Genomic DNA, 223526 nt, shown 5'->3' on the forward strand with positions numbered 1-223526 from the left:
TTGGAAATATATGCTGTAGTGATGTCCGGATTGACTCATAACCTGCAGTCCCTGTGGTGTCGGACAGGTTTACGGTCAGGAAATATTGTGTGGATGAAAAGGCGGGTGGGTGGCGGGCGGGTTGAACAAAGAGAAATCAACGCATTAAAAAGAACCCGAGCAAATAAAATTGGTTAGCCAATATTTAAAAAATACATAAATAAATGCAGATATTAGCCTTTCACAAATATTTGTTTTGGTCTTTACTCCGCAGACAAAGTGGCAATACATAGAATTATTTAATACGTTGACTCATTTTTGGGTCATCTTTTGAATTATGCTGCTCATTGAACATCATGGTGGTTTGACTGTGAGTAGACATTATCACTTAGTTAACATTAGCTGGCTAGCTAGCCATCTTGCCAACACTGTAGTTAGCCAAGCTTAAGTTAACTAGCAATCGGTGCAAACACTGGACTGGCACCAAAGGGAATGCTCACCTTTGATACAAAAAATAACACCATTACTGTCTGGGCCTATTATGCTAGTGGGCTTGTTTCAGTTTGTTTTCAGAAAAATGCAATCTGCAAAAAGCAAGATAGTTGGCACAGATCTATCCGTCAGGCCATGTGCTTGCATTCATGATGAGAAGATTATTGTTAGCTAACTAGCTAGCTCTATGAGAATGCACGTAACTAAAACCAGTGCAGGAACCATTTTCCTGCATGATGTTTTCAGTCATCAGTGCACGCCATTTGCGGTTGAAATATATAGCCAATACATTTTGTATCGAGTTAGATTATGGTTTCAGTAATAAAATATCTAGCGTGTGCTTGTCCTAAACTCATTGTGAAGTTTCCATAAAGTGTCGCTTTAGCATGACCGTTGACTATTGCAAAGCACTGTAGTGAATCTACAATACAAATGCTGACATCTAGTGTGAACAGTGGGGTTTCAGATTTACTTTGAGACTAAGTATAATTAATTCAGCCCATCTTGTTAATTAGTGTGCTTGTGGTGCTTCAGCACAAACACTTCTGGATTCTTATCCACGGCCATAGATGAAGATGTCTATGTTGTACGTAAGGAGGTCTGTGTTTTTTAAATTTTATTTACTTTCGTATTTACAGAGGACATTCTTGGTGGTCAGGGAAACCACAAAATGTTCTTTAAAAAATTTACATTTTTATATTTAGTTAAGAAATCAGCATTTAGTGAATTTATTAATCCTTTATCGTATAGTGCTAAAGGCCTGTGTAATCTCTGACTTTTGACTCCATAAAATTGTATCGGACCCAAAAATCCCATATCAGTTGGGGTCTAATTAAAAATGTATCATTCTTGTGCAATACATATCTATAGGCTACATTTAAGTTCCTTTCATTATTTTTTTTATCTGCCGTTAGCACGTAAGCTTTAGGGCGTAACTGTATGCGTTCCTACTACACGGCAATTGCCAAATGCTTTTGTGAACTTGGGCAGAAAAATGTTACGTTGAGTCAATTCAGTGTTTAATTCAATAAGAGAAAAGCAGTGCATGGAGAGCTGAAAGAGTGGGCCAGAACAGTAACCTAATATTTGATTTCAAATATGGCATGTCAATGGAACAGTAATGTTCAGATGGGAACAGTAGGACTAACTGAAATATGGACATAATATGAACTCCTGCAGAATCGTGAAAAAGCATAAGAGCTAATAGTTTTTCAAACATATAAAACAAATAGCTGACACGTGAATTACCAGTATTGATGCACTGCAAAAGGTATTGAGCAACTTCACAGTTGTTGCCTGATAAACGTTCAGGTGCATGTCTCTCTGATATCAGGGAAGCTCCCTCAACTCAGTGGAGCCAGAGTGGTTTGACACTTTAGCTAACTGAGGGAGAGAGAGTGGGGCGTTCTGCTTGGCTACGGCAGACATTTTCTCCTCTCTTACTGTGCTCCGTCTCTCCCTTTCTCGAATTGGTAAAACTAAAATAAGTTTAAACCGCAGATTCTAAGGAACAATTTGATATGCAGAAATTGAGACTGCATTTAGAATTGCTGATACAACCGGAGATTAACCACAGGTGACAAGCTGTTTTTAGTAAATCTGATAGATTATTAGGTAATTGAGGGAAAGAGAGAGGAATATTACTTGGTGCCTGTCTGTGTCTCTCACTCACAAAGAGAGAGAGAAAGGAAGGAAAGGAATGTCTGGGGGAGGGAGAGAGTAGTAGGCAAGGAGGTTTGAGAATAGATAAAAAGGATGGTGGAGAAGAGATGTAGATCTGTGGATTTATAAAAAGGTTTGATAAAATTAGACTTCACACCATTATCAAAGAAAATGCCTTGACTGAATTTCCACAAGGTAATATACTGAGATAGGAATGACAAAAAGTAAATTTAGCATGAAAATATATTTTTTAAATATTTTATGCATGATAATTGTGATGTTACACTGGAGGGCAAATTCAAGGCTCAAATGCATGAACTGGTTTAGGGCTGGGCAGTACCCAGATTTCCATACCGTGCATGAACCATCCCGGAATAAACGGTATTACCGGTAACGCACATAAGGTGTGGTATATATTTTTTCCAAATGTTAAAAAAAAGCCCAAATAACATTACTTATCATAACATTACCAATGCAAAATAAATGCTAACAAGTACTAAGGAATTCTCATAGCTGATGCTAGTGAAATGCTACCGAGCACATGCAAACATTTACTACTAGGACAGACAACCCAGCTCATAAAGTTATGGAAGTATCTCAAAACAAAGTTTGCAGCACACACAAATTAAATATTAGGCAGCAGGGATCTCAATCCAGGAGAATAGACTCTTCTGCTGTTACCAAGAAGCTTGATCAAGCAAGCCAACGTTAGCTAACATTAGCAAAACCCAGCTGGAGAGAATTTATTTGGCAAATCTTAGATAGTCAACTTAATAGTTAAAAGATATATAGCTGGCGATAATTAGCAGTGAATTGCAAACAAGTGTAACTTGATCACCTAACTTAAGTTACGCTGCAGGAGTGACTCACCTTACGAAGCTCCCATTATGCTCGTTGTGCTCAAATAGCTTATTTGGGACATTTGTACGGGTAAACTTCATAATGAAAAAGCTTCCGAATATTTTTTTTTTTTGAACGGGCGAAATTCTGAACACGATCTGTATTATTACCCAGTGCACAAGTTGACTTTAAAAAGTACTAATATTCAACACCCCCGAAAAAAATAAAGCTAACAAAATGCTAAGAAGTAAAGGAATCCTCATAGAGAATACTAACGAGCACATTGAACATTTTGTATATTTGTGTTTTTTTGTTGTACTTTTTAACCCCAATTTTGGGGTAATTACAGTCGTCTCATCGCTGCAACTCCCGTAAGGATTCAGGAGAGGCAAAGGTCGAGAGCCATGACTACTCCAAAACATGATCCTGCCAAGCCGCACTGCTTCTAGACACACCGTTTGCTTGCTTAACCCAGAAGCCCGCCGCACCAATGTGCCAGAGAAATCAACTGGCAACCCTGCTGTACAACTGGCATCCCTCCTCCAGGAGGGGTTTCGCTGCTGTTACCAAGCACATGCTTGATTTGGGAAGAAGTTACACACTTAGCTGACTAGTTACTAAGTTAGCAAACCAATTGCACAACTTCAGAGGATTTGACAGTTAACTTAATAGCTTCAGTTGAAGTCAGAAGTTTACATACACCTTAGCCAAATGCATTTACACTCAGTTTTTCACAATTCCTGACATTTAATCCTAGTAAACATTTCCTGTTTCAGGTCAGTTAGGATCACCACTTTATTTTAAGAATGTGAAATGTCAGAATAGTAGAGAATTATTTCTTTCACCTGTTATTTCTTTCATCACATTCCCACTGGGTCAGAAGTTCACATTACACTCAATTCATATTTGGTAGCATTGCCTTTAAATTGTTTAACTTGGATCAAATGTTTTGGGTAGCCTTCCACAAGCTTCCCACAATAAATTGGGTGAATTATGGCCAATGCCTCCTGGAAAAGCTGGTGTAACGGAGTTTGTAGGCCTCCTTCCTCGCACACGCTTTTTCAGTTCTGCCCACAAATGTTCTATAAGATTGAGGTCAGGGCTTTGTGATGGCCACATCCAATGCCTTGACTGTTGTCCTTAACCTTTTGTGTGTATTTTCGTTTTTGGCTAAAAAAACATATCCATTTGAAATGGCCTATTTACATTTACATTTAAGTCATTTAGCAGACGCTCTTATCCAGAGCGACTTACAAATTGGTGCATTCACCTTATGACATCCAGTGGAACAGCCACTTTACAATAGTGCATCTAAATCTTTTAAGGGGGGTGAGAAGGATTACTTTATCCTATTCTAGGTATTCCTTAAAGATTATTTCTCAGCCCCAGAAACTAGAATATGCATAGAATTGTCAGATTAGGATAGAAAACACTCTAAAGTTTCCAAAACTGTAAAACTATTGTCTGTGAGTATAACAGAACTGATATTGCAGGCGAAAGCTTCCAATCAGGAAGTGCCTCTTATTTTGAAACCTCTGTGTTCCTATGCATGCCTATCCTCCATTTAAAGGGATAACAACCAGATTCCTTTTTCCATGGCTTCCCTACAGTCTTTAGACATAGTTTCAGGCTTTTATTTTTAAAAATTGCGTAAGTGGATAGGTGGGAGCTCTCAGAGTGAGTTTTGCGCAACTGAGTAAAGCGGCCATTGTTTCTCCCGCTGTTATTGAAAAAGCTACACACTCGGTTGATATATTATCGAATATATATTTTAAAAACAACTTGAGGATTGATTATAAAAAACTTTTGACATGTTTCTGTGGAAATTATGGATATTATTTGGAATATACGTCTGCGTTGTCGTGACCGCTCTTTCCTGTGGATTTCTGAACATAACGCGACAAACAAACGGTATTTTGGGTATAAAAATCATCTTTGTGGAACAAAAGGAACATTTGTTGTGTAACTGGGAGTCTCGTGAGTAAAAAACATCCGAAGATCAAAGGTAAACAATTTTTTGATTGCTTTTCTGATTTTCGTGACCTAGCTACTTAATGCTTAGTGTACATAATGTTATGCTATCGATAAATTTACACAAAGGCTTGGATTGCTTTCGCTGTAAAGCATAATTTCAAAATCTGAGACGACAGGAGGATTAACAAAAGGCTAAGCTGTGTTTTGCAATATTGCACTTGTGATTTCATGAATATGAACATTTTTTAGTAATATTATTTGACTGTGGCACTATGCTATTCAGCGGTTGCTGATGACAATTATCCCGGTACGAGGATGGGTAAGCGTCAAGAAGTCAAGCCATTTTGCCACAACTTTGGAAGTATGCTTGGGGTCAATGTCCATTTGGAAGACCCATTTGAGACCAAACTTTAACTTCCTGACTGATGTCTTGAGATGTTTCTTCCATATACAGTGCCTTGCGAAAGTATTCGGCCCCCTTGAACTTTGCGACCTTTTGCCACATTTTAGGCTTCAAACAAAGATATAAAACTGTATTTTTTTGTGAAGAATCAACAACAAGTGGGACACAATCATGAAGTGGAACGACATTTATTGGATATTTCAAACTTTTTTAACAAATCAAAAACTGAAAAATTGGGCGTGCAAAATTATTCAGCCCCCTTAAGTTAATACTTTGTAGCGCCACCTTTTGCTGCGATTACAGCTGTAAGTCGCTTGGGGTATGTCTCTATCAGTTTTGCACATCGAGAGACTGACATTTTTTCCCATTCCTCCTTGCAAAACAGCTCGAGCTCAGTGCGGTTGGATGGAGAGCATTTGTGAACAGCAGTTTTCAGTTCTTTCCACAGATTCTCGATTGGATTCAGGTCTGGACTTTGACTTGGCCATTCTAACACCTGGATATGTTTATTTTTGAACCATTCCATTGTAGATTTGGTCCTGTATTTGGCTCCATCCATCTTCCCATCAATTTTAACCATCTTCCCTGTCCCTGCTGAAGAAAAGCAGGCCCAAACCATGATGCTGCCACCACCATGTTTGACAGTAGGGATGGTGTGTTCAGGGTGATGAGCTGTGTTGCTTTTACGCCAAACATAACGTTTTGCATTGTTGCCAAAAAGTTCAATTTTGGTTTCATCTGACCAGAGCACCTTCTTCCACATGTTTGGTGTGTCTCCCAGGTGGCTTGTGGCAAACTTTAAACAACACTTTTTATGGATATCTTTAAGAAATGGCTTTCTTCTTGCCACTCTTCCATAAAGGCCAGATTTGTGCAATATATGACTGATTGTTGTCCTATGGACAGAGTCTCCCCCCTCAGCTGTTGATCTCTGCAGTTCATCCAGAGTGATCATGGGCCTCTTGGCTGCATCTCTGATCAGTCTTCTCCTTGTGTGAGCTGAAAGTTTAGAGGGGACGGCCAGGTCTTGGTAGATTTGCAGTGGTCTGATTCCATTTCAATATTATCGCTTGCACAGTGCTCCTTGGGATGTTTAGAGCTTGGGAAATCTTTTTGTATCCAAATCCGGCTTTAAACTTCTTCACAACAGTATCTCGGACCTGCCTGGTGTGTTCCTTGTTCTTCATGATGCTCTCTGCGCTTTTAACGGACCTCTGAGACTATCACAGTGCAGGTGCATTTATACGGAGACTTGATTACACACAGGTGGATTGTATTTATCATCATTAGTCATTTAGGTCAACATTGGATCATTCAGAGATCCTCACTGAACTTCTGGAGAGAGTTTGCTGCACTGAAAGTAAAGGGGGCTGAATAATTTTGCACGCCCAATTTTTCAGTTTTTGATTTGTTCAAAAAGTTTGAAATATCCAATAAATGTCGTTCCACTTCATGATTGTGTCCCATTTGTTGTTGATTCTTCACACAAAAATACAGTTTTATATCTTTATGTTTGAAGCCTGAAATGTGGCAAAAGGTCGCAAAGTTCAAGGGGGCCGAATACTTTCGCAAGGCACTGTATCCATATAATTTTCTTTCCTCTTGAAGCCATCTATTTTGTGAAGTGCACCAGTCCGTCCTGCAGCAAACATCCCCATAACATGATACTGCCACCACCGTGCTTCACGGTTGGGATGGTTTTCTTCAGCTTGCACACCTCCCCCTTTTTCCTCCAAACATAACGATGGTCATTATGGCCAAACAGTTCTATTTTTGTTTCATCAGACCAGAGGACATTTCTTCAAAAAGTACAATCTGTCTCCATGTGCAGTTGCAAATCGTAGTCTGGCTTTTTTTTCAATGGTGGTTTTGAAGCAGTGGTTTTTTCCTTGCTGCGCGGCCTTTCCGGTTATGTCAATATAGGACTCGTTTTACTGTGGATATAGATACTTTTGTACCTGTTTCCTCCAAATCAAATCAAATTTTATCTCAAGGTCCTTTGCTGTTGTTCTGGGATTGATTTGCACTTTTTGCACCAAAGTATATTCATCTCTAGGAGACAGAATGCATCTCCTTCCCGAGCGGTATGACGGCTGCGTGGTCCCATGGTGTTTATACTTGCGTACTATTGTTTGTACAGATGAGCGTGGTACCTTCAGGCGTTTGGAAATTGCTCCCAAGGATGAACCAGACTTGTGGAGGTCTACAATTTTGTTCTGAGGTCTTGGCTGATTTCTTTTGATTTTCCCATGATGTCAAGCAAAGAGGCACAGAGTTTGAAGGTAGGCCTTGAAATACATCCACAGGTACACCTCCAAATAACTCAGATGTCAATTAGCCTATCAGAAGCTTCTAAAGCCATGACATTATCTGGAATTGTCCAAGCTGTTTAAAGGCACAGTCAACTTAGTGTATGTAAACTTCTGACCCACTGGAATTGTGATACAGTGAATTAAATCGGTCTGTAAACAATTGTTGGAAAAATGACTTGTGCCATGCACAAAGTAGATGTTCTAACTGACTTGCCAAAACTATAGTTTGTTAACAAGAAATTTGTGGGGTGGTTAAAAAACTAGTTTTAATGTATGTAAATTTCTGACTTCAACTGTATATAGCTAGCAAACATTTAGCTGTGAATTCCATACTGTAATTAGATCACCAGGCAAATTCTGCACGACAGTGAGTGACTAACAAGGCTCCGGTCATTGTGACACCTGACTGGGGGCTACCGTAAGCTTCATAATGTGACAGATGTAATGAAGAATGTTCTGTGTTCTTTATCTCCTAACATATTGCACAAGTTGACTGCAGGTATTTACTTAAATAGTAGCTAAGAATATTCAAAATGTATTTATTTTTTTAAAATCTAAACAAATAGTTTCAATTGTATTGAAAAACCATCCCATGGCTTTTCCAAATACCCCAGAATGTTATTTCATAACCGACCACATTATTATTATTTTCATATTCAGACTTATCATCCCAGTATATAGTTTTTATACCTCATATTTGAAGGGGGACATTTTCATTTGTTTTTCCATGCTTTAAAAATGACAGGTTGCGCAATATATTTCCACAAATCTAACAACGTAGATTGATGATATTCCATCTAAAAATGGTCTTTATTCAAAAGTTCATATAAAAGAGAAATGTAATTTAAAGTACATAATTTATCAAAAACGTATATACCAAAAAAATAGGCTACATTGCAGCGTTGACGTGAAGAGAGGAATGGCCTGGTGATGTTTACCGGCATGCATGTTCGGTCGAAATGTGAGTAGATGGGATCAAAGTCTTACCACTTCAGGCAGACTGGGTTAAGGGAACCCTGGTGCTTCAGTCATACGCGGGCCTCACATTGTCTTTGTTTAGTTCAAGGCATGTTTGTTAGCCATTATACCTGGATTTACTACTACACAGTAGTAGCACTCAGCTTGGCATGTGGCTAGTTATAGCTACCATAGGCCAACAGAGTTTAAGCCAGTTTGGTTTTAGACGTTCAATGTCTATGATGGTAAAGGTTCATCTTTAATTCGTGTAAGAGTACGAGAAATGCTGATGTGTTGAACTGATAATAAATTATGCATTTTAACCCTGCTAGTGCTTAGCTAGTATGGGTAAGCCAGCAGGGGTGGATAAGGGGCTATGCTAAAAGCCTGCGCACTGTATAAGTGTTATTTAAATACAAAAATGCTGACAAGATAAAGAAATCACAGGATATGGTCAGATAAATTGGCTTTATTCAGAGAGCAAAAAATATATATTTTTAAACAATATGAGTATGGGTCTTTAATGTCTTATGTGGACAGTGGCTTCACTTCTGCTTGCGTAGTTCTCCTCTCGACATCACTACTCCGAACCCTTTTCCGACATGACTTCGGGCCCAAAATACAAAATGTAAAGTGATATGTCGTATTGGGACTTTTAGTTGGAAGGATGAAACCAATAAGAAAGTTTAACAGCAACCCAATTCTGCAATCTTCCCTTTAAAAACGTCAACCACCCAAATCAACTTCATTTAATTGTAGTTCAATAACCAAAAGATACGTTTTCAAACTCAAGGGGTCATGTTATACCTGACACCCCATTCTTTCTGCAGACATCTTTGAATCTTAATTCAGTGCAGATATTTAACAGATGTTTTGGAAAGCATGGGTACAAAAAAAATAGATTTTACAGTAATTCTGTTAAATTTAATTTTTTTTTATCCTTCTGTAGCTCAGTTGGTAGAGCATGGCGCTTGTAACGCCAGGGTAGTGGGTTCGATCCCCGGGACCACCCATACGTAGAATGTATGCACACATGACTGTAAGTCGCTTTGGATAAAAGCGTCTGCTAAATGGCATATGTTATGTTATGTTATGTTAAATTTACACAGTTCTTCCAGTAAATGTGTTTTAGTGAAATGTTCTGAGTAAATTCTTCAAAGTATTCCTTATGCATAGAGTTGTATGGTTTGTTAAACTTTGAAATCAATGGTTTTTGTTTTGGCATACATTTTAATGTGAAAAATCAAAGACTCTGTGTGTGTGTATATATATATATTTCTGTTACGTGGAATTGCCCATCTGTAAATAGACCTAACCCTGTGACTCTTCTCACTTCCTCCACATATTATTGCGTCATGATCAGAGGTCTAATCATTAGCGCACACCGTAGCAAACAGTTGCAAATAGTTTCGCAACGGAACGTTTCTATTGGAAAAATTCAAGTAGGTCCCTCCCCGTTCGTTTGCTTCTGCTTGGTTCCTAGTGAATACAACCCGGGGGTGAAATCATTAGTCCAAACCGTAGCAAACAGAAAACATTTTGCAACAAAGACAAGAGTTTCTATTGGGCATATTCAGGTAGGTCCCCCTCATGTTTGTTTAGTTTCTAGTGAATACACCCCAGTCCTTCAAGAGCTCAAACAAGAGTGTTTAACATAAACAAAATCTCCAGTCCAGTCACAAAGCGCTTTCCTGTCATCACACATCACCCATGTCAAAGTTCACCATGCAACTGATAACAGAAATCGCAAGGTTTTTGAGCAATTATGTTGCTAGTTCAGTCCTGTCCACACGAGATATGGGCCAAAAGGAGAAATGGAATCTCTCTGAGAAAAAAACAAATGTGTGTCAAAGAGTGGAGGAAGAAATATTAAAAACACAGGAGTTGTAACAATTAGGCTAACCCGACAGTACTCTCCTCCCACACCAACATTTTGAATAACATTATTCTAGCTGCATCTAATCTGATTATTTCGCACCAGCTGATTGTTACAGTTCACATGTGACATTCTCTTTACAGCTCTCTTGACTGTTTCCATGATGAGGTGGGTGGCTGGCTAAAAGCACATGTTATTATCTTTCTAGCATAACATCTAGGCTAGCCTCAAACATGTCTATGGGCTATTCAAAGAAGTCTGACCTGTAACATGATCAGAGGGAAATTAATAAAGCATCATGTGACACAGCAGGGTATGGCATGTTGTATACCTTGGGGGATGGGGCTACACATGAGTCTGGCTGGGCACGACTCGCCCGAGCTAGCTACAGTTTGGTTATATCACATTATCCGGCGTACAAAGATTAGTGGTGTCCATTACTGGGTGTTACAGGAAAGCCCCATGCAAACCACTGCCACAGATGTTTAAACTAACCTGTTCTTCGTGATACTTTATTTTTTCACTGAATTGAGAACGAAGAAAGTATCTTAGAAATGTCCATTTCCAGTTGGTTTTACAAAAACTATAGAAGATTTCAGAAATATAGTAAATCCATGTTTTGTATCAAGTGAGATATGCCTCTTACATGTGTGTGGCGCTGTCATCTACTTATACAATGGGTGGGTCTAAACCTAGAGATGCTGATTGATTAAAACCACATTCCAGCCAGTGTCTATTCCACAAGTTACCACCGGCTAATGCGATGACGTTGAAATGCCTATTTACTCTGTTCCATCTCACTTTGCAACACACTGTCTAATCAGCCCAGCAAGGCAATTTCTAAATTTGATCTCCACTATAAAAAGTATCTAGACATTATCTCCCATTTGTTTTAGACCATCACTTGGTTTTCAACATCGGAGATTTGTATAAACTAGGGATGCACGATATAAGTCGGTGAACATATCGGAATCAGCCGATATTAGCTAAAAATGACAATATCAGCCCGATGTCTAGTTGAACGCCGATGTTAAAAACCGAAGTCAAAGCTGCCATGCATACCTATATAACGTAGGCACATGACGTAATGACGCCACGTAAAATTTTGCGCTACACGTGCAACACAGCATTCCTAACCTAGCCCACAATGTCTGCTGTGTGGATCGAGCAGTCAACAAGTTGAGCAGTCATTTGAAAGAGTAAGAACATTTCAGCGAGACAACTCAAAGGCGGACTCCATTAAAGCCAAGATAACGGAATTCATTGCCCTTGAAAATCAACCGTTCTCTGTGTGGGTGATGTTGGCTTTCGCCGACTGGTCGAGCACCGGTACACACTACCAAGTGCGCCATTTTTCATATGTTGCCCTACCGGAGTTACACAGTAACAGCGTCACTGCTATTAGCTTCACGACATACATAATACATACATACTATGGAATGCCGTTTGGCAAAGCTGTAGAAAAATGTCTGCAAACACCGGCCACGAACGAAGCGTTTACAATACCACGTTGGTAATAAAGCATAATTCTTTTGACTGCAAATTCTGGGGTAGCTAGCTTTAACTTGGTACCTAGCTAGCACCAATACAACCAGCCTGAAAACAATGACCAGTAGAAACTGCAGACATTTTAATTATTCTTAGCAATGATTTAGGAATCTTTGTAAGTATGAGCTAGGTTGCCACTTGTTGTTCACCTATTGAAGTTGAACTGAAATTGAATTGAAAAAAAAATAGCTATCCAGCTACTTAACCCTGTTGCCCAAAGCTAACGTTATAAGCAGCCAGCCAGCTTATCTTGCAAGTGATGCTCGACCGGGCCGGGTTATGTGCTGTGAAGCTAGCCACAATAAGGATTAGGCACAATAGTGGAATTTGCAGTTTGCCTTCAAAATAAATGTATGTCATTGACAGTGATGCAATTGAATAAAAATAGTAGAATTATGCCATACTTTTATTTTGAAGGCTAATCGCAAAGTCCACTATTGTGGCTAATCCTTATTGTGGCTAGCTTCACATAGATGGATTTGACCACCATTAATTAATCAACTAAGAACTGTTTTATAAATGAGGGTTATTTTAGATGACACCAGGCTTTATTGTTAGCTAGCTAACTATAGCTACTGAAACAGATGTCATTTTGCTATGTGTTTGGGAAAGAACATTGTTTGCATCCATGAGCAAGCTAGCTTTTTTTAATGACCAGCACTGTAGGTGTGCAATTACAACTCTACCAGCATCATAGCATACGTATCGATGAATGGTTGTGACATCACATATGAGTGATAGTGTAATCAATGTATAATAACTACTTAAATTAATGACCGCATTAAATGATGTGACTTGTAGTCATATTCAGGTCCTAACAAGTCAAATAAAATAACTTTTTGGGGTCAGTGTGGTGTGTGTGTAACATTTATTTAACTAGGCAAGAAGCTGGAAAGACTTAGTTTTACATTTATTTGTATATATCCATAAAAATGATGCCAGCTGATTCATGATTTGAGTGGTGAGAGCTGTCTCATTCCGTCTCCTTACTATGGAACAGCTGGAGATCAAATTACAATGTTGCAAATGTCGGAGATACGGATAAGGGTTATTTATACTAGTGATGAACCGATATGACATTTTTGGCCGATATCTGATATTTTCTGCGTTCTCGCTGTTTTTAGTAGAACCACCTGCAACTAGAAACTGACATTTGTAAGATACTTTCTTCATTCTAGATTCGTTACAAAAAGTATCGCCAAGAACAAGTTAGTTCAAATCTATGCTGGTGGTTTGTATGGGGCATTCCTTTAAACGCCAGTATCTGACACGAACAATCTTTGATAATATCACATTCTGGCATAAAATCTGTAGCTATACACACCAGCATACTCCCTTGACATTTCGGGAGGGGCAAAGAAGCTTGGCACATGGTGCTAATATTAAAGTAATACTAAAATCAGCTATTTAGCATGATACATAAACCATAGTGCAAAGTCACTAGCGTTACTTTATTATGATGATCTGGTATATGACATTTCGCCACCCCTCGAGACAAGCTAGATACTGTTGTGTCACCGACAGCTCATCAGCGACCCGGCTGCGTTTTTCGGGTACTCCAATGCTGTGACATGGTCTTTCAAATTGACATTAGGGTGCAAATTAACTAGCCTAGAAAAGCATCTAAAAGCACGCTAAACAGCACAGTTTGACAGCTAAATGCCTAGCCCAATGGTCACACCGTGTTGCACACAACCAAAAACAAAGTGGTGTAACCAAACAGGTGCCAAAGGCAGAAAGGGTGTTATATGAAAACTAGGAGCTGGCTAGTATCGTTAACCAATGTAGCTGGCTAGCTAGCGAGAGTGGTGGTGACCCATCAAACACACCAGCTACTCGGGGGAGACGACTACAATTGCTTCTTGCACGAGATTACGAAGTGGGCTGTTCAAAACGCAGACACATGTCAACATGTAGGTAATATAGGGCATATTTTGCCGTGCAACATAATGCAAATACTTTAAAATATTTTACATCGTTTTTTATTTTCAAAATAAACAAACATCAGGTTAGCTACTCACTCAGAAAGAATCAGCTGATACAACCGTGACTCGGTGGTTGGCGGATCACATCCAACTTTCAGGTGCATAGAGCTCTGCCTACTGTACTCGTGTGTGAGGCCATTCACGCATACCTACATTAAATTGTTGATACGGTAATACACATTTGGGGGAAATGAAAATTGCCCTCCCAACTATTAGCCCTCTATAACAAATAAAAAAATCACCACCCCATTCCACAATGTAACCCTATCTAATATTACTCCAGAACAATGGTCCGAGAGGACAAAACAATACCACTCTATTGTTCCGCAGTAAATCCTCACAATCCCAAGTATTTCTCAGCCGCCACAAGTACAATTGACAAACATGGCTATTAATGCTAAAATGCCCACCTTACTGAAGCACATATTCTTCCAATAACTATCTCTTGGTCTCTACCTACTCACAAGAATCCTCTCAGTATCACTCACCGTCGAACAATTCGCAAAAGTAATGTTTCTTTTGGAAAGTAGAGGTCTAGAAAGAGCCCAGATTTCGAGACTTGGAATTCTAAATTGAATGAAGATCAAAAAGTTTTTTCCCAGTCGGAGCTCGGGGTTACTCTACCAAAAATCTGTCCACATTAAGCAGATCATCATTCATGTGCAGGTGAGGAGTTTTGGGGTGGCTATGGGCTTGTTCGACATTGCAGCCAACAGTGCTTGCGACTGCTGACTGACTGATCTTGTATCATAAATAACAACTCATTATTGTTTGTAGATTAGTCAGTCACAATTTGGCCACGATACATCACGGTTTTGATGCTCTCGGATATGTCCATTGAGAGAGTGTCGAATTGGTCAAGATAAAAATGAACTGCTATTTTGATATGTAAGGCTTATTTGATCTAATAGAAGTTTCGTAATGATTAGGTTGTTACGGCTGTACTGATATAAGTGTGATGCACATGACATCCTGGCAACTTTCAGAAAAAAAAACATTTTATATCAGAGTTGTCGCTTTTGAATTTCGAGACGACCTATGCCAATTCATGAGGCTCGCAAAGGATCTCACTGCATTGAATACAGTCAATTATCGATTTTTTAAAAAAGTATTCAAAGAACGAGATGCATCTAAAGAGAGGAATAGGCTGGCACTTGACAGCCCTCCATTCCACTCTGTGGACAACAAATCATATTGTTAAGAGCGAAGACACAGGGCTCGTTTGAGTGGTAAGGTGAAGTCGGGGGAGGTGCATCTGCAACAGCCGAAAGTCGGGCACTGACGTGATTTTCCAAAAGCAAAGCTCATGGCAACATCACAGTGTTGCCATTGTTTATAAAAGCTGTCCTTTATAATGCAGAAATAAACATCTCCAACCCCGATATCACTCACTCACAAACTGAAAATATATGTGTGTACTTTTTACAATCAATTGGTGAGAGAGCTTCATATACCACATGAATTTGTACATATCCACCACAGGAGGCTGCTGAGGGGAGGACGGCTCATAATAATGGTTGGAATGGAGCAAATGGAATAGCATCAAACACCTGGGAACCATGTGTTTGATGTATTTGATACCATTCCACTCATTTTGCTCCAGCCACTACCAGGATACCCGTCCTCCCAATTAAGGTGCCACCAACCTCCTGTGATATCCACTGTCTACATGAATTGCGGTTGGTTGCTGTTTCATTCAGGTCTTTGGTCACGTTCGGGCTGATCAAACAAAAACACCCTAGTGATTGGTTGACAGTAGAGCCTCCCACAATGTAGGCAGGATGAAGCTGGTGAAGAGCGACTGCAAAAAGTTGCAGTTGACTGCAGTCAAAACTTCAGGACCTTTGATCACATGATTTTTGTTCATGCAGTCCACGTCGGACTATTTTTATCCCCATAATGCAACACAAAAATTATCCTTGTGAACGTTCCCACAAGCATCTCGTCATTATTTCCAGTATCTATGGCCAGAGAGGAAGAGGTGACATGAGAGGGTTTACTCCAATGATACTCCAATGATTTATATATATACTAGACGACTAACAGGGGCACTGTTATGAAGCCACGACACCCCCATCTTGTAAAAAATATTTTGGAAGCTATAGAAATGCATTTAGTAATGTCGACATTTGTTTTTGCCATGTGTATTTTATTCATATTAAAGCATATAGCATACTTTATTAGGCTATTTTATGTGAGCTAAACATTTTAAAAATTCACTACCATTCGACAGTTTGCGGTCAATTAGAAATGTCCTTGTTTTTCCATGAAAACATATATGAAATGAGTTGCAAAATTAATAGGAAATATAGTCAAGACGTTGACAAGGTTATAAATAATGATTTGCAGCAATTAAAGCCTTGCAGACCTTTGGCATTCTAGTTGTCAATTTGTTGAGGTAATCTGAATATATTTCACCCCATGCATCCTGAAGCACCTCCCATAAATTGGATTGGCTTGATGGGCACTTTTTAGGTACAATACGGTCATGCTGCTCCCACAACAGCTCAATATGGTTGAGATCCGGTGACTGTGCTGGCCATTCCATTATAGACAGAATATCAGCTGACTGCTTCTTCCCTAAATAGTTATTACATAGTTTGGAGCTGTGCTTTGGGTCATTGTCCTGTTGTAGGAGGAAATTGGCTCCAATTAAGCGCCGTCCACAGGGTATGGCATGGCGTTGCAAAATTGAGTGATAGCCTTCCTTCTTCAAGATCCTTTTTACCCTGTACAAATCTCCCACTTTACAACCACCAAAGCACCCCCAGAACGCATTGCCTCCACCGTGCTTGACAGATAGCATCAAGCATTCCTCCAGCGTCTTTTCATTTTTTTTGTACCTCACGAATGTTCCTCTTTGTGATCCGAACACCTCAAACTTAGATTAGTCTGTCCATAACACTTTTTTCCAATCTTCCTCTGTCCGGTGTCTGTGTTCTTTTTGCCCATCTTACTCTTTTCTTTTTATTTTGCCAGTCTGAGATATGGCTTTTTCTTTGCAACTCTGCCTAGAAGGCCAGCATCCGGAGTCGCCTCTTCACTGTTGACATTGAGACTGGTGTTTTTCTGGTACTATTTAATGAAGCTGCCAGTTGAGGACTTGGGAGGCGTCTGTTTCTCAAACTAGACACTCTAATGTACTTGTCCTCTTTCTCAGTTGTGCACCGGGGCCTCCCACTCCTCTTTCTATTTTGGTTAGAGCCAGTTTGCGCTGTTCTGTGAAGGGAGTAGTACACAGCGTTGTACGAGATCTTCAGTTTCTTGGCAATTTATTGCATTAAATAGCCTTCATTTCTCAGAACATGAATAGACTGACGAGTTTCAGAAGAAAGGTATTTGTTTCTGGCCATTTTGAGCCTATAATCGAACCCACAAATGCTGATGCTCCAGATACTCAACTAGTCTAAAGAAGGCCAGTTGTATTGCTTTTTTAATAAGAACAACAGTTTTCAGCTGTGCTAACATAATTGCAAAAGGGTTTTCTAATGATCAATTAGCCTTTTAAAATGCAAAACTTGAATTAGCCAACACAACATGCCATTGGAACACAGGAGTGAGGGTTGCTGATAATGGGCCTCTGTACGCCTATGTAGATAGTCATTTACAACATTAACAATGTCTACACTGTATTTCTGATCAATTTGATGTTATTTTATTGGACAAAAAATGTGCTTTTCTTTCAAAAACAAGGAAATGACTAAGTGACCCCAAACCTTTGAATGGTAGTGTATGTATTTTTTTTATTTTTAATACTAATGTTACTATCCCCACTACAACAAATATATACTTAAATATCCCTACATGTAATTTTGTCCTTTGTGCTATTTCAATTAATTGAAATACTGTAGAATTTAATTCATTCCTATGGAGGACTGCTTCTTCTGAGGAGTGCCAATATGACTGACGAGTGGCTTCAAAACCTCTCACGGGCCAAAAAATAGCATTAGCAATCCAGGGTTTATATACATGATTGGTTTACTCTCCCCAAAATCTGTCCACGAAAATAAGACTGGGAAGTGAGGAATTTTTGTATGGAGGTCAATGAGAGATCATTTGTTACGTGAGACTTATTTGATCGAATATAAGTTTTGCAATGGCTACAGTAGGTTGTTTCGAAAGCACATATATAAGTAGACACGTGGCAACTTTGAAAAAAATCACTTTATATTGGAGTTGTACCTGTTTTTCCACACTTGTATCTGCCCTCTCATTGGCTAGAATGGTCCCACTTGATCTCGCCTCCTCCCGCCTGCCTTCCATCTTTGAGGACTATCTTGTCAATTTATTAGATCATCTTTGGTAAAGCCTATATTTTGACCAATGGTCTGAGAGGATCCATACGTTTTAATAACAATAATAATAATAAATGACATTTTTATAGCATTTTTTCATAGAATCTCAAAGCTCTTCAAAAGCAAAAAAAAAAACAAGCGATATATCATGACAGGTTAACCAATAGAGGCCAGGTCTTTGAAAGCTGCATCCTCCGAAGATGGAGATGGTTAGTTCATGGCTTGAGTGAAGGGACCCTGACAAAGTTCTTGGTCTGTAATCCATACCAATAACACCCACAGCAGGGTCGATAGCACCAGAAGCTTTGGACAAAAGCATAGAGGAAGAGGGGAAGCCTGAAAACCAGATGCTTCCAGTTTCTTTAGACACCAGGAGTTTATTTTGCACCTGCTACTGCTACATTAGGTAATGGTGCTTCAAGACAACTGGAAACTCAGAAAAAACAAGGTCAAATCATTAAGTCAGTGATCGTCAAGTCAGGAAGTCTGACTTGGATGACCATTCAAAGCGATTTTTCCAAGTCAGAGCTAGTTTTCCCCCCAGAGTTTCCAGTTGTCTTGAAGTTGGAAGTCATAGATTTCCGAGTTCCGAGTTGTGATGAACATAGCATTAGACTGGATTATTGGCGCAGCCAATGATATCTTACAACAGGTGAACAAGGCCTTGAAGCAACGTGAATGGCGCGCACAAACCCAGATCAAAGCCAATCAAGCCAGATCTGTGCATCTAGAATGTTGCTGGTCACAACGTGGCATCAGATGCGGAAAGTGCCATGGTAGTGAAATGGGGGGGCAATAGAAAATCACAGCGCAGCACAAACTGATCACATGCTATGGCGCATCATGGGGAAGCTTTGTTGAAGCGGTCGTTACTTCATTTGAATCTATTGCATCTAATGCAATTCTTACTCCAGCTGATAGACTATAATCTTCATATTGGTCGTCATGAAGACCCCATTTGGGTTTTCTAATGTCATTCAATGTCGTCATTGAGATCCAGGTCATGAGATTAAACAAAAGAGGAACATCAGAGAGAGAGAGACTGAATATGACAACAAGTCAATCATTAATATAAGAGGCAAAATACACACAGTCATGTTATATGACTTTGTCACCTGTATGTGATGGACTTTACATTCTGATTTGTATTTAAATGAATCAAATAGGCAAGCTGCAAAAGTAGTACGTAAAGAGGTGTGTTCTTCTGTCAAGTCAAAGACTGACACATTGTCACTCCCTATGTTTACAGCACAGAGCATGGTAAGGCCTGGCACTATTTTTGTTCTTGTGGCCTTCGCCTCTAATCGCCTGCTCTGACCTCAAAAGTTCAAAAGCGTACTAGTCAACAGTCATACAACCCTTCACCTCACTTCTAAGTATACTACCAGCCTAGGACCTTTGACCCTCTCTCACAGCTTGACTAGTCACAACTCTCCTCCTTCCCTTAACCAACTTTTTATGCAAATTAAGCTCAAAATTGCACAATAGGCCTACATTCCATTTAATGAGAGAAAGAGATAGACATCTTTCTGGTTCATTGTTTCAGCCAGGGGTAAAAGTTATTTTACTGAGAATTTAAATTGAAATCTATTTATCTTCATTGGGTGTTAAAAATGAGGTGTCCAATGGAAATGGTTAGACTAGATCACTCTGACCAAACCTGTTTTCGAGTGAAGCAAGGAGGCAGCCTTTCACTCAGTATTTGAGACAAAGTGAACAGTCCATATACATTCTTAGTGTCTCAGAAATCATAGATACATTAGATTTAGATTTCTTTGTAGAAGAACTAGACTAGGTTCTTTGTGTTTGTCCTCTCAGATGAATGGGTGAAGATGGTGCTACAGCTCCATCTAGAGGTGAGATGGGTGATACAAGAAATGTTCTCAGATGAATAACCTCACCCCAAGAAAGGTTCTCAGATGATAACATCACCAATGGAGGCTGGTGGGAGGAGCTATAAGATAATGGCCTCATTAAAATGGATGTATTGGAATAAATGGAATGGTATCAAACACATCAAACATATCAAACATATTTTCTGTAGCTCAGTTGGTAGAGCATGGCGCTTGTAACGCCAGGGTAGTGGGTTCGATTCCCGGGACCACCCATACGTAGAATGTATGCACACATGACGCTTTGGATAAAAGCGTCTGCTAAATGGCATATATATTATATTATTATTATTATTATCATATATTACATATGGAATCAAGATGGCGCCGACAGAGAGGTTCGCCTCGCTTCTAGTCGTTTAAAAACTATCCAGTATTTATTTTTTTATGTATTATTTCTTACATTGTCAGCCCAGAAAATTCTTAAGTGGTATTATATGCAGCCGGGTAGAACTATTGGATATCAGAGCGACGTCAACTTACCAGCACTAGGACCAGGAATACAACTTTCCCGAAGTGGATCCTTTGTTCGAACCACCCAAGGCATTTGAACTGTTTCCAGAGGCTGACCCAAAACAACGTCTCCGCAGGAGAGATAGACGGAGCGGCCTTCTGGTCAGACTTTGGAGGCACGCACACCACCGACTGCTTCCGAGTATTTTACTCACAAATGTCTCTAGATAACAAGGTAGACTAAATTAGGGCTAGGGTTGCTTTTCATAGAGACATCCGGGATTGTCAAATACTCTATTTCACGGAAACATGGTTCTCTGGGGACATGTTGTTGGAGTCGATACAGCCACCGGGAAACTTTGTGCGTCGCGCTGACAGGAATAAATAATTCTCAGGGAAAAAGGGCGGGTTGTATGTTTCATGATTAACGACTCATGATGTAATTGTAACAACATACAGGAACTCAAGTCCTTCTGTTCACCAGACCTAGATGTCCTTACAATCAAATGTTGTTCGTATTATCTCCCAAGAGAATTCTCGTTGGTTATTGTCACTGCGGTGTATATCCCCCCCAAGCTGACACCACGACAACCCTCAAGGAACTCCACTGGACTATGCAAACTGGAAACCATATATCCAGAGGCTGCATTTATTGTAGCTGGGGATTTTAACAAAGCAAATTTGAGAACAAAGCTACCTAAATTCTATCAGCATATCGATTATAGTACTCGTGCTGGCAAAACACTGGATCACTGCTACTCTAACTTCCGCGATGCATACAAGGCCCTCCCCACTCCATTTTGCTTTTACCCTCCTATAGGCAGAAACTCAAACAGGATGGACCCGTGTCTAGGACCTTTCAATGCTGGTCTGACCAATCGGAATTCACGCTTCAAGATTGTTTTGATCATGCGGACTGGGACCTTTATACGGTGATTCAGCTAGTGAGTTTATAAGGAAGTGCATAGGAGATATTGTTCCCACTGTGACTATTGAAATCTACCCTAACCAGAAACCATGGATAGATGGCGGAATTTGCGCAAAACTGAAAGAGCGAGCCACAGCAATTAACCATGGAAAGATGAGTTTGTCTGGAAGAAGTTTGTCTGGAAGAAATACGTCGGTGTTCGTGACGTGGCTGGTTTTCTTTTTGTAGTCCGTGAATCCCTGAGACACTGCCACATACGTCTCTAGTCCGAGCTGTTGAATTGCGACTCCACTTTGTCCCTATACTGACGTTTCGCTTGTTTAATTGCCTTGCGGAGGGAATAACTACACTGTTTGTATTCGGTCAATTCCCGTGGCCGACGTAAAACATTTAAATGTGTTAACCCTTGCAAGACTGCCGGCCCAGACGGCCTCCCTAGTGACATCCTCAGAACATGCACAGACCAGATGGCTGGTGTGTTTACAGACACATTCAATCTCTCCCTATCCCAGTCTGATGTCCCCACATCAAGTTGGCCACAATTGTTCCTGTACCCAAGAAGTCAAAGGTAACTGAACTGAATGACTGTGGCCCTCTAGCACTCACTTCTGTCATCATGAAGTGCTTTGAGAGACTAATCAAGATCATATCACCTCCACCTTACCTGTCACCCTAGACCCACTTCAATTTGCTTACCGCCCCAATAGATCCACAGACGATGCAATCACCATCACACTGCACACTGCCCTATCCCATCTGGACAAGAGGAATATCTACTGTATGTAAGAATACTACAGCTCAGCAATCAACACCATAGTACCCTCCCAGCTCATCATTAAGTTTGAGGCCCTGGGTCTCAACCCTGCCCTCTGCGATTGGTCCTGGACTTCCTGATGGGCCACCCCCAGGTGGTGAATGTAGGAAACAACATCTCCTCTTTGCTGATCCTCAATACTGGGGCCCCACAAGGGTGTGTTCTCAGCCCCCTCCTGTACTCCCTGTTCACCCATGACTGCGTGGCCATGCACGCCTCCAACTCGATCATCAAGTTTGCAGACGACACAACAGTAGTAGGCTTCATCACCACCAACGACAAAACAGCCTGTAGGGATGAGGTGAGGGCACTCGGAGTGTGGTGTCAGGAAAATAACCTCTCACTCACCGTCAACGAAACAAAGAAGATTACCGTGGACTTCAGGAAACAGCAGAGGGAGCTCACCCTATCCACATCAACGGGACAGCAGTGAAGAAGGTTAAAAGGGCTGTATCTCCGCCTGGTACAGAAACTGCACCACCCACAACCGCAGGGCATCACCCTCCTCAGAGGGTGGTTCGGTCTGCACAACGCATCACCGGGGGCAAACTACAGCACGGGATGTCACAGGAACACCCTAGCAACTGCCTGTTCACCCCAGTACCATCCAGAAGGCGAGGTCAGTGCAGGTACATCAGAGCTGGGACCGTGAGACTGAATAATAGCTTCTATCTCAAGGCCATCAGACTGTTAAACAGCCATCACTAGCTCAGAGAGGGTGCTACCTACAAACAGACTTGAAATCACTGGCCACTCCAACAAACGGATCACAAATCACTTCATTAATGCCACTTTAATAATGATGTTTACATATCTTACTCATCCCAGATGAATATATTGTATTTTATACCATACATTGCATCTCGTCTATGCCGGTTGTACATATTCTTATTCCATCCCTTTACTTAGATTTGTGTGTATTAGGTAGTTGTTGTGGAATTGTTAGATTACTTGTTATATATTGCTGCACTGTTGGAACTAGAAGCACAAGCTTTTCACTATACGCGCAATAACATCTGCTAACCATGTGGTTTGATTTGAATCCCCATGTTTGACTCCATTTCAATGAGCCGTCCTCCCACCAGACTCCACTGAACCTCACCCCAGCCAGTTCATCCATCAGATGATGAATAATAGAGCCTGTGTACACAAAGAATTTCAGTCAGAGTAACTGCTGATCTAGGTTCAGTTTTGCCTTTTAAATCATAATGAATAAATGACAGGGCCGGACACATTTTGTGTTGAAAAAATGTCAAGTTTTATAATGCTATTCTACACATTTTGTCATGAGGCGAAGAGAAAATTTAGTTGTTTTAGGGCTAACTGCCTTTTTTTGCTTGGGGGCCTCCTGGACGTTGGGGCCCCAGGGGCTTTTGCCCTGCATGCCCATTCGGTAATCCGTCCCTGAGACGCTATGTGAAAATGGACCCTGAATATGCCAATCATGTCATCATTATAACACTATTCACCAGTTAAGAGAGTGTTAATGTCACGTCTACTCCTGCTCCTCCCCTCTGGCGTTCGACGTTTGACATCGCCGGTATACTAACCACCGGTCCTGGGATCCATCATTATGCACACCTGGCATCCATCATTACGCACACCTGCAGAACATCATGATACTCACCTGGACTCCATTACCTTCCTGATTACCTCCCGTATATCTGTCACTCCCTTGGGTTCCTTCTTCTGTCAGTATTGTTCATGCATAAACGCCACTGTTATGTTGCCTCGTTTCATGTTTTATTAAACGTTGCACCTGCTTCTCGACTCACAGCGTCTCCGTTAGTTTCAATGAAGAGTGTGTGCGCTAGGCCCCTTTTCTCTCTATATCCGCCTGAATGACATGCCCAAAGTAAACAGCCTGTTGCTCAGGCCCTGAAGCCAAGATATGCATATAATTGGTATCATTTGAAAGAAAACACTTTGAGGTTTGTAGAAATGTTAACATAATGTAGGAGAATATAACACAAGAGATATGGTAGGTGAAAAACCAACCAGAATGTATTTTTTTGAGAGACCATGCTCTTTCAACGGCAAGTATAAGGGTAGACTCAATTCTCCCAGTATGCAATTCCCATAGCTTCCACAGGGAACCACAGGGAGCCAGCAGTCCATGTTCAAGGTTTCAGGCTTGTAACTTCCAAAATGAAAAATAAATATCAGTTTTAGTACAGGGACACAGTCGTGAAAATTTGTGTTTGCGCGCTCCATGAAGACAAGATGCACCTGCTAAAATTGGTTTCCTATTGAACATACTTCTTTCCGTATGAAATATTATAGTTTGATTACATTTTAGGGTATCTGAGGAGTAAATAGAAAGGTATTTTGACCGGCCCCACAAACGGCGGACCCAGCTTCCGGCAGGGCAGGTGGAGGGGCAGGTTTCGGGTTGAGAGAGAGACCCAGTCCCCCGGTGCGAACACAGGGGCCTCACTGCAGTGATGGTCTGTGCTGGCTTTCTGGCACAGCACGGAGTGCTGAAGGTGAACATGGGTGGCATCCCATGTCTCCTCCACGCGCTGGAACCAGTCGTCCACTGCAGGAGCTTCGGTCTGACTCTGATGCCAAGGAGCCAGAACCAGCTGGTACCCCAGTACGCACTGGAAGGGGGAGAGGTTAGTGGTGAAGCGAGTTCTGGGCCATCTCTGCCAAGGGCATGAACGCCGCCCACCCTCCTGGCCGGTCCTGGCAATAAGACCACAGAAACCTACCCACATCCTGGTTAACTCTCTCTACCTGCCCGTTACTCTCAGGGTGAAAACCCGAGGTAAGGCTGATCGAGACCCCCAGACGCTCCAGGAACACCCTCCACAGGGCACAGCCAGGGGAATATCGTTGCCCCAAAGCAGAGCTGGAGGCAGCGAAGGCAGAGAGGCGCTGGTATGAGGAGGCAGCACAGCAGCGTGGCTGGAAGCCCGAGAGGCAGCCCCAAAAATGTATTGGGGAGGCACACGGGGAGTGTGGCGAAGCCAGGTAGGAGACCTGCGCCAACCTCCCGTGCTTACCGGAGAGAGAGAGGGACCGGGCAGGTACCGTGTTATGCGGTGGAGCGCACAGTGCATGTGCATAGCCCGATGCGGTACATTCCAGTTCCTCGTATCGGCCAGGCTAGAGTGGGCATCGAGCCAGGTGCAATGAAGCCGGCTCTACGCATCTGGTCTCCAGTGCGTCTCCTCGGGCCGGCGTACATGGCACCAGCCTTACGCATGGTGTCGCCGGTTCGCCAGCACAGCCCAGTGCGGGCTATTCCACCTCGCCGCACTGGCCTGGCTACGGGGAGCATTCAACCAGTTAAGGTTGGGCAGGCTCAGTGCTCAAGAGCTCCAGTGTGCCTGCACGGTCCGGTCTACCCAGTGCCACCTCCACGCACCAGCCCTCCGGTGGCAGCCCCCCGCACCAGGCTGTCTCTAATATGCACACATAAACACAAAATTAACATACTGGTATTTACACAAACATAATGCATGCATATGTTGCAGTTGGGCATCAGACACAGACAATACACACACACTCATACATTAAGGTGACATGTCTGTATCACACACACACACACACACACACACACACACACACACACACACACACACTAGGGCAACACTGATGTGTACCTCGCCTTCTGATGGGTCCTACAGTGAGGATCTGCTCCTTGTGATCGCTGTCGTCAGAGTACATTCTCCTGTTGTGGGGACAGTTCTACACACGCACACGCACACGCACACACACAAAGACGTGATAAGGTGGAATAACGTAGCCATTGTAAGTTTCCTGGACAGATTAAAGTGGTTCCTGATGTAATATCGACCTGTGTTCAGTGGTCACCACCATGTTCAGTGTGCAGTGTTCATGATCTCCTCACCACTTTGCAGGCATTGGTCTCGTGGTCACACAGTGACACGTCACAGTGGAGGTGGACCTCACTGTAGTCCCCGATGAACTTGAAGACGGTGACGTGGAAGCGAAAGGTGAGGGACACCCCGTTCTCAGCCATGCCGATGGTATTGTCCTTGATGTTGGGACAACTTTGGAACAGAGAAGGAGAAGTTAGTGTGGTCCTTTCCTTTGTTGTCTTACAATATCCTACAGCCAGGATTTCTGGAAAACCTTGGAACTTTGGGTGTCACGACTTCTGCCGAAGCGTTCATAGTGGAGGTGGACGCGTCTGAGGCTGGGATAGGAGCTGTGCTCTCTCAGCGCTCGGGTACGCCACCGAAGCTCCACCCCTGTGCCTTCTTCTCGAAGAAGCTCAGCCCGGCGGAGCGAAACTATGATGTGGGGACCGGGAGCTGTTGGCTGTCGTCAAGGCCTTGAAGGCGTGGAGACATTGGCTTGAGGAGGCTAGACACCATTTTTTCATCTGGACTGACCACCACAATCTGGAGTACATCCGGGTGGCGAGGAGACGGAACCCTCGCCAGGCAAGTTGGGCCATGTTTTTCACCCGTCTTGTGTTTACCCTGTCCTACAGACCAGGCTCCCAGAACTTGAAGGCAGACGCATTGTCCCGGCCGTATGACACAGAGGAGCGGCCCATGAATCCCACTCCATTACTCCCCACCTCTTGCCTGGTGGCGCCGGTAGTGTGTGAGCTGTACGTGGACATTGAGCGGGCGTCACATGCAAAGCCTGCTCCCCTCTAGTGTCCTGCTGGGCATCTGTACGTTCCGTCTGCTGTCTGCGCCCGGCTGATCTATTGGGCTCACACGTCACCCTCCTCTGGTCATCCTGGGATCGGTCGGACTGTGCGCTGTCTGAGTTGGAAGTACTGGTGACCCACTATGGCTAAGGATGTGAGGGTTTATGTTTCCTCTTGCTCGGTGTGCACACAGTGTAAGGCTCCTAGGCACCTGCCGAGAGGTAAGTTACACCCTTTACCCGTTCCACAATGGCCATGGTGGCACCTGTCGATCAATTTCCTGACCGATCTTCCCCCATCACAGGGAAACACCACGATCCTGGTTGTTGTGGATTGTTTCTCTAAGTCCTGCCGTCTCCTTCATCTGCCTGGTCTCCCTACTGCCCTACAGACTGCAGAGGCCTTGATACGCACGTCTTCCGGCACTACGGGGTGCCTGAGGATATAGTGTCTGGTCGGGGTCCCCAGTTAATTTCAAGTGTCTGGAGGGCGTTCCTGGAGCGTCTGGGGGTCTCGATCAGCCTTACCTCGGGTTTTCACCCTGAGAGTAACGGGCAAGTGGAGAGAGTTAACCAGGATGTGGGTAGGTTTCTGTGGTCTTATTGCCAGGACCGGCCAGGGGGGTGGGCGGCGTTCATGCCCTTGGCAGAGATGGCCCAGAACTCGCTTCACCACTCCTCCACTAACCTCTCCCCCTTCCAGTGCGTACTGGGGTACCAGCTGGTTCTGGCTCCTTGGCATCAGAGTCAGACCGACGCTCCTGCAGTGGACGACTGGTTCCGGCGCGTGGAGGAGACATGGGATGCCACCCATGTTCACCTTCAGCACTCCGTGCTGTGCCAGAAAGCCAGCACAGACCATCACTGCAGTGAGGCCCCTGTGTTAGCACCGGGGGACTGGGTCTGGCTCTCAACCCGAAACCTGCCCCTCCGCCTGCCCTGCCGGAAGCTGGGTCCGCCGTTTGTGGGGCCGGTCAAAGTCCTGAGGTAACTGAACAAGGTGTGTTACAGGTTACAGCTCCGATTACCGTATTAACCCCTCATTCCATGTGTCTCTCCTCAGGCCGGTGGTGGCTGGTCCGCTCCAGGAGTCTGCGGTGCGGGAGGTTCCTCCGCCACCTTTGGACATCGAGGGGGCCCCTCCATACTGGATTCGAGCCGTTGGGCGAGGGGCCTTCAGTACCTCATGGAGTGGGAGGGGTACTGTCCTGAGGAGAGATGCTGGGTTCTGGTGGAGGACGTGTTGGACCTTTCAATGCTGCGGGAGTTCCACCGTCTCCGTCCGGACCGCCCTGCACCTCCCAGAAGCCGGTGTCGTATATGTGCACGCTAGACTGGTTTGCGCTGGGTTATGTCAACCCATATTGTGTTTAGTGTTCTTAGTGCCGTGTGTTTTGTGTTTTGTTCGCCAAAATAAAAGGCTCCTTTGGCTACCCAACTTCTGCTCTCCTGCGCCTGACTCCCTTACAGCCAGTTACGCATACCTAACAGTATAGGCCTTGTGACAGTGGACAAATAAACCCATAGCTCCAGCACACAATGGCAGGTAGGGGTAGTGTATTAAAATGTTAAATATTTATATATACTGTAGTACAATTGCATGTAGGGGTAGTGTATGACAATGTAAAATATGTATATATCCTATAGCACCATGTGTGTATTTTCATTTACATTTGAATTAATCCATGAAATAAATAATACTAGCACATCAAATTACATTATTATTGTACACTAGCCTACACCCCTATCAACACATACAGTGAGGGAAAAAAGTATTTGATCCCCTGCTGATTTTGTACGTTTGCCCACTCACAAAGAAATTATCAGTCTATCATTTTAATGGTAGGTTAATTTGAACAACGAGAGACAGAATAACAACAAAAAATCCAGAAAAACGCAGGTAAAAAATGTTATAAGTTGATTTGCATTTTAATGAGGGAAATAAGTATTTGACCCCTCTGCAAAACATGACTTAGTACTTGGTGGCAAAAACCTTGTTGTCAATCAGAGGTCAGACGTTTCTTGTAGTTGGCCACCAGGTTTGCTCACATCTCAGGAGGGATTTTGTCCCACTCCTCTTTGCAGATCTTCTCCAAGTCATTAAGGTTTCGAGGCTGACGTTTGGCAACTTGAACCTTCAGCTCCCTCCACAGATGTTCTATGGGATTAAGGTCTGGAGACTGGCTAGGCCACTCCAGGACCTTAATGTGCTTCTTCTTGAGCCACACCTTTGCCTTGACCGTGCGATTTGGGTCATTGTCATGCTGGAATACCCATTCACGACCCATTTTCAATGCCCTGGCTGAGGGATGGAGGTTCTCACCCAAGATTTGACGGTACATGGCCCCGTCCACCGTCCCTTTGATGCGGTGAAGTTGTCCTGTCTCCTTAGCAGAAAAACACCCCCAAAGCATAATGTTTCTACCTCCATGTTTGACGGTAGGGATGGTGTTCTTGGGGTCATAGGCAACATTCCTCCTCCTCCAAACATGGCGAGTTGAGTTGATGCCAAAGAGCTCCATTTTGGTCTCATCGGACCACCACACTTTCACCCAGTTGTCCTCTGAATCATTCAGATGTTCATTGGCAAACTTCAGATGGGCATGTATATGTGCTTTCTTGAGCAGGGGGATCTTGCGGGCGCTGCAGGATTTCAGTCCTTCACGGCGTAGTGTGTTACCAATTGTTTTCTTGGTGACTGTGGTCCCAGCTGCCTTGAGATCATTGACAAGATCCTCCCGTGTAGTTCTGATTCCTCACCACTCTCATGATCATTGCAACTCCACGAGGTGAGATCTTGCATCGTTACTTGTATCAAAGACACCTGGGAGCCAGAAATCTTTCTGATTGAGAGGGGGTCAAATACTTATTTCCCTCATTAAAATGCAAATCAATTTATAACATTTTTGACATGCGTTTTTCCGGATTTTTTGTTGTTATTCTGTCTCTCACTGTTCAAATAAACCTACCATTAAAATTATAGACTGATCATTTCTTCGTCAGCGGGCAAATGTACAAAATCAGCAGTGGATGAAATACTTTTTTCCCTCACTGTAAATAATTTAGCCGACATGTTTTCAACTCGTTATCAGCAAAAAGTAATTATTTTCAAATTGACCAGATTTGCCTTATCAACACAGTAGGCCAAAATATCTATGAACGGTCACTGCTATCCAGCTATCCAGATGTCCCTACCCTGAACCTTAAACTATAACACTTATCTAACACTAAACTTCACCCTTCCTTTACCCATTTTACATTTCTACTTGATTGAGGTAGGCAGATCCCAAGGAGCCCAAATAGCACAGACCATCGGGGAAAGCCAATGAACTCCTCTATTTGACTGAAAGCCACGTACACAACTCTTATTGGTTGTCTGATGTAGGCTACTGGGAACTGGCAACAACACAGCCTGTGATTGGCTAACAACATTTAGATCTGTATACAGCGAGATAAGATAACATAAGATAAGATAACTATGAGGTTTTGAGGGAAAGACAGATTACCTAGAGATTGGACATAATATTTTCTGGGCCATTAGCAAAACAGGAAATACACAAGCCGGAATGTTCGTTTGTATGGGAAAAATGGTACATTTCTAGCATTTATGGTTGAGATTTAATTCATGTAAATATAAATGATGCACCTTATGACTCTCTTTAACACGAACACCTAGACGTTGGTTACACGTTCAATGGTAGGCGACAGCCACATGGTGGTACTGTTGCCTATGCTGAATTTAGGCCTTTATCACCCCCCATATTGTGCAATTGCTGAAATCTAGCTAGCACAAGTTGTCGCTAACTATCAAGCTAGCTAGTACAAAGTGTCGCCTTTGCTTCCCGTCTGCTGTGCTAGCAGGAGGCGGGGATGCAGGTAGACAGTGTCCGTTGCCCCTGCCTGTCAGGCACGGTTTTCTCCAGTACACAGCAGACAGACAGGGTGTCAATTTGATGGAAATGCGTATATTGTTTTTATGCAGTTTAAATATTTGCAGGAAAATCTGTCACCAATTGAATGGAAACCTGGCCTATGACTTTGATATGTGGATTTCCCAACTACGGTTTCTACCTTAAGACGAATGCACAAACTCTGGATAAGAGCATCTGCTAAATGACTACAATTTAAATACATGCATGGTATATGCGTAAGAACAGTACACAAAGAGAACATGTGCACAACCCATGTGCATCCATTTTCCACAACCAACCTTGACTGATACCTGTAGCTGATTAATTAAGTGTTGACCAGTTTTGTTTTTCAATTCACCCTATTGCTATCCAGACTTTAGTTGTCTTTGAATCAGCCCTGAATCCAGGAAATTAAAGTTATTTTATTTTCCAATATTATCTTGAAGACCACCAGTCAGTCAGGCAAATGAGTTTGTGTTTCAAAATAGTTAAATTTTTTGAAAACACGAGATTGGGTCAAAGACATTGCTTTCCAAGTGGAGGACTTGGACTTTTTAATCAAGGTAACAGGCATTCTCACATTGCCACAGTTCCAGGTCTTGTATTCACTGTGAGAAAGAAAGAAATCCACGTTCAATAATACATCTTAAAAAAGGACTTCAATAAACATGTGGACTTGCACAGAATATGTACTACCCTACACACACATTGTCTCCATGTAGTGTCAAATTACTTTACACGTGTGAATGTAACAGTGTTGCTTCCATCCTTCTTCTTGCCCCAACCTGGGCTCGAACCAGGGAGCCTCTGAACACATCGACAACAGTCACCCACAAAACCTATCACTCCACAAAATCCGCAGGGAAACAATTACTTCAAGGTCTCAGAGCGTGTGACGTCACCGATTGAAACTCTACTAGCACACACCGCTAACTAGCTAGCCATTTCACACCAGTTACATGTACATGTTAGTGTGACCTTACTCAACTGGTTATCTATCAGTTTTAAGGGTAATGGGCTGGAGGGATCATTCAAGCATGTACTGTTGCAACAGTACACACACATAGGGACAATGTTCACCAGTCAGAATGAGATTGGGCTAGTGTCCAGGCCACGACAGAGTGTGTGACTGCCATACAGTCAGCAATGGGTAGGATACTTTCTAAATGTAATCCGTTACTAGTTACCTGTCCAAAATTCAAATCAGTAACGTAACTTTCTCAAACAGCCTTTCTGAATTGAAAAGTAATCCAAAAAGTAATGTAGTTTTTCAAAAGTATCTGTTATTATCACGTTTCACGTAAAACCCAAATGCAGACTATGTTGAAGTAACAATGTTTATTACAGCAACAGGCGCAGGCAAACGACAGGTCAAGGCAGGCAGGGGTCAAAAATCCAGAGTAGCGGGGCAAAGGTACAGGACGGCAGGCAGGCTCAGAGCCAAGCAGAGTGATCAGGCAGGTGAGTTCAGAGTCAGGACAGGCAAGGGTCAAAACCAGGAGGGAGAGAAAAAGAGAGACGGGGAAAAGCAGAAGCTGAGACAACATGTTGGCTGACTTGACAAACAAGACAAATTGGCAATAGACAAACAGAGAACACATGTATAAGTACCCAGGGGAGAATTGGGAAGATGGGCGACACCTGGAGGGGGTGGAGACAAACACAAGGACAGGTGAAACAGATCAGGGCGTGACAGTAATGATGTTTCTTGGGTTTTATAACCATGTCTTTATAACAATTACAAGTAAAATAAAGGTACAACCTTAATGAACCACACTCACCGCATGTCCGTCTTCATCCGTTGTCTCCAGGTATCAGAACTGCTTGCCTTTCCACTGGTTCGATAGATGACAAGCAGATCCACACAGAGTGTGAGGTCTGTCGTAGTGACCAACTATGAGGAGACCATCAAGATGCCTATCAACGAACCTGCTCCTGGCAAGAAGAAGTCACAAATCCAGGTCTGACCCTGGACCCTTTACCTCTGTGTGTGTATGTATCATTATTTTACCTTGGTTGAGACATTATTTCCACAGGAGTATTGTGACTGTAATGGAGGGCCTGGTGTACAACACATCACCCTGAACACATCAGTAAGTCAATCAGATCAAGAAATACAACGGTATGAGTTGATTATTTACAATCCACTGAGTGTACAAAAAAATCAGAGTTCCACCCCCTTTTACCATCAGAACAGCCTCAATTCATCAGGGCATGGACTCTACAAGGTGTCAAACGTTCCATAGGGATTCTGGCCCATGTTGACTCCAATGCTTTCCACAGTTGTGTCAAGTCGGCTGGATGTCCTTTGGGTGGTGCACCATTCTTGATACACATGGGAAACTGTTGAGCAAGAAAACCCAGAAGCGTTGCAGTTCTTGACACAAACCGGTGCGGCTGAAACCTACTACCATACCACATTCAAAGGCACTTAAATATTTTGTCTATTCGATTCACCCTCTGAATGGCACACATGCACAATCCATGTCTCAATTGTCTCAAGGCTTAAAAATCCATCTTTAAAATGTCTACTCCCCTTCATCTATACTGATTGAAGTGGATTTAACAAGTGAAATCAATAAGGGATCATAGCTTTCACCTGGATTCGCCTGGTCAGCCTGTCATGAAAAGATCAGTGTTCTTAAGGATTTGTAAACTCAGTGTACATTACAATTGGATGTTTGTGTGTCGGTCTTGCAATTAAAAATATTGATTGTGGACCTTATTGAGGAATGCGTATTTTTCATTATGGGGTATTGTGGGTATTGTGCTCCATTTTATTTGTTTTATATTGTATCAGATTTTAGATTTTGTCTCATGAAATGGTATATTTGTGAAAGAGACCCAGGTCTCAATGGTGACTCCCTGCTTAAAAAAAGGTACAGTTAAATTAATATAATCAACTATATGCACTGAGCTTGTCTGATGCTTTAAGCGCATTGTTTGATGAAATAATTCAGGTCCAAAGTTCCTCCCCAGCAAGCACATTTGGTTCGTTGGAATTTTGGGCGAAGATAGCTACATTTTTTGTTTCCCATTGGTTCTGGGAACGAAACCATACGTTTCCTGACCGGTAAAACGGAATGTTTTTTAAACGTGAGTAAGTAAAGTAAAAATTTTGCCTGGTCTGAGAACGTTTATTTTGAAGTTGCAGGGAGGTTCTGAAAATGTTTTACTCTTGTCACTCTCTGACCTTAGTTCCTTTGTTTTGTCTTTGTTTTAGTATGGTCAGGGCGTGAGTTGGGATGGGCAGTCTATGTTTGTTTTTCTATGTTGTATTTTGCGTTTGTCCTGGTATGGTTCTCAATCAGAGGCAGGTGTCATTAGTTGTCTCTGATTGAGAATCATACTTAGGTAGCCTTTTCCCACCAGTGTTTCGTGGGTGATTATTTTCTGTTCTGTGTTTTATGTATGCACCGTACAGGACTGTTTCGGTTTCATTTCGGTCTCTTTGTTGTTTTTGGATTTAGTGTTCAGTTCAGTTTAATAAATATAATGAACACTTACCATTGGTCCTCCGATCCTTCTTACTACTCCTCCTCAGAAGAGGAGGACGAGAGCCGTTACAGAATCACCCACCACCAAAAGACCAAGCAGCGTGGCATCGGGCAGCAGCAGCAGCGATCTCAGGACTCCTGGACATGGGAGGAGATCCTGGACGGCAAAGGACCCTGGGCACAGGCTGGGGAATATCGCCAGCCCAAGGCAGAGCTGGAGGCAGCGAAAGCTGAGAGGCGGCGGTATGAGGAGGCAATGCGGCTGGAAGCCCGAGAGGCAGCCCCAAAAAGGTATTGCAGGGGGCACAGGGAGTGTGGCGAAGTCAGGTAGGGGACCTACGCCAACTCCCCGTGCTTACCGTGGAGAGAGAGGGACCGGTGCCTCGTGTTATGCCTTGAGGTGCACGGTGTCCCTGGTGCACGTTCATGGCCCGGTGCGGTACATTGCAGGGCCTCGTATCGGCCGGGCTAGAGTGGGCATCGAGTCAGTTGCCATGAAACCGGCTCAGCGCATCTGGTCTCCAGTGCGTCTCGTTGGGCCGGGGTACATGGCACCAGCCCTACGCATGGTGTCCCCGGTTCGCCAGCACAGCCCAGTGCGGGCTATTCCACCTCGCCGCACTGGCCTGGCTACGGGGAGCATTCAGCCAGGTAGGGTTGGGCAGGCTCGGTGCTCGAGACCTCCAGTGCGCCTTCACGGTCCGGTCTATCCGGTGCCACCTCCATGCACCAGCCCTCCAGTGGCAGCCCCCGCACCTGGCTGTCTCTCCGTCTCCTTCCTACAGGTGCTCCCGCCTGTCCAGTGCTGCCAGAGTCTTCCTCCTGTCCTGAGCTGCCAGAGTCTCCCGCCTGTCCTGTCCTGGGCTGCCAGAGTCTCCCGTCTGTCCTGTCCTGAGCTGCCAGAGTCTCCCGTCTGTCCTGAGCTGCCAGAGTCTCCCGTCTGTCCTGAGCTGCCAGAGTCTCCCGTCTGTTCTGAGCTGCCAGAGTCTCCCGTCTGTCCTGAGCTGCCAGAGTCTCCCGTCTGTCCTGAGCTACCAGAGTCTCCCGTCTGTCCTGAGCTACCAGAGTCTCCCGTCTGTCCTGAGCTACCAGAGTCTCCCGCCTGTCCTGAGCTGCCAGATTATGTTGAAAATTATGTTGAAACAATGTTGATTCAACCAGTTTGTGCCCAGTGGGTTGTAAGTCCATAAAACCATTAACACATTGTACACAATGCGGCCTAAAGGGATACTTCAGGATTTTGGCAATGAAGCCCTTTATCTACTTCCCCAGAGTCAGATGAACTCGTAGATAACATTTTTATGTCTCAACAAGCGTTAGCATAATTCATGGCAGTCTATGGGTATGTGCTAGCATTCTAGCAGATATCCATAGACTTCCAATCATTGAACTAATGCTAGTTAGCAATTGCGCCAGCGCGAGTTAGCCACTTCCTTCAAACCACACGCAGAGACATTGAAATTATATCCACGACCATGAGTTCATCTGACTCTGGGGAAGTAGATACAGGGCCTCATTGCCAAAATCCCAATGTATTCCTTTAAAAGCTGTTTATGGCTCCTACCCAAGGCGAACACAACTCAACCCAGAGTTGTAAAGGTACATTATCACAGATGCAGATTAAAGACCAACTGTAGCAGGGAGAGCTGGAACTGAGCTAATGTTTTGGATTGGGTTTCAGCCTGTGGCACTTTCTAACCAAGGCCCCCATTCACTACCTGTTAGGACAGGCTCGCTCAGTCATGATTTGGCGTTTCAGTCTAGTGATGTGGATTGGTTATGCCTGAAACTAAAAAACATTTAGCTACACCACACCAAAGGAACTGTGTGAGAAACCACCAACACTTTCTTGGTCTTTGCCGTCTTGATCTTTTCATTACACTTGTAAATATTTTCCTGATTAATTGGAGCTCATAAGTTAAACTTGTGTTGAGAGGCAAGCTGGAACATAAAACCCTGGGAGAGTATTTACGTATTTAGCCTTGGTCTCAATAATGCAACATCAAAAGACAATAAAGCCAAAGCAAAGACCTTATCCTTTACAAAAGCTGTCAGTGAGTACATCCAATTGCCATTACACATAATAAGGCAGATCTTTGAATTAACTGCTTATGTAAAGAGACCTTTATAAATACATTTCATTAATTGACTGAGTTGGACCCGTGTGTGTTTCCCACCACAGGGCTTGGGGCAGGAAATTTCAAGTCTCTGTTCGAGTGCATTGAGAAGGAACAGGATGCCAGGGGCAACCTCGCCATTTCTAACTAATATTACAACATGATTGTACAGCTACACCAACGAAGCTGAGATAATACAGTGGCAAGAAAAAGTATGTGAACCCTTTGGAAATACCTGTATTTCTGCATAAATTGGTCAAAACATTTGATCTGACCTTCATCTAGGTCACAACAATAGACAAACACAGTCTGCTTAAACTAATAACACACAAACAATTATACATTTTCATGTCTTTACTAAACACACCTTGTAAACATTCACAGTGCAGGTTGGAAAAAGTACAGTATGTGAACCCTTGGATTTAATAACTGGTTGACACTCCTTCGGCAGCAATAACCTCAGCCAAATGTTTTCTGTAGTTGCAGATCAAACCTGCACAACGGTCAGGAGGAATTTTGGACCATTCCTCTATAAAAAACTGCTTCAGTTCAGCAATATTCTAGTGATGTCTGGTGTGAACTGAGGTCTGGACTCTGACTTGGCCACTACAGAAGGCGTATTTTCTTCTGTTGAAGCCATTCTGTTGTTGATTTACTTCTGTTTTGGGTCGTTGTCGTGTTGCATCACCCATCTGTTGTTGAACTTCAATTTGCGAACCCAACTCTGGGTTCGAGCCCAGGCTCTGTCGCAGCCGGCCGCGACCTGGAGGTCCGTGGGGCAATGCACAATTGGCCTAGCGGTGTCCGGGTTATCGAGGGTTTGGCCGGTAGAGATATTCTTGTTTCAACGCGCAATAGCGACTCCTGTGGCGGGCCGGGCGCAGTGCACGCTTACCAGGTCGCCAGGTGCACAGTTTTCCTCCGACACATTGGTGCGGCTGGCTTCCGGGTTGGATGCGCGCTGTGTTAAGAAGCAGTGCGGCTTGGTTGGGTTGTGTTTTGGAGGACGCATGGCTTTCGACCTTTGTCTCTCCCGAGCCCGCATGGGAGTTGTAGCGATGAACTTCTCACTTCCGGCACCGACAGAGATGGCCGCCTCGCTTCGCGTTCCTAGGAAACTATGCAGTTTTTGTTTTTTTACGTGTTATTTCTTACATTAGTACCCCAGGTCATCTTAGGTTTCATTACATACAGTCGAGACGAACTACTGAATATAAGATCAGCGTCAACTCACCATCAGTACGACCAAGAATATGTTTTTCGCAACGCGGATCCTGTGTTCTGCCTTACAAACAGGACAACGGAATGGATCCCATGCAGCGACCCCCAAAAAAAACGACTCCGAAAAAGAGGGAAACGAGGCGGTCTTCTGGCCAGACTCCGGAGACGGGCACACCGTGCACCACTCCCTAGCATTCTTCTTGCCAATGTCCAGTCTCTTGACAACAAGGTTGATGAAATCCGAGCAAGGGTAGCATTCCAGAGGGACATCAGAGACTGTAACGTTCTTTGCTTCACGGAAACATGGCTCACTGGAGAGACGCTATCCGAGGCGGTGCAGCCAACGGGTTTTGTCCACGCATCGCGCCGACAGAAACAAACATCTTTCTGGTAAGAAGAGGGGCGGGGGCGTATGCCTTATGACTAACGAGACATGGTGTGATGGAAGAAACATACAGGAACTCAAATCCTTCTGTTCATCTGATTTAGAATCCCTCACAATCAAATGTAGACCGCATTATCTACCAAGAGAATTCTCTTCGATTATAATCACAGCCGTATATACCCCCAAGCAGACACATCGATGGCTCTGAACAAACTTTATTTAACTCTTTGCAAACTGGAAACCATTTATCCGGAGGCTGCATTCATTGTAGCTGGGGATTTTAACAAGGCTAATCTAAAAACAAGACTCCCTAAATTTTATCAGCATATCGATTGCGCAACCAGGGGTGGAAAAACCTTGGATCATTGTTACTCTAACTTCCGCGACGCATATAAGGCCCTGTCCCGCCCCCCTTTCGGAAAAGCTGACCACGACTCCATTTTGTTGATCCCTGCCTACAGACAGAAACTAAAACAAGAGGCTCCCACGCTGAGGTCTGTCCAACGCTGGTCCGACCAAGCTGACTCCACACTCCAAGACTGCTTCCATCACGTGGACTGGGATATGTTTCGTATTGCGTCAGATAACAATATTGACGAATACGCTGATTCGGTGTGCGGGTTCATTAGAACGTGCGTTGAAGATGTCGTTCCCATAGCAACGATTAAAACATTCCCTCACCAGAAACAGTGGATTGATGGCAGCATTCGCGTGAAACTGAAAGCGCGAACCACTGCTTTTAATCAGGGCAAGTTGTCTGGTAACATGACCGAATACAAACAGTGCAGCTATTCCCTCCGCAAGGCTATCAAACAAGCTAAGCGTCAGTACAGAGACAAAGTAGAATCTCAATTCAACGGCTCAGACACAAGAGGCATGTGGCAGGGTCTACAGTCAATCACGGACTACAGGAAGAAATCCAGCCCAGTCACGGACCAGGATGTCTTGCTCCCAGGCAGACTAAATAACTTTTTTGCCCGCTTTGAGGACAATACAGTGCCGCTGACACGGCCTGCAACGAAAACATGCGGTCTCTCCTTCACTGCAGGACCATATCACCTCCACCCTACCGGACACCCTAGACCCACTCCAATTTGCTTACCGCCCAAATAGGTCCACAGACGATGCAATCTCAACCACACTGCACACTGCCCCAACCCATCTGGACAAGAGGAATACCTATGTGAGAATGCTGTTCATCGACTACAGCTCGGCATTCAACACCATAGTACCCTCCAAGCTCGTCATCAAGCTCGAGACCCTGGGTCTCGACCCCGCCCTGTGCAACTGGGTACTGGACTTCCTGACGGGCCGCCCCCAGGTGGTGAGGGTAGGCAACAACATCTCCTCCCCGCTGATCCTCAACACTGGGGCCCCACAAGGGTGCGTTCTGAGCCCTCTCCTGTACTCCCTGTTCACCCACGACTGCGTGGCCACGCACGCCTCCAACTCAATCATCAAGTTTGCGGACGACACAACAGTGGTAGGCTTGATTACCAACAACGACGAGACGGCCTACAGGGAGGAGGCGAGGGCCCTCGGAGTGTGGTGTCAGGAAAATAACCTCACACTCAACGTCAACGAAACTAAGGAGATGATTGTGGACTTCAGGAAACAGCGGGAACACAGAGGGAACACCCCCCTATCCACATCGATGGAACAGTAGTGGAGAGGGTAGCAAGTTTTAAGTTCCTCGGCATACACATCACAGACAAACTGAATTGGTCCACTCACACAGACAGCATCGTGAAGAAGAAGCAGCAGCGCCTCTTCAACCTCAGGAGGCTGAAGAAATTTGGCTTGTCACCAAAAGCACTCACAAACTTCTACAGATGCACAATCGAGAGCATCCTGGCGGGCTGTATCACCGCCTGGTACGGCAACTACTCCTCCCTCAACCGTAAGGCTCTCCAGAGGGTAGTGTGGTCTGCACAACGCATCACCGGGGGCAAACTACCTGCCCTCCAGGACACCTACACCACCCGATGTTACAGGAAGGCCATAAAGATCATCAAGGACATCAACCACTGCCTGTTCACCCCGCTATCATCCAGAAGGCGAGGTCAGTACAGGTGCATCAAAGCTGGGACCGAGAGACTGAAAAACAGCTTCTATCTCAATGCCATCAGACTGTTAAACAGCCACCACTAACATTGAGTGGCTGCTGCCAACACACTGACACTGACTCAACTCCAGCCACTTTAATAATGGGAATTGATGGGAAATGATGTAAATATATCACTAGCCACTTTAAACAATGCTACCTTATATAATGTTACTTACCCTACCCATTATTCATCTCATATGCATACGTATATACTGTACTCTATGATGAGACAAGATAGTAGCTACTAACAATTGGATACCACGAAATTGTGGAGAAAAGGGGGTAAACTTCACAAAAAAATAAAAAAATAGTTTTGCGGACAGACATCATCCTGCAAAATGTCTTGATAAAACTTAGGAATTCATTTTTCCGTCGATGATAGCAAGCAGTGCAGGCCCTGAGACAGCAAAACAGCCCTAGATCATGATGCTCCCTTCCACCATACTTACAGTTGGGATGAAGTTTGACGTTGGTGTGCTGTGCTGTGCCTTTTTTTCTCCACACATAGTGTTGTGTGTTCCTTCCAAACAACACAACTTTAGTTTCATCTGTCCACAGAATATTTTGCGAGTAGCGCTGTGGAACATCCAGGTGCTCTTTTGCGAACTTCAGACATGCAGTGGCTTCTTACATGGTGTCCTCCCATGAACACCATTCTTGTTTAGTGTTTTACGTATCATAGACTCGTCAACAGAGATGTTACCATGTTCCAGAGATTTCTGTATGGCTTTAGCTGATTTTTTTTTTAACCTCATTGTGCTCTTGCAATCATCTTTGCAGGACGGCCACTCCTAGGGAGAGTAGCAACAGTGCTGAACTTGATCCATTTATAGACAATTTATCTTACCGTGGACTGATGAATATCAAGGCTTTCAGAGATACTTTTGTAACCCTTTCCAGCTTTATGCAAGTCAACCTTTCTTAATCTTAGGTCTTCTGAGATCTCTTTTGTTCGAGGCATGGTTCACATCAGGCAATGCTTCTTGTGAATAGCAAAGTCAAATTTTGTGAGTGTTTTTTATAGGGCAAGGCAGCTCTAACCAACATCTCCAATCTTGTCTCATTGATTGGACTCCAGGTTAGCTGACTCCTGACTCCAGTTAGCTTTTGGAGAAGTCATTAGCCTAGGGGTTCACATACTTTTCCCAACCTATACTGAGAATGTTTAAATGATGTATCCAATATAGACAAGACAAATACAATAATGTGTTTGCTATTAGTTTAAGCAGACTGTTTGTCTATTGTTGTGACTTAGATGAAGATTGGATCAAATTTGATGATCAATTTATACAAAAATCCAGGTAATTCCAAAGGGTTCACATACTTTTCTTGCCACTATGTTCTACTGTATGTTCTTAGCTTTGTTAAGAGATTTAGCACCTATTTTGAGAAATGTATGGGACAAGTTGTTGAAAGCAATTACTAAGCGTTCTGTGACATTTCTTCATTGTATAATCACTGTGATAACATGCACCAGCTTTCCATCTTTGACCTTTGTAAGGTAAGAACCAATTCAAAGTTTGGTACTTTTGTCAATTACATAATTGCCAGTGCCAACATGATACTTCTGATGACTGGAAATGGAATGAAGTCTTACAATGAGATTTGTCAGATAGATACTTCATTTTGAAGATGAAGATCATAAAATTGAGACCATAATCAGCACCAGAGGTTTTATTTCAAAATAATTTATTTGCATATAATTGGAATGAAGCCACGTTGATACATCTGTGATGGCACTTAGTTTCATATAGATATCGTTTCTATACAGAAACCATGCATTCTTTTTCAGGATCTGGACAAAAATGGATAAATATATTAGTAAATAAATATATTAGTGACATATCACCATATTGAAATGTTCTATTATATATAAAATACAACACTTTATTTCATTTCTGTTTTTGTATTTCTCTTTTTGTACACAAAGTATCCAAAATATACTGACAGATCCCTTCAATTTCTATCGGGATTGTGCTCTATTAGAAAAAAGGCAGTTTCAGCTCATTATGCGTTAAAAAACAAAACAATGAACACAAACAAAAAACAACCCTAAAGAGGATAATAAAATCGCCCCAAACATTTCAGAGATGTTTGATTAATTTCAGTTTTATATTTCCTTGTTCTGGTCGTTGGCATAGTTATAGTGCCTTGATTTGCCTTGCTTTCAGTTTTGACTGAAAAATATTGGTTGGTTGTGGATTCCAGTGCTGGTTGGTTGTGTCATTTCAGCTAAGGCTAGGGAACTGTAGCCTGGAATCCACACAGGTTTCGCAATGTTTCACTGTTGTTTCAAGGGAAAAAATGGTGAGTGCAGTGTTCAGTCTGGTTTAACCAGGCTATATAGGACTGTTCTCTACACAAATATATATAACAGAAACACAACCTGGAGTATTAGCAAGAGAAGCTGTCTCCAAAAAACATTAGAAACGAGGTATCGATATATATAGGGCTGTAAATCCATGATTTTCCACTGTTTGACTGCATACGATTCCATTTTCAGATTTCTCTTGTTAGGTAAAACACATTTACTTGGGTTTAAGTTTGATGGAGGAGGAATAAAAGGCACAGGTTGATTGCATTCAAAACTGTGTTTCTTTGGTAAAATAACAAGAGCTTTAATGTATTAGGTAATTTGCTGATCTTATATCATAATAAACTTCAACCCATTGACAGGAAGTAGTGAATGCAGATCCCACACCTAACCCCTTTGAAAAGTGAATCCAGAAGGCACAATTGAAGTAAATAGCATAGACAGACTTATCTCAATTACAAATTCAGTGTTACTAGATCAGACAAGGTTTTTTAAGTGCTTCCAGCTCTTTCAAAAATAGTCTGGGGATCAATAGGTTTATTCCATTAAATACTAATGCTCCATATTTACTGTCTGTCTTAATGCAGTCTCCTTTCATATTTTCACTAAGAAATAAAAAATATTGGGGGATATATCTACACACATTTCAAGACTTTTCTTTCTCCCAGGGTTTCTTTCTAGGATGTTTCACCAGGCTTCCATTTAAGTTAACTTAAGTTCATAAAAGGCCACAGCTTTGTTAAGTCAATGTTTGGTACACTGTGGGGAAAAAAATATATATGCTGATTCAACGTACAATTGTAAGGATACCAGCAGCGATATGATTGTGAGTTTTCTCCATAAAATTCCAACCAAATTTTTGTATTGAGTTTGCTCTATACAATTTTGGTTGAGCAAACTCACAATCCTATTGAAGCTGGTTGCCTTATAATTGTACGTTGAATCAATATTATTTTTTAAAGGGTAGTGAATAATGTATGTTCCCAAAGTTGAATGAATTATGAATTATCATGACTTTCCTCCAGTTACATAGTAATTATGTACAGTGCATACGGATAGTATTCAGACCCCTTGACTTTTTGGATTACGACCCTTTGCCTGCCTTGACTTCCATTTTGCTTGCCCCTTGTACTATAATAAACTCTGAGACTCGCACTATATGTATCCTGTGTCTGCATCTGGGTCTTAGCCTGAGCCCTGGTAGTACAAACTGGCCACAGACAAACAGAAAACGCAGGTATAAATACACAGGAGATAATGGGGACAAACAAGAGACACCAGGTGGGGGGTGGAGACAACCACAAGGCAGGTGAAACAGATCAGGGTGTGACACCTCGAGTCTTCTTGGGTGTGACGCGACAAGCTTGGCACACCTGTATTTGGGGAGTTTGAGGTCCTTAGCACTCAGGAGCAGGTTTTCATCAAGGATCTCTCTGTACTTTGCTCCGACTACTGAGTAGTCTCCCAGTCCCTGCCGCTGAAAAACGTCCCACAGCATGATGCTGCCACCACCATGATTCACCCTAGGGATGGTGCCAGGTTTCCTCCAGGCGGGACGCCTGGCATTCAGGACAAAGAGTTCAATCTTGATTTGATCAGACCAGAGAAACTTGTTTCTCATGGTCTGAGAATCCTTTAGGTGCCTTTTGGCAACTCCAAGCGGGTTGTTGTGTCTTTTATTGAGGAGTGGCTTCCGTCTGACCACTCTACCATAAAGGTCTGATTGGTGGAGTGCTGCAGGAACTCTGGAGCTCTGTCAGAGTGACCATCGGGTTCTTGGTCACCTCCCTCACCAAGGTCCTTCTTCCCCAATTGCTCAGTTTGGCCAGCATTAGGAAGAGCCTTAGTTGTCCTAAACTTCTTCCATTTAAGAATGATGGAGGCCACTGTGTTCTTGGATGCCTTCAATGCTGCAGACCTTTTTTGGTAGCCTTCCCCAGATCTGTGCCTCGACACAATCCTGTCTACAGACAATCCCTTCGACTTCATGGCCTGTTTTTTTGCTCTGACATGCACTGTCAATTGTGGGACCTAATATAGACAGGTGTGTGCCTTTCCAAATAATGTCCAATCAATTGAATTGACCCCAGGTGGACTATATTCAGGTTGGAGAAACACGTCAAGGATGATCAATGGAAACAGGATGCACCTGAGCTCAATTTTGAGTATTTTTAAAATGTTTATTTAACCTTTATTTAACTAGGCAAGTCAGTTAAGAACAAATTCTAATTTTACAATGACGTCCTACACTGGACATACCCGGACGACGCTGGGCCAATTGTGCTCCCAATCACGGCCGGTTGTGATACACCCTGAATTCAAACCAGGGTGTCTGTTGTGACTCCTCAAGCACTGAAATGCAGTGCCTTAGACCGCTGTGCCACTCACGATCCCCCAGTCTCATAGCAAAGGGTCTGAATACTTATGTAAATTAGGTATTTCTGTTTTATTTTTAATATATTTGCAAACATTTCTAAACACCTGTGTTTGCTTTGTCATTATGGGGTATTATGTGTAGATTGATGAGGAACAATTGTTATTTAATCAATTTTAGAATAAGGCTGTAACGTAACAAAAACAAAAAAAGTCAAGGGGTCTGAATACTTTCCGAATGCACTCACTGTATACAATATTTTGCTGTGATGTTCCAAGATAAGAGCACCCTTGCTGAGCTTTAGCTGCTGGTATTTGGGAAATGGAAGGGAGAGATTGATTGGGTCATGTACTAGGACATGTGGTTAGAGGTCAGGGGTGAAGAGCAGGAGACATGGCGGATGTCCTTCCTGAGCTGAGCGAAGTTTCACTCACACTGTGTGAGTTTCTGGAGGCAGACCTACCAGGGTTCAAATAGTATTTGAAATTCTTCACATACTTGGAGCATTTGCATATTTTAGAGTACATGCCAGATGGGTGGGGTTTGCACTTTTGGGATGATTAAATTTGTCCCATTGAGCCAGGCAAGCTTATTCAAGCACAGCTACAGTATTTGAAAGATGTCAAATACAGTTTGAACCCAGGTCTGTCTGGTGGACCCCTCCCTCCTTCACTGGCCACAAAATCAGCACTCAGATCAAACATAATAAGTAACCACTGGCAACATGAGAAATGACATGAGCAAAACTAAAATAGCTTGTAATAATAACACATTTCAGTGAATCTGGTTCAAAATTACAGACTACATTTTTTTACCGAAACACAAAGCAAACAAAATGTGATGGAAGCAGCTGCCATTATTGAATTAACCAACACAAGTCCCCATGCTAGCCTCTAGTGACCTCTCAGGATGCACACTGCTTGTAAGGCCGGCTAAGAAAATAACTGTTTTCCCCCAATGGGGCAGGTTGCCCAGAGAGAAGCTTCTAGGCTCTTTTCTGTAGCTCTGAGTATCTTTGCGATACCTACGCCACTGGAACACATTTCTGAATCTGATTTGAGGCAGGCTGGAAAGAGCAAGAAACCTCCAACTGAGCATCTATGGGGGTAATGAGGGAAAATAAAGTATTACTGAGTAGTACCTCATAATATAATCGATTAAGTGCTTAACCACTCAAGGAATTACATATCCAATTTGTCCATGTGATTTCTACTGAGAGAAACAGTAGGGGAGTTTCGTACTGTGAATCAAGGCTCAAGTCCTGAGCAGTGAGAATTCCTAGCGGTCACTAAGGCAAACTGGGAACTTGTAATATCATGTCGGTATTTAATTCTTCGTGTAATTTACAAAACAAAACAACAAGGCAGAAGAGAATAAAACAAATTTCCCCTTTGTGATGGAGGAGTTGTTTTCCCAGCATCTCCCAGTCAGTCTCCAACTTTAAACAAGTACACCACTTAGCGACAAGAAAAGTCTAAATCAAACACATTGACATACTTGAATTCAACAACGAATATGAGCAATTTCAGGTCTCTTCTTGACTTGTGTTTTCATTGATTTGATGGTCAAAAGAAACAAATGTTCAAAATAATCATAATCTAACTAATTTTGATCTCTGTTGACAGATGTAACTCAGCACTGACTGGGGGATTCTGGGAAGTATAGTTTGAATGCAGGTATTTCATGTGGAATTATTTTGAAGACTTGAGAAAGATGGCCGCCGATGACGTGTTTGTCCATTCCGGCTCCTGTGTACGTAGCAGCGTGAGTTTGGGGATGCACCTCTCGAGTTAGTTAGTTATCACACACCGGACTCCTCCTCTGATCCTGGAGGGAGGGAAACAGACAATAGGTTTACTTACCTCTGTAATACACAGAGAGACACTCATATGACACACAGGATGACAGGAAGAACAACACATGGGCATCTTTCTAAATGATCTTTCCTCGATTAATCACATCTTCTCTCCTTGCCTTCTTTCCCAAAATGTAATTAAATTAAACTTCCCTCCAATTCGGCTGATTCGGCGGTGAGGAGATGCAAAGGATCGCGGAAAGTGCGATAGAACCATAGAATATACCAGCACATTCAAATTAGAATACGGGAGCAGCTGTTCACATCACATGTAGCTATAATATAAGGACTGATTGAACACCCACCCTGATTGTTGTGTAATGTTTGGCAGTATAAACAAAAGTCTGTGTTGCGGTCGTGCGCTGGGCTGTGGTGACCGTGGTGACGCCTGCTGCATGGGGGCGGGGGTCTGTCCATAGGGCCCCCCAGCCCTGGCCCCAGCAACTGGGGCTCAGAGTGGGCCTGCTGCACCCGCTTCTGCCACACTACATGGTGGGGCCCTCCACAGCAGGGCCAGTCCTCTAGGCCCCCTAGGGCCCCCATACCCCCAGAGTCCAGAATGAAAGGCACAGGCATGGGCAGGTCAGGCGGGGGGCAGCAGTAGCTGGGGCCCTGGCCGTAGTGAATGTGGATGCTACAGTCATCCTGCAGTTCCAGGCTCTGGTGGAAGAGCACCGAGGGGCCGTCGAGGACGCAGCCGCCGAGCCGGTCTGTCCTCCGGTGGGGGTGGCCTCCACGGCCGTGGTCCTGGTGGCAGCAGGGGGCTGGGGCTGCTAAGGGTGCTGGTGCTACCAGGGCAGGAGGGGGGCCTGACGGGGGGCAGAGGCTAAGCTCATGGTCCTCTATCCCGTGGCCGTGGACCTCCCTACTGTCTGTGTGTTCTGCCTTAGGGCACTGACAGGGGCTGTGCTTCAGAGGGCACACTGGGAAGTCCTTGTCCAGAGCCGGGGGAGAACCAGTACCAGAGCCAATAGCAACAGCAGCCCCCTGCTCCTCGTCTGACCCCCTGCCTGGCCCCTGTCCCTGGGCGTGCTCCCGCTCCCCGTCCTCTCCGTAGTGGTGGTGTCTGTGGCGGTGGTAGTGGACGTGGCTAAACACAGCCTGCGGCTGCTCCTCAGGGCTCCCTCGTCCTCTGTCTCTGTTCATCACTGAGTCCAGGGACCTTGGTCTCTGGGCCCCTGCCTCCATGCTGTCCCCACGGCCTGTCCGTCCCAAACCCGGCCCGTAGTACACAAACGGATCATAGTCACTGCTAAGGGAGCTGCGGAACGTGGACCAGCTACCATACACACCCTGCAGGGACACGTCGGTACAGTTGAGCACCGAGTCACTGGATGAACCGTGACAGGGGCCAGAGCTGGAGTCACTGGCCGGCCCGTCTGCCAGGTAGCCACTGCGCTCCGTCCGGTAGCTCCCCCCAGAGCAGCTGCCTCCCTCGGCCCCCCGGCTATGGGCTCCCCCTTCGGAGATGTGGGGAGCAAAGGAGGGGGTGTGGTGGAGCCTGGAACTGGAGTTGCTGCGCTGGGCAGGGCAGCCGGAGCGGTAGGCGTGGCAGGAGCGGTGGGACCCGGGGCCGTAGTGGGACCCCAGAGGGTGACCTGCCGTCCTGCAGCTGCTCCCGGCCTTGTGAGGCCTCCCGGGGCCCTCTGTAGGGTGGATGTATCCACAGCCGGAGCCAAGAGGCCAGCTAGGGAGGAAGCGGAGGGTCTGGGGGTCCAGGGGTGGGGAGCTGCTGTAGTGGCTCAGGGAGGGGTAGGGGCCAGAGGGGCCACGGGGGTAGTGAGCCCTCATGGAGAAGGGGATGGGATGCTGGGGGAAGGCGTGTGGGTAGGGGTGGGGGTGCAGGAAACCCTGGCTGTGCTCGGGGGTCTGCTGCAGCCTGCTCCTCTGGGGCTGACGTGACAGCTCTGTACCTGTGGAGCATAGGATTACACACAGTAAAGCAGACTACACACACACAGTTTATAAAACTGGATTTTTTGTGGAAAAATTTACTTGTGCTCAAGAGTGGGTAGTAGTCTTCTGCTTCCCCCATTCTAAGGCCTGTTGTAGGCGTCCCCTAGTGGTCATGCAATGTCATTACCCATGATGTTGTGCATGCAGAGAGGACAGGTGCGGTGCTGCAGCAACCAGGGGTCCACACACTCCTTATGGAACTCATGAGCACACGAGATGATCCTCAGGTCCTGTCCATCCAGGAACTCCTCCAGACAGATGGCACAGACGGGGCTGGAGTTGGAGCTGCTATTAGACCCCCAGCCCCCACGATGGCGCTGTGAGCCCCCGCAGCCCTGAGAGCTGTACATTCGCGTCTCCAGACGACTGATGGCTCGCATGGTCTGCTGATGGACTGAGTCCTGTGGTCATAGAGGAAGAGGCCGTGTGGGACGGAGGTTATAGAACTGGACTTCAGAGCTGACTAAGATGTCTCAAAGTTCACATTTTGCTCCTCTCTGAGGGTTTTCTGGTGTATGTTCGAGCTGTATATACAGTGGAAACTTTCTTTTGTGTTTGGTCGACAGTTAGTCAAGACAAGACCTGGTTGCATAAAACATTGTAAGTTAATTTTCCCCTTATCTTTTTGCTTCAAGTCTCCCTAACTTTAAGTCAGTTGCACAAAACATATTCAGGTGAATTTTCCCTTTAAATGAAGTGAAAAAGTTAAGGGTGCCCATGTATGGATATCAATGTAAACAGTATTTGTGCAATGCAGTGACTTAGACAGCAGGGCCACTCGGGAGGCCCTAGTCTTATTCTTTAACTTTGATTCTTGGGTGAGATGGAGAGGTGAATCCAACATGTTGCTTTCCTCTGCCCTGGTTTCAAAAGGAAAACATCCACCAGCCAGCTACTTAGTTAAACAATGTAAGGTGCACGATCCATGGCTACAAAGCTGTTGGTGAGCTATCTATCTAGCTACTCTAGGTTCACTTGGCGTGATAGAAAGTAATAGCTGAGAAAAAAGTAACTAACATAAACATGTTTATCTTCTGAATCAATTTGTTTCACCTGTCTTGAATGTAGAAATTCTATTTTGAGATCTCCCCCAAAAATGCATCTCTTTGATGAGATGTTCAGTCAGTGAATCAGGTCGTCTCCATAGTCACCAGAGACTCTTTCTGCCATATGTTCCTTACTACTGTAAAACCCTTAAATGATGCCGTTACCTAAGGAAAGGTTTAAGGGGTTCTCTGCAACACCCTTAAACAATTCCCTTAGGTAAGGGAAAATGATGCATTAAGGGAAACAGTAAGATGTTTTATGCAACCGGGCCCAGACCTAAACCACTTTAAGATGGCTGCATTTTGCAGAGATAAAGGCTTTGTATTGAGACTTGTGTAAAGTGTATGTGTTGTTGACTGACTCACCCAGGTTCTGTTGGACTTGCATCGGTACCGGAAGGCAAAGATCAAAACGATGGCCAGAATAGCCAGGACTATAGTAAGCAAGATACCAACATCATAGTGGGGCTGGAAAGAGAGAGAAAGAGTGAATGTTATTACTATTTCATAGTAGAGATTGGGAGACTGTCACACCCTGACCATAGTTTGCTTTGGTATGTTTTGTTTGGTCAGGGTGTGATCTGAGTGGGCATTCTATGTTGGATGTCTTGTTTGTCTGTTTCTGTGTTTTGGCCTGATATGGTTCTCAATCAGAGGCAGGTGTTAGTCATTGTCTCTGATTGGGAGCCATATTTAGGTAGCCTGTTCTGTGTTGGGTTTTGTGGGTGGTTGTCTCCTGTGTCAGTGTTTGTACCACACGGGACTGTTTCAGGGTTTCACGGTTTTGTAGTTTATTAATGTATAGTTTTGTTATTAAAGAACCATGAATTATAACCACGCTGCATTTTGGTCCACCTCTCCTTCCCAGGAAGAATCCCGTTCCAGAGACATGCATTTAGAGCGGACCTTTGAGGGAATGTAACTAACAACCTCCATTATGTGTCTCTTGGTATGCATATATATAATAATAATAAATACAATACAAATATATGGCTATATAATAAATAGAAAACATGTATAAAAACATATATCATGTATTTATATAATATGTGATATTCGGCATGTGTGTATTTTGTTCCTTACCCATTTTGGGTCCTCTTTTTTGATGTCGATGCGGACTCTAGCTTCCTCGTTCTTGTTAACCAGTCCCATCAGCTCCTCAGCATCCTCAGCCTTCACCAGCACCACCGGAAGCGGCAGGGAGTCAGACTCATGCAGCTACACGTGTGTGTGTGTTGGGGGGAAGACATACAATGCATAGAGGAGGGGAAGACAGAAAATTAATCATTGATAAATCAGTAACACTAAAACAATTTAGTCTCTCTCGGGTCAGGTCAGGCTATGCTACTTTATTGTCCTCTGCTATCTCTGACGGTTTCCACCATTCCTCACCTCGAGAGCAGCATCATTGTCGTCGGTGACATCGAAGATGACAGCCTGAGCACCTCTCTCCAGTGCCAGGCGAGCCTGAGGGAGACGACACAGGAGAGATGACTGTTAACATAACATGTTGTTATAAAGAGGAGAAAGAACGCGAGAGAGCGGGGAGGAAGAGAGAGAAAGGAGAGAAGTTAAAATGAAAAGCTCACAATTGGATCTCACAATAGAGTGCAAAACAAAACTCCCCTGTATTTCGAAGCAGTGTAGTAATCTTCTACTGTGCATGGTTTGCATAGTCAAGACTACATGGCAGTCATACCCCACTGTCTCTAAATGCCAAACAAAGCCAAATTACAGCCCTTCTTCCTTACACAATCCCAACCTGGCTGGCTCTAGACAACCCACTACACACAGTATTATTGAATGGGAAAAGACAGTAGCATGCACAGCACAAGCACTATTCTTAATGGAGTACACCTCTGCTTGACAGTGACACACATAATAACATTGTTAAGCCCGGACAAGACAGGAGATGGGGGAGTGAGAGAGATAAGAACCAATGCGAGTTGGAGGGAGAGAGGGATGGACAGAGATCACATGAGAAGGTAGAGGTGCCTGCAGCAGGGCACGTGGACGGGGGGAGGGTAGAGAGAGAGCAATGAGAGGGCAGAGAGGGGCTGTGTTGTGGTAACGTGGGCTGAGGGAGGACTGTATGCCATCTCCAGTTTCACACTAAAACAAACATGGCAGCAGAGCAGCAGGGCTGGGGAACCTGGAAGCAGAGAGTACACTACTGCTCACTAGGCACAAACAAGTTGTTGTTTCAACGTAAGCATGTGGCATGGAATCTACGTGGAAAATACATTGTATTTGTAATCACTGTTGTTTTGAGGGTGAGATTTCAACCACAAGATTATGTCATCATTGTAACCAATTTGCAACATAGGCAAACCTTGTATCAAATATGTTACATTTGTACCTTTGAACAACGTCAGATCTTCAACGTTATATTCACTATCAGATGAAAAAATAAATAGGCTGGGCAACAACTCCTACTGGAGAGTTGATGTACAACTATTCATTTAGTCTCCCATCAAGGGTTTTAACCAGACCCAACCCAGCTTTTATATTTGTCACTGACTTCTCCCGATGTGCTATCGTGAGAATAACTATTGAGTTCTAAATATATTCACTATTACCATCAAAGTCAATCCAAAGGGTAGGTTTAACAGAGCAAATGAAATGTAACCATACTTTACAAATCGTATTTCATCGATGATAGGTCTATATGGCGTTTTCAAAGTCATCAACAGTTATTGTTTCAATTCAACCCACGGTTCAAGTAAAAACAGACAATACATTCAAGGACTAGGGTTTCAAGCTTTGCTTGATTTCAAATTGAATCTTCAAGTTAATCAATAATATGTAGGATTCACGACTCAATCTCAAACAAACATCTAAGTTAAAGAATAGGACTAAATACTAACTTAATTTAAAGTGCATTTAAAGTTTGATTAGATTTAGTCCTATTCTTTAAGTTTAGATTTTTGGTTGAGATGGAGATGTGAATCCAACGTCTCAGTAATGAATTTCTAGACAAACTGGATATAAAAATATCAACATTTTAAGGAGATCTTCTGCTTAGCTAGACCCATCTGTGTATCTGTTGAGACACTGACTTAGTCTGGCTTAAATTCCACTTTTTCTACATTTGGAATGGTGGATTCACGTATTCATCTGAAACAAACATCTAAGTTAAAGAATTGGACCAAATGAAATCAAACATTAAATAAAGGTTGATTTGATCCTATTCTTTTTTTCTCGTCTCGATTTTGTCTCATTGCTGCAACTCCCCAACAGGTTTGGGAGAGGCAAAAGTCGAGTCATGTGCCCTCCAAAACATGACCCGTCAAACCACACTCCTTAACCTGGAAGTCAGCTGCACCCACGTGTTGGAGGAAACACTTTTCGACTGACAACTGAAGTCAGCCTGCAGGCATCCAGTTCAATTGTGGAATTGTTTTCCTTCTTAATGCATTTGAGCCAATCAGTTGTGTTGTGACAAGGTAAGGGGGGTATACAGAAGATAGACCAAGTCCATATTACGGCAAGTACAGCTCAAACAAGCAAAGAGAAACGATAGTCCATCATTAAGACATGAAGGACAGTCAACGGACAATTTCAAGAACTTCGAAAGTTTGTTCAAGTACAGTCGCAAAACCCATCAAGAGCTATGATGAAACTGGCTCTCATGAGGACCGCCACAGGAATGGAAGACCCAGAGTTACCTCTGCTGCAGAGAATACGTTCATTAGAGTTACCAACCTCCGAAATTGCAGCCCAAATAAATGCTTCACAGAGTTCAAGTAACAGACACATCTCAACATCAACTGTCCAGAGAAGACTACGTGAATCAGGCCTTCATGGTCAAATTGCTCCACAGAAACCACTGCAAAGGACACCAGTAAGAAGAAGAGACTTGCTTGGGCCAAGAAACACAAGCAATGGACATAGACCGGTGGAAAATTTTCCTTTCGTCTGGAGTTCAAATTGGAGATTTTTGGTTCCAACAGCAGTGTCTTTGTGAGACGCGGTGTGGGTGAAAGGATGATCTCTGCATGTGTATTTCCAGCTGTAAAGCATGGAGGAGGAGGTGTTATGGTGTGGGGGTGCTTTGCTAGTGACACTGTCTGTGATTTATTTAGAATTCAAGGCACTGTCGTAGCGTTGTATTGGTTAATGTGACGACTGCTGCTCATCGAATGATTAACGGTTTATAATTACGTGATTAATACTCATTAACCTGGGGCACCATGGGAAAGTTTTGGCTTCATTGAGTTTTAATTTCCCAAATGAACTCAAAGAATATCAGAATATAAATTTGACAACATTAGCTAATTAATCAACTTCCTCTACAGTTTCATTCTGAACGTCGCATAATCCATGAATCTGCATAAACCTGAGTCTCGCTAAATAAGTCTGTACCACACCAATTGAGTTGATTGTCATTTTAGCTTGGTAGTAAATAAATAATGTAAGATATACATACACAAACACACAGTCTATGCTATAGATTAGAACTTAGTACAATGAAACAGGTCCTTAGCAGACCAACACAATATGACACGTGTTACACAAAATGGGGATTTCAAAAGAGAGAGTGCACGAGAGAAAAGCACAAATGGGTACATTTGTCAACTATGCTTATTTTAACCCTAACCTTGCCCCGAACTGCCGCTGTTATGGGTCAGAATATAATGATGTAATTACGTGTTGAAGGTCTCCGATGGGGTGTAGGTAGCGATCGGTTGAAGAGCATGCATTTAGTTTTACTTGTATTTAAGAGCAATTGGAGGCCACGGAAGGAGAGTTGTATGGCATTGAAGCTTGCCTGGAGGGTTGTTAACACCGTGTCCAAAGAAGGGCCAGAAGTATACAGAATGGTGTCGTCTGCGTAGAGGTGGATCAGAGACTCACCAGCAGCAAGAGCGACATCATTGATGTATACAGAGAAGAGAGTCGGTCCAAGAATTGAACCCTGTGGCACCCCCATAGAGACTGCCAGAGGTCCGGACAGCAGACCCTCCGATTTGACACACTGAACTCTATCAGAGAAGTAGTTGGTGAACCAGGCGAGGCAATCATTTGAGAAACCAAGGCTGTTGAGTCTGCCGATGAGGATGTGGTGATTGACAGAGTCGAAAGCCTTGGCCAGATCAATGAATGCGGCTGCACAGTAATGTTTCTTATCGATGGCGGTTAAGATATCGTTTAGGATCTTGAGCATGGCTGAGGTGCACCCATGACCAGCTCTGAAACAAGATTGCATAGCAGAGAAGGTATGGTGAGATTCGAAATAGTCGGTAATCTGTTTGTTGACTTGGCTTTCGAAGACCTGAGAAAGGCATGGTAGGATAGATATAGGTCTGTAGCAGTTTGGGTCAAGAGTGTCCCCCCCTTTGAAGAGGGGGATGACCGCAGCTGCTTTCCAATCTTTGGGAATCTCAGACGACACGGAAGAGAGGTTGAACAGGCTAGTAATAGGGGAGGCAACCATTTCGGCAGATAATTTTAGAAAGAAAGGGTCCAGATTGTCTAGCCCGGCTGATTTGTAGGGGTCCAGATTTTTAAGCTCTTTCAGAACGTCAGCTGAATGGATTTGGGAGAAGGAGAAATGGGGAAGGCTTGGGCGAGTTGCTGTGGGGGGTGCAGTGCTGTTGACCGGGGTAGGAGTAGTCAGGTGGAAAGCATGGCCAGCCGTAGAAAAATGCTTACTGAAATTCTCAATTATGGTGGATTTATCAGTGGTGACAGTGTTTCCTATCTTCAGTGCAGTGGGCAGCTGGGAGGAGGTGTTCTTATTCTCCATGGACTTTACAGTGTCCCAGAACGTTTTTTGAGTTAGTGTTGCAGGAAACAAATTTCTGATTGAAAAAGCTAGCCTTGGCTTTTCTAACTGCCTGTGTATAATGGTTTCTAGCTTCCCTGAACAGCTGCATATCACGGGGGCTGTTCGATGCTAAGGCAGAACGCCATAGGATGTTTATGTGTTGGTTAAGAGCAGTCAGGTCTGGGGAGAACCAAGGGCTATATCTGTTCCTGGTTCTAAATTTATTGAATGGGGCATGCTTATTTAAGATGGTTAGGAAGGCATTTAAAAAAAATATCCAGGCATCCTCTACTGACGGGATGAGATCAATATCCTTCCAGGATACCCCAGCCAGGCCGATTAGAAAGGCCTGCTCACTGAAGTGTTTCAGGGAGCGTTTGACAGTGATGAGTGGAGGTCGTTTGACCGCTGACCCATTACGGATGCAGGCAATGAGGCAGTGATCGCTGAGATCTTGGTTGAAGACAGCAGTGGTGTAATTTAGAGGGCAAGTTGGTTAGGATGATATCTATGAGGGTGCCCGTGTTTAAGGCTTTGGGGAGGTACCTGGTAGGTTCATTGATAATTTGTGTGAGATTGAGGGCATCAAGCTTAGATTGTAGGATGGCTGGGGTGTTAAGCATGTTCCAGTTTAGGTCACCTAGCAGCACAAGCTCTGAAGATAGATGGGGGGCAATCAGTTCACATATGGTGTCCAGAGCACAGCTGGGGGCAGAGGGTGGTCTATAGCAGGCGGCAACGGTGAGAGACTTGTTTTTAGAGAGGTGGATTTTTAAAAGTAGAAGTTCAAATTGTTTGGGTACAGACCTGCATAGTAGGACAGAACTCTGCAGGCTATCTTTGCAGTAGATTGCAACACCACCCCCTTTGGCAGTTCTATATTGTCTGAAAATGTTGTAGTTTGGGATTAAAATTTCAGAATTTTAGGTGGTCTTCCTAAGCCAGGATTCAGACACTGCTAGAACATCCGGGATGGCAGAGTGTGCTAAAGCAGTGAATAGAACAAACTTAGGGAGGAGGCTTCTAATGTTAACATACATGAAACCAAGGCTATTACGGTAACAGAAGTCATCAAAAGAGAGCGCCTGGGGAATAGGAGTGGAGCTCGGCACTGCAGGGCCTGGATTCACCTCTACATCGCCAGAGGAACATAGGAGGAGTAGGATAAGGGTACGGCTAAAAGCAATAAGAATTGGTCGTCGAGAACGTCTGGAACAGAGAGTATGAGGAGGTTACTGGGGGCGATAAAATAGCTTCAAGGTATAATGTACAGACAAAGGTATGGTAGGATGTGAATACAGTGGAGATAAACCTAGGTATTGAGTGATGAAGAGAGAGATATTGTCTCTAGAAACATCATTGAAACCAGGAGATGTCATCGCATGTGTGGGTGGTGGAACTAATAGGTTGGATAAGGTATAGTGAGCAGGACTAGAGGCTCTACAGTGAAATAAGCCAATAAACACTAACCAGAACAGCAATGGACAAAGCATATTGACATTAAGGAGAGGCATGCTTAGTCGAGTGATCAAAAGGGTCCAGTGAGTAGAGAGCTTGGTTGGGGTCACGCGATTTAGACAGCTAGCCGGGCCATCGGTAGCAAGCTAGCATAGGATGGAGGTCTGTTATTAGCCACCTCGTGCGTTTCCGTCGGTAGGATTAGAGGGGTTCCGTGTGGTAGAGGGGATGAATCCAAATCACACAAAAAAACAATAGATATAGTTATAGAGGCCCAAGAAAAATAATAATAATAAAAAATAATAATAATAAAAAATTGTCCGATAGGTCTATTCAGATAGCAGCCGATAAGACAGCTAACGGTTAGCGGACCGCAGATGGGCACTCAGGTAACATCGCGACGGAGGAGCCAGCCGGATAACTCCTTCGGGTAGATAACGTCGGTAGTCTAGTTGTGAAGGCCCGGTGGGGCTCCGCGTTGGCAGTAAAACGGGTCCGGATAGGTGATTGTAGTCCAGGAGTGATTGATGGAACTCTTCAGATGGCTAGCTCCGGAATTACATTTACATTTAAGTCATTTAGCAGACGCTCTTATCCAGAGCGACTTACAAATTGGTGCATACACCTTATGACATCCATGTTTGCTCCGGAATCGACGAAAGCCGATAGTCACATGGATAGCAGCTAGCTAGCTGCGAGATCCAGGTATGAATGTCCAGAGTTAGCGGTTGAAAGGGACATGGAGAGAAAAATAGGTCCGGTATGTTCCGTTCCGAGCTGTGCCGTACAAAACTGGCGATAGATTTTCGAGCTAAAGGATAGCTGATGACCACAAACCGTGGTTAGCTGAATACTAACGATTAGCCAGTAAAGAAGCTAATTAGCTTCTGATTAGCTTCTGGCTAGCTTCTGGTTAGCTTCTATTGAGGATTACAGATTTGAGGTAAATAATACTTCTTTTAAATAAATATAAATTGGTGAGGCGGGTTGCAGGAGTGTGTTTTGAAGATGAGTTTATGGGAGGGGGTTTCAGGATCTATTGCCAAATTTCTGAAAATCGGGATCACGGGTGATCCTAGTATGAGACCTCATTCGGTCTCCATTGCACGTGTGAACCTGTGTACGTAGTAGGTACACACACCAAGGGAAATAAGACCAAGAATCAAAAATGTAACTACCTGGCATAGAGTGGATGTATAGTAGCTATAGCTACACCCTTGTAAACTTAGCGAGCTGGCTAAATAGCTCAGCCAACATAAGCTATGATCCACCTTTACCGTGCCAGCCATCCAGCCAGCCAGCCAGTCGATCATATGTGTAATTTAGTTGTTTTCTCATGTGCTAACAGTTCACTATCCACTGTATCCAAGTTCGCAGTTTGCTTTGGTGATAAAACATCTATTATAACTTCCAACTCACTATTAACAAACAGGTAAACCGTGTCTAAATTGTATCAGCATATTGATTGCGCAACCAGGGCTGGTAAAACCTTGGATCATTGCTATTCTAACTTCCGCGACGCATATAAGGCCCTCCCCTGCCCTCCTTTCAGAAAAGCTGACCACGACTCCATTTTGTTGCTTCCTGCCTACAGACAGAAACTAAAACAAGAAGCTCCCGCGCTCAGGTCTGTTCAACGCTGGTCCGACCAATCTGATTCCACGCTTCAAGACTGCTTCGATCACGTGGATTGGGATTGGGATATGGATTGGGATATGTTCCGCATTGCGTCCGCATTTGGTCCAACAACAACATTGACCAATACGCTGATTCTGTGAGCAAGTTCATTAGAAAGTGCATTGATGATGTCGTTCCCATAGCAACGATTAAAACATTCCCAAACCAGAAACCGTGGATTGATGGCAGCATTCGCGCGAAACTGAAAGCACGTTAACCAGGGCAGGGTGACCGGAAACATAACCGAATACAAACAGTGTAGCTATTCCCTCCGCAAGGCAAACAAACAAGCTAAGCGTCAGTATAGAGACAAAGTAGAGTCACAATTCAACAGCTCAGACACAAGAGGTAGTGGTAGGGTCTACAGTCAATCACGGATTACAAAAAGAAAACCAGGATGTCTTGCTCCCAGGCAGACCAAATAACTTTTTTGCCCGCTTTGAGGACAATACAGTGCCACTGATAGGGCCCGCAACCAAAACCTGCGGACTCTCCTTCACTGCAGCCGACGTGAGGAAAACATTTAAACGTGTTAACCCTCGCAAGGCTGCAGGCCCAGACGGCATCCCCAGCCGCGTCCTCAGAGCATGTGCAGACCAGCTGGCTGGTGTGTTTACAGACATATTCAATCAATCCTTATCCCAGTCTGCTGTTCCCACATGCTTCAAGAAGGCCACCATTGTTCCTGTTCCCAGGAAAGCTAAGGTAACTGAGTTAAACGACTATCACCCCGTAGCACTCACTTTCGTCATCATGAAGTGCTTTGAGAGACTAGTCAAGGACCATATCACCTCCACCCTACCTGACACTCTAGACCCACTCCAATTTGCTTACCGCCCCAATAGGTCCACAGACGACGCAATCGTAACCACACTGCCCTAACTCATCTGGACAAGAGGAATACCTATGTGAGAATGTTGTTCATCGACTACAGCTCAGCATTTAACACCATAGTACCCTCCAAGCTCGTCATCAAGCTCGAGACCCTGGGTCTCGACCCCGCCCTGTGCAACTGGGTACTGGACTTCCTGACGGGCGACTCCTTTGGCGGGCCGGGCGTAGTCCGGTGTTACCTCTGACACATTGGTGTGGCTTGCTACCGGGTTGGATGCGCGCTGTGTTAAGAAGCAGTGCGGCTTGGTTGGGTTGTGTACGGTTGGGTACGCATGACTTTCGACCTTCGGCTCTCCTGAGCCTGTACGGGAGTTGTAGCGATGAGACTAGATAGTAACTACTAATAATTGGATACTATGAAATTGGGGAGAAAAAACAACAAACAAACAAAAAAAAAGTGTTTGGAAGTTTGAGAGACGTGTGTTGTTAGAGCTTCGCCTTGTTCGGAAGACCTATGCAGGCTTTTTAACAGCATTGATCACTTGCACTTTTAATGTAATCTCTACTGGACATTTGGTTGTGCTATTAGATGAAGCACAGTGATAACACTTTAAGTTGTTGTATAAATACAAAATATGTAATATTTTTCTGGTTCTGGTTATAAATGGTTGAAAGCGCAGTGATAACACATTCAGATGACAATGAAACCCCCAAATCTGACATTGTTTTAACATTGGAATTTGGTTACGCTTTTAGATGGTTGAAAGCTTCAACTTCTGGCTGTCTTTTTGAGTGGGTGAATAAAGGGTGAAATCTCATTGATCAATGTCTCAACTAAACATTTTCATGTTGAAATGACGTGGTGTGTTCAGTGGGTGGAAACCGGAGGACAGAACATACACTAAGGCACAACTGACCCAGCACCTCCTGTATCCGATATCTTTTTTGGGGTACGATACTGATTCCGATTTTTGGGGGTCAAAACTTTCCTTACCGATGTATCTGCCAATGTACTGTTTTATAGTGGGGAAATTAAAAAGTGTAATTTTTCCCCAAACAGAATTCTCATAAATTGGGGTGCCAGGTAGCCCAGTGATTAAGTGTTGGACCAGTAACCGAAAGGTCACTGGTTTCGAATTCCCAAGCCGACTTGGTGAAAAATCTGTCTATGTTCCCTTCAGCAAGGCAATTAACCTTAACCGCTCTGGATAAGTGTCTGCTAAATTAATAAAATGTAAAATTGCCATCCAAAAGAGCAATTGTCCAATAACTATGCTTCAAATGTTGATTTCATACATCGTGACAATAATGACATCATGAGAATGGCCCCAAGTGTTCAGACAAGCATGAGATTCCCTTTTTTCATCCTATTTATTATCGGCCAATACCGATATAGCGTTAAAAGGCCAATACCGGCCGATAATATTGGTGAACTGATATCTGTATCTATCCCTAGCATTTTCCCTTTCTAAAGAGCTCCTATGGGCCCTGTCCTGAAAGGTTCTATGAGGTTTGCATTATGTTATGTTTACATACAAATTCCCCAATGTTGGGAAAATATAGCTTTCTGAATAAGAATAAGGTGGTGCACTCTACATTAACCAAAGGCATTTTAAGAGTGTCCCTGAATAAATCATTGAGATCAACCTTTTCATCAATGTCTCAACACATGCTGTGAAGAGGGTTGCGTTCCTGGTTGAATGACTGAATGGCTGCCAATGTCTTTAATGAAGTGGAGCCGCAAGCTGAAACAACTGATCATCCAGGTCAAACACAACACTAAACAATGTCTAGCAGGTTAAAATCAGCCCCAGGTGGCAGGGAGCCAAGAGGTAAACACACACACACACCACATATCCAGGTGAAGACATCACTCAGCTAAACCATTTATCACAAGTTAATGAAAAAAACAGTTAGAGCAACGGCTCCATTGAACTCACTCGATCACTTTTTAACACTTCAAAAAACCAAGAGGGAAAGTTAATACATGACTAGAAAAAGAGTTAATACACGACTAGAAACACACTCATTTCATTTGACTGTATACACAAACTGTCAAGAGCTAGAGGTGCACCCCTCCTTCCCCTGTTTCCTGAGTGGGTATTGTGACATGTAAAAGCTGTTGAGTACTGTACAGATGCCGCATTTAAACTAGATCATCATGTTGTTGCATGAAGTGTATTCAAGGTTTAAAAAGGCTTCTAAAGTTTGTAATTTGTCATTTCATTTCAGACTTGATTTGCCCTAACAAAACATTTATCAACCCTTACAAAAAAATGTCCATTAATTATAATCCACATCATATTTCACATTTCCTGTTCCTGCAGGATTATTTGTCTGCTGTGAGAAACTAGTTCAAATTAAGATACGGCATCTGTCTGTCTGTGTGTGTGCGTGCATGTATTATGAGTGTCAATGTGGGAAAGTGGGGCATACTGCATATTCTAATGGTCCAGTATTCCTCTACCTCGAGCAATTCAGATGACTAGGGTTGGGATCAAAGTTCACAGTGTCAAAGGTCATAAGAAGGTCAGATAGAAAATGAACGTGTACATGTATCCCTTTGTTGTAACGTCCAATGCTTGTCTACTGGCCCAAGTCAACAACCTCCAACCCATCATTTCATTAGGGCTGTAATTGTAGTACGCAGCATGAGACTAAATGGGGCGCAGCGACATGAGTAAGAAGAAGCAGAGCTTCAACATGTGGGAATCTGCTTTACCTGGAGTTCAAGAGTTCTCTACCCAGCAAGAAGCACATGTCTTCTGATCGAGGTAATACATGGAGAAAAAACTATACTTGTGGTATGGTACTGAGGACACACACACACACACACACACACACACACACACACACACACACACACACACACACACACACACACACACACACACACACACACACACACACACACACACACACACACACACACACACACACACACACACACACACACACACACACACACACAGACACACACACACACACACACACTCTCTCCCTACTAAATACATTTAAATGGCCTCGACCACAGAGCTACAAGACTACTCCACTAAAGAACCACAGTAGCCATTTCAGGAATACATCATAATATTCTATTATGTCATTATCGTATCACAATGTGGACCGGACCGGTGGCAGTGGTCAAATGCTGGCTAATAATCCCATAGGTTTCTGTGAAGCCACAAAGCCGGAAAGGAAACAAACTCAAATAACAGAAAGAACTCATGCTATGAAATGATTCTTGGAATTATATTAAAATATATATATATATTTTTACAATCCCTTTAACAAATGAAAACTAAATGCAGACTAAAAAAAGGCAATGAGAGCCAAAATGTATTTGGAAACATTCCTGTTTTGTTATCGTCGGAGGAACAGTACTGTAACAGCCTTCTTTGTGGTTAGCAAACATCCATTCTAGTGATACAACAACATGATAGGACAGATATGATCGGTAGATAGAAAGCACCTCCACTTGGCGTTTGAGCCAAAAGCAAACTCTCCACTTGTGCCATCATGACAGATTTAACTTCATACAAATGTCATCAATTAAAGTCTGACAACACCAGAGCTAGCTGTGTCGAAGGTATTATAGACATATTCATTCTTTACTATTCCCACAGAGTACAATTTACATTTTGACGTTTTTGTCATATAGCAGACACTCTTATCCAGAGTAGACTTGGGCGGTATACCGTATATATACCCTATACCAGGGTATTTAGAAATAGGCACGGGATGGTTTTTCAATACTGCCAATACCGTTGAAACTATTTCTTTGAAGTTTATCAATACACTTTAATTTGTAGCTACTTTTTGAATGTTTGCTTTGTGTATATCTTGGAAGAAGGTTCAGTGACTGGGGAGGTAAAGCGTGAGGTAATAAAGTAGGGGGTGCTTCTCAAATGTATTGTTTTATGCATTCTCCACACTCTCGTCCTCACAAGAACGTACCCAAGAGAACGTGGTCGGAGAATGCACTTGGATGAGAGTGTGGAGCATGGTAGTATGCATATTGAGAAACACCCCGTGTGTTGGATGTATTTGATATAATTCCACTCATTCTGCTCTTGCCATTATCACGAGCCCATCCTCCCCAACCTCCTGTGGACAAAGGGTATAGGCATTCAAGAATAAAGAACTGTATGTACATCTCAGACCTCCAAAGAGATATTTTGGGGGAGCAAGGTACATCTGATCAGGGGATACGAAGAAGAAGCCTAGGACTAATAACCTAACCTATGCAAAAGACAGGAGAACTAGCAACTGCCACATTGTACAACATAAATGTCACTCAGATAGGATGGCAAGACTGTAATGTTACTGCTACCACAGGAAATATCTAAATGGTTGGATACTAGGACGTTGAGTTGTGGGTGGTGGGGTTTGATGATCCATTGTTGTGTCTCTGTATACATTTGAATATAAACTAAACCATTGATTTGCCTGTCTTCTTCATGCAACGGTTTTGTATGCAATACAGCCCCATATGTATAGTAATGAAGTGAACACTTGTAATTTCCTAAATAGTTTTCATTGCTAAGTATGAACATTTCTGCTATTAGCTGGTTTCACGTAATATAATATATTTCTACATTTATTTAATGTTTCAAATGCAAGTTGACGTTTGTGCTTTAGATTAGCCAACATCTGTGTCATGTCAAAATGCACTTCTTGAACCAATGACAGAAACAGCTGATCGAGGCATGGGACAGCCCAGGCTTCTGCAATTGAAATGAGTTTTGACCAAAGCTATAAACTATCTTTGGTTTACTAGCTAATGTGCGTGAGCTGTTGTAAATGTACATTATCGAACTAAGCATTTAGTTGTGTACTGCAGTGGATGAGGAGTTTGTTGCTTGCACTATTGTTTACATGACTATACAACTCCATAGCAAAAAATATTCTACTGTAGAAATACATGTTTTTTTGTCACTGCTATCAACTTGCTCCACGAGAGTCCAAACTTTTTCTTTCGTGAACATCAATGGTGAGTCCAATTGTGAGCAGGCACTCCGTCGGACAGGCCGTCAGTCTAGCACGCTCATAGAGCATGGGGCACGAGATAAATTGTGTTCAAGTGCAGGCATACAATTACTCTCACTGTCACTGGCGTCAACGTTGTGCCCAAAACTCTAACACTACAAATTCTACATTTAATGGGCATAACTTCTATAATTAATTCATTCCTGAATTAAATCTTAAATGGACCCTGTGTATTTGAATTGCAATCCTCATGGTAGTAACAAATTGTATTAACTTTACACTTCGGACTAGACTGATTCTCTGACCTGCTGACGTAATAAGTGTGTGTGCACATACTGTATGTGAGTCTCTGTCTATACTGTGTGTGTGTGTGCTCGAGTGTGTGTGAGCACAGGGTGCTTGCCGCTGGCTGTAGGCAGCCGAGCTGGTTGGAGGAGGAAAGGGCGTCGCACCACTTGGTATCCATTACTCACAGGGCTGCTTTGATGTGGGGCTGGGGGGGAGTGGCGTGTCAGGGCAGGTAGATGCTACGCTCTCAGGAGTGCCCCGACTAGCCAAAGGGGATGGGACTGAATCATAGACTGAACTACCTCTTTCAACTCTCTCCTATTCCTACTCCCTAAAACCCCTTCCTCTCTACCCCCGGCACACGCATACCCCCTTCAAACCTTGTTAACCCCTCCTCTACCTTCTCTCACCCCTCTCCAACAACCCAGATACACACTCATACCCCCCTTCAACCCACCAACTATGGCTGGGAATTGCCAGGGATCTCAGAATACTATATTATCACAATACTTAGGTGCCGATATGATATGTATTGCGACTCTATATGTATTGAGATTTTACTTCAATTTGATGTTCCAAACATATTGCTCACTATTTCTGCTGCAGAGAGACAAGAGAGAGCATGAGAAAACGAGTTTTGGTTCACTAATTCAAAAGAAGATGTGGATGAACAAGCTATAGGATGAAAAATACTGTAGTTTTGGCGCAGATACCAGCCGACTAGCCCTATCTAACACTACCTACAGTAGCAAAAATAATACAAAATAATAATACTTACAAAAAAAAACATACAAATCGATACTTGGAGTCAAATATGGATATAATATAGTCCAAAAATAATATTGCGATATGTAACTGTATCGATATCCCTGTGAGCTGAGCTGCAGGTACAGTATGTACAGGTAACTACCAAAATAAAGGAAACACCAACATAGTGTCTTAATAGGGCGTTAGGCCTCCAGGATCTGCCAGAACAGCTTCAATGTGCCTTGGCATAGATTCTACAAGTGTCTGCAACTCTATTAGACCCTTCTTCCACGAGAAATTCCATTGTTTGGTCTTTTGTTGATGGTGGAAGAAAACACTGTCTCAGGCACAGCTCCAGAATTTCCCATAAGTGTTCAATTGGGTTGAGATCTGGTGAATGAGACACACGCGCACCTACCAACCCACCCTTTAAACCCCCTATACTCCTTTGAGACCCCTCTTTCAAAGTCATTGAGATCTCTTCTAGCTATGGTAGCCAAGATTATACAGCAACTGGGCATTTTTATACATGACCCTAAGCATGATGGGATATTAATAGTGTCACGACTCCCGCCGAAGTTGGCTCCCCTGCCTGTTCGGGCGGTGCTCGGCAGTCGTCGTCACCGGCCTAAGCTTGTTAGGCCCGCTCTAGTTTGTGCAGGATTATTTTGTGTTCACGTTTAGTGTTGGATGTGGTTTTGTGCTCCGGACCGTTTTACCCTGTGTTTTGGGTTGGTCAGTGTGTTTGGGTATGACCGTTTGTGCCGGAATAAATGACATATTTTCTTGAACCCTCTGCTCTCTGCACCTGACTCCTACCTTCCACTCCTATTCATCCGTGACAAATAGCTTAATTAACTGAGGAACCACACCTGTGTGGAAGCATTTTTCTTTTAATATACTTTGAATCCTTCATTTACTCAAGTGTTTCCTTTATTTTGGCAGTTTACTGTAAGTACATACGTACATATGTATGTAGGTATGTATGCATGTATGGATAGTTATGCCTCTGCTCTAGTGTTCCACCCCCGTGGAGCATTTAACTCTCTCTCTTTCCCTCCCTTTCTCACTACTTATTTGTCCTTTATTTGATTCCTTCCTCTCCTTGGCTGCCTGCCGTTTCTCCCTCTCCTCTCGACGCTACAGTCTTTGGCTGTGCTATGGCTGTACAGTGACACAGATTTGAAATGCAAAACACAAGGTGACAGAGAAAGGCCATTGTCATCTGATAGTGTATCACTTGTTAAACACATCCCAGATACAGACATTAAATGGCTTGGAAGTGGTATGGCTGGGGGGGAGAAAGGGGAGGCTGGGGCTCCAGAATCTCCCATAAGTGTTCAACTGGGTTGAGATCTGGTGACTGACACACACACCCTTGAGACCCCCTATGCCCCTTTGAGACCCCTCTTTCAAATACACTGAAAGCTCTTCTTCTAGCTATGGTAGCCAAAATAATGGGCAACTGGGCATTTTTATACATCACCCTAAGCATGATGGGATGTTAATAGCTTAATTAACTCAGGAACCACACCTGTGTGGAAGAACCTGCTTTCAATATACTTGTATCCCTAATTTACTAAAGCGTTTCCTTTATTTTGGCAGTTACCTGTATGTACACTATGTATGTATGTATGTATGTATGTATGTATGTATGTATGTATGTATGGATGGATGGATGGATGGATGGATGGATGGATGGATGGGAGGTATGGGAGGTTACTGCTCTAATCTAGCGTTACAGCCCTAGGGTCAATGGGAGCATTTCACTCTCTCCCTCTCCCTCCCTCTTTTCCACTCATTCTCTTTCCTTCTGTCTCTGATCCCTTCCTCTCTCTCCCTCTTTGATCCTTCCCTCTCCTTGACTGCCTGCTGTTTCTCTCTCTCCCTTCAACACTGCAGTCTTTGGCTGTGCTATGGCTGTACAGTGACATAGATTTGAAATGCAAAACACAAGGTGACAGAGAAAGGCCATTGTCATCTGATAGCTTATCACTTGTTAAACACATCCCAGATACAGACAGAGCCATGTGACCTTTCACACGACAGACCACACCAGACACGGACACTGACTGTACCACCTCAGCACAAGAATTAGGCTAATGTACATTCTTCAATAGTGTTCTTATTTTTAGTGCTATTTTTCTACTATACAACTATTACTACAACACGTAATACGCCCAAAGTATTTTGAAAGAAAACAAATCCTGCCTGAATCCTACTTTGGTGTGGGGCTGTGAGTGTCCGTTTAGGGAGAGTATCCCTGCTCTGTTGACTGTTCTAATCTGAGTTGGAACACAAACACATAACCTCTCTTCATCCTTCCATACCTCCTACACAGAGAGATCAGTCTTTTCTCTCTCCTCTCCTTCATACAGGCCGTCCTGTTCCAAACTACTTTCAAATCTCTGCTGTGAAGAAACATCAAATCCCACAGAGGACTTATAAACCCTCTTTATTATTTGAATTGCACTCAATCAAGAGACTCAGCTGCCAGGGCCAGCCTTCACTTCTCTTTGAGGGGTGAAATACATTTAATTCCAGACACTAGTCTGCTACATTCCTATCACGCTGATGAAAGGAAAAACAGTGTTTTATTCTCCATGCTGAAAGATGAACCCTTCCTGTGCCCTGATTCTCTGGGAAGTGTACACATTGGATTGTTTTAAGCATGGATTAGTCTTGATGGAGTTTCCACCATATATATCATATCTGTTCTTTCCTTTTCACTCCATAAAGGGAAGTGAACAAGTGCACACTTAGGACCGAAGGGTAGATAATTTGGATGAGGTGTAGACAGTGTGCCTCCACCTCAGTCCAAGGCCTGTCGATGAGGCCATGCTGCTGTCTCTCTCCCACCAATGGGATGGTAGCACTGAGACTAGAGGGAAGCCAATTAGAGCGCCATTCCTGCCCTTTCAAGAGGCAGATAATGTTCCTATTTTCATAGAGCATCCTGCTATTTATTCATAGCTGTTGGTGAGAGCCTGACTGCCACCTCTCGTCCCCCCTCCACCCCTACCTGTCACCCTCCCCCTCCATGCTAGTGAGAGCTTGCCACCCCTCCCTTCTTCTTAGTAAGAGCCTGCCCCCCTCCTATAATTCACCAATCCCCGATACCCCCTAGCCAGCTATCCTCATCCCCTTCCCTCCCTCTGCCACTACTCCTACAGTCCTACACTAACCCATCTAACCTCTTCCCTACCGTGTAGCTACCCTCGTCCCCCTCCCTCTGTCCTCTCTCTTCCTGTTCTGAGCCCTCCATCTCATTCAACATCTCTTGTAAGCCGCCAGGAATTCACTCTTGGAACAGGCTATGCTGTGAGCCGTGTCTTTCTGCAGAGCAAACACACATAAAAACCTACACGCCAATGGCAGACAGCCCCAGCAGTGACACTCACACACCCACACGCTCGATATAAGAAACAAGTGAAGAGGGGCAGAGAGGCTGGAAAGCTGTAAAACACCCACGAGGCCATAAGCTTCATGCTATTATACGAGGGTTAGTAGATAAGTGGAATAACGCCCCACAAATCAACATTAGCGGGGCCAAACAGCATGGAGTTTCACCAACATCCAGTATTCTACCACTACATAAAAAATGCTTCTCTGTGACATCACAGGGTAGGATTCAATCCTGAAATTGGGTAATGCACAATCAGTTTTCCTCTTGTCATGTCAGTCATTGCATACCTTCTTTAAAACTTGTCAGAAATGTTCAGGTCAACGAGCCCACACCACATTTTAGCTAGTTTTCTTTAGCTCATAGATTTTGTTGTAATGTTTTAAGTAATTCACATATCACATGAATACATATTAGACATGGCAAAACGTATAGAATTTCAAGAAAAGTAGCTTTAAAACCGCAAAATGTTCTCTGCACCCAGTGACAAAATGTGTATAATTGCAGGAAAAAAGCTTTAAACCTGCACATTTTTCTCTCCACCAACAAGAGGGGTGTGAACAGTTTGTGTCATGAACAGTGCATATGCCCATAGAAATATAAGTGACACACAGGGGGGCCGCGGGATGTTCCCCAATGTGGAAGGGGGGGCCTGAAAAAGTTTGAGAACCCCTGACCTAGAACAAGGAGACAAGCAGCAGAGCAGATCCAGAATTCGCTCTGAATCACAGAGCAGGGATAACAACATAGATTGCATTAAGACGTGACTGTTAGTTTTCTCTAACCTCTTAGAGATGCTGCTGAGTGTTTGTTGTTAGGGGGAAGCATTTTAGGGTGACGCAGCATTTTACTCTACTTTCCACTAGGCGTCCAGTGCTCAACGTGCCCCTGCCCAGGCCTGAGGCTTAATGAAAGAGAGGGAGAGCGAGAGGGAGTGAAAGGGAAGGGATAGGAGCACAGGGGAATGGAGGGATTTTTTTTTTTATGGGAATGTTTCTCTTAATCACATAAAGGCAGCTTAAAAACCTCCATCTGTTTACACAGAGCAGTTCAAAAGAGGCTCCACATGCCTCTGCACACACCCTACATCCCTCCCTCTCTTGGCCATATAAAAACAAGATTCAATGAGAGAGAATCAGGCCGGGCCCTAGAGAGGGATGGAGGAAGAGGAGGGAGAGAGTGACGAGAGGGAGGGAGAATTGAAGGAGAGAGGGAGGGAGGGAGGGAGAGGAGGAAGACAAGGAAGGAGGGATAGAGGAGAAGAGGGAGGGAGTGAAGAAAGGGTTGTGGGTGAGAGAGAGAGTGTGTGAAGGAGGGAGGGAACTAAATAAAAGCGGATAATTGAAAAACACCGGTGGCCTGGGCTGGGCCTGGCTCTCCGACACGACCTTGGGCAATCTCTCACTCTCTGTTTCTGTGTTGTCTGTGTGTGACTGTTACTCTTTCACCGCAAAGCTTTGTTTGCCTATTGCAAACGACTGAGGAATGTGTGCTGTAAGGGGGACAGTTTGTATGTTGAGTCTTGAGAGGAGCTCAGACAGAGCAGAGCAGAAAGCTTCAGGAACAGGGCCCAGCAGATGTTTTGGGAAAGATGTTTCATGTGGTCAACAAAGATCTATGGAGCAAATGCTTTCCCCATTTTCTATGAGCCATTCAGCCATAAATACACCTGGGGGAGAACAGGGTGGGCAGAAGGTCAAACATGCAGTAGATGTTAATACTTTGTGGTTAACAATATTACAGAGCGGTTACGGAACCGAGCTGTGATAAACCAGGTCCCTTTCGTAACACTTTTCAATCAAGGTTTGAATCCAAACCCAGAGAACAACCAAGTGTGTAGTTTTGTCTTGTGTTTCATCCGAGGGTCCCTTTCCGAGTCCCAACCTGTCTGTTCCTCTCTCCAATCCAGAGGCCCTAACCCCCTTTATTTACCCTCAGAGGTACTGACTGTACCCCAGTCCGTTGGATAACACTCACCCCTTTTTCTCTCAGGCAGGACAAGACCAGGCATGATCCACACTAGAGACCTGAAAACCTTCAATCTTCAAACAGCATTGGGGGTCAAAGGGCTAATACTGAGTAGTAATAATAATAATAATAATAATGTGCTTTGCCTTGCACTATAAGTAATCTGTGGGATCCAGTCATTTAGCATCTTTAACTGAGACGTTTACAGTTAATCTGAAAAAGAGGAGATATGATCATATTTATGATTGTGCTTATGTGTGTAACATCAGATAACACAACGTTCCAGAGTTTGATAGGGCAATGAGAGGATCTGATTGAATGAAGCTAGTTCTATAGTTCTAGTTTTGGGTTGAATAGTGGGAACCGGGTTACCGAGATTTCCCGCTCAAACCCACTCCCTTTTCACGGTATAAATAACTGCGAGAAACCAGTCAATTATAACAAATAATTTCTATGAACAACATGATGTGAAATGGAACTGTTAAATTCTTTGCAATCTGGCTTCACTATGGGCCACGGCCTTATCGCTGCTATTTGCACGATCAATCATCAACGCTTAGCGTGCGGACAGATAGCACATCTCAGTATGGAGCACAGTTCACAATGCATGTATCATCTCATCGTGGTAACTGTTTTTATTGTGAAAGGAAGGACTACATTTACTGCAGAATAGCCTATGCTCAGTAATATAAGGACTAAATGCACGTCCAATTTACACATCTTCATCTGGCTTGCGGGGGTCAATTTATTTTTGGATTGTAAAGAGGCATTTTTTAAATTGAAGCTGCAGAGTTTAAAAACAGCTTATCACTCGAATATCGCTGCTTTAAATCAGTGCGCACATTAGTACTGTCTCAGTCTCTCTCTCTCCATCAATTCCAATCAAATTGCATCCAAAATAGATAGGCCTAATCCTGTTCAAGATTGAGATTTACACTGCATTCGGAAAGTATTCAGACCCCTTGACTTTTTCCACATTTTGTTACGTTACAGCCTAATTCTAAAATTGATCAAAAAGTTTTTCCCCCCAACATCAATCAACACACAATACTCCATAATGACAAAGCATAAACAGGTTTATAGAAATATCAGAAATATCACATTTACATATGTTTTCAGACCCTTTACTCAGTACTTTGTTGAAGCATCTTTGGCAGCGATTACAGTTTTGAGTCTTCTTGAGAATTCAGCAACCTTACCTTGTTAGCTGAGTTTGGCTGCTCCTCACCCAGTTTTATTCCTCCTACACAGCTGATTCTGTTTCAGTTAATGATGGTGTTTAAACCTGCATATTGAATTCATGATCATTAGCACCTGTTTGGTATAATTGTTTAATCATACACCTGACTATATGCCTACAAAATCCCTCACTTTGTGTATGTGTACCTACAAGAATTGATGCTGTTTTGAGGGTAAAGGGTGGTCACACCAAATATGGATTTGATTTAGATTTTTCTTCTGTTCACTCACTTTGCATTTAGTTAATTGATAAATATAATCTATTATTATTTTTGAAAGCATTCCTACTTCACAGCATTGTTTCACACTTGCCTAAAACATTTGCACAGTACTGTATATATATATATATATATATATAGCCTACTATCAAATCCGCAAGCTTATAATTGTAACTTTGTAGGCCGCATGTCCTGCACCAGCATCACATGTTCTCTCTCAGCTTTTTGGTTTGAATTAGGTCCGCAATTCCACTCTATATAGTACAGTATAATTCAATACAGTACAGTCATACAGTCTACACTCAAAAAGTGCTTGTTTAATTTATTTAACTAAGAGAGCATAACTACAGTGGGGCAAAAGTGTTCTCCCACTTAAGAAGATGAGAGAGGCCTGTAATTTTCATCATAGGTACACTTCAACTATGACAGACAAAATGAGAAAAAAATCCAGAAAATCATATTGTAGGATTTTATTGGCAAATTATGGTGGAAAATAAGTATTTGGTCACCTACAAACAAGCAAGATTTCTGGCTCTCACAGACCTGTAACTTCTTCTTTAAGAGGCTCCTCTGTCTTCCACTCATTACCTGTATTAATGGCACCTGTTTGAACTTGTTATCAGTATAAAAGACACCTGTCCACAACCTCAAACAGTCACACTCCGAACTCCACTATGGCCAAGACCAAAGAGCTGTCAAAGGACACCAGAAACAAAGTTGTAGACCTGCACCAGGCTGGGAAGACTGAATCTGCAACAGCTTGGTTTGAAGAAATCAACTGTGGGAGCAATTATTAGGAAATGGAAGACATACAAGACCACTGATAATCTCCCTCGATCTGGGGCTCCACGCAAGATCTCACCCGTGGGGTCAAAATGATCACAAGAACGGGGACCTAGTGAATGAGCTGCAGAGAGCTGGGACCGAAGTAACAAAGCCTACCATCAGTAACACACTACGCCACCAGGGACTCAAATCCTGCAGTGCCAGACGTGTCCCCCTGCTTAAACCAGTACATGTCCAGGCCCGTCTGAAGTTTGCTAGAGAGCATTTGGATGATCCAAAAGAAGATTAGGAGAATGTCATATGGTCAGATGAAACCAAAATATAACATTTTGGTAAAAACTCAACTGTCGTGTTTGGAGGACAAAGAATGCTGAGTTGCATCCAAAGAACACCATACCTACTGTGAAGCATGGGGGTGGAAACATCATGCTTTGGGGCTGTTTTTCTGCAAAGGGACCAGGACGACTGATCCGTGTAAAGGAAAGAACGAATGGGGCCATGTATCGTGAGATTTTGAGTGAAAACCTCCTTCCATCAGCAAGGGCATTGAAGATGAAACATGGCTGGGTCTTTCAGCATGACAATGATCACAAACACACTGCCCGGGCAACGAAAGAGTGGTCCTGGAGTGGCCTAGCCAGTCTCCAGATCTCAACCCCAAAATCTTTGGAGGGAGTTGAAAGTCCGTGTTGCCCAGCAACAGCCCCAAAACATCACTGCTCTAGAGGAGATATGCATGGAGGAATGGGCCAAAATACCAGCGACAGTGTGTGAAAACCTTGTGAAGACTTACAGAAAACGTTTCCCAAACTCAGTCCAGGAGCAAGCAGATACAGTAAACACGCCGGTGCACGTGGAGCCATTCACACACACACTAATGCTCACACACATGCACACTGACATGCACAAATAGTGCATACACATAGAAAGACACCAAACACCCACAGACTGCTGCTGCTATTTTGGGCTGCACCTCCCGCCCCGTGGCCTTGTAGCCTTCCCACAGTTTGCATATAGAAGTTGTGCGGTGGTGCTGTCAACAAACCCAAATCTGACTGCAGACCAACAGAGCTCCATGCAATTCAGCCACCATAATTACGACAACAATAATAATGTTCTGAAAGAAGAGCAGAAGGACTGTGAGCGCCAAGAGATCTCAGCTCGCCTCTCATGTGGTGTCAGAGCAGAGCCAGGACAGATGCCATGGAGAGAGAGAGGGAAGAGAGAGAGAGAGAGTGAGGAGATGAAAGGGAGGGAGGAAGGGAGAGGAAGAGAGGAGAAAGACAAAGTGAGAGAGAAACAAGCTGCCACTCATTTATAGCCAAGAAGAGGGAAAAAGAGAGAACGGGCAATCAAACATAGATCCTTAAAAGCAGATATCTCTTCCTAAGCCTTATGTTCTATAGATCTGAGGGCAAGCCAACGGCAGCAGGAGCAGGAGGACAGGATCAGACCCGGGATTGATGTTATTAGGATCCCCATTAGCTGATGCAATGACACCAGCTAGTCTTCCTGAAGTTCGAAACATAACGAAAAATACATTCCAGGCAAAAAGTCTTTACAGTTTACATGTGATACTATTGTTCATTTACATTTAAAAATGTGTTCAAATAATATTTAAAATATTTTGAATACTTCTCAATGCCTGGAGCCACAGGTGGGAAAGGGTTTGCACTTTTGGGATGTTTCTATTGGTTACATTGCCACAGGCAAGCTCAACCAAGCACAGATACATGATTTGAAATGATTTCAAGTAGTATGTGAACCCAGGTGTGGACAGGATAGATCCCCATAAAGAGAGTACCTGTACGGACCTAACTCTAACTGATGAGCGATCTGGGGGGTTCTGTAGTAAATATGCCCTGTGACAGCCAGAGGGAGAATTATGTAATGTACACAACTTTAGGGTGGAACATTTCCCATCACTTTGAAGTGGCAGAATGAGTGAGAGAGAGAGACAGACACAGAGAAAGAGACAGAGAGAGGGAGCTAGGCAAAGGAAAAGAGAGGCAGAAAGGGAGGCCTGAGGAAAAGTGTTGGCAGGAGTCCAGCTTATTCAGGTGTCATTGACAGGTCATAAAAGATCAGAATGGGAAGAGAACCAGAGTGTGAAAAAGGGTGTATGTGTGATTTCTCTCTTTCTATCTCTCTCTCTCTTTGTGTGTGTGTGTGTGTGTGTGTGTGTGTGTGTGTGTGTGTGTGTGTGTGTGTGTGTGTGTGTGTGTGTGTGTGTGTGTGTGTGTGTGTGTGTGTGTGTGTGTGTGTGTGTGTGTGCGCGAGAGAGATGGAGAGAGTGAGAAAGAGGGAGAAGGAAAAAGAATGAGAGACAGAGGAGGGAAAGAAAGAGAGACAGACACACAGAGAGAAAAAGGGAGAGTGAGAGAGAGAACCCAGAGCTTCTAATCAGTCAGTCTGTTCATAAAAGGCAAAGATCAGTAGAGTAGCAGCACAAGGCCAGCCTTATTAATTACAGTGTGCCATCCGACTGCAGACTGCAACACACGCGCCAGAGGCAGTCACACACACCAACACATGAATGTTCACACGGACATACATGCACACACACACCACCGCAAGGGAAGTTGTTTGAACTAAACTGAAACGACCAAAACCATCTGGTTGGATCATATTATATGATCATATTATATAATATAATCATATCAATGGAAAAAAAAACGACAGACGCCACACTACAATTATGCTAGATAATATAGTACCCTGATAATGAAACATTACCTTCCACATTATCTGTCTAAGGTCATCACAGAACTAGCAAATTTGACCCAAACGAGGCTCTCAAAGAACTTCCTATCATCACATGACTGCCTGTGGCAGTAGCCTCTCAGCTGATCTCTAGTGAATGAGAACAATGCTGCTCCTGAAGGTGACATATGGTTAGCTGTGACCTCTAACCCCTGGGTTAGGGGCTAACCATGGTTTGACCCTTAGGGGTGGGGGCAGAGGCTCAGAGAAGCTAGGGCCACCCCAGACAGAGCCTACAGGGGTGGGGGGTCCGAAAAGTTATGACCACACCAAAGCCTACAGCCAAAGGCATTCATGGGGGATTGGAGAAGGGGGGACTCAGGCTCAATCCGGACACACCAACACTGGCTTGCGTACTTAGTGGTCATCTCCTATCTGACCCCTTACTGACTCCGCTTGGTATGATCCATCAATTAAGCCCGATGTGATCCACGCAGGGCCAGACTGATTACCAGGATGTGTACTCAGAGCATGCGTTGACCAGTTGGCAAGTGTCTACACTTACATTTTCAACCTGTCCCTGACCCAGTCTGTAATACCTACATGTTTCAAGCAGACAACCATAGTCCCTGTGCCCAAGAATGCCAAGGTAACCTGTCTAAATGACTATCGCCCCGTAGCACTCACATTTGTAGCCATGAAATGGTTTGAAAGGCTGGTCATGGTTCACATCAACAGCATCATCCCAGACACGCTGGACCCACTCCAATTCACATAATGCCCCAACAGATGAGAAAATCTATATTGCATTCCACACTGCCCTTTCCCACTTGGACAAAATGAACACAATGTGAGAATTCTGTTCATTGAATACAGCTCAGCGTTCAACACCATAGTTCCCTCCAAGCTCATCACTAAGGTAAAACACCTCCCTCTGCAACTAGATCCTGGACTTCCTGATGGGCTGCTCCCAGGTGATGAGGGTAGGCTACAGGGGCCCCTCAGGGGTGCGTGCTTAGTCCCCTCCTGTACTCATTGTTCACCCACGACTGCTTGGCAAAGCATGACTCAAAAAGTCATGAAGAGGGCATGACAACACCTCTTCTCCCTCAGGAGGCTGAAACGATTTGTCATGGGCCCTCAGATCCTCAAAATCTTCTACAGCTGCACTATTGCGAGCATCTTGACTGGCTGCATCACTGCTTGGTATGGCAACTGCTTGGCATCCGACCGAAAAGGTACTACAGAGTATAGTGCGGACGGCCCAGTACATCAATGGTGCCGAGCTCCCTGCCATCCAGGACCTCTATACCAGGCGGTGTCAGGATGGCCCTAAAAATCCAGCCACCCAAGTCACAGATGAACCAACAGGACCCTGGACAGTGTCTACCCCCAAGTAATAAGACTGCTAAATAGTTACCCTTTTTGCACTTACCTTTTTGACTCACATACCCTGCTGCTACTGTTGACTATCTGTTACTTTATCCCTAGTTCCTCAGTTACCTCGTACCCCTGCACATAGACTCAGTACTGGTACCCCTTGTATATAGCCAAGTTATCCTTACTCATTGACTCAGTACTGGTACCCTTGTATATAGCCAAGTTATCCTTACTCATTGACTCAGTACTGGTACCCTTGTATTTATCCAAGTTATCATTACTCATTGACTCAGTACTGGTACCCTTGTATATAGCCAAGTTATCATTACTCATTGACTCAGTACTGGTACCCTTGTATATAGCCATGTTATCATTACTCAGACTCAGTACTGGTACCCTTGTATATAGCCATGTTATCATTACTCATAGACTCAGTACTGGTACCCTTGTATATAGCCAAGTTATCATTACTCAGACTCAGTACTGGTACCCTTGTATATAGCCAAGTTATCATTACTCATTGACTCAGTACTGGTACCCTTGTATATAGCCATGTTATCATTACTCAGACTCAGTACTGGTACCCTTGTATATAGCCAAGTTATCATTACTCAGACTCAGTACTGGTACCCTTGTATATAGCCATGTTATCATTACTCATAGACTCAGTACTGGTACCCTTGTATATAGCCAAGTTATCATTACTCATTGACTCAGTACTGGTACCCTTGTATATAGCCATGTTATCATTACTCAGACTCAGTACTGGTACCCTTGTATATAGCCAAGTTATCCTTACTCATTGACTCAGTACTGGTACCCTTGTATATAGCCATGTTATCATTACTCATAGACTCAGTACTGGCACCCTTGTATATAGCCATGTTATCATTACTCATAGACTCAGTACTGGTACCCTTGTATATAGCCATGTTATCATTACTCATAGACTCAGTACTGGTACCCTTGTATATAGATAGCCATGTTATCATTACTCATAGACTCAGTACTGGTACCCTTGTATATAGCCATGTTATCATTACTCATTGTGTACCTATTATTACCTCCATTATTACATGTTTACTTTACTATTATTTATCTATTTTCTTTCTATCTGCATTGTTGGGAAGGGCCCTTAAGTTAGCATTTCACTGTTAGTCCTCACCTGTTGTTTACGAAGCATATGACAAATATAATTTGATTTGACCTGCCCCACCCCAAAGCACAACCTTAGCATGTGTTAAGCTCACACCAGCCCCAAACACAGTTAACCCCCCTTCGACACACCCACAGCCGTCGATCTGCTCCCCACCCCCTCCCAGTTTACAGTCACCTCCCTCCTATAACCCTCTCCACCCCCACCCAGCACACAAGAACAGTGCTAATTTCATCTGTCCAACTCAGATAATAAAAGACTGGCGGGCGGCTCCAGCTCCCAAACCTAAATGACTCAGAAAGGCAGGCATTCCATCCCACTTGTTTTGAAGTGAGTGTGTGTGGGACAAAAGGGAGGAATGCACTTCTTCCATTGAGGAGGGAACCTGAAGTATTCCAGCGCTATTGTTCTGCCTCCTACAATAGCAGAGTGCAGAAAGGTGTTCTGGGATAAAAGGCTTCTCTTTTACCTTACTAATCTCCATGTTACATAGTCACTCACTCAGTCCCTGGGGTGGCTAACGGTCTGTACAGTAAGGGAAACGTTGGTACTTTTGAGATAAAAGAACATGAAAAACGGTTCGGTATTCACATTTTTGTTGCTCTAGGTACTGCTGTCAAAATGTGTCTCACGTAGTATATTGGTTGAGAGGATCGCGCGAGTGCACCGTGCCTTTTGTCTGCTCCACTTACTCAATGCTAGAGCACTGGGAGTCTAGTCTGCAACATGTTAGTTCCCCCCACTCATTTTGCAACAGAAGTTAACACACTTCAACAATGCAAAACGGCATGTAGAAACGTTAATTATTGTTCGCAAAACAATGTCCATACAGGCTAGAACACTTTACAATGCAATAAGATACCAGTAGCTTCCAGCTTTGTAGGCTAACTTTCCTGGCTAGTTTACAGCTGAAGCTATCATCAATTCACTACCCTGGTGCTTTGTCTGTGATAATATCCTGGCTAGTTTACAGCTGAAGCTATCATCAATTCACTACCCTGGTGCTTTGTCTGTGATAATATGCAAACCATAACGCAAAATATGCTGATTTCATAGCGGATTGCCACCAAACCTTCATTCATTCACTTAATCGTTCTCTCTCTCACTTCCCCCCAAAAGATGATCTATCTTGCTATGGGAATGAAATCATTACTGGTTAGAGACAGCGTACACTCTAAAAAACAAGCTACTTCTCTGCAAATGTTGTTAATACAATAAAATAAAATGTTGTTAGTACAATAAAATAAGATTGTCATCTGTAGCCCCATGAAATCAGCCAAAACAAGGTTGATAACTCAATGCATGCACACACTCCTAATGAATAATATGCATTCACCTGTATTGTGAATAGACCAGAGGCTACATTTTGATTTACCCAGTTTATAAAGAGATTTACCATTCCAAAACATAATTACCATTATGTTGTTAAGTCATTAAAATGGTAAAAACAAAGTCAAATTGATTGTATGATTGATTCTTTAATGCATAGGCCTACATGGCTGCCTCTGAAAAATGTTTACATAAAAAATGTAATGCAATTTTGATGATATTGAACTCAAAAGATGCCCAACGATTGAACAGACCAGAAGCTTTTACACTCCTCTCTCCTAGCACTTCACATCCACACAAACAGCAAAAACCTCAGTGAGCCATTTGCCACCAGGCAAATACACATACAGTATGAAGTGACAAGTGGAAGCCTCCTCTTCAAGGTGAACGGATCACTGCTCATTTCTATTATTCCAGGTCGTATCCCATTTAAAAAGAAAAGAACAACACCAAAACGTTTTTTGAAAATGTCTAATTAAAGAAAGGAATTAGAGGCCAGGCAGAGAGAGAAGTTTGCTTCTTTATTTTCATGGAGCTGGGGTTGACTGACTGGCTGTGTGCTCTGTGTTTATTCCCCACTTGATGCAGCCTGAGAGCTGAGGACAGAGAAGGAGGTCCAACAGATTGATGGAGGGAGGGTGAATGGAGGCTAACAGGCTATTGGGATGCAGAGATTAAAGCAGATTCACTCTCTAGTCTCTGGGTGAGCCACAGAGGACCTCTTTATTTCAAAACAAATATATATGGTGCAAAATTCATATTTACAGTGCAGAAGTCATTATTATAAAGACTTTAGCAGTTTGCATAATGTGTGAATAGTAAATACACAAAAAACTGACCGTTCAAATCTCGAATCAGTGACTAAGGGTACAGTACTGTATGTGTAGTAGTAGAGCCTAAGTTGATGTAATTTTTATATAATTTAGGCTAGTAGTAGGGCCTCAGTGACATCACCCACCGCCGCTCTGTCCCCCCTCTAGTAGTATCCGTTGGTCGCCTGGCGCACCTGGCCTTGGACTTCAAACACAGCAGATGCTTCACGGTTAGCCTACGACAACTGGCTCCTTTTCCTCAGTGACAAGGAGCTAGCCTAGCACACTGACTGAAATGTTGTATGTGTGTCTGTCTGTTAGAAATAGGTTTGAATAGTATTTTTAATAGTTTCATACTGTGCTTGATTGAGCTTGCTGTTGCAATGGGCCCCAAAGAGCCCCAAAAGTGGAAACCGCGCCCATGTGGATTTGAAAGATTTGAAATAGTATTTGAATTCAGGACTGCCGTCTGTTTGTCAGAAAAGAAGAGCCCCTCTTTCTGTATCAGTCACAACACTGAAAGCCACGGCTTGGGGCCCAGGCTAACTCTACTTTGTTCCTTCCTCCACATTGTTTGAATACTTTTTTATTTCTGGCACTGTGGAGTCAGAGAGCTTGCTCTGGAGGAGAATGCTGCTGATGTTGGCAGGGTGTGTGTGTGTGTGTATGTGCTGTGTGAGGTTTGTGTGTGTATGCGTGTGTGTGTTTGTGTGTGTGTGTGGTGAGTGTGTGGTGTGTGGGTGGTATGTATGTGTGTGCGGTATTTGTGTGTGTGTATTTGTGTGTGTGTATGCTGGTGGTGAAGGGCAGGGAGGGGAGGCCCCTACAAAGGTTCCCATTGTTTTCCATCATCAAAAGCCCTGTGAGCGTGGCCGGCGCATCCCTCATAATATCATCCCGTAAACGTAATGGGAGGACCGGGAACGACGGAGGCCACTGCCTGGATCGGGAAAATACCTCCATTTGGTAAATCCCACCACAACTCTATCCTCCTGATTCCTGCTTACAAGCAAAAATGAAAGCAGGAAGCACCAGTGACATGGTCTATAAAAAAGTGGTCAGATGAAGCAGATGCTAATCTACAGGACTGTTTTGCTATCACAGACTGGAACATGTTCCGGGATTCTTCCGATGGCATTGATGAGTACACCACATCAATCACTGGGTTTATCAATAAGTGCATTGAGGACATCGTCCCCACAGTGACTGTACGTACATACCCCAACCAGAAACCATGGATTACAGGCAACATTCGCACTGAGCTAATGGGTAGAGCTGGCGCTTTCAAGGTGCGTGACTCTAACCCGGAAGCTTACAAGAAATCCTGCTATGCCCTGCGGCGAACCATCAAACAGGCAAAGCATCAATACAGGGCTAAGATTGAATCATACTACACCGGCTCCGAACATCGTCTTATGTGGCAGGGCTTGCAAACTATTACAGACTACAAAAGGAAGCACAGCCGCAAGCTGCCCAGTGACACGAGCCTACCAGATTAGCTAAATCACTTCTATGCTCGCTTCGAGGCAAGCAACACTGAGGCATGCATGAGAGCATCAGCTGTTCCGGATGACTCTGTAATCACGCTCTTCGTAGCCGACATGAGTAAGACCTTTAAACAGGTCAACATACATAAGGCTGCGGGGCCAGACGGATTACCAGGACGTGTGCTCTGGGAGTGTGCTGACCAACTGGCAGATGTCTTCACTGACATTTTTTTACAGACTCAATTTCCCTGATTGAGTCTGTAATACCAACATGCTTCAAGCAGACCACCATAGTCCCTGTGCCCAAGATCACAAAGGCAACCTGCCTAAATGACTACAGACCCGTAGCACTCACGTCCGTAGCCATGAAGTGCTTTGAAAGGCTGGTAATGGCTCACATCAACACCATTATCCCAGAAACCCTAGACCACTCCAATTTTCATACCGCTCAAACAGATCCACAGATGATGCTATCTCTATTGCACTCCACACTGCCCTTTCCCAGCTGGACAAAAGGAACACTTATGTGAGAATGCTATTCATTGACGACAGCTCAGCGTTCAACACCATAGAACCCTCATCACCAAGCTAAGGATCCTGGGACTAAACACCTACCATTGCAACTGGATCCTGGACTTCCTGACGAGCCGCCCACAGGTGGTGAGGGTAGGTAGCAACACATCTGCCATGCTGATCCTCAACACTGGAGCCCCCCCAGGGGTGCGTGCTCAGTCCCCTCCTGTACTCCCTGTTCACCCACGACTGCATGGCCAGGCACGACTCCAACACCATCATTAAGTTTGCAGACGACACAACAGTGGATGGGAGGAGGTCAGAGACCTGGCCGGGTGGTGCCAGAATAACAACCAAAAATAAGGAGAGCCTCTTAAAGAAGAAGTTACAGGTCTGTGAGAGCCAGAAATCTTGCTTGTTTGTAGGTGACCAAATACTCATTTCCACCATAATTTACATATAAATTCATTCAAAATCCTACAATGTGATTTTCTGGATTTCTTTTTTTCATTTTGTCTGTCATAGTTGAAGTGTACCATGATGAAAATTACAGGCCTCTCTCATCTTTTTAAGTGGGAGAACTTGCACAATTTGTGGCTGACTAAATACTTTTTTGCCCCACTGTATGCATAGTCACTTTAACCATATCTACATGTATATACTACCTCAGTCAGCCTGACTAACCGGTGTCTGTATGTAGCCTTGCTACTTTTATAGCCTCGCTACTGTATATAGCCTCGATACTGTTTTTCACTGTCTTTTTACTGTTGTTTTTATTTCTTTACTTACCTATTGTTCACCTAATACCTTTTTTGCACTACTGGTTAGAGCCTGTAAGTAAGCATTTCACTGTAAGGTCTACCTGTTGTATTCGGCACACATGAAAAATAAACTTTGATTTGATTTGATTTACTGCCATACCTCCACTGTGGCAGATGACACAGACTACACTGCTGCCTGCTTTAAAGATAAAATTGCCTGAGCACCGAGGTAAAACAATGGAGAGCACAGAGTTCAGTCTGGTTTAACCAGGCTAAGTGAATGAATGCCTTTGGAGAAGAACTGATGCTCAGTGTAAAATGTTTTTTATAAATGACTTAATTATCCAAGTGAATTAGAAATGGAAAAGCCTTCGAGGAGCAGGGTGAGGTAAGGGCTGGATGCAGGGGTCTGCTCCCTCCTGACAGTGTGAGGTTCCAGCATCTAAAACGTAGCTAACTTTAGAATGTAAGGGAATGAGAGGGGAAAGGTGTACTCTTCAGACTGGGGTCAGGTTAAGTGTAGCCTACTCCTACACTAAGGGGGTCCCTTACCACAATGACACCCACACACACACACACTAGGGCTGGGCGATATGGCCAAAATATCATATCACATACATTTTCTCATTTTTGATGGTATCACAGCATTTGACGGTATTTTAAGTTTCTAAATAATAAAAGTTCTTAATATGTTTTATGGGTAGTGCATGACCCTAGGAATTCTAAGTGGCTTTCTCCATTCTAATTGGTTGAACAGTATAAAGCAAGCTTCAACCAGGACAAAACTGACAGTGAAGTAGTCCTATTTGTAGAGCATTGCATAGGAATCAAAGTCCTCTTTTGTAGCATCTAACTCTGGTACTCGACCAATGGTTACCATTTGCATTAGTGGTCAACCCATTATGATTTTTTCCCCCCGCCGATACCAATACCGATTATTGGAGGGCCAAAAAAAAACGCCGATACCGATTAATCTGCCGATTCTTTTATATATATATTTGTAATAATGACAATTACAATACTGAATGCACACTTTTATATTAACTTAATATAACACATAAATAAAATCAATTTAGTCTCAAATAAATAATGAAACATGTTCAATTTGGTTTAAATAAGGCAAAATCACAGTGTTGGAGAAGAAAGTAAAAGTGCAATATGGGCTTTGTAAGAAAGCTAACGTTTCAGTTCCTTGCTCAGAACATGAGAACATAAAAGCTGGTGGTTCCTTTTAACATGAGTCTTCAATATTCTCAGTTAAGAGGTTTTAGGTTGTAGTTATTATATGAATTATAGGACTATTTCTTTCTATACCATTTGTATTTCATATACCTTTGACTATTGGATGTTCTTATTGCCAGCCTAATCTCGGGAGTTGATTGTCTTGAAGTCATAAACAGCGCTGTGCTTCAAGCGAAGCACAGCGCTGCGAAGAGCTGCTGGCAAACGCAGGAAAGTGCTGTTTGAATGAATGCTTACGAGCCTGCTGCTGCCTACCACCGCTCGCTCAGACTGCTCTATCAAATATCAAATCAAAGACTTAATTATAATATAATAAAGACACAGAAATTGAATTAATATGGCAAAATCCAGAAAAACTTATTTTGAAAACAAAACGATTATTCTTTCAGTGAAATTTGGAACCGTTACGTATTTTATCGAATCGGGGGCAAACCTAAGTCTAAATATTGCTGTTACATTGCACAACCTTCAATGTTATGTCATAATTATGTAAAAATCTGGCAAATGAATTACGGTCTTTGTTAGGAAGAAATGGTCTTCACACAGTTCGCAACGAGCCAGGCGGCCCAAACTGCTGCATATAACTGGACTTTGCTTGTACTGAACGTAAGAAAAGTGACACAATTTCCCTAGTTAATATTGATGGCTGTGATTCGATGATAAATTAACAGGCACCGCATTGATTATATGCAACACAGGACAAGCTAGTTAAACTAGTAATATCATCAACCATGTGTAGTTAACTCGTGATTATGTTAATATTGATTGTTTTTCATAAGATAAGTTTAATGCTAGCTAGCAACTTACCGTGGCTCCTTGCTGCAAACACGTAACAAGTGGTCAGCCTGCCATGCAGTCTCCTCGTGGATTGCAATGTAAGCGGCCATAATCGGAGTTAAAAAATGCTGATTACCTATTGTTATGAAAACTTGAAATCAATTAATCGGCCATTCTGATTAATGGGTCGACCTCTAATTTGCATAGTTATTTGGTTAATTCCAGCATTCCCTTACAGAATTTTTATGAATTTCTTCATTTCCTGCACTAATTTCCCAGCCAGCACATTTGGTTCCTTGGAAGTTGTGTGAACATGAGTGTTTGGTTCTGGGAACAAAGCCATAAGTTTCCTGATGGGTAAAACTGATAAAGAACAGAATTGAACATTTAGCCTGTTCTAGGAATGGTGATTTTTAGGTTGCAGGGAGTTTCTGTGAACGTTTTACTATGGTTCCCTCAAAGTTTTTCTGGGAGGTTTTATTAATGTTCTGAGAACAGAAATTATAGGTTATTTGAAGAACATAAAATAACATTCTGAGAACATGTTTAAATAAGACTTTTAATAACACTGCTACAGTAGCTTAGTTTTGAACTATAAGCACAGATACATTGAAATTTGCTTAGGTATTAATAATGCAAACACATATTTTTTATGGTGGCACTGCATCAGTGCGATTCAAACCTATAATCCTCTACTCTCTATACTTGGAATTAGTCTACTGTGCCAGCAGGATGGAACAAGCATGCAATGTTTTTTTTACGCATACAAAGCTGTTCATTTTAGTCTATTCAAACAGACCCCAATTCAAAGGAAACAAGCACTCATTAAAAGGACATTTCTAAAATGTGCAACTTTATATTCATTATCTCAAGCACCACCCCAACATCAACATATGTGAAGATTGCTTAATACTTGCCTACTACTTGGTTGATGATGTTACTGTAAACACTTATCTTCCTCTATCTTTTTACGACAAAACATAGAAACAAGCACATACACCACATATACAAAAGTATGGGGACATTCACATTTGTGGATTCGGCTATTTCAGCCACACCCGTTGCAGACAGGTGTACACAATCGAGCACACAGCCATGTAATCTCCATAGACAAGCATTGGCAGTAGAATGGCCTTACTAAAGAGCTCAGTGACATTCAAAGTGGCACCGCCATAGGATGCAACCTATCCAAGTCAGTTCATCAAATTCCTGCCCTGCAAGAGCTGCCCCGGTCAACTGTAAGTGTTGTTATTGTGAAGTGGAAACGTCTTGGAGCAACAATGGCTCGGCCGTGAAGTGGTAGGCCACACAAGCTCACAGAAAGGGGCCGCCGAGTGCTGAAGCTAATAAAAATCGTCTGTCTACGGTTGCAGCACTCACTACTGAGTTCCAAACTGCCTCTGGAAGTAAAGTCAGCACCGTTCGTTGGGAGCTTCATGAAATGGGTTTTCATGGCCGAGCAGCCACACACAAACCTAAGATTAGAGTGGTGTAAAGCTCACCGCTATTGGACTCTGGAGCAGTGGAAACACGTTCTCTGGAGTGATGAATCATGATTCACCATCTGGCAGTCCAATGGATGCCAGGAGAACGCTACCTGCCCGAATGCAAAGTGCCAAATGTAAAGTTTGGTGGAGGAGGAATAATGGTCTGGGAATGTTTTTCATAGTTCGGGCTAGGCCCCTTAGTTCCAGTGAAGGGATATCTTAACGCTACAACATACTAGATAATTCTGTGCATCCAACTTTGTGGCAACAGTTTGGGGAAGGCATTTTCCTGTTTCTGCATGACAATATGCCCCTGTACACAAAGTGAGGTCCATAAGAAATGGTTTGTTGAGATCAGTGTGGAACTTGACTGGCCTGCATAGAGCCCTGACCTCAACCCCATCGAACACCTTTGGGATGAATTGGAACGCCGACTGCGAGCCAGGCCTAATCACCTAACAAGACCTTAGTAATGCTCTTGTGGCTGAATGGAATGTTCCAACATCTAGTCTAGTGGAAAGCCTTTCCAGAAAAGTGGAGGCTGTTATAGCAGCAAAGGGGGGACCAACTCCATATTAATATCAATGATTTTGGAATGAGAGGTTCGACGAGCAGGTGTCCACATACTTCAGGTAATGTAGTGTCTACTATCTACTAACTACAGTATTGATTCACTCCTGTATACATGTGTTTCTAGATGAGTTTTACATTAAAAAAGGACCTGTTTTTTAAGGGTTGATGATCAATGTTTTCCCTCATCGCTATTATTTGATTCTATCATGTTGTCAAGTGCGGTGGTAATGGAGATCAATATATATATTTTTAATTGTCCCTTTAAAAGTTCTTCGAGATAGGGGGCAGTATTTTCACTTTATATGTGTCAATCAGAAGGTCTCTAGTCTTTTGGTGCGCGTGAACAAGAGCGCGCTCGGTGTTGTTTTTCTTCGGTATTGGAAACTGTTTATCCCGTGTTAAATTTGATCGATTATTTACATTTTAGGGTACCTGAGGTTGGATTAGAAACGTTGTTCGAAATGTTTGGCCCAAGTTTACAGGTATCTGATCAGATACTTTGTAGTCATGTTGGGCGAGTTGGAACCGGTATATTTCTGAATCAATCACGCCAAATAAATTGACATTTTGGGGATATAAAGAAGGAATTTATTGACCATTTAGGAATTTTTGACCATTCATTGTGTCACTGAGACATTTGGGATTGCAAAAAGATGAAGATCTTCAAAGGTAAGGCATTTATTATATCGTTATTTCTGACTTTTGTGTCGCACCTGCCTGGTTGAAAAATTATTTTCATGTTTTTGTATGCGGGGCGCTGTCCTCAGATAATCGCATGGTGTGCTTTCGCCGTAAAGCCTTTTTGAAATCTGACACTGCAGCAGGATTAACAAGAAGTTAAGCTTAATTTTGATGTATTACGCTTATATTTTCGTGAATGTTGAATATTTATATTTCTGTAGTTAGAATTTGGCGCTCTGCAATTTCTGCAATTTTGTCAAATCTATCCCGCTAACGGGATTGGAGCATTAAGGGATGGCCAGCACACCTGAACACACTTAACAAGATAGAGTTTTATTGACGCTGAGAACAGAATGTACACTGAACAAAAATATAAACGCAAACGCAACAATTTCAGTTACAGTTCATATAAGGAAATCAGTCAATTGAAATAAATTCATTAGGCCCTAATCTATGGATTTCAAATGACTGTGAATACAGAATTGCATTCGTCGGTCACAGATACCTTAAAAAAAGGTAGGTGCGTGGATCACCATTTGTCTCATGCAGCAAGACCTCCTTCGCATATAGTTGATCAGGCTGTTGATTGTGACCTGTGGAATGTTGTCCCACTCCTCTTCAATGGCTGTGAGAAGTTGCTTGATATTGGCAGGAACAAGAACACGCTGTCGTACACATCCATCCAGAGCATCCCAAACGTGCTCAATGGGTGACATGTCTGGTGAGCATGCAAGAACTGGGACATTTTCATCTTCCAGGAATTGTGTGCAGATTCTTGTGACATGGGACCTTGCATTATCATGCTGAAACATTGAGGTGATGGCGGTCGATGAATGGCACGACAATGGGCCTCAGGATCTCGTCACAGTATCTCTGTGCATTCAAATTGCCATCGATAAAATGGAATTGTGTCCGTTGCCCGTAGCTTATGCCTGTCCGTACCATAACCCAGCCGCCACCATGGGGCACTCTGTTCACAACGTTGACGTCAGCAAACCGCTCGCCCACACGACGCCATACATGCTGTCTGCCATCTGCCCAGTGCCGCTGAAACCGGAATTCATCTGTGAAGAGCACACTTCTCCATCGAAGGTGAGCATTTTCCCACTGAGCTCGGATATGACGCCGAATTGCAGTCAGGTCAAGACCCTGGTGAGGACGACGAGCACGCAGATGAGCTACCCTGAGACATTTTCTGACATTTTGTGCAGAAAGGATTTGGTTGTGCAAACCTACAGTTTAATCAGGTGTCTGGGTGGCTGGTCTCAGACTATCCCCCAGGTGTAGAAGCCAGATGTGGAGGTCCTGGGCTGGAGTGGTTACACGTGGGCTGTGGTTGTGAGGCCTGTTGGACGTACTACCAAATTCTCTAAAATGACTTTGGAGGTTGGCTTATGGTAGAGAAATGAACATTAAATTCTCTGGCAACAGCTCTGGTGGACATTTCTGCATTCAGCTTGTCAATTGCACGCTCCCTCAAAACTTGAGTGGCCTTTTATTGTCCCAGCACAAGGTGCACTTGTGCAATGATCATGCTGTTTGGTTGACTTGTTGTGCTTAGTAGTTAGAGTTGTGCTAGCAAGATAGCAAGCTAGCAGTTCTCAGCTGTTAGCAGTTTCTTACTGGCGATAAAAACAGATGATTGCCATAATTCTTTAGTCATTACTGAATTATTTCATATAAATAATATAACAAATCAAACATTAAAATACAGTTATATAAGGTCAAGTAAAAATCCAAACCAATCTGTGAATGAATACCAGTATATTTTTTAAGGTTTACCACCCAGCCCTAACACCAGCATGTACACGCAGACACACACAAATGTACATTTGGAGAGCAGAAAAGACACCTGAAAGAAAGCCAGAGACAGAGAGGAGGTTATATATGAATGTTGCGGTTGCCACAGAGAAAGAATGATGGTGATAGCATGCATTGCCTAGGGTGAAAACTAAAGGCTTGAACAGTTCATATCAAACAGCTCCAGGTAAAAGCAGGGAGGGAGCATGAAGTGGGGTTGTCAGTCAGTGTTTAGTGCTTCACTATCCAGTCACTATCAGACAGACTAGTCAGCTAATTAGAGTAGAGTAGATGAATGAACCATAAACTATATTAGTCTGCATCAAAGAAGTGCCCCCCAGTTTGATAAATCGGTAGACATGCCAGCAAAAGGAAAGGAGAAGAAGAGGGGCCACTCTTTACCTTGACCCCTCACTTTCAAAGACAGAAAAAGTGAAAAACAGACAGCAAAAAGGCTGACGTGGTTTCCATCTATTCATATAATATGAAAAGCTCATTTGCATGAAAAGCTCTCAAACAAGTTACAAATCTCCGTGGTCAAAAATGTTGTTCTATTTTCTTTGTTTTGCAATGCTTCAAAGGAACTGAACGTGCTTAAATGGATTCTGCCCAAAGACGCAGGGGCCCCGGCGCAGCTGATGGATCGGAGGGACAGAGAGAGGACAGAGAGACAGGAATCTGGGGGAGAGCTGAGAGGGAGGCCAGGTGCTGCTCTGGCCTGGGTGTCCAAGAAACAGGGATGGGAAATGGGCCTGGGATGGAAAATGGGAAGGGCTGCCAGTGTGGGTCCACTCACTGTGGGAACATATCTCTGGGTCGAGGGAGAGAGACATTGAAGACACACAGCATTAAGTTATGCGGTACGTCCTGATATAATCAAATGTGGGTAGTCCCAGACTCAACACTTTTGAGCTGAGTACTGAATATGATTTTATTGTCACTTACAGATCCAGACTAATAGAACTGATTCAGACAGCCACAACAGACAGACAGCCTTTTTGCATTTAAACCCTCAAAGCCTCAGATTGGCCCCTTTTCCAGATGTTCTCAAGAACTTTCTGCTCTTGATTCTTCTCCCCTAGATATAAACATTTGACATCTTTGCTACTGAACGAAAACGGGCCAAGAAGCAAAGCAGGCCACGCGTTTCCACTCCAACCCCCGCTCAGAAACCACCAGGCAGGCAGGAAGAGCCTGGGGTCAGTGTCACCCTCTGTGTGTCTGTGTGCATTCGGTCTTCAATGAGGTCTGGAGGGCCACACTGACATTGTTTTATATTTCCATGCCTTCAAAATATGCAAAAAAATTATCCTCTATCCATCATTTTTGGAATCTTTAATGCTGCCTGACTGTCTAGTGATTATTAGCGAGCTGGAAAGTCAAGAACCTATATGAATGTAGACCCTTTATTCTACACAGTTTAGATTTGGTTTTAGTCATTTTAAAATGTATCGAGTTTGTTCACCCCCCCACGCCGTATGTTTGACACCACTGGTTTAGACTTTAGGAATATTATCACAGTTTGTCCTATCCAGCCCCACTGTGAGCTAGTTACATTCATTACAAACAGAACTTCCGTAGAATGTTTAGACCACGGCCTACTGGCTGTTTTGTGATATTTGCTGGGAATTCTTTTCAGCCAGAGTTTAGCATTGTTCAGGGCGTAGTTTGACACTGAGCAGGTGGGTCCTTGCAAAGCAGTACATTCTGGGTAAAAAAGCAGGGCTTTTGCCTATGTCAGTGTCTGCCATTTGATGTGGTGAAAAGCTGTGGAGAAATCCTGAACCAGACATTTGCATGAAGAGAACGGTTTACAAATGCAAATGGGGAGAAATCTGCATTTGAGGCTAGCATGGATATGAATCTGTGTCAGCAACACCGGTATAGGTAGTCTTTAACTATGGTTGTGCAGTTCCAGGAGATTGCGATTGATGGGACACCTAACTCATGCCCCACAGTCCTACAGTAGGCTTACGTACCTCCTACATTCTGGATACATAACGGAAAAAGACAGGTTCAGCCAGACTAGCAGCACAGCCAAATAGCATGTATGCTCTGTGGTTTAAAGTAAAGTATCTCTTTCTCAAAAGGAAGATATGTTTACTACAGCAGAGCACCATCCCGAAAAGATAAAGCCTGATCGTAATGAAACATGTCGCATCCTCTCAGCTCAGCACTGGACTTCAAAAGCTCTGCTCAAAATGAACTGTGAAATCCAAGCCATCGAAGAAAAAAAAAGCTTATAGAGGTCATTTGAGCGAAAAGTCACCACAAATCAGGAATCTAACACATCCCCAGGGTGCACAGTGTCTGTTGCCAGGGATAGGAACCATCTAGATTTTTTTTAAAGGACTATAATGAAACCTTATCCCCCAAGGTTTGTAGCTGCTTCACTTTGTTTGCTTAAAGGTCTATTCTGAACGGTGTGTGATGGCGGTGGGTGAAACATGAGGCCTGGCTCTGTGGCCGACCGACCAACGTCCTGTCTGTGTATCTATCTATCTATAGATCTGCCTGCCTGCCAGGCTGCTATAGCAAGGCTGCACTGTAAACAAATGACATCTGACTGGAACATGGGCTATGGCTGCGGGGTGACAGACTACACAAATGTGGGCTAACAAGCAGGCTAATGTTTATTATCTATCTATAACATTTCATTTAGATTGTAGGAAAGCATCTTCATGTAAACAAACTGATCATTCTACACAACTACACAGGCAGATCTTGGCTAAAACATACTTGCATTCCTGTTTGTTTAGCCAACATATACCTGTCAAAATGAAATGTTAAAGATTGATAGATATGATCATACCTATTGATCTATATAAAACACATTTAGTGTAACCGCAGATGTAAACCTAAAACCCAATTAATTCAGCCATGAAGAAGAGAAGTGCTTAGCACAGAAACCCCCCATGTCTTTAAATACATACCAACATGCAGCAATGTTTTCTTGTCTTTTTTGAGAATAGATTGTGGACATGAGGAAACAGCAGAGGGAGCTCCCCCCTATCCATTTAACTATCCACATCAATGGGATCACAGTGGAGAGGGTGAAAAGCTTCAGGTTTCTCAGTGTACACATCACTGACAATCTGAAATGGTCCATTCACACAGACAGTGTCGTGAAGTAGGTGCAACAGCGCCTCTTCAACCTCAGGAGGCTGAAGAAATTTGTCTTGGCCCCTAAGACCCTCACAAACTTTTACAGATGAACAAATGAGAGCATCCTGTCAGGCTGTATCACCGCCTGGTACGGAAACTGCACAGCTCGCAACCGTAGTGATCTCTGCCCAACGCATCACCAGGGGCACAATGCCTGCCCTCCAGGACACCTACAGCACCCAATGTCACAGGAAGGCCAAGAAGATCATCAAGGACATCAACCACCCGGTTACTCAACCCTGCACCTTAGAGGATGCTGACCTATACACAACTGAAGTCAGAAGTTTACATGGACTTAGGTTGGAGTCATTAAAACTAATTTTTCAACCACTAAACACATTTTGTGTTAACAAACTATAGTTTTGGCAAGTTGGTTAGGACATCTACTTTGTGCATGACACAAGTAATGTTTCTAACAATGGTTTACAGACAGATCATTTCACTTATAATTCACTGTATCACAATTCCAGTGGGTCAGAAGTTTACATACACTAAGTTGACTGTGCCTTTAAACAGCTTGGAAAAGTCCAGAAAATGATGCTTTGGAAGCTTCTGACATCATTTGAGTCAATTGGAGGTGTACCTGTGGATTTATTTTAAGGCCTACCTTCAAATGCAGTGCCTATTTGCTTGACATGGAAAAATCAAAGGAAATCAGCCAAGACCACAGAAAAAAAATTGGAGACCTCCACAAGTCTGGTTCATCCTTGGGAGCAATTTCCAAACGCCTGAAGGTACCATGTTCATCTGTACAAACAATAGTACGCAAGTATAAACACCATGGGACCACAGCCGTCATACCGCTCACAAAGGATATATTGAAGCAACATCTCAAGACATCAGTCAGAAAGTTAAAGCTTGGTCACAAATGGGTCTTCCAAATGGACATTGACCCCAAGCATACATCCAAAGTTGTGGCAAAATGGCTTAAGGACAACAAAGTCAAGGTATTGGAGTGGCCATCACAAAGCCCTGACCTCAATCATATAGAACATTTGTGGGCAGAACTGAAAAAGCGTGTGCGAGCAATGAGGCCTACAAACCTGACTCAGTTATACCAGCTCTGTCAGGAGGAATGGGCCAAAATTCACCCAACCTATTGTGGGAAGCTTGTGGAAGCTTACCCGAAACGTTTGACCCAAGTTAAACAATTTAAAGGCAATGCTACCAAATGCTTGCCTTTAAATTGTGATGAAAGAAATAAAAGCTGAAATGAATCATTCTCTCTACGATTATTCTGACATTTCACATTCTTAAAATAAAGTGGTGATCCTAACTGATCTAAGATTGTGAAAAACTGAGTTTAAATGTATTTGGCTAAGGTGTATGTAAACTTCCGACTTCAACTGTACATAGACATGGAATAACTGGTCACTTGAATAATGGAACACCAGTCACTTTAATAATGTTTACATACTGCTTTACTCATTTCATATGTATATACTGTATACTATTCTACTGTATTTTAGTCAGTGCCACTCCCACATTGCTCGTCTTAATATTTCTTAATTCCATTCTCTTACTTTTAAATGTGTGTGTATTGTTAGACCAATAACCAATACAATTTGATTTGATAACTGCTAGCTTGCTACCATAGACTTTCAGTCATTGTGCTAACGCTAGTTAGCATTGGCTCCCGAAACTACGGCTAACTTCCTTCATACTGGATGCAATCTTACACATGTAACAACAATAGCAACATGGGTAATTAGCGTTATCTGTGTCTATGGACGTATTTGTATCTGTCCTGGAGAGACGTGGAGCAGCAGGTGTCCTGGCTCAGCACCTGGCCTTACTACCCTGGCCCAGGGTCCTGGGTAAAACCAGTGACAGCTGTGGCCTCAGTGACTCACATCCAGCGCCAGGAAGCATGGGGCTCTCTGCCACATCCACCCACCCCTACCCCATCACATCCCTTTACGCTGAGAGATCACAGCCATGGCAGCATAACATCCTCACAATCACATTCAATGCCAGCCAACATTCTACATTCTACTAACTTAAGTGTGGATCCTTAAAGCACCGTGGATCTAAGAGTGGACAGTGCGCCAGAAAAAAAGGGAGGGGAAAAGGTTTAGCAATCTGGCTCTTCTCCATTCAAATGGATAAGGTCATCTTAAACAAGGACAACTGCCTGGTTCCAACCAAGATACACACAGTAAACAAACAGAAAGAAATAGCAAACAACCATTGTATGCTACACAGTAGAGAGCATTTCAATGTTGACTTACAATAGGTTACAGAGCCCCAATACATTTTTGGGGAGGGCAGATAGTGATGGGCGGAAAAGATATGCAGTTACATATCGCGGTTTTGTACAAAATGTTTTTTTTGCAATCCTATAGCTTGTTCTCCATCTTCATATTAAATAGTAAGCCAACGTATTCAGCACTTTATTTCTATGACTGATCAAAACAAATTTTCTCATGCTCTCTCGTCTCTCTGCAGCAGAGCAAAATGTTTGGAACATCAAATCAGAATAAAATCGCAGTATCGAATCGCAATACATATAGAGTTGTGAAAATCGCATTACATATCATATCGGCACCTAAGTATTGTGATAATATCGTATTGTGAGGTCACAGGCAATTTCCATCCCTAACAGATACAGTATGATCTGGTAAAGAAAGCCGTTCACTTGGACAAGATACTTATTCAACTGCTCAACTGTATCATTGCCACCACTCAAACCTCCCATAGCACTTCAACAGTATGCCTGGGTAAAATGGTCTTACCTTCTTGAGCAGAGGCAGACATTGAGGCACCTTGCGCTCCGGGCTCTCCAGCTTGACGATGCTGATGAAGTCAGACTCCTGGCGCTCATCTTCACTGGTGTTGCACAGGGACAGAGGGTGAGACTGAAAAGGAGAGAGATCGAACAAGGATTCAGAACCAAACCAGAGGGACAGACAGGGAACCAAATCGGCTGTGATCTTACCAAGTTGCACATTACAATAGGTAACGCAATAGCGGCTCCAAACTCTGTAGTTCTATCACATCAGTCAGCTTTGCTTTGCGGTGACCACCAAAACATATAGTAGCATAGGCCTATTGATGTATCTTTAAAACATTAGAGTACATTAAGATATCAACAGAGCAAGCAAGAGAAGATTAGAATAAGGTGTGCTCATTTAACACAAAATCCAGCTCCATGAGTGTGTACTGAATCTACCGTTGATATACTGTATGCATTGAACTTCCTGGACAAGTGGGCAAAGATTTGACTAATAGTCTCCTTATGAAGATTACAGAAAGAAAATCTATGGAGAAAATAAGCTCTCCTCTCTCTCTTCTCCCAGCCACTTTCCCTCAACATGACAGGGGCTCAATTAACATATGCATGCACGCACAGAAAAATTGCCTGTAAAAATACAGCACGATTGACACATGATGACAAGAGCAGGCATGGCATGACTGGTGGTACAGTTGAAGTCGGAAGTTTACATACACTTAGGTTGGAGTCATAAAAACTTGTTTTTCAACCACTCCGCACATTTCTTGTTAACAAACTATAGTTTTGGCAAGTTGGTTAGGACATCTACTTTGTGCATGACACAAGTCATTTTCCCAACAGTTGTTTACAGACAGAATATTTCACTTATAATTCACTGTATCACAATTCCGGTGGGTCAGAAGTTTACATACACTAAGTTAACTGTGCTTTTAAACAGCTTGGAAAATTATGTCATAGCTTATGTCAATTGGAGGTGAACGTGTGGATGTATGTCAAAGCCTACCTTCAAACTCAGTGCCTCTTTGCTTGACATCATGGGAAAATCAAAAGAAATCAGCCAAGACCTCAGAAAAATAATTGGAGACCTCCACAATTCTGGAGCAATTTCCAAATGCCTGAAGGTACCATGTTCATCTCTACAAACAATAGCACGTAAGTATAAACACCATGGGACCACACAAATGTCAAACCGCTCAGGAAGGAGACCCATTCTGTCTCCTAGAGTTGTGCAAATCAATCCCAGAACAACAGCAAAGGACCTTGTGAAGCTGCTGGAGGAAACAGGTACAAAAGTATCTATATTCACAGTAAAAAAGAGTTCTATGTCTATATAACCTGAAAGGCCGCTCAGCAAGGAAGAAGCCACTGCTCCAGGTACACCATCCCAACCGTGAAGCACAGGGGTGGCAGCATCATGTTGTGGGGATGCTTTGCTGCAGAAGGTGTACTTCACAAAATAGATGGCATCATGAGGAAAGAAAATTATGTAGATATATTGAAGCAACATTTCAAGACATCAGTCAGGAAGTTAAAAGCGTGAACACAAATGGGTCTTCCAAATGACCCCAAGCATACTTGACCCCAAGCAAAATGGCTTGATGACAACAAAGTCAAGGTATTAGAGTGGCCATAACAAAGCCCTGACCTCAATCCTATAGAACATTTGTGGGCAGAACTGAAAAGGCGTGTGTTCGAGCAAGGAGGCCTACAAACCTGACTCAGTTACGCCAGGTCTGTCAGGAGGAATGGGCCAAAATTCACCCAACTTATTGTGCGAAGCTTGTGGAAGGCTACCCAAAACTTTTGACCCAAGTTAAACAATTTAAAGACAATGCTACCAAATACTAATTGAGTGTATGTAAACTTCTGACCCACTGGGAATGTGATGGTAGAAATAAAAGCTGAAAAAATTATTATCTCTACTATTATTCTGACATTTCACATTATTAAAATAATGTGGTGATCCTAACTGATGTAAGACAGGGAATATTTACTAGGATTAAATGTCATGAATTGTGAAAAACTGCATTTAAATGTATTTGGCTAAGGTGTATGTAAACTTCCAACTTCAACTGTATACATACAGGTGATAAAGGAAATGCTTTAGTAAATGAGAGATACAAAGAATATTGAAAGCAGGTTCTTCCACTAGAATCAGAATTTTTGGACACCACCGATCATGGCCGATTACATTGCACTCAATTAATCGTTATGAATGGCCGATTAATTATAATTAACATAATCACTAGTCTATGATTTGCAGTCTGACTGAGTGGTGGTAGGCAGCAGCAGGCTCATTCAAACAGCACTTTCCTGCGTTATATTGCATTATTTAAACCAAATTGACCATGTTTCATTATTTATTTGAGACTAAATAGATTTTTATTAATGTATTATATTAAGTTAAAATGAGTGTTCATTCAGTATTGTTGTAATTCTCATTATTACAAATATCTATATATATCTATCTATATAAACAGGCCGATTAATCGGTATCGGCTTTTTGTCGTGCTCCAATATCGGTATTGGCGTTGAAAAATCATAATCGGTTGACGTCTAGCTTCTACACAGGTGTGGTTCCTGAGTTAATTAAGCAATTTACGTCCCATCATGCTTAGGGTCAAGTATAGAAATGGCTAGTATTATTTTGGCTAACATGGCTAGAAGAAGAGATATCCGTGACTTTGAAAGAGGGGTCTTAAAGGAGCATAGAGGGTTTAAAAACTGTGTGTGTGTCAGTCACCAGATCTCAACCCAATTGAACACTTATGGGAGATTCTGGAGCGGCACCTGAGACAGCGTTTTCCACCACCATCAACAAAACACCAAATTATAGAATAGAATAGAATGGTGTCTCATTCCTCCAATAGGATAATTCCAGATTGTAGAATTTATGCCAAGGCGCATCGAAGCTGTTCTGGCGGCTCGTGGTGGCCCAACACCCTATTAAGACACTTTGATGTTGTTTCCTTTATTTTGGCAGTTACCTGTATCTATATAACTGAATAGTGACACAACAAAAATAAAGCTTTTCTTTCAAATAAATCAAATCAAAAAGACAACACACTGTCACACTTAGAGAATAAAAGATCAAATCTTCATGTTACTGCCTAAGAATACCCCTTAACCATGGTATATTCCATATATACCACATCCCCAGTCCTTATTAATTAAATAGAAGAGAACATTCGTAACACAATCAACTCCATGGATAAACGGTGAGAGGGAGACGTTCAGCTTAGCCCATCCCCTCATCACATTAATTTAAAGCTAGGAGACAGGAGCTAGTCTCTGGTTGGCACATTTGATCCCATCTGAAAGGGACAGGATAGATAGTTGCGGAAAAAGCTGTATTTAAGAGCTCAAGGGGATAGCAGCCAAGTTAGTGACACAAACTACTGGAGTCAGTCGCACACCATGACACACACGACAACCAGGCCGGGAGAGACTAAGCGTCATTGATAGGCAACACATCTGCACAACACTACACACCATGACATCAATCAAGGTATCGATGCATGAGAGAAACCAAGAAGATAGGCAACGCCTCCTCCAGCACAACACTACACATGGGTGACTTGCATCGAAACCCAACAATGAATTGCATTGAAGTCAGCATGTTGAATAAAATTACAGTTGAACATACATGTTACCGCTGTTGGTCTTTTTGTTGGTAGAAATGTGAGACAATATAGCCACAGGAAGGTAGAATTAAATCACCAAATCAAAGTTCTGGCATGAGCAGACCATGTAAACACTTGCAGGAACTCGACAGGTATGCATGCGTGGCGTGCATGTATTTTCATCTTGTGTGCATGCTTCAGGTGATAGAAATCTTAACGCACTACCAGCGCTTTGAAAAGTTCATGTAATTATACTTTCCTGTGGAAAGCTCAGCTATCCCCATTGAGACCGTGTCTGTGCCTCGACCTTGGTTGGGCAAAACTAAACATGGCGGTGTTCGCCTTAGCAATCTCACTAGGATAAAGACCTCCTCCATTCCTGTCATTATTGAAAGACATCATGATACCTCACATCTCAAAATAGGGCTACTTAATGTTAGATGCCTTAATTCAAAGGCAATTATAGTCAATGAACTAATCACTGATCATAATCTTGATGTGATTGGCCTGAAACATGGCTTAAGCCTGATGAATTTACTGTGTTAAATGAGGCCTTACCTCCTGGCTACACTAGTGACCATATCCCCCGTGCATCCCGCAAAGGTGTTGCTAACATTTACGATAGCAAATTTCAATTTACAACAAAAAAATGACGTTTTCGTCTTTTGAACTTCAAGTCATGAAATCTATGCAGCCTATTCAATCACTTTTTATAGCTACTGTTTACAGGCCTCCTGGGCCATATACAGCGTTCCTCATTGAGTTCCCTGAATTCCTATCGGACCTTGTAGTCATAGCAGATAATATTCTAATCTTTGGTGACTTTAATATTCACATGGAAAAGTCCACAAACCCACTCCAAAAGGCTTTCGGAGCCATCATCGACTCAGTGGGTTTTGTCCAACATGTCTCTAGACCCACTCACTGTCACAGTCATACTCTGGACCTAGTTTTGTCCCATGGAATAAATGTTGTGGATCTTAATGTTTTTCCTCATAATCCTGGACTATCGGACCACCATTTTATTACGTTTGGAATTGCAACAAATTATCTGCTCAGACCCCAACCAAGGAACATCAAAAGTCATGCTATAAATTCACAGACAACACAAAGATTCCTTGATGTCCTTCCAGATTCGCTCTGTCTACGCAAGGTCGCCAGAGGACAAAAATCAGTTAACCACCTAACTGAGGAACTCAATTTAACCTTGCGCAATACCCTAGATGCAGTTGCACCCCTAAAAACTAAAAACATTTCTCATAAGAAACTAGGTCCCTGGTACACAGAAAATAAAACTGGAAGTCCAGAAGTCCAAACTGGAAGTCTTCCGACTAGCTTGGAAAGACAATACCGTGCAGTACCGAAGAGCCTTTACTGCTGCTCGATCATCCTATTTTTACAACTTAATTGAGGAAAATAAGAACAATCCGAAATTCCTTTTTGATACTGTCGCAAAGCTAACTAAAAAGCAGCATTCCCCAAGAGAGGATGGCTTTCACTTCAGCAGTGATAAATTCATGAACTTCTTTGAGGAAAAGATCATGATTATTAGAAAGCAAATTACGGACTCCTCTTTAAATCTGCGTATTCCTTCAAAGCTCAGTTGTCCTGAGTCTGCACAACTCTGCCAGGACCTAGGATCAAGAGAGACGCTCAAGTGTTTTAGTACTATATCACTTGACACAATGATGAAAATAATCATGGCCTCTAATTCTTCAAGCTGCATACTGGACCCCAACTAAACTACTGAAAGAGCTGCTTCCTGTGCTTGGCCCTCCTATGTTGAACATAATAAACGGCTCTCTATCCACTGGATGTGTACCCAACTCACTAAAAGTGGCAGTAATAAAGCCTCTCTTGAAAAAGCCAAACCTTGACCCAGAAAATATAAAAAACTATCGGCCTATATCGAATCTTCCATTCCTCTCAAAAATTTGAGAAAAGGCTGTTGCGCAGCAACTCACTGCCTTCCTGAAGACAAAAAATGTATACGAAATGCTTCAGTCTGGTTTTAGACCCCATCATAGCACTGAGACTGCACTTAGAGTGCACTGGTTCAGATCTTATCTGTCGGAAAGATATCAGTTTCTCTGTGAATGGTTTGTCCTCTGACAAATCAACTGTAAATTTCGGTGTTCCTCAAGGTTCCGTTTTAGGACCACTATTGTTTTCACTATATATTTGACCTCTTGGGGATGTCATTCGAAAACATAATGTTAACTTTCACTGCTATGCGGATGACACAAAGCTGTACATTTCAATGAAACATGGTGAAGCCCCAAAATTGCCCTCGCTAGAAGCATGTGTTTCAGACATAAGGAAGTGGATGGCTGCAAACTTTCTACTTTTAAACTCGGACAAAACAGAGATGCTTGTTCTTCTGTTGAATCTGACAATTAATCTTAATGGTTGTACAGTCGTCTCTCTAAAACTGTGAAGGACCTTGGCGTTACTCTGGACCCTGATCTCTCTTTTGAAGAACATATCAAGACTGTTTCAAGGACAGCTTTTTTCCATCTATGTAACACTGCAAAAATCAGAAACTTTCTGTCCAAAAATGATGCAGAAAAATTAATCCATGCTTTTGTCACTTCTAGGTTAGACTACTGCAATGCTCTACTTTCCGGCTACCCGGATAAAGCACTAAATAAACTTCAGTTAGTGCTAAATACGGCTGCTAGAATCCTGACCAGAACCAAAGAATTTGATCATATTACTCCAGTGCTAGCCTCCCTACACTGGCTTCCTGTCAAGGCAAGGGCTGATTTGAAGGTTTTACTGCTAACCTACAAAGCATTACATGGGCTTGCTCCTACCTATCTCTCTGATTTGGTCCTGCCGTACATACCTACACGTACGCTACGGTCAAAAGACGCAGGTCTCCTAATTGTCCCTAGAATTTCTAAGCAAACAGCTGGAGGCAGGGCTTTCTCCTATAGAGCGCAATTTTTATGGAATGATCTGCCTACCCATGTAAGAGACGCAAACTCGATCTCAACCTTTAAGTCTTTACTGAAGACTCATCTCTTCAGTGGGTCATATGATTGAGTGTAGTCTAGCCCAGGAGTGGGAAGGTGAACGGAAAGGCTCTGGAGCAACAAACCGCCCTTTCTGCCTGGCCGGACCTGCCTGGCCGGTTCCCCTCTTTCCACTAGGATTCTCTGCCTCTAACCCTATTACAGGGGCTGAGTCACTGGCTTACTAGGGCTCTTTCATACCGTCCCTATGAGGGGTGCGTCACTTGAGTGGGTTGAGTCACTGATGTGATCTTCCTGTCTGGGTTGGCACCCCCCCCTTGGGTTGTGCCGTGGCGGAGATCTTTGTGGGCTATACTCGGCCTTGTCTCAGGATTGTAAGTTGGTGGTGAAGATATCCCTCTAGTGGTGTGGGTGGCTGTGCTTTGGCAAAGTGGGTGGGGTTATATCCTTCCTGTTTGGCCCTGTCCGGAGGTGTCCTCGGATGGGGCCACAGTGTCTCCTGACCCCTCCTGTCTCAGCCTCCAGTATTTATGCTGCAGTAGTTTATGTGTTGGGGGGCTAGCGTCAGTTTGATATATCTGGAGTACTTCTCCTGTCCTATCCGGTGTCCTGTGTGAATTTAAGTATGCCCTCTCTAATTCTCTCTTTCTCTCTCTCTCTCGGAGGACCTGAGCCCTAGGACCATGCCTCAGGACTACCCGACATGATGACTCCTTGCTGTCCCCAGTCCACCTGGCCATGCTGCTGCGCCAGTTTCAACTGTTCTACCTGTGATTATTATTATTTGACCGTGCTGGTCATTTATGAACATTTGAACATCTTGGCCATGTTCTGTTATAATCTCCACCCGGCACAGCCAGAAGTGGACTGGCCACCCCACATAGCCTGGTTCCTCTCTAGGTTTCTTCCTAGGTTTTGGCCTTTCTAGGGTGTTTTTCCTACCCACCGTGCTTCTACACCTGCATTGCTTGCTGTTTGGGGTTTTAGGCTGGGTTTCTGTACAGCACTTTGAGATATCAGCTGATGTACGAAGGGCTATATAAATAAATTTGATTTGAATTTGATTTGATATATTGTGTCGCATTCCTATCTGCAAAGGGACCAACCGCATGGGCAACCGACAAAGTAAGTTCGTAAAATATTCAACATTCTGGCTTTTAGAGGTCATGAGAGGAAACTTTCCTCATGCAAACGCTAATTTCTGCCCGACGTAGAATTCAATCCAATTCAACATTGGGTTTCCAGGCAAATGCGTGACCAGTGCATTTGTCATTCCGAGAGGAAAATGCCTCCGGGTGACATCAACAACAAGGGCAGAGATGTATGGCTGTTTGTCAGTGTAAATCACTCAGCCAGACTCCGCCAGCACCCACTCTCTACCCCACCCCACCCCACCCCACCCGCTGGTCCCTTCATGTGGCTATGGGCTCACTGGGCTGAGGTCATGGGACCATGGGACTCCCCCTGATCTGATCTCACCCAGGCCCCAATGAAAATCCCCAAATTAAAAAGACCCAGAGGTGACATCAACAGCTGGCACGAACCCTGAGAAGGGATAAGGGGCCTGACGTCATGAGTCACGCACGGCTATAGCGTGTCAGAGGGAGGGAGGGAGGGAGGGGAGAAAGTGAGAGGGAGCGAGAACAAGAATGAGAATAAGAGAAGAGAGAGGGAGAAAAACATCCAAAGTCATCCACCTCACGCATGGGTGAGGCCCTAGTTTATGACCATTATACATATGCAACAACTGATTGATATACAACTATGGACATCTGAGCATTGGCAACGTAACTAAAACTACAACACCATTGATCATTACAGAGTGACTTGTGCACTACCGAGCCAAGAAGTCTGTCTGCACCAGATCAGGGTTAGACTAATCTAAACAACGGATCTGTCACAAACGGCACCCTATTTAGTAGTACACTACTTTTGATCGGGGCCCATGGGGGTCTGGTCAAAAATAGTGCACTATATAGGGGACGCAGCTAACATCTGGCCTTCAGATGCAGATGCAGCTGGGTCGTCCCCAAAACACAACAATAACAGAAGCTAAATCAGAGAGAACATTGTAAACTGGATGTGAACTATGTATTTACAGAGATGGACAGGGGGAGATGTTATTGTAAACTGGATGTGAACTATGTATTTACAGAGATGGACAGGGGGAGATGTTATTGTAAACTGGATGTGAACTATGTATTTACAGAGATGGACAGGGGGAGATGTTATTGTAAACTGGATGTGAACTATGTATTTACAGAGATGGGCAGGGGGAGATGTTATTGTAAACTGAGGACAGTGTGAAGTCACAGCTACAGCTGGAGACATATACTGTACACACACACGCACACACCAATATGCCGGGCCAAATCTGCCCCCTAAAATACCTTGCTCGACTTGCTCTAGCTGTGTGTCTCCCATACGACAGATGGACAGAGGTTGCTACTGTAATGAAGGACCAGTCTGAGTAGTGAGGAGGAAGCTTGAACGCCTGTCCGGTCCTCTCCCTGCCTTGCCCTGAGACATGGCGTTATTCCTATGGCGCCATAGGATTCTACAACCCATAGGAATCTCTAGTCTAGAGCCATGTCTGAGGGCAAGGCCCTGCCTTGCCACGCTAGACTACATTATGGAGCCTGGCAGCTGCTTTCCCTATCCATGTTTACTAGGCCCAAATTAGAGACCCACAGCGGAACTTGGTCCTTTAACAAAGAAAAAGGAAGTAAAAAATAAAAAGATAATGACAACTACTACTCCGCCATCACCACGCCCTGACATAGGTTTAGAGGAAACGTCTGGAAATAATATCCTTAATTCAGGGTTTTAGCTTTAAATCAGGTTTCACTATCTCTTTTTATTGTATAGCCTATACCAGTAGTCATCACTTAGTCTTAGTCAAGATCACTTTCTGAGTCAAAATGTAAGTCGAGGTCTACCGCTCAGTAATAGATAATATGTTTTGTTTTACTGTACTGATGGCCTGCATCTGAAGTTCAGTCTGAGGGGAGGGAGGGAGCAGCAGAGCTGCCTCTCGCTGAAAAAAGGGGACACAGTCTTCCAGCTGATGGTGAAACTTAAGTCGCATCAATGCATGTTGTTACTCCTATGACCAGAGAAAGTGAAATATTAATTGATATTAAAAAATACACAAGCTGCAAATAATACCAATGCAAGCTTATTGAAACACTTTGCTATACTCATTAATTGCAGCTGCAGGGCTGGTTGGTTGTGGAGTGAGTGGAAGTAGCAAACAAGCATTTTCTGACTTAAAAACTGTTGAAAGTGTTGACAGTGCTGAATAACAACTTAAACATTAACTTACTAATAAAACAGCAGCTATTCGTTCAGTCTTTCGTCATGGTTTTAAAAGTTTTGAAATCTCACATGATCAACTTTGCTGTGCGCTCGAGGCTTCTTTTTACAGTCTACGATCACGATCGACTGGTTGGTGACCACTGGCCTATACCATACGATCATGTTCACATGCAACACAACACCTAGCATTGTGGAAGTTGTGGAATTACTGATATAAAACTACTGATATCAAAATCTGTCAATAATGGGAGGAGAAAATATTTCACTGTCCTTGTACTGTATCCAATATTTGCTAACTTTGCAAATTCAGTATCTAATCTTCGCCCACATTGAACATTCTACACTGAACAAAAATAGAAACGCAACATGTTTATTATTTTTATTTCACCTTTATTTAACCAGGTAGGCCAGCTGAGAACAAGTTTTCATTTACAACTGCGACCTGTCCAAGATAAAGCAAAGCAGTGTGACAAAAACAACAAAGCAGACTTACACATAAACAAATGTACAGTCAATAACACAATTTAAAATCTATGTACAGTGTGTACAAATGTAGAAGAGTAGGGAGGTAAGGCAATAAATAGGCCATAGAGGCAAAATAATTAGAAGATGATGATGTGCAAGTAGAGATACTGGGGAGCAAAAGAGCAAGAGGATAAGTATCAATATGGTGATGAGGTTGGGTGTGCTATTTACAGATTGGCTGTGTACAGGTACAGTGATCGGTAAGCTGCTCTGACAGCTGATGCTTAAAGTTAGAGAGGGAGATATAAGACTCCAGCTTCAGTGATTTTTGCAATTCTTTCCAGTCATTGGCAGCAGAGAACTGGAAGGAAAGGCGGCCAAAGGAAGTGTTGGCTTTGGGGATGACCAGTGCAATGTACCTGCTGGAGCGCGTGCTAGGGGTGGGTGTTGCTATGGTGATCAGTGAGCTGAGATAAGGCGGGGCTTTACCTAGCATAGACTTATAGATGACCTGGAGCCAGTGGGTTTGGCGACAAATATGTAGTGAGGGCCAGTCAACGAGAGCATTAAGGTTGGCAGTGGTGGGTATTATATGGGGCTTTGGTGACAAAACGGATGGCACTGTGATAGACTACATCCAGTTTGCAGAGTAGCGTGTTGGAGGCTATTTTGTAAATGACATCGCCGAAGTCAAGGAATGGTAGGATAGTCAGTTTTACGAGGGTATGTTTGGCAGCATGAGTGCGTCACTTGAGTGGGTTGAGTCACTGACGTGAACTTCCTGTCTGGGTTGGCGACCCCCCTTGGGTTGTGCCGTGGCGGAGATCTTTGTGGGCTATACTCAGCCTTGTCTCAGGATGGTAAGATGGTGGTTGAAGATATCCCTCTAGTGGTGTGGGGACTGTGCTTTGGCAAAGTGGGTGGGGTTATATTCTGCCTGTTTGGCCCTGTCCGGGGGTATCATCAGATGGGGCCACAGTGTCTCCTGACCCCTCCAGTCTCAGCATCCAGTATTTATGCTGCAGTAGTTTATGTGTCGGGGGCTAGGGTTAGTCTGTTATATCTGGAGTATTTCTCCTGTCTTATCCGGTGTCCTGTGTGAATTTAAGTATGCACTCTCTAATTGTCTCTTTCTCTCTTTTTCTCTCTCAGACGACCTGAGCCCTACGACCATGCCTCAGGACTACATTACATTTACATTTAAGTCATTTAGCAGACTACCTGGCATGATGACTCCTTGCTGTCCCCAGTCCACCTGGCCGTGCTGCTGCTCCAGTTTCAACTGTTCTGCCTGCGGCTATGGAACCCTGACCTGTTCACCTGACGTGCTACCTGTCCCAGACCTGCTGTTTTCAACTCTCTCGAGAAACAGCAGGTGCGGTAGAGATACTCTCAATGATCGGTTATGAAAAGCCAACTGACATTTACTCCTGAGGTGCTGACTTGTTGCACCCTCGACAACTACTGTGATTATTATTATTTGACCATGCTGGTCATTTATGAACATCTTGACCATGTTCTGTTATAATCTCCACCCGGCACAGCCAGAAGAGGACTGGCCACCCCTCATAGCCTGGTTCCACTCTAGGTTTCTTCCTAGGTTTAGGCCTTTGTAGGGAGTTTTTCCTAGCCACCGTGCTTCTACACCTGCATTGCTTGCTGTTTGGGGTTTTAGGTTGGGTTACATATATAGCCCTTCTTACATATCAGCTGATGTAAGAAGGGCTTATATGAATACATTTGATTTGATTTTTGCGAAATAGGAAGCTGATTCTAGATTTAATTTTGGATTGGAGATGCTTAATGTGAGTCTGGAAGGAGTGTTTGCAGTATAACCAGACACCTAGGTATTTGTAGTTGTCCACATATTCTAGGTCAGAACCGTCCAGAGTAGTGATGCTATTCGGGTGGGAGGGTGCGGGCAGCAATCGATTGAAGAGCATGCACTTAGTTTTACTTGAATTTAAAAGCAGTTGGAGGCCACGGAAGGAGTGTTGTATGGCGTTGAACCTCATTTGGAGGTTTGTTAGCACAGTGTCCAAAGAAGGGCCAGATGTATACAGAATGGTGTTGTCTGCGTAGAGGTGGATCAGCGAATCACCAGCAGCAAGAGCGAAATCATTGATGTATACAGAGAAAAGAGTCGGCCAGAGAATTGAACCCTGTGGCACACCAATAGAGACTGCCAGAGGTCCGGACAACAGGCCCCCTGATTTGCCACCCTGAACTCTATCTGAGAGATAGTTGGTGAACCTGGTGAGGCAGTCATTTGAGAAGCCAAGGCTATTGAATCTGCAGATAAAAATGCGGTGATTGACAGAGTCGAAAGCCTTGACCAGGTCGATGAAGAAGGCTGCACAGTACTGTCTTTTATCGATGGCGGTTATGATATCGTTTAGGACCTTGAGCATGGCTGAGGGTCACCCATGACCAGCTCGGAAACCAGATTGCATAGTGGAGAAGGTACGGTGGGATTCGAAATGGTCTGTGATCTGTTTGTTAACTTGGAATTCAAAGTTTTTAGAAAGGCAGGGCAGAATGGATAAAGGTCTATCACAGTTTGGGTCTAGATTGTCTCCCCCTTTGAAGAGGGGGATGACCGCGGCAGCTTTCCAATCTTTGGGGATCTCAGATGGTACAAAAGAGAGGTTGAATAGGCTAGTAATAGGGGTTATTTTAGAAAGAGGGTCCAGATTGTCTGGCCCAGCTGCTTTGTAGTGATCCAGATTTTGCAGCTCTTTCAGAACATCAGCTGTCTGGATTTGGGTGAAGGAGAAGTGGGAGGTGGGGGCTTGAGCAAGTTGCTGCAGGGGGTGCTGAGATGTTGGCCGGGTTAGGGGTAGCCAGGTGGAAAGTATGCTCAGCCGTAGAAAAATGCTTATTGAAATTATCGACTATCATAGATTTATTGGTGGTGACAGTGTTTCCTAGGCTCAGTGCAGTGGGCAGCTGGGAGGAGCTGCTCTTATTCTCCATGGACTTTACAGTGTCCCAAAACTTTTTGGAATTAGTGCTACAGGATGCAAATTTCTGTTTGAAAAAGCTAGCCTTAGCTTTCCTAACTGACTGAGTATATTAGTTCCTGACTTCCCTGAAAAGTTGCATATGTAAAGTGTTGGTCCCATATTTCATGAGCTGAAATAAAAGATGCCAGAAATGTTCCATATGGTCCATATGTCACCCATTGAGCATGTTTGGAATGCTCTGGATCGACATGTACGACAGCGTGTTCCAGTTCTCGTCAATATCCAGCAACTTCACACAGCCATTGAAGAGGAGTGGGACAACACTCCATAGGCCACAATAAACAGCCTAATCAAAAGACCTGTCGCACTGCATGAGGTAAATGGTGTTCACAGCAGATGCTGGCTAGTTTTCTGTTCCCCTCCCTTACAGATAATGAATATCTGTATTACCAGTCATGCAAAATCCATAGATTATGACCTAATGCATTTATTTACATTTACTGATTTCCTTATTTGAACTGTACCTCAGTGCGTTTATATTTTTGTTCAGCATAAAATGCTGTTGTTTGTGACAGTGTCTATGTTTTGCATTGCTTACAAGACTATGCATTATCTTCTTTTTTTAGATACGCCCACACTTCACTTACAATCAACCGACTGTGAACATTGTCCAGATGCCACTATTTGTACCTTGGTCCGGTTAGCAGCAGTCTGGCGCTGGGCTATAAACAGCATCAAACATAGACACACAGACAGACACACTGAAATGTCTTCATTTGGTTTTTGTACGGGCCTGAGAAAAAGGGGGCCTGGGAACCAAAATCACTGAGTCTCCATTTCAAAGGGACTAGAAACCGCAGGGCGCACACACATTTCCCTGCTCTGTTAACAATGGTCACTCCTCCTCCTCCTCTTCCCTGTCTACTCCTTTTCTCCTCCATCTATATCTGTTTAAAAAGCTGGGGGAGAGAGATCTCATCCTCCTTCTTCTCTCCACTCCTTTGTAGCCACGATTAAAGACATTCCTATCCAGCTCAATCAAAGTCTGACTGTCTCAAAATACTCCAAGGCAAGAATCTAACAGCCTCAAAAACAAACAGACCATCAGAAAAAATGTGAAAATAAATAGTAGCTGTGGTGAGAAGTCAATCATTTCTTTCCCCCTCTTTGCCCTGTGGCTCTTCTTTTTTCATGTGCCAATAAGCGGCAGCTCTGCGACTGAGAAGCGTTCTACTTGGTCATCTGCTGCCAGGCAGGAAGGAGCAGAGCCTAGACACTTATGTTAGGGTGAGTTAGAGGAGAGAAGAGAGGGGGAACCAAAATAAGACATCTTGGGGAAATGTTAAGAGAGTGGGGACCGTTAAAGAGGGGGAACCAGGCAGGAAGGAGTTGAGCCAGCTACTTATTTCAGGCTGAGACAAGAGTGTGTGTGTGTGTGTGTGTGTGTCTGTGCACGGTGTGTACAAAACATTAGGAACACCTGCTCTTTCCATGACATAGACTGACCAGGTGAAAGCTATGATCCCTTATTCATGTCACCTGTTAAATCCAATTCAATCAGTGTAGAAGTACCTTTGAAGAGGGTATGGTAGTAGGTGCCAGGCGCACCGTTTTGTGTGTATCAAGAACTGTAATGCTGCTGGGTTTTTCATGCTCAACAGTTTTGCGTGTGTATAAAGAATGGTCCACCACCCAAAGGACATCCAGCCAACTCGACGCAACTGTGGGAAAAATTGGGGGGAAAATGGGCCAGCATCCCTGTGGAACGCTTTTGACAGATGTTCTTAATGTTTTGTACACTCAGTGTATGTGTGTTTGGTGTGTGTGTGTGTGTGTGTGTCTGTGCGCATGCATGTGTCTGTGTGTGCGTCAGCCGGTCAGCTGAATGACTGTGCTACTGCTTCACAGCTGGCCTCCAGCATCAGAGAGACACTCCGACTCTGTGAGCCTGATCCAAACTGCTCTGGCTAGCTCAGCCAGGTTGCTCAAGATCCCATTTGAAATCCGACGTCCGTCCAGTTACCCAGGACATCGGGAGATGCGTTCAAAACCATCCATTAGGGGCAACTGTGAGTGCTATTACCATCAAGTAGGCTTGGGTTTTGATAGGGCATTGTGGACGGAGATTGGCATAAACCGCAAGCTCAGGCTCCAAGGGTCACGTGTTCAAGCCCAGTGAGGCACTCATTGTTGTTCAATTTAGTTTGAACCTTATCATAAACGTTAACGCTTAACTTAACCATTCATAATGAATGACTAAACTTAATGAGCAGCAGCTGCAGCAGGAAGAGCAAACCAGGGTTTCCAAAATATCTCAAAACGTGACGTATGGAGCAACTTTCGAAATTTAACCTTTCGACAAACGTGGACAAATATCAGAATCTGAAGTCAAATTTGTCAAACCATGAGATTTTTTTGGGCCTGGCTGGCTGGCTGTGGAAATCCCTCCACTCTACCATCAAACAGACACCTGGCCCAACACACACACACAAAGAAAAACAGAGACTGGATTAAAGAGTCAAGAAGAGAGGAGTAACGTTGAGGAGTTTCAGCTGAGGGTCTGTGGTTTAGCCAGTCTAGAGCCCCCCATCCTGGTTCTCAGGACCAACATGTCTGTCTCATGTTCTCCAGCTCAGGGAGTCAGTAGGAGTCTGAGGTAATTAGACACGTTCAAACAGCAACACTTCCTGTGAACCGCGTGAACTTCCTGTCCCCATCAGAGATTTGTGTGAACAACAGACGGATGGTTCCTGGGGAAAAGATGAGTTAGCCTGCTGCCCACCCGCCCGCTTGTTTGACGCAGATACTGTCCTTATCCTGGGTATTAGAGACTGAGAGTGAGTCTGTGTGTGTGTGCAATGGACTAGGTGTATACGGATGTCTGTGATTGTGCGAGGGAGTGTGTCTTATGTTTGTGTTTTCCGCTTGTCTATGCAAGTGTGTGTGTGAGACAAGAAACAGTGCGTGTGTGAGCATGTGTGTGTTTCCCTCTAGTTGCCCAACCTAGGGAGGGTTGAGAAGTAACCCAACAATGTGCTGTGTAGAGGAGTGAAGGAGTGCAGCTCAACCTCAGGGTTAAGGCAAGGGGGCACAAAGGGGTGGGGAACGACCCCTTTCCAAGGGACCAATAATCACCCAGGTCCAAGGGACCAATAATCACCTGACCTGAATGCGGTTAGGCGTCGTAACCAACATCAGTGGGCAAATCATCATCATGACAGTTTGTACAGAAGTTTGTATAGTTTGGCGCCCCCCCTTGGGTTGTGCCGTGGCAGAGATCTTTGTGGGCTATACTCGGCCTTGTCTCAGGATGGTAAGTTGGTGGTTGAAGATATCCCTCTAGTGGTGGGGGGCTGTGCTTTGGCAAAGTGGGTGGGGTTATATCCTGCCTGTTTGGCCCTGTCCGGGTTATCATCGGATGGGGCCACAGTGTCTCCTGACCACTCCTGTCTCAGCCTCCAGTATTTATGCTGCAGTAGTTTATGTGTCAGGGGGCTAGGTTCAGTCTGTTATTTCTGGATTATTTCTCCTGTCTTATCCGGTGTGAATTTAAGTATGCTCTCTCTAATTCTCTCTTTCTTTCTCTCTCGGAGGACCTGAGCCCTAGGACCATGCCTCAGGACTATCTGGCATGATGACTCCTTGCTGTCCCCAGTCCACCTGGCCGTGCTGCTGCTCCAGTTTCAACTGTTCTGCCTGCGGCTATGGAATCCTGACTGTTCACTGGACGTGCTACCAGTCCCAGACCTGCTGTTTTCAACTCTCTAGAGACAGCAGGAGCGGTAGAGATACTCTCATTGATCGGCTATGAAAAGCCAACTGACATTTACTCTCGACAACTACTATGATTATTATTATTTGACCATGCTGGTCATTTATGAACATTTGAACATCTTGGCCATGGTCTGTTATAATCTCCACCCGGCACAAGCCAGAAGAGGACTGGCCACCCCTCATAGCCTGGTTCCTCTCTAGGTTTCTTCCTAGGATTTGGCCTTTCTAGGGAGTTTTTCCTAGCCACCGTGCTTCTAAACCTGTATTGCATGCTGTTGTGGTTTTAGGCTGGGTTTCTGTACAGAACTTTGTGACATCAGCTGATGTAAGAAGGGCTTTATAAATACATTTGATTTGATCTTTGATGGCCACTGGCACGCTGGAGAAGTGTGCTCTTCACGGATGAATCCCGGTTTCAACTGTACCGGGCAGATGGCAGATGTGTGTATGGCGTTGTGTGGGCAAGCGGTTTGTTGATGTCAACGTTGTGAACAGTGTGCCCCATGGTGGCGGTGGGGTTATGGTACACACAGGCATAAGCTACAGACAACGAACACAATAACATTTTATTAATGGCAATTTGAATGAAGAGATCCTGAGGCTCATTGTCGTGCCATTAATCCGCCGCCATCACCTCATGTTTCAGCATGATAATGCAAGGCCCCATGTCGCAAGGATCTGTACACAATTCCTGGAAGCTGAACATTTCTTAGTTCTTCCATGGCCTGCATATTCACCAGACATGTCACTCATTGAGCATGTTGGGATGCTATGGATTAATGTGTACGACAGCGTGTTCCAGCTTACAGCAATATCCAGCAATTTCACACAGCCATTGGAGAGAAGTGGGACAACATTTCACAGGCCACAATCAACGGCCTGATCAACTCTATTCGAAGGAGATGTGTCGCGCTGCATGAGGCAAATGGTGGTCACACCAGATACTGACTGGTTTTCTGATCCACGCCCTGACCTCTTTTTTTTTAAGGTACTGTATCTGTGACCAAAAAGATGCATATTTGTTTTCCCAATCATTTGAAAACCATAGATTAGGGCCTAATGCATTTATTTCAATTGACTGATTTCCTTATATTCCTGATTTCCTTATAAAATCTCTGAAATTGTTGCATGTTGCGTTTATATTTTTGTTCAGTGCGGATAGATTACAGACTGAGACCAGGGACTCCTGATTGAGGAACTCTTTCCTTTTCTTTTTCTGAGATCTACAGAAGCATCTGGAAAGTTGGTATTGACTCTCTACTCACAGCCCCTTTTCTCTCCTTCCAAATACTTCAGGAAAAGGAAGCATTACCGCTTCAGCCCTGTCAAAACAAGAGGCCTGGCTGGCCTGCGTACGTATGTGTCAGATTTCCCCCTGGCTTTATTGACGCTGTCAGTCCCAGATCCAGTACCGCTCGCCACAGAGAAGGACTCGGGGGAAAACAGATCCCATAATGAGGACAAAATAATTATCCCCGGCCAGCCAGCCCAGACCCAAACCTGCAAGGGTGCTTTCTTAAAGTATGAGCTCTCCCGATCCTGACCTGAATCATGACTCCTCTCACAATGAGCGCCGTCTGACTTTCTCTCCTCAGGGGGATTAGTATTAGGGGATTAGTATTAGAGGAAGAAGGAGGGTCAAGGAATGAAAGCAAACACAGGGAACTTGAAGGTTAATTATCATTAGTGATGGGAGAAAAAAATCTTTACATGCACATATCACAATATTATTTTGCACTATATTATATTGATTTGTAAAAAATAAATGAAAATGTTTAATTGTTATTGTTTTTGCTCGGTAGTGTTATCTAGTGCTAGTCGGCTGTAACTGAGCCAAAACTCCGGTATTTTTCATTCTCCATCTTCTCTTTAGAGTCAACATGTTTTCAGCACTTTTAGTCCCATGACTAATCTAAACTAATTTTCTCATGTTCTCTTTTGCCTGTCTGCAGCAGACAACAGTGTGTGTATTTCACATATGACGGAATGACAGTACAGACTCGTTAAGGCCTAAGCACCCCAGCCAGCAATGAACACTCTTGAATAAATGGGGTTACAGACAGTGCAGTTACACAGAGTTGCCAGCAGGATGTGCAGTGTTACACAACGCACACGCGCGCGCGGACACACACACACTCGCGCGCGGACACACACACACACACACGCGCGCGCGGACACACACACACACACACGCGCGCGCGCGGACACACACACGCGCGCGCGGACACACGCGCGCGCGGACACACGCGTTTAACACAGTTTAATTTTTTTGGTGCTAATTTATAAAAATAAAAGTACATAAGTATTCAGACCATTTACTCAATACTATGTTGAAGCACCTTTGGCAGCGATTACAGCGAGTATTCTTGGGTATGACGCTACAAGCTTGGCACACCTGTATTTCTCCCAGTTTCTCCCATTCTTCTCTGCAGATCCTCTCAAGCTGTCAGGTTGGATGGGGAGCGTAACTGCACAGCTATTTTAAAGGTCTCTCCAGAGATGTTAGATTGGGTTCAAGTCCGGGCTCTGGCTGGGCCACTCAAGGACATTCAGAGACTTGTCCTAAAGCCACTCCTGCGTTGTCTTGGTTGTGTGCTTAGGATCGTTGTCCTGTTGAAAGGTGAACCTTCATCCCAGTCTGAGGTCCTGTGCGCTCTGGAGCAAGATTTCATCAAGGATCTCTATGTAGTATGCTCCATTCATCTTTGTCCCGATCCTGACTAGTCTCCCAGTCCCTGCCGCTGAAAAACATCCCCATAGCATGATGTTGCCACAACCATGCTTCACCGTAGGGATGGTGCCATGTTTCCTCCAGACATGACACTTGGCTTGGCATTCAGGCCAAAATAGTTAATTCATTGTTACATCAGACCAGAGAATCTTGTTGTTCATTGTCTGAGAGTCTTTAGGTGCCTTTTGGCAAACTCCAAGCATGTGAATTTTACTGAGGAGTGACTTACATCTGGCCACTCTACCATAAAGGCCTGATTGGGGTAGTGCTGCAGAGATGGTTGTCCTTCTGGAAGGTTCTCCCATCTCCACAGAGGAACTCTGGAGCTCTGTCAGGTTGACTATCGGGTTCTTGGTCACCTCTCTGACCAATTTTTGTACCTACCTGTTTTGGTACCCTTCCCCAGATCTGTGCATCGACACAATCCTTTCTTGGAGCTCTACGGACAATTGCTTCGACCTCATGGCTTGGTTTTTGCTCTGACATGCACTGTCAACTGTGGGGCTTTATATAGACAGGTGTGTCCTTTTCCAAATCATGAATCATGAATTTACTACAGGTGGACTCCAATCAATTTGTAGAAACATATCAAGGATGATTCATAGAAACAGCATGCACCTGAGCTCAATTTTGTGTCTCACAGCAAAGAGTCTGAATACTTATGTAAATAAGGTATTTATGTTTTTTAATAGATTTGAAAACATTCCTAAAAACTGTTTTCGCTTTGTCATTATGGGGTATTGTGTGTAGATTGCTGAGAAAAAAATATTTAATCAATTTTAGAATGAGGCTGTAACGTAACAAAATGTTACATACTTTCAGAATGCACTGTATGAGACACACTCACACACACTGCTTCTTCTAACAATGAAGTAAAAGATGAATGACACAGCAAAATGGCAATGTTCCATTTCTATAGGCTCTTTGTGTCCAGTGTCACAATGCTTTTCAATACAAGCCACAAGTGGGTCAGTAACATGCGTATCGCCATGGAGATGGCTTGGAGACAGCTTGGAGACAGTGACCTTTGCCCTCCCCTCCTTAGTTCTTCACAGGTTTAGTATCTCTGCCACACACACACAGACTAGAACACACACACATACTCTAGAACACACTGGACTAGAACACACTATCGCCACTCTATCACCCCCAGGCCCACACTATCCATGTCAAACCTCTAGGTCAGGGATCATCAACTAGATTCAGCCACAGGCCAATTTTTTTCTTGAGCGGATGGTCACAGGGCAGGAACATAATTACAAATAATTTGTAGACTGCAAATTGACCGCAAGAAACCCAAACAGATATAACATCGGACTAAAACATAATAATTTCAAAACTTGCTTACATTTGTATACAATCGCATACATCTCTCTATTATGTGTGGGAATACTTTGGAACAGATTTCCAAAATTGAAATCACTTGTTTATACAGTTTTCTATGTCCAACAATTTAAAAAAAATATATATTTTTTTCTTCTCAGAACACGTCATGAAATCACCCGCGGGCCAAAATTGTCTCAAGGGCCGCCAGTTGGGGAACCATGCACCTATACGCTAGTAGTAGCTGTGACAGTCAATCACTGTCAGTGGTATAGCAGCAGTAGTAGTTGTAGATATACACTACTGTTCAAAAGTTTGGAGTCACTTAGAAATGTCCTTGTTTTTGAAAGTAAAGCAACATTTTTGTCCATTAAAATAAAATAAAATTGATCAGAAATACAGTGTAGACATTGTTAATGTTGTAAATTACTATTGTAGCTAGAAACAGCTGTGGGCGAGTGGTTTGTTGATGTCAATGTTGTGAACAGAGTGCCCCATGGTGGCAGTGGAGTTATGGTATGGGCAGGCATAAGCTACAGACAACAAACACAACTGCATTTCATCGATGTCAATTTGAATGCACTGAGATACAGTGACGAGATCCTGAGGCTCATTGTCGTGCCATTCATCTGCCGCCACCACCTCATGTTTCAGCATGATAATGCACGGCCATGTCGCAAGGATCTGTACACAATTCCTGGAAGCTGAAAATGTCTTCCTGCATACTCGCTAGACATGTCACCCGTATACGACAGTTTGTTCCAGTTCACCCCAATATCCAGCAACTTCGCACAGCAATTAAAGAGGAGTGGGACAACATTCCACAGGCCACAATCAACAGCCTGATCAACTCTATTCGAAGGAGATGTGTCGCACTGCATGAAGCAAATGATGGTCACACCAGATACTGACTGGTTTTCTGATTCACGCCCCTACCTTTTTTATTCCTAGTCATGTGAAATCCATATATTTCAAATGACTGATTTCCTTATATGAACTGTAACTCAGTAAAATCATTGAAATAGTTGCATATTGCATTTATATTTGTGTACAGTGTAATATAGTAGTAGACAGGGTCCTCCAAAGTGAGATTACTGGGGGATAAAGGGAAAAATCAAGCCTTCTCTACATCATATGATTCGTCTAACAAACGCAAGTTGGAAGAAAGTGGAGGGAGAGAATTAGCCTAGGAGGAGGCAGAGAGGGAGAGAAGTCGGTGCAGGGGAGGCAGGGCAGGCGAGAGACATATGGAAAACGTTGCTGGGATGGGTGGATCTGAGGAACGTGCCGGGCCGAGCCGTCGTCTGTAACCAGCCTTGCCTTTGGACCTGCTCTCTCTCTCTCTTCTGTTCATCTCCAGCTCTGTGCCTCCTCCTCCTCCTCCCCCTCCTCTCCTCTAAAAAAGCCCTAACCACCCGGCCACATCGCATCAGACAGACGCCCATGTGCCAAAGCACCACTATGAGCTGTAGTGTACTGCACCAGTCACCGCTTTCTAGGCTGGAAGCTGGAGAGGGACCATACATACACTAATGTTTCTTATTCTTTTTAATATCAGGACCGACAAGCTGTGTTTTTTCCTCCTTGGGGGGACACGGATACTGCAACATTTTGTGAATTAAGCCCTTTTTTCTACTTACCGAGAGTCAGATGAAGTCATGGATACCTTTTTTACTTCTCTGTGAGCAGTTTGAAGGTAGTTGAAGCTAGTTGATGGAGCCATTGCTAACTAAAGTTAGCACAATGACTGGAAGTCTACAGGATCAACTAGCATGCTATACTAGCATATCCCTTTAAACTAACACTGTAGAACTGACTAAATGAGTGCCATCTCAGGCCCCGGTGTCGGTCAACGGGGGAAGTGGAGAAGCACTGCCATACATTATGCCCTTATGGGAAATCCATAGGAATTCAATCACTTTTTGACAGCAGCTGTTAAATTTAAATAAAACCTTCCATGTATGTTTTCCCATGGAAGAAGTGGTCAGAAAGTGACTTTCTGGACCTGAATTCCAAAACATTCAGGAGATAGAGATGCTCAAAGTTGACCCTTTTTGCATACCTCACCCTACCATGAGACATACCAGTGTCTTCATCACTGGAAAAGATAAACGGTTGAGTGTGATATAATTTAAACGTTTACAAACAGCGTTGTCAAATTATTGGATAATTTCTTGAAAAATATGTTTTTGAATAAAAATGATGACATTTCTTCACCTTTAAATGTCAATTATCTAAAACATGAAAACTCCCGTTTTTTTCTCCATATTTGCATATGTCGTAGCATATGTGCCCGCCTTCGGTTGAGACACAACATGCTCTTTAATATAGGGTGGGTGTCAATTCAATCATAGAAATAGAGTTCATAGAATGGACCTATCCTTTCAGACCACAGCAATTTAACTGGTCCACAGCAATTTAACTGGTACACCATTGAAATGTAAATGTAATTACAATTTTCACTTCTAATTACTACCACAAAGATGGCTGCTGGTCCACCCACCATCGAATGTCAACATAAATGGTCATGTCACTATTCTAGTATCTATATTTCTAAGATTTCAATAGGTTTTCTATAGTATAATTTAAAACAACAGATATTCAAGGCAACACTCTCGGATGTGTCGACCTCCAACCATCTTTGTGGTACCATTTGAAATTCAAAATTTCTATTTTATTCCAATTTTAGTACATTTATCAGCCAAAAAATGACACCCACCCTGTATTCAAGAGCATGTTGTGTCTCATCCGACGGCGGGCACAACACAAACACCTCAGATTATGTAAAGTAGGGTCTAAGTTATAACAATATATATACAAATATGAAAAAAGTTTTTATATCATTGACATTTAATGTAAAAAAGTATAATATATATTTTTTTTTTAATCATAATTGTAAAACAGTTTGGCTACCCTGCTTTGTAAGCTTTTAAATTATATAAATTTCAACTGTTTTTCTTTTCTGTATTGGTATGGTGGGTTATGCAAAATAGGTCAACCTTGAGCACCTTAATCTCTTGAATGTTTTGGCATTAATGTCCAAAACGTCACTGTCTGAGCACTTCTACAATGAGCAAATGTGTATGGAAGGCTTTGTTCAAATCAAAAGGGGCGCTGTCAAAAAGTGATTGAATTCAAATTAATTTACCCCCTAGCAACTGTTCTAGGTCCTGTGTTGTTGTTTGGGTCATTATGGTTGGAATCAGGACTCTCGTCTACTCTCTACTGTCAAGTAGAGTAGAGAGTAGCTATAGGCCCTCCTGTGTCGCTCAGTTGGTAAGAGTGTGGCACTAACAACGCCAGGGTAGCGGGTTCTATTCCCGCTGGAGCCACAAATGTACAATATGCACTCACTGTACTTTAAGTCACTTTGAATTTAAAAAAAACCTCTAGTCTACTAAATGGTATATTATCAGGACACAACCTGGCTGTTGGCTAACCAAGGCTACTGTGAAGAGTCAGTCAGCCTAAATAAAACCCCTGCATAAAAATAAAAGCCTGCGCCCATATAAAGACACACACAGGCTGGCAGATGACACCGAGAGAGAGCAGGGTTGGTTTTAGTACGCTCGCCTTTAACGAGAGACAGGTGTGTTTTTTACACACATCCACATAAAATAAAAAATGATGGGCTGTCGGGCGTGTTTTTAATATCCTCCTTTCATTTGCAGATGAAGCACTTTCACAATATACCCCCACACCCCCTCACTCAACCTCTCTCACACACACACACACGTGCCCACACACACACACACACTATACAGTGCTTGTGTGTAAGGACCTTGTGGAATTTCTCTTTTCTCTTCACAAGGGCAGTACAAAAGGCTGGAAACTCAGCACCTGAGACAAAAAAATAAGCTTGCACGCACTCACGCACACACACACACACGTTCTCTTACACACTCTATGTGTGTGTGTGTGTGTGTGTGTATGAAGGTGTTTATAATTCAGATGATGGTTACTGAGACTGTTTTGGGAGCCTAACGTAATGTAGTGGAATGCTACAGTGCCTGTAGTGACTAACACCTTCGGAGACCGCAAGGAGATCAGGTTTCTACTGGATAGCCAGCTAAACTCACACATACCGACACACACACAACCACACTACTCAGCTTTTACAGTCTCCAATAAAGACACAAACATGCAATCTGGATTGTATCAATACCAACACTTTCAGATGTCCATTGATAGGTCAGATTCTGTCTGCCTGCAACATACTACAGAGACATTGAGTATGTACTGTATGTGGCATTATCATTAGCTAGCAGTTCTTCCATTGGAAATCCCCTCCCTCTATGGGTTACTGAAACATGTTTTGAGTAATTGAAGAGGATGGAGGAACTTGTGGAAAAAAAACACATCAAACTAGACCCAAACGCTGACGTCTTCCTGCACAAAAACACATACTCTCTCTCTTTCTTTTTCTCTCGCTCTCTCTCTTCCTCTCTTTCTCTCTCCCCTCTCTTTCTCCATGTGACCCAGGACCTCTCCATCCCTCCATCCGTTCCTCTGCTCCAAAGTGGAACCCATAATTAGTCCTCTGCAGTCTTTGTAGGAAAGACGGAGCCATGAAGAAACAAGCCAATTAAAAGAAGACAAATTAAATCCCTCGGGTTGTTATTGTTGTTCTTGCTGCATGTGAATATGGCCGGGACACAAACAACAGCCTTGACAACGCTGGAGTAAATACACAAACGAATCAGCTGGGTTCTCTGTGATGTGGTGACGGCTCTTACAATAGCTTGTAATTGGGAGGAGTAATTGTTATTTACACCGCATTATTTCACTTTCCCTTTAGAAAGAAAGGGATGTAAAGCTTACTGTGATTGATGACTAGTGAGAATACATTGAGAAATCCTTCAGAATAAGAGTAAACAAAGTGTAGGCTGTAATGTGAGGTAAAGGGTTCCAAAAGGGTTATTAACGGGATAGGGTAGGCATACAGTTCTACCAAGAATCATTTTGATCAGAAAAACCCTTTCTGGAAGAAAGAGTTCTTTGATGATTCGTTGGAAGTCAAGAAGGGTTCTACATAGAACCATATATAATATTTCCCAGCATGCTCTATTGCAGGGAGATTTTCAGAATTGTTTGTTTTATGTGTATTATCTGTGTTTTTGTGTTGATTGGTTGATTTTTATGCTACACAAATATACATCTGTTGGATTTAATGCACCCATTACTGAGATGCTTGTTCCAGTTTAGATGATTGTTGGTAGTCTCAGAATTCAATCTTCCCTATCCTGGCAGTCATTCTGAATGAAGGTTGTGGGTGATTAAAAATGGCACTTCTTGGAGACCCTAACTCTGGCTGGATTCCAATAGGAATTACACATCACTTTGCAAGCCAGTTTAATGAGATTTACAGGCCTGGTGTGGCCTGTCAACCAGGAGATTCCTAACACCACTGTGTTAGGGTATAACTAGGCCCTTAAATAATGAGATATGTAATTATTGTCATAAATTATACATTTTAAAGGCTAATAAGGCTGGTTTAACCATTCAATGAGAGTTATAGGAAAGACCCCTTCATAGATGGTTCTAGGAAAAAACTTTAGAAGAAAAAATTGTTCTTGGAAGAACCCTTTATAGAAGGTTATAGGCAGAACCATTCAGAGGGTTCTAGGTAGAACCATATATAGGGGGTTCTTTGAAGAATCCTACTGTACATAGAGGGGTTCTATCCAGCATCAAAAAGGGTTCCCCTATGGGGACAAACCAAAGAACTCTGTATGGTTCTACTTAGCACCTTTTTTTCTAAGAGTGTAGTGAATGTCATCTGGTTCTGTCCAGGGAATAACTGACGAGAGGGAGGCAGAAAGAAAAGGAGGAGGATGAGGAGAACAAAGAAGGAGGAAGAGGAAAAAGAAGAGGATGAAAACAATTAAAAATAATTGTAGAGTGACAATAAGGAGGAAGAACAGAAGGAGCACCCGACTGAACCCTCACCGTCACCCCACCCACCTCAGAAGGCTCCTGTGGTGCCCTGATGCATGAGACCCTCTCCCCCACCTCTCTCCCTGGGTCACCTTGTTGAGAGTGGTGCATGTGCTCCGTGCTCCTCTAATTCTGGCCTCATCTCGCTTTAATGGCTGCAAAGGAGGTTGGGAGAGGGGTGGAGGGGTGGAACAGAGGAGTGTAGTAGGGGTTGGGGGGGGGGGTTAACGTCGCTGAGTCCTTTGGCACTCGGCCAGGAGCATGGAGCTCCTCTTGGTATGCCATGGAAAAATGAGAGTCAGGAATGCAGACTCCACTGAGCAGTGTAAACAGCCCTGGTCGGGAGAATGCTGCCACGCCACTTTGAAGTCACTGATCCCCCCCCCTCCCTTTCTCCTCCCTCCGTTCCTCCACCCTCCTCCTCCTCTCCTTATCGCCCCGTGATCAGCCCAGATAGCAGTACAAAAAGAGTTGAAGACAACGAGGGAAAGGCAGCAACAAAACTGAAACCCTGTTGGCCTACAGTTGCTTCAAGCTAGTTAGCTGAACAGATCAGGGAAGAGAAAAAAGTAAGCTCCCAAAAAACGTAAACAGTGTCTGATGATATATCTCATGCGGGTATGCACAGTAAATATTACCCCGCACAGTGCCACGTCCTCAGTACTGTACTTTAGCAAGCACACACACACACTCTCAGTCACGCAATCGCACAAACACACACAAGTTCACACCTGCTCTCCCTCTACCCTCTAAGGCTTCCAGCCCATTGACGACAGAGGACCCATGTAGAAAAATGTATTAACTTGACCTAAAATGTATTTCAAATACATGTACATACACTTGAATCATTGCTAAAATACATTTAAAATGTATTCCAGAAATGCTCAAATGCATGTAATGCCTGACAATTCCAGAAATGCTTTGGTTATGGTGAGTTAAAAAACCTGTTTGATCTCACCTAATTTAACATTAGATCAAATGTTCAACTTCATAAAAAACACATTTTCCTCTAATATATTTTTATATATTAGAGGATCTGGAGGCGTGGCTTGATGGAGGCGTGGCTCTCTTTAGGCCACCCATGGGGGAAAGTTCAGTTCAGTTGTTATGTTGTACTGTACTCTGTTAATGATGGTTGAGCTTGTTCTGTAGTGTTAATGATACTGACATAAGTGATACTACAGAGCTCCACTGTTAAGACATTCATCATTTCATTACAATATGGTTTGGCCACATTTTTATATTTGCCATACTTTTTAATGTAAACATGTATTTCTTACAAATACAAACAAGACATTTCCAAATACATTTTAAAATGTATTCAAAAATACATTATTTAATGTATTTCAGAATGTATTTTGAAATACCTTTTCCGGTGCGTTTAACATACACTGAGTGTACAAAACATTAAGAACACCCGCTCTTTTCATGACACAGACCAGGGGTGTCTAACTCATTCCACGGAGGGCCGAGTGTCTGCGGGTTGTTGGTTTTTGCTTTAACTGAAGACCTAGACAACCAGGTGAGGGGAGCGCCTTAATAATTAGTGACCTTAATTCATCATTAAGTTCCTTAATAATTAGTGACCACCATTAATCAATCAAGTACAAGGGTGGAGAGAAAACCTGTAGACACTCGGCCCTCCGTGGAATGAGTTTGACACGTGACATAGATTGACCAGGTGAGTCCAGTTGAAAGCTAAGATCCCGTATTGATGCCATTTGATAAATCCACTTCAATCTGTAGATGAAGGGGGACAGGTTAAAGATGGATTTTTAAGCCTTGAGACAATTGAGACATGGATTGTGTATGTGTGCTATTCAGAGGGTGAATGGGCAAGACAAACGATTTAAGTGCCTTTGAACGGGGTATAGTAGTAGGTGCCAGCCGCACCGGTTTGAGTGTGTCAAGAACAGTTTCCTGTCTGTATCAAGAACGGTCCACCACCCAAAGGACATCCGGTTCCTAATGTTTTGTATACCCAGTGTATATTGTGATATACATTTTACATACTGTACATTAATATATACATTCTAAATACATTCCGTAATATATATGTTGGAATGTATTTCAAATCTATTAAATATATATATTTTTTAAATACATTATTTGACCATTTTTTTTATATTTCACATGTATCCTAAAAAATGTAGCTACATTTATTTTTCAGTATGGAGATTTATGAGGCCAGTCATCTGAAGGCGTCTGTATGCTTCCCATCTGAAATCAAACAGTCATTTCCTGATGTTTTTGTTCATTTTGGTCTACGGCAAGTTTTTTCCCCATTGTTCGTGCACACACATTTTTCTCTAGAGGCAAGCCAAATTTTGGCAAGCGAAGTCAACACCCCTTCTTCATTCATCAGTCAACAGTAGGGATTCTTCAATTAAGTGTTTGTTGTCATTCAACAATAGACAACATGTTTTCATGCACATTTTTTCTCTTGAGAAATACTTCATCTTAGTTAGATGTAAAAATGTGCGACTAAGATCTCTTTGGGAAAAACGTAAAAATGTATACTATATAAGACGGATAAACAGCCCTATTGACGTTTTTTTCTCGTTTTTCAAGCAAAGGTCTTTTAAGGGAGTATGCAAGCACACTTGTTCGGTTCACCTAGCCGAGTTTGGGTAGGCGCCAGCCGAACCGAAGCATGCGAAGCCTTAACGCCCACTCCTTCTCCATTCCCACCCCGCTCTCCAGAACCCTCTCCCCCTCCTTAGATGTGTTTCAATATGGGATTTCAACATCTTTGTTGGGCGCAGGGCACTGATATCAGGGTAAGAATGTGTCCAGTGTAGACAGTAGACAGGCAGGCACCAGAGCCTCTAGCTGCCCTAATGTCTGAGACAGCCAGCCCAGCGGGTGGAGGGAGGGATACACTCCAAGTGGTGGTCAGTTAGGTAAACACACACAGTATGTGTTCCCTGACTACCCGTTTGTCTATGTTAGGTGAGTATCTCTGTGTGTGTTTGTGTGTATCTATATACTGTATATGTAAGATAACAACAGACCCAGTCATAAATCCTAAGCTATTCTCCCAGTCATAGACAGTCTAATTGAGTCAGAGATTAAAGTATCCAACACCCAGACCTGCTAATCGACTCAAAAACTATTATTATCTCTCAATACTGAAGGCTTTGAGACTGGAGATGGAAGCAACAATAACTCTGATTACTGCTGCTCTACTAGTCATCTTATCATCTGCCTAGTGCAAGCAAATTCTTCCTCTCTAATCAAGGGCTGACTTAGATCTGGGACAACTGGAGGGTGCAATTAATGATCAGGTAGAAAAGAAAACCAGAAGTACTCCAGATCTCCAGGCTGGGATTTGAATCCCCTGGTCTAGTGTCTACACAGACCATATCACAGACCAATTCAGATACATAGAAAGCCCTCTCTACTGTACACACACATCACACCTTCGCTGGTACAGTACACACAGTGTACACAATTGAGCTGAGGCTGCAGGAGATTTTGACACCGTTTCTATTTTCACAGGCCAGTGCCACCTCAGGAGGAAGAGAATTCTGGCGTCTTTGAACGTCAGCAGAGGGCTTCAGCGTGGATGAAGGAATAAACACTAAACACACACACACACACACACACACAGTGCAGTAGCCTTCATACTGACTGACTACATGTGTGTCTGTCTGACTCCTCTCTGGGCGCCAGTGGAAGAGCCCATTAAAGAGGACAAGGGAATGCAGACGACTGGCTCCAAAATATCCTCAGAAACTGCACAAAAGAGCAAAATGGCCGTTTGGTAAATGACATTTATTTCGACATCATTCCTCAATAAAATATATTTTTGACATAATTACAGAAGGGAAAACATCTTGAGCCATCTTCCAGGCAGGCCTTCGCACTCGGCCTCTTTCTGCCTCAGACAACAAAACACAGGGCGCCGTTGTACCACAAGACAGCCCAATATTTTCTGTCATATTTTAGAGGATTTGAACTTGAAAAGTTTCTCAGTCTGTTGATTCCTTCGACTCAACAACGTCAAGCAGCATTTGGGTTGTGATGTGAACGACAGAACGATGAAAGCTGGGAAGGGCAGAGAACACAGGATACATCCCAAATGGCACCCTATTTCTTATTTTGTGCACTACTTTACCACCTATGGCCCCTGGTCAAAAGTAATTTTTTTTTTTTAAAAGAGGGAATAGGGGGTCATTGGGGACAAAGCCACATCCAGACTTTGAACAGAGAGCCAGTGAGCCCGTTCATCCCAATTGCTCTTTCACTGTGATATCATGGTTCTTGTTTTTAATTGGTACCCATGATGCATAAAGACTAGAGCAGGGATCTCTGGTGCCCAACAGATAAATCTCTCTACCAGTGACACAGACTTTATTATATAACATGACTGGTAGTCTATGATTTAAAGTAGATGACTGGAGATAGCAAGAACAGGCAGGCACCACTCCATTCCACTTTGACTGAGAGTATAGGACCTTGCTCCAGTCTGGAGCAGTGTTTCTCAACCCTCTCCTTAAGTACCCCAGGCCATTCCACTTATTTGATGTAGGCCTATTCCATTACTAGCACACCTGATTCAATTAGTCAACTATTCACCAAGGCAAGTCCGTCATTAGTTGAATCAGGCTAGTTCGGCTGCTCTGGAGTACCAACCACTAACAACAACTCCAACAGCTCAGCTACTTCAGGTATGCTGCCGTGAACTTTCAAACTCTAAAGCTGGCCAGTGATGGTCTGGGAATGTTTTTCAGGAGATTCCTGGCAGGGAAGGAAAGCAGCTTCTCAGATACACTCAGACCCTGTCCATGTTTTGAGCTTATTTTTTTCCTTCTTCTGTCGTTCGCTGGCAGCATTTCACCGTAAACATAGATTGTGTATGCTCGTTTGCAGTCTCCTCTCTCCTCCAAGAAAAAAACAACAATGCTACGACGCTGGCAGAAAGTTAGCCTCTCTCTATCTCCAACCCCCCCTTTCTGGATTCTGACAGATGACTAAACCAGGGACAGTTCCAATTCCAGGGGGCTCCTTAAATAATTTCCTGCTGGCATATATATTTCAATCTCTGCTCTTCAAAGGGTCAGTCCTCCTCTCCTCTCTCATCCATTGCCACATTCCCTTTCTCCTCTCCTTTCTTCCCTGTCCACATTCCCCCTCCCTGTCCTCGCCTCGTCTTCAGGGTCAGATTTATTGTTTCCTAATATTGCAGCTCCTCTCAAGCCTGGCCCACTGACACTCACTCACTCACTCACTCACTCACTCACTCACTCACTCACTCACAGACAGACAGACAGACAGACAGACAGACAGACAGACAGACAGACAGTTGGCACGTCCTCAATGGCACATATCTCCCCTGTCTACCCTTCCGTTGCTAACGCACATAAACAGCAGGCTACAGCTGCTAGCCTAGCACTGTTGCATTCAGTTCAGGCTCACGGATACTTAGTCACATTGCACAGACTGTCAACAGATTGTTCAGTTGACCTGTAGGTGATTGAGGCCCCTGTGGAAGTGTACTCCTGTGTACTCATATTTTAGGCTTGGGAAATTGAATAATATTGAGATTAAAATGCTCCAATTGTAGCGGATGTGTTGATTTACATCAAATAAAAATGTCCCTTTTAATGAGAGACGTTGAAACATTTTCCTCAATGAGCTCATGCGTCCTTATTTTGAATACAATGGGATTCAAACCGCCATTCATTAATCTGATCTCAGGGCAGATCTATAGGTCTGAGACCCCACTAATAGAGAGAAGAGTCTCATTCATAGAGACACAGCTCAGGCCATTCTGATCCTCCTCCTGCAACCTGATCGAGTCTCAGTCCTTTCCCTGTCACTCAACAGCCTCACATTAACCTCTTACACTTCCTCTGTCTTCCTCCTGTGGCATGGCATTTTCCTCTAGCCCTCAGTGCAGCGGGACTATGTGTGCGTGAAGGTGTGTGAACAAGGGGGAGGAAGTGTGTGTGTGTGTGTGTGTGTGTGTGTGTGTGTGTGTGTGTGTGTGTGTGTGTGTGTGTGTGTGTGTGTGTGTGTGCGCATGTCCGATGCCAGGACAATAGGGGGCGACCTCTTAAGAGCTCTCTGAAAGGCGACTCCTGACTTACGAGTTTACAGAAGAGATAGAGGGAGGGAGGACTGGAGAGAGAGAGACAGAGAGAGCGAGAGAGAGAGAGAGAGAGAGAGAGAGAGAGAGAGAGAGAGAGAGAGAGAGAGAGAGAGAGAGAGACCTTCCATAACAAAGCCCGCACCTACAGAGAGATGAACCTAGAGAAAAGTCCCCTCAGTCAGCTGGTTCTGACACAGGGCCCCAGGACAGAAACATAATTAGACCCAACCAAATCATGGGAAAACAAAAATATAATTATTTGACACATTGGAAAGAAGTAGCCCTTTCCTGCAATATAATTTTTTTTTCTTCATAATTTCATAATTAATAAACATTAATAAAAAAAATAATAAAAACTGGTGTTTTGGCTACCATGAGTAGAAGAAAAGATCTCAGTGACTTTGAAGGAGGGGTTGTGTGTGTGTGTGTGTGTGTGTGTGTGTGTGTCTGTCAACCCAATTGAACACTTATGGGAGATTCTGGAGTGACGCCTGAGACAGTGATTTCAACTACCACCACCACCAACAAAACACCAAATTATGGAAATTCTCGTGGAAGAATGATGTCAGATCCCTCCTATAGAGTTCCAGACACTTGTAGAATCTATGCCAAGGGATATTTGAAGCTGTTCTGGAATCTCTGGCGGCTCGTAGTGGCCCGACACCCTATTAAGACACTTTATGTTGGTGTTTCCTTTATATTGCCAGTTACCTGTATATTTCCCATGCCAAAAAAGCCACATTTAATTTAATTTAATTGAGAGAGAGAGGGGTGCAAAAGCAAAACATTTGCCTACAGTGATACAGATGTAGGATCCCAATTTGAGGCAAAATCATCCTGCAGCAAACAGGAAATGTGAATTATTATGAATTATAATTCATCTTTGTAGGGGTTGCTACATTTTTTTGTAATGGAAAATCAAACCTGAAGTTACTATTATTTTAAACCTCAAACTACACATTTAAAATGTTCTGCATTTCAGGAAAGTTCTCCTACAACAGGTTGATCAAATTAAGATCCAAAATCTGTATTTTAATTCTTATAGGGGGGCCTGATTTGTTATTGGGGGTTCCCAGGCAGCCCCTCCTAACCCCTCCACCTCTGTATTTCAAACCATGCATTTGGTCACCAATGAGCACCACCATCTTAAGAGACAGTGCTACTCTAAAGGCAGAAAGAAGCTCTTTAGAGAGGTGGCAACATCAATGGATTCAGCTATATAATAACATATCCGTAATAGCTTTTCTTGACGCAGTGGGTGGGCTAGTCAGGGGTTGCTTTATGACACCAAGGAGGGGAGGATGGGGGGAGTCCATATAAAGTGGAACCAGAAATTCCTGATCCATTTGTAACATTGGAGCCTTTGTAGATAAACCAACACATTGCCTGGGTCAAGTGCACACACACCTGCAACAGAGAGTAAAAACCCCCACTAAACTCTCAGATCAATCCAACTTCCCAGTCAACCACAGTAAATAACCACAAAAATGATACTCCTAGTCCTGGCAGTGAAACGATAACGAAGGATAGAGGGAAAACACAACGTTCCTTCAGTCTGTCCATTCAAGCTATTACCACGTGGGTGGGCCACAAGTCAGACCCAGCCTCACAGCCAGCCAGTGCTACGTGGCACAGATGTAGCCTGGTCCCAGATCTTTTTGTGCCGTCTTGCCAACTCCTATGGAAATTATCATGCCAATTATCACGGCAGTTATCACACCAATCAGATCTTGGACTAGGCTACATATTGGCTTCAACTATAAAAGGACAGTCATTCTGACATTTTAGACCTATCTGTTTGTGACGTCTAGTCAACACCAAGGCAATACAAACAGAGCTGGGACCAGGCTAGCACATGGACAGGCTAGTAAGTCCACTACTCCGACACACGCCACAATAATGACTTGCACTGTACCAGGTCTCATGTATTAAAGAAAAAACCTGAAAGATCACATAAGCATTCAGACCCTTTACTCAGTACTTTGTTGAAGCACCTTCGACAGCGATTACAGCCTTGAATCTTCTTGGTTAAGATGCAACAATCATGGCGCACCTGTAATTGGGAAGTTTCCCATTCTTCTCTGCAGATCCTCTCAAGCTCTGTCAGGTTGTGGAGTGGCCCAGCTATTTTCAGGGCTCTCCAGAGATGTTCGATCAGGTTCAAGTCCGGGCTCTGGCTGGGCCACTCAAGAACATGCAGAGACTTGTCCCGAAGTCACTCCTGCATTGTCTTGGCTGTGTGCTTAGGGTCGTTGTCCTGTTGGAACGTGAACTTTCGCTCCAGTGTGAGGTCCTGAGAGATGGATGTCTTTCTGGAAGGTTCTGCCATCTCCACAGACGATCTGGGGAGCTCTATCAGAGTGACCATTGCGTTCTTGGTCACCTCCCTGACCAAGGCCCTTCTCACCCGATTGCTCAGTTTGGCCGGGCGGCAAGCTCCAGGAAGAGTCTTGGTGGTTACAAACATTTTCCATTTAAGAATGATGGAGGCCACTGTGTTCTTGGGGACCTTCAATGCTGCAGAAATGTTTTGGTACCCTTCCCCAGATCTGTGCCTCAACACAATCCTGTCTCGGAGCTCTACAGACAATTCCTTCGACCTCATGGCTTGTTTTTTTCTCTGAAATGCACTGTCAACTGTTGGACCTTATATAGACAGGTGTGTGCCTTTCCAAATCATGTCCAACAATTGATTGTACTAGAGGTCGACCGATTATGATTTTTCACCGCCGATACCGATTATTGAAGGACCAAAAAAGCCAAAACCAAATAATTGGCAGATTAAAAAAAAATATATATTGTCACTGTGGGGTTGAAATCGGTCCTAATTAAACTTGAAATCGGTCCTAATTAATCGGCCATTCCGATTAGTCGGTCGACCTCTAGAATGTACCACAGGTGGACTCCAATCAAGTTGTAGAAACATCACAAGGATGATCAATGGAAACAGTATGCACCTGAGCTAAATTTTGAGTTTCACAGCATAAGGTCACAACATACTTATATAAACAAGTTATTTATGGTTTTTGTTTTGAACACATTTGCCAAAATTTCAAAAAAATCTGTATTTGCTTTGTCATTATGGGGTATTGTGTGTAGATTGCTGAGGAAATTGTTTTATTTAAACCATTCAAGAACAAGGCTGTAACGTAACAAAATGTGAAAAAAGTCAAGGGGTCTGAAAACCAACAACTCATTAAATTCTCTCTCTCTCTCTCTCTCTCTCTCTCTCTCTCTCTCTCTACTAATGGCTAGCAGGCTACATGAGACATTTCCTGGAAGAGCAGTGGTGATGAAGCTCAACTGCATAGCAGAGCAGCAACCCCACAGTGACAATATTACTCAGCATTAATTAGCCTGGGGCAGCCTTTAATGTGGCAGCCATCTTGAAATCACAGTGTAACTGGTCGGTTGGTTCCTCCCTGTGAAGTGGGCGACTCACATTGACTCAGCACCGAGTGATTATACTGCCTCCACTCAGTCAGTCCTCCAATTATCGCCTATGGGCCCTGGTCAAAAGTAGTGCACTATTTAGTAAATAGGGTGCCATTTGGGATGAGGCCAAAGAAAAGCAGGGGGCCGAGGAGTGGTTCCCTGAGGAACACGATCACATACGTCCCAGGATATAGGTCTTTCTCCTCCCTCCTCCACTTTCATAGCGGCTCCTCCTTTCTCTAATAGTGATGAACACTGAGCTCTGATGTACAGATCACAAGAGAGAAAATGACAGTTTGACCAATGAACAGACATCTAACTATCTGGTGTGAGGAGGAGCAATTTAACATCCAGAAGCCAACATCTGTATAGGTGGAGAGAACTTCACTAGACCTCACATCAACATGGACTGGAACAATAATGAAAGGTTTTCACTGACAATGCATACCTCAAGATAGTCTGAAATCATGTAAATCTATTTTCTATGGTGTGCTCTGGCAAAGGGATCAGAAACTTCATATCAGAATTTGGCACCACATGAGAAGAATTGTGGTACAGGTGCTTTATCTCGATTCAGAGTTAGGCGTTGTGTTTGTGTCTACTTGGAACCACAGCTGCTGGCTAGACAGTTCCCTATTGGTGGTTTACTCAAGACTTCCTAGAACATGCACACACAAGCGCGAAACACAAGTGCACACACACACTCACTAACACACCTGCATATTTGGTTTGAAAATGACTGTGGTTTGTGTTGACTGCTCTAGAGTGAGTCCATGTTTGTCCCATTAGTAGGAAGCCCTGAGAGAGACAAGGATAATGTCCCATATGGCACCCTACTCCCTACATAGTACACTACTTTTGACCAGAGCCCTATAGAGAATAAATAGTGTGCCATTTGTAACGCATCCGAGGAGAGAAGAAGAGGAAAGGCAGATCTAATAAGGAGAAGTGACTGTCGCCCCGGAGGAGAGATGAATGCGGTGGGATGGGAGACCACGGGGAAGAAGGGAGGGAGGAGAGATGAATGCGGTGGGATGGGAGACCACGGGGAAGAAGGGAGGGAGGAGAGATGAATGCGGTGGGATGGGAGACCACGGGGAAGAAGGGAGGGAGGAGAGATGAATGCGGTGGGATGGGAGACCACGGGGAAGAAGGGAGGGAGGAGAGATGAATGCGGTGGGATGGGAGACCACGGGGAAGAAGGGAGGGAGGAGAGATGAATGCGGTGGGATGGGAGACCACGGGGAAGAAGGGAGGGAGGAGAGATGAATGCGGTGGGATGGGAGACCACGGGGAAGAAGGGAGGGAGGAGAGATGAATGCGGTGGGATGGGAGACCACGGGGAAGAAGGGAGGGAGGAGAGATGAATGCGGTGGGATGGGAGACCACGGGGAAGAAGGGAGGGAGGAGAGATGAATGCGGTGGGATGGGAGACCACGGGGAAGAAGGGAGGGAGGAGAGATGAATGCGGTGGGATGGGAGACCACGGGGAAGAAGGGAGGGAGGAGAGATGAATGCGGTGGGATGGGAGACCACGGGGAAGAAGGGAGGGAGGAGAGATGAATGCGGTGGGATGGGAGACCACGGGGAAGAAGGGAGGGAGGAGAGATGAATGCGGTGGGATGGGAGACCACGGGGAAGAAGGCGGGAGGGAGGAGAGATGAATGCGGTGGGATGGGAGACCACGGGGAAGAAGGGAGGGAGGAGAGATGAATGCGGTGGGATGGGAGACCACGGGGAAGAAGGGAGGGAGGAGAGATGAATGCGGTGGGATGGGAGACCACGGGGAAGAAGGGAGGGAGGAGAGATGAATGCGGTGGGATGGGAGACCACGGGGAAGAAGGGAGGGAGGAGAGATGAATGCGGTGGGATGGGAGACCACGGGGAAGAAGGGAGGGAGGAGAGATGAATGCGGTGGGATGGGAGACCACGGGGAAGAAGGCGGGAGGGAGGAGAGATGAATGCGGTGGGATGGGAGACCACGGGGAAGAAGGGAGGGAGGAGAGATGAATGCGGTGGGATGGGAGACCACGGGGAAGAAGGCGGGAGGGAGGAGAGATGAATGCGGTGGGATGGGAGACCACGGGGAAGAAGGGAGGGAGGAGAGATGAATGCGGTGGGATGGGAGACCACGGGGAAGAAGGGAGGGAGGAGAGATGAATGCGGTGGGATGGGAGACCACGGGAAGAAGGGAGGGAGGAGAGATGAATGCGGTGGGATGGGAGACCACGGGGAAGAAGGGAGGGAGGAGAGATGAATGCGGTGGGATGGGAGACCACGGGGAAGAAGGGAGGGAGGAGAGATGAATGCGGTGGGATGGGAGACCACGGGGAAGAAGGGAGGGAGGAGAGATGAATGCGGTGGGATGGGAGACCACGGGGAAGAAGGGAGGGAGGAGAGATGAATGCGGTGGGATGGGAGACCACGGGGAAGAAGGCGGGAGGGAGGAGAGGGCTGTGTCTCGACATGCAGCCCCTCTGGGGAGAGAGAACTTCCTCCTTCCCCTGACATCTACAGAACATGTTGTAAAGGTAGAGATAGATAGACTGGGAGGGGAGAACTTCATACAGACAAACATTCATCTCTATCATCTTTAAAGCTTATTGATGACACACCTTCAGGCCCTGCAGTTTAAATATTAGTGGATGAAAGTTCACTTGAACTAACTCTAACTCAAAGGCTAGACTGCCAATTTAACTGTTAGGATTTATCTATGAAGCACAAGTTTGAATTTGTGTCTGTGAGAGAGAGTAGGCATGTGTGAAAACTAAATAAAAATTCTGTATTTGTATGACTGAGAGAGAGACAGCCTTGGAGCAAACTGCCAATCAACAAACCACCGCTCACTCCCTCAGTCAAGCGGCCAGGGCATGTGGCTTTTGACACAAACACAAAGTGAGAATCTAGACATTATCTCCACAGTAAAGAAGTCCCTTCGGGGAAAAACTGAGAAGTATTTGACAAAGGGCGAATTCTGTGGAAATAAACGTTTAATCTCCAAGGGATTATAAAACCAACTGGCATGAGAAGCCCGTATCGTTTGAGAAGGAAGTGGAGCCGGCTCAGGGTGTTTTCCACATTACATGCAGCCCAATATCAAAGGAGATAGCAATTCCAGCTGCACCCTGCCGCTCTGCACTGCTACACACAACGCTCATCTGGAGGAGTCATCCTAATCTTGTAACAGTGATCCCGCTACTACTGACCCACAGATACACACCGTTCACATATACACACACAGTACACACACAGGTTGATTCAAATAAACATACACTCGCACACACAACAGTTTCACACACAACAGTTTCCTTTTAATAGGACAGACGAGGAGTTTCCTAAAAAAAATAAAAAATCCTTGCGTCCTCCACCCTTGCGTCCTTATTTTTTTATTCGTTTCGCACTGTTTGCTGTAGATACACTTGATTCAGCTGCCCTGCGTGCCGGGTAGACAAACTGTTCCCAGCTACCCGGCCCGGAGACCAAATCAAGTGCACCTATAGGCCTACCACTGGCCAATCAGATACAGTGCCCTCCATAATTACAGACAGTAAAACATTTTTTCATATTTTGGTTCTATACTCCAAAAGTTTGGATTTGAAATCAAACAACAATTTCATGGTATTTTCATCCCTATCCGGTGAAACGTTTCGAAATTACAGCCTTTTTGTACATACTCTCTGCATTTTAGGGAACCAACAGTATTGGGTCAAATTCACTTATATGTGTATTAAAGTAGCAAAAAGTTAAGTATTTGGTGTCATATTCATAGCATGCAATGACTACAAGTTTGTGACTCTACAAAGTTGTTGGATGCATTTGCATTTTTTGGGGGGGGTTGTGTTTCAGATTATTTTGTGCCCAATAGAAATGAATGGAAAATAATGTATTGTGTCATTTTGGAGTCACTTTTATTGTAAAGAAGAATATAATATGTTTCTAAACATGATTATGAATAATACTGAATGAATCGTAAATAATGAATGCCATTCATTCAGGATTATCTGTAATCATGGTAGCATCCACATTAATGCCGAAGTGTTAAGAAACATATTCTATTACTACTCCGCCTGCATTTTGAGGGATCTCAGAAAAGTTTGGTGACCACTGGTGTAGATCTACTCAAAGGCATACTGTCTTGCTGAGAAGGGGGGGGGAGAGAGGGGGTTACAGGTGTGCAGGGAAACATGCATGCCAGCCTTGGAGACCCCATGCAGGCAGGTAGCAGGAGAGACACTGAAGACCATGGTAGAGGTAGAGCTAAATAATAGTATACTCCATAACCTAACAAGGAGGCCAACTACCCAAACTACTACCTAACTACCTGGCCCCAAACATGCACTGTTGATCAGCCACAGGCTAGAGAGCAAAGGGCACGGAGGGGGCGTACAGGAAAGAGTCTCCATTCCCACTCAGAGCAGTCACCCTAGTCAATCAACAAACCAATTTACACCCCCCCAAAACACGTGCACACACGCACACCAAAACAATCAGTCTTATCCTGTGTAGAGCCGAGACACATTGTTTGGACTAAACACAAAACCATGATTTTTAGAGAATGGCTTCCTCCCTTTGAAACAGCCTGATGTCAATAATACAAGGTGTATGTTATGCTTAGGCAGCACACTTGACTTGATAGAGCTGAGAGAGACGATCTTTAGTGAATGTCTAATCTTTGTGTTTAGGAAGTGGTAAATCAGGCTGATTATGAGCATGAGAATGACGTGTCAAGGTGATTGTTGGGTTTTAATGGTGGTAATGTTTGTTATCTATCCCAGAGAGGTCCATAAACGTCCGGGGTAAAATACAAGCAAAGCTTTTAATCACAAAGGTAAACAATAATGCCTTTTCTAAACAGTCCTATCTCAAAGCTTACAATTGGCCTTTTGTCTTTTTATCAACTGGCTTAACCTCTGTAATGTCTGTGTGTCAGTTACTGTGGTTGTTGTTGGCCATCTAGGAATACAGAAATCAGACTGTTCCACAGAGAGGGGGCACCAGAGATCTCTGTCTCACACATACAGACACATACAAACCCCTGGGCTAGTGTTGGCCAACACATGCCTCTCTGTGTGTAGGCTACTGTACAGATACATTACAGCAGAGTTTAGCTAGAACAGAGGAGACGGAATAGTAATCTGAGGGGTGGGTGAATGGAGAAATGCATAACCCTCTGCACATGGGGGTTTTGACCAGTCCTGCTAGAGTAAGCAAAGATGCCATTTGGCAACTGCCCAAAAGAGTGTTACAGTTTCAATTCAAACAGCATAAATCATACATTTCACCATCAATTTCCTTATAAATTTCCCATCATTACAATTCATAAATTCCCAACTGGTGCCAACATAGTTTTGAATAAGTATTAGAATATTGAATTACGATGTAATATTTTTGAATTTGTAATGCACAAATTGAATAATTGATTTCCTAAATTGAATTTCTATTTCATGATTTTAAACTGAATTGAATAAATATTGAATATTGTATTCCATTTGAATATTCAATTTTACTTTAATTGAATACCCAAATTGAATATTTATATATGCCGTTTCAATATGCAGATATTGCATTCATTGTCTGTGTATCAAGTTAACAAACTATCATTTCAGGTTTATCAAAGCTTTATATCTTCAGATTTAATTTTCACATTCAGATTCCAAACCAGTGGCAACATCCTGGTACTTTGCCCACCAGGAGAGGTAGAGGGGAACAGATGGAATCAAACACTCTCTGTGGTAAACCGAAGCTTCTGGCGGTTTCTGAAGCCAATGACAAGCTCAATGTCAGCAAGACAAGGAAGCTGATTGTGGACTACAGGAAATGGAGGGCCGGGCACTCCCCCACTCACATCGAAAGGGCTGTAGTGGAGTCAGTGTCTACATCACTAAGGATCTATCACGGTACAAAAACACCAATACAGTCATGAAGAAGGCATGGCGTTGCCTCTTCCCCTTCGGGAGGCTGAAAGGATTTGGCACGGACCCTCCGATCCTCAAGGAGTTCTGCAGCTGCACCATTGAAAGAATCTTGATTGGTTGCATCACTGCTTGGTATGGCAACTGCTTGGCATCCGACCGCAAAGCACTACGGAGGGTAGTGCGGACGGCCCAGTACATCACTGGGCCCGAGCTCCCTGCCATCCAGGACCTCTATGCCAGGTGGTGTCAGAGGAAGGTCCTACAAATTGTCGAAGACTCCAGCCACCCAAGTCATGGACTGTCCTCTCTGCTACTACACGGAAAGCAGTACCGGTGCACCAAGTCTGGAACCAACAGGACCTTGAACAGCTTCTACCCCCTAACCATAAGACTGCTAAATAGTTAACCAAATAGCCGGACTATCTGCATTGACCCTATTTGCACAAACCGTTTGACTCATTACATACTCTGCTGTTACTGTTTACTATTTGTCACTTTATTCCTAGTTATACAGTATGTACATATCTATCTCTACCCCTAAACATCAACTCGTTACCCCAAGTATATAGCCAAGTTATTGTTGTATTTCTGATTACTTTTATAATAATACTTTTCTATTATGCCTCTATTATCTTTCTCTCTGCATGGTTGGGAAGAGCCCGTAAGCATTTCACTGTCAATCCACACCTGTTGTTCACAAAGCATGTGACGAATAACATTGGATTTTATGTGGTATGTTGAATATGGTTGTAGCATTTGAACCGTTTTGGCTATAAGGACACGTTAGAAGGGAGTGTGACAAAAAACGCAATTTGTTCCCCATTAGAATATAGTTGAAGAGCCCTCCCTATTAAATCTTACTCTTGTGGCAGACTGTGTTCGAACCAGATCTCTTGCATGTCACAAGACTTTGTTAGTCCACTTAGCCAAAGTGTATAGGGATCAGATCAGGAAGTTAATGTAAAGGACGACACGCTACTTGCTTAACATGTACCGCTTCCCTTTGATTCAGCTCAGACTCGAACTCAGGACTTCTGCCTTGCAAACACGTGATCACCCTCCTGAAGCGTTTCAACCCAACTATTAGGTGTCTTCTTCAATTGCGTAAGGGGCGAAACGTCAGGCTGATGAGTGAGTTTAACAGAACCCCATCTGCTATGTTGTATTCACCTCCCAAACTCACTCCCCAGCGACCCCAGTGGTTGAACCAGCGCAACTGTACATCTGAGATCCCCATCTGCCACACTAACACACATTTTCAAGATCCAGTAAGGTTACTCATCAAAAGAGTGTGTTTATGGTCCATGCTTATGTGATGAGCGACCTTGCCTGAGACCTGAAGAAATGTGTTAGTTTCAAGTCTCTGGCAAGGGTAGACATTATAAGGGTAACATGACTGACTGGGTTAAGACTGTTAGCCTGCTGAGCTAAAGCCTAGGCATTGGTCCTATGACTTGGATGGGTCTCTTCAAGAAGGAGGTCAAAGGGGGTTGGAGTGTAACAGGTGGTTTGGTAGGGCTGGGAACTGTCAGGGACGTCACAATTCGATATTATCACGATACTGTTCTCCTTTACCTTTCCTGGCTAACAAAGTACCAGGATGGTGACTGGTTTTGAATCTGAATTTACAGAACTGAATTTGAAAACTGGTAAGTGGAACACATGGAACTTTGATACACTTGAAATTATCATTTTAAAACTTGATAAACAGACAATGAATGTAATATCTACCATATTGAAATTATTGAAAATTCCATTTAACATCATGAAATACTGTACAAGTTACATTTAGGAATTCAATGATTCAATTTCTGCAATTCAAAAATATATATAATATCAAAATTAAATTATCTGTTGGTCCTGATTATAAAATGACTTATTATTAATTGAAACGCTAGTTGCTACTTTACTATTAACAGTAGATAGCATGGTCCAGTCACAGTTCAAAAACAAAACGCTGTGCTGTAGTTCTCTAGGTTGTGAGTCAGTCAGTCAGCCACAGGTTATTCACAAGGCCTATGAAATTCCAGGCATTTCTGGAAGGGAAAAATTCAGGTTAAAGATTAATTCTTTACTGGAGCACACAGAACACATTACTGTCAATGCTCGCATGGAAATGAGCCCCACTGTCCGACCAACACTTTCCTTCTCTCTATCTCTAGAATTCTTCTTCTTACTTTCCACCTCTTTCCTTCCTCCTCACACCTTCCATCGCTCTTTCTCCCCCTCACACCTTTCAACTCTCTCCCTTCCTCATTCTCTCCCCTTCAGTCTCCTTTATGACAGCAATATTAGTAGAAAGCACCTTGTAGGTTCAGTGGGTAACTTGGCATTCCTACTATGTTTGGAGAGACCTCACTGCTTTTGGACCAGGGCCTTGTTTGCTGAGGAGTTTGTGAAATATAAAAGGTTGCCGACTGCAGAGTGAGGGAGGAAAAAGAAAAAAGCTTTCACATAAAAGGGATAAGAGATGTGGATTACTGATACGAGACAAAGAGCTGTACGTGCAGAAACGCGCCAAGAGCAGAGAGATGGAGGACTGAGATAACAAACACATACACACACACACACACACTGAAGGTGGCAGAACAGTGGGTTCTGGAGAGAGGTGGGAATAGTGGGAGAGAGAGAGAGAGAGAGAGAGGGATACATAAAGAGGGAAATAGTGAGTGTGTGTGTGAGACAGGGAAGGAAGAAGGGAATTATAAAGGGCCCAGGCTGTCCCCTCTTTGCACCTGTGAGTAATCATCAGTCTGTCAGTCTGTTGGTGCATTGGTTGGTTGGTTCAGCAGGCAGGCAGGGACGTCATCTATAGGCATCACTTCCTCTCAATAGACCAGATGAATACATAATCTGTCTTCATTCATCCTCCTCTTTTATGTCCCCTTTAACTGCTCCTGTACTGAGCTCCCAGTCGCATGGAAAGCACCCGGACATGACACATAACACAAGTCACACAAAAGCCTGGGGAATAAGACAGAGGCACAGTACCCACCACACCGGAAACAATACTGTACTTGAGACTATACAGACACTAAGCCAACAGCATAAGACTTCGTGATCTGATGTTTACACACATATTCCATTATACAAAGTTTTAGAAATGTATTAGAAATGTCCTGCTATAGAGACACAATAATACCACAGAAGAACACTTTGTCCATTTTCTTTTCAGATCAGGGGGATTTCTATGACCCTTTGAGGACTGTCTGTCTGGCATGTCACAGTGGTGATGATGGATGAGCCAGTCCTGTTAAGCGTCCATCATAGTCCAAAACTTGGACGCATACGCACAGAAGTGTTCTAGAATATTGGACTGTTGGCTTAATTCTCAGCGCAGCTCAAGCAATTTCTCCAACTGTCGGCTCATTCAAGTGAATAGAGGACGTGTACCGGAGCTGCGTTGGTTGGGAATTGTGGGGAGGTGTGTGTTCAGGCCGTGCCCCCCACACGGATGGTGGTCTCAGAGCTGCGTTGTTTGGGAATTGTGGGGAGGTGTGTGTTCAGGCCGTGCCCCCCACACGGATGGTGGTCTCAGAGCTGCGTTGGTTGGGAATTGTGGAGAGGTGTGCGTTTTTGGCTGTGTCCCCCACACGGATGGTGGTCTCAGAGCTGCGTAGCTATGTCACAATGGGACACCGGACTATCGTGTCTCAGCTTGTGTGGACTGTGATTTGCACTTTAGTCAAAGCACACCTCTGTCTCTTCTGTTGTCATGTGATCAGTCAGGGTGTCAGGGTACAGGTAGGCTAAAGTCAGGGAGAGAAAGTAGGGGAACGGTCCATTTACAGTAGGCACAGCCTAATTCTGATAACCAGGGCTTTATTAACTTCGTCAGGAAACAGAGCCCGACCAATGTGTTTTTGGGGGGGGTCCAATACCAATTCTTTTGTGGAACAAAATCTGCAGATATACTGTTTTACGGGGGGAAATGAAAGTGTCATTTTTTCACACTGAATTCTCATAAATTGCCATCCAAATGAGCAATTGTCCAATAACTATGATTCAAATGTTGATTTCATACATTGTGACAATAATGGCATCATGTGAACAGTGTTCAGATATGCATGATATTTAATTTGTCCATCTTATTTATTGAATATCGGTTATCGCTTTAATTATCGGCCAATACCGATATAGTGCTAAAAGGCTAATATCAGCCGATAAGATATATCAGTCGGGCTCTACCAGGAAACTACCTCCCGTGCCCACCCCACCCCGAGGCAGAGACAGCCCACTGGGCCAGAGGCCTTCTCTGTGCAGAGGGGAGGCCTAGGGGCCTCCTGACCAGGAGATGGGCCATGGGGATAAGGGCCTCATGTTTTGACTGTCAACAGTATCTGACAGGCAGGCAGTGATAAAATGAGAGGGGCTGTCTCAGCGACAGGGTGGGGGCCGTAGGTAGGGGCCTAAATAGGTATAGGGAAGCCATGCAGATCTCTAGTATGTGGCACACAATGGACCAAGATGGGAAAGAAGAAATATCTCTCTCTCTCTCTCTCTCTCTCTCTCTCTCTCTCTCTCTCTCTCTCTCTCTCTCTCTCTCTCTCTCTCTCTCTCTCTCTCTCTCTCTCTCTCTCTCTCTCTCTCTCTCTCTCTCTCTCTCTCTCTCTCTCTCTCTCTCTCTCTCTCTCTCTCTCTCTCTCTCTCTCTCTCTCTCTCTCTCTCTCTCTCTCTCTCTCTCTCTCTCTCTCTCTCTCTCTCTCTCTCTCTCTCTCTCTCTCTCTCTCTCTCACACCGGATAGTTTCATCCACAGCTGCAAGCAGGCGGTAGCCCCCAGAAACAATGGCCTTCTCTTATTAAAACTTTCCCCACCGACTCCCTCACACAGAGAGAGAGGGGTAGAGTGACGATGAAAAACAACAGAAGGAAAGAAGAAGAGGAAAATGTGTTTCTCCCCCCTCTCTAGAAATCTACAACAGATTTTTGCGGCGACTGTTCTTCGACAGCAAAAACAACTTTGTTCCAATGGTGAACCATGTTTTAGTGGTGACGCCAAAGCAAAACCAGGACCAAGATTGGCCAAGGTTGTGGGTCCAATTCCCCCAGACATATGCACTCACTGTACTCTAGGTAACTTTGAAGAAAAGTGTCTGGCATATGTCATATAATAATATGAACCTTTGACAACGTTTATCAGACAGCAGGGATAGAGAGTGTCTGGTCAAGGATGGGAAGAGTGCAGTAGCTTAGTTAAACCGGGCTGAATGGTGACCAACCACGATGAACAAAGTGTTGAGTCTGGTTGAACCAGGCTAGTAGAATACAGCAGGTGTGTCCTCCTCGTCACAGCTCTGCTCTGCCAAGCTCTGCTGTAAGTGAGTTCATAAAGGCAATGGAAGTGTGTGATCAGATAATATCAGATATTATCAGATGGTATCAGAGAGAGCTGTGGCCCCGGGCCAAGCAGAGCAAAGCAGTGGAGAGGAAGCCTCCAGCCTCCCTCCCACTCGACACAGAAATAAAACAATGATCAAAGGGTCCCCGTTTGCCACCATAAGCAATAGCACAATAGTAGCCACCACTGCGAGCTTGTGACTTGTGAGAAAACAAAACACTAACTCAGACATGCTTTATAGGTGTTTCACATCAGGAAAAATTGGAAATGAAATGAAGTACTTGAAGTGAGCACAAATAAAGGCTTTATAATAGCACTCAATCAGTTAAAGCAAGTGTATGTTTTGGAACTGTTATTGCATGTATTATTACATTTAAATAGTGTTTTTTATTCTCATACCCTATTCATTCCCCAGGACATACTTAGATGGAGCTGTGTTGGACAGGATACCATGGGATATAATGTTATAACAGGCTTTGAGGATGCTGCCTGGAACCAGTCGTGAGGAATCTCTCCCAGTTGGCGACGCTGTGAGACTGAACATATAGACCGCCTACATAAGCCATAATTTACTTCAAGGAGTCCTCTAAGGTTGGAACTTCAACTAAATAGCGGCCAGTCGCATCCCGTGTTTTTTCTGGGACTACTGCAACATTAAAGGGCATCGCTCTCTATTTCGGTCATATGGTTCAAATTTACAAATTTGGGTCTTCACCACCGAGTCGAGCGGCCTAGGCCCCCCCACCTAGTGCCCCCAGTCAGTTCTAGGCTGTGTCCCAAATGGTACCCAAGACCAAGGGGGGGTGCACTATGAAGGGAACAGGGTTCCATTTGTGATGCAGCCTTTCTCTCTCTAACAGTGGGGAAATATCTTGGTGCTGCACCCGGGTAACCTGACGCCTGCTGATAATGGCATTTCATGCTTTCACAGAAGCGGCCTTGCTCTCTCTGTGTGAGGGGGTGGGAGGGGTCCGGGAGTGTGGGATGGGGGGACGAGGGGGGACGTGACGGTTGGCGCACATTGGCAGTGTGGAGTGGATAACGGAAGTTTGGGCGGCAAGGCAAGGCGGCAAAAGGGCGGCAGGGGGTGGAGGAGGGCGAGGGGCAGGCAGGATGGAGGGAAGAACAGCTGGTCTTTCATTGACAGGCTTTGAATGCTGGCAGTTAAGATTTAACTGCAGGGAGGGAGGGTGGGAAAAAAATCACACAATTCCCATTGACATTGTTCCAGAGGGAGTCAACTGTGCTTAGAAAAGAAAACACGAAGAAGTTCCGGTTGGGAAACGTAAGAAGACATGTTTGAGAGAGGCTCCCATTTAAACTTTTATTTTAAAGTTTTTACACGCCAAATCTAGTTTTCCTATTAATATATATTTTTGGTAATATTCTTCTAAATGTAATGGTGCCATGGTCAAGACCAACCCAAGAAGAACAGATACGACCAACGCATCCACGAAGGCCGACTCAACTGTTTGAGCACTGAAAACGACTGCCGCGGCCAGCCCTGCAGCTGCAGACTTTGTTTATGACCACGCTTCTAGCTGAGCTAGCTAGATAGCTTAGTAGCTTAAAAGAGGATATGGCTGTCACACAGTCTGAAAATGGACAGCACAGCTCTACTTTCAAAGTTAGATTCATTGGAGAATTATACCAGGAGGGAATGTTAACATGGTGGAAGGAAATGAGATTGGGAATTAACCCTGTGAAATTTGAATCCGACATATTGATAGAAGTCATGGGCAATGATGTCTTTGACAAGCCGCCGGAGCTCGACCAAGTGCACAGATCCCTCACACCTAAACCCAACACAGGGGAGCGGCCTAGGGAGGTCAATGCCAATAAACCATATGGAATCATGTAGTAACCAAAAAATAAATCTAAATATATTTTACATTTGAGATTTTACATTCAAGCTGCCTTGATGACAGCTTTGCACACTCTTGGCATTCTCTCAACCAGCTTCAACCAGATAGTCATCTGGAATGCATTTTAATTAACAGGTGTGCCTTATTAAAAGTTAATTTGTGGAATTTCGTAACAAACACATCTCAACATCAACTGTTCAGAGGAGAGTGAATCAGGCCTTCATTGTCGAATTGCTGCAAAGAAACCACTACTTAAGGACACCAATAAGAAGAAGAGGTTTGCTCGGGCCAAGAAACACGAGCAATTGACATTAGACCGGTGGAAATCTGTCCTTTGGTCTGGAGATTTTTGGTTCCAACCGCAGTGTCTTTGTGAGACGCAGTGTGGGTGAATGGATGATCTTCGTATGTGTATTTCCCACCGTAAAGCATGGAGGAGGAGGTGTTATGGTGTGGGGGTGCTTTGCTGGTGACACTGTCTGTGATTGATTTAGAATTAAAGGCATACTTAACCAGAATGGCTACCACAGCATTCTGCAGCGATACGGCATCCCATCTGGTTCGGGCTTAGCGGGACTATAATTTGTTTTTCAACAGGACAAATTCCCAACACACCTCCAGGCTGTGTAAGGGCTATTTGAGAGTGAAGAAGGAGAGTGATGGAGTGCTGCATCAGATTACCTGGCCTCCACAATCCCCCGACCTCAACCATATTGAGATGGTTTGGGATGAGTCGGACCGCAGAGTGAAGGAAAAGCAGCCAACAAGTGCTCAGCATATGTGGGAACTCCTTCAAAACTGTTGGGAAAACAAGCTGGTTGAGAGAATGCCACGAGTGTGCAAAGCTGTCATCAAGGCAAAAGGTGGCTATTTAGTTCAGTTACCTTTGCTTTCTTGGGTACAGGAACAATGGTGGACATCTTAAAGCAAGTGGGGACAGCAGGCTGGGATAGGGAGAGATTGAATATGTCCAAAAACACTTCAGCCAGCTGGTCTGTGCATGCTCTGAGGACGTGGCTAGGGATGCTGTCTGGGCCGGCAGCCTTCCAAGGGTTAACACACTTAAATGTCTTACTCACGTCGGCCCCGGAGAAGGAGAGCCCACAGTCCTTGGTAGTGGCCCACGTCGGTGGCAGTGTGTTATCCTCAAAGCGGGCGAAGAAGGTGTTTAGCATGTCTGGAAGCAAGACATTGGTGTCCGCGACATGGCTGGTTTTCCCTTTGTATTCCATGATTGTCTGTAGACCCTGCCACATACATCTCGTGTCTGAGCTGTTGAATTGCGACTCCACTTTGTCTCTGTACTGACGTTTTGCTGTTTGATTGCCTTATGGAGGGAATAACTACAATGTATGTATTTGGACGACGTGGTATCGGCTTGAGAGGCAATATACACGGCTGTTACTATAACCGAAGAGAATTCCCTTGGGAGGTACTACGGTCGGCATTTGCTTGTGATGTATTCTAGGTCGGTGAACAAAAGGGGTCCAAAGGGAGTCCAATCACACCATGAGTAGTTAATCATGAAACATACACCCCTGCCTATATTCTTCCCGGAGAGTTTTTTATTCCTGTCTGTACGATGTACTGAGAACCCAGCTGGGTGTACGGGGACAGTATATCCCGAGAGCCATGTTTCCGTGAAACAGAGTGTGTTACAATCCCTGACATCTCTCTGGAAGGAGATCCTCGCCCTGAGCTCATCTTTATTATCCAGAGACTGAGACTGAACATTAGCGAGTAATATACTTGGAAGACATTTGATTGACACCCCCCCATTATCATATTGGAGGAAGAAATACAGAAATAAGTAAATTAATTAATATATAAATTAACAACATGAATTAAACTTTGAATAATTAGATAATAGATAGATCAATTATTAAATACATAGATATGTAGAAAACAGTTATTTATTTTAGGCAGTATTTTTATATTTCCTTACTCATGTATATAATTATGTATGGATTTATTTATTCATTTATTTATCAATTTATGTGTGCATTTTTGATTTTCTTTATATATTTCTAATTATGTCAGGTTTGATCCTCCATAGGGGGAGGGGCTTAGTGTGTGTGTGTGTGTGTGTGTGTGTGTGTGTGTGTGTGTGTGTGTGTGTGTGTGTGTGTGTGTGTGTGTGTGTGTGTGTGTGTGTGTGTGTGTGTGTGTGTGTGTGTGTGTGTGTATATGGATAGTTGCATACAGCACAGGGGAAACACTCTTTTCACGCCACTTCGATATCAAAGTGACCTTTTCACACCAGATTAGGAGAATTAACGTAGCATGTTAGGTGACTGAGGTTAAGGTTAGGAAAAGGGTTAGAGTTAGCCAAAATGCTCTCCTAACCTGCTAAGAAAATCAGTTACATGCTGTCGTGACAACCAGCATGCCCCCCACAGAACTAGGCCACCCAGCTCCCAGCTAAGACATTAACATGCTGATTGTTGCGTTACACAAAGACCTCTCTCCATTGGACTATCAGTGGTAGTGCTGTGCAGGTCGGTCCTCTTTGATGATGGCCCGCCAGTCGATGCGTGTGTTTAACACTTTTGGGATGCAGCCAAAGTACACAGCAGCCTTTCGTAACAGTTAACAGAGTGGGAAAACAGTGGAAGGAAGGCAACGGTGTGGAGACGAGAGGAGATAGGTCAGGGAGTTCCTGCATTACACACAGCCTGTCTGTCTGTCTGTCTGTCTGTCTGTCTGTCTGTCTGTCTGTCTGTCTGTCTGTCTGTCTCAGCCCCTAGTCAACCGGTCTCCAGCCCTGCTATATGCATGTATGTACTGTATGGGGTGTGCAGTTTCCCACACCAGCCTCACTGTTCCGCTCGCTTCCCCCACCTTAACCCCGCACCAGGGCCAACAAGGAATGACATCACCATGTATGGGCTCAGCATATATACACACACACAACACACCACCACCATCCCCCAAGGACACCGGATCTCACAATGCTGCCATGCAACTGTGAGCACAGGGCACAGACACAGCGCTGCAAACCTCATCCACTCCACTCCAGCTGAAACACCTCAAATCAACACGGCTGATTCACCAACCAACAGAGATGGTGTACCGAACAAAAACAACACACAACAAAACTCTATGGATTATCTCATTTCTCCATCCCAGTTTTTAAACCTTGAACTCTCAGGCATGAAATCTGCTCTCTCCTCTCCTATGTCACTCAGTCAGTTCTAAACCTTGAACTCTCAGGCATGAAATCTGCTCTCTCCTCTCCTCCTCTCCTATGTCACTCAGTCAGTTTTAAATCTTGAACTCTCAGGCATGAAATCTGCTCTCTCCTCTCCTATGTCACTCAGTCAGTTTTAAACCTTGAACTCTCAGGCATGAAATCTGCTCTCTCCTCTCCTATGTCACTCAAATCAGTTCTAAACCTTGAACTCTCAGGCATGAAATCTGCTCTCTCCTCTCCTATGTCACTCAAATCAGTTCTAAACCTTGAACTCTCAGGCATGAAATCTCCTCTCCTCCTCTCCTATGTCACTCAGTCAGTTTTAAACCTTGAACTCTCAGACATGAAATCTGCTCTCTCCTCTCCTATGTCACTCAGTCAGTTTTAAACCTTGAACTCTCAGGCATGAAATCTGCTCTCTCCTCTCCTATGTCACTCAAGTCAGTTCTAAACCTTGAACTCTCAGGCATGAAATCTGCTCTCTCCTCTCCTATGTCACTCAGTCAGTTTTAAATCTTGAACTCTCAGGCATGAAATCTGCTCTCTCCTCTCCTCCTCTCCTATGTCACTCAGTCAGTTTTAAATCTTGAACTCTCAGGCATGAAATCTGCTCTCTCTTCTCTTTCTCTCCTATGTCACTCAGTCAGTTTTAAACCTTGAACTCTCAGGCATGAAATCTGCTCTCTCCTCTCCTATGTCACTCAGTCAGTTCTAAACCTTGAACTCTCAGGCATGAAATCTGCTCTCTCCTCTCCTCCTCTCCTATGTCACTCAGTCAGTTTTAAACCTTGAACTCTCAGACATGAAATCTGCTCTCTCCTCTCCTATGTCACTGTCAGTTTTAAACCTTGAACTCTCAGGTATGGAATCTTCTCTCTCCTCCTCTCCTATGTCACTCAGTCAGTTTTAAACCTTGAATTCTCAGACATGAAATCTGCTCTCTCCTCTCCTATGTCACTGTCAGTTTTAAACCTTGAACTCTCAGGTATGGAATCTTCTCTCTCCTCTCCTCCTCTCCTATGTCACTCAGTCAGTTTTAAACCTTGAACTCTCAGGCATGAAATCTGCTCTCTCCTCTCCTATGTCACTGTCAGTTTTAAACCTTGAACTCTCAGGTATGGAATCTTCTCTCTCCTCCTCTCCTATGTCACTCAGTCAGTTTTAAACCTTGAACTCTCAGGTATGGAATCTTCTCTCTCCTCTCCTATGTCACTCAGTCAGTTCTAAACATTGAACTCTCAGGCATGAAATCTGCTCTCTCCTCACCTCCTCTCCTATGTCACTCAGTCAGTTTTAAACCTTGAACTCTCAGGCATGAAATCTGCTCTCTCCTCTCCTCCTCTCCTATGTCACTCCTCCCCTGTCACTGCTCCCTTGTCCTCCCCTTGGCTGCTTGGCAGAATAGAATGCCCTCTCTGATCAAAGGGATCCAGGCAGGTTACAACTAAGAAATGCACCTATCAGCACTGTTTGTTTACGCTGCATTGTCATGACAATATCAGATAACAGATCTAAAAATAAAAGGGGGTAAAGAGGTGGATATATTGTGGCAGAGTGGCATGCACGTCACACTGACTGACTCTGTATGGCGGAGGGAGGAAACTCTAGAAGATACTGTAAAAAGGAAATGCCTTCGTCTTACATCGCTATTGGATACAATCACAGGGCAAAAACAACACATCCCTGGTGAACTGAACTGCATAGTATCTATGTATATTTACTGTAGTAGTTACACTCCCATTGACAGTGAATGAAGGAACATTTCAATGTTTCATTCCTATTGATATAACACAGTTATCATGTAGCAGGTACATAAAGTAACCTTATATACAAAGAGTAACCAAACTTGAACTTGAACAAAATATTAATATATGAAGATAGATGTGTAAATGATCTATAATGTGGTAAGGGGCTGTCACTGTCAGTTGTCACTCAGGGAGAGTGAGACAGACATGCAGATTAAAGCGGACAGATTTCAATGGAGGGTAATACAAAGCCCCGAGCCTTGCAAAGCTGAACAGAGCAGAGCCTCAAATCAAATCAAAGTGTATTGGTCGCGTACACAGTTTAGCAGATGTTATAGCAGGTGCAGAGAAATGCGTATGTTACCCACTCCTAACAATGCAGTAAAATGTCAAACAAGTATATAGATAATCCTTAAAAAATAAATCGAGAAATGTCAGAACGAATCCAATTAACAACCCAAATAGCACTGTAACAGTAATTAAAATGCAATCTATACGTTTATACACCAGATGACCAAGATATACTAAGAATGAGATACAGCAGTAGATATATTAGAGTAAGCTATGTCAAGAATCCAGTGTGTAAAAACATTTGAACTAAAATGCAATGTACAGTAGTAGAAATATTAGCATGTGCTATGTTGAGAATACAGAATTTAAATACACCGTACAAAACCCCATGGCAAAATGGATAGAATTGCAGGAAATGAGCTTCCGGACCAGAATCAGGAATATAAATATACATATATGTGATTGATGTGTGTAGACAGTATGGACAGTATGTGATTAGAAAAGGTGGGTATATTAGTAGTTATATAGGATGACAGAAATTCACTATATTCTGTTCATATAAAGTGGGTAAAACAGTATGTAAATATAATTTTAAATGACCAGTGTTCAATGACTCTACAGTGGTTCCTCAATTAAAAGTCTAGAGCTCATGCCGCGACCATTTGTGGTAGATGGTGGCAGATTGTGGTAAATTGCATCATTCTGTCATTGCGCCACACTATCACAAGGGGGAGATAGAACGCTGATTATGGTTTGGTTTATCTCCCTCTAAAAACAGAAAGAAATAATTCTAAATAACAAACTGGCTTCATTTACCACAGTGTGAAAGACTGATAGCCCCTCTATAGAGTTTCTGAAACACAGAGTCCTTCTTGACAGTGAATGTGAATGAAAGAGAGTCTAGTGAGGATAGGGAGGGGAAAAAGTTGCCCATATTTTCAAGACCTGAGCTACTTCATTTATTTTTGAAATGTAGTAGTTTATTTAGGCAACTTAATATATTCAATTAGACTTGGGCTATTTTGCAGCATAAAGCTGAGTGACTCACTCTTTCGTGGCTTTGGATCAAAATAAATAAGTACCAACATTCTTTCTGATAGTCTTTAAAAAATAAATATTTTGACCAAGTTGTATGTACATAGGACAGCAGTCTCTAAGGTGCAGGGTAGAGTACTGGGTGATAGGCAGCACAATGGCAATTACGTCGATCGTGGATCTGTTGAGCCAGGCTGTAACCTTAAAATAGCCAACTGGAATTGAGAACTTGTCATCTATTTACATTAGATAAGTCCTCCAGATCAGAATTTGAACAACGAGCAATGCAACGTTTCCAAGTTTCTCAAACGGTGGATATGGTAGAGATGAAAAATACTATGGAAGAAATGAACGATAATGTACAGTAAATTAATGCAATCCATTTGGGATATAGCCACGCTAATGTATAGTACAATACAGTCCAAACCAATATTAGTGCAGTATAACAGAGCACAGATTCACTACCACTGAGCCAAAGAGAAGTCACTGTGGTTATTTACTCTGCTTTGATAAATATGAGTGAAACGTCTTTTGACCTCAGCTGCTATTAGCCACACTGTACACACTCGTGTGATAGGCCTATGTTGGATGTGCTTTCATATGATAGGCCTGCTGAAACCACCGCCCACTCAAACCCTAGGATGCACAAGACTGGAGGGAGGGAGGTATTGAGAGAGGAAGGGCGGTATTGAGAGGGAGGAGGGAGGGAGCATGATGCAAAACACAAAAGTGTGTCAAATGTGTCCCGTCTTTCCAGAAAGCAATGGTCCCAGAGCAAGCCCAACGAGGGATGGGGTAAAATGGGGGTTGTGTTTGGAGCTTAGGTGGAACGCACCTGCCCTGTAGTACAGTACAGTAGCTACACTAGAGACAATGAGTGATTTCCCTAAATGTATCACCCTGAAAAATGATTAACAAGAGAAGGGCAGGCCGCGGTGTTAGCTGTTGCCTAAACAGTGGTCTGTATCACATACAATTAATTGCCAAAATAAAGGAAAAACCAAGATACAATTTCTTAATAGGGCGTGAGCCACCACGAGCCAGAACAGCTTCAATGCACCTTGGCATAGAATGTATGAGTGTCTGGAACTCTATTGGAGGGATGCGACACCATTCTTCCACGAGAAATTACATAATTTCATGTTTTCTTGATGGTGGTGGAAAACGCTGTCTCAGGCACCACTCCAGAATCTCCTATTAGTGTTCAATTGGATTGAGATCTGGTGACTGAGACGGCCATGGCATATGGTTTACATAACTCATCAAATGCTCATCAAACCATGCTCATCAAACCATTCAGTGAACATTCCTGCCCTGTGGATGGGGGCATAGCCATGGTAGCCAAAATAATGGCCTGCCCAGCATTCTTATACATGACCCTAAGCATGATGAGATGTTAATTGCTCAATTACCTCAGGTACCACACCTGTGCGGAAGCACCTGCTTTCAATATACTTTGAATCCCTCATTTACTCAAGTGTTTCCCTTATTTTGGCAGTTACTTGTACCTCTGAAGAATTGAGGAGTGAGTGGGGGAAACACTAACTCATGGCTAGGGTTGCCTCCCTTGTCATTCTAAACCATGGCCCTGCAATACTATAACCACAAACAAGGCAGGTATGTCATTTCACCCTAGCCCACTATTTATTTTCCGACAGACTTTATTACCTGTTGTCTCTGTCTATCTCTCTACTCTCTGGCCAGCCAGGGAGGATTGGTATATCTTCCAAATGGCACCCTATTCCCTATATAGTGTACTACTTTTGACCAATACTAAACTACATAGGGAAGAGAGTGCCATGTGGGACTAAGACTTGGTTCTTCCTTCTATTCCCTTTGATTTCACAGTAGATCGAGTCCCATTAAAAAGGTGTCAATTGCCTAACCGGGTCAATGATTGCTGGGGCCAGTGGATGAACTTTGAACCTGTGATGCAAAAGCTTTCTGCTCTCCCTCTGCTGCACTGGAAGGAGGGGGGACAGGGAGGGGGGAGGGTATGGGGGCATGGTGGGGGGTTAACTCGTTTACGATACGCTCCATAAAGCTTCCTGAAAGGTTGGAGAGGCTGAATAAGCAGGAAACTATACTGTGTGTGTGTGTGTGTGTGTGTGTGTGTGTGTGTGTGTGTGTGTGTGTGTGTGTGTATTTATGAGAGTGGGTGTTTGTATGCGTCTGTGTGGACACTATCTCTGGAGGTGGTATTTAATACACGATACTGGAAGACTTGTAATGTAATCGCAAGGTACAGTGAAATTCTTATGCTCCAAGCTCCAACAGTGCAGTTCAAAAAAAGAGAAGTGAATAAGATTTTTTTTAATGTAAAAAATATATATATACACGTATGTGGAGGCTCCTCAGAGGATGAAGGGGAGGACCATCCTCCTCAGTGAATTTCATAAAAATAGAAATGGTAAAACATTTCCTCATTTTTAGATAAAACTATAAAAAAATATATTCCTGTCACCAAATAATTTATTAAAACACATCGTTTTGCAATGAAAGTCTACAGTAGCCTCAACAGCACTCTGTAGGGTAGCACCATGGTGTAGCCGGAGGACAGTTAGCTTCTGTCTTCCTCCGGGTACATTGGCTTCAATACAAAACCTAGGAGGCTCATGGTTCTCACCTCCTTACATAGACGTACACCGTAATTATGACAACGTCCGGAGGATGTCCTCCAACCTATCAGAGCTCTTGCAGCATGAACTGACATGTTGTCCACCCAATCAAAGGATCAGGGTATGAATCTAGTACTAAAAGCATAAGCTACAGCTAGCTAGCACTGCAGTGCATAAAATATGGTGAGTAGTTTCCTTAACCTCTCTAGGGTATGTGGGAATAGCGTCCCACCTGGCCAACATCCAGTGAGATTGCAGAGCGTCAAATTCAAATACAGAAATACTCGTTATAAAAATTCAGAAAAAATACAACTACTTTACATAGGTTTAAAGATGAACTTCTTGTGAATCCAACCATGGTGTCAGATTTCAAAAATGCTTTACAGCGAAAGCACACCTTACAATTACTTGAGAACATAGCCCAGCAGACAAATCATTACAAACAGTAACCAGCCAAGTAGAAGAGTTACACAAGTTAGAAATAGAGATAAAATGGACGTCATTTCCAGTCACAACTTGCAGACTTTGTTTTCGGGTTGCTGTGCGTTTTGTTGCCAACCTATTTTGCTACCTGACAACTTTACGCTTTTTACTTTTTAATTACCGTTTATATATATATATATATATATATATATATATATTTTTTTTTCTCAACTTTTTCACTCCGGACGCTTTATCTGGACACGATTTGTCAGGACCTCCAACAGCCGAAGCTAAGTAGTAACATTAACATGATGCCTTCTAATTGCAGTCGCTGTACTCGCCTTACGGCGAGGATAGCTGTGCTGCAAGCCCAGCTTCAGACGCAATCATTAGGCAAGGGTAATTTCAGTGTAGGAAAGGCTGAAACAGCGTCTGTGCCACCAGTAAGTACGGATAGTAGTATAAATCCCCTGGCACAGTCCCCGCAGCCGGACAACTTTCTCACGGTTTCTGGAAGGACCGGTGTCGCTCATTCAGCCAACAGAAACTTTCAACCGGTTTTCTCCATTAAGCAGCGAGTCGGAGTCAGAGGCCGAGTCTTCTCTGGTCTCTACTCCTCCCGTTACGGGGTCTGAGACGCCGAAGCGTCCCACCATTAGCTCTGACAAATTGAAAACTCTAGTCATTGGCGACTCCATTACCCGCAGTATTAGACTTAAAACGAATCATCAAGCAATCATACACTGTTTACCAGGGGGCAGGGCTACCGACGTTAAGGCTAATCGGAAGATGGTGCTGGCTAAAGCTAAAACTGGCGAGTGTAGAGTGTGTTTTATGTGTCGGGGGGCTAGGGTCAGTTTGTTATATCTGGAGTACTTCTCCTGTCCTATTCGGTGTCCTGTGTGAATCTAAGTGTGCGTTCTGTAATTCTTTCTTTCTCTCTCTCAGACGACCTGAGCCCTAGGACCATGCCCCAGGACTACCTGACATGATGACTCCTTGCTGTCCCCAGTTCACCTGGCCGTGCTGCTGCTCCAGTTTCAACTGACCTGAGCCCTAGGACCATGCCCCAGGACTACCTGACATGATGACTCCTTGCTGTCCCCAGTCCACCTGACCGTGCTGCTGCTCCAGTTTCAACTGTTCTGCCTTATTATTATTCGACCATGCTGGTCATTTATGAACATTTGAACATCTTGGCCATGTTCTATCATAATCTCCACCCGGCACAGCCAGAAGAGGACTGGCCACCCCACATAGCCTGGTTCCTCTCTAGGTTTCTTCCTAGGTTTTGGCCTTTCTAGGGAGTTTTTCCTACCCACTGTGCTTCTACACCTACATTGCTTGCTGTTTGGGGTTTTAGGCTGGGTTTCTGTACAGCACTTTGAGATATCAGCTGATGTACGAAGGGCTATATAAATAAATTTGATTTGATTTGATTTTGGATCACTTACCTTTGATGAACTTCATGTTTGCACTCAGAAGACATTCATTTATTCAATAAATGTTCCTTTTGTTCGATAAAGACTCTCTTTATATCCGAAAACCTCAGTTTTGTTCGCACGTTTTCTTCAGTAATCCATAAACTCAAACGCAGTCACAAAAGGCAGACAAAAAAAATCCAAATTGTATCCGTAAAGTTCATAGAAACATGTCAAATGATGTTTATATTCAATCCTCAGGTTGTTTGTAGCCTAAATAATCTATCATATTTCAACCAGACAATAATGTTGTCAATAAAAAAGGTAAACAAGAAAGGCACTCTCTCGGTCGCGCGCATGAAAAAGCTCTGTGACACGGCAGGGTCCACTCATTCAGACTGCTCTTACTCCCTAATTTTTCTGAATACAAGCCTGAAACTATTTCTAAAGACTGACATCTAGTGGAAGGCATAGGAACTGCAATTTGAGTCCTAAGTCAATGGATACTGTAATGGCATTGAATAGAAACATTGAACTACAAACAACAACAAAAAACCTACTTCCTGAATGGATGTTTCTCAGATTTTCGCCTGCCAAATAAGTTATGTTATACTCACAGACATTATTTTAACGGTTTTGGAAACGTTAGAGTGTTGTCTATCCAAATCTTATATGCACATCCTATCTTCTGGGCCTGAGTAGAAGGCAGTTTAATTTGGGCATGCTTTTCATCCAAAATTCCAAATGCTGCCCCCTAACCTAGAGAAGTTAAAGAGAAAGACAATAGTTGAACAGTTTTAAACAAATTAATTTTTTCAAAAATGAAGGAGAAGCAAGAGAGACATTGTCAATTTTTTCACTTTCACTTTCACTTACTTAGCTAGCAAATGCAACTAGCTAGTTTAGCCTACTCAAAAAGCTAAATAGCTAAATATCCTAGCTAAATATCCTGCTCAAATAGAGGGATGCTATGTTAGCTAGCTGGCTATGACTATCCAACACAACACTGGAACTCTTCCAAGTCAAGGTAAACTTTTGGTTTTACTCATTTATTGCCTTCGGGGCCTGCCGGTGTAACTGCTAAACTTCTTACTGACTATACATTGTAAAGTTACTGCATGATTGTAGCAGATTTACTAATGCATTAGTTCTATTAGCCATGTTGACTGTGACGTTACTTTAGCTAATATGGTGACAACGATTGTAAGCTGTGTGAATCAGTTAGGATGTGATTTGGATGGGAAAGGTTTTTCCGCCTGGTCACATACAGCTGATGTGTTGTGCATTGAAGTCCACACAGGAAGGGAAAAGGCGGGAGGAGGAGAGCACATAGATGCAAGAAGTAATACAACATGGCTGCTATGAATGTGAATTATGCATGACCAGAGGTGTATTCATTCAGCCAATTCTGTTGAAAATCATTTCTTAAACGGACCAAAATGGTGACATACATAGCTGAATTTGTCCAATAGAAATTCTTGTTTGCAAATGATGACACCCTAGATCAGGCAAGAGTATGCAAGGCTGTACTGAATCTCAACCTCATCGAACACCTTTGGGATGACTTGAAACGCCAACTGCGAGCCAGGCCTAATCGCCCAACATCAGTGCCCGACCTCACTAATGCTCTTAAGGCTGAATGGAAGCAAGTCCCTCCAACTTCTAGTGGAAAGCCTTCCCAGAAAAGTGGAGGCTGATATAGCAGCAAAGGGGGAATCAACACCATATTAATGCCCATGATTTTGGAATGAGATGTGTATTTACAGCTGTAACAATGATACATGTCCATTGGGGGGTGGGAGTAGAACATCCATAGGGGGAGCAGCAAAAAACTGTCAGACTGGCCAATAGCTTCTACCCCCAGACCACCAGGCTGCTGAATAGACACTAGGCCGCTAGCTACCTGGTCAGATCCACTTTCACTGGCCTGAAAGCTGGTGAAAGTGACCCAAAAGGAAATCATTATTGGAGACAACAAAAGCGCTGAACCCTTTTGCAGGCAGGCGTGGAGGGTCCCCTCTAAAGGTTGCTGGTTTACCCCCATCTCCCTTCCCTCCCCTCGGCTCCACACAGGTCATTGCAATTATGCATATGTGTGTATGGGGTTTTCCACTTTCTCTCATACTCAAGTCTCCCCAAGTGTCCATGATTGTCCCCAAATCAGGGTTATAACCAACCCACTGACACCGTGCTGGATCAGAATCACTGTGTCTGTCCTCAGGGGCTGAGACACCAGACACCACTAAATGAACCAATGCTTTATCAAAGTGTGCTGCCACTGCTGGGTTTCTACTTAACAGCCTGTAACAAAAACCTCATGCAACCAACACTGGCTACTTTATGCTCATTATATAACCAACAACAAAGTCACCCAAGTCACATCTAAAGGCACAGAACATACGACTGATCATTTCATCGCCATCTCTGCCTCGTACTCTACATCTAGCATCTGTACCTGTTTTGTAACTTTATGATCCAACCACATACACACACACATACTCACAGTGGCCACACACACACACACATACTCTCAGAATGACAGACAGAAAGACACCCAGAATCCATGCCCTGTGTTTGCTGACAAATCTATAGCCTATCCATGAGCCCGTATCCACAAACCATCTTAAAGGAAGAGAGCTGATCTAGAATCTGTCTGTATAATATTATTATGATCTAAAAGTCTAAAATGATCCTAGATCAGCACTCGCTACTGTCTGGCTGGTGTGGAGAGACCCTTTGTGAATACGGGCCCAGATCCACTTCCTGTCCCCGTGACTTCCACGGTGCACCTCTCCACACCAGCCAGACAGTAGCATTGTTCCATGTCCCTAGGGGTTAGAGGAACAGAACAGTCAGCAGCTCTTCTTTTTTGACTTACAGTATTTAGCATTGGCTCTGTGTGTGTGAATCATGTATTCAGGTCACTGGATGAAATAGATAGGCTCTGCCATTGTCTGCCCTTCCGCTTTCCTTTTTTTAAATCACCCTATTTTTTTCTTTCCCTCCTGCTGGCATGAAAGGAAAGGCAGAGCGGTGATGAAAGGGCAGTGAGGTAACAGCCACTAAATCGATTCCGATTGGTGGCGATAAGGGCTCCAATGAGAAGGTCCTGTCTCCACACCCTGGTCTGAGTGGAACAGCCAGCAAAGCACCCCAACTTCCTGCTAGGGAGAGGAAGTCAGAGTGCCGTGCCCTGGCTGGGAAGGTATGGGGTGGAAGTCGTGGGTGAGGGTCTCTCTACTGTAACTACAGTATAGGTCTGGCTCTGAAGAACACACAAGACCATGGTGGTTCTCCCGACATCACACACAGCAGCTAATTGGAATTTGAAAAACGTTTTTGTCCACGCAATGTGGACATTTGTCAAATTAGCTAGAGCTATGCTACATAGCTGCACTTCAGATGACCTCTATGTTATGTTCATATACCATTTAGATAGAATCATACCATCCTCCTCATCAAACTCCCCCTTAATGTAATTCTTTAATACCGCCAGAACTGTTCATCATCATCATCATCACTCAGAAAGCACGGCTAGAGTGGAGGTGATTTGCTTTAATTTTCAGACCTGGTGGCACCACACAGTAAATATGGAAAGGGAAATAAAGCCTTGTTGAAGCAAAGAAAATAAGAAGGAATGCATCCATTTACCAATCAGCCCTGGTAATGTAGGAAATATGAGGGTGGGCAAACACACACACACACACACACACACACACACACACACACACACACACACACACACACACACACACACACACACACACACACACAGGCTCTTTGATCAAGCAGCAGTTAATAATGAAGAGGGAGTGAGTGAGGGGAGTGGGTGAGGCACATAGTGAGGCCAGGTTAGTGAATTTATGTGTGGTAAAGACAGAGAAGGGGAGAGAGAGAGAATGAGAAGAAAGAGAGAGGTAGTGAGATGAGTAATAAGTAAGTGGTAAGGAGATAACAGAGAGATGGAGAGAGAGGTTCTGCTGTGCTGTGGTGCTGACCATAGTGACTGAGCCAAGCAGAACCAACCCAGCTGTCTTGTCTGTCTGTCTGTGGGTTGTTGGAAGGACTCCAGCCTCATAGTCCATGGGCCAGAGGGCTACATTTGATGATGGTGATTTTTATTAAGGGCCATGTCTGTGGGTATGTTTTGGTATGATAACTTGACATCTCTAGGGGCCCACCTTGGGGGTTCAAATGTCATATACAGTATGTATGAATTTTGGGGTACATCGAGACAGAATGGGCAGTATTGGGATGCACTCTACACTGTAAAATCATGAACATGACACGTTTATAACCTAAATGTCAGTGTTTAAACCTAAAACATTAGGCATTTAGAATGCAAGATTAAACATGCTTTTTAAATTCTAAACTAATACAATCTGTAAGGGATTGGATTTATTGCACCCATTACTGCGACAGTTGAACCAGTTTAAATGGTTTAGGTGGTCTTGATTGTCCTATACCATAGCATTCATTCTGTGTGCAAGTTGTAGGGGATAAAATATTCCAACTGTTGGATAGCTTCCCTCTGGATGGATTTCCGATAGAAATTACTAACCACTTCAGAAACCAGTGTATTGTGACCTGCAGGTCTGATGCAACCCAAGAACCAGAATTCTCAGACCAGAATTTGGAGGATAAGTAAATCCATAACTAAAGGCCTTACGAACTGTATAGTATGTGGTCATAAATGGTTTACTTTTAATTGAAACACATTTACTTAGGTAGTCACTTGGTGAATGCTTCAGGAATACAAATTATTGAATGCAACAACCATGTCTCTCTGTCATTATTAACAAACACAGTCATGGGTAGGTCTCTCACATCCACTCGAAAGGCATGCTGGGAAATATGCAAATATGGCCTTACAACCTACAGTACCATAGAAGATAACTACACCAAATTTCACACAGAACAAGGAAACCCATTTTTGCTATATATTTTTTTGCTATATAGTCATCATATATTTAGTCTATAATCAGTCCCAGCAGCCTATTTTCAAGATGGCCACCATTCATGTCAATGGGGAGAAACTGCATTGGCTTTGTATAGCTGAATAAATAAATGCGGCTAAAACCATATGAATTTCACATGTGATCATGTGTTTCACGTGATCTTTTGTGAAGTGAATGTGATAACATGTAAAAGCAACATGTGATACCATGAAACTAACGTGTGGGTTTCTTTTGCACGTGATTTTATTTTTGTACATTTTAAGTAATTTAGCAGATGCTCTTATCCAGAGAAACTTACAGTAGTGAGTGCATACATTTCTTACTTTTTTTCTCTCTACTGGTCCCCTGTGGGAATTGACCACACAACCCGTGCCCTGCAAGAGCCATGCTCTACCAACTGAGCCACACGGGACCAAATCCAATCCAATTGTATTTGTCACATGCTTCAATGCAAATGAATTACTTAAAAATCATACATTGTGATTTTCTGGATTTTTTTAGATTCCGTCTCTCCCAGTTGAAGTGTACCTATGATAAAAATTACAGACCTCTACATGCTTTGTTAGTAGGAAAACCTGCAAAATCGGCAGTGTATCAAATACTTGTTCTCCCCACTGTATGTGACGCGTCAAAAGAGTTAGTGCAAAAAGAGTTAATGCAAATATTCTGGGTAGCTATTAGTAAACTATTTAACTAACTATATAGCAGTCTTATGGCATGGGGGTAGAAGCTGTTCAGGGTGCTGTGAGTTCCAGACTTGGTGCATCGGTAATGCTTGCCGTGCGGTAGCAGAGAGGTAGCAGAGAAAACAGTCTATGAAAACATGTTTTTAGGGCCTTCCTCTGGTATAGAGATCTGGTATAGAGGTAATGGATGGCAGGGACCTCGGCCCCAGTGATGTACTGGGCCCTACGCACTACAGTCTGTAGCGCCTTGCGGTCGGATGCCAAGCAGTTGCCATAACAAGCGGTGATGCAGCCAGTCAAGATGCTCACAATGGTGCAGCTGTAGAACTTCTGAGGATCTGAGGAGCCCATGGCAAATCTTTACAGCCTCCTGAGGAGGATGAACCAGTGTCGTGCCTTCTTCACAACTGTGTTTGTGTGTGTGGAACATGATAATTCCTTAGTGATGTGGACACTAAGGAACTTGAAGCTCTTGACCTGCTCCACTAAAACCCTTTCGATGTGACGTGAAATAAATGTGACAACACAGGGATGCACATTTCAATGTGCAATACCATGAAACTACACCTGTGACAACATTTTAACGTTTTTAACATATAAAACTACAAATTCGATTTTCACATGTGAAATTGTCCTACATGTAGAACTGCAAATTTGATTTTTACATGCAATTCCACATGTGAGAGTTAGGTGTTCACATGTGAAACTGCAAATGTGTTCTTCTCCTGAAATTTGTAAACTTGGTGTTAACATGTGAACTTTAAATGTAATACATGTGCGTGTATGGTTTCATGATTCGACCTCACATATGTCTCTTTTGTTTTCACATGTGAACATTTCAGCTCAACATGTGAAAACAGCTGCTTTAAATGTGAAAACACGATTTCAAATTTCACATGTTTTTTTGTAAGTGAAGTAATGACATTTTATCAGAGTTTTAAGGTTTGAACCCCAAAGTGTAGCAAAACAGGTGAAATCAGTCATTAACACAGACATGGTGGCGTATCGGAATACAGTGGGCCAAGAGGTTGTGAGTTCAAATCCCAGGTGAGGACATGTTGAGCAATCATTTCTATATAAATAAGAATAAATAATCATGTGTGTCAAATATGTAAATTGAAAACTTGGACTATTTCATGACATTCCAAGGAAATCCTAACCCCCCAAAATTCCTTGCACTGCATCACCTGTGAAATCTCATGTGAAAATTTTTATCCAGATGTGAAAGGTTGTGATTATGTGAAACTTCCTGTGGAATATCATCACATGTGAAGTGTTCCAAAATCATGTGATTTTCCACATCATGTGGTTTTTCTGTAAGGGTAATGGCTTAAAATGTGTGGTACAATGAGGACAACACAAAATGATGGCCCCACATATGTCAGTTATATGTATTTAGCAGAATAGTGGGGAAAATATGCCAGAAAAGCTGTCCAAATTGCTGAGTTTTGTAGTGGTTTCAAATATATTACGTTAAAACACTTAGAAAATGTTTTAGAATCTTTCACTGATGTCTATTGATTCAAATGATATGTAATATGATTCTGTAAATTGTATTAACATCTAGAAATGTGAAACCTGCTCTGTACATTGCACTCTATATGAAATCCCATAGGAATGCATTACGTCCAGCAAAGAGGTACGGGGAACACATTTTTCACAAAATCCCTTCATAATGAGTGCACCAAACTTTACATAAAGCTAGGAAAAGTCTAAACAATTATATTTAGCTATTGCCGATTTAATCATAGGGTACACATTATCCAATATGTCTGTCAACAGGCTCCATTGGTTTAATTTGGATTGGTCTGACATTGGATTGGTCTGACAATTCTTTCAATAATAGGTGGAATATGCCTAGGATAATACAAAAATGCTTATAGGTATACAGATATCACAACCAATTTAGCCACGTTTGCAAAATATATCATCTGTAAAATATTAGCAAATTTGTTAACAAAATATGCCAACACGCTATTTGTGCAATTTATTTTGGTCAGTATTTGCATCCTGTCATCCTGTCTTGAATCCTGTCATATATACATTCCAACATAACATTCTAACAAGCCATCAACTTACATAGCTGGTTAAGTATTAATGCCTTTATAGATGGTGTCTAGTTACACTATTTATTAAATAATTGCATATTGTAGTATAGGGCCTACTGAAAAATGTGTTGGTTAGTTTGCTGAGGTTTGTCGGGGGCATCAGCAATAGACCAATTGCTAAAAGGCTGGATTTTTTTCTAATCACCAATTGCATAATTCAATTTCAATTAAATTTGACAAACAGCCACTGAACTAATGGCTACAAAATCATTAGGTAACATATTTAATTAAATAACTTAAATAAATAAATAAGGTAGAAGGTTAGAGAACATCATTTTAAGATGTTCAGGGACAGAAGAGCTTATAATCAACAACGTTCCTTTTTAGAGATTATTTGTGTTTGCATAAATCTTTCAGTTAGCTTGCTGGGACAAGACAACAAATGGCAGATCTAGCCTTTCATCCTAGTATGCAGAGTATTGCTATACAACAGACTATTACAAGTGGCAACTATCAAAACAATACCAGATTTCTACCAGATTTCTACCAGATTTCGATCTCTTGGACTTATTTCCCAGTATGACCAATTTCCCTAAAACAATGCAATTAAAATGCAGTTTTGCTATTTGTAACATTGTTTCAATGATGAGTCAGTCTAGGTAAATCATTAGATCCCATGGTTTTTAAGATGAGATCCACCCAATAGAATGTTCCATTGTTGTTTGACAGTCATTTTAAATGAGCAGGTGAACATTCCAACTTTCTTTTATCAGCCTGCAAACATTCTATTGCATACTCCCATACAACAAGATGTATAAAGGTGTGAATAAACATAGAAAGATATTTTTTTGGAGAGGATATTACTTATCAATTTGATCAGAGGCTTGTGGGGAACTATTTATTCCATCAAACCTTTACCACCCAAAAGTGTATATGGGAAGCTGCATACAGCACAGGGGAAACACCCGTTTCAGGCCACTTCAATACCGAAGTGACCTTTTCGTAGCAGGTTAGGAGAATAAACGTAGCAGGTTAGGAGAATTAACGTAGCAGGTTAGGAGAATTAACGTAGCAGGTTAGGAGACTTAGGTTAAGGTAAGTAAAAGGGGTTAGCGAAAATGTTCTTCTGACCTGCTCCAGAAATCAGTTACATGCTGTCCTGAGAACCAGGCCGGTGCTGCGCCCCCCACAGAACTAGGCCACGCAGCTCCCAGCTAAGAAATGAATGCTGATTGTTGCGTTCCGCAAGGACCTCTCTCCATTAGTGGTAGTGCTGTGCAGGTCGGTCCTCTTTGATGATGGCCCGCCAGTCGATGCGTGTGTTTAACACTTTTGGGATGCAGCCAAAGTACACAGCAGCCTTTCGTAACAGTTAACAGAGTGGGAAAACAGTGGAAGGAAGGCAACGGTGTGGAGACGAGAGGAGATAGGTCAGGGAGTTCCTGCATTACACACAGCCTGTCTGTCTCTCTGTCCGTCTCCCTCTCTAGTTTGGATGTAGTGAACTACTTTTTCAAAGTAACTTTAGTTAAGTAAACTATGTTTTTCTAAAAAAGGTAGCTTCAGTGTAGCGTAACTTCTTCCAGTGTAAAGTCATTGGTAGCTTGGTAAACTATATTTTCTGTGTCACAGTCTCACACCATCATACCACAGCACAGCACCATGCCCTCGTCAAAGGGCTGCATAAGAACAATGTCTATTTGAGCATCTAATAAATGTTTCATTGCCCCATATCTTGAAAATTAAAAAATGACATCTGTAACAGTCTGTTTTTATCATGGGGGACCGTAAAGACTTGTCATGTTTAAAAGTGGCCATTTTGTGGGTTTCGGGATAGGAAGGCATGATCTTCCACAGACATCAGGACAGACACAGAGGATTTGTCCCTAACATTCCCTATGGGCCCTGGCCAAAAGTAATGCACTATAAAGGTAAAAGCGTGCCATCTGGGGCAGAGTGAAGTATGAGAAGTATGAAAACCGCTGAAAGTACCATTACGCATCCATTACAGATGACTTGAGTATCAGCCCTGGCAGTGAATAAATACACTGATGTGTCGAAACATTAAATTCTCTTTGGGAAGGGAGCACACATTCCTCTCATGTCCGAACACACGTGTGTCTGTGAATGTGCGTAAAATAGAAGGAATGTGAAACTGGGTCCTGAGCGAATTCAATGCTAATTGAGCACCTGTATTAATGCAGATGTTTTTATCTTAATATCAAATCATTTTTTGGTAACAATGAAGTACCTTACTATGATTAACTTAAATGAAAATGGTAAAAAATAAACAAAAATAGCTTCTTAGAAAAGACACATTTCTCAAGCAAGAATTTTGTTACGACTGTCGGAGTGGTCTGAATGGGGAGGGGGAAACTAAGTAGAGGTTTGGAAGTCTCTTTCTCATTGGTCTATTAACTAATTTACTGCATGGTGATGTCACAAGGCAGGTCAAAACTCCATCCCTCCAAAACAGGCTGAAAATTCAGGCGGTCTTTTCAAACAGCTCTTACAATAAATGGGTATTATCATAATTTTCACAATTTCACAGTATTACCTCATAATGTAAATACAGTTGAAGTCGGAAGTTTACATACACCTTGGCCAAATTCATTCAAACTCAGTTTTTCACAATTCCTGACATTTAATCCTAGTAAAAATGCGATGTTTGTCTTAGGTCAGTTAGGATCACCACTTTATTTTAAGAAAGTGAAATGTCAGAATAATAGTTGAGAGTGATTTATTTCCTTCATCACATTCCCAGTGGGTCAGAAGTTTACATACACTCAATTAGTATTTGGTAGCATTGACTTGGATCAATAGCTTCAGGTAGCCTTCCACAAGCTTCCAACAATAAATTGGGTGAATTTTGGCCCATTCCTCTTGACAGAGCTGGTGTAACTGAGTCAGGTTTGTAGGCATCCTTGCTCACACACGCTTTTTCAGTTCTGCCCTCAAATTTTTGGTAGGTTTGAGGTCAGGCTTTGTGATGGCCACTCCAATACCTTGACTTTGTTGTTCTTAAGCCATTTTGCCACAACTTTGGAAGTATGGTTGGGGTCATTGTCCATTTAGAAGACCAATTTGCGACCAAGCTTTAACTTCCTTACTGATGTCTTGAGATGTTGCTTCAATATTATAACATAATTTTCTTTCCCCATGATGCCATCTATTTTGTGAAGTGCACCAGTCCCTCCTGCAGCAAAGCAACCCCACAACATGATGCTGCCACTCCTGTGCTTTACGGTTGGGACGGTGTTGCAAACCGTAGTCTGGATTTTTTTATGCCGTTTTTTTTATGGTGGTTCTTCCTTGCTGAGTGTTCTTTCAGGTTATGTCGATATAGGACTCATTTTATGATGGATATACTGTAGATAATTTTGTACCTGTTTCCTCCAGCATCTTCACAAGGTCCTCTGCTGTTGTTCTGGGATTGATTTTCACTTTCGCACCAAAGTACCTTCATCTCTAGGAGACAGAACGTGTCTCCTTCCTGAGCGGTATGACGGCTGCAATGTCCCATGGTGTTCATACATGTGTACTATTGTTTGTACAGATGAACGTGGTACCTTGAGGCGTTTGGATATTGCTCCCAAGGATGAACCAGACTTGCGGAGGTCTACAATTTTTTTGAGGTCTTGGCTGATTTCTTTTGATTTTCCCATGATGTCAAGCAAAGAGGCACTGAGTTTGAAGGTAGACCTTGAAATACATCCACAGGTACACCTCCGATTGACTCAAATGATGTCAATTAGACTATCAGAAGCTTCTAAAGCAATGACATACTTTTCTGGAATTTTCCAAGCTGTTTAAATGCACAGTCAACTCAGTTTATGTAAACTTCTGACCCACTGGAATTGTCATACAGTGAATTATAAGTGAAATAATCTGTCTGTAAACAATTGTTGGAAAAATTACTTGTGTCATGCACAAAGTAGATGTCCTAACCAACTTGCCAAAACTATAGTTTGTTAACAAGAAATTTGTGGAGTGGTTGAAAAACGAGTTTTAGTGACTCCAACCTAAGTGTATGTAACCTTCCGACTTCAACTGTAGATATAAAATACAGAAAAATCTCATTTTTGACTGCAGTGCATTCATCAGGCCATCTCAATCACCACATGTTCATCATCACCTGACAGTCAGCATCATCATCATCATCACCTACCTCTTCTAATACGCACAGCGTGCATCTGAAATTGCCCACTATTCACTTTTTAGTGCACTACTTTTGACCAGAGCCCACAGGGACGAGTGCACTTTATAGGCAATAGGGAGCCATTTGGGACACAGCCACAGTCTGTATTACAAAACCACTACAACTGGAGGACAGAAAAACAAAGCTGTAAAAGCCTGAATGGAAATTATCAACTGAATGATGTGCTGACTAGCACAGAGTAAAATGGTATTACTAAAAGCCTTGAGATGAATGAGAGTTTATCTGGGACTGGTGTGATCAATTATCAGTGCTGCTCGACCATGTAATGACTAATTTCAGCGTGGAACATCAACGTCACAGGTTCAAACGTTGCTTTAACCACCAAAGAGGCATCTTCTCAGTTCATTATTTAGGCTACGACAAAGAGAAGTGTCTTTCCACAGCAACACACACACACACACAGACTATCAAATCATTTAGACCAGTGGTCCGCAAACTGTGGGGCGAGAGGGGTAGTGCATCATCAATTGTCCTCGTCATGTCAGTCATTGCATACCTTAGAGAGCTATTTATAACTTTTTAGAACTGTCTAGATCAACTGGGGGGGGGGGGGCAGATGTTCCCCAATGCTGGAAGAGGGGCCTGTGTGAAATCGTTTAGAAACCCCTGATTTAGACTATGGTCTAAATTACATCAGTTGGCATTGCTGTGGGAGTAATGGTGTGTGTGAGTGTGTGACTTTATATGGTCTGAATTAACATCAACTGCCATTACAGTGGGATTAGCGGTGTGTGTGTGGGTGCGCGTGTGTCGGTTGCCTGGTGGTGTTGGTGGGGGGTTGATAAAGTGGCACTGCATGCTGCCACCACCACTGTCGCCTGTCCCAGACAGTCCAAGGACTCAAGAGGGCAGACCAGACGTGTCATCAGTCCAAACTAAACCAGACAATATGGGACTCTAATCTTGGAGCAGGCAGACCAAAACACACTACTAGGACAAACAGCCTAGTTAGCCTTGACAACAGAGCTACGTCTAAAGTATCCCAAGAACACAGTGGGTTCCATCATTCTTAAATGGAAGATGTTTGGAACTACCAAGACTCATCCTTGAGCTGGCCGCCCGGCCAAACTAAGCAATCTGGAGAGAAAGGGCCTTGGTCAGGGAGGGAACCAAGAACATGATGGTCACTCTGACAGGGCTCTAGAGTTCCTCTGTGGAGATGGGAGAACCTTCCAGAAGAACAATGATCTTTGCAGCACTACATCATTTTTTTATTTTATATAAATTAGCAAAAACTCATAAAAACCTGTTTTTGCTTTGACATTATGGGGTATTGTGTGTTGATGAATGATGGATAAAAACAACAACAATTTAATCCATTTTAGAATAAGGCTGTAACGTAACAAAATGTGGAAAAAGTCAAGGGTTCTGAATACTTTCCGAAGGCACTGTATAAGATATGTTGAATTTTGGGTGTAGTTGGCCTTTAATGCAATGTACACCAGCCAGAGACTGTTGGTTGTTTGGTTAGAGGCATTTCTGTAGCACTGGTGTGTTTGCAGAGTTTGCAAAACAAATGACCACTGGATTGATGCAAAATCACAATATCATTCTGGCAGGTAGGCATAGGCTAATTGATAAAAAATATTTAAGCTTCAAGTGTAATTACACATACACAACACACAACACACATGCAGAGGCAATCCTGTGCAGTTTCAGAAAGTTTCAGAAATAAATATGACTCACTGATGCATTTTGTTCATGTCATGATTAAGTTCAATACATTTAACTGATTTCCTACTAAGTTCAATAAATGTTTTAATATTGTTTGAATTCCGTTGTAATGTCTGGACTCCGTGATTCCGTCTGCGTTTTCTGCAATGCAGATTTTATAAGGCACTAATTTAGCAGCGGTGCAAAAATGTAATAAATAATCATGTAGATGTATAGATAGATGTATGCCCCAGGAAGACTGCCATCCAACAGCTTGTTCTCCATCTTCTTTTTAAATACTGAGCCAACATCATTTCAGCACTTACATTTTCTCATTCTCTTTCTCTGCAGCAGACGTATAGTTAGTGAGCAATATATTTGGAACATCAAATTGTAATAAAAACGCAGTATCGACTAGCAATACATATATAATTGTGAGAATCGCAACACACATCGTAACGACACCTAAGTATCGTGATAATATCATATCGTGGGGTCCCTGGAAATTCCCAGCCCTGGTACACATCACAGCAGACTGCTGTGTGAGAGAGAAAAAGAGAGAGAGATGGAGAAAGAGGAGAGAGCGAGAAAAAGAAAGAAAGCGGGTGGAATGAGAGAGAAAGAGAAAGAGGAAAGTGCGAGAGAGTGAGAGAGAGACTCATGAAAGAGTGAGAGTGACTGGTGAGAGTATGGCCCTTGGTCTAGAGAGTAGAGTCCATGAGGGCCCAGCAGAGAGGATAGGCTAGAGGGCAGGGACAGCAGGCAGGCAAGGCCAGGCCCCAAGCCACCCATCAGGCCCTGGGAGAGACATGGAGAGGGAGAAGCTGACTGGGCTAGGGCCTCCCGCTGGCCTCTAATAGCCCATGTGACCAGAGGATGCACAACATCACTCAGATAACCTTAGAGCATATCACACACACTCTCGCTCTCTCCCTCAGGTCACTAAATATCCTACACAGCCAATCACCAAATAATGCTTTTGGTAACGGTCAGAAAAAGTTCACGTCAATCCACGGAGGCAAAAATGACGTTGTTGAAGTTTAATTCAATAAGACAAAAGCTGGAAAAGGAGAGTTGAAAATAAAGAGAAAGGAGGGACAGAAAAGTAATGTTTGGAAAAGATTTGGTGAAGTGGTAAAAGAGGATGATAGCAGTGAGAGTGACTGTTATGACGTGTGATGATTGTGAGGCTCTATACAAATTCGACAGTCACAAGATAGGACTTCAAATAGGCCTATGGCATGTCAAGGGAACTGTAGCCTACTGTTTAGATGGATTAAATGGAAACTGAAATCTGGACATTGACTAACCTAATGTTTTTTTGGAAAACTCCAAAGTCCTGTGATAATACCAGTCCCGTGCAAATCGACATCCCTATGTTTTGAGAGAAATGTCTGAGTTTTACAGGTGTTGCTTGTGGTTTGAGAAAGAAAACAATAACTGATTTGATAAATTGAACGAAGTGAACATACCCTATATACGAAGGGTCTACATGTATCGACCTTCACAGTGAATGCTTTTGTTTATATGTTTTTTGCGAATGAATTGAACATCGCCAAATGCATGATAAAAAAAATACTGAGCCTATTTAATGCAACCCTTGTTGTTAATAAATCGCAAAGCATCATACAATTGAGCTAAACATTTGAACAAGTTCACTTTCTCATCCATAGCCTAAAGACGCATATTAAGTGCAAGTTAGCCGTTTAGCTCACATCTGAAGGCTGGGAGGCATTTAAATCAAATCAAATGTTATGTCACATGCGCCGAATACAACAGGTGAAGTAGACCTTGACAGTGAAATGCTTACTTACAAGCCCTTAACCAACAATGTAGTTTTAAGAAAAATAAGTGTTAAGTTAAAAATAGATAAGTAAAAAATATAAATAATTAAAGAGCAGCAGTAAAATAACAGTAGCGAGGCTATATACAGGAGGTACTGGTTTAGAGTTAATGTGCGAGGGGCACAGGTTAGTCGAGGTAATATGTACATGTGGTTAGAGTTAAAATGACTATGCATAGAAAATAATAAACAGAGAGTAGGGGGGCAATGCTAATGTCTAGATAGCCATTTAATTAGCTGTTCAGGAGTCTTATGGCTTATGGCATCCTATAGCTAGTTCTCCATCTTTTTAAATACTGAGCCAACATGATTTCAGCACTTTCTGAGCACTTACACTTGTTAAGAAACCTTTTAGACCGAGACTTGGCGTTCCGGTACCACTTGCCGTGCAGTAGCAGAGAGAACAGTTTAGGGCCTTCCTCTAAGGTCCTGGATTGTAGGAAGCTTGGCCCCAGTGATGTACTGGGCCGTACGCACTACCCTCTGTAGTGCCTTGCGGTCGGAGGCCGAGCAGTTGCCAAACCAGACATTGATGCAGGATGCTCTCGATGGTGCAGCTGTATAACTTTTTGAGGATCTGAGGACCCATGCGAAATCTTTTCAGTCTCGTGAGGGGGAATAGGCTTTGACGTGCCCTCTTCACGACTGTCTTAGTGTGTTCGGACCATGATAGTTTGTTGGTGATGTGGACAGCAAGCAACTTGAAGCTCTCAACCTGCTCCACTACAGCCCGTCAATGAGAATGGGGTCGTGCCCGGTCCCCCTTTTCCTGTAGTCAACGATCAGAATTCGTGCACCAGCTGTTGTTTACAAATATACACAGACCACCACCCTTTGTCGGCTGTTCTCGCTTGCCGATGCAGCGTAAAACCAGCCAGCTGTATGTTATTCATGTCGTCGTTCAGCCATGACTCGGTGAATGTCCCGTTGGTAGGATATTCATGATCATAGTTTGTCTATTTTGTTATCCAATGATTGTACGTTGGCTAATAGTACTGATTCTAGACAAGTTGACTAACAAATAGCCTACCAAAAATGCCGGAAATTAATTAAGCAGAAACATATCTATATCAGGCAAAACAAAATTAATAATCTGCACCCTTTGTCAAAAAATCATTCTGCAGTCTTTGACTGTAGCCTATAGCGCATTTCCTATTTTTGCGGGTTAGGGTTGCGTGTGGGCCTCAGATTTTCAGTTAAACACATATAGTTGGGCGGTTGCGGGTGGGTGAGGTTGAACAAAAGCTGACCTGCGCACCACCAGTCTGTGCCCAGTGAGTGTTTGAATGAGAGACCATTACTACTCTGGCCAACACCAGACAGCATATCTCACCAGAAACATTCACAGCTTTTTCAGACAATGACACTGCAAATTATCGCTCCACTTTGCAACTTGCAACTGTCTTATCCTTGGAAGCGGCAGAGCGTAACTGTTATTTTTCCCTCCAAATGAAATGGCATATGTTGAAGTGTAAGCAAAGAAACTGTCATGGTAACTAATCTTCACAGGGGAATACTGTTTTGACGAACCAAAGGCACCTTTTCAGGGGCTTCTAGTAAACGGGCAGGTGTTGTGTGCGTGTGTGTGTGTATGTGTGTGCATATGTTTGTGTATGTGACAGTGTGTCTCGAAGCCTTTGATTTGTTAAGCAGGGCAGGATATTTGCGCAGGGCAGGCCTAGGGTAAGCTAAGCACAATCAGAGCCAGAGTTACACTAAACACTTTCTGAGAATAAGGAAACAAAAAGGTCAGAAACAGGACATGCTATTTCTGCTGGATGTTTGGAGGAGGTGACCATGTGACTGTGGAGACATAAAGCATTTTCTGTCAGCTTTGGTATTTGCCTGGATCGGGGGTTACAATATGGTTTTTGTTGCCATGGCCGCTCGCTCCCAGATCTAAGTCACTTTGATCCTCCGGTTAATAGAGTTTGGTAAACGATTACAGAGTGCAGGGGCCAAGGCTACAGTCTCCTTCATAGTTCATACACAACCTCTCACATAGACACACACACACACACCCAAATGGGAGCTGTGTTTAATTCTACTGACCCAGACATGGGGTTTAGGCTGTAAATTGAGTTAGTCTGATACCAATTTGAATGTGTGACTTATCTAACTCTCTCACTGAGATTCAGAGATTGATATGGATTTTTATTTAAAAAGCCACTTACACAGAGACAGAGAATGTGAGAATGAGAGACAGAATGAGAGAAAGAAAGAGAGAGAGAGAGGCGGAGGGAGGGACGGAGAGAGACAATGAGAAGACAGAGGGAGTGAGTTTGTCAGAGAGCATTAAAGTTGCGGTATGGTAATGACTCTTTTCCTCCACTCTCTTAGCAAACCAAGTACTTCCTGCTAGGGATGTGACAAATGGAAACATTTTCTTAACATTGAAATGGCAATTTCTTTATCAATTTTCTGTTAAAAATGTACGAAAAAAATCATAACATTCCACGTTAATTCACAATGCAGATGATCTACATCACGCTTCCAGCAGAGAGAAAAGGTGATCATTTATGCTGCTGGTCTCTTGATTTTCACAACAGTGGCCCGTGTAGCTTGTTGTTGTTGTCATCCAATCACAAGTCATTAAACCGGCTCTAAGGCTACAGTCATAGAGCTAGAGCCTCCATGTGGCAAGTTATTAGGAGATATCTCTAAGCTAATCAATGGAAGATGGAATTAAAATGACAGAACTAAAAGTTCATTGAGAAGGACAGGCTACGTACGACACCAAGAGCCAACAGGTAGGCTGCTACGTTATAATCTCAATGGCGTTGTTGTTATTTACTGTAGGATTTGGAAGGGGAGAAAGCGCACAGTTCAAGTTATGTAGTCTCAATTAGCTTAGCCAACTAGCTTTTCTCGGTTTGATGCAGTTAAGACAGGTACAATGTGGTTTATAAAGCTGGATAGCTACTCTACTGGTGCCAGAATTTGACTGTATATAATTTCAAATGTACCCTATTCATCTATGGCAGGGTTCCCCGACTGGGGGCCCCCCAGACGAATTTGGCCCATGGGTGGTTGTATTTGGCCCCAAAATCTTTCTGAGCAGAATGTAAAAACACCAGGAAGTGATTTAATTTTTAAGAAATTTAAAAATCCAAATATTCTCACACATAGAGAGACAAGTGATCATAAAGTAATGTAAGCAAGGTTTAAAAAATGTATTCAAACATTATATATGTTTGGGCAGTCAATCTGCAGTCTACAAATTATTCTTAATTATGTTCCGGCCACCCGACCATCCACTCAAGAATAAAGTAATCCCGCAGCTGAATCTAGTTGATGATCAATGATCTATGGCATAGATACTTATGTTTCCCATTTCATCTGTGTCTGGTGTTAGCTAGTTACTGTCTAGCTAGTTCTTTAGCCAGCCAGATCAATAGTGGGGTAAGGGTCAATCAAAACTCAGACACAGTTGTCAAGTCAACACATTTGTCAGTGCTTCTGTGAACATCAGAGACATGCCAAATGGTAAATGTATAAAAAATTACTATAACATTGATGCATTTTCAATGTTGTTTGAGTAGCTTTGAACTACAGTGCCATACAGTACAGAACAGTATGACACAATATTAGGACTGGAATGGTCATAGAATTTTGGATGATGGTAATTGTCCAGACAAATGACTGAAGTATAGAATAGCATTTTTTCTCCTTGCATAATGGGTGGACTGGCGGCCATTGCGTGTGTACCCATAATAGCGAAGCTAGGTCGAAAATATACAGGTTAAGACAACGTCATCACAAATCTGGGACCGGCACCGTTGCTAACTACCAGTTCCGTTGCTAACTAGCGTAGCTGGTCCCATTGTTGCAAAGAGTTATGGGATATTAGAGTACCGTTGTCTTAACCTGCAATTGTTCAACCTACAACCAAAGCAGGAAGTAAAAGCAGGAAATGTACCCATCAATCTGTGATGTGATTGTTGATTCAATTCAACTGACATTAAAAAAATACATTCCATTGCATTAACCACATCAGTTAACATCATTTGAATGAACCTTCTACATTACCATAGAAATTATTGCATCGGAATACCAGGCAGCCATTGCGAGTGAGACCATGAGTTTACCAGTCAAATTAGCAAGATTACAAGTAGTGTTGCACAGTATACCGAAACTTCTGTATTTTTTGAATACTAGAACATGAAAAACAGCTCGGTACTAGAATTTGTTTTACTTTCGGTACATCTGTCAAACAGCTGATTTCCCCCTTATAGCGCAAAAGCTCTGCGCCTGCTCCACTTACCCTGCACTGGGAGTCTAGGCTGCATCATGTTAGCTCCCCACTCATGCTGCACAAAAGTTAACAAAATTTAATAATGCGACACAGCATGTAGTAATGTTGAAACTGTTAATTATTGTTCGCAAAACAATGTCCATACAGGCTAGAACCCTTTACAATGCAAAAAGATACCAGTAGCTTCCAGCTTTGTAGGCTAACTTTTCTAGCTAGTTTACAGCTGAAGCTATCATCAATTCACTACCCTGGTACTTTGTCTGTGACAATATGCAAACCATAAGACAAAATATGCTGATTTCATAGAGGATTGTCACCAAAACTTTATTAATTCACTTAATCATTCTCACGTCTCTCCCGAAGATGATCTATTGTCTCAGTGAACTGACTCTGGGCCGCCCCCCTCGTCATGGGAATGACGTCATTACTGGTTAAAGACAGAGTGCACTTTAAAAAGAATAAGCTCCTTCTATGCAAATGTTGTTAATCAGTACAATACAATAAGTCCCAAATGGAAGGGAAACAGATTGTTTGTCATCTGTAGCCCCATGAAATCAGCCAAAACAAGCTCAATAACTCAATGCATGCACACACACCTAATGAATAATATGCATTCACATGGATTTTATTTACCCAGTTTATCAAGAGATTTACCATTCAAATAAATTATTACTATTATGTTAAGTATTTAAAAATGGTAAAAACAAAGTCAAATTGATTGTATGATTGATTCTTTAATGCATAAGCCTACATGGCTGCCTCTGAAAAATGTTTACGTAAAAAATGTAATGCTATTTTAATGATATTGAACTCAAAGATGCCCAACGATTGAACAGACCAGAAGCTGAGATGATCTAAATGGATCAAGCTCCATTCTGTGACTTTGGTTAATTAATACAGTTGAAGTCAGAAGTTTATACATAAACCTTAGCCAAATACATTTAAACTCAGTTTTTCACAATTCCTGACATTTAATCCTAGTAAAAGTTCCCTGTCTTAGGTCAGTTAGGATCACCACTTTATTTTAAGAATGTGAAATGTCAGAATAATAGTAGAGAGAATGATTTATTTCAGATTTTATTTCTTTCATCACTTTCCCAGTGGGTCAGAAGTTTACATACACTCAATTAGTATTTGGTAGCATGGCCTTTAAACTGTTTAACTTACGTCAAACGTTTTGGGTAGCCTTCCACAAGCTAACCACAATAAGTTGGGTGAATTTTGGCCCATTCCTCCTGACAGAGCTGGTATAACCGAGTCAGGTTTGAAGGCCTCCTTGCTCACACATGCCTTTTCACTTATTTTCAGTTATACTTGCGTACTATTGTTTGTATAGATGAACGTGGTACCTTCAGGCATTTGGAAATTGCTCCCAAGGATGAACCAGACTTTTGGAGGTCTACGCTTTTTGTTCTGAGGTCTTTATATTTTCCCATGATGTCAAGCAAAGAGGCACTGAGTTTGAAGGTAGGCCTTGAAATACATCCACAGGTACATCTCCACTTGACTCAAATTATGTCAATTAGCCTACCAGAAGCTTCTAAAGCCATGACATAATTCTCTGGAATTTTCCAAGCTGTTTAAAGGCACAGTTAATTTAGTGTTGGTAAACTTCTGACCCACTGGAATTCTAATACATTTAATTATAAGTGAAATAATCTGTCTGTAAAACAATTGTTGGAAAAATGACTTGTGCCATGCACAAAGTAGATGTCCTAACAGACTTGCCAAAACTATAGTTTGTTAACAAGACATTTGTGGAGTAGTTGAAAAACGAGTTTTAGTGACTCCAACCTAAGTGTATGTAAACGTCCGACTTCAACTGTATGCCTTTTTTTTTTTTTTACAGTGGTATCATTTTGGTATCGTTTTGTTTTTGAGTATTGTGATGGTATCGAGAATCATGATACTAAACCTGGTTTCGGTACCGTGACAACACTAGTTAGAGATTCCACGCCCATTCTATTCATCATTTGCTACAACACCTTGCTTGTTTCAGCAAGGGGCACCTACGCAACACTGACATCTGTTACAAATACCTTCTTTGAAATGACAAGACCCATAATCCACCAAGGTCTGTCTGACTCACTCTGACCAACTATTTGACCCCGTGACCTTGGGATAATTGAATTCCACTGACCCGACTCCACCCTGACCTGTTTCTCAACATCACAGCTTTCCCTCCATGGAGTGTGTGTGTGAGTGTGTTCAGTAGTACTCAGGCGGTGAGGTGAGTGTTACCACACACACACACACACACACACAAGGAGATCAGCCTACACTACAGACTACAGTCACTGACTGGTCCTTTAGTGAGTGGAGTGATTACCTAAAGATTTTTTTGAGCCATGAAAAACAACATATGGTGCTCAGAAATAATGAATGACAGGTGACCGTTCCGCTAACCTACGCACGGAAGTGTTATCTAAGTGTGTGTGTGTGCGCGTCTCTCTGTGTACGTGTCGCTGTGTGTGTGTGTGTGTGTCTGTGTGAGTTTTTGTGTAAGTGTATGTTTTTGGTTTTACTATCCTTGTGGGGACCAGAAGTCCTCACAAGGATAGTAAAACAAAAATTCTGACTTTTCTCTGGTCCCCACAAGGATTAGGGGTTAAGTTTAGGAGTTACGGTCAGGTTAAAGGTTATGGAAAATATGATTTTGTATGGGAATCAATTGTTTGGTCCCCACAGGACAGTAAAACATACGTGTGTGTGAGTGTGAGGCTAAATCCCAAATCACATGCTTCCCCTTTCTCTCACCCATTGGCCCTCCATTTGCACATTCCCGTGCACCTTAAATGGTTACCTGTTACTGAGGTTTATATCTTGCAAAAAGACAAGGGGAATGGTTCATTTGAATTTAATGCTTGTTTTATTATTTCATTGTAAAATGAGTGTGTTCCGACGTTGATGGGTTTATTGATGGCCTCGCCACTCTCTGGAAGTCACCCTCGGCCCTCCATGCGAGTTGGTAGGGGCGAGGGGCTGATTTGGGATTCACCCTGGGTGTGTGTGCCCAGTGCAACAGATGGTCTGTTTCCCAGTGTGTCTACACACACAGGCTCCAGGTGAGGATCATTCAGGAACCGCCCCCTCTCTCGCTCTGCAATGCAACAAAACAGCGAGAAGAGAGGGAGCGAGAAAGGGAAGGAGGGGGCCCCAGTTCAAAACAGGTTACAGGCTAGCTAGCCAACCCTCCAAAACTAACTTGGCATGTAGACTGTTTGTGTAGATAAACTAGCGGGTGACAAGGGTGCGGGAGGGCAGGTCACCCTTTAATCTGAGCGGGCTGATTTGGTAAGGATGTGTGTGTTTCAGCGTGTGTGCATCTTCCACTTCCTCCCTCCCGCTCTCCCTCCCTCCCCCTCTGGCTCACCCCATTTGTGGGCCAGTTCAAGGATAAGGCCAATAGTAATGCCTTTAACATATTGAGTGCTGTGTGTGTGTGTGTGTGTGTGTGTGTGTGTGTGTGTGTGTGTGTGTGTGTGTGTGTGTGTGTGTGTGTGTGTGTGTGTGTGTGTGTGTGTGTGTGTGTGTGTGTGTGTGTGTGTGTGTGTGTGTGCGTGTGTGTGTGTGTGGTAGTACGTAGCAGCCACAAACATCAGCAGAGAGAGACTGGAGTCCAGGCACCACTTGGCCCGCAGTCTGGCAGGAGGGCTCCTGAATGGACACTAATAGTAGATGAGTGTGAGTGAGTGAGAGTGTGCAAATACATGTAACGAAGAGAGTACTTTTGTAAGAGACAGTGTGTGTATGAGCAGTTGTGTGTTTGTGTGCCTGTATGTGCCTGTTTGTGTGCTTGTGTACAGGACAGTCAGGAAGAGTGATGGAAGCCTTCAGTGTTTTTTGCGTGGGGAGAGATATGAAAAAGGAGGGGAAAATGTGTTTTATAACATGGGCCTGACAGACGCAAACACATTCAGGAATTCCAGGCCAGGTGGGGGGATTATTTAAGATACTCTTTGAAGTGGTAGGGTTTCAGAAATTTCCGGAAGTTGGGCAGGGACTCTGCCCAAATAAAAATGGCTGCATTGGAGATTTGCCATGTTTCCCCCTTGTCTGTACCTTTTGCCAGTGCCCTGAGAAACATCGCAACAGTACAGCCAGCCAGCCACAGTGGAACGGGGACGAGACATGACAAGACAGGACTCACTATCAGGGATAGAGAGAGATCGCTAAAGCGTTAGTCCGGGAAGGCAAGGGCATCAGATGCCCTGGGAGACAGACAGGATAAAGGAGCGGGGAGACAGACAGGATAAAGGAGCGGGGAGACAGACAGGATAAAGGAGCGGGGTCATCGTCTTCTTATCAGACTGCAGTATCAGATGGGACACACTCTGTCTCCATCTGTTCCTTACTACACAAATCAGCTACTTTGACCAATTTGCCAACAACTTAGATAAAACGTTAGACGATATGACATCTTGGTCTACTTCCCTGTTATTCAAATCCGAAATTGGAACAGAATTATCTGGTACCAATCAAACATTACAGTTGTTTTTGTAACCGCATCAACAACATTTTCTGTAACTTGTCATGAACAACTGACACTTTGACCACTTTTCCTACAATTTAGACAAAAAGTTAGAGGGTATGACAACTTCGTCTACTTCTTTGCTATTTAAATATGAAGTTGGAACAAAACTATCTGTTACCAATCCAGATGAAGATGTTTTAGTAAGCGCATTAAAAACAAAAAATATTATCCCCAAACAACAGCACTTTAGACAAAAACTTAGAGGAGTGGTCACCAACTGGTCGATCTTCAGGGTATTCCCAGTCGATCATTGAACATTTATGTAAAAACGGCAACGATAAAGGCTTGCTCTCCTTTTTCATTATTATTCGTTGTGCTTTTGGAGGTAGGTGCACTTGATTCAGAAGCCCTGAGCACTAGGGAAAGGGAAATGAGGTAGGCAAAGTGTTCCCATTTTGAACCATTTAATTTCTCTGAAAAGACATACTCCACCCATACTCTACCCGGTGGACCTGAAGATCTGTTGCTAAACCGAGTGCACCAACTGCAGTGGCCAATCTCTGCGAATAGCTTAAATCACTGTGCCTACAAGTTTAATACTAGCCTACGTGAGATTTCAACTTTTAAAAACATGACCAGAGAGAGACTGTCAAAGAATATGGCAAAGACCTGTGTTTTTATTATTATTAGCAGCTTGTCATGTTTATTTTAATATCGAGGACTATTTCACTTTCTCTGGTCATAGGAACAACAGGAATTGCGGTGCGACTCGAGTTTCTCCATCAGTCTCAGTCTGGCTATTCTCACCGGAGGAAAGGAAAGAGTTGCTGACCCTTCCGCTGAGATTAATGCTGTGTTCAAAACAACTGGGAAATCTCAGACTTCAGTGTGTTCAAGAAAAATAGACCCGACTGGGATATTTGTTTTTTGAGCGGTCATCCAACTCGGAACTCGGGCATCTTTCTAGAGCCTCGACTTTCCAACCTGAACATCACTGATTCAAACTTGTTTTAAATCAGCTTTGTCACACTTACAGGCACCATCATTTTTCCCTGTGGGCATATAATATTAAAACAACGCAGACTACGGAGGGTTTTACACACATCCAAACTTTTCACAGTAGCTGGACAAAGATCCAATATAAGGGAGAATGTCCACTCACCGTTATACGGCTCCCAAATAGGCCTATGTTTTATGAACATAATCAGAACCATTTTAAGGATCAGATCGTATTCACTTATCTCCACAAGATGTTTTGGCAAGTGCACCACAGACGTTGTCAGCATAAAAAAGATACGCACTGCTGTTGAACCAGCCTTCATTATAGTTGGCCTAAGGGAGCGCTTGGGTTTTGAAGAAATAAAAACGGAAAACAAGCCATTTTTGCTAGGGATGCACTGATATGACCTTTTTGGCCAATACCGATATCCGAAATATTCCTTGCCAAAAATTGAGATACAGATGACCGATGTTTAAAACTATGTTTGTTTCCATCTTGTCCAGCTGTGTCTGCAACATTTCATGTAAACCCTGTTTCTTGTCTGCATTGAAGTAGCGGTCATTGTACCTAGCATCAAGCATGGTGGCGACACAGTAAAGAAACTCAGAGAGAATGCCACTGAATCGCTTGTTCACAGCTGAGTACTTGTGCAAATTTTAACCCCGCGGTCATTGTCGGCAGTTTTGACAGAGGGTATCACGTCTGCTGCAGACACAGTTGATGAGCTTATTTCTCCAGTCTGTTGTTCGAATGGAGCTGGGAGTGTGTTTATGTTTCCAAGTTTCAAACATGTTCTCAAATGCCATTGAAATGGCAGCAGCAGTATGAGAACCAGCATATTCTTGAGCATGCAATACAGCTTTCCTCAGTAGGAAATCCTTGTCGACCCACTGCTGTCAGACTCAGCATGCTCATGGGGCTGACATCACTTGTCCAAATGTCAGTCGTGAAGCTGATAGCGGTGACACCCATAGCAAGTAGCTCATGAATGTGTGTTTCAACAAAACTGTGTAACTCCGGTAGGGCAACATCTGAAAAATAGCACCTAGTGTGTACCGGGGCTCGAGGAGCTCGACCAGTCGGCGAAAGCCAACATCATCCACGACAGAGAACGGTGGATTGTCAAGGGCAATGAATTCCATTATCTTGGCGTTAATGGATTTCACCTTTGAGTTGTCTCGCTGAAATTGTCTTACTCTTTCAAATGACTGCTGAACTTGAACTTGTTTAGTTGTTGGAAGTGTGCGCGTAATTATTTTTCAGTTTTTGTTCTGTGTAGTGCTGTATTTTTCAAGGCGTCATTACGTAATCTACTTATGTTATATAGGTATGCACGTCAGCTTTGACATCGATTTTGCACTTCGCCGTTAATGGCTTTAGAAGCTTCTGATAGGCTGACATAATTTGGAGGTGTACCTGTGGATGTATTTCAAATCCTGCCTTCTAACTCAGTGCCTACCTTCTAACTCAGTGCCTCGTTTTCCCATGCCTCATCATGGGAAAATCAAAAGAAATCTGCCACGACCTCAGAAACAAAATTGTTGACTTTCACAAGTCTTGCACATCCTTGTGAGCAATTTCCAAACACCTGAAGGTACCATGTTCATCTGTACAAACAGTAGTACGCAAGTATAAACACCATGGGACCACGCAGCTGCCATACCGCTCAGAAAAGAGACACGTTCTGTCTCCTTGAGATGAATGTACTTTGCTGCGAAAAGTTCAAATCAATCCTAGAACAACAGCAAAGGACATTGTGAAGATGCTGTAGGAAACAGGTACAAAAGTATATATATCCACAGAAAAACGAGTCCTATATCAACATAACCTGAAAGGCCGCTCAGCAAGGAAGAAGCCACTGCTCCAAAAACGCCATTCAAAAGCCAGACTACGGTTTGCAACCGCACATGGGGACAAAGATCGTACTTTTTGGAGAAATTTCCTCTGGTCTGATGAAACAAAAATAGAACTGTTTGGCCATAATGACCATCGTTATGTTTGGAGGAAAAAGGGAGAGGCTTGCAAGCCGAAGAACACCATCCCAACTGTGAAGCACGGGAGTGGCAGCATCATGTTGTGGAGGTGCTTTTCTGCAGGAGGGACTGGTGCACTTCACAAAATAGATGGCATCATGAGGAAAGAAAATGATGTGGATATATTGAAGCAACATCTCAAGACATCAGTCAGGAAGTTAAAGCTTGGTTGCAAATGGGTCTTCCAAATGGACAATGACCTCAAGCATACTTCCAAAGTTGTGGCAAAATGGCTTAAGGACAACAAAGTCAAGGTATTGGAGTGGCCATCACAAAGCCCTGACCTCAATCCTATAGAACATTTGTGGGCAGAACTGAAAAAGTGTGTGCGAGCAATGAGGCCTACAAACCTGACTCAGTCACACCAGCTCGGCCAAAATTCACCCAACCTATTGTGGGAAGCTTGTGGAAGGCTACCCAAAACGTTTGACCCAAGTTAAGCAATTTCAAGCAATGCTACCAAATACTAATTTAGTGTATGTAAACTTCTGACCCACTGGGAATGTGATGAAAGAAATAAAATATGAAATAAATAATTCTCTCTGCTATTATTCTGACATTTCACATTCTTAAAATAAAGTAGTGATCCTAACTGACCCAAGACAGGGAATGTCAGAGTTTAAATGTATTTGGCATATGTGTATGTAAACTTCAGACTTCAACTGTAAGACAGGTAAATTGCCGAACCTGGCGTTACGGCTGGAAATTGCCAGTGCGCCAATTGCGAAATTGCAAACTAACTAAACCAACGTTTGACACTAGCACTGTCTTAACACCAGATGAACCTAAAGCCCTATATGTTCCTGAGTGGCAGAGTTACAGTTTTGACTTAAATCTGCTTGGAAATATATGGCTAGATTTGAAAATGGTCTAGTAATGATCAACAACCAACTTGACAGAGGTTTAAGATTTTTTTAAAGAATAATGTGCAAATATTGCACAATCCAGGTGTGCAATGCACTTAGAGACTTAACCAGAAAAATTCATAGCTGTAATCACTGCCAAAGGTTACTCTAACATGTATTGAGGTGTGAACACTTATGTAAATTAGATATTTCTGTATTTCATTTTCAATCAATTAGCAAAAATGTCTAAAAACATGTTTTCACTTTGTCATTATTGGATAGTCTGTATAGATGGGTGAATTATTTTATTTTATTTCATCCATTTTGAATTCAGGCTGTTACACAACAAAATATGGAATAAGTCAAGAGGTATGAATATTTTCTGAAGGCACTGTAGATACGTATTGAATTGTCTTGAAAGGGAAAGATGTACATCCCTGCTATAAGTGTAATAGAATGCATTATAAACAAATGACACACAATTTGCTTCAAAGAAATCGATATGTCTGTCACACCCTGACCTTAGAGAGCGGTTTCATTTCTCTATTTGATTAGGTCAGGGTGTGATTTGGGGTGGGCATTCTATGTTGTTTGTTTCTATGTTTTGGCCGGGTATGGTTCTCAATCAGGGACAGCTGTCTATCGTTGTCTCTGATTGGGAATCATACTTAGGCAGCCTTTTTCCCTTTTGGTAGTTGTGGGTCGTTGTCTTCGTTTGTGCATGTGTAGCCTTACGGAGCTTCACATTCGTTTTTGTTGTATTATTGTTTTGTTGGCGACATTTGCAAATAAAGGAAAATGTACGCTCACCACGCTGCACCTTGGTCCATTCCATACGACGATCATGACAATGTCAACATTACTCATTAGATAGATGACAACAAAAGGCTGTGCACAGCATAGAAATAGAAATACTAGAATGGATAAAACCCCTGAGATCATTTAATGGATGTCTGTGCAAGTAATTCTATGGCTATGATGTGCACAGTGACTGCACACACATCCAGAGGACAGTCAGTGAGGCGGTGAGTCTAAAGCCAGAAGAAATCAGCCAGCCCAGCCCCCAGATAGAACAGCTCATCCCACCAGGGCAGCATAGTGAGGAGATGAGGAGCCCTGGAGAGCTGTTATCACATCCAGGGAGATAGGAAAGGAGAGGGAGGAAATACGGACAGGAAATCCATGAGGCGGGGAAAGGAGGGGAGCTGGGTGTGTATCGGAAGTGCAGAGTAAACAGACTCCTTTTTTAATCATCCCAGCTCATGTTTTTTTAACTGAACACACACTTTGATCTTCTTCTCCCTCAGCCCCCCCCTTCCCCCTCCTCCTCTCATCCCCAGCCCACTAACTATCAACCTGACAGGCCAAGCCTCTCTCTCTCTGGGCTAGGTAAGCCTGCCTGCCTGCTGGCCACAGAGAGAGATAGTGGTCTACACTGGGACTCCTCTGGTCTGAGGAGAGAGGTGGCTGAGAAACAGGGCCTCCCCAGGGGTCATCAGGCTAGGGAGGAAGGGATGAAAAGCCTGCTTGCCATACAGTGGTGCAGAGTTAACAAGTATGCACTGTCTAGTGCCCTGCCTGCCCCAATTATACCTGATGTTTTTGTGGGCCCTCACAAAGGTCAATCTGACCTTTCACTAGGACAAAGCCCTCGACAGAGGAGAGAGTAAAGAAGAATTCTAAAGGGACTTAGTGGAAAAAATAGCCCTTTTAAAACCATTTAGCTTATTTTAATTGGACAGAGAGCCCATCAGAGGATTAACTTCAAAAGGAGGTGCGGCAGGCATAACCTCCTCCTCTTCCTCCTTTCCACTGGGCCCAGAAGACAGCAGGATTTCATTTCAAGTTCAAAGTTATCCCAGAAACCTTTTCACTTCTTCTTCTCCTCCACAGGCTGGCTCTCCGTAGCCACTCGACTGGCGTTGTAGCGGGAAAGGCAGAGAGAGGGAGTCCAAATTCCTGACCGCTCGAGTCGTCCAAACATACAGTACAGGCCTGAGCCAAGCCAGGCCAGCCAGCCAATGTAGGCTGTGTGTGTGTCCTGAGGACATCCTACCAGAGAGATTAGAACGTTGGATATTAGTTCTGAGGGGGGAATGTGGCAACAGTCCCCTGACCTGAATACACTGAGGGATATGAAAGAGATAAGAATAGCAAACAGCATGTTAGAGAGTCCTTTATGTGGTTGTGTTTGTTTATTACCAACAAGTGTTGGCTTTGCACATTCTATTTCAGCTGAGTGTACAAAACATTAGGAACATCTTCCTAATATTGAGTTGCACCCCCTTTTTTCAGCCTCAATTCGTTGGGTCATTGACTCTACAATGTGTCAAAAGCATTCCACAGGGATGCTGGCCCATGTTGACTCCAATTCTTCCCACAGTTGCGTCAAGTTGGCTGGATGTCCGTTGGGTGGTAGACCATTCTTGACACACACAGGAAACTGTTGAGCGTGAAAAACCCAGTAGCGTTGCAGTTCTTGACACAAACCGATGAGTATGGCACCCACTACCATACCCTGTTCAAAGGCCTTAAATCTTTTGTCTTGCCTATTCACACATACATAATCCATGTCTTAATTGTCTAAAGACCTTAAAAATCCTTATTTAACCGTTCGTCTCCCCTTCATCTACACTGATTGAAGTGGATTTAACAGGTGAAATCAATAAGGGATCACAGCTTTCACCTGGATTCACCTGGTCAGTCTGTCATGTAAAAAGCAGGTGTTCCTAATGTTCTGTATACTCAGTGTATATCAGGGAAAAGAAAAGCACCCACATCCCCCACTGCTCACATTGATCAAATATTATATGACAGGCATTTAATACCAACAATGATTTCTCTGTATTGTCAAACAGAAAATCATAACATTCTAAACACTGTATTCTATACAAGACAAAGAACGGAAAATAAAAACTCAATATGAGGGGCTGAGGTGGGGGCGGCAGGTAGCCTAGTGGCTAGAGCATTGGACTAGTAACCAATAGGTTGCAAGATCGAATCCCCAAGCTGACAAGGTAAAAATCTATCATTCTGCCCCTGAACAAGGCAGTTAACCCACTGTTCCTAGGCCACCATTGAGAATAAGAATTTGTTCTTAACTGACTTGCATAGATAAATAAAGGTAAAAATAAAAATATCCATGGGAAAAAACCCAAAGGTTGTGGTGCTTGATAATTCCTCAAATAAAACTTCATTTTTTCTCATGCCAGATCTTGTTTTTCTTCTGTGATCAAATAGAGAGCGAGAACCTGTGGCCCAGAGAAACAACATGCTTAAGAAGATCAAACGTGGCCAGAGAGGTGTAATTACTGTGGGTTATGAAAACTGGCTGTCATGCTCCACCACGGTTGAGAGAGTCAAATTCAGAGTAGCCTGAGGAGCTACAAGTCAGGCACGCCTGAGTGATGACAAAAAAAGAGAAGGATACAGAGAAAGACAGATCTATCTAGTGCTGCTGGATACTGGACAGGTGAGTGAGACTAAAGCTAAGACCGTGTTTCTCTCTTAGAAGACTCAGCGCTGTTGCACTCTACTCAGCCCTGAAGTACTTCAATGTAAACACAAACACCTTTGATAAACCAGTTATATGTGTAGCCTATTCATTGAATCCAAGCTATTAATGTTATTACAATTCATATCTCTATAGGTAGTGCTTTTAGCAGTCTAAGACAAAACAGATACACAAGTCACGAACTTTGTGGAATCTGGAATGTGTGTTGGCGTTTTTGTGAAAAAGAGAGAAAGGGACAGACACAACCTCTTCCTTTCTAAACCTGCCCCCCCAATCTCCTCTTTCCTTGGAAGGAAGACAGGAACATAAAGCGGTGAACATAAAGCAGCGCTCAGAGGCAATAGAGGCCTGTTTGAACAGGTCTACTACCCTGCACTGCAACAAAGACACATCATCGCACAGGGTGAGGCTGAACCGGAACCCTATTTCCTATATTGTCAAAAGATGTACACCAAATAGGGTATAGGGTGCCATTTCGTACTAGGGCTTGGAATTGCCAGGGACATCTCAATATAATATTATCACAATACTTCGATACGATATGTATTGTGATTCTCACGATTCTATAAGTATTATGATTCGATATTGTGATTTAATTGCGAACCAAAGGTTCCAAACATATTGCTTACCATATGTCTGCTGCAGAGGGACAAGAGAGAGCCATGAGAAAAGGAGTTCTTCAGTCATGTAAATAAAACTGAATAAACTAAACTAATTGTCTCCCTATTTAAGAAGCTGTAAAGGAAAAAGTTTTTCTGGAGTTTTGGTTCAGGTACAGCAAACTAGCGCAAAAATAATATTGCGATATTGTTAAAACGATACGATACACCTTCAAAAATAATATCCAAATAATATCCACTACCGTAAAAAAATTTGGGGTCACTTAGAAATGTCCTTGTTTATGAAAGAAAAGCACATTTTTGGTCCATTAAAATATCATCAAATTGATCAGAAATACAGTGTAGACATTGTTAATGTTGTAAATTACTATTGTAGCTGGAAACGGCTGATTTTTTATGGAATATCTAAATAGGCGTACAGAGGCCCATTATCAGCAACCATCACTCCTGTGTTCCAATAGCACGTTGTGTTAGCTAAACCAAGTTTATCAATTTAAAAGGCTAATTGATCATTAGAAAACCCTTTTGCAGTTATGTTAACACAGCTGGAAACTGTTGTGCTGATTATAGAAGGAATAAAACTGTCCTTTAGACTAGTTGAGTATCTGGAGCATCAGGATTTGTGGGTTCAATTACAGGCTCACAATGGCCAGAAACAAGACGCTTTGTTCTGGAACTAGTCAGTCTATTATTGTTCAAAGAAATTAAGGCTAATCCATGCGAGACACTGCCAAGAAACTGAAGATCTTGTACAACGCTGTATACTACTCCCTTCACAGAACAGCGCAAACTGGCCCTAACCAGAATAGAAAGAGGAGTGGGAGGCCCCGGTGCACAACTGAGCAACAAGACAAGTACATTAGTGTCTAGTTTGGGGAAACAGACAAGTCCTCAACTGGCAGCTTCACTAAAATAGTACCCGCAAAACACCAATCTCAAAGTCAACAGTGAAGAGGCAACTCCGGGATGCTGGCCTTTTAGGCAGAGTTGCAAAGAAAAAGCCATATCTCAGACTGGCCACAAAAAATAAAAGCTTAAGATGGGCAAAATACACAGACACTGGACAGAGGAACTCTGCTTAGAAGGTGAGCATCCCGTAGTAGCCTCTTCACTATTGACGTAGATACTGGTGTTTTGCGGGTACTATTTAATGAAGCTGCCAGTTGAGGACTTGTTAAAATAAAACCATTATAATAAGCGATCAAAGTTCATTCGTGTTGCCTCTTCATTAATTATCCTTCCCCCACAAAAAAAAGTTATTTGAAAAAGTAATTTTCAGCATGTGCCTGATATTCTAAGAGGTCATTTGAGGTGGACTTGTGTTTTGAGCAACATTGTAACCTACAGATGAAGTCGGAAGTTTACATACACTTAGATTGGAGTCATTAAAACTAATTTTTCAATGACTCCACAAATTTCTTGTTAACAGTAGGTCAGAAATTTACATACACTAAATTGACTGAAACTTTAAACAGCTCCTGAAAATTCCAGAAAATTAAGTCATGGCTTTAGAATCTTCTGATAGGCAAATTGACATCATTTAAGTCAATTAGAGGTGTAGCTGTGGATGCATTTCAAGGCCTACGTTCAAACTCTTGCCTCTTTGCTTGACATCATGGGAAAATCAAAAGAAATCAACCACGACCTCAGAAACAAAATTGTAGACCTCCACAAGTCTGGTTCCTTGGGAGCAATTTCCAAACGCCTGAAGGTACCACGTTCAAGTGTACAAATAATAGTATGCAAGTATAAACACCAGCAGCTGTCATACTACTCAGGAAGGATATTTGTTCTGTCTCCTAGAGATTAACGTACTTTGGTGAAAAAAGTGCAAATCAATCCCAGAACAAAGGCAAAGGACCTTGTGAAGATGCTGGAGGAAACAGGTACAAAAGTATCTATATTCACAGTAAAATTATTCCTATATTGACAAAGATCGTACTTTTTGGAGAAATGTCCTCTGGTCTGATGAAACAAAAATAGAACTGTTTGGCCATAATGACCATCATTATGTTTGGAGGAAAAGCCAAAGACACCATCCCAACCGTGAAGCACGGGGGTGGCAGCATCATGTTGTGGGGGTGCTTTGCTGCAGGAGGGACTGGTGCACTTCACAAAATAGATGGCATCATGAAGAAAGAAAATTATGTGGATTATTGAAGCAACATCTCAAGACATCAGTCAGGAAGTTAAAGCTTGGTCACAAATGAGTCTTCCAAATGGACAATGACCTCAAGCATACTTCCAAAGTTGTAGAAAAATGGCTTAAGGACAACAAAGTCAAGGTATTGGAGTGGCCATCACAAAGCCCTGACCTCAATCCTATAGAACATTTGTGGGCAGAACTGGAAAAGCATATGCGAGCAAGGAGGCCTACAAACATGACTCAGTTACACCAACTCTGTCAGGAGGAATGGGCCAAAATTCACCCAACTTATTGTGGGAAGCTTGTGGAAGGCTACCCGAAACGTTTGACCAAAGTTAAACAATTTAAAGGCCATGCTAACAAATACTAATTGAGTGTATGTAAACTTCTGACCCACTGGGAATGTGATGAAAGAAATAAAAGATGAAATAAATCATCTCTCTACTATTATTATGACATTTCACTTTCTTAAAATGAAGTGGTGATCCTAACTGACCTAAAACAGCGAATTATTACTAGGATTAAATGTCAGGAATTGTGAAAACCTGAGTTTAAATGTATTTGGCTAAGGTGTATGTAAACTTTCGACTTCAACTGTATGTTTGAGACCAAAGTGTGAGAAGCGCGCCTGTATCTCTCACAGAACTAAAATGAGATTAACTTTATATGATCTCTCACCCTCTCTCTACTCTGATGTCCTTGAGCCTGCAACTCTCATCTCTCCAGTGTTGCACTTCAGCATTTATTTACTTACAGAATCATTGCTGAAGGGTTCTGGAGGAACTGCATCACGCCTGATAGATTGAAATGCATTTGCCAAAGTTATTCGTAGCTTGCACCTCCATCTCTCGGTCACGTCATCCATTGTTAACAATGTTCTCAAGCCGCCCTCCATCGGCGGCACCATAGTGGTGCCCTAAAGTGATGATAAGCCTTTTCATTCTGGACAGAGGCTAAGTACTGTTTCGTCTAAATTACACTGTAGTGCCTGGAAAATACGATGACATTGCTAAAGTAATATATTTAGTAGGAAACAACTTTGCCAGCAGAATCATGTCATCAAATTGTATTTAGACAGTTGGCAATGTTGTCATTAGCTAGCAAAGTTTGTCAAAAAGAGCTAGCAATGCTAACATTAGCCAGCTAAAATCTGATTGCAGTACGAACTGAATCGGCCCTTGAGCGAACCATGATGGTGTGTTGTGCGCCCACGAATGCGGATAGAGTGTGCGCACCAGTCCAAACAAGCTGAACTAAGGGGTAGAATTCGAGCGATTATGATTTTTAAATGCCGATACCGATACCGATTATTGGAGGAACAGAAAAAGCCAATACCGATTAATCGGACCATCTTTTTGTTTGTAATAATGAGAATTACAAAAATACTGAATGAACACTTATTTTAACTTAATATATCAATAATATCAATTTAGCCTCAAATAAATAATGAAACATGTTCAATTTGGTTTAAATAATGTTGGAGTAATGTTGGAGAAGAAAGTAAAAGTGCAATATGTGCCATGTAAGAAAGCTAACGTTTAAGTTCCTTGCTCAGAACATGAGAATGAAAGCTGGTATGAAAGCTGGTGGTTCCTTTTAACACGAATCTTCAATATTCCCAGGTGAGAAGTTTTAGGTTGTAGTTATTATAGGAATTATAAGACTATTTCTCTCTATACGATTTGTATTTCATATACCTTTGACTATTGGATGTTCTTATAGGCACTTTAGTATTGCCAGTGTAACAGTATAGCTTTTGTCCCTCTCCTCGCTCCTACCTGGGCTCGAACCAGGAACACATCGACAACAGCCACCCTCGAAGCAGCGTTACGCATGCAGAGCAAGGGGAACAACCACTCCAGGTCTCAGAGCGAGTGACGTTTGAAACGCTATTAGCGTGCACCCCGCTAACTAGCTAGCCATTTCACATCGGTTACACCAGCCTAATCTCGGGAGTTGGTAGGCTTGAAGTCATAAACAGCGCAATAGCTGTTTATGACAAAAGTGCTGTTTGCATGAATGCTTACAAGCCTGCTGCTGCCTACCATCGCTCAGTCAGACTGCTATATCAAATCATAGACTTAATTATAACATAATAACACACAGCAATACGAGCCTTTGTTCATTAATATGGTTAAATCTGGAAACTATCATTTCGAAAACAAAACGTTTATTCTTTCAATGAAATACGGAACGGTTCCACAATTTCCCTAGTTATAAGAAATTCATGTTAGCAGGCAATATTAACTAAATATGCAGGTTGAAATATATATACTTGTGTATTGATTTTAAAGAAAGGCATTGATGTTTATGGTTAGGTACATTGGTGCAACGACAGTGCTTTTTCTCGCAAATGCGCTTGTTAAATCATCACCCGTTTGTCGAAGTAGGCTGTGATTCGATGAGAAATTAACAGGCACTGCATCGATTATATGCAACGCAGGACAAGCTAGATAAACTAGTAATATCAACCATGTGTAGTTAACTAGTGATTATGTTAAGATTGATTGTTTTTTATAAGATAAGTTTAATGCTAGCCAGCAACTAATCTTTGTTTCTTGCTGCCCTTGCGTTACCGGATAGTCAGCCTGCCATGCAGGCTCCTCGTGGAGTGCAATGTAAGGCAGGTGGTTAGAGCGTTGGACTAGTAACCGGAAGGTTGCAAAAACGAATCCCCAAGCTGACAAGGTAAAAATCTGTCGTTCTGCCCCTGAACAAGGCAGTTAACGTTCCTAGGCCGTCATTGAAAATAAGAATGTGTTCTTAACTGACTTGCCTAGTTAAATATAGATTAAATAAAGGTGTAAAAAAATATATAATAATTAAAACGGCCAAATACCAAAAATACCGATTGTTATGAAAACTTGAAATCGGCCCTAATTAATCGGCCATTCCAATTAACCAGTCGACCTCTAGCCCAAATAGCACCTTATTCGCTATGTGGGGAATTCCGACCTGAGTTAAGCTCGTGTGAATGGAAATTAATTCCCTTTTGATGCGCTTTTCTCTCTAAGTGTATTCTAAACTTGAACTTAAGCATGAGAATAGCATGCTATTCATCCGCTATTCGTTGGGTGTCGAGATGAAAGAAATGAAGGTGTGGTGGACGTGTGTCTACAGATGCTCCTTATTCTGATTCCACCACCTTTAGGAGCGATGAAACGATGAATAAGGTCGAGCAACCTGTCGGTTCTAAGTGGAACAACATCTCATTTATTTTTTCCCACTATAAATAACACCATTCGCCATGCACTGTAATTTACAAATTGATAAGAAGTAAAGGAGGAAGCCATTTGGATAAGGGGATTGTAAATATAAATGACAATTGTTTTAGATCTATTTGACCTTTTACACACACACACTAATGATCACTGGAAACCAGTCCTATAGCAGCAAACTGAAGCATATCAACATATCACCTTTTCCACAGGGAAGTTTTTGAAATCCTGGTCTTATAATTTGGGATGAAATTTGGGGACCCAATCTATAGGCTTTTGAAAATGACAGTATATCGCCAAACCTACCTAGTTGATTTATGATTTCTAGAATGTTTTAATTATATGCCCAGACTTTCACTGTATTTATTTTTTTGAGAATTTGTATTGTGTTAAATATTGGCCACTATCGGTAGCCACCATCAGTTATACCCACATACATTTATAACTGTCACTGACTAGAGTTAGTTTCCTAACATTTTTCATCATTCCATTACATCGTTAGTTTACCTCTCTTCCTGGTTGAATTAAATGTTTTCAGCGCGAGCAAAGGAACCACGCCTGCAAAGCCCATTACTCACCTGCATAAGGTAAGTCTGAATACAAACTACTGAGAAGTGCGTATGAAAGGTGTAATGATGTACATTTCCTTAGTCTGAATCGGCCCTGTATACTTAACTATGGGCCCTGGTCAAAAGTTGTGCACTATATAGTGAATAGGATGCAGAGTAGGAAAGGCGTAATGATATACATTTCCTTAGTCTGAATCGGCCCTGTATACTTAACTATGGGCCCTGGTCAAAAGTGGTGCACTATATAGTGAATAGGATGTCATTTGGGATGCAGCCTCAGTAAAACAGTAATCTAGGAATCACTTTCTGACAGACAGACCTAGGTCTACACCTCAGTGTTGTTTTCAAACTGTAATCCACTCCTTCAAAATCAGGTCAAATGTTATCACTCATATCTAAGGTAATATATCAAAGAAGCACTCAGCGCAAAGGAAAGACTTCATTGCCTCAATGTAAATGAACAAAGACCCGGAAAGCTGACTTATGCCTTTGATCTTTTCAGCAGCACTGCTATACAATACACCTCTAAAAAATCAACATCACACACACGCAAGCACACACACATACTTAGACGTACTGAGTATATATTTTATATTAAATGAATCTACTGTCATCATTTTCACCGCTATGTCTAATATTGGACATTCCCTGTGGAAAAGGCTGTGTAGGCTAATTCTTTATCAATTATGGCCATCTGCAGCATCTGGTTCTCCATTCAAAATGCCTCATGCACCTGGTGAGTGAGGACAGACAAGACCCTATGTATCTCATATCTGTCGTCCCCTTTTCTTCTCAGACTGGAAATAAATTGACTTAACCTTGCATTAGTTCCCCAACAACTTTAAACCATGCATGAATCCAAACTATGCACCACAGAGAGCGCAGGAACTGGCATGGCTTGCAGAATAGAAACATTTATAGTATAGCCCACATGTAAGCCTATGCGTTTAGCATTTGAATTATGCATTGTTTACAGTAAGGGCACGAGCAACCTAACATTTTTTTTCTTAACAATGCAGCTTTTGATCTCAACTGTTGAACTTGCATGGAATGCATTGTTTGGTATTTAATCACACTGTTCAGTAAAAAAAAAAACGTTTAAAAAGGGAGTTTTTTGGCAACTTCTGGGCATGGCTGTCCCTAATAATTTAGGTTCTACAAATCCATCAGCTTGACAAAAGGTTTGGGTGGAGATATTGGCACTCTCACCTCTAACCAGTATTTTATTGGCAGGCAGGAAGAAGACAACTGGGAATAAGATAAAATTAAAACAAATAGAGACCTATAAATATATATGTCAACACTGTTGTTAATGAGGAATGTTGATATAGGTATCCTATTCAATTTTAATTCCTAATTCTATGGTTGACACAGACAGCATGCATATGAGACAGAGTGACAACGAAGGGTTATATGCCTAGCAGCTCAATAACCTATTACATTATAGTGACTGAGATCAACAACAAGATGACAAAAAAGTTGGCCTGAAATGTAACACTGCCATGGGGGTTTTGTGGTTTAGGATATGGCAAAGTGTTAACATCAGAGTTTGCCACGGTGAATCTGCCAAGGTGAAGAGTCAGGGTGGCAAGAACAGTCAAATTAAATCTTGTCAAAACAAGCCATAACCATCAGATCGGACAGGACTGATGCCTAAAGTGGTCCTCTGGAGGATGTTGTTTCACAATGTGACATACTGTACCAAGCAATGCATACAAATCTGAAACAATACTCCACAGTCCAATGGACTACCAGGCCAGCCTATATCACAAGATGTATCCATGGATTGAATTCATGTGACATAATTGATTAAAGATGCATGGGATATATTAACACAATAACGACTCTTTGCTAAACTTATTGTCACAAAGTTATTGATAGCTAACCAAGAAAATGTAGCCAGTATGCACTTGACTTGCATTGCACATGATCAGGTGGACCTGGAAACCTATATGACCGTGACACATACCTGCATGAGCTTCCCCTCTGCAGAGCCGGCGCTCCCTCCGACAAACAGCCCTTCCAGAGTGATGGGCTTCCCCGTGGGCTCGTGTCTCAGCAGTGTCACCTTGATGACAGCCCTGGGGGCCGAGCGCTCCGTTTCTACGGCCGCCGCCAGCTCCAGGCCAGTCTGGCCGAACACCACCTGCAGGGCCGCTATGAGCAGCCACGGCCAGAGCCCGGCCAATCGCCGCTGGGGAACGGTCATTGGATCGGCTGCAGCGGCGGGCTCCGGCCGCACATCGTGGACTTCAAAGCTGGCAACAACCGGAGTTGATTCAGGACAATAAATATATGGCCCAGCAACGGTCCTCCTCTTTGTGGGTTCTAAAATGTACAAACCCGTGAAAACTATTCGAAAAACAGGGTTAAATCCAACGTTTTAAGGCTCACTGACTGCCATGTTGTCTTTGTGGATTTCTGGTTAATTCTTACCCCGCTTTAAAAGTTTGTTCCAGTTGAAAAAGTTATTGGTTTCACTCTTCACATACAACACGAGCTCCAGTCCTTACAGGAGATAAACAGTAGCCCAGTTCTCATTTTCAACGTGCAGGTTGAAGTTGTCAGTCGGTTCAGTCCGGACACTTCCAAAACACCGGCTCTTGTAATATTCCACCACTGGCAATATTTCAAAAAACCTTTTGCAACAATGTTGATAATTAATTATGTGACCAACCCAATATAAACATGCTACAGTAACGTCTGGTTTTAAAAATGTATCCAATTTACCGGTATTCCATGTCACATTTCCAGAGCAAGGAAAAAAATTGTAAAATCTCGCTGACGGACTCTAGATGCAACAAGTATCTCTAAAGCAATTCCCACTACTATTCTTTACGCTGGATGTGTGAATGTAGGCTATCCCCACCGCACTGTATACCTATAGGTTTCAAACGAATGGCAATGTTTGTTGAACTTCAGAAACCGAGATGAACAAAGTCAAATTGATGTTGATAAGACTGATTCCAAGATGACAGTCGACCATACAGTTAACAACGACGGAAATGCTATAGTAACTTTCATAAACTCTGTAGCGACTAAATCGCGACAAAAATGGAACAATAAAGTTGACAACGGAGCATTCCGGACTTTTGACATGTTTAACTAGCTAATCCAATGGAACCGTTGAAATTATAATACATAGCATGTTATAACTAGTTAATTAATTAGCAGTAGAAATCACGTGTCATTTCTGCAGCCGACGCATTCACATGTCTATCGCCCGCTTAAGTTGTTACGCATCTAAAATCAGTTTTCTTCCTGCCACCTTCCAAAAAGTTGTCTCTTTTCCCGAGTACCACGTCTGAAATGTATAACAATTCTGAAACGAAATACTTCCCGCGGTTGCCGAAAAAAGATATATACGCTAAACTCCAGTAATTTACTGAAGATACTGAAAATGTAGAAAAAATGTAGAATCGAAGGAACGCAAGTCGTTAAAACACTGTTATTGATCTTCATTAAAAAAACATTGAAAAGTTGGAAAAAGACACTGTACATTAAGCGAAGTCCCGAAGCCTGCCTCTCGTAGTCTCCCTCCCCTGGGCTTTCATTGACCGTCTCTACCTGCTGACTGCCTGTTACGGAGGGTGGAGCATGAGCTACACAGTGACACTAAAGACGACACCGGGCGGCCTCCAGCGGACAACCCTGGTAACAGCCAAGCGCCACTTTTTGAACTCGTTTAGATCGAAGATTCTGGAATGTAGACAATCCACCTTTGAGTGCCCCATATAAAGAACTACATGATGCAATACATGAAATGCAAATCTAATTAATTGTATCACATTTTAATCATAATAATGATAAGATATTTTTTTAATGACTCAAGGTTTAAATAGATTTGTTGCTTTTCTGCATTTCAAAATTATGTAAAAATGTCCCTTTTTGGTGTCAAACTAAAACAAATGAGGAATACAAATTAAGGTTACTTGTGTTTTAACTAAAAACACAAAAAGACAAATAAGTCTTGTTATGTATGGCCGCAGGTAGATTATCAAAATGATTGGATCCTATAGTGTATGTAAAAAAAAAATAGTATAAAATTCAAACTTAATAGAATTGCTCAGAGAAAGAGATTGTTTAACAAGAAATTACTTCTTTAAAAAAACTCCCCTTGCGAGGATAACGATACAGCCTTTTTCTAAAATGTTTTATGAGATTGGAGAACACATTGAGAGGGATCTTAAACCATTCTCAATACAGAATCTTTCCAGGCCCTTGATATCCTTTGTCTGTGCTCATAGACTGCCCTCTTCAGTTCAAACCACAGATTTTCAAATTGGGTTCAATTCTGAAGACTGAGACTGCCACTGCAAACTGTTGATTTTGTGGCCAATTAACCATTTATGTAATTGGGGTTATTGTCTTGCTGGAAGATCCACTCCGGCAGAGGAAACTATGTTTTTGGCAAACATTTCCTCCTTGTATTTGGTAAAGCTCATGATGCCGTTGATCTTAACAAGGGCCCCAAGACATGTAGAAGCAAAATAGCCCCATAACATCCACCATATTTTACAGTAGAGATTAGGTATTTTCTGCATATGTATTGTTCTTTCGACGCAAAACTCTTCACTGGTGCGCGTGGCCAAAGAGCTTTACTTTCATTTTCATCTAACCATAGCAGTAGTTGCAATCCAAGTGCCAAGACCGTTTAGCAAACACCAGGCATATACATTTGTTGAATACATGGATATAAAGCTCTTTGGCCACACACACCATCGAAAGAAAGTTGCATCTGCAGAAAAGAACCCCATACCTACTGTAAAATATGGTGGTGGTATCGTGAACTTTACCCAGTACCAGGACATTTTAGCTAAAAACTTAGATGCCTCTGCCAGGATGCTGAAACTTGTCATGTAGAACACTGAAACGTCATGTAGAACACTGAAACGTCATGTAGATCACTGCAGACCTCTGCATCCACCCCCTTGATCTCCTTTACGTCCTTCACCTTGGTGATGTACTTGGATGCTTCCTTAGGGCACTGGGATAAATCGCAGCATGATCAACCTCTTATTATAAAACAGAGTTCATCAGGATCCCTGATAACCATCCATACGATACATGTTTAAAAAAAAATATATTACCAAGGAATATGGACTGAGTATCTTTGCTTTCTCTTTACATTCACAATTCTAAATTCTTTAAACCCCAAATTATTAAACTATACGATGAGTTTAGGTACCCTGGTTTGTTTCTTGATGAATAATAGCCTCCATGTACCATGTTTTTACTAAGCTAGGCTAGCTAACCTTCTGATAGGCGTCGACAGGCAAAGGTTCCTCCTCCCTCTTGACTGGCTGATCAGCTGCATGACCACCGACCATGATGGCAATTCCTTGAAAAGGCATGTTCACCGGGACTGTTATAATGATGGACCCTCGTGGAGTCACTGTGCTGGCATCCATCAGTATTGTGCCAGGCAGGAAGCTGGATTTGACAGAGAAGTCAATCTGGGAAGAGATGGTGAGCTGTTGATATTGGTGGTGGGCTGGGGCCCTGATGATATAGAGGTGGCCAGGACCGGCTGCTGGCGCTCTGGGGTTTACAGTTTGACCATGCGTATTTTGGGGGAACTGTGGTGCAGCTCGTCCACTATCTGGAAAACTGTGTCCAAGTTGATTTCACTCTTCTTGGTCTCCTTGTTTTCCCTGCTCTGCCTGTCCTGGTTTTGATTGCCATGATACTAAAACCCCACAGGACAGGTTGGCTAGAAATCAGGATTAATCATATCAATTTCATAGCAATGCATAAAAGCCCCGCAATTTCATGCATATGAATTTTAGATCTAACTGGGCAGATTCACCGACATGCTGCTGTATGAGTAGGCCTAGCAGTTTGATTTCAACCTACCTGGTAGTAGCTGTAATGAGAGTATGAGGGAGTTGTCTGGTGGACACTATGGCAGTTTGAGTCCATTGAACATTGAACCTGTCCATTGAAACAAACACAATCAAAAAGTATGTTAATTAAACTTCTACAGCAGTTTATGAGGAAATCACAGTGTTTCTGTGTGTAGTTAATGGGTGCTTCCATGGCACGGTTTATTATAGTTACCAGGGAAATAAAAACCAGCATGGTGAGGGATGAAGGTGTTGAACTTGGGCCTAGGGTTTGCCAGGCTTTGTGAACCCTGCTGGATGTGTGCAGTAGCTGGACTGGACTGCACAGAGCAGGAAGTGTCTGAAGGGAAGCGGTGGATGACGGATATGGGGATTCCCTTGTCTGTGTAGATGGTCGTAGGGGAGGGGACATCCCCATGACCCATGATACAGCCGCGGGGTGGGATGGGGGTCCAATCATACTCCTTCATGGTCTGGATTCTGCTTTGGTTGTACTGTTGGTAAGGAGACGGTCGGTGTACCTGTCGAACAAACATGTGGAAACATCGAATTACAGCAAGGCTGAGACATTATGAAACACATGTTATGGCACAAATAAGACTGTTCTTTGAGTTATTGGCAATTCAATTACTGTAGTTACTGGTTTCATTTTAAATACAGGTTACAGACATGATTGACAATTTGAGTGAAGCTCTTTTCTCTACTTTGACCTCCTCCTCACCACCATCACTATTGGCCATGAGTCGCCAGAAACTTTTGGGGGACCAACAGTTCACTTATTGGGCAGCTTCCATCTTCGCCTTGTCTTTGCTCGTCAGCCTCTTTAGATTCACCAGCAGTTTGGATGGATCTTTTTCGAAGTTGGCGTTGGAAGTGGTGTTGTATCCTGTCCATTGAGCAATCATTATTTTCCCGAGCCCCTGGGGCCATGGGTCATCTTCCTGAACCGACAAAGATTCAGCTGGCGGTTTAAACTTGTAAAGTTGGTCGTTTTGAAACAGTCGATGGTGTCAAACATTTGCTTCTGAGGTGACAGCAGCTCTGCTTTAACACCACAGGGATCCCCAACATATTGTTTGATTTTTGGGGTTATTCACATGGCAGTTTTGGGGTTATTCACCAGGCAGTTTCGTAGGGAAGTTGTTGGGGTTGATGGGGATGGTGAGGTGTGCTTCTTCGAGCTCCATATCTTCGGCTGTTTGAGAATCCAAAAACAAACCAGAGTGACAACTTAATCAAGTGCATATTGATAGCTAATGAAAGTAGTTAGCTTTGTAGCCCTTTCCTGCAGTCAATTACCATAAGTTCCCTATTTGGATTCATGGGTGGAATGTTATCATAATAATGTTTTGTGTTATTTTACGATGAAAATCCAGAAATTCTAGTGATGTCAAACAGTGTTGTTAGCTTTCTTCCTGGGGCAGCAGGGTAGCCTAGTGGTTAGAGCGTTGGACTAGTAACCGGAAGGTTGCAAGTTCAAACCCCCGAGCTGACAAGGTACAAATCTGTCATTCTGCCCCTGAACAGGCAGTTAACCCACTGTGCCTAGGCCGTCATTGAAAATAAGAATTTGTTCTTAACTGACTTGCCTAGTTAAATAAAGGTAAAAATAAAACAAATTTAAAAAAAGAGAAGACTAAAGCACAGTGTTGTGAGTGTTCATCTTCTTTAATAATAAATCCCAAATGAACACTTCAAATTATAAAACAACCAATGTGAAACCAGTCCTATCTGGTACAAAGACAGGAAACAAACCCCAACACAAAACAAGCTACCTAAATATGGTTCCCAATCAGAGACACCTGCCTCTGATTGAGAAGCATATCAGGCCAAACACAGAAACACAGAAACAAACAAACTAGACACATAACATAGAATGCCCACCCAGCTCACGTCCTGACTAAAACAAGGAAAACACACAAGAACTATGGTCAGAACTTGACAATTTCAGTCTCCTGTGATGTATATAAAGTGTAATATTTCGATGTAAACTCAAAACTTAAATAGTGGAATGGGTGTTTTTTTTTGTTGGTGAGGGCTAATAGTTGGCAGAGTGCTATTTTTCTTTTTTTCAATTTGTAATACCGTATCAAAGAATTGAATGTAGGTACGCTGTGAATGGCCTCACACACCAGTGCAGTAGGTGGTGGTGTATACACCTAAAAGTTGGTCACGATCCGCCAATCAAACCCAAAGAAGAACTGCAGCAACTTGAAGGCGACTTCATAAGAAACATTACCTTTGATCACATGACTTTTATGCAGTCGACATGTAGTTGGACAATTTTTATAACCTATTTCAACACACATTGAAAGACGTTGACCAACTATGGTCACCATCTTGACAAAAGTGATTCGCTCGAACGTGCCAATTGGTTCCAGACCGATTAGGTAATGCGTCTGCATGCTGCCTGCCTCACCTGTGTCACGCCCTGACCTTAGGACTTTTTATGTCTCTATTTTGGTTTGGTCAGGGTGTGATTTGGGTGGGCATTCTATATTCCTTTTTCTATGTTTTTGTATTTCTTTGTTTTGGCCGGATATGGTTCTCAATCAGGGACAGCTGTCTATCGTTGTCTCTGATTGGGAACCATACTTAGGTAGCTTTTTCCCACAGGGTTTTAATGGGTAGTTCATTTTTGTTTAGTGTTTTGCACCTGTCAGGACTGTTTCGGTGATTCCCTTTGTTATTTTGTTATTAGAGTTCAGTTTTAATAAGGTAAGCATGAACCCTTACCACGCTGCGCTTTGTTCCGATGATTCCTCATCTTCCGATGACGAATACCGTTACAACCTGGGGCAACTTTAGAGATCCCTGTTTTTCTACAGTGAAGACTACAATGGCCACAACAAGGCTGTTGATAACCGAAGCAACGATTAATGCAGTTGTTTAACATAGCAGTCAAGCTAGTTCCTGAAGTCTCAAGATATGTTATTAGCACACTGTGTTAATAACATGTATTCAATCATATTCAATACATGTTATTATCATATTAAATAATAATTAAACACTCACCCACATAAGTATATAGCTGGATGCATCTATCAACATTGGGCTAATGGCTAAGGTAATTTGGCTTCAACTTGAGCACATGGCACATGGTGACGGCGTGCAATTTTATTAAACAGTAACATGCGAAACACAAACTGAACAGCCAGAGGGATTACACACAGAAATAAGGGTGAGGGAAAAATGTAGAATAATGTTTTCATCAAGGATCACTCTGTACCTTGCTCCGTTCATCTTTGCCTCGATCCTAACTAGTCTCCCAGTCCCTGCCACTGAAAAACATCCCCTCAGCATGATGCTGCCACCACCATGCTTCACCGTAGGGATGGTGCCAGGTTTCCTCCAGACGTGACGCTTGGCATTCAGGCCAAAGAGTTCAATCCTTGGTTTCCTCAGACCAGAGAATCTTCTTTCTCATGTTCTGAGATTCTTTAGGTGCCTTTTGGCAAACTCCAAGCGGGCGGTCATGTGCCTACTACAAAGGCCTGATTGGTGGAGTGCTGCAGAGATGGTTGCCAAGATCTTCTCACCCGGTTGGAACTCTTGTGGTTAGGCCTCCGGTTGTATACGAGCTCCTGGCCGCGTTGCACCTGGGCCATGTGCTCCCTCACCACTGGCCAAATTACCATCATCCTCTCCTTCATCTCCATGTGTTCCACCATGCTGCGAAGGGGGGTCGGTTGCTCCTTTACAGACCTCCTTGACTGGGTCCAGCAGTCCGCAGGGCCCTACGGCCATAGAGGAGCTCAACGGGGGAGAACCCAGTGTACGCTTGGGGTACCTCACTCACCGAGAACATCAGGTGGGTTAGCAGCTGGTTGAAAATAAAGGAGAGCCGCACACTCTAAGAGCTCAGATGAAAAAATGTAATGTCCAACGTTTCGATAGGCAAGCTGTCTTCATCAGGGTATAATCACAAACACTGCAGGGGGACTTGTTTATATAGTGCCAAAAGACACACACACGGGTGTCTGTAATCATGTCCAAGTATGGCCTAATATCATTGGTTAACTCTCAAATATTAAAAGAACATACAAAAACAAATGAATAGCATACAATCATAGATTCAATTTAGACTACATAAGCCTACAAACAATTACAATGGCATTGTCACAATAATCACAAGAATGGCTTCTGCTCAAAGTCGAGAGCCCTTCTTGTGACTTTGCCACTGTAATTGTTTGTAGGTTTATGTAGTCTAAATTGAATCTATGATCTATTATCGGGTAGATTATCAGTAGCCGGCCCTTGGTCATACGCATCAGGTCGTTAATCTGAGCGCGGGGGAGATGGTGGACCAGTTGTATACAGTGTGTGAGGCTGTATCCATATCGGCTCAGGATCTCACGTTTGAGTCCCTCATAATTCGCTGCCTGGTCGACGTTGAAGTGGTCGACGTTGCAGTCGAAGGGGACTTCTGGGCATTCCCAGAGAGATAGGGTGCCAAAAGGCTGGCCCACTTGCGCTTGGGCCATCCTTCCTCTGCACAGTCCTCTCGAAGGTGCACAAATACATCGCCATGTCATCTTCCTCCATTAACTTGACCAGGAACTGATTCGGGCTAGACTCCTGAGCCATCCCACCCTTCAACTCAAAGCTACTTAGGTGCCCATATTCTCCACCATATGTGGTAAACCGTGGGGTGTTGGGTTGAGCGTGCATTAACACAGAGACAGGGACAGAGTAACACAGATACAATGAGGTTGGAGTCAGAAAACACGACTTTACTAGGTAACAAAATAAACATAACAAAATAACTTATGTTTGGGCTCGGTCCCTCTCAGATTCTGCTCCGTGTCTTCACTTACGGTGTGCCACAGTGCTCCCTTCATGTGGCATGCACGTTTGGTTGGCACTCTCCCCTAATTACCTCGACTTGGGCCATCAGCGTCGGGGTGCCCAGCCCGTGTACTCCCAGCAGAGGGAGCCAACGTCGCGGCACATACCTCCCCTCTATCACCAACCCCTGCGATAGACCTCCCAGGATACCACAATTCTCTATAAAATCAAGGAGATCCTTAGTCACTCAAACTGTTATCTAAAGACTAAAGATTCTCATAAAACTTAGTGGTAAAGTCTGATAACTCCTCTCTATCCTTAGAGGTTACCCCATTAATCTTACATTTTCAAAGTGTGTCGATTTCCCCTCGCTTTTCTAAATTAAAAAAGTATCTAGTGTTCTTTTTGCCTTTTTCAAGCCATTGTTTTCTGGATCTTATGAAGGCTCCTCTAGCTTCCTCATTAAGATCAAGATGCTCAATCTCTGTGATGTCAGCAATTTTCTTAGAGCACAACTACCTCATCTCCTTCTTAAAGCAAGCTGTTTCCCATAGGTAATACAGGCTGAGAGGATTTTACATTTCAGCTGTTCCCAATATTTCCCATATTCTGCTTAGAGGTAGCTAAATTCCAGTAAACAGAAATGAGATTCTTAATCACATTTTTAAAATCATGCAATAACAATGTGTTATTTAATTTCCAATAACATCCAGAGTATTTCTTATCATAATTACTGCCCATTCTTACAGCCAGCCATATGACTTTATGATCCGTTAGGACTGCAGGCACTATTTTTACCTCTAGTGTTGGGCTCAACTTGGTTATCACCCACAAGATTGTAGTGTACGATCTCTATGTGTGCTGTTTCTCTCCAGGGTTTTTCAGGATTTTTTTTCTCATTTTGTCTGTCATAGTTGAAGTGTACCTATGATGAAAATTACAGGCCTCTCATCTTTTTAAGTGGGAGAACTTGCACAATTGGTGGCTGACTAAATACTTTTTTGCCCCACTGTATATTTGGCCATTTTAGGTTATTGTCCTGCTGCAAGGTGAATTTGTCTCCCAGTGACTGTTGGAAAGCAGACTGAACCAGTTTTTCCTCTAGGATTTTGCCTGTACTTACCGTAGCTCTATTCTGTTTATTTTTATCCCAAAAAACTCCCTAGTCCTTGCCCATGACAAGCATAACCATAACATGATGCAGTCACCACCATGCTTGACAATATGAAGAGTGGTATAGTACTCAGTGATGTGTTGTTTGCCCCAAACATAACATTTTGTATTCAGGACATAAATGCAATTTCTTTGCCATGTTTTTTGCCGTTTTACTTTAATGCCTTATTGCAAACAGGATGCATGTTTTGGAATTGTTTTATTCTGTACAGGCTTCCTTCTTTTCACTCTCTGACATTATGGGGTATTTGTGTGTAGAAAGAAAATACATCTAAATCAATAATCATCTTAGCAGTAGCAGTGTAGGGGTGTGTACATGTGGGTGTAAGTGTGTCTCGTCAGTAATGAGTATGTAAGAGTGACAGTGAATGTGTGTGTGTCTGAGTAGGTAAAGACCTGTGGAAGAGCATAGAGTCAGTATATAGTTAGCTGTTTAGGAGTCTGTTGGTCTTATCCTTGATGCACAGTACCGCAAGATGGACGGGAGCATGGAGAACAGTCCATGTCTCGAGTGGCTTGAGTTTTTTTGTGCCTTTCGTGCCTTTCTCAGACACCACCTGGCATGTATGTACTGGATGGCTGGGAGCTTGTAAGGTTTATAGTTAGGGTAAGAGGTTAGTGTTTAGGGTAGGAATAGCTGACTAAACTGAACTTCACGATTTAGGATGGAATTGATCCGAGACTGATCCTCAACATGAGGGCCCCACAAGGGTGCGTGCTCAGCCCCCTCCTGTACTCCCTGTTTATCCATGTCCGCAACCGCAGGGCTCTCCAGAGGGTGGTGCGCTCAGCCCAACACATCACCGGGGTACAGTGCCTGCCCTCCAGGCATCCACAGCGCTCGGTGTCACAGGAAGGAAGGACCTCAGCCACCCGAGCCATGGCCTGTTCACCCAGCTACTATCTAGATGGTAGAGACAGTACAGGTACATCAATGCTGGGACCGAGAGACTGAAAAGCAGCTTCTATCTCCAGGCCATTAAATAGTCACCAGTAGCCGGCCTCCACCCATTACCCTGCCCTGAACTTTAATCACTGTTACTAGTCAGCTTACCACCCAGTACTCTACCCTGCACCTTAGAGACTGCTGCCCTACATAGTCATTGAACACTGGGCACTTTTAATCATGTTTACATACTGTTTTAGAGTCCCCCCCCATATGTATATGTAGCGGTCTTTACATGTACCACAGGAGAACCAAGAAATGAAGAACGACCCCACGGCAGTCTTCTTGGCTTTTATGCCAATCTGCAATGGTATTGTGAAAAGACAGGACAGGAACACATCAGTCTCCAATGCACTATCTGACGAGTTGTTCTTTCTCTCTGTGTTTTCTCAAACTCACACAATCACATTCATACATAAAGCCACAATGTATAGTATAAAATATTAACCAGTCCTTAATACTGTAGCGACCCGCACAGACAGCTGTGTGGTATGTGTTAGGCTAGGAGGTGGTTGTGTTGTACTGACCAGTACCCGGTGTTCGCGGGGTCCGACATGTCAATCAACCTGCTATCTGCCAATCACGGGAATGCCTGGAATGTTCTGATGCCGGGCATCCTGGTGGTTGGCGGAGTGGCGTGGAGGGGGGTTGGGCAGGGGGGTGGAGCATTGGAAGTTAAGACCAGGTTCAGCTTTTGTTCTCTCTCTCTCTTACGTCTGGGCTTCACAAGAGAAGGTCACGATTGGCTTGTGGGTTATCTGTCATCTATTTGGCGTGTGCTACGGCCCAAACAGTAGCCTGTGTAAAGTTGGTTTAATAAACCGTCAATTCGCAAACTCAAGCCTCTGTCTGGACAATTGTTCATTTATGATCTAGTCAGGTCATTCAATACAAAGAATGTATCATCTTAATTATTCGACAATAGAACCATACCTGCAACAGTATTGTGACAGGACAGGAACACATCAGTCTCCAATGCACTGACAAGTTGTTCTATACAGGAGCATGAAGAAAGGTAAAACACATATCCTGTCTCACATCCCCAATACATTTCTAGGTGCTTTCAGTGTTGACCGTATTAAAATACAATAACTAATGTACAAAAACACTGTAATTACAAACAAGCTACAACGTGAAATCACCTTAATCCCATTCAGACCATAGAGGGTTAAACCTACATCTCCCACAATGCAACGCTAGCATCAGTCAGAAGCTCAGCTAACTGTATGCATCACAGAAAGGCATGCTAGCTAGCAACAGCAATGATTTTTAGCACTCTGTAAACTATATCAATAACAATAAAACTCTGAAAGTGACATGTATCAATAGTCTCACACTCCCTTATAACAATATATACAGCATCAAACTTAGTTTGATAAACTTGTTTTATTTCACGGTATGGACATTTACAAAGGAGTCATTTGCAAAACATGCCCTTCACTCAGTGTTTTCTCGGACTGAGGAGAACCGGAGCTACCGATAGTACTAGGGTGTTAGTAAGTGACGGAGCACCCAGATGAAACAAAATACATTTAATGAAATAAAACCCAAAGATGTTAACATCATTCAGCTACTGTAGCTGCCTACTTAACATCAACAGGCAGCACAAGTAGCGCAACAATTAAAATTAGACACCAAAAGTAAAGTTCCTGGCGATCATAGCGATCTGACTCCCCCCTTCTGTCTGAACTTGGAATATTCCTGTTCGCGGACTTCAGCCACTGACCCTTAACCTGGTTGTTGCGTACTATATTCTAATAATTTGAAGTTTGATTAGGGTACCAGACGTCCCCGTTTTTGGTGGCCTGTCCCCGGCTGGACCTGTCCCCGAAAATGTCCCCGTTTTTAACTGTGCGTTAAAAACAGACCGCAAAGTGAAATATTTTACCTGGCAAGAAAGACCGGGCAGCAGAGCCGACGGGTTGACGTCTCAATCGCGTTGTGCTTGTTTTAGGCCAACTGAGGGGGCTGCTTGCTATAGCAGCTTCATTCACTCTTCAACTAACTACTTGCTCGCGATAGTTTTAGAGAAAACTGCTGTGGAAAACTCGTCCAGAAGCAAGTGTCAAGTGAATCCACAACATCACCACAAACGTCTTTTCAAGCCAGGTAAATTACACTAGTTTGAGATACTAGCTAGTGAAATCATAATGTCACAATTTATTATATAGATATACGATCTGGTAAATTACACTAGTTTGAGATACTAGCTAGTGATATTATAATGTCACAATTTATTATATAGATATATGATCTGCTCTATAAGGTTTTAAATAGCTAACGTTAGCTAGCATAACCTATGTCGACTAGGTTATCTAGCTACTGTTATGGTAGTAGCTAGGTTAAAAAACGTTCACATGTAAACATGCAGTGGACGGGCTATTTTGAAAATATGATATTAAATGAATGCACAATTTATTCAGAGAATATTTTTGTAGATTACAATTTTAATGGTTTGGCATTATAATAAGTAGTGTGAAAATATATTTAGAAATGTTCATGGATAGCATTAGCAGTGGAGAGGAGGAAGACTGGTTAGGAAGAAGAGAAGGAAGGAGACAGGAGGAAAGGTAAAGATATGGTTACAGAGCCTGACAATTTATTATTCCAAACAATGTTTTTGAGATAAAATACAAACATGAGGCAAGCAATGGGAATCTGTTAGAATACTTTGGTTATCTAATAGTTTGCTATTTATTAATACAGATTGGAGAGGAAGGAGAAGGAAAAATGAAGGGAGTAAAAAGAGTGAAGCAAGGAGAGTGAGGTGGAAAGGAAGAAAAGAGGAGAAAGATTGGAGGAGAATAAAAAGTTAAGAGTGTAATTAAGAGTGGCACAAGGAGAGTGAAGAAGAGCAGACAGAGGAGATACAATGACTCTTTCCAAGAAATGGAAATGCACTTTTTATGATAAACGTGATGAGATCATTTCCATTTCATACACATAGGTCAAGACGATAGAATGGTTCACTGCATCCTCTCTTTCAATTGGCAGCCAGTGAAGAACGGCAGTGGTAGAACATCAGCAGACGAAAAAGCATAAAGCCTCTGATTGCCCGTGTTGGTATGTCCTCTGTCACCACATTCTTCAAGAGAGTAGAGCCTTCCCAAGAATAATATGGTTTAGCTGTGCAGGAGGGTGTCTTTGCATACCACACTATGAGACACAATCATAGTTACAGATCTATGGACTGCACAGCACAACTGACACGGAAGCTTTATGAGCCAAAGTTTACATGTGCTAGGACGAAATGTGACGCCATAGTGAGTAACGTGTTAGTAACATGGGCAACTACTTTGGTAAAACAGGACCTAGACCAGGTTGAATTTGTGTCCCTGTCCATTGATGCGTCCAATCTTGGACATGTAAAGCTGCTGCCAATAGTAGTCAGATATATGATGGCAGCACATCTGTGGAAACAAAACTGCTTGATTTTGTTGAATTGAATGGAGAAACAGCAGAGGAAATTGCAGCTGAGGTCCTGGTGGTCATCCAAAAATGTAACCTGGAAAACATTCTCTGCCGACAACAAATACCAACTTTGGAGGACTGAATAGGCTGGGGAGGGTCAATGTCCATACCAAAGATAAAAATGCTCTGCAGCGGGAGGTGATTGGCTTAGGTTTTCATTCATAACACGGCCAGAACAGCTTTGGATATGATGTTGAGTATCTGCTCACAAAGATATTTGAATTATGTTCATATTTTCAAAGTCAGAGGTAGAAAGACTGAACGGCTTTTGTGAGTTTGTTGGCCAGGAGTACCATAATATTTTAGGACACAGCAATATTTGCTGGATGTCCATGCTCCTTGCTCTAGAAAGAGTGCTGAAAATGTATGTGCCATTGAAATCCTTTTTTATTTCTGAAGACAAATGCCCTGTTGTCCTACGAACAATGTTCGAAGATCCACTGACTGAACTTTGGCTGGCCTTTGTCAATGGAAAATTGACTGTATTCAGTGACTCGATCAAGATGCTTGGAGGCCAGGACCACTGTGCTGTGGACTCCGCTGCAATTCTGAGAAAGGTTGAGGCAAAATTGACTGCAAGATGTGATGACAACTTCATTCCAGTTTTGGTCAGAGGACTTCTGAGAGAGCTAGAGGAAAATGGAGACATGTCTAAAGAGAGCTTTCTCAAAACATCCCAATCATTCTTCACTATGGCTGTGAACTACTTGCAAGCATGGGGAAAGCACACAGATAAACTAAAAGATTTACACTGTCTCCTTTTAAAAAGGAAACCTCTGCGTGAAGAGATCCAGAAGGCAGCAGCCACACTGCAGGAAAAATGCCCCAATGTGACCATCAATGAGGATGCATTGTGTTACGAAGTTACTGGCCTGCAAGAGTTCCTAAAGGGGGGATCGCTTGAAGAATGGAAAACATCTGAGACACCGCTTAGTCAGAGATGGAGCACGGTGGTTACCGACTTCAAATAGAATGACATCCCACACACTCTCCTTGCTAGATTAGCGTCTGTTGTCATGTGCTTACCTGGAAGTAATGCACCAGTCGAGAGTGTTCTCCCAAATGAATGATATATGGACAGCAGCAAGAAATAGCTTCACTGTTCCTACCATCAAGGCCATGCTTATTGTGAAGACAAACCTTAACCTCCCCTGCCAGGAGTTCATGGAGAAGCTGGCTAAAGGCAGAGCAATCCTGAAGAAAATACATTCTTTTGAGAAATATACAGATTAGGTTGGTATAAGTATATTATGTAGTTACCAATCTCATCAGCATCTTATTTCTTTTATGTTAAGTATTTCACATATACTATTGTCTATTTTTTTCAATTTTGCTCATGTTCTCTTCTGCTCTTATTCTAGCAGGACCACTGAATGGCGGTTCAGATTGGACAGTTCTGTCTTGTCTGTAGTGTTTCTGTAATATAGTTGTTTTCTCTGTCTATCACAGTGTGTCTGTTAAGACTGAATACATGAAACCGGAATTGTCCCCCTTTTTTATTTCATAGATAATAACATTGGATATTTTAATGATATATTGACCGCCGAACTGGAAGTGTCCCCGGTTTTCATTTCAGAAATCTGGTCACCTTAAGTTTGATGGAATAACCATTTTAACTCTTCTACATATTTACTGTATTCTAGTCTAGGCTCATCCTATATAACTACTGCTGCATACCTTTTCTATTCACATACTGTCCATAAAGTCTATACACACACCATCACATCATATATATTATATTCCAGACTGACATTGCTCGTTCTAATATTTCTATATTTCTTAATTCCTTTATTTGTATTTTTTGTATTTGCATGTATTGTTAGGTATTATTGCACTGTTGGAGCTAGGAACAAGCATTTCACTACACCTGTGATAACATCTGCAAAATATATGTATGCGACCAATAACATTTTATTTGATTTTGATTTGACTAGTGTGGTTGGACTAGAGTGCCGACGTCACGTAAAATGAATTCCGTACCCAAAGAATAGTAACGGAATGGCTTCGGATGTGTCATCTCCCCCTGTCGTTCCATGTGTAAATCTATTGTAACAGTGCATTTCCACATAACATGATTGGGGCGATGAAACAAAGGATCCCCATTCATTTGAAATGGAGGGAAGCGAAGTTGGCGGAGGGACTGTTGGGCGATGGGAACATGGACGAGGGTGCGTGAACAGGGCAGGACCAAAGTAGGAGAAAGCTGAACTTTATGCAAATACTCTGCGATATAGCAATGCTATTGACCAATCAAAGCTCACTATAGCTTCCAGCCCCAGCCTGCTTGCTAGCACCCACATGATGGGAAACTGACCAAAGTTGTGTTGAGAACAAAATGAAGAGCTCAGCTGGAGTCCCCATTTATCTTGTAGGAGTGCGTTTATTTTTGAAGATGAGCAACTGGATGAAATACCAAACTCGAGAAACCTGTTTCAGATATCCAAACTGGTGGAAGAGGTAGTGGGGTAAAGTAAAGGTTGTGAGAATCACGAGAAGTGGGCTTGTAAGTCCGAGGAACAGATAAATATGCCATGTTGTGCGTTGCTCTCCAGAGCAGGGCACCTGTAAAGGGGTAATATCTGGCGTCTTGTGGGACGTCAATGTTGAACAAATTAAGAATATCCTTGGAATGGTTTATGTACGTCGGATGAATTGTGTGGTGATTGGAGTAAAAGTAAAGAGTCTGTCTGTTCTTCTGTTTTTGATATGGAATCCCTCCCTGCCTGGGTGAAGTTAGGGTATGTGAATCATCATGTCCGAGCGTTTGTCCCAAGATAGATGCAGTGTAATCTTAGTATGGCTTTTGGACATGTCAAGTGTCTGTAGTACAGAGAAGCTAAGATGTGGAAGTTGTGGAAAAGAAGATCATGTTGAAAAGGAAGATCATGTTGAAGTGTTGCAATTGTGGTGGGAACCAAGAAGCTACATCTTTGAAATGCCCGAAGAGGGCGAAAGAGAATGAGGTTGCCTGAGTCAGGGCAGTCCAGAGAATTTTCTATGTAGAGGCTGGCAAAAGGGTTAAGGGAACGAATGGTTGTCCTGAAGACTCCACGGTGTTGGATAGGCTGCAGAGTTGGCCTCTCATCAGCAGGATCCAGATATGTTGAATGTTTAAGTAGGTGGACTTCGTGACTTTTATGGAAATGGCAGTGCCACCATCTCAGGCCCTGGGGCGTTATGGAATTTTAAATGAAGGAAGAAGTGGGAACAATTTTTTTTTTTAATGATGTTTCCTTTTTCACCCCGTCCAGTTGGTGGCGGTAATGCACCGTAAACATTGGATGCCAACTGCAGTTAAACCCCAATAAAGAAGCGTCCCTGTGTCGCACTAGTTGCCCTAGCCGCAAAGTCATACACTCTGCCTATTGCTACAATTTCTCTTTTTTAAATGTGATTTTAAACCTAACTATAATTAACCCTAACCACACTCCTAACTGTATCCCTAACCTTGAATATAGACGTTGTGTCTGTGCTATCTAAACCGAGGTTTGAAGTGATTACGGGCCTTTCGAAGCTCAAAACAAGGGTTTTGAAACTATTGATTTTGCAGGTAGATTCTTGAAATATCAACTGTTATTTGTCTCGATGGCTTTGGAGCCTTGTCCCAAGGACCTCCACCATTTGCGGGCATGCCTTCTGTGTTCTCTTGTGAAGGTAAATACAAATACTATCCTGGCAAGCTAATGTTAGCAAAGTCAAACACTTGGCAGTGGCATGCATTTGTAAACAGTAATTTACATGAGGTTTCCTAGCTAACATTAATGACTATTTATCGAACGTAACTTTTAAAAAAGCTTGCTGCTATCTATTCAACGTAAAGCTTGCTGAAATGTTTGTGTGTAATATAACTCTGGTCTAGGGTGTGTGGAAATGTGCATGGCTAACTATGTGTAATCATTCAATCCATCTTTCTCTTGTCCCTAAACAGACTATTGACCAGTTTGAATATGATGGCTGTGACAACTGAGTCGTACCTTCAGATGAAGGGGAATCGAGAGATGGTATATGAGTGTACAAGTTCCTCGTTTGATGGGTAAGCTCTCTACTTGTAATTGATTACTTCTCAGAGATGGACAGTTCTGGACAGTGAGTGTGTGTTAAACTGTTTTGTCTCTGTTTACAGGGTGATAGCCCAGATGAGTCCAGAGGACAGCTGGGTGGCCAAGTGGCAGAGAATCAGTACGTTTGTTGTCACGGTTTATCCTGTTGGACTATAACTTTCTTTCAAACGTCACCTTGAAGTTTCATTTCATTCTGTTGTAGTGCTATTGTGTTAGTTTTCACTTTTCTTGTTCAGGTAACTTCAAGCCAGGTGTCTATGCTGTGACGGTGACAGGGCGGTTACCTCCAGGTATGTCACGTTCAAAGGCAGTTAATTGTATATTCTCAATACTCGACCAGGGCTCTAAAGTGCTACCATTTTGGTCGCATATGCTCCTAGATACACAACATAACCAAATGTATGTGGACAGCTACTCATCAAACATTCCAAAATCATCGGCATTATGCCTCCTCCACCAAACTTTATAGTTGGCGGATGCCAGGAGGACACTACCTGCCCCATGGAGAAAGTAGAGTCCTCCTGGCAACACAGATTTGTCTGTCGGACTGCCAGATGGTGACGCATGATTCATCACTCCAGAGAGCGCATTTCCACTGCTCGAGAGTCCAATGGCGGCGAGATTTACAACGCTCCAGCCGACGCTTGCGTTGCGCGTGGTGATCTTAGGCTTGTGTGCGGCTGCTCGGCCACGGAAGCTCATTTCATGAAGCTCATTTACATTTACATTTAAGTCATTTAGCAGACGCTCTTATCCAGAGCGACTTACAAATTGGTGCATACACCTTATGACAACCAGTGGAACAGCCACTTGCATCTAAATCTTGTTGGGGGGAGAAGGGGGGTGAGAAGGATTACTTACCCTTACTTACCCTATCCTAGGTATTCCTTGAAGAGGTGGGGTTTCAGGTGTCTCCGGAAGGTGGTGATTGACTCCGCTGTCCTGGCGTCATGAGGGAGTTTGTTCCACCATTGGGGGGCCAGAGCAGCGAACAGTTTTGACTGGGCTGAGCGGGAACTGTACTTCCTCAGTGGTAGGGAGGCGAGCAGGCCAGAGGTGGATGAACGCAGTGCCCTTGTTTGGGTGTAGGGCCTGATCAGAGCCTGGAGGTACTGAGGTGCCGTTCCCCTCACAGCTCCGTAGGCGAGGACCATGGTCTTGTAGCGGATGCGAGCTTCAACTGGAAGCCAGTGGAGAGAGCGGAGGAGCGGGGTGACGTGAGAGAACTTGGGAAGGTTGAACACCAGACGGGCTGCGGCGTTCTGGATGAGTTGTAGGGGTTTAATGGCACAGGCAGGGAGCCCAGCCAACAGCGAGTTGCAGTAATCAAGACGGGAGATGACAAGTGCCTGGATTAGGACCTGCGCCGCTTTCCTGTGTGAGGCAGGGTCGTACTCTGCGGATGTTGTAGAGCATGAACCTACAGGAACGGGACACCGCCTGATGTTAGTTGAGAACGTCAGGGTGTTGTCCAGGATCACGCCAAGGTTCTTAGCGCTCTGGGAGGAGGACACAATGGAGTTGTCAACCGTGATGGCGAGATCATGGAACGGGCAGTCCTTCCCCCGGGAGGAAGAGGAGCTCCGTCTTGCTGAGGTTCAGCTTGAGGTGGTGATCCGTCATCCACACTGATATGTCTGCCAGACATGCAGAGATGCGATTCGCCACCTGGTCATCAGAAGGGGAAAGGAGAAGATTAATTGTGTGTCGTCTGCATAGCAATGATAGGAGAGACCATGTGAGGTTATGACAGAGCCAAGTGACTTGGTGTATAGCGAGAATAAGAGAGGCCTAGAACAGAGCCCTGGGGACACCAGTGGTGAGAGCGCGTGGTGAGGAGACAGATTCTCGCCACGCCACCTGGTAGGAGCGACCTGTCAGGTAGGACGCAATCCAAGCGTGGGCCGCGCCGGAGATGCCCAACTCGGAGAGGGTGGAGAGGAGGATCTGATGGTTCACAGTATCGAAGGCAGCCGATAGGTCTAGAAGGATGAGAGCAGAGGAGAGAGAGTTAGCTTTAGCAGTGCGGAGCGCCTCCGTGATACAGAGAAGAGCAGTCTCAGTTGAATGACTAGTCTTGAAACCTGACTGATTTGGATCAAGAAGGTCATTCTGAGAGAGATAGCGGTAGAGCTGGCCAAGGACGGCACGCTCAAGAGTTTTGGAGAGAAAAGAGAGAAGGGATACTGGTCTGTAGTTGTTGACATCGGAGGGATCGAGTGTAGGTTTTTTCAGAAGGGGTGCAACTCTCGCTCTCTTGAAGACGGGGAGGGACGTAGCCAGCGGTCAGGGATGAGTTGATGAGCGAGGTGAGGTAAGGGAGAAGGTCTCCGGAAATGGTCTGGAGAAGAGAGGAGGGGATAGGGTCAAGCGGGCAGGTTGTTGGGCGGCCGGCCGTCACAAGACGCGAGATTTCATCTGGAGAGAGAGGGGAGAAAGAGGTCAGAGCATAGGGTAGGGGAGTGTGAGCAGAACCAGGTGTCGTTTGACTTAGCAAACGAGGATCGGATGTCATCGACCTTCTTTTCAAAATGGTTGATGAAGTCATCTGCAGAGGGGGGGGGAAGATTCAGGAGGGAGGAGAAGGTGGCAAAGAGCTTCCTAGGGTTAGAGGCGGATGCTTGGAATTTAGAGTGGTAGAAAGTGGCTTTAGCAGCAGAGACAGAGGAGGAAAATGTAGAGAGGAGGGAGTGAAAGGATGCCAGGTCCGCAGGGAGGAGGGAGGCCCTGTTCTGTGAGCTCGCAATGAGTCGTCGAGCCACGGAGCGGGAGGGGAGGACCGAGCCGGCCTGGAGGATAGGGGACATAGAGAGTCAAAGGATGCAGAAAGGGAGGAGAGGAGGGTTGAGGAGGCAGAATCAGGAGATAGGTTGGAGAAGGTTTGAGCAGAGGGAAGAGAAGATAGGATGGAAGAGGAGAGAGTAGGGGGAGAGAGAGCGAAGGTTGGGACGGCGCGATACCATCCGAGTAGGGGCAGTGTGGGAAGTGTTGGATGAGAGCGAGAGGGAAAAGGATACAAGGTAGTGGTCGGAGACTTGGAGGGGAGTTGCAATGAGGTTAGTGGAAGAACAGCATCTAGTAAAGATGAGGTCAAGCGTATTGCCTGCCTTGTGAGTAGGGGGGAAGGTGAGAGGGTGAGGTCAAAAGAGGAGAGGAGTGGAAAGAAGGAGGCAGAGAGGAATGAGTCAAAGGTAGACGTGGGGAGGTTAAAGTCGCCCAGAACTGTGAGAGGTGAGCCGTCCTCAGGAAAGGACCTTATCAAGGCATCAAGCTCATTGATGAACTCTCCGAGGGAACCTGGAGGGCGATAAATGATAAGGATGTTAAGCTTGAAAGGGCTGGTAACTGTGACAGCATGGAATTCAAAGGAGGCAATAGACAGATGGGTAAGGGGAGAAAGAGAGAAAGACCACTTGGGAGAGATGAGGATCCCGGTGCCACCACCCCGCTGACCAGAAGCTCTCGGGGTGTGCGAGAACACGTGGGCGGACGAGGAGAGAGCAGTAGGAGTAGCAGTGTTATCTGTGGTGATCCATGTTTCCGTCAGTGCCAAGAAGTCAAGGGACTGGAGGGAGGCATAGGCTGAGATGAACTCTGCCTTGTTGGCCGCAGATTGGCAGTTCCAGAGGCTACCAGAGACCTGGAACTCCACGTGGGTCGTACGCGCTGGGACCACCAGGTTAGGGTGGTCGCGCCACGCGGTGTGGAGCGTTTGTATGATCTGTGCAGAGAGGAGAGAACAGGGATAGACAGACACATAGTTGACAGGCTACAGAAAAGGCTACGCTAATGCAAGGAAATTGGAATGACAAGCGGACTACACGTCTCGAATGTTCAGAAAGTTAAGCTTACGTAGCAAGAATCTTATTGACTGAAATGATTAAAATGATACAGTACTGCTAAAGTAGGCTAGCTGGCAGTAGCTGCGTTGTTGACACTACACTAATCAAGCTCTCGACAGTTCTTGTTCTGACGTTGCTTCGCGAGGCAGTTTGGAACTAAGTAGTGAGTGTTGCAACCGGGACAGACAAGTTTTATGCGCTTCAGCACTCGGGCGGCCCGTTCTGTGAGCTTGTGTCGCCTACCACTTTGCGGCTGAGCTGATGTTGCTTCTAGACGTTTCCACTTCACAATAACAGCACTTATAGTTGACCGGGGCAGCTCTAGCAGGGCTGACATTTTACAAACTGACTTGTTGGAAAGGTGGCATCCTATGACAGTGCTAGGTTGAAAGTCGCTGAGAGCTTCAGTAAGGCTATTCTACTGCCAACGTTTTTCAATGGAGATTGCATGGCTGTGTGCTTGATTTTATACACCTGTCACATACTTTTGTATATATAGTGTATTTTGTTGTGCGACCTGACATTTTAAGTTGGGAGCACCAGTGCAACCAGGGAAAAAAAAAATTGCCCAGATAATAATTGTGGAAATGATGGGCTTCACTGTGCAGTTGTTTCCAAGTGCCCTTGAGAAAAAAGCAAGCGCAGATTTGTTCAATCCAAAGCTTAGCTACATGTAAAGAATATTAAAGAATGCATCAGTGATTTGTAATTCTTGCAACTTTCTGAAGACGTAAAGGCATGGGAATGCGTCAGTCTTCCACTTTGTTTAGCCAATTAGCAATGCCAAAACATTTATTTCCCAAAACTGTCCAAATGAAATGTTAACTGCAAAGTAGGCTTACCTGGCAGAATGGTATCAATGTAAATGAAATGTTAACTGCAAAGTAGGCTTACCTGGCAGAATGGTATCATATCATGATTTTTATCAGTCAGGTGGTCTTTTGTTTAGCAAACTCTGCTATTGTGCATGCAGTATCCTACATAAACATTGACAGACAAATTAAAGGGCAACTTGTTTTTCTTCCCCCAGATCTCAAAAGGAATTCCTGATGTCAACAACAATGCTTAAATCACTTAGAACATCCAATTTAGTCGTTTTTCTATTAAAAGTGTGATTTTTAAAGAGAAAATCTGAAAAAAAATGTGGTGGAACCCAAAACCTGAAAAAACAACCAATAACTTTATTATGGCTGGTAAGGAAGGGTTTTTGTGCATAAACGTTAACAAGAGTTCTGTCCGTAGTGCTGAATGCACAGTGTACTTTTCCCTCCGTGTAGTTCATTGCACCAAAAGGAGAACACAGATGTGGTTTATTTTTGTGCGTGTTAAAAAAGTAAAATAAGTAGCATATCTGGACATGATTTACAGTAGATGTCTGTCAACACAGTCATACACATGATGTATAATCCTGTAATATGATTCTGGCCCACAAAGGCAAAAATATATTCTAATGTGGCCCTCCATTGAAAATAATTGCCCGGACCTGCCCCTAGACCCACTTCAATTTGCTTACCACCCCAATAGATCCACAGACGATGCAATTGCCATCACACTGCACACTGCCTTACCCCATCTAGACAAGAGGAATACATATGGAAGAATGCTGTTCATTGACTATAGCTCAGAATTTTACACCATAGTAGCCTCCAAGCTCACCATTAAGCTCGAGGCCCTGGGACTGAACCCCGCCCTGTGCAGCTGGGTCCTGGACTTCCTGACGGGCCTCCCAAGTGGTGAAGGTAGGAAACAACACCTCCACTTCACTGATCCTCAACACTGGGGCCCCACAAGGGTGCGTGCTCATCCCCCCTCCTGTACTCCGTGTTCACCCATGCATGGCCAAGCACGCTCCAACTCAATCATCAAGTTTGCAGATGACACAACAGTAGTAGGCTTGATTACCAACAATGATGAAACAGCCTACAGGGAGGAGGTGAGGGCCCTGGGAATGTGGTGCCAGGAAAATAACCTCTCACTCAACGTCAACAAAACAAAGGAGATGATCGTGGACTTCAGGAAACAGCAGAGGGAGCACCCCTTATCCACATTGACGGACCGCAGTGGAGAAGGTGGAAAGCTTAAAGTTCCTCGGCGTACACGTCACTGACAAACATAAATGGTCCACTCACAGAGACAGTGTGGTGAAGAAGGTGCAACAGTGCCTGTTCAACCTCAGGAGGCTGAAGAAATCAGGAGGCTAAAATCCTCAAAACTTTTACAGATGCACAATCGAGAGCATCCTGTCAGACTGTATCACCTGGTACGGCAACTGCACCGCCCACAACCGCAAGGCTCTCCAGAGGGTTGTCCGGTCTGCACAACGCATCACCGGGGCAAACTACCTGCCCTCTAGGACATCGACAGCACCTGATGTCACAGGAAGGCCAAAAAGATCATCAAGGACAACAACCACCTGAGCCACTGCCTGTTCAACCCGTTATCATCAGAAGGCGAGATCAGTACAGGTACATCATAGCTGGGACTGAGAGACTGAAAAACAGCTTCTCTCAAGGCCATCAGACTGTTGAATAGCCATCACTAGCACATAGAAGCTGCTGCCTATATACATACTCTTGAAATCACTTGTCACTTTAATAAATGTAATACTAGTCACTTTAATGTTTACATATCTTGTATTACCCATCTCATATGTATATACTGTATCCTATACTATTCTACTGTACCTTGTTTTAATGCCGCTCTTACATTGCTTGTCCATATTTTTATATTCGGAATTCCATTCCATAGATGTGTGTATTGGGTATATGTTGTGTAATTATTAGATATTACTGCACTGTCTGAGCTGAAACCACAAGCATTTCGCTACACCCGCAATAACATCTGCTAAACACATCTATGTGACCAATAAAATTTGATATGCACTATTTTTTTTCACCTTTATTTAACCAGGTAGGCTAGTTGAGAACAAGTTCTCATTTGCAACTGCAACCTGGCCAAGATAAAGCATAGCAGTGTGAACAGACAACACAGAGTTAGTTACACATGGAGTAAACAATTAACAAGTCAATAACACAGTAGGAAAAGAAAAAAAGGGGGAGTCTATATATACACACACACACACATGTACACATGGGTTATGTATTGTAGATATGTGGTAGTGGTGGAGTAGGGGCCTGAGGGCACACTGTGTTGTGAAATCTGTGAATGTATTGTTTTTTAAATTTGACAAATGCCTTAATTTTGCTGGACCCCAGGAAGAGTAGCTGCTGCCTTGACAGCAGCTAATGGGGATCCATAATAAATACATTCATAGTACTGCAGTAGATATACCAAGAGCCTTATGAAACCATTTTGAAGACAGAATAACAATACAAAATTAACAAGGGCTAGTTTATGCTGGCTAAGGTGTTTGAGTGTAATCATGTTGGCCATATTGGATTCAGAATAAAATTGATTCACACCAACTGTCCTCATAGGCATGAGTGTTGTACACATCAATGTTTCTTATTTACAAAATTCCGTTTTTATGGCAGCCATATTTGATTTGACGCAATACTGGATTTGAGACAAAAATATAAAGATCTGTGATTGCCCCTTTGATTTAATTGCAAGACTAAGCAGAGCTGCCAACTCTTACGCATTGGCCATGAGACACGTATTTGACCCTCTTCTCACACTCACGTATTGAAAAGGACTACATTTATTTGGCTAATTATTTGGCTAATTAGTCCATTGTATAGTCAGCGTGTTAACTTTTCAACTGTGCTCCAAATCGTTTTGAAATCGTAGCATCTGCGCCTGCAATTGTCCTGTCTTGCCACAACACTGTGAACTACATTGAAGCATATGATTGGTCTAGTTATGTAAGGGATCAAGGGATTGGGTGCATATGTTTTAAAGAAACGCCCCTCAAGATTGCAGCGATGAATGGAGAGAGAGAACCTTCTCCACTGAGTGTATACAATTGTAAAGAGTAGCACAGTATCGCTGTTTTATGAACAATGTTGTCAAGAAAATTAGGTGTGGTAAACCGTGGGGTGTTGGGTTGAGCGTGCAGAGATTGACAGTGAGGTTTTAATCCGCAAAAACAACTTTAAGACAGAAAACAAACAATAAAGAAAATCACTTAGGTTTGGCTTGGTCCTTCTACTGTGGCTTGGTGTCGGTCTCTCCCCGTTCTCAATTCAATTCAAGGGCTTTATTGGCATGGGAAACATGTGTTAACATTGCCAAAGCAAGTGAGGTAGACAACATATAAAGTGAAATAAACAAAAATTAACAGTAGACATCACACACAGAAGTTTCAAAACAACAAAGACACCACAAATGTCATATTATATATATATATATATACAGTGTTTTCTCTCGCGGTGTGCCACCGTGCTCCTTTTATTTGGCCTCCACGGATGGTTGGCACTTTTCTCTAATTACCTCCACTTAGAGCGGTCGGGGTGCCCAGTTCCCGTAATCCCAGCAGAGGGAGCCAACGTCGCCTCACGTAGGTTGCTGTTACTCCCGTCCCCATTGCAGAACGCAGCCTTTTGACAGCATGTACTAAAGTCATTGTAATCCACACTTGCATTAGTCCCCTCGTTTGGGGATTGACATTTAGGCTGTGGGAACGAAAAGGCAGCAGACAACTACAGTATATTTTATCAGGGAACTTTGGTATAGTAAACTGATTTGTAACTATGGAATCATCCAAAAGTGTAAGTTTGATTCTAAAGGGGGGACAATAAATAGAACAGTTATTTGGTAAGGGTGTAGGGGCAGATTTATGTAATCTTGTTTTCAGGAGATTTTATTATCTACTTTATTTACCTGATCAGTGGAACAATTCTCATTCTTCACAATAGGCTAAAATATAAAGGTAATTAGTCAGTAATTGTCAGCAAGACATTACCATTATTCCTCACACTTTTTACATTTTCCACTTCTTTCCAATTTTGCCAGTGTAATCGCAGATTTAAAAAATATGATATGCCTATGAGGCTTTGTATATCTTTTGCAGCCATTCGTGGACAGTTTTTAATAAGTCATACAAATAAGTATTGGATATT

The 223526-nt window shown here is 43.1% G+C and overlaps 2 protein-coding genes, 1 long non-coding RNA gene and 1 pseudogene across 3 annotated transcripts in view; 1 reads left to right on the forward strand and 3 right to left on the reverse strand.

Annotated features, from left to right (window-relative positions):
• Positions 1–14685, reverse strand: part of LOC118391766 (myotubularin-related protein 4) — a 184755-nt gene extending 170070 nt beyond the window's left edge. Inside the window, exon 1 of the mRNA XM_052457744.1 lies at positions 14065–14685. The gene's annotated coding sequence lies outside the window, so the exon portion shown is untranslated. The remainder of the gene's footprint in view (positions 1–14064) is intronic.
• A 27278-nt stretch (positions 14686–41963) lies between these two features.
• LOC118391004 (E3 ubiquitin-protein ligase RNF43) lies at positions 41964–198079 on the reverse strand. The gene is made up of 8 exons (XM_035781899.2): positions 196348–198079; positions 95807–95929; positions 51221–51295; positions 50912–51046; positions 50195–50296; positions 48910–49183; positions 47132–48739; positions 41964–46798 (listed from the first exon to the last, which is right to left on the reverse strand). The coding sequence occupies exons 1-8, from the start codon at positions 196585–196587 to the stop codon at positions 46773–46775; spliced, it is 2583 nt and encodes an 860-aa protein (XP_035637792.1). The 5' UTR covers positions 196588–198079; the 3' UTR covers positions 41964–46772.
• Positions 198080–198545: 466 nt separating this feature from the next.
• LOC118391662 (uncharacterized) lies at positions 198546–200756 on the reverse strand. Its single transcript, XR_004827184.2, has 3 exons — positions 200439–200756; positions 200235–200312; positions 198546–200091 (listed from the first exon to the last, which is right to left on the reverse strand). It is a non-coding gene; the product is annotated as an uncharacterized LOC118391662 (long non-coding RNA).
• Positions 200757–214070: 13314 nt separating this feature from the next.
• LOC127906283 (transcription elongation factor SPT4-like) lies at positions 214071–220205 on the forward strand (annotated as a pseudogene).
• The last annotated feature ends 3321 nt before the right edge of the window (positions 220206–223526 follow it).

The sequence above is a fragment of the Oncorhynchus keta genome, chromosome 12 (assembly GCF_023373465.1).
Source record: "Oncorhynchus keta strain PuntledgeMale-10-30-2019 chromosome 12, Oket_V2, whole genome shotgun sequence".
NCBI lineage: Eukaryota > Metazoa > Chordata > Actinopteri > Salmoniformes > Salmonidae > Oncorhynchus > Oncorhynchus keta.

Coding starts and splice junctions, on each gene's coding strand:
- LOC118391004 (XM_035781899.2), bottom strand. CDS start 196,587: ATGACCGTTCCCCAGCGGCGATTGGCCGGGCTCTGGCCGTGGCTGCTC. Junction 49,184..50,194: donor GCAAGTCCAACAGAACCTGG/GTGAGTCAGTCA, acceptor CTATGACCACAG/GACTCAGTCCATCAGCAGAC. Junction 48,740..48,909: donor CTGCATGCACAACATCATGG/GTAATGACATTG, acceptor TATGCTCCACAG/GTACAGAGCTGTCACGTCAG.